Raw genomic sequence first — 202,146 nt, forward strand, 5'->3', positions numbered from 1 at the left:
TATATAATATTTAATATATAAATGTCCTATATATATAGGACATTTTTTTAAAGAGAGAGCTTATATCTTTTTCAATTTTTAAGAAATCGGTTCTTCGACTCAATTATAAGTTAATTTGGTTGTTAATGCTCAGATGTCCTAAACTGCTTCTGCCCTAAAGTGCCTCCTTCTCCCCTATAGATTCATGTCTGACTGACAATTAGGATTAGAAAGGATTACGTGCGGGTTAGGCCTACGATCCGATCGGAATTCCGCTGTTCGTGGGGAGATTGGGAGCGTATCGGGATAATGGGACCTCGACGTAGAACATTCCGACACGGCGCCACATCTCTTTCTTCTTCCTCCTCTTCCTTACGCCTCTCTCGCTTGTTCCTTTTCCTTAGTATCCGTTCGTGCGGATAAAGAAATTATGGGATTATCCAATTTCTTCTATGCTATTTGTTTAATCGCTCGATTTCCCGATTGCCATGCATATGCGCATTCTCGTCGAAAAGATTTGTTCATTGCGTTCGTGCTTCTATATATTTTCCAAGTAGCCAGTTAATCGATCTAATTGTTAGTAAACAATTCGATACAAATGTTACTTTTAAATATAGAAATGTATAAGATATATGATTTTATCGTCTTAATCGAGACAAAGAGAGAGTTCCTTTTGCGGTTAAAATTGACATAAATTGCCACTTACGTGGCTCAGTTTAATCATCACAATGGACGCGCGAGAATCGAGGGTACAAGTCGCATTTATTTCAACCACTGCCTGTCCGTGAATAACAGTAATCATTGACGGAATCTGCAGGGGGGGATAACATCGCCCTACAGTTTCGTGTGTCGCTAATCCGAAACGCATACAGACACAGATAAAATGTAAGGAAGGCCGAGGGTGATGAACTTAATACGAGATCGGATGAACAGCCCTTCTCATGATACCAACGAATCTTTATTCACGTTTCTTTTATAATGCAAAGAGCCTTTAGGCGATAAGAATCGATTAAAGTATCATGAAAGGGTCTCTCATCATTATTTAATTAATCACTATGTAAAATTTTTATCAAAAGATCAGAATAAACAATAATCTATTTTAAAAACGTAATTTTCGTTGAATTTGGGAAATATCATTAAAACGCCTAAAATTTTGAAAAGTTATTAAAGTATTCTCAGCATAGAGTTATTCTTGCATTTTACTTAAATCGTTATCTTAATTTGATCTCGCAACTATATTTAAACGTGATTACACACTATTTTATGCTTTCCGGAAATTAGATTACACAGGTTTTAAAATAAGAGGTTCGAATTTACGTAACTCCGAACCGATTGTTAAAGTTATCTTTTTACCTCGGGTACGCGCACGCGAATAAAATGCAGGAGCGCTTCCCTATCCTTTCCACCACATATATCGAGATTTCGTTCGATTCAACTTCTTTCTTTTAATATCCCACGCCATACTTTTAGTTCGCAAACGGCTGCGTTTTTCGCTACCCCTTTCTCACTTATTACGGTTACTAACCCGACTATGTATAACGCTGTGCATTACGGTTAACACCGGTCCGCGCGGCACTTTACGAACAAATTACGACCACCCGGTAGTTTCTACTTTGCTCTAATCCTCTCCAACTTCCAATGCAGATTTTCCAGCGATGTCTCTCAGAAGGCAGAAAGATTCTCTTAATCCTTGCTAAATTCGGCTGTGCCTTCGTTATTTAAAAATAATAAAATTGCTACATGTTTTGATTATAATAATATTATTTTATGTTTTTTTGAAGAGAAAAGGGATTATTTCAAATACTGGTGGATAATTTTATTCGTTTTTTTTTTTAACGATGCCGAAACATCGTTATCATTTTGAGAGCATTTTAACTTGAGACGTTTTCCCCCTACGTCCAAGTGCGATCTATTTTAGTATTATGCAATTGTATAACGCGCACGTCATATAATAAATGTGTTATGGACGCTACTTCGTTACTGCGAGAGAATATAGCTCGACGCAATCGCAATGGGGGTGCAATACGGTATCTCGCGACGCGGTAAGTGCGCAAACTCGAGGGTTGCGATCCCAGCATGATGCTCGATGATAGATAGAAGACCCCGAGGCAACGGCACCCTAATACAATGGCAGCTCGTATAAGCGTTTCCTCGGTACCCTATGGGAATAGTAAATGGAGCGCCGTGGGCAACGAAACGGCCCCGGCCATCCCACGTTCGATCTTTGCGCGCTGGGCAGCGTTTTTTATTTCTCGGCCAACAAGATCATCGTAATATTAAACTTTATTCCGTCCCTGCGCGTTTCTCCTGTATACAAATGCCCGATACTTTGTCAGCATCTTACGTACAATTCGCCAGTTCGAAATCCAATGATCGTTCATCCGTATAATCACGATCCATTTTGCATCTCGACAGTCCCCATCGACAATCTAAATTCGATGTGCTTACCTTTGAAACATCAGTCAATTTACTCAATTCTTAGTCTAAAATTAAATTTGATGGAATGTTCAATTTTTTGGCTTACGTAAGCTTTACTGCAAATTTATCCATGATAAATAAATGGTATTATAATTTTTGTACACTGAAAAAAAATTTTTAGTAAATTCGTGAGATACATTTAGCATGCAATAGGTATTTGATTATTAGATATTACCAATTTTAATAATAATTACAAAACATTTTGTAATAATTATAAACATTAAAATCAAATTTTGCGTTTAGTTGAGCCAACTAAATTATGTAGTACTTATTATCAAACAGTTTTGTGAAAATTACTCTGGTTTAGTGGTAATTAATGAACAGTTTGATAATTAGTACTAAATTGTCTTAAAAAGCCTTATCTGGTTTGCGTACAGTTACTCAATTATTTGGTAAGCAGTTTGGTTACATTTATCATTACTTGGTAATAATTATCAAACTTTGCCAATATTAACCAAATCATATCAGGTTTTGCTAGAATTATTTGTTAATATGTTAACAACGAAATTTGGTTAATAATGCATTGACCAAATTATTTCGTCGCAATCACCTATACGTTTAGTTGAAACTATATTTCGCCAAGGTTCTTGTTGGTTCTTGTTCTTGGTAACATTAACCAAGCCTGGATTATTGCAACTAAGGATTATTAGACATTTTTTTCAGTGTATAATACGTTATTTAAAAAATATATATTTTAGAAACCCTTTTTATTATTTAATGGTCGAGAACATTTTTACTCCACGAGAGGTAAAATAGAAAATGTGGAAATAATTGCTGGCGCGTCAAAAAAGTTTCATGATAGCTTGACAATTTATCAGGAGAGAATAAAACATCTAACTTCTGACAACAACATCTTGTAGTAATATTGTCTGCATGTAATATTGTCATCTGCATGCGCAATGTATTAGCTGTTCTCATAACGGATAACTTTTAAAACTTATCTCATTTTGCGAGAATTTATATACACGCAACGTATTCCCAATTAAAACGAAAACTTCGCTCTCGCGAAAGCAGGAAGGCGGAGTAGTGGAAAAGAATATCCATTTCACAATCTCGACTAATTTCTCAACGAGAACTAAATCTCATCTCGGTTAAGATATGGTTTCCGGCGGTATTCCATATAATACGCCTGTGGGTCTTCCTGAGTGTCAAGCTGCGTCCGCAGCCGCGGCCGCGCGGTTATGTCGAGCGCGTTAAAACGTAACGGAGAACGGTATCAAACGTTAAAATGTCTCGGACAGGCGGTAATAACGTGCGCCCTGACACCGTGGACCGGGCGTACCGCCGACACGCGGGCGCGCAACGTAAACGAACGACACAGTGCAGTGGGACAAAGGGGGACAGTGGCAGCGCGCGCTTAATGAAAGCCTGCCGTTATAGCCGGAAACTATACGCGGGATTACCGCGAGCCGCGTATCTACACGGAAAACAGAGACTTGCGAGATTATCGGACGTATTAATATTGTGGAAGCAATTTCTACGTCGCTGCGCCTCGGACAAAGACGCCGCCGTTAGCGATGTTGTCGTTTGCACAGAGGGTAAGGGGATCAACCAACACGACCGGAAGACGGGGATACTGTAGCCGCGTTGACGGATAAATGGATGTAATGTGGCGCGTAACGCCGCGCCGTGCGCGCTTCGCTATGCGTCACTATCTTCGGAAAAGGCACTATTAGAAGCACTATTAGAAATCATCCGTAGGGTCTATCGCACTTGAAAAAAGTGTACACCTATTGCCGAAAACAGCAATAAATTCCACATTTTTGCAATTACTATTTTATTTCCTATATTGCCCAAATATTGCCTTTATTACCGTTATTACCAATATTGACTACAATAAATATTGCCTAAAATTTGTACACGGAAAACCCAATTTGCAATGAAAGATGATGCATAGATTACTGGGTAAATGTTAATGGTTATGCACCGTAAGAAAGCGTGGTGATCACTGTCGTCTTTTATGCGCATGCATTATACTTTTCGATACCTCAAGCGCATCTTTTATGGTTATGTTGTACGTTATGTGTACTACATCGAGGTATCAAGAACTCTAGCACTGTGCACCACAAAATCTGATGCAGACGTAACAAAAACCTATTCGTATGTTCCGAAATGACGCAACTCAGTAAGCACTGTACAGTTGAACGCATATGTATACAAATAAATAGTGCTGATCGACATATATAGTGCTCGAATGATATATGCCATTACAGCTACCTCAATTTCTAGCATCAAGTTTGATAGTGAGTTCGGTTTTCCGTGTACTATTGCCGAGTGCGGTAGACCCCTTGAAATCATCATTGATTTCTACTTTCTGTCTTTTATTGTTACATCACTTTGCATCTTAAACTGCATCGATTTTGATGCTCATATTTCTCTAATTTATTTAGTTTTAATAATAAATTTAATGAAACACTTCTCCCGCCGTCAAAGGCTGGCTAGCATCGGTTCACGCTTGACTGGTGATTACTAAAGCGCGGAGGTTGGTGAGGTTTCGCCGTGAGCCTTTCTACTCGGATAGCCTAAAACGCATTTAGTCGGGTCACTTCTCCTGACAATCGCGAATCGCGAAACGGGTGGGATGTTTTGTTTAAATTAACCTACGATGTAAACGCGCGTAAACAATTTCACCATTTCGATATAGCTTAAAGCAAACCCGCCTGGAGAAGCTCACTTCAATTCTCGCGAAATTTCGCGCCTTAGTGATTATTGACCTGAGCTGAATGCTGCAAACTTTCACAGCAGGCTTTTAGCGACGGTAGCAGCGAGGATTTTCGTAATTCCCAATCGTAGGAAAAATCGCGTCGACGTTATCCCAAATGCAATTCGTTATTCGACGGCAGCAGCGTGGGGAATTCCGTAGAAATTCCGCAGTCACTTCGCTCTACTTCCCGGAGAAATCGGTGTCTCCGTATATCCGCGTTGTTCTTCGAGGGATTTTTCTTTTTCTTTCCCCGGCACGAAACGAATCACCCCGAAGCACACCGCATCGCGGCTCGGCGCGGCGCGGCACGGCGCATCGTAACGCTTACGGAAGTCGTGGTACACTCGAATCCACCTTTTGTACGCATCGAGATATCTCGCCAGCGCTTCGCAGTAGGTAAAAATATTCCGCATAAATCCCGCGGCAACATTGTGCACCGTGTATACGCGAACCGACCTGCATAAATGTGACTTTCGATACTAGCCTCGTTTACATTGGTCGTCGCTGTATTCGCGATATTATCGGTATTCTATTCGTATTTACCCTATATGTATATCCAACATCGATCTGACTAGATCGGCCAAAGCCAGCTTCACGTCTCGCATTAGGGTTCATGAGCTTTTGTAGTATAGTCCGGAATATATTTCATAAATAGCGGTACAAGCAGACAAAAAGGCACGTTTTCGAAAAGTATTGTTTCGTCTTCCTGGAAAGAAAAAAAAACGCTCTCAAGAATCTATTCTTTATTTCGGTCATACTCATTTCATGTAAAAGCGAGAAAATTTTTCTATACGTTTGTAACCGTAAATCTGTAATGCAAAATGCAATAGAAATAGTATAACATTCGCTCATCATTATACGATCGTACAGCTAATTCTGAATGGTAGAAAATAAAGCGCAGCGAAGAGACAAAAGCTGGTTTCACAAAAAGAATCGTCAATCGGATTTTTTTAAATTTAATTTATTAAATATTTTGTAAAATTAGATAAAATGACACAAAATTAATCATATATATTTGTACAGTCTGACAAATTTTCATTTGAGCAAAGTTTAGCAAAATAACAAACGTCACGGATATGTAATTATATAATATATTTTCAAGCGTAACATATGTCCTTTTCGTAAACGTGATAAAAAACATATGTCAACGGAATAAAAGTAAAACAAGCGGAAATTTGCCAGCGAGTCTATAAATGCGTCAACTAATTGTATAAACCATGAAGCAAATTTCTTCACAAAAAGAATTGACAAATTGAATTGATAAACTGAGATATTCTAAACTATACTTTTTTTATTTGTGCTACTTTCTCAAACATTCGTAATGATATGACAGTTTGCGTTTCGTGTAAATGAAATACAATGTAGACGGATATAATAGAAGCATTTCGCGTTTTATCTTTGCGTGATAAAACAAAAAAAAAGACGATGGTCTTTCCATTTGCGACCTAACTCCTAAGGGAGCACCGTGGGGATCCGTGCAAATCGGCAATCTATTCCTAATGTCTCCACTAATCCCTGATCTCGCGAACGGTGTAGCCTATCCGCGTTTAATGGTCGTATTTACCAATCGGCCCTCTTAGAAGATCTCGCCGAGTTGTCGGGGCTGATACGAGTGAGTCTTTTCCGATGGTCCGCGCTATCGTTCAGACGCCCTTCGTTGTATTGATCCTGGAATTCCAGAAGTCGTCGATCCTCCCCAATCGAGAACAGCGGCTGTCGTTTCCGCGGCGCGTTGTTTAGGGTGTCGTTTAGGTCATCTGCGACAGAATTATATAGAGAATTCAATTATTTCTCTCTCCACATTAGTGTCGTCTGTGATGGAAGATTTCGTTATTGGGCTGTTCCGTCATCTGAATCAGCGCTCCGTGTACGTTAAGTGCTGCTAATGTCGCGCACGTAGTATTCTGCCCTGATGGATGAGAATATTCCTCCACTCACGGGATGCCGCGCCGTTGCGTGAAAATCACGCAGCCGTGTCCAGGCTGTTATATGTATATATGTATATGTTATATGTATATACGTATATGTTACTTATATGTATATATGTATGTTATATATATATATATATATATATATATATATATATGTGTATACAGACATCGCGTATTTCCACATTCTCTATATATATATAATAGATAGATCACAAAGATCAAACTGTGTCTGTAGCAAGAAGGCTATTTGTTTCTATATCCAGAGTATAAAAAGCTTTCGCGCGCGCGTATGTGTGTTCTACGTGGTCAAAAATAAAACTGAATTTAAGAAAGAGAAAAACAAAAAGAGAAAGAAAAAAAAGAAATAGAATAATAAAATATTGTTCTACATTATATGTTTATAAAAGTTATCTAGATATTTTAAAAATTAAATTTATCTTAATATATGTATAAGAAATTAAGAAGATGTGAAACATTTATATTTGCAGTTTTGTTGAAAATCAATTTTGCATTTTGCATGGTCGTTAATTTACAAATTATACAATAAAACAGTAATATACGCGCAAGTAACAGTTCGTATATTAAATTTATCGAAAGAGAGGCGGCAAGGGAGAATATTCGTGCTGGTTTTGCACTGAATCTGATCTTTGTTACATTATATTGCGGTGTTATATCTATGATCGTTGCGCCGGGAGCATTCCGTGCCGGGCTCAGGAAAGTTGCCGCCATCTCCGCTAATTGTAAGGCACTCTAATAATAGTAATAAATATATGGCAGTTCACGGCAGGGCGCGGTGGTTTTATGAAAATATGGTGGACTCGAGACAATACCATACCGTGGAAACAATTATCGGACTCCGCGGCGGCGTCTGCTGTTTGCATCGCGACAACGAATTTCCGTTGGGAAGGAATTACCGTTGCGTGCGGGCGACGTCTTTTGCGAACCGTGGTTGCTTCGGCCCTTAACTCTCCGATGCACATTTCAATTTTCCATCTACTTAAAAGTTATACATAATACAATTTATCGCGATAACAAAATATTTACATTGCTTGCGCAACGGAATATATAGTAAGCATAGAGTAGAAAATATAAATTCTAGCATGAAAGACCTCCTCAAGTTAAAATTCTGTTGAAATAAATTTGATTTAAGATTAAATAAAGAATGAGACTTTGCTTTCTAGTGGTTTCTGCTAATATCAGCAAGTCTGTAGAAGGTTCTATTTGCCGATGTAATAATTTCGCATACTCGCCCCACATTTCGCTTCACCTGAACAAATCCTCCATTGTGTTTGGAATGACAATTAATGATAAATTAGTTAATTACCATGAAGTTGGGAATTTTTTAGCATATGTGGTCCAGCTCTGCTATTTTGCGTATATCTTGAAACAATAACAATAACATTGAATCCAAAATCAACATATGTATTAATATTAATTATTGCAAACTCGTGACTTTGATATTTGATGCCTAAGTTAAAAATCTGAGGAAATAAAAAAAATATATAATTTAAGAAGGCCAAAAATTTTTTATACAATTCGTGGTTTGACATAAAAAAGATTAAGAGAAAAGTGCCCACTGTGCTCGTTGAAGTTAAGAGTCAGAACAATATAATTTTATGACGCGCTGCTTTACGGTATAGGAATCTTATAACTGTCGATTAAAAGTCGCGAATAATACCGAATAATCGCTGACGACGATTTGCGGTGAGGATTCTTTTTTTGCGGTTTACGTTATTAACTCTCGTTAACTGATGCTTTACGAGCCTAGGCAAGGTCGTCGTGAATTATGCGACAACGTAGACATATCATTTTCCTCGGAGCATCTTCTGGTGTCCGTCTTGGTGTAATCCACCTTGAAAGGATTGCACCGGCGACGGTCATCTCCGCAAAATTGCAGCCCTCATCGGGGCCGAGATTAAACCTCGCAGTCTCCGCCAGTGCAAACGCATGTATGGAGGGTTTTATCGTTACACGCGCGTGTACGTGCATACATGTGCATACGTGTGTGAGCGGGTGGTCGTACGGGTGCTCACGTACGGAGAAGCGAGCAGACATCTGGTTCGCGCATCTCGTCTAAGAACGTAGAGGGGTAATGTGGGAAAAGGGTTACGTCGGAGAAGCATAGCTCGCGCAACCCTTTTAGCTATTTACCCTTCGCCACGCGCCATCAGCGTTTCCTCTCTCGCACTTTCGAGACATAGTCGCAGCGCAGCGTGTCGTCCTCGCCAATGGTGCATTATCGTACAGGTGCTTCGTGTCTCGAGAGGTACCCGCAAGTCTGAAAACACAGGACTTTGGTGTTTATTAATTTCTTTAAAGATGTTGTGCGATAATGTGTCAAAAATACAAATAATGTTATATATATTTATAATGATATATACCCTTATCACCGAGTAAATTTATCATTCTGATCGAGATACTGTAATCTGGCTACATTAAATGTAAAAACCGCTACATTTATCAATGGATACCACGACTGTCACGACAGTGTCCCGACGACACGTCAAATTATACAACTGTCGCAACATTCCGCGATCTTGCTAAGTGCTCAAGCACGCGTACACGACTCTCGAAAGAAAAATCCGCATGGTAAGATATGTGCATATACCCGGGACACATAAATATTTAGATTCGCGCGCGATTTCCATAGACGGACCATGCCATGGCGATATATTCAACTGGCTCGAGCAGCGGTAACAGCGTCGGCGTAATTTTTCTTCCTTCGCGCAAAACGAAACGATCGTTGTTGCGCGACGCGATGAGGAGGGAGAACAAGTAAGACGGAGGAGAATCCGATGAAAACACCACTCCGAGATAACGTTCTTTACGGCGCAATCTCGAGGCCGGCGGGAAAGAGGAGCGCCTTGGTCATTACGGTGGAACAAAGGACTGAAGGAAACTATCGTGAACGTTAACTGGCGGGAAACATCGTTGTCGCCGTTCTCTGATTCGCGGGATATATAGCGATGTATAAGCGAGAGCCAGCTGGCAGATATGCTCGTCGGCAGACGAACGCCATGGCGTTCTTTCTTGATAATTGAGCTGTTATATGTTACAATGGCCTTACACCCCCTATACTGTTTGTTAGTGAAATAGATCCTTTGTACGTATAACTCTTGAAATGGCAATTTGCCTCAATTTGTCGCAACGTCTTGAATTCTCCTTTCTTGATAAATTGGAAGATAAATCGTGGCCGGATTGTTTTTTTTGCGTTTGCAAATGATATGGATGCTCATCTTAATTATAAGTTGCTTTGCTTTAATCAGAATCTCATCTATTTTTAATTAACGACGCGAAGACGGCATTTCGAAATTACAGCCGTCAACTAATAAAAATTGTGATATTTTGCGTGTGTAATCTTTGACATTAACTTTTTTACAAAATGATTATACAATCACGTTGATGGAAGTTGCACATGTTGTTTAACTGTAGCGTAAAGAAAATCATTCCGTTGAACGCAGTTTCAATAAATTAACGGACACGATAATTGATAATTCGCGCGCTGCGAGTTTTTGTCTCTCTCGAGACCGACAGACTCGCGCAATTGAGTTATTTTTATGGATTGTCGGACAGTAACCACGGTGACGAGAATTCGACAGGATATTATGTGTGGGGAGAATCGCTTGATAAAACACAGTTCCCTGCCAAGCTTCTCTCGCAAACTCGCGTTCACCGAGTAGGAAAGGACCGATTCGGCCAAACTTTCGTGGCACCGCGATAATGACTGTAATATTTCTCCATCTGGAGGAAAGGGCGCACTTCCTGCCCGCGCGCCCCCTCCTCTTACCCATACCTTCCTCGCCACTATTCTCGCTTCGACGTCGTCGGGAATGCCCGGCGCCAGCGATTCTTCTTAAACCGACCGCGACGATTGCACCTCACCCCCTTTTTTCATCTTTTTGCTCTTCCGCACCTCATTCGTTCTATAGCGACACCGCGAAGTTGGGGCAAACTATTCAACGAGCATTAACAGTAAAATGGGATTATCCTCACGTTACATGAATACACTTACGTCACGTTAAAGTGAAACTCAGTTAAAGAACTTATATATATCCCTCTTCATGAGAGACATACGAGAGATAATTAACCGAGGGGACAGCTTGAGATCAAATTTATATTCAGATTAGATCAATTTAAAATTAAAGAAAATACGAGGTTTTGTTATCGTGAGAAACCTAGGGGAAGATTTAATTCGGGTCATTTAGAGCTAGAAGCAAATGAGTATATAGGAATCCTCTTGAGAAACTATGTCAGTGTTGTGCTCGAGCGAGGTTATTAAGTGGCAATTTTTCATGTCGCATGAATAAGAAATTTATTCAATGCGTGCATTTCAAAGGGGCGATAAATAACACAGGAACGTATCCGCGATATTCGATGATTAATTGCGTCTAGGGACCGGTGAGAACAGCGCACCGCGTTCAATTACTTTTTTGTGCTGCATTTAGCCTCTATCCGTATCTATGCAAGCTCAACATTTTAAACAAAGGCTGATAAGCACAAATCGATATGTCAAACACATTACCGGTATGCATAATATATGTATATTAGATATCCGTGTTTCTAATGCAAAAAAAGATTAAGGATTATAATGAATAAAAAATTCGCGTGTTTAAATACCCAATTTTATGTTACAAATATAAAACGTTACGTATGTAATATCATTTTTGACAAATATCATTTGAAAATTAATGTGACTATACATATGTCACATAAATATCACAGAGAAGTTTTCTCTTTCATCTACTTATCGTATCATTCATATAAAAAAGTTTTTAACAAGTGTATGTTGTATTATTATTTTCCTAACTTTTTTTTTGTAATGTGTTAATAAAATACACGGCGATAAATATTTTTGAATAAATTACTACATTTTATTTGTGTATATATATATATATATACATAAATATATATATACACTAAGATATATATAAGATAATATACTTTATATATTTGATTCTTTTTTATTTTATTTTCCATTTTATATATTGTTGGTCAATTACTTTATATTTCGTTAAAGTAAGTTCCGATCGCGTATTGGCTGACGTGAAACCCTTTGTCACGGTATTTTCTTGAATTCTGAGAAAGTTTTGTCTAGGACAATAATAAATGCGCCTTTTTTTATCTCTCCCTCTCGTTTCTCTTTCTTTCTTCGTTACAAATAGATTCGAATTTGCGAGCCAGTTTACTAGAAGCATTCCAGCCATTACGGTATCTATCTCTCCCCATTTGCCTGCGAACTTTTCTCCCTTCGGGTGCATCTTTCAGGTAGAGCCGGGCGTTTACTCGTGTATGCAGACCGTCGATTTGCCGACTCGCAAACACCGATCGCTTACGTTTAGACCGACGTATTTGAGTTCATTACCCTTGCGTTAACATTTATGTTATCATTTGTCATGAAAAATGAAAGACGCGGATCGATGTCATCGTGAACTACGGTCGTTTTCACGGAGTATTAGCGAGATAGCGATATACACAGTACTTACCCGAACGATGCGTCAGTATTTCGCCGCTATATTTCCATAATGTGTAACATTGCATTCTATCTTGCATTCCCTATTTTACTCTTTCTTCTTTTTTAGTATTTTTTGAAATTATAATGAAGTCGTAATGACGTGCGAATTATGTAGCATTAATTTTCTAACAGCCCTTAACGGATAGCGTTTGTTGCTGATTTTGCAATAAAGGAAGTTCATAATCGCGAAACTAGCGATGCTTCAAATCAACGATTACTGATTGTATGCAATTGAAATGACGTAGTTTATAGCCGGCACAAAGGTTTGCGGTTTCCGGTGACACTGTTAGTCACGTTATCCGTTATATTACAATTGCTTGGGGCCCGTTAAAACTGGACAATGCGAAATGCTATAGGCTGTGATTGATTTTAAGTGACGAACGTTGTCGTTATACGACGTTGTCAAACGTGTACAACGTTTCGCGTCGCTCGTACTGTTTGTCGTGTGCGCACTAACCGGAAATTTAATCAGCGGTAAATGGCTAATGTGTATACTCACTGTCTCTAAACTCTTACGGTACGTTCTTACTCTCCTCCTCATGACTTCTGTCTCCACTCTATTTCTCTCCGTTGCTATTTTAAGCTTCGATCAGATTGAATTACATCGAAATCAATTGCAATGCAGTTCAAGTGTAATTTTATATAGATCTTGTTTAAATATTGTATTACTATAAACAGTATAAGAAATTATATCTGTATTAAAAAGAGATATATTTTTCTGGAAATATTTTATAACTTTTGCACCTTTTTCTTGTAAACTAAGTATTTTTGAAATATTAACCTGTGTCTTCTCATCTCGCCCTGTATATTATATTATATAAACTGATCCTTAATAGAGTTTCGTTAAAAATTACTTTAAATTACTTTAATCAAAACTTTTAATCAAAACTTTAAGCGCAATCTTTATGTTTTTTTTTAACTTTTCCACAGCTTTTTTTTTGCAGAAAGATGTGTCAGAACTTCGAATTGCTTTTAGGAGTATATATATATTTTTTTTTCCTTTCGAACGCCTCTCCATTCTCCCGTTATTGACAGAACAGTTATTCACGACGCGACGAGATAAGCTTCAGTGAAATTGAATTAAATCAAAGCTCGACCGCGGCGGGCATTAATCAGCGTCAATTACGGTGCGTAAACGGAGCGCGTGCCCCGCACTCGCACCGTCTTGTTTCTTCATTTACTCGCCGCCGTTGGTCCCGCTCTCTTCATGGCTCGACGCCATCGTCCACCCCCGTCGCGTATGCTCACGGCAGCGTGTTATTACGATAGCAAGCCAACACGAACCCACGGCGGAGTCGCGCAGCGCGACACGCGGCTCGTTTAATATCGATAACAACCCTCGTGCGGGTAGCCCCCGTTTCTCTCTTCTTCTCTCTTTTTCTCTCTTTCTCGCTTTTTCACCACCCCTTTTTCGTTTCCTCTTTCCTCGCGTGTCACCGCGTTATTCCACTTCTTCTTTGCTTGCTGATTATTATCGACGCGCGGTGCTTGACTAAGAACTCTTCGCGCTTTCACGCTGGACTTGCAACTTTTACTCGCTATTTTCGATTAATCGAAAACGTCTCGTCTCCGACATTTCATTGATATTCTATTCAAATATTAGACCCGTTGTACGATGACAAAAACGGAAGTTTACAATTTGAATGCGTCTAAACAATAAATTATGCAGTACAATGTCTGCTTTGAATCGATAAATAATTTTCAATTCGTTGTCTTCCAAGTTGACAAATCCAATCCAGGAAAATAAAGCAATTGTGAGCTAAGATTGCAACTCTTTAAGCGCGTCGTATTTAAGTCCTGTTCTGCCAAGACTTTCGTGCTGTTCGTCGCGCATACGATATTCTGGAAGATGGCAGAGACGATGGCGGCAGCAGTATTTCATACTTAATCTCTTAACTCTTAAACGTCTCCGCGATAAATTTCGAGTGATTAGCATAATGCGTTAGCGTATACGTGTGCAATTAAGTGAGTGTGCCATACTCGGCTTTTCGCGCGTTTTATCTCTCTCCTGAGGGGCGCCGAGATACGTGGATGTACGATGCACGTGTGCATCCTCTTTGCACCAAAGGCATATCGTCGTTGGTCCCCTTGATCCCCCTTGATCGATGAGCTTCGTCCGTTCGTCCCCTTTGTGGTACTTTTCGTTCATTCGGCGACATTGCCGTTTGATAGCTTGCCTCGGAGTCTGCAGGAGCGAGATCGTAGCATAAATGCAATTCAAAGTTTTCGACGACGGTAAACAGTTTCCTCGTTGTGTGTTGTGTTGATACGTCGGCGACTCAATCGCCCTTTGTAACAACATAAAGCGAAATAGCCTTTCTGTGCATCTTTATATAAAAAAAAATATCTTATGTGTATTTTACTTTAGATGCATATCTCTATAGCAATATTTTGCATTATGAAATATATAAGTCTCGATCTCGTTTAATATGTCTATATATAAAAACTGATATAAATTGATTTATGAAAATAAGTCTAATTTATTTTTTATTAGATAAAATAGTAATTCGTTTTATTTTTATATTATTTTAACCGTATTTTATATATATTATTTTAAAAGAAATTTACTTTTCTCCCTTTTAATCTCTCATCTTTTCTAAAAGAAATTTCTTGTTCAGAGCAGTTTACATGTTGCAGGTAACTAAATATCACTTGAATATATAACAATAAAGATGGTTTTTGATTATTTACTTTATTAATAAATAGTAAGTAAATTTTTTTCATTAACTCATTTTCTCACCACTGCGGTAGAGTTAATGGCACATTTTTTTTAAGTGTAGTTATATTGTAATCAAAGGATTGCAATCGTATTTGTTTCGATGATTCGGGTTGTTTATCATTAAATTTTTTGTTGTCATTATTTTCGTGTACTTCAATATCTTCCTCTGTTTCACGCAGTACTAATTCGCATAATATCGAAACATCAGTATCTATCTGGATTTCTTCGTCATTTACGATTCTCAGTTTTTCTTCTTGTTTATCTGTTTTCTTTTCATCATACCACGCATTGGTCAGTATTTTAAAGCCTGTATTTTGAAAGCAAACGGTATAGTCGTTTTTTTGTGTTTTTCAATAAGATCTATCTTCCCCGAAAAATCTGATGAATGCCAGTGTTCACTCAACGATCTGATTAGTAAAATAGAAGGTGATTGTTGTTCAGACTTGCGAACAACAATCAAATCTCATTTATTGCAAAAGTACGAGGAAGATATATCCTTATCATTGGAAAAGAGAAAAACTCTTGCTTTCGAAATACAGGCTTTAAAATACTGACCAATGCGTGGTATGATGAAAAGAAAACAGATAAACAGGAAGAAAGACTGAGAGTCGAAGTAAATGAAGAAATCCAGAAAGACATTGATGCTTCAATATTTTGCGAATTAGTACTGCGTGAAACAGAAGAAGACATTGAAGTAGACGAGGACAACGAAAGATTTAATGACGAACAATCCGGACCATCGAAACGAATAGGGGAGACCGGGGCTCGTTGGCACAGTTTTCACAATTTCGGCATTTGAGTTTTTAAACAACTAATTATTATGATTAAACAGTACTAATATGATTATTTTCAAAAATTATTATCTTTCTTTAGGTGCGGTATCTCCCGTATCTCCAAAACTAGCCCCATGCTCAACTTTAAATTTTGTTGAGATTAATGTCCCATTATATAGCATCGTTTAGCATACAATTCGATTCGAATTTTGAAGGCCACCAAAATAGGCTAAAAACGTGCGATTTTGGGGTCACTCTTTACTTGCCACTTCTTGAATCAGATTTTTCTTTTTTTTTATTGTAATACTTGTTTGATTTAAATAAAACTTTGGGAAAGGTACCTATATATGTCATAAAGGAGATATTTTATGATAACTTTTCCATTGTTTCTTTCACTATAAATATAAGCGGAACACATTGCCAACTTGATCCTTGTGCCAAACGAGCCCTGGTCTCCCCTACGTTTGCAGTGACAGCCTTTGATTACAATATAATAACACTTTAAAGGCAAAGCGCCATTAACTCTACCGCAAGGTAGTGAGAAAATAAGTTAATGTCAATGTTTAATTATTCATTGTTCATAATAATCTAACATACTTAATACTATATTAAAACATATATGTATATTATTATAATTATTTCTCTAAATAAATTAAAAGTTTTGTTAACCAAATAATCAAATACATAATTTAGAAGCATACCTACCTATTGAAGTATTTATAAATATCACATTGTAAGCCAATCTCTAATTTAACTTATTACATAAGAAATTCTCTTTTTAATCTATTTGTTTTATGATATTCTTTTAAAACCTTTCAAAGTTTATTTTTCTAATTAATTTTTTTTAGAGAAACTTCCCAGATTTTCTTAACAGTACTCGGTTAAAAATTATGGAAATTATTCCTTTGTTATTTGAATTTTTTGCAACATTTATTAGTAAGTCGTGCATCCAAGGATTAAAACACTCGTATTACTGAATCGCTGTTTTGATCACTATTTTGATACTTGAAACGTACATACGATTCGCATGATTTTTTCTAGAGGTCTTATAGCATTGCTCTCACATTATCGATCTCGGATTCGAAGTAGGCGTAGTCGACGGAAAAGTTACGCGTTGCGGAAACAGTCTCTGGAAAGTCTTTTCTCAACTGAACCCTCAGAACGAACGGTTGGCCCTCTTAAAGAACCACCCCCAGAGATTGGCTCTAAAATTTCCGATGGTCATCCACAAAGGCGTGATTTTCAAACATATGTCTCCCGTGGGGTATATCTTTATCGTCGCCACTGTTTCCGCGAAATTCACGGGGGTGCACTTGCATATATGTTACACGGTCTCTCTGATGGTTATAAGGAGAAACTACACACAGTTCATGTGGTACACTGTTTCCCACTAGAAGCAAAGGCTCTCTCCGTTTGCATTAACGTTAATTTAAAGTCGTTCTGAACGACATTGCACGCCGACACAGAAATTGCTTTTACTCAGGATCTATCGCGCAGAGATCATCCATCGAGAGTGAACTATGTAAATTTCATTTCAGGAACTCTCTCTCTCTCTCTCTCTTTCTATCTCTATCTCTATCTCTATCTCTCACCTTCCCCTGTTGTTTGTCTCGTATTTTCCTGATCTCCCTCTCTCGCTCTCTCTCTTGCTCTCTCTTTCAACAACCGTCCACTCAACGACTTCGTCGCTCCGCAAATTGCCAACATTGTGCGAACTTCCGCTAATCCTAATCAACGTCGTCGGAGTCGACGTTGTAGCGTCAACGTGGCCTCTCGAGTTTCTCCGAGTTTATCGATGCACCTGAGCAAGACTATGGCTTGTCCACGCTACTCTTGCCTCGAGAGAGCTCTCCTTTTGCACATTTCATTTCACCAGGAATTGCTAAATTCGGCCCGTGGCGGTCATGATTCGGATTATAAACGCTTACGTTAGCGAATATGCATAATGCGAATAAGCTCGAGGCAATAATTACTATGTACCTATCGCGTTATAATAACGCGAATAGGTAGGTGAATCGCGTAATTTAAAACGTTTGTAAAACGTCGTTTGTAAAATAAAATTTGCGACAAAAAGAAAGCAGTTTCAAATCACAATAATTTACGGATAGCTCATCATAAAACGTTTATTTTTTCTCGGCCAGGACTTTTTTACTCATTTATAAAAGCAAATAAAAAATAAATGTATATTTAAAAAAACCAATTTTAAACCTTACAATAAAATATGTTGCGTAATTTAATTATCGCATAAAACGGAAATAATGTTGATTTCGACGTTTATGATGCGAATATCCGCGGATTAAAAACGGATGAGTCGAGTATCTCTCGTTAGTGCATGACAAAGTCAACCAAAGTGTATCGGCGCATCTGCGCGCGCGTAACGCGACAAAGAGGAGAGAACGAGCGTAGGAGCGAGGAGAACAGCAAAGAGAAACGTTGCATACAGGGTCGAGCGAGAGGGAGAGAGAGAGAAAGAGATGGGCGAAAGAGCGATGCGGTGATTTGTGTATCCGCGTTAGGCGTGAGGTCGATGCGGCCATAATAATTTATCGTTGTAAAATATTGTCTCACCGACGACGCCAATGACGCGGAAAGCCCGCGGTAAATCGGACGAGATCACGCGAACGCGCGCGGCCAGGTATCGCGTGTCGATCGCGCTCGATTCGATTTGAATCTATTTGCCGCCGATTCGTTCGGCGCGTGACTTCGAGTACGTGCGCTGTGCGACATGGAAACTTATTGAAACACGTTCGACGTGTCCGAGTAAAATACCGCTTATCGTGTGGGGACTCCCGCGCGAGCGTCCCGCTGCGCCGCGCCCGCGCCGCACGGCTTGCCGATTGAATCACCTGAAATTACGGGAATCGCGGTCGGCGATCGTTGTGTAATCTTAACCCATAGTAATTTAAAATGAACTTTAACTTATCGGTTTTAATCTGGGCTTCATTGAAAAATATGTTGCATAATAAAAGATTTACAGAAATTGCTTTTGAAAGAGTTGGCTGTGAATTTGTCGGAATTCTATTTGCAGAAGTCGAGAGAAGAGACGTAACACCCAGAATGCCTTATATATTTGCATTTGTATGCACAACATGTATTACATATTCATTATTTTAATTTAATTTAATTAACAATATTCATTCGTTAAAGCCTCTTTCTTTGCAGCGCAAAATGTAGGTGAAACATTTATTAAATATCTTCCTTGCTCGGAGCAATTCAGAGTCAATGAAAACGGTAGTAACGTCAGTGACGATAGTGACTTCTGTAACTCCTTCATTGTCACGGGAGTTACGACAAACCATACTGCCGGCGAGAACAATCGGGGAATTACCGTTGTCGCCCGTCTTGTGTCGACTGCCCTCTCACCCTTTCCCTCTTCCTCCCTTTCTCTCCTTCATTTTCGTTACTCTCTTCTTGTCTAATAGTTTCTCTATCGGTACCGCACAAGAAGGGACCAAATCATGCCGAGAAATTATTTTTATCTAAAAGTATCTATTTGACGACTACCGATGAATTTTTTTTAAGAAGCCATTCAAAATGATAGACGATAAATGCGTCATTCAAGGATTAATTTTGTCTTACAATTCGAAAATTTATACCAATCAGATTCTTCTTTCATCTCTGGAAATACCAAAAGGTACAAATGTACACCTACTTTGCGATGCTCATGTTCGATAATTGGCGCGATAAGGACGGCATGGACAGAATCGAGCGGCGCGTGGCGATAGACGAAAATCGCGCGGTGCTCATTCTCATTTTCGCCCACTTACGATAAGACCGGCGCTTTCGATAACGACGGAAAAAAGATTTCGCCATTAGTATGCACCGAGTTCTCTCGTGGTGGGGGAGAAAAAAAAGAAAGGAAACGGAGGAACAAACGTCGGCACGGACGTGCACTTAGCGACGCGCCAAGCGTGTCGTAAAGCGATCGTCGTAATGTCGTCTGAAATAGAGTTACGGACATTTACGCGCTTCCGCGCTCACGTTTCACCGATATGGAAACGACTTGCCAAGGAGTTACAACGACCTAGGCGGACACAGTAATGGCGACGCAGGACAGTCCGAATAATGGATTTCTCTTAGGGGTCGCACGGCATACCGATCCTGCGCCGACATATTCCGGTATCCGTGAATAAATCGATATCGACCAGCGCCGATTGGCACTGTCGTTAACGTTAACGTAGCCTCGATCCGTTTCTCCATCCCGCCCTGACACCGCATCGGTAATCCTGCTCAGCTGAATATTCCGTCGCCCCAGACTGTCGAATTTGCTCTGCATCAGCGTGATCAGCCAGCTTATAGATCTTGCAATCGCGTAACCGTGTACCCAGCGCGTGATCGTCGGATGTGAAGCGATACATCCCTATCAAGCAGATCAAACCGCTACGCTGTAGTGTTATCGGATTGGGGTAATTTTAACCCAGAAATACGAGATCTTCGATACAATGGGGGGAGATTTCAGAAAAAATGAGATTAATCAGGATAAAACAAATATAACACACGGAAATACTTCTCAGTAATAATCTTATTATTCGTAAAATTAATATAGTTAATAACTATTTCAGAAATGTCACGAAATTATAAACTTGAGACAATGAACTACCGATAACCATTACCTATTGGAAAATATCACGTTGTAACAATATTTAAGGAAGGCACAACGAGCTTTTTCTTAATTGGAGAATTTTTCAGTTTTATTGTTTAATATTTTTTGAACTTCTCTTTTTGCTCAGATATTACGAGATTGTACGATTAATTCTTCTCTCGGTGCACTCTTACTTCATAACCGTTACAATTACGCTCGCGATTGGCCCGGATCCGGCAGGAGATAAATAAAAGTAAATGAAAACGTGCGGCAATAACGCGGCACGCGAATATACCTCGAGGTTAAAGTCCGATGACAGGAGCCTCGAGGGAATTTCGATGGAGGCGGTCCGCGCCGCGACAAGGACCGTACCGATAAATTGAATTTCTTCGTGCTCGTGATTGCCATCGGCGAATCGGCTCTGGCCTCAGATCGACGCAAACCCGCTACATCCTGCACCTACTTTGCACCGTTGCACGACGCGTTCGTTGACGGGCAACGTATTTGCACGTACGGATATTCAGTTAACGCCCGGACCAGCTTCGAACATCGGGATTGCCGTGTTAATCGGAACTCGGTCACTATCGTTAGAGAGAGGGAGAGGAGGAGGGAAAGAGAGACTTTGCTAGATTCGGAATTCACTAAAACATCGAATAGTCATTGGCGATTCGTCGATGTGATATGTTCGTGCATATAAGTATACACATTCATACATCGACTGCACATTTCAAAGTAGAATTTTCGACGAGTTTTCTGGAGCACGTCCGTTCCATTATCGTTACTAACAACCTATTTTACTCTCTCATTATTCGAAATATATGAGCAAAATTATGTGTACATTTACTACGTTAAAGTGACATATGAGACAGTTTACCGCTATTTAAAAAGAAATCTGCGCGTTAATTTTCCTCTTTAATGTCTTTTAAAAGGTTTTTTTTAAGACGCGTTATTGACAATACCAGTTATCGAACGTCAGTTATTTCTTGCGTTATTGCTTGCTAGGCAAATCTCATTAAATCTTTATACATCCATGCATAATCGTTGGATCGACGCTAATCAATCACTGCCAACTTGGACTAGCAATACTGCTGTCTCTGTGGAAAAAACGGCGAAGGATAATTAAACGCCACGCGAAAGATCCCTCTAAAGTTTCGGAGGGCAAAGTTCTATAGAGATCACGCTGCTGGGAAGAGTACAGGCGAAGGTTAATGAGTAGCCGTCAAAGAAGACAAAGACGAAGGTGGATCTGTTGATAGCGGCTAGACCAGGCGACAAGGACGGTAATTTAATCGAGCATTCTGCGCGCTGGACACGGATACAATGTTATTGTTATACCGCAAGTGATGGAACATGAGCGTCAAGCATGAAACTTAGACCAGATCTTAGACGAAAGTGCAACAAGACAGAATATAGCGGTAATAAAGCCTGAAGGTAAGCAGAACTTGGAATTGCAAAACAAGTGCAATGTTGTAGAGGATACTACATTGGTCGATAATATGCGTTCGGTTATTGAAAAAAAAACTGATTAAAAAATTTAACAGGAGCAACTGATCAATGTGTGCTTACACGAACGAAAGCATTAAGATCTTATTCTTTATGCATTTAAATTATGATTCTTACCTAGAACAAAATAAAACTTCATACTCCGTCTTGACGTTTGTTCTTTTAATCCGATCAATGTTATCACGAATACTCAGTTTGCAAAATGACATCGCATTTTTTTATCGTCGGGCCAAATGCGCGATCTCCGATATTACACACGAGTTGGGAGCACTCAATAGAGATTTTACCTTCGAAATGTCAGAATTAACTCAATCAGGATACTAAAACCAAACTCAAATTACGACTTGTTGTGCCGGTAAAAGCATCACAATTGGTATCGCGTCGATAAGCAGAAGTAAACACAACCACATCGCTTTCGGAAATTACTTCTGCGCGTCGTTCGTAAGGATATACTACCATTATCAAACAAACTCTCACGATACTCTCAATGAGTTAAAGTTATTGTCTGGAAAATTTCAAGACAAAATTATTATCTCTTAATGATAACACCGTTGTGTGCAAGTCAGGAAATGCAACTTCGAAAATTGCATGCTTGCTGTACGGAATGTATACGGATTGGAGCTCTTTCTCTCTAGCCCTGTTCGCGAACCTTATTTGCCCGTTTCCATTATCTTTTCCTTTTTACTGCGAAATACCATAACTTGCCGGGTATGTCACGCCGGTCGCCGTACCGAAACGGCCACGATCCGCGAAACGAGATTTCGCCGGACGAGCGTCGTGGAACGACGTGGTCGTACGTATCAGTCCTGTCTCCGCAAGCTTTTCCGCTGCTCTCTCGTTACTCTCGTTATTTCGTGCAAACGTAACACGTCCCTTACTCGTTTAGCGACAAATCACGCCCCGCGTAATCTTAAACCTCTCAATCTATAATAACAAAATATATAATTCGATCTATGAGAAACGTTAAAAGTGAATATGAATCTTAATTTTAAATTTGGTTTATTTTATAACGCAGGAAATATCGTTTCAAGACGCATTCTTATATTTGGAGTAACATGCGAGCTACAAAATAATGAAGAGAAAATATGTAGTAGGTAATGTAAAAAAGGGGAAGCACTAGAGAATGAATGCATTTTTCACTCACAATAAGACAAAATTACGCGCTTTCGCGTAACTTTCACATTTAGGTATGCAACGGCACACTCGTCGCTTTGCTCCTATCTGAAACATACAGTACGCCGTATTTTCCGTCGCATAATAATCTACATTAGAATCTACATTAGAATTCTTTAAGTTTTATCTACGTTCTGATGCATAACACGGCGTCACGCGAGAGGTTAAAACCACAGGCTTTTACGATTTGTTATTTCATACAAAGAGTTTGCATACGAAGCAGTTGTGCGCGTTGCAACATTGGCAGTGTGTAAAATAATATAAATTTAAGGCCAGTCACACGATGAAACGTTTACAAACACATGCACCGGACAGCCCAATAAAATAAAATATTCAAACGAACATCAACGCGTAAAATATTAACACATTCTCTCTCCGAGTTTCCCCCTTTCGGTTCTGGTTCAAAAACGTTTTAAGAGACGACTATTTTGACGCACCAAAACATTTCACGCTCAGCCCGTAGAAATGCAGTTGACGGATTAATTAGAAAATGTTTCGGCGTAGTCATGCGCTGCTACATATTTCGGCGTTAATGAAGTTCCCCTCTAACAAAGTTTCTAACGAGATAGAGAAATCGTTCTACCATTTTGAATAACCCGTATTGTTCGCGTAAATCTTCGAAGTAGTTTAGACTTGAGCCCTCTTTGATCCAAAGTTACATAACCGGTGGATGGTTCGTGGCATTGCTGACGTGGAATTTTAAAAATCGCTAAGCAAAACGCAAAATCTTGTATACTAATAATAATATGAATTGAAAAGTAACGTGTTTACGACTGTCGTGACATTTGTGCAAAATAACGCAATTACTTCATCATTTATTTATAATGGGAGCTTTCCAGCAAGCGACACAAGTTGACACAAGTGTCGTTTTGTCTTTGTTACTCATTGCTAAAAAAGAAAGATAGAACGAAGTTTGTGTCGACTTGTGTCGCTTGCTGGAAAACTCCCAATACTTATAGACATCACACAGGCGCGCGCTATTTAACTTTAATATTTCACTGTTATTATTACACTGTGGGCGGTATTCATAGTCGGATCTTCTAACTCTGTTCAGCCAATCAAATGACCGTATTAGCATCTTAAGATATTACTTAGGACGGTCTTAACCACTACTTACCACTACAATCTTTACATAGATACGTATATGTGAAAGATACATATTTTAAAGGATTAAAGAATAAAGAGTTCAAAATCAAAGCATTATTATTAATTTATAAGCCAGTCATTACTTTATTAATATTTACTTTGTTAATAAATAGTAAATAACATTTTTTTTTAAGTACATTATTAGAAAATACTCTCGAGGCTTGTTCTAGAAACAGTTGTAATCGATATGTCAATTTTGATATATTGTAGCAGAAATGCATTTTGATCAATTATCGTATACTGATCAATCACTTATCTACTATCTTGTATGAAACATTTATTTGGAAAGTGATGTAAGCTCAGTTACGAAAATTTTGCTAAAATCGATACAGCGCACTAGTTGATATTCATTGAGTGTTTCATTAAAATTCATTACTGAATCGGGTTCCGAAACTGAACCTGCACTCAAGATAAGTTCACATGAATCGATACTGAATATATCTATGCCATTCATGTCACGAAATACGCAAAAATGAAAATTCAGAAAGAATTATTCAAAAATTATTGTACAATAATATAAATGGATATACATATATGTGATATAAATGTATCCGATTGTCACTTTATTTCAATCCACACAATATCCACTGGATTAACTGATTGAATGTCTCTCAGCAGTCGTTTATTAATATTTTAATTATTTTGGAAAATAAATAAGTCAATATTCATTAAATAGTATTATAAAAATAGTTATATAGTTACTACCTATATAGTTACTAGGTGAAATAATGTTATAAGAATTTCTACTAATGTTAAATTCGAGAATGTAGGTATTTTAGACTTATCACAAAAATGTGTAATAAAAATAAAGTTGTTGTTGCTTCTCAAATTCTTAACATAAGCAATTTCAATAACAATCTTTAATTAAATTTATCAGCGTTTGAGAATTAAGTAGGTACAAAATTGATAAAATAATCTTTTGTTCTAAAATAAAATATTTAGATACGTATGTAATAAACATGAATCAGATGTAATAGTATATATACTCGTAATTTTTTACATTCTCTTTTATCATGAAAATTCGAGCAGAAACGAATGTTTTTATATCGAATGCACGTTATCGTAATTCGAAGTGTTTGAGCCCTATGTAACGGGAAACGTTGTTGAGGAAGGACTTTCCGTTGCACTGTAGCAACGATCGGTTTCCCATCGAGTCCGGTTTACGTTTACAAGGGCTGGGAACGACGGAAGGTCGTTAAAACGTCAAGCAAATTGTTCTCCGCGCTCTCTTGCCACTGCTGTGGTACGTTTAGTAATACCTGTTGTGTTTTTGGGAATGTTAGGAACAAGGTGTTAGAAACATGATGAGCAACGTAGAAGTAACACGTAGTACTTTTTTTTTATCCTCAACCGCGTGTTAACTAAAATTTACAAATTTCCATAGCTATTGGTTATCTATAATTAAATAAGGTTATTTTTAATAAATCAAACGAGGAAAGCATATAAATGGAAATTTATATTTTGATCAGCTTACATTTGCGTTTTAACGACTCTTACAGTATATTCATAACAATATGAAATGCCATATTTTTGCAAATTAACTATTGATTGTAAATCAGTTTTGCATCCAAATAAATTGTATATATTACAGTTTCGATTTGTAAATTGGGATACATTTCTGATAAATCCAAACAAAGCTGTTAGTCTCTTTTAACAATTAGTTACTAAATTAAATATATTCGGCCAATTTGTCACAACCTATTGATTATCGAGAATAATAATAGGTTACCAAACACTGTCAAATTAACATTAATATGAAAACAGCAGTAATTTCTACGTTACGAAAGTGTCTTTACGGTGCAATGTCATTGACCGTTTTTTCTTCGGTCGAGTACTTTTCACCTGCTTGTTAAGCAAGAAGAGTAGAATTAAAAGGTTGTTAGATAATTCATTATATTTTTCGAGATGACATCGTCGATACATCTTGAAGGAAATCCAGCGATGCTTCAGTCGGAACGTAAAATAAGTTAATATTTTTTTTATTTTCTGACAATAGTTCCATTCTTTAACATTTTTTCAACCTTTATTATTATTTCGAAATCCTTTATATTTTTCAAATAATATATTTAAAAATATTATTTTATTTAATTTTAGGTAATTATAAATTAATATCGAAATATTAGTAGTCACACAATGTCAGAATTAACATTTTGAAAACGTTGCTTTGGTTTTTTTTCTATTTTTTCTATTATTAAGATATACTTACAATACGTTAAAGATTTACTTTTTGTATGTTTTTTGTTTCTAAAAATACTTTAATAATGAAAATTATTACATATATAATTAATATTAAAAATACAGTTAGAGTTAAATAAAAACTTGCATTTTTATGGTAATTATTAAATCAGACCTGTTCGATTAGATTGAACGAAGGAGCTTCTAATTTTTGTGTAATATAGATTTCAGCAGGCCTATATATTAAATATTTTTTTCGCATAGATATCAAAACGTTAAATTTTTTTAAAAATCTGACGTCCATGATGGATGCTTCGATCGTTGCATATTGTGTGCCGTCATCATGAAAGACGATAAACATAAAACTGCGTTTCAGCCAAATTTACGCGAGTTAACTACGTTGCTTGTAATTACTGTCTAATGGTTGTGCAGCAAGAGACAATGCGATTAATCGCGAAACGCCCGGGACGTGGAAGACGAGAGGCACGCGATCCAGCAGCGGCGCCAGCTTCTGCGTCGCTGTCATAAGCTCTAAACACTTTGTTCGAAAATGCCCTAAAAGCTTACCGCGCCTCTCTCGCGTTCGACAAATTGGAGCACCAGCCGGACAGTCGCGTCGTCGTTAAAGACTGCCGTAGCTCTTCGGGCGTGGCGCGCTTTGCCGCTCGTTAAATTGGAAAACTCGTTAAAAATTACCATTAGAGGTACAAAGGGCGCGAGCATGGAGAGAAAAAAGATTCCGCGAATAACGTGTGGAAAAAAAGGAAAAAAAAGGACGTGAACTTATAGCCATCGCCGTTTAACGCTTCATGATGAATGACATTTTCACGATACTTAACATTATTAAAATTTCGTGACATTACAGTTTTATTACAGTTAATATAATATTCAGAATATTATACGAATCAAATTTGTCGAATTACATTTGTCGGATTAATGCATTCACTTGAATATTTAATACTTCTATCTTGCAATCTTACAATCTTTAATGAAAACGCAAATTGGGAATATGACAAATCGGAAACTAATCAGTCGTGGAGCAGACGGCACAACGATCTTTCGATCGCCATTCGATTGCGGATAGACTGCTCGGCATAATTACCCATCGAAGCGCTGTCATTCGGTTAAATACGAACAGATGGGGAAAGGGAAAGATAAATAGGCCGATAGTCGTGGGGAGAGACGAACGGAGCGTAAGGGGGAGGGAGGTTGATCGGGTGACGAGGAATGCGATTGGAACTGACCACCGGATACACGCGGTGGGTCAAGTTAATTAATCTTATCGCTAATTAATTTCACCTGGCGCGCGATAAGCCGCTTTCGAACGAATAACGCGGAAATCAGCCCGCGATGTGACTCGCGGGATGAGCACGCTCGCGCGCGTACTAACGCACCGCGCGTTTTGTTAGTCCCCCGAAATAGATGCATATAATATATGCCTCTCGCAATGAGAGACTCGGAATAACACTTTAAGCATTATACGGCTGCCACGCGATAATACTCGCCACCACATTAATGTCCGTACGAACGATAATTCCCATTTAATAATTACCGGTGGCATGATAGCGCGCGCGAAGCCCGGGGCCATAATTACTACGCATCGACGGAGTACATCCCTGCCAATAATGTCCATGAGCACTATGGGGGATTGCTTAAATACGGCAATGGATAATATTTTCATTAGCTTCCCCATTACCGAATTAATTAACGGATATATGTCACTGAGAAAGAGCATCAGGCTAGAGGGAAAAGAGAATTGACAGTAAGAAAGGAATTTTAGTTTCATTCTCTTTAAATTATGTAGCTGCATGCACTTAAGAAAATATATTTAAGATTTCATATATCTATTTAACATTCATGTAATAAAATTTTCATGCAATTAATATTCTACGGTAAACGTCATCGTGATGTTGCTAATTGACTGTTTATAATTATCAGAGAGACTCAGAGAAATGAAGAAACAGATAAAATTTTTACCTGCTAAGAAATATACTATTGAATATTGAATAAACGGTAAATGTCGGTTCTCTCGATGTTTTTGCTGAAAATATATTTATCGGATTGATTTGGAACATCTCGTATAATATTTTTAAAAATTAACCAGCGAGTATCATATTTTTGTTTTATACGCTAATTGCCTAAAAAAGAATTTATAATTTCAAAATGAATATGTGACTGCAGTTATACCTATGTATAATACATGTAATATATATATATATATATAAATTTGCATAATAAGCTAATCATACAAACTACATAATAGGAATATGTGCATATTCTGATTGTCTTTATAAATACGGGACATAACATGTTGTTACGAAGCTATTGTTATGTCGATAATGATGCGACGATTGTTATTTCGGCGATACACGTTTTCTCGCTTTTGGTAACTGGTCTTCATGGTAACTAGTCCGTTTCCACCCATCTCCCCCTTTTTGCATCACGCGTAAATATACACGTGCTGAGTACTCTCGCTGGGGCATCTCTTAACCGCTGATAAATAGAGCAAGTTTCGTGCAACGTGTTGCTTCGCCTTCCTCGTCTCGTTACTCCCAGTTCGCCTAAGTGCGCAAACTTTGGCCTGGATGTGCCGCCACGGGAATGCGGATAGGCAATGGCGCGCAACCAAGGTGTTCTGGGAACAACTTAAGGGGAGCTGGTGCACTCGCGACGTGGGAGGACGGCGAGTGCGGACGGAGAAGGAAGTGCGTATGCGCCAGCGATGCTAACGAGGGCAATCGACGGTACAAGACTGCGCGGCGGGGTTAAGTTTCACGTCGAGGGTCGATGAAACGGGGAAGGAAATTGGCCACCCTTTTGACAAGACTTGTTCCGAATCTTTAACCCTGACACTTTAACATTTTAATCGTATAATTAAACTCAATTTTCTTTTCTATCTTTTAGTTGAAATAATTATTTGCTAATATATCTAGCAAATAGAGCATTACTATAAATTCGGTCTCCGCTAAAGATAATTTCCACGTATGTATACAAAAACTGTATAAAAATAAAACTGTCAAAGTCTCAAGATTTCTGTTTAATAGAATAGACCAATAGACTTCAAATATAGCTAAAAGATTAGTGAAGGATTCTAGAATTGTCCCACAGCATTTCGGATCGCAAGAGGTGTGGACTTCCATGTGGTGTTCGGTCAGCGTGCCATCAGCGTAACGAACAACTATTTGGACTGTTATTTGCGATAAGTTTTTCTCGGCGCCGGGTGCACGTGTCGCCTCTCCGTTCCATCTGCTCGTTACTAAATCAAAAAAGCATGTTCGAAACTTTACGCTTTCGCGGACACACTGCAGCGGGTGCGTTATTCATGACGAAAACCTCCACGGATCGTCTTCCCTTGGTTCTCAGCCACGGGCTACAATTTCTTGTATACATGACGTAACGAATATTCGGCTCCTCTATTCCTCACCGTGTCCTTTTCCCCAGCTAGCTAATTATACTCGTTTATACAATGATTACAAATACGATTTTAATAGATGTTTGATTTGGTGACAACGTGATGTAACGAATCTGTTTTCCTCCGATTAATAATTGTTTGTCATGTTTTTAAAGCTCTTACGAAATATAACCTTAGAATTAATTATTTGTAACTTTGTATTAAAATAATAGTTTCGTTCTAAAATATACATGTCAGTTTACACCACTGTGTTACCAAAATATTTAAAAACAAATGGAATAAGCTAAATAATAATAATTATTTATATATTTAAAAAATTACTGTATATGTTTCTATCGAAATTGCCGAAATTTTCCTTAATCCCCGCCAGGCAAAGGGATATTTATGCATACTCTCGTGTCGTAGTTTAGAGCCCGAGGGACTCTATCTCGAAACACGTAGACAGTATCCATCTTACTATACGTTTATCTATCCTCCGGACTAAGCCACGTTCGCGGACCGCGCTTAAGGCTACCGTTACATTCGCCGGCCGGCGCGGCGCTTCGCAGCCAACTATCCAACCCGATACCGACCTCTCTGTGCACGTACGTAGAAGCGTACGTTAGGCACGGAAAAAGATGTACGGCGAGTAGATGGAGAAGGAACATATATATAAAGACAGAGAAAGAGAGAGAGAGCGAGAGAGTGAGAGTTACACCAGAGTACTTAGGTGCAACGTGCGAGTCCGTTGAACTCCGGTCGAGACCGCGCGACCCTTTCTCGACTGTGTTGTCCTCTTCTTCATCCTGCGTCAGCTCGTGCGGTATTGCTTCGTCGTGCCTTCTCTCGTTTTCTTTCTCGTTTCGCCCGTCCGCCTATTTACTCCCGTTTCTTCGTGGTTTTTGCCTACGGTGGAAGGGTAATCATGGTGCTTTACGCGTTACTGGACCCGCCGTCTTCTTTTCTTCCTCCAAAGACCAACCTCCACCTCCATCACCCCGATTGTCGCTTTCTCATCTCGTTCTCTTCTCCCCCTTTTCATCGTTCTTTCTTCGTGCGTTTCATTCGTGCCAAACGCAGCCCTCGTCCGGATGGGGATCCCTTCTTCTCCGACTCGTAATGACAAAATCGTGCACTTCTGTGTCAACCGCCATCCGCCATTACCGGTTTTCTCAGGATAGCCGCGGGAAGCATTGGAAGATTTTTGTTTCTATTGTCTCCATGATATAGGTATTCATACAGTCTTTTTTACGCTGTTTATATGCTATTTGTAGAGAGATAAGAAAGAGATAGAGTGTGTGGGTGTGTATATTGAAAAAAACATTACACAATTAAATATATTGCGAGTGCTACTGGCTCTCAAAATATTTACACCGCATCACGTTCCGTCGGTATCAATTTAAAATAATAACTGAAGTTTTACAAGTTTCGAAGATTTGCCTTGGTAAAAACGATATACATCATAGACGATGTATATAGGTAACCACAGACGCGCAATACTACGACCGCGGGGTCGTTTTCAGTTATAAAAAATACAGAATGGTTTCCCGATTCCTTTTTAGAATACGCGTGTCTGATCGTAGGCTATCCGATTGTAGAATCGACCTTCGTACATTTTTTCCTCTATAGTTTTGTGCTCGAGTTTTTTTCAGCAAAGGTTGTTTTCGTGAAATGCTCAATACGTATACATGTTGCGCAGTGCATGGGGTATGTCGGGTGGATAGTAAGGGTCGGAAGGAGAACCGTAACTATATACATGTACGCGGTTATGAGCTCTTGTTGCGCGTCGCGTTCGCGAATGAACCTCTCATCATCCTCCCTTTTGGTCGACATTCTCTTTCGAGCAAAGAGAATCAGCTACCGCGAGTCGAAACAGCATTTCATTAGTCGGGCCGGTCTCGAAAGATTCCTCGTTTGCGTAATAACGCGGAGGCGGTTGCTGGATGCGGGAGAAGTGAGAAGTGTACTTTTGCGCGGCTACGCGAGGGCAGTAAAGGGAGAAACGGGGCAAAAGAGCGGAGCGAGGCGAACGGCGGAATAAACAAATTAAATCGCTCCGCTTCCGCTTTTCCTTCGGTTCTCTCTCTGCCCCGTAATTGCACCGCGAGGAGGAGGAACGCCGGACGTTTCCTGCGTGTAACGTTTACGCGCGTCGCAACCAACAATAAGAGTTTTACTGGGCCATGCGTCGTGTGTTACGTGCCGTGCAAGGAATTTTTATTCGCTGTTTAGTTTTAATCAAAACCCCGCGCGCGGTACAGTCCGGCTGCCAGCGTTCTCCTTCTACCTCAATGACGGCCTTTTTTTCGTTCTCCGACATGCGCGGGACGAGACTCAAACAGAGCGGGTGAAATGAGAACGAGGATACTAGACACAGAGGCCACCGTTCCTGTCGAGAAATAATTGAAAAAAACATGAAGTGGATCAAAATTCGGTCCACCGAAAGAGCAGCGCGACCCAAGTGTGCTACGGGCTCTCGAAAAAAATTGATAGCCCTCCGGGTTTTCGCATTGGGCACGGACCCGGAGAGAGGAACAATGTCGCGCGGTAAAAGCGATGCGAAATTGTTTTCGAAAGTAACTACCGGGAATTATAAGAGGATTACTTTCCCGTAAACGGCGGACTAAAAAGTAATAAGCACTTTCATTAAATCATCTCCGCCCGCTATCGCGCATACGGATAAAGACTTCACCTTGGACGGTTTATAACGAAAGAGTAACGCTTACTCGGTGTGTGGGGATTCGTTGTTTTTTCTGTTATTCGTTTGTAGGTCGAGTTACACACATGGCCGCGACATTCTACCGGTATCGCGCGATATTCGCTTTTCAGGAAAAAGCTTTTCAGTGTGCCGTATATTTAATCCCCTCGATTAAATAAACTACGGGAAGTAAAATAAAGTCGTTCCGTTCCGCAATAATTGCTACTAAAGTAAATATTTGGCTAATTCCATCTATGCAGTTATATTTTTAATCCCTCGTATTCTTCCAATGATCCGCAGCATCCGCAGTATAGCTGTGCCGTTGCGCTATGAATAAATACCTGTTTCACGACTCGCTTATTTGTGAATGAAAAAAAGGGGGTAGAGACCAATGAATTCTCGGTTAGTTGCACACAATGGAATATCGAAATCGCAGGACGTTAATCGTCTCGATGACGCACAGAACAGATCGCGTTTGCTTTTTGCTCTCGCTCGCTCGACTCATGCCGCATCAATAATTCCGCTCGTCTATAAATCTTCGCGAATTGGTATAGGCGGAAGAAACGCACGAGATTTAGCCATATCGTCGATCGTAGGTCACATTGTCCAATTTAACGTTCGTTACGCTCGCTCCACTTCGCGTTTACGAATTAAAAAAAAAAAAAAGGAAAGAGTCTCCTCCCTGTCGGAGTATATTTGATAGCGGCTCGTGAAACTCCTGTGTGCCAGTAGATACCCGGAGCAGAGCCAGAGCGTTGCGCTGCTAAAAGTTATACCTCGTCATAGGTTGCACTAAAATTCCCGACGAGTTCAACCTTGCGCAGAGGTGAACGATTTACCTCACCGAGCCGGTAAAACCTTCTGAAAATCCGACGCGCGTGGGGCGCGCGAGTTTACGCTTTTCGCGTATCAACTCGCGGGATACTTTTATTACGCTTCACGGCACGTAGAGCGCGCAGTTTTAAAACGATTAATTCTCTCAGAGCGATAACGAAAGCTTTCCTGCAATCCCTTAAATCCGGGGTGATCCGAATCTTATCGTGCTGAGATCTATTGCGGAATGATGATGAACTACGTGGGAAATTTGTATTGAAGTCAAACAGAATAATCGTACAACGCGTCAGAGGATTTTTCAATAAATAATAATCGCATCATGAGGTTGTTGAAATAATAATTGTGTAGAATTATAATTACCAATTAGGCTTTTGGGAAATATTATGATATCGCGATATAAATATTGTGTTACCATCAAGTATCCCGGATTAAAATTAATACCTTACACGAGAATACAATAACAAATGCGAGATAATGAAAAATATATACAACGATATTTCTACTTTATCCTGCACAAAATTAGACCGCACTTTACGAGCAATATCATAACACGCAATTGGTAATTACCATCATATCATGTGTGCAGCTTTTAGGTGAAATAAAAAATGTGTAGCATTACAGGATTAAGAACATTTAGCTACGGGTCATAACGAGTAGTTGTTGTCGGGAACGTTGGGATTCGCGACGGAAAAAATGCCGCTCGAGTAGATTATATATGCGCTCGTTGATTATCGCGAGACGTGCATCGTTGCGGACGCTGTTGCGAAGCTACCAAAAGCCAGCGCTAGTCGCTATACCCGGAGACTTTTGTAGCTTTTTTTTCCCTCTTCTTATTCGACTTTTTTCCTTTTATACCCGACTTTGCCGCGGTGTACCTTCCCTCCCCTACGGATTCATCTGTACGGTTATGTGTGCGGGTTCTGGTCGCAAACCGACCTGGCTGGATGCCAGGAGCAAAAATCCTTCCGCACGTATTTACCTGATATCGCTGTTATACGCGGAGACAGGATGACCGAATCGGCTGAGCGTGCTCAGTGACTGCGGATACACAATCCTTCCCAATCAAATTGGATTTGTTCAGTGGATAATTCAGTACGCGAGGAAATGTCAGAGACAGATTATTCCAACTTTCCCCCGTGCTAACTCCTATTATACTTCTCCGATTATCCATGTAATAGATCATTGATATCTCTTATTTCTAATACAAACCTGCTATTAATTCTACATACATAGATCTATGTAGATTCTATCAAATTTTTTTATTATGTAATATATATTGCGCGGATATTAACTTTTTAGTTATGAATGTCTGAGATAGTTTATATACAGAATTATTATTAATATATTAAAAGAATATGTCGAATTTTTCTTTTCATCAAATCGCTTTCTTCGACGAAAAGTGACACAATGTTTTTTAAGGAGACTAGAGAGACTTTGTGTATTTTGTAATTATTCCCTACGTCTCGGCACAGATCGAATGTGAACGGAGGTGCCACTAGACCATGGCTACTGTAGAAATCGTGGCTGGCAGGAGAAGCCGAACGAACGAAGAAGTGGACAAAAAGAGAAGAAAAAAATTGGCGCACGCACGGAGGGGCGGAAATTGGTCCGCAATCTTTGCACGGCTTACGGACAATTGCTGTCGGAATTGCTTCCCTCTATATATGCTTTGTCCCTTCCTTCTGTTCTTCTTTTCTGCACTTTCTCCGGCTCGTTTCTCCGTTCTTCCTCTCCATCATTCTTTCTCCCTTTGCTCTCTTTTTCATTATCTTGTTGGATCACCTGCTTCGCGTCGTTCCACAGTTACAGCTCTTGTTGCATTTTCGAGTCGGCTTCTTCCGTATGTCGTGTAGGAATACGGAACAATAAGGAGAACGAATATCGAATGAATGTCGAGCTCGTAACATGCTTTGAGCTGACACGTGTTTCGAAGATGTGCAAAATAATTTTTAAGTGCAACGTCAAGGTGAACGATTTCCACGTAGCGTATATTTACGTATATACTGATACAATTTAAATAAATTGTATTAGAAATATTAATATATGTATAATATATGTATACATATATTTGAATTGTAGAAATATTAAATAATATATATAATATAATGTTAGAGATAACAATCTGATATCTTTTCCGCGCCATATTTTCTCATTCAATGCGATGTATCTTATACAGTCGCAGTGTTTTTTCTATTTTAACAATATTTTTATAAGCACGTAGGTATAGTGAATCTTCTATTTCTAATTATTCTGATTTTAATATCTCTTATTCTTATAATTCCAATATTATGCCAGCTCCTATATTATGTCACATCCTACTAATTAATTAATTAATTAATTTAATTGTCTAATGTCTAATATAAAATTGCATATAATAATAGTAATAATATATATAATATATAAGAATTTCAGTGTATATACTATATATAGTTTCTGTCAGGGCTCCTTGAGTAACAGTTACACGATACCGTGGAATTACCGAGCTCGAAACAACATTTTCTCGTCTACAATCACGCGTGGCATCGCAGGTGCCGTTGATAACCGCGCACGTACGAATAATTGCGTTTTTCGCCGTGTATTTCGGCGAGGCAATTGAGAGAGGCGGCAAGGGAGCGAGAAACAGTCCCGCACTCGAATATGCGTGCGCTCAAATTGCATCGACTATAGGATAGCGTTCCGCGCTTTAAACTTGTTCCGCGTACATTTTTCATCGCTTTTTTTTTTTCAATCGCGCCCCGTGTCTATCGCGCAAAATAGTATTAGGATCGCGTACAATAAGTCTCGGCGTTATTGCGAGGCATCGACAGCGATATTACTCCAACGTAATCCCGTTACACAAATACGCGAGTGCGAATTTCGTGTGTGTTTTTGAATACGTGGATTGAAATGCCGTTATAATTCTGTTGGGAGTAATTTTCGGTATTATCGATGTTACAGGTAAATATATCTTACAGCGTTTATAACGACAAGTATCAATACCGTAATATTTTCAATCCCTGGTTTGGTAAATGTATCGCGATATAAATAAACTCTTCATTTTACTGTAAGCGTATAATCCTAAATTACGTTTATTGGGTTTAATGAATTGTTATCCGAAGCGGCATTAATTCTTAACCGAAAATGTTTATCTATATATTGAAACATATTTGATTTTGGAACTCATATTACAAAAAAATCTATTTAGGAATTTCTGAAAACGTTATTTCTTAATTTAATTTGTCATTTTAGATGTTTTCTCCACATGTTTATTTCATATTTCTTTTCCGTATATAATAAATATCGTCTTATAACTAACGTTATCACTTTCCCAAACTGTGTAAAACCCACGTTATATTTTATGATAAAAGACACACCAAAAAAGTATTATTTCAGTTAAAGATTAATCGCTTTGTACACAAACGCGTTACGTTTATTTATGGTCACCGTGTTCTTTCAACCATTGTTTGCGCGTTGGCGTTTAAATCCGCATGTCACGAATGCGAATCGCGGCGCAACCTAAAAATGCAAAACTGAAGCTGGCGATCTGTATCCTCCGGCGCTGACGCGCGTTTGCGTTTTGCATTACGCGTTAATCTGCATCTTTGACGGCCGAATCGAAAATACAACATATATGGTGGCTGGCAGCTGTTAGCTGAAACGCGGCTCCACGGTATAGAAGTTCGCTTTTTAATCAGACTCGCGTGTGTGTTACATCGTCGCGTCGCTGCTAAGCGAAGGTAGTTAAACGTTCGCCCGGACTCTTACTTCGCATATTGTGAGCGCGACTAACGCGCGGACCCAACCGCTGATTCATTAACGTGGTACGCCCCGAGTTTTCGAAATTGTGTTGCGCGTGACGCATAATTGCACGTGGTTTCTTGCCCGTCCTTTATTTAATCATCATTTCCCAACATCGTTGAAGAGAAAGGAACGAAATTTATTCAAAAAAGAGTCTGACTACAATAAAGAATATAATAACATAGATTTTTGAAAAGAATATAAGTATAATAGGATATATGTATAATGTCTCGTTTTTTTTAATTGCTTATGAATGCATAGCATGTACGAGTATTTCTAATTTTCACTTTTACCTTATTCTATATGGAACTCTCTTTTCTATTCAAGATAGGATTCTTTTTCAGCCTGCTTAAAATTAAAGTCCGATATAATTAGATAAAAGATCGACGTGGTGAACAATCGTAATGTATTAATAGAAAATCAAATGAGTTAGGTTAACTTATATATAAAATCGTTCCGATAATCATTTAAATAAAACACAGATTAAAATTACACGAGAAAAACGAGAAAAACTGTTTTTAAATTAACAATATTCTATTACGTTAACAGGATCTGGAACAATGATATAATAGAGTTGAACTTTGAATTAATTTTTATTATCTTGTATTGATTTATCTAAGTATAAATTCTATAAAATTCTTCGGACTTGCAATATTTGTCTAGTTTGCAATGTTTAATGTCTTTTCAACTTTAATCTACTTCACTGTCTTTTATTTCAGATATCAAAAATCTTTAGATATCATTCTCTATTATTCAATCGACTTTTATATTTTAATCTGAAGCTCACAATCAGTTTAATTTATTCCGCGATGTGACAAAATTGGCAGATGTATCCGGGAATTTTTACAATATTGCTACGAGACTGACACAGATTTAACGATGAGAGGAATGGAAACGCATCAATGCACTGTAAATATAACATCGAAAGCGATATCGTTTTCGCGTTGCAGTGACACTTTCTGGATTGCAAATTCCATCTCCAGAGAGATGTCCAGGCGAGTCGTCTAGCTACATCTCCCACACATCCGTGCGTTCACCTTTACTCTTTCACCTTCTGCCTTAGTTGGATCTTTCGCCACTCTTCTTACGACCGGTGCGTCTTTGTCATGCACGTTATTACAATCGCACATCCGGTCTCCCTCCCTTCCTTCTCTCTTACTCTCCTTCTCTTTTGGCATACACGCGTACAAATACACGGTTAAACGCGTGTACGTGCATATATCAGGACGGGTGACGGGTTACCCGGTGCTTGCCCGTAATACGTATGAATCACAGGGTTGCGCTCGGAGGTCTGGGATTACGCATCTCTGCGTACTCTCCGCGTTCCTTACGCCCCGTCCCAAGAGTGTCGGTGCTGTATAATACACGAGCGTGCCGTGCACAAGGCTAATAGACGCGCATACTGCTCCTCGCGTGAGAACGCACGAAGGTTATTTCGCCACCGTTCTCCCGTAGTCGTCGGCTCCTCGTCGCGGATGGGAATTATAGCAGTGCGACATCCCGGAAAATTCAAGGACATGACTATCTCGTTTCTCGCGTAGCTACATAGCATGACGCGTAACTTCACGACCGATCTCAACTCATCGGCGATCGTGACAAGCAGTCCTATCTAATCGTATGGATATAAATGGACTTGAACATTTTTATCTCATTTTACGGATTTGCAAGTGTTTAAAAAAATAATTAGAGTTATATTTTTTATAATATTTTAATAATCTAATTACGCAAGTTATTTAACTTTTTCCATGGATGTGAAGAGAAAAGGCGGGAGAAAACCAAACAAATTTGTATCAAGAGTCGTGGATGAATTATCAACAATCAATAACGATAAAAATTGACGTTAAAAATATCAGAAGTTTGCAATTATGTATAATAACAAGATATAAAAATCGTTTACGTTTAGTACGTAATGTATTGAACAAGAGCAAATGAGAACTGTGCTTGTTACTTGATGAAAACAACATCTATTTAATAACCTTTAACCTGAATTGGGTAGAATTAAATACTGCTCTTATATCACTTTAAATATACACATTTCAATTTTAACTGTAACTTATATCTTTAATTTCAGTTTTTATATATTTTTTATTAGATAGAATGGTCGTCGGTGTGAAATCGATAGTGATAGCAATCTATAGTTGTTCGCAGTGCGAACGTACCACATGTATGTATAATTTTTTTTACATATAGATTCGCACAGATTCTAATCGGTTTAACTACTTCGTTGTGCAAAAAATATGCACACACACACATAGGTATATGCAAAATTTTACGTGAGTATTCAAAGAACTTGCTAAAATTATCTTAAATTTTGAACTCTCTAGGAGTAGGAATACCTATAATTCTTAAATTTTTTTTTAAATGTTTAGGTCTGAAATTCTTAGATTTTTGCTTATATTTTTCCTAATTTAAAATTGATAAAAAATATCAAATGCATGAATTTTGCAAAATAATGGTATACAGTCCAAAAATACCCATTCTCTGGGTGAACGAATGTAAATAATTCTCTCCGATAATAATCCGGTTACTCGCGCTACGAAAAAACAATATTTTATGGAGGATATTTGCTTCGTCGGTATTTCGAATATACAACTAGAAAGATTATCTCATTCATTGATCATTTGTATTCTTAGCTCTCCATAAAATGTTATAAATGTAAAAATGTAAAAATTGAAAAGTATACACATGTACGACATTTATACGAGGTGAAACCGGAACATCCTGTACAACTCGATGCATTTTGCAGATGTGATTTCATGATGTTTCGGTACGAAAATATTTCTAAACACTTGAAAATTGCACTTACATTTGCCCGCAAAAGCTATACCAATAAAAACATTTCGCTATTCGCGCTGCGACAATGATAACGATCCATTACTTTTTTCAAGCTAAATTAAAATTTCGTATAATATAACTATAGAAATAGCAATCTGCTACAACATTCCACCGTGTTATAGTTTGCTTGATTTTATCGTTTTCGGATCGTTATTTTCAGCAATATTACAGTTGAACTATGTTTCTCTGTTATCTTAATTTGCACAAACTTTCGCATATTTCGCATATTTCACGAATTCCCGATTTCTAAAATTGATTTATTAAACATATATTTATTTCTCTAGTAAGAAACTGTTATTACAATTTCTACAGAGTGCGTTTTGGATAACACAGTGCGATCGATAACGTCACGTTAATTAATACATTTAGATAAGAAAAAGTTTGTATACTCAATACTCAGTCTGTATTAATTACAGATTATTACGTTTAAAAAATATCGGTTATTTTAATTACTATACGGTACCAATATATCGAAGAGATGGCAGTTAATCCGTTTCGAAAGTGGGTTACGATTCTTGCATATAAATAAAACAAAATAAGTTAAAAGCATGTAATTCTGCGAAATTTACATATTAACTCACAAGCAGTAGCGATTTAATACAACACAATATGAATTTACATAGGTCGCATAATTCGCGAATTTCAATAAAGCATCAATTTAATAGCAAAACCTCGTTTCACTTGTCGTCATACGTAATCACCGTTGTGATTTTCGATTAATTAGTGACGCCGCTACCGTAAAATGGAAGCTAACGTTGATGTGTGATGTACATGAGCGTGCCCACTCAAAGCTTAATATAAATGCAATGTATAATTAATATACGCGTAATTCGCAATAGCAATCGAGATGCTTCCCAATCGTCGCGCGCGTAATAGAATATATTGTGGTCTATTTAATAATAAAATAATCTTATCACAAAAAACAAATGTAAAACGTATCGTTGCTTTGGAATTGTATCAGATAAATTTTTGATTTTCGGAATTTTCGCAAATTTAGATATTACGCCACATGCAATAATGATATCTCGTGATTAGAGATGCAAATATTGACTTGACTGTATTTGATTCGAGCGATGGAATAGCAACGTGTGATCTCATGTGAAAATATACCGTTCGGGAAACTCGGAAAGTTAAGCGATTTTGGCATTTTGTCACTTAATCTCATCGTCATTTCTAACGTTCCTCAGACAGGCGAAAAGAAAGGCTGTCATTGGACAGAACTGCACTTACGAGTGAACGATCTGTCGTCACTCGACTTTACGACAATCGCGTTCGCAGTAGGGGTTTTTACATTGTTTTTATGAGCGAACTCGAGCCTTCTTCCTGGCGACGAGGGACTCGCGAGACTTTGCTCCGCGCGCTTAGGACCACCCTCCTTGTCGCGTTGCGTCGCGTCGTCGGACGAGGGCCACCCTAGGATTCTCTAGGAACAAAGCAGGAGAAAACCGTCGCGGTGTCCCGGATATGCGCGCTGTTTCGTCTCGCCGTCGTTGTCGGGAACACAAAAGGGATTACAGTTTCCGAATCAGTGGATGTCTCGCTTAGTCGGCGTTGCTTCCGCGAATGGGGCCGGATGTGCGGGGGCTGCGGAAGGGCCGGAGGCCGAAACGAAACGGGGTTGCGATGAACTCGAGTAAGTCTCTTTCGCTCTCTCGATCTCTCTTTCTCTTTCTCTTTCTCTCTCTCTGTCTCTCTCCGGGTCAACATTCGCCCGGGGATCGCACGCCCTAGGCCGTATGTTTGCTCTTTGTCGAGTGCGCCAAACTCTCCTGCGTCGCGAGCGAGATCGGGAACAAACGAAAATCCAACTCGGTAATATCTGACAGCGCGGGTCGATGAACCGCGCGATTCTCTTGCGGTTTCTCGCGGATTTCGTGCCGTGGAAGTCAATTGCGTTCGCGGTAACACCCGCGAAAAATCGCGACCTATTGAAAGCTCCCGCGATTCAGGAATCGACAGGGTAAATGCGGAAACGCGGCGGGAACAAGAGTCGAAGGTAAAGAGAGGAAATCCAAGAAGCGATTTGTCGGTTCTCAACGAAGTCGCACTTGGAACTACGAAATCACGTCGTCTCTGCGCTTGCCACTCTCTTTTTTTTCTTGTTTCTTCTAATTTAACTCTCTCGAGTCTCTGCCGCCGGCAGATGCTCGACTCAATTGAAGAAATCCCTAAAGGGGGACTAGACTAGAAGACGGTAGGAGCCGACAGGGTAGATTGAGAGTGGATGGGAACGTGAGTCGGGAACGATAATTATATCTGCGACAACATTGCAAGTATTTGTTTTACGTTGCTTCCACGTTATTCACGATTGTTACAGAGTACAAGCGTTACATTTTTCAGCATAATTTCGAGATTATAAATATTTCTTTATTGGTATGGAAAAAAAAATACAAAAAGGTCAAGATTTATTAATATCGCTAATTTGTTCTGTTCTGTTCGAGGGAAAACGATAAACTCGAGTAAAGTCGAAGTAAAGTCTGTCGGATGATAAGACAAGGAGATAAGAAGTTCGGAGTCTCTTAGGCAGCTTTTCAATAAAGCTCGCGGCCCACTTCTTAGACGATCTCTATCGGCCACCCACAATCTGTCGACTTTTTTTTATCCGTTATTCACCGACTGGTTCGCTACTTCGTCGTTTCCGGTCTCGATATTTCTTGCGCTTGCTTTTCTTCGTGCAAGAAATAGGCGTATCCGTAAATAGCGATTAAAGTTCGAAGACTGTCGTAAGCTAAAATACGACTTTCATATTTTCCATAGAATTACTACCATTTGACTTAAAAGTTGACTTTATAGCCTCTCGAATTGAGAAAATCGATATTATTTGATTTTCTATATCCAGACTAATTAATCTCTTAAAAAATATAGATATAATAAATTCATGTTCCTCGATCCTCTCTATCATCTGCGAGTAGTTTCATTTTTAATCCTTTTCGTTTTTTATACTCACTTCCGTAAGATGGATCATGAGATCAAAAGCGCTTTGAAGATTCGCTATAAATCGCTACGACATTGCTTAGCTAGCGAGAAAGGGTAAAGAGAGGTCCCCGCGACATTGGTAGCTAAAATTCTGGAAGATCTATGGATTGGAAAGAATTATGGCCAGTTTGCGGGCTCGAGAGGATCGAAATTTCATTGGCTGATTTCGCAAAAGAAATTTTCACAGTACCATTAATCATCAACCATTTTGCCTCCTGATAGAAACATTCGCTTTGACTCGTCGTCAAATCGGATTCTCTCGCTTTAGTTCCGGTTCCCCGAGCTATCAAGGAGAGTCACGGCACCGTATCGAAATACTTTTTTATCGAGAAGGAAATATAGCAATATTTTTTTTTACCGCTCAAATTTATTTCACTCGAATTAAATCATTGATCGATCAACTAACAAGAGGTCTATTCTTGAGGTGTTATATTTATTTTATTTACATAATTATATGGATAATGGTAAATATTTTTAAGAAATTGTGCTGCGACAGCGCTAGATAACACGTTATGTAATTCCTGATAACAGTCGTTTTCTGGAGGTATCAGATGCGTATAAAGCTCCTCGATTTTGTTGGGTAAAACTGCAAGATTTGCATTTTCTTGGAAAGTTGGTAATTCTAGGAAAACTAAGAGAGATTTATTGAAAAATCCACACAAACTAATCGGCAAATTTTAGCAATTTATGTGCTAGCATGGTCTAATTTCTCTCAATTTTGTAAAAAAAAAAAATGTTTGAAAAGATGTGAAATAGTATTTAAAAAAAGAAAACGAGAAAGTCAAAGTCGAAGGAATCGTTGTACATCGGAAATGAGCGTGACATTATACAAGTTTACGAGGTTTGTTTATCGTGGTAGTTATAGATTGAATGGTACGGGGCGAATGTAGCGTACACCACGAAGAAAGCTCATTATGGCTTTTAAATTAGTCGCTGAGCTGGGTGAGGGTTCTCCCACTAGAGTTTCCGTTCGCGCGACGTCTCACTGCGCTCGTAAAAGAAATAGCGATTCTCGATTCTTGTGTGTATGTGTGACTATGTGTGTGTCCTCTTTCCATTGTCTCATTTTCTGTCTGTCTTCGTCGTAAAGAAGATACACTGCGACGAAGAGCGATATAACAATCTGAATTTTCGTAAAAAATTGTCCACATTGTACATCTTTCGGTTTCCGAATATAGGTACATATGTATTTCTTGCGTTTAAAATGATTGCATCTTTTTACGTAAAGATTAATATGTTTTTATAATATTAATACAATAATTCTGCTTTAGCTTTAGTAAGATTTGAGCTTAGGGGATAACTTCTAAATAGCCCGGAAGAGAGCCGCGCTCCTTTTCGTTGAAACTCCAAATATCCTCGGCCTAGATCCTAGACAGATCAAAGTGGAACGTATTTACGATCGGAGAGGAAGAACATGAGCTCTTATATACGCTAGCTGGTCTCTTGATCCCAAGACGAAACAAGTAATTCCAGCCAGCTATCTATTTATCGATCTAGTTCTCCCTTGCCTCTGCCCTCTCTTTCCGCTTTTTTCTTCCAACTATCCCCTGGTGAAACATCGCTGCTCGTGTCCATGCTCTCTTTACCGCCGGGATGTTTTGTCGTATGCGCGCGCCTTGTTTTGCGTGGCCTCGGTCGCAAACAGGAATGAAGATTTATCCCGTTGGTGTCCCGCGGTTGACTTCCGTTTGTCAAACTGCCCGTTCCGTCTCGCGATTTCCCCGTCGAGCGTAACGGCCGGCGATAATCGATGCCATACTCGCGCGCCCCGAAGTTTCTCTCGAATTCGTGATGGGAAAGGGAGGACTCACGGCATTACGGGGGTGCATGGTATCCCGCATAGTCGCACATGGACACATCTTGCTTACCCACGTGCGAACGTGTGCTCTTATTCTAAGCTCGCGGCGCACCGCAAACGATCCGAAATTAGTCAAGTCGTTAAATCGCGCGGCACTCGGAAACTCGTATAATTTTCCACCCGAACGGGGTTAAGCAATATGGGGGGACTAATTGCGAACGGTCTTGTTGGGATATGTCAAGTCGAACGCGAACGATTTAAATCTACGGCGATTTGCCCCGATAAGACGCGAATAAATGGCGTTTTTTGATCAACAAAATTACATTTTACTTCAAAATGTGTATGCATGAGCAATTGCATAAGTAAAAGTAGAGCATGAACAACAGACATTCGTGTATTCCTTCAATGTTTAGAAATAATTTGGGTGCAGCAAAATTAAAAGATGTGGCGATAAACTTGTATTTTCTCGAGCGCCGAGTTCTCTCGTCTTACTTCGGTCTTATCGCGCGTGAATGAGAGAAAGGAAGGCGCAGGCGATTACTAAGCTAAGAGAATAAGGAGATAAGAGGAGGCGGGCTTCTTTTCTGCGTGCTACTCTCTCTTTCTCTCTCTCTCTCTCTCTCGCGCGCGCGCGCGCGCGAGACGCGATTTTCTCGCTTTGTAGTTTACTACGGCTCCGATACTGTCTCATTCGAACGTACGGCCGACGATACCGGTGTTGTTGCCAGATATCGGATTTGGCTTTGTCGGTAGCCATCCGCCCAGCCTTTCCCGGGCAGGATGAATCGAGTGGGATCGTGTTTCGGAAGTCTCTCTAAATCAAGTATCCGCGTCGTTCGAAACAATTCCTTGAGAAGGGTTGCGGTCCGTGAACCGTAATCGTCTTGCTGAATTTCGTTGCTGAAGTAACACACGTAGTTACTGTTATTGGAGAATTGTTCGAGGTGCCACTTCGAAGCTCGGCGAAGAGGCAAAGACGGGAAGTTTAACACGTTTCTTCGTTTCGCCCAGGTCTTTCCAGGATTACTAACCTAATGGTTCGAAATTGATTGTTAATGATTACCAAAACTTGTTACCACGTAGAGCAGTGTAAATGGCCCATGAAATCAGTGATCTACTATTTATAATTACTACATTTTTATCACGGAGTTAACTGTATCGATTTATCACGGTGTTACGTTAAAGTTGTACAATACCTGGAAAAGGAACTTGAATAAAATTTAATTTATCATATTTACTAATTTATTTCTGATTTTATGTTAATCAATTATTTGCATTTGTATAATAAAGAGATAAAAATAAAAATTGGAAGCTAATAACACAGAACGTTATACAATTATTGCATAATACTTCAATAGCATATAAAACATTTAATATTAAAGGAAAATTATATATCAATATGCAATATAATGTTGCAAAATTAATAATTATGTAATTAATATGTAATACCTTAATAACATATAAAAGAACTTTAATATTATAGAGATTAATGATCTACAATTTTTACACATAAATTATTTAATTCTTTTTGCATAGATTATAGCTATCAACTATTGACAAGTTAATTACTGATAACAGAATTCAATCATTATCAGTTGATTGTTATAATATACGTAATATCTGCACGTAAGAAAGTAGAAAATAAAATCAGCTAAATAAAGTAAAAATCAATATCTGAAATGCAAAAATTAATTAATTGCAATTATTCATCTGAGTGCACAAATTCTATACGATATCTATTGGTTACTTCGATTATTTATAACTCAAAAATGTTATTCTGATTTACATAACAAATTTTTTTAGTCTATTAATCTTTAGAACACATTAAAAATTATACTTATAATTATAATTATAGATAGTTTCAGGATATCATGTATCTTGATTCGTTATTTGAAATTAAAATTGATACAAGAGTAATATTACTCGATATATGCAGAGTGTCTAGTAATTATCGGACCAACTCTCGTGGGCAAGTAGAGCTGGTTAAATTAGAATAGAAAAATTCTTTACGATTTTGTAAGTTTCTCAATAAATAATAAGAAATTAGAAGGCATTAGGAGGAGTGCTGTAAATAACGGCTGGTGCCTTAAATTTATAATTATTAATATGTAGTATAATAGGGTGCAAAGTGTTTTCGTGACTGGAAAGACTGCACTATGGGGTGCCTAAATGTGTCGTTTCTGAAGTTTTAAATCCGCCACCGTCTGGTGGAGCGAAAGAGCGGCGAGCACGTTGACCGTCAACGCGCCAATCGAGGACGTGCCTGGAACGAGTCGACGGCTTCGTCGTCATCACCATCATCGTCCTTTCTCGTCGAAGTTGCGCTAGGTTAGGCTAGATGTTTTGTCTAGACGAAGGAAGAGGCAAATCGAGAGAGAGAGAGAGAGAGAGAGAGAGAGGGAGGGGTGGGGAAGAAAGTGGAGGAACCGAGAGTGAGTAAGACCGAGCAACTCACCGAGCGTGATATTGGGACCCATTGTTCTAAAGTCGCGACGCCCATAGAGACGAGAGGAACCATTGTGCGAGGGGCCGACCGCCCTTGTTGTGCCACATTCGCCGGCATCACGGCTCCGCTCGATTAAAAGGGTGTTAATTGATCCCTCGATCGACGCTTGGATGGCGAACGCTGCCCGAACGAATTCCTCATATTGCCGGACGCTTACAAGCGACTTGTCCTGTACTTGCCTGCATTCTGCGAGAGTGACATTCTCGCGATCGAAATAAACTGTCGATTGACAATTTTATGAGATTTAATAATGTTAGAAAACATATTGTATTATGTAATAGTTTTAATACACTAAGGTTTTTGTTGTAAACAAAATTACGGTGAACTTTCAATCTTTTTCTTCCCTGCTCAGACATTCGCTGTTTAATAAACGTGTATAATTCTAATTTATAACATTATTTTATTTTTATGCAAAGACTAGTATTCTACAAATAGATTCTTTCTCTATTGCATAGAGAAAAATATGCTGCTCAGGTTCATGATTTTATCCGATGAAATTTGGCTGAAATATCCATGCAACGTCGCTTACGACATAAAGACGCGCTTCCATATATGCTGAAAACGTGGGAAGATCTTCGAGATACTTTCTTTCGAAAGAATATTTCGGAGATCGCTTGGCGTAGCAGCGTCCGGTTAGAACGTAGCCTTCTAGAGAAACGGCCACTGACCCGATCGCGCGTGTTGCAGAAGGAATCGATTCCACGACCGTGGAGGTATTCTGGACGTATATCGATCGATCTTGCTTATAGGTCTTGAGATCGCGCGGAGCGTGGAAACGGCTTTTATGGTGCCGACAACCCCGCGTAATACCGGCGTAATACCGCCGTTGTTTCGAGGGTCTACAGTTCCAACGAAAGTGCACGTCGCGACAGTTGTCAGTTATAGAATGCAAATAAAAGCGAATTTACACTAATCACATTAAGCGATTATTCATAATTATCATCGAATGCGGTTTTGGTTAGATCGGAAATAATTAATTGTCCACAAACTAATTTATACTATGATATAATTATAAATTATTTCACACAAGTTACATACTTGAATTTTTGTTTGTACTTACAAAATCTTTATGCTTGTATACTTTTAATTTCTTTTAGAAATTCTCTATGATTCTGAATATAATTATTCAAATAATAATTCAAGAAAAAGAAAGCAACATTTTAATCGTTTGTCATAAAAAACAATCATCAAGAATTACCCAATATTGTACAAATCGAGAAATCGTATACATCTAATTTTTACAATCCACTTTCTGCGACGTGCTCGACATATTCCTTTTTCTCTTTCAATACAGTTCGTCCAAGATATGGCCGGCGGAAGCGTAACACGTAAATTCGCCTTAAGTATATTCCCACTCGGGCGGGCCCCGGAGTTAATAAGCAGCCGAAGTACCGACCAAATTTGTGGCTCCTAACCGTAACGCCACGTCGCCCGCACCAGGGTCGCCCACTAATATGGCTCGCATACGCGTTCACCTACACGCCACCCACCAAGCTTCTACCATGCCAAATCCCCATGCGATACGTTTATATCTGTTGTAGCGGCGGCGGTGGCGGCAACGGCGACGACGACGACGACGACGACGGCGGCGGCGGCGGCGGCGTGCCAGCCGGTTCGCCAAGGCCGGTATATCCTCTTACGACCCTTCAAACTTCCTCAAGTAGGTACGTCTAAGTTTGCGCGGACGGTATCCCATTGGGCCGAGATATCATCCGTTATTAGGGCGTTAATCCGAAATATGCCGGCGCGCCGACACGATTGCAAATTACCTCTAAGGCTGCGCTCAACGCGACGAGGATCGCGATCATCTCGAATGTAGGTCGGAACCGTTCGATCCCGTCGCGCAATTAGGTACGCTAAAATTTAATGGGTTATCGATCGTTGGACTTTTACTTCTTCGGACCGAATGCCAGGGATAATCGGTAATTCGCGGTGTCGTTAGCGATCAAGGAGGACTGGTTCGCGCAATAACGAGTATTATACAGCTGGTATGGATATTATGCAAATATGCAGTTACAAACGCATTTTAACGTAGAGAAACATTCCTGGGATAAATCTCGCCTGCTTTCCCGTAACACCGACTACAATGATAATATTAAGGGCACAAATCTAATAGAATGAGTCCACGCGGCATACTATATCAACGTACCCATGGCGCTGAACACGCCGAGAGAGCGTGATACATGGCCGTGCGAATCGAGTCTCGGATTATCTCAGGCAGTTTCTATCGCTAATGCACACGGGTGGCCGAAGAACCTGGATCCTGGAGACCGAGCCGGCGCGATAGAGCGTAATTAGAACGATCGTGACGCGATGCGAAATGCGTGACAAAGAGCCAAGGAAGCTTTAATCATTCGCGTATATATACGATGGGAGACACGACACCATACGCGATCGCATCCGCTGATACGAGCGAGTCACATCCAGCTCGGCGTTTCCCATCTTCTTTTGTTCGCGTAACATTTCTTATCGCCAGTAATAATTTTTAAATCGAATCCAATCTCGCGATTATCAAATATCTACACAGTTCTGGAAATTAAGCGTTAAATATTTCACAGAGATATCCTTCGGGGCCTCTCGGAGTCCCTGGATTTTTCAACGTACGTTTTCTATCCGACTTTTCATCTCTGATCTAGCCGCGGGATGGCACACCGGGCACACGGCACGCCACTTGGACGAACGATTCACATGCGAGCGTATATCGTCTTCTTCCACGACGAAGTCCACGAAACGGTGGCTCGACGAGCCGTGACGGAGGCTTCCGGTCGCACGGCCTACGCACGCATCGCATCGCGCCAACATAGACGTTCAAGGGAAGATAAAGAGTAGACCGCGAGGAGGTCGCTCGGCGAGTAGGGGAATAAGCGCGGGACACACAATGAGAGGGAAACCGGAGCGGAGAGTCGGTCGCGGTCGAGCGTGACCTGTGGAATTATTCGTATCGAGTCTCCTCGGTCTGATTATAAATAAGAAAAAGAGATACAAGATACAAAGTACATATATATACCACATCGATTACCCTCTCAATTGCTGCTTGCCTGATTTTAACTTCGGCCCTATCAAGATATTTCCCATGCTTCTTCTCTCATAATGAACCAAAATTTCAGTGTAATAATAATAATTAAAAGAATGAAAAGAGAAAGAGAGAGGGGGAGAGACGGAAGGGGAGACCTCGAAAAGAGGACATAGTCAAAGTTTCTTAAACTTCCTAATAGCGGAAAATGGTGGCGACCGACAGTATTAGCTTACCAAAGCCAAGTATTAGGTAAACGTGCAAGGGCCGCAGGTGATAGTAACTCGCTCCATCTCATTCTCGTATACCGGCCTCGATTAACGTACCTGACTCATGATTAACATGCACCGTCACGGTTTCCGCGCTTTGCGTAAGAAAGCGTTTTACTCTTCACGATTATAGGGCGATTATTTCTTAACGCATTGTCTAGCCTGATGATTGTTCATATCAAGTCAACATTATTTGAAAAGTACATTTGATTAAATTGAATGGCTTCTTGAAACAGACATTTCTAAGTATTCATTTCTTTAGATCGTTATATTGATTAGCAATGTTTGAAATGAAATTTCGTCGCATATGCATATAATTGACGACGGTAACGCGATGACGCGGTAATCTGTCGATTTCCTGGTAAGGTTCACCGGGGTATCGTTAACCAAGTTTGCCTTCTCGTTCAGCAGCCCTATCTATTGGATAATTTATGATTTCCGACGTCTGGGTGTCGACGATAGTACGATGCATAATTGATACGACTTTGACTACGACATTGGGACATATCTCGAGAAACAATTCGCTTAAGATATCGAATACCTATTTGAAAATTTAAGGGACGATTAGCGATGCTATGTGACAGAATATTATCGCATTACACATAAATCAATTATCGAAAATTTATAAGTTTTATTTCATATATCATAAGTCAAATATATCTGATGTATAAAATTAACACTGTTATTTGCAAATTTTTTGACTTTTATGTGTGGAAAAGTATTTCTCTTGAAAATTATCGCAAACTATGCAATCAAAAAATATATTCTAAAGTTTTTACTTCTCTAATTCTCACGAAGAATTATTGTCCAGGTTTTCATCGCGTGATTTATTTAATTTATATTTACGATTTTCCTAAATGTATAAAGCTTTTACTCATCGCGGCTTCAATTTGTGAACCGGAAGATAAAACTTGACGATAGGGCGACGTAAGCTTAACGGTTTTCATGTGCATCACCGTGTCCATTGCACACGACGTCCGACATCGGTGTTACCGGAGTGGCGGTTGGCAGGTGCCCTAACGACCGTTTATCGTTTGATCTAACCGTGACCATGATGTAAGAATATCAGATACATGCAGGTATAACAACTCGGCAGAGAGCATTGCTTTAAAATTCAGGCGGTGCCGGAAGTTACATCATACATCGATTTAAAATTCTACATTAATGTTGCGTTGGATTACTCCCAATCCTCGGATTTTCATTTCATTTATGTTTCAATACTGTTTAAATCACTTTTCGTCATTATGCGCGTAGTATTCTCATAATAATGTTATATTGTTGTATAAATCTAAAATATAAAACGAAAATTTCCCTGTAACGCATACGAGAAGCTGTAAACAAAAATAGCAACTGTTTAATAATAAACTGAAGTACGGTGCACACGTTATTCGGTTATTATTTCAACAATATATCGCTATGTGATAGAAATACGGACTTTTATAATTATTGTTTTCAGGGCGTATATTATGAATCATAACTGTATGTCATAAAACAAAGGGAAATCTTCAGAGATCGTATTAGGTATCCAACAGTGCGTGTATAAAATAACGTGTCTATCCGAGGGTTAAAACGAACATCGCACATTTCTACCGTGACGTACAAAGCGATGCACCCCGTGCACATTTCGCGCCTCGCTGAGTCATAATGAATACCGGGCAACTGATCCATCACATCAACGCTATTCATATACTATTACGTCTTCCCTTATCTCACGTCCTTGACACACCTCCAACTGTCGCGTGACCGCAAAAAGAACGGGTTTTGCAAGGAAATACAACAATTCGCGTACACATAATACAACAAATCGTTATTGAAATTGTGAGAATAATAGAATGTTTATTCGAGTGTCGGGCGATGGAAATAATATCCATTGTTATATTTGAATCAATAAACAGGGTGTCTGGTAATTATTGGACCATCTCTCGTGGGAAAATATTATATAATAGAGAGGTTAAACTATAAATAGAAGAGTCCTTTACGGTTTTATAAGTTTCTCAATAAATAATAAAAAACAATTAATTAATACAAATTCGCGAATCAGCATGCGTTTACGCGATTCGGCGAGAAGAGATGACAACTCAGCGATTACCGTTGCTAAACGCGCGGAAGTCCAGCGTCACGTATCTTTCGTGCATAGCTAAGTGGTGTGAAAGTAAATATTACTTGAATTTAAAAGTTCGGCTAAAAATTTCTACTTAGCTCTATAACTATATGTATACTATTACAGTAAAAATATCAAAAAATGCATTATAAATTTGTAAGGTATTTAGAGAAGATTCTTAATAATTGTGTGTAAAATGTCGTTGGATCGTTTATCAATGATTCCGCCACTGCATTTAGGATGCCAAAGGAAAGTATTGTTCGATTGTTTGGTCGAAACGAAATTTTGAGATGACGTGCCTCCGATCGAACGGACGATTGCCGAGTAGGGGAGTTCGACGCTCGAATTTACAGGAACGACGCGACGCGTCGCGTCGCGACGCCGGCCTCGTATCACGGGCGCTCGTAAAAGTCGACTATTTCGGCCGTTTGATATCGTATTGAGAAGTCGTTGTCTGTACTTTCCCCATCGATACCGCCGATGGCAAGTGGATCGCAAATGTCTCGCGCGAGGAGAGACAATCACACAAAATTGTATTACGACGCATCGCGGATTTCTCGAGAAAGTATTTTATTGCAATATAAAGGCATATTATGCATCAACATTTTATATATAAGGATTTTATATTCGTAAATAATTCTCCGAGATATGCGCAAACCGTCGGTTAACACGTTTGCGAGCTATCGATTCGCCTAATGACTCAAACAGTTAAAGCGATCGGTCGCGACGTCGTTAGTTCTCTTCGGGAAATGAAACGGATGATAGGCAGGATGGTAATCTACAATAAGGGCGTGGAACTGAAGAAAATAATTACGAAAGTTGAAGAACATTTATGAACTTAAGTGCACGGCAAGTAGTTGAATGTCGTTAGCATAGCTAACAAGTACTCGGGGTAATCGATGCTGCGAGCTCTTAAGCGCGAAGTAGTGACTTCGCGGTTTCTCAAAGATGCATGAGCCGAGTTTCATGACATACTCGCGCGTACAGTGCGTGAAAAGATTTTCGATAAGCGACGCCGGTACGTCAGGCTTCAATGTCTCGCACGCAATGCACGTTGCTCGTGTACAGTGCGAATGTATGCGGGTTAAAGGGACGAAGGAAATGCCATGCTCTGTCGATGCCGATGCAAAAAAGAAGAATATATATAATTTACTTCTAACATCGTTGATGATTGATATAAAAATAATTTTTTTAAATACTTAACGATGGGTCGGTAATAAGTTACTAAATAAATCATCTGTAACTTGACCTTTTTCATTTCATTCTGCTTAATAATAATTTTACCTTAATTGCTCAATTTGAGTTGTTAAAGTTACAACTTGATACATGACTTATCTCTTCTTGACAAAGTACTACTTATTTCTTATAATTCATATATTTAGGAATTATGTTCAAGTTATCGTTAAGGCAGATATGTGATCGATCGATCTTAATGTTACGATCCGGATTACCACGGACGTATATTCGCGTCGTCACTTTAGGACATGTCGTAAAAGACACACGACGATCAAAGATGTGGTAATGGCATAAAGTATAGCAGCAGGAGGTAAGACGCGCGTGTAGCATATAGAGACACGGAAGCTGAGAAGCTTCGTTCTACGGATCAACTTTAATATCTCCGACGATATCTTCGTCCTTATCCGTCTCTCTTAGCCCGGTTGGCTCAATCTTCTTCTCTCGCATGGTGATCAGGTACGCTAGCATCGTCGAAACTTTTCCAATCGGGGCGAAAGTTTGTTCCGGTAATTAAAGCCGCATGAATACTCGATGGGGTTACCTATGTCGGTTACTTCCACCACTCCTGCTTACTTTTGAGATCCACCAGAGCGAAGAATAGTTAAAGACGAATCGTCAATTTCGTTCGTGTCCCGCTCATGACCATCTTTGTCGTCGAGAAAAGGATGGGAAGAGAGAGATCTCCGTTTCCGGCTCCGCTACGCTCGACAGGCTGGAGATCCGGCTTTTGTCACCGTCGAGGCGTCGACTATTTTATGAATCAGTAATGAGGAGTATAATTCGATGTAAATCCGCGCCACGTGTCGCTCGCTATAACAACGCCATTTACAATTTGTTTGCTAATAGCTAAATAATGTAGTTTATTTGTCATTAATATCACAATGCTAATTGAATAAAACTGAATTTATCTGTAATTGATAGAGGTTAAATTGAAAATTGATTCAGTATTTTATTAACGGAAGAGACCCCGACCCCGGGAAAAACTAATCGAAATTTTGTAAACTGAATCCATATGCGGTAATTGGATCGTGTTGTATTTCTAGTGAATAATATTCACTAGGGATACATGATAATATACTATGAAATTAATAATATTAATAGTCAGATTTGTGTATGTGTGAAAGGACGAATAAATTGCAAAGGCTCAAACGAGTCGTGTGTCCGTATCGGCAGCATCGCGATCTTATCGTACTCCAAATTCGTTCTTGCTCGTTGCTCCTTCACGATTACTTTCTCACGAATGGGATTCGTTGCGCTTCTTTCTCCCCTTTGCATCCGCGAGTTACCGCTATCGCGGCCCCGGCAAAAGCCACGTAGCTTCTCTCTCTCTCTCTCTCTCCGCTTCCGCGGCGACCGCGGCAGTTAGATTAGGCGAAACTGCTTAAACTGCTCCCTAGACATCCCTTCATTAGATTCCGCGCGGCCGTTACTGTACCACGTGCTACGAGAACCGAAACTCGCCGTTTTGCTCGCTCCTGGTCGTCGTGTGCCGCTCGGTTGCATTCCGAATCTTCGATCGGTCGTCCTCTCTCGCGTCACGCTCTTCGCTTCCCCGACTTCGCCGCGGCCCGGTCGTCCCGAAGGATACGTCCGAGGATGTACGAGCAATTTGGACGCGTGCGCTCTATTTGGCCCGAACCATCGGGAACGAATCGTTAACTCTCAGATTCACGTTATTTCTTTCTTTACGCTGTTACATCGCGAAAGTCACAAAATGTCTGCGACTGCAGAATCGCGAATGTGCTTCCTGCCGATGAATTATACAAACAAGATACATACATTAACAAATTTATTTTGTAAATAATCATTATAAATAATATCATAGAACGACATAGTGCAAAAGAGATCGAAGTAAGCTATATAAATCAGAATTTTGTATTCGCGAGAATACGATCATGCGCCATCTTAATTGTAGATAAATATAACATATCGAAAGTCAAATCGAACTTTTATATTTTTCGGGAATTTAAGAACGCACGGATAAATCTGTGAAATTTATTTTCGCATGTAGCACGAATGTCAACGAACATGTAGTGAAAATGTACGCATTGACACATTTCTATATTCACTGTGGATTGTGTATTGAGAAATTAATGGGCGCAATGTGACTTTATTTGCATATCTCTTGGTAACATTTATCATCGCGAATGACAAATATTACTATGTGTGTGTGCGTAATTAATAACTGATATAAAATTATAACATTTCAAAAACATCCTGACCTACAAACGAGACAAGATTACAGAGTGATGACACAGCTCTGGCACAATGATTTTAATCCCTCACATTTAAGTGAGCAAGAGGAGGATGAGTACCGCGCTGTCATGAATTTTCAAAAATTTTATTATAAGATAGTAAGAGATATTTAATTGTATGCACACATTAGATTCGATTTAAAACGTAAATGCATTTCGTTTTTTCTCGCTTTTGTATTTTCAAAGGCATACACGCGTTCAGCTGCTTTGTCCTTTTAGACCATAATGCACCAACTGTTATGTTATTAGCGCGTAATTTCTATCAGCAGGAATTATGAAAACGCTCTCCTCGCGCATTATCTTCATTTTCATTCACAACATTATCTCCATATTTTCGAAACTTTCGAGTCGATCCAATTCGCTATAGTCAACTACGGGGCGTTAAACACTCCATTACTGCGCTTTTTATATACAATGGATTATGTTTGCTTTTATCGGTAAACTACAATTTTTCTGCCGAATAATTCTACATTATGAAGTCGGGCCGGCATATATCGAGGCAATTTTCCCCAAATGAGGTAATTTTCTGTTCCGCGGTGACCGAAATATTAATATGACATATAAAGCAAATGTCGAGGTGCATTTGCAGTTCCATCGACTATTCTAGCAATTAATATAATTTGATACATAATGCATACGTTCTCGCTTACTTTACGCTACTGTCAAACTTTTCGTCAACGTTTTCAATCTGCATGTTCATTTACGTTTCTCTTAATTAACATACAATTATCCTTTTGTTTACGTTCACGAAACTCTAAAGTTATTTAGTTTTCAACACTAATAATGACTGCTCATATAGGTACATACATAGGTGTGTATTAAAATAAAGAAAATATTTTTTACTATTCTTTGTTTAAATAAAATCGTAACCGTAATAAACCGTAACGAACATACTTACGGTTTTACAAAATTGATATTACTTCAAGAGATTACAGCATAATAAAGTGATATAACAAATTAAATCTCTCATTCGCCTTTTACATCGCGCAATTTTAATCGCCTGTGTGAATAATCATCCGTGCTAATGACATATAACTCCATGAAATATGTAATATCGGAGATACTATACGTATATTAGCGATCGGGGATACGTTACGCATAATATTTATAATATCGTTGAAGATTTATAATATCTGCGTGTAAAAAAGAAAACGGGCAATTTGTTGTTAATGTGTTAAGTAGCTAGAACTGCTCGGTTATGGTCTGTAGATTACATCGACGTTAAAAATCCTTTCCCACCGAAAGTTTCGAATGCTTTTCGAGCACTTACCGCGATCGAGACTCTCTTCGACATCAACCGTGCCGATCCGCGGCGATCGACTCGCAGAGCGAAACGAGCGCGTCCATGTTCCGCCGTAACTACGAATCGATTCTCGTTTTTCCTGGCTTCTCGACCGGAACGAAATCGGCTCGCCATCGTGCCGTAAACGCCCCATTGCATCCAGCTGAGAAGGAACCGCAAAGAGTACGACATCTCGCCGTCCTAACATCCGTCCGGAAAAATCGGCGACAGTGGCGTAACTATAGGTCTGCATGGCCGCAAGGCACCGAGCTTCTTAAAAGCACAGTTTTTTTCTTCCTCTGTATCCTCTTCTCATAATTTGCTAAAATCTATATTACGACTAAAATTACAGACCTAATTAATGCCGATCTGACGTATCGATATAGTCGAGTAATTTTACGATAAGAATTTTTTTTCAATCTAACTGGCTATCTTTATTAATTACAATCGTCACGACGTTTCGACCATTGATTTTGGTCATTATAATCGTCACGACACTTTTTTTTTACGTCCTCAAAGATCTTGAATTCTAGGCGTTGCGACTCTTTTCTCCTTCGCTCTCATCTGAGTACGCCGTTGATCGTCGGATCTGCCGAGCTCTGGCGATGCGGAAAAAGTTCACGGCTCGTTTTGTCTGTGGTAGTTAGCTGTCCTCCGTGGCCGATGAGCAATCTTGCGGCCACGCATGGTTACGACAATATTTCTAGCTGCGGGACAATTGGCGTTCTTGTGGTACATGTAATAAGCATAACGAAACTTGTGTGGCGGACAATCATTGAACGAACATGTGCTTGATGTATGAACATGATTACGTGTGTGGTTTCGAAAATGTAAAGTTAGCTGTATATATGTATTTTTCGCGTATAATTTTTGCATAGAATATTTCGTGCGTAATCTTGTCACTGAATGTCGCGAGCTTGAGATGTTTTTTTATTGTCAATCTTGTCGCCTTATATATCACATGGTTGAAATATCCTTTTTAAAAATAGATGCTCGAAGGACACTTTGGGTTAAGTGATCCCATAAAAAGGTTTATGTCCCAATATTTCATCGAAGATGCTGTGAAAACAGCCTGACAGGTAAAATGCGCAACGGCATTTTGATATCTGTTCGAGAAATTGTTAACTTTCAAGTAGGCAGAATAGAAAGGTAATATAACAATAAAAATAATTGGTGGAGTCAGCAATGCGTTGAATATTGATTGGGCGCGAATATATTGAGACGGCGTACGGCGCATCGAAGACGAAAATAGTTAAGTAACATATTTTTGTTACATTACCGTTGCATTTTTAACGAACTTAATGCCCGTACAATTTTGTACTGCGTAAAATCTTATTCAGGTTGAGGAATATTACGCGACACTTGGTCCGCGGTTGGTTTGCTTTATTTCGAGCCGCGCAGTGCAATGTGCACTCAGGGTGGTTTAGTAGATGCAAATTTCTTGCGACGGTAGTTTTCGGTCAGCGACACAACGTTACCTAGCCTCTATACCTAAATCCGGCGTGCCGAGAACCTATCTAACTAGCTCATCAATTTCAGATACCCTCGGTCCAATGTGGCGTGCGCTAATTGCATTTGCTTCTGTGCCGATACCCGTGCCAGTCTCCATCAGATTATTGTAATTATTGTTATTACGAATATCCCTCACGCGTAATTTACGGCGAAATAGTTTGAATTACGGAGGCCCACATCAATTATGTGTTACCGCGTCGCGGCGGCAACGCTCATTGGAAATTGAAAATTTTTAGCGCAATGCAACGTCGACGTTATTTCGACATTAAATTATGTACGTCGATGTGCCGTCCGCGCGGCGGTATAGTTTATGCCCGTGCGGTCGAAACATTTCGATTAAATGATGCGGCACTTAATCGCCACGGCTATTTTTCATTCTTTAATGCTCATCTTTAAATATAAACATATAGCTTAGCGTAATGCATAGCTTTCATATGTGTTTGATATATAAATATTCCAGACCTATATTTGCCTCTTAATTTAACCATCGACTTCTTTTTTCTTTAGCCAAAATTTAACGGAATATTTGTTATTTGTAAAATTTCCTCAATTTTTAATGTTAAAACTTCAGTAATTCAATTCAATTTAAATTAAATTTTTTCATTAAATTCAAATTAAGTGAAATCATGTTATTTCTGAAAGCAAGTATTTCCATAATTAAATATTCCATAAAATAATCACCGAGGAAAAATGGAATTCAAACCATTTTAAAAAACTGAGGTTAAAAGAAATGACGTTTCGTAAATGTATGGTATGCATGCGCAGAACTTTTTCGCATTGTCGTTGTGTATTTATAAAACTAATTTTCTTTTCGTTTATACGCGAAGCCCGAAACTCTCTTAAAGCGAGAGCACGTGTCGCGGGTGAAAATGCACAACAGAGAGCTCGTTTTCGCGTCGCAATCATTTTGCAATTTGTTTGAGGCGCACGGAGTCGGAATGTTTCCTTAATTGTCAGGTACACGGTATCCCCCGACGTAATGTCTCACGTGGCAAGCCACCTGCGCGAATTTGCAGGGCCGTAAACCATCTAGCTACTATCGTCTTTGAGATGCTTTGAACCAATCTCACGGTAAGAGTATTGAATTTGCATGTTATTTGGTAGCGCGCAGTTCTGCAGTCCTTGTGAGTCACACAACCGAGAGACTTCCGTCCTTCCTGCCTGTTGAAACGGCTTTTCGGACCGGATATCCAGGGCCCGCAGGATACCAGGGGGTATACTCGCTACAATCCGACTTCTCGCTGTTCACCGACGCTGTCGCGGATGCGTTCGTCCCGCGCTCCACTCCATTCGTAAATCTCGCGCGTTCGACTCGCCTCTGTCCTACTCGCTTCGTTTGTGCCATTAACGAAACAACGAGAAGCATCGCGGTTCCGCTATATTTCCCTCGACGGCGATAGTCGTTGTGATTTAGTGTTTCTACATCTTGTGTAGAGTAACGAGAGAGAGAGAGAGAGAGAGAGAGAGGGGAAGAGACGGAGAGGGAAGCAAATGCCGCTAGACGTGTCGTTCGCTCGTTTACTTTATTTCGACGACGGACGCGTACACTCTCGCCGCGTTCAAACTCGTGAAAAGGGTAAATCTAAATCGCGGCTACCGGGATACATTCCCCGACCGGGGTAAATTGTGCTGCGCGCGAATTCCGAGCGGTTTCTAAGTGCAGCGGCAATGTTACATACAATCTAAGCCGACGATGCATTGCGTGCTCCAGTACTTTGCACCGCGCCATCGAAAGAGGTATGGCGATGCCGTTATTCGCCGAACAATAACGCAATGTAACCTTCCTCCCTCCCTACCGCCCTCTCTCTCTCTCTCTCTCTCTCTCTCTCTCTCTCTAATTGTTCACATTTTCGTAGGTCCACGAACGCTTTTTTCCGATTTAAATATAGAAAAAACTTTACTATTTTCAGACAATTTCAAATGTTAAAACACGTTTTCTGTAATTTCATAGCAATATTACACTATAATAAATCATCTTTTTTTAGTAAAACTGAATAAAAATACACCTCGATACACATAATCGATCTCGTTTTATGCACCTCGCATTTTCTCCTTTGCTTCAATATTTTTTATTTGACGTCAAAATATATTCAGAATAACTTTTTTTTTTTATTAAGCACTGTGTTTGTTCTTTTACACATTTATTACTTTTCATGATGCAGAATAATCTTTAAAGGTAGAATTTTTTTTTTCGTATATAAACTGTACTTTGTTAAGGGACAAGCTGCTAAAGGCAAGTGAAATCTTAAAACGGTACTTTTTCACGTCTGTTTGAATTCAATCTTTGACTACTTCTAAACTATTCAAGGGATGTGTCAATAATCGCCGTATTGATAACACGCGTGTTCTATCAAATCAAAAGTTAAAAATACATCCTAATCCACCCCGTATATATGTATATATATATGTATACATATCTCCATCTATTCTGATTTATAAAACTCTAAGACACGACATTCCGGTTGATAATCCTCTTTGTTCGGATTTCTTCTCTCGCTCGTTGACGTTATTCTATATGACCGAGCTTAACACATATTACGAAAGACTTATTCCGACTTTTGAAGTCCCCTAAATCGGCTTTAGGAGAGAACTCGCTCCGTCTCTCGGGTGTTCAATTATCGTCCAACGAATTCCAAGTTGCAGCTCGGTAGTGAAATTTTTAATAAATGTCACCTGTGAAACGGTATGAATAAGGAAACCCGTGAAATCTTCGTCCGTAAACCGGTATAAAACCGTCCAAGGTTTACCAAGCGCACCCATACGTGGAACGCGCGCGCGTCGACAAACCGGTTTCCCCGTACGATCGCCTATGGCTCTACGGATGTGTGACAGGAGTCAACGTCTCCGGGATGTCCCCTGCGCCGTAATCTTCACCGTCGCACAAGAGCAGCGCGGCTTCTCGCTACAGTGAATCTTCGGAAGGAGTGGCTATATGCAATAAAGAAAGCGCGCGGCACGCCCAATTCGCCTTTTATACACGAGGGCTTCCTTAATGCCCTCCCGGAGTTCTTCATCGCGAGAAATACGCGTCGCGTATAAGCGGCCGGATTACCAGCGAGACCCGGAGAGCTTCGCGTTTTGAATAGGCAAATAGGTTTACTAAATTCCGCGGGATTAAGCGGACACGAGTAAATGAAGCGAGAAGCTAAGTAAGGAAGCTACGTACACACGATTGTGTATGCTGCTAGATACGCGACCGCTGAATCCGCTTCATTAATTTACGCTACATAACAATTAAACTTGCATAACTTTGTGGTATGTAAATTGCGCGTGTATGTAACACAATTTTCGTCCAATTAATTGCCAGTAAACAGACAGATTTCTCTCGTGCGTTAACGGCCAATGTTGTTATCAATGATAAGAAATTTACAACGCTCGATACCAATCGAATAATATTGAGTTCTCTTCAAGAGTATATTGACTTAGATGGGACGTTATTTTATTCTCGAATAAAATGTTTCGGCCGGTGCAAAAGGGATTCCGTTTCCTTCGATCGAACAGAGAGTGACGGGACTTCCTATAAGGGATGTCAATTTACACCTATCTTCATAAATTTTTATCATCTCGGGCGCGCGATTCCGCGTGGTCGTCGTGACGTAAAAGCAACGGCGTCTAAAAACGTAAAAAGAGATAGCTGATCTACGTAGCGCGCAATCGTCGAAAACTTTATCATGATTCTCGACAAAGGTAGCAATGCGAAGGCAGGGAGATCAAAGAAATGATATCTAGCTCGCTCACGCTTTTTTTACATATACTTGGCAGTGGCGTAGTAGGATGCACTATCATCTGCAATGCGCCTTATTCGTACATATACGCGAAATGCTCGTTCCATTAACGTCACGACGGTGTACAAAGAGAGTCTCGAACACGTGACAATACGCGATGCTCACTTTTCCGCGCGATACAAAATATTTTGACACGGTGTCGGGTATAAAGTGTTATTCGACGCGTTCCATTTCCGCCAAAACTTTTACGCCGAGAATACACGCGTCTCCATTAAAGTTATAAATGATTGAGTAAAACACATTAGCTTATTGCGTGCTATCCTTCCTAGATTAAAATAATCGAATAATGCAACGAAACGTTTCCGATTTCTTCCGTCGGAGTGAACTGGGAATCGGGAATTTATTTGGAGCACGTGAAAAGTGAGGTCGTCGATGAATAAGATATGATATTAGGGAGAATTACTGTATTTTTATTATTACGCCACGATTTTTTTATATTTATGCACATTGTAAAATTGTGCCATTCCTATAGATTTACGTTTCAACTTAGTTCCCCTCGATTACGTCTTTTTATTATGTCCACGTCGCTTCTCTATCAACCTCTCTCACGATATATCATCCTTTGTCAAGCTGTCATCCATGTATTGCTTTCTATGAGGACCCACCGTCTCGCCAATACTCCAATTCAATATCGTTACGTTCTCGCCAACTTGACAATTTCTCTGTCCTACATTTTTCAATTATTCGGTACACTCGCGAAATAGAGATATACACTTAATTCGCTGAAATCACAATTCCGCGCTCGGTACAATGGAGGCCCGCGAGACAAGAAGATTTACCGGCAACATTCAACATGTGAGTTATGTCATTAATTAAATCTACATTTGAAAATGCAATAGGAGATCGCATATCTCGCTCTCTTTGCATGCCCTAAAAATGGGCTATTCATCGCTCGCGAGTCAGAAATTGCCCAGTTTATCGGACGTTTTTCCCCCCCGGCGCAATTCTTTCTATTTTCGAGTTCCTTCGTAACGTGTCTCACGAAGGTTTTCGAGGAGCGCTCATGGTTTTTACATATACATACATCTCTAAGATGCCGTACATATAGAACGAATTCACTTACCGACGCACCATATTCTCCTCCTATTTCCTTACTCTCGATCGAGATGTGCCGAACAGGATTTGATATTTTTCCGAAAAGGATTTTTTTGTCATTCATAATACATACATGTTACGTACATGGGATTGAACAGCCAGGCATAAATATGTATTCGCTTAAGTCACTTTAGCAAAAAAATCCGAGCATATACTAAAACTCCATCAAAGATGAAAGAACGTTACTATCTCTTCGTTGAAACGCGGAAGGAAGAGAAAGAAAAAGGAAAAGAAAGAAAAAAAAAGAAAGCTAACCGTAAGTCGCGCAAGTTCTTTGGCACTTGGACATTTTGGAATAGGTCGCGCTTTAATCCTTCAGGAGAATTAAATCTGGAATTTTAAGAATTCACGCGAATTCCGGCTCAGTAATCCCGGCAACTGCAGGTCGCTTCTCTATCCACCGCTGTCCTCTTCGTTCCCCTCCGGTGTGTTCCCCCTCTCCATCCCTGCAGGCCCACGATGATGCGGCAGTCCAGGCGCATCCTGGACAGGAAATTAAAAAGGACCACCCGCGGATGTTGGTTGCAATCTCACGAAATTCCGAGGCGAAAGCGATGATGCGAGACGAGACTCACACTTTGCGGTGCTGCAGCGTGCTGCAGCTGCATCGAGAGAAGCTTCATCTCTCTCTCTCGTATATCGATATATCGATTCGAATATGTTGGATGAGAGTGGTTATTGCCGAGGGAAGTTTTGCTTTTCTTTACGTCGCGCGAGCACACACGTCTCATTTTTCTTTTTCTCGCGATGTGTTCAAGATGTGATTGGCTGTTTAACAGTACATCCTGTGATTCTATACCTTTTCGTTTTATTATCCGTACCCGTTATCCGTGTTTCCACATTTGTACGAATAAATAGCATTTTCGCTTTTTTGTCGTAGCGTTGTCTAAACTGAGAGAAATTATACCGGTTTTACTTCCTGTCTCGAGCCTTCCTGAGTCTCTGTAACTCATATATAAGTACAAAGCCATCAATTTATGGATCTGCAGGTGCATCTGTCTTTTATCTATTACATATCTCTATATCTCTTTTTTTTTCTTTTGACCGCGCTTCCTCGCGGGCATTATAAAGAGATATACGCGCGCAAACGTATATAACGTTATTATAGAATTTTCTGTTTTATAAGAATGGGGGAAGAAATTAAGAAATGCTGAGAGGAAGGAGCTCGATGATGCGGAAGATCCGTCGTTAACGAACCAGAGGGTACTAATTAAGGAACGTTGAACCTTCAATCGAAAGCTTCCGTGATTTTCAATATAAAAAGAATAACGTATATGAACAATATGTACGTTTATTGTTAAGGATTTATTATAAATCATTCGTAATGCAAAATCTTGTCATAATGTATTAATACATTCTTACACACTGCTTTAACGCTGCGCGTTAATCGTCTTCGTTGTTTTACCACTCGGTTCGCGCGCGAATATCGAGTGCAGGCGCGTTAATGCGCGGTTTTGCGAATCGTTGGGCACATACTTACGATTCTTTTTCGCCGCGGACCCAGCAGAGCACACAACAGACGTTCTCTTCTTCCCCTTTTACGGCCACCGATCGCTGCATCTGCCGTGCAGATATCGCCGAGATGGGGCGGGACCCGGCTGTTATTTCCAAGTCTTTTTGCGTAGGCGCTTTGCACGGTACCTATACCATTATCCCTATGTCTTTGTCCGACCGGTTTTCGCAACAGCCTTCCGTCCTTGTTCCCCGAGCATCTCTTGCAAAAAGATGCTCGCACACATGTCCCCTTATGATCATCTCCGGATTTCGCTTGCCGAATCGGCAGACAAATTCAGCCAGTATACGCATAAAACGCGCGAATATACCGTTTGGTTTATCGAGTTTATACTTCGAATTTTTTAAAAATATAGTAGTATCTTATATATTTTTGAAAAGAGAAATCGAAGAAATGAGAAAGCGATAAGAGCTGGTCCCTCAGAGGTTACCCGATGATTAGCTCGGTCGATCAAGCTATCTGTAGTTTATTCTCTATATAAAAATTTACTAACACCGGAAAGAAAAATGTTTCATCATCTATAATCGCGAAAGAATATCTACAGGCCCGCGGGGCGAGGAAGCCGTTTGTTCAAGCCCGCGAATTTTCCGAGGCACGAACGGTCGCGAGAAAAGTTGCGCGTCAGAAGAAATAAATTCACTTTTCCAATAATATCGACGTCCTCGAGCACGAATCGCGTAATTCAACGCTCGCCGCTGCATCGACGTTAGTTCATTAACTTGTTACGTAGTTGCATGGCGGACGTTCGATATCCGCGTTATCGATTTTCAGTCGACTTCGATGGCCGAACGACGCGACGTGGAGTATCTTCGCGGATACAAGCTAATACTCTTCCGTCCAATACCTTCTCTCTCCCTCACTCACTCCTTTTTCCTCTTTCTCCCTCTTTCTCGGGCTGAAAGACGCATATATGCTCTTTTCCAACGATCTCATCGATCGTGCGACCTACTCATCGCGCGCGCACACGTGTCGCAGGTGCCGTTTTACAGGTGCCCGTGTCCGTATCTAGGCGTCCAACTAGGCGACTCGTGAATTTATCACGACGTTTTCTTCCGTGGTTTTCTCTATATGCTGACGGTAATACGACACCGTGCGCATCGCGAGTAAAACCGTGGGATGTCATCAAATAACTCAATTATTATCGAGCAAACTTATTATACTGACTTTTGTGAGCCATAATTTTTTTACTCTTTTGTCCTAGTTTTCTAATAAAAGTTATGTTTCTCATTCCACGTAATATCTTTTTTTCATAAAAAATTTAATTGGTTAAATTTTTGTCTGAAAAACAAGTGATTTATATAGATCCTATTATTTATAATAATTCTCATAATTATTTACGCTTTGATGAAATCTCGTAGTTTTTTTCGGAAATGACTTTCTCTGATAATATATGCAGACTATATACTCTAAAGATATCACAATTTCTTTTAACTTTGGGTATTCTTATTCAAGTCGATCAATCTCTTTATAACCTACAGAAGATTTATTACGCGCCGCTCTTATCGCGATTTTTCACGTCCCATCACTAAACATCCAGATAACTAAATGCCGACCAAGTTTTCGCGAAGGCAAAGATCCATTTCAAATTAACTCTCGCTCGGTCTCGGCGTAAACCTTGGTTAATCAGAGAAATTATTCCTTCTACGATGCTCGAGTTGCAAAACTACTCTAAATGAGAGGAGAATGCGAATTGCCCCGCGACACTCCGTGTATACGTCGAGAGATCCCAAGTCTCGTGCTACAAATTTTCGAGGGTGCACGGGGAAGCGGAGCTCACTTGAAATTGTATTCCCGCGAACGTGACGGACCGGAAGAACGACGGCGCGGCGCGCGTGCGACACGAGGAAGCCGAGCGAAGATCAGTTCGGTCCCCCGGGAGTGCCGTCTCTTCGTGACCGACGCGTAGAGACACGGTAAACGGCACGAAAGCGAGGCGTGCCCGTGTTCGTCGCCAACCTTGCCTCGCGTGCCAAGTCGAGTACAACGAGGAGGGCGGAAGTGGCGACGACGATCGTCGTCGTCGTCGTCGTCGTCGTCGTCGTCGAGAATTTTCCTGGTCCCATCGCGACGGCGACGATATTTCAGGGAAGAGCGGACGAACCGGTCGATTTTATGCTCGTCGACGACGGTACCTGGGTCTCTTAACGCGTCGGGGCGCTTCCCATGTCGCGTCGACGATCATTAATATACCCACCAACCGCCTGAGGGTCGTTCTCAGCGGTGTGGCGCGGTAGCGACGTGAAATACTGCGACGCGTTCCGTCCCGACGCTTCGCTGCCGTTTCACGTGCCGTCGCGCCGTCCGGCACGAGTCGTTTTCACGTTAACGCGCCGCTATTTCGTGGCTATCAGCTGGTTCCGTTGCTCGCGCGATTCGCCGCGATAATTACGTCCGAAACCGGCTTCCCGTTGGCGCGAGGAAAGATCGATCGACACGGCGTGGTGCGACGCTATGAATAAAACCGTACGGTAATTCAAAGATGATCGAAAAGTGAGATTCCAAAGTTGGTTATATAGATTCTATTAACTTTTAAATATATCGTGTAGTTCATGAGAGATAGAATTTCACTACGATTATATTATGGCAATAACGTTTCTTAATCAAATTTTACTTATTCGCGAGTGACATAGTTTTATATGTGCAGGTATTAACAATTTATATGTAAAAATATTAGATATTCGTTTAAAAATGTGACATATTTTGCTAAGAGTTTAATAGAAATCTATCAAATTTAAATGATTTGCTTTTTACATAATATATTAGTTTTCATTAATCTTTTATCACTAATAAATATGCTCTCTAAATCTGAATCAGTGAAAAGTCACTATGGAGTGGCTATTTTAGACTGACAGCATCAGTGATTATTTACTAATATCAGTATGCCACTTCAGTGACTTTTTTACTGATTCAGATTTAGAGAGAGAGAGAGAGAGAGAGAGAGAGAGAGAGAGAGAGAGAGAGAGAAAGAGAGAGAGAGAGAGAGAGAGAGAGAGAGAGTGTATATATAATATATATATATATATATATATATATATACACATATATACACACACACATACACACACACATGCATACAATTAATCATCCCGTAGAAGTCCTCGCTGAATAAATTTAATAATTAAACGTTGTCCCAGTTTATAACTTATTAAAAATGTTTATAATTCAATACAGATATTTTTCCAAAATTTGAATTTTAATTTAATTCCAGAAATCTGTAACGATCGAATTAATTTTCACTTTCCACATAAAGTTATCATATCTTTATAATATTGTCATAATATTGTGTTTCTCGTATAATCTGTGTACAATCATTTTATATACGTCACCTAACAAAGTTTGTTATTCATTACTAAATCTGGAATTCCTATTCTGATCACTCATAACTCGAATCATTGATGCGTATAAGCACACGGGTTTCAGAACACCCAGTATGGCCGACGACGTCGTCGTCGGCATCGCGAAACTCGATCGGAGAGCGTATAGGGGAGCACGTAGACGGCGTATCCGCGCGTTGCCGGAGGCGGTAGAATCGTCTGGCATTGTGCTTGCAAATCAAGCAGGCCGAATTTACATGAGATTTATGGCATTCCGTTTGCTCGTGCCCTCGGTCCCTCCTGTCCCTAGCGCGTGCCCCTCTCTGTCTCCGCCGATATCCCCGACGTAATGCACCCGACTCGATCGTTACGTCCGTACGTGTCCCGGTCTAGGATCTACGCCGATCCTACGCGTTTGCTTACGATCGGAATTCCGTGACACCCCGCAACAGCCGAAAAAACTGTATTAATCCCAGTCCCTTTGATGGGAAAATATCCTGCAATTGTTTCAGAGTTGCAAAGTTTAAGTTGTTTAAGCGTATGTCGATAGGGACATTTTGCATCTCCGCCACATCAGTCAGAATTAATATACTCTTCCGGCTATTATTATCTTCCTATTATAATGCCTGCCTACGTATTACTACCTTCCCGTTATAATGCCTATCTGTCTATCATAACGCTCAAGCGCATGTTGAAACTTTAAACATAATCGAGAAGTGCAACCTATTTATATAATAGACTTGCTCATAATAGATTTCTCAATAAAAATCGATCGTGTTGTTAAATTAACACCTTCTCTGACTAATTTTACAACAAGAGCATCCATAAATAAATATGTAGCACGCTATATGTAGCACGCGTTTGTTTTCACTTCATGGTCGCTCATTAAAATTGGTAAGCAATTCTTTCTTTCTTATTATTCTTATCGCTTCTTTCTTGGACCTCGAATTTCAGAGTAACATCAGCTAACGCGAAGAATGTGATTACGTCGTGGAAAATAAGCCGACGTGCGGAGCTTCCGCAGTTCCGCAAAAGCTCTCGCCGCTAGATGCATGCTTTCCTTTCTCCGTTATTTTCGTTGCTATGTACATTTTTAAAAGCTTAAAAAAATATCACGGCGAAGTGACCGAGCAGCCGGTATTCAAGTGATGTTCTTTTCGAGCCGAGATTGCACGGCAATTTGCCGAAATTGAAAGCAACGGCATTACACGCTCGATTACGGCACCTCGCTCGCTGTTAAAGTAAATGACAACGGAAGATAGTGCTATTTGTTCTCACTTCGCGTTGTGTAAAGAGTTCTTCAAGCAGACGCCGTGATGGACCCTCGTTGAAACGTTCCCGTGAGATATTATCATAATTAGCTCGTTTTCAACCGTGAGTATATGCTCATTAGACGTATGCTCTTGCCAATTATCTCAACGGTCTTTGTAATCATCGAGGGTATACGCAACGATGATCAAGTGTCGCGCTACTGTTCTCTGATCGAAATCTTTCCATGAGATCAGCATCGTGGCTCATTGTCTATTATGTACTCGTACTAACTGACCGTAATAATCAGTTGCTACGAATCCCGTAATCATTGAAAATGTACGATTACCTCGTATCGCGACTTTTCAACTCTTTCGGGCAATTTAACGTGGTGTCCAACTTGGCGCGACACCTCGATGTCCTGTTCGCGCTGGATGTCCGATCGGCGAACAAGTTTCTCGTTCAACCGAGCCACCTTCGACCGACCAATTAACGTCGAAGCCGCTGCTAGGTATTTAAGTCCTCGAACCGGACTTCGCGTGACCGGAAGGACAAGTGACCGAGGTCGAATGGCATCGTGCGCCTGCCGACTCCCAGTTTTACGATCGCCGCGGTCGACAAACTCTGCCTCTATGATTATTCTCCTCTCTTCTCGCATCGTTATCATTCATTTATCTAAGAAATTAGCCAGAGATGTATATAGGACACATTAAAAATTTTTTAATTGTAAGTTGTAAATGAGAAAAGAAAATTTATTGTTTTTTTTTTAATTCTCGTTTTTCAAAATTTTAAATTTTGTATTTAGTTAGTCGCAAATCTGATTTTTTTTCGCCGTCAAGCGATAATAAAATGATATACTCTCGATGCTCAAAGATCGTTAAAAATTCAAAGCGGACCTAAGCATACAACCGGAAAGTGTCCCCTGATTTATGAAGAAGACAGAATCTCATTATCTAGTGTTATCACTGGCAACACCGCGAAAGAAGGAGAAGACGACGCGACGGCTCGTTTGGTTCGCGTCTTCTTCTCTCGTGTCTTCATATTATATCTGCACGTTGCGGACGTTGCTACGGGGAGAGAACGTCGTCTTGACGAACGTACGTCGGTGTACGTGACTCTAACGTTGTCGGCTTTATCTCAGGATAAGCCAACGTTCGCACCGTGAGACCGCGTATAAAAAATCATTGCACCGATGTGACGAGCCGGTGCTTCAGTCTTCATCTCTCGAGTTTCTGAGGTCGAGAAAATATAGTATAGGCAGCGCGTTAAAAAAAAAAAAAACATTGCTGCCAACACGAAGAAGTATGGCAGTCTGATTATTGATGGCTACTTAATCTTATAGCTAAATAGAATTGTAAAAATTAAATTATCGAAAATTACAGAATGAAAAAGGTAGAATAATACACGCGTAATTTTTTGTAAAATTTTTATAAAAAATAAGGCATATATATACGCCAGAGTTTCTATTAAAATATGTAACAAGGTTTGATAAAAATAATTCTAAAATTAAACAATATAGAGTGAGATTGAGAGAAAGTTGAATAATAACATTTTGCATTCAATTCTAATTCATGTGTAATGTGACATGAACAATTGCGACCTATTTTTTGCCATAATTTAAAATTTTTCTTTTACGCTAAAATTTATTGCGAATGTTCTAAATTACGCAGAACATAAAAGTGTAATGCCTCACGTTAAAAAACGACCACTTGATGTCCTATTCATGAATCCGAATATGTTGAAATAATTGTGGTATAAAATAATCGTATAATTGTACATATTGTATTGAAAAGTAATAACGTAGAAACGTTTGCTTTTGTCGAAAAGCGTTTGTTTCTGGCTTTTTGTTAAAATATGAATTTGTTCTCGGATATTTGCTAAAATAAATGTTAATATCACACTATATACAAAAAACTAGAAGTCTTTTATAGCAATTAATACGTAACATGGAAAACGTTAATAACGTATTGAAAATATCATCTATATGCTCTACTTAATTCAGATTTGTCAAATATATACTATCGAAATATCTAAAAATAGAAATGTAGTTACTTGCAAAATATAACAGTTACAAATCCGCGTAACATGTAATATTTCTGATTACATATAAATGAATAAAAATACAACGGCATATATAAATACTTCTTTTATTATTAAATAAGATACAGATTTGTATAATTAATGTGTATTGCATTTAAACATAAAATTTAGAGCATGTGTTATTTATGGAAAGAGAGAATTATAACAATCTCTGTGTTGATTCATCAAATATTTGAATTGTAATGCAATTTAATATTTCATAATTCTGCGAAACTATTTACATTCACATTTTCATTATTCAAAGCTTTAACACTTCGAAACACGAGGGATTAAGTAAACGACACAAAAGCCAAAATTATAAGTGCACTTACCGCTGCATATCTCATTCAAGTTCAATGACATTTTATATAAGATCGTCTCGCAAACGTGGCGGATCGATATTAACGGCGACAAAATAATACAAATCTCCCATTAACCAATAACATGGCATTGCCGGTGTAGTTTACACCGTATACAAAGCCATTATAAACATTATTTGGATTGTTTGAGAGTCAACAGGTTATAATGGCATTGTTCGTGCAGGGTATCTTTGCCGCGCGCATATTGGCCTTTATGCCAACTGGGACTGAATTATCAACGCGTAGCCATGCAGAAATTTATACAGTATACGTATAGAAAGCATTATATCACCGAGAGGGAAAGATCGTATGATGAGAACGTTTGCATTATATGTGACAAAAATAATTGCGCTTGAAGAAATCAAATGTGAAATTTATTATGTAACCATAAATTAATCGAAAGGTGTAATTTTTAATTCTTTTTAATCGAAGTCTTGTAAGGAAAGGTCAGTTTTAAATGTCGCGAAGTCGTTTGTGCAAACGGAGCGTAACAGGATATTTAGTGTATTTCCGCAGTTATAAATAACGCGTATTATCAAATGACAGAAAACAATAATAAGCTATTCGAATAATCAACCGTTTAACGAAATAGCGGTATAACACATTTTCTCTGTTTTAAGGAGAGAGAAATAAATTTTTTAGAATTTATCTATAGGGCAAAATTCAATTATCTCATTGCAGTATTCTCTACTCGGTCCTATAAGGAAGTTAAGTCGCGTCGAAATAATTGTGCACGAAAACTGGTATATTCCAAAATTGTATTTTTACCGGCTCGCGCTGCTATTCCACGCGGTGGCTCAATTATCGTAATTTCGCCTTAAAGCGTGGTGTGCACGGGAGCATCTCGTGAATTTGCGCAAATCTATAAAAACGATATGGTGCGCTCGCGGCTAGTTCGGGTGCAGCGGGGTGCAGAAATTGGACGGTGAGGAAGAGGGGGCGGAGAAAGAGTGAAAGAGAAAGAGAAAGAAGAAAGTTTGAATAAGAGAAAATAGAGTTGGGTCCCAGCCAGGCCCGTGGGTATATAGCCGACGATTACGACGTAGATTACGGCCGAGAGGATTCTTAGGTAACTTCCGCCCTAACGTTACCCTACTCGAGCAGAGCAATACTCTCAATCCCGGATTTTCTCGATTACCCAAAGCCGAATTTCATCTCACGGCGTTGTCCGCGCTTGCACGTCATGCGATAGGATCTTCGCAAAGCGATTTCACTCGTGTACATCTTATCCCGTGAAACGAGCGACCGTAATTTCTCAGCGAATATGCAACGCTCGAGAAATCGAGGAGTCGTGGGATCATCCGTCGCTGTGAAAATCTTAGATCTGTCGCGAGGTTTCCCCAGATCTTTTTGCACTTGTCAATTTTTTTGTAAAAACATTTCTCTGTCATCTCACTTCGAGCTTCCTATAAAAAAAAGTACATATTCTGATCTTGACGTATAGATTAAAATAAATTTTTTGTTAATTTTATGAAAACTATTGTTTATTAAAAAAATGTAAGATGATTGTCTAACCGATGACACATTCAATCCTTCAAGCTCTTTTTCCAAGTCAATCGACCTTGCATCAGAAAGTCGATGCCAAGCCCGTTCGGAATTTTTGATCTACTTTACTCGTGTCTCGAGATAGAGTGCATCGCGAGCAATCGTCTTCACATTGGCGAGATTGGCTGCATTTTAAAGTCTCCGCAAGAAGCGACTCGCCCACCGCGTTGGGCCAGCCAGCCAGCCAGCCAGCCAGACAGCATTCGTCTCCGTTTTTCGTATTTTTCCTTCCGTTTCTTTGTCCATGCGGCTTAACGACACCGTTTGCAGGATAAACCCCGGCAAGCTAGTTCGTTTAAGACTAAAAAGCCCCTTCTTCGCGTACTAATTACCGTGAACCGTCCGGCTTGGTCTCTCCCATCCCTTCCCTCGCATCGCTCCCTCCTCTCCGGACAGTAAAATAAGAACACGGACTCCGCCCTTTGTAACGCTCGTTTGGACGAAATTCCGGGCTTTTCCGCGTGCACCGTGAGCATACCTATTTCGTATGACCGCATTACAATGGGCTCAGGAATGAACAACGCGGAAAATAGCGGGAAATTCTGATTGGCCGATGAAAAAAGTAAAATTCAGTGATCACGTTGATTCCGCGAGCTGATTACATTTTCACGAATATTTCAATGGCTAGCATCGAAACGTATCTGGAAACGGATATTCCCGACCTCTCGCGAACAGGATAGTCGGCATTACCGACTCGTCTCTGTGATTTCGAAATAATTTTCGGTCTCGCCCTACGCGAACAATATGTAACAAAGAGAATTGTCCGCCATCCTCGAAGCCTCGAAGTCATTTTGTAATCGGTCTTGTCCTCCGTAAAAGTTTCGGCTAGCGTGTTTGCCGATTCGTAAGAAATGAGCTTACTAAAAGGTATATCCACGACTGTCCCGCAATCCTTATGCGAACTGCGAACGGCGAAAGGAAATCTCGCGAAATGCACCGGCACACGGTGCTCGATTCGCTGGTGCCGTATTCGCCTCGCGATTGCGCTCGGTATCGCTAAAGCGATTACGCTTACGCTTAATAAAACAACAGTCGGATGCATTTAACGAGAGACGCTCTGCTACTGGCGCGGTAATTTCCACGTAGCCTCTCCACCCTTCGTCTCAATCCCGCTATTCCTGCTACTACCCGCAGTACACTTGAAGGCGGATTTACACGGTTCATTTTTGATGATCATCCCAACTGAATCGTTTGAAGTAAATAAAAAATACGAACGACGAAATGTCACGGTGGATTAATAAGGAAACCATCTTACTGTCATAAGTCAACATCGCAAAATTTTAACTCGAATTGCGTTTGAGAAAAAATGTATTTTGAAATGGATTTAAAATATCGAATAAAATTCAATAGTCGAACAAACAAGAACCCTTTCGTTTCATACGTCAACTTGACGCGATTCACTCGAGACACTCGTCGAAACGGTGAGCGTAAATTCGCCTTAACCAGTATATTCGCCGCGTGTATTCTCTTTCATCCCTTCGCCGGTCCCTACTTCCGCAAATGGCACGTGCGTGCTCGAAAGCACTCCGTCGACCTCGTTTGGTAATGTCGCCGATACGCGGCTCTTACGAGCCTGGCGCGGCGTTTCTCACGAATGTCGGTCGGATATCAAATTAGTTTGCTTCGGTATCGGTTGTGATACATACACGCGCGTTGCCCGCCGATTTTTCCCGATTATTCGAAGCGAATAAAACCGCTCGCCGGCTTTCGAACTTTGCGTCGATATTACAATCGTCGAGGCCGCCAACAAACGAGGCTCTCATGGTGAAATAAATAAAACGGACTTTTATGATGAATTTTGTTTTACGCGGATCGTATAATTACGATCATATGCGAAACGCACGAATCGCAGGTAACATAACAAAAGTCTCTAATTATTGTAATTTAATTAATGAAAAAGCATTCGCGGACATTCGATAACATATTTGTCGAAACAAAGGGCATATAATTTTTGCAATGGCTCTCCCGCTGAAAGCCGAGCGAAACGCGCAACGCGGACGGTAAAGAAAAATATTACGAGCCATCTATATAAACTATAAATACGCAGCAAAGATATAACGTTGTTATCCCTTCAGGGGGTACATCTTCAAAGCAGCATCTCCCTTCCGCGTGTAAATATTAATATATCCAGCTACACGGACAGGCGGTGTAATTGCATAAATGTTACATTGCGTCTAAATATTATCGGCGTGACACTTGTCTTTACACTGGAAACGTACGTCGTCAAGTGTAACTGACCCCGTGCACTCCTTGTGCACTTACGACGCCACGAGCGCGATCGATCGTCTTTGACAACCCTCTCCTCTTTCATCGTGGCTCGTGGATTTACATTGAGACAAAGAATTAGAATAAAGAGAATAGAAGAGAACAGGAAGATTAAATAAATACGCTCATGTTTCCCGAGAAAGGACTACGAGGTAAATAAAAAAAGAAACCGCGAATTTCTTTCTTGTCAATTTGCTAGAAGTGAATTAATGTGTTCACGCGTCCAGCACATCGAAGGGTAAAACAATCTTTTCCACTGTCGTATGCAATATTTGGTTTCACGGGTGTATCGCACGTATGTCGTCCGCTCCATTCCGCTGTAGTGCATTGTGTCTCGTCGCCGAGCTGTTTTCTCGTACGGAGAGAATGAAATTTCGTTCCCCAATAGCGGACGGGTTGCGAACGAAGCAATATGGTAACCTCGAGAGATGCGTTAAAAGCCATCCACACGGTGAGATTATTTTCTTCGCTGTCAGGTAGCGGTTAATAAAATGATTGTGCACGTGCTCTGGAAAACATACGAGTATTATACCAGTGTTGTGAAACATCTCCGACTCGCGATAAGAGGTATCGTGGGTGTGATATATAGGATAGGGTGTCTAGACGTCATTGCGCGCTTTCTCTTCGAGCGTGGATTTCTCGAAAGATGATTTTTAGCCCTGAAGATTTTATTTTACAGCTCGATATCTTTTCGCGCGTCGCTTTAATTTACGTCGGCTTAAAAATTCGCGAGCAAGCGGGTATCATTCCTCGGCTGGCGATCGATACGATTACGTTTCATAATCCGCGGCGTATTTCCCGATGCTCACGTGAATATGAAACAAACGCAGCATCACTCTCGTATTCTCGTAGGTAGGTGAAAGTAAAGCCGATCTAAAAGAAGGACTTCATTGCGCATTTAACGTACAGGTATAACCATATGCTTCTCATATCTCGCATTTACATACACACACACACACACATTACGTACCACTATTACACGAATAAAACTTAGAGGCAGACAGTTTAAAGCTAGGAGAGTAGCTATTCTTGAATATCGCGGTGTTTGCATAAGAATTTCGAGTTCTTCATATCTTTCAATAATACGAGTAGAAAAGTAAAACCGCGCAGTAAACGTAAAAGCAAGGGAGCAAACGGGCGTGCTCTCGCGGCAACGAGATCGACGGTAGGAAAAGCCCAGCTTTACGCTGTCAGGAGGGGTTAAGAGCAAGAATAAACGTCGTTGAAGCCTGAACACAGTTGCATAGCGCTGCGTAAACGCAGCCATTGAACAAACTCGGCGTCCTGAGGTGGTGATCTATGCGGAAGCGATAACTAAAAAAATTCGCATTTTTCCGTCGCCGTATCGTCGAGTCCGTTAACCTCTCTGACACTTATACCGTTATATTAGCGCGGTTTTTTTCCGTATTTTTTTCCGATTTCTTTATTTTTTTTACAAACGATGAAGAACTAGTGGACTTGATCGAATTAAGTTGGGAAAGCGTAATATGAAATCGATTCTGCTCCAGAACTGAATTCGATTTCGTTTTGATTAATGGATATTCTTAGTTTTGAATATTAATAGTTCGATAATAATATTTCATCTTAAAATCGTGTATATATCGTTATCTGCATGCTTAAAACTGAGCGCAGACTAAGATTGTATGCCATCATGATTTAATTATAACACATATCTCTTGAAAATAATATTTAATAATATATATTCATGACGAATATAATTATTCATTGATTGACCGACTGTAAAGATATATTCAAGAAATGACTTATTTACTTACTATACTTAATTACTAAAATTCAATTTGGTCTCTAATATCCATTATTAAGAGTATTTCCTTACAAGACACCCTGTATATTTGCCAAGAGGTGTCTTCCACTTTTACGCTGTCTTTCTCTTCCGGCTATCCTCGGGGTTTCTGGCAATGCTGCGGAATAGCATTGCATTGCCAACCATCGGCGGCGTTGCAGTAAACCGACCAAAAGATCAGCCTCCCGACGAAGCCGCCTGGGCCAATTGGGTCACGGATAATTTCATAAACAAACAATAGCTACGCTAGCGGAAAATACGAAAAGCCAGAGACAGTCGTGCGGAGGCGAGAGAGAACGCTCTGAGTACCAAAGGCAGCGTACTTGGTTCAAAAAGAGAAAAGAAGAAATTCATTCTACGTGGCCTTAACACTCGCTGAAAAAGATGTTTACGGTCACAATCGCGGACGACAAAGTTCAAGTCGGACAGTCAAAATGAAGTTAAAATATTCTGCATAAGAATATGTAACTTCAGATACGGCCACTTGTTTACTTTTTTCGCGTCCACTTAAATATAATTTTCAAAAATAGCAGGATGAAAATAACGAATATACGCTAAGTCAAATGCATATATTCTAGGACAGATTTTGCAATATTTGATTTAAAATTGGAAACGCTGACGTATCAGATGATATCAGAGTTTACGATCTCAAATTACTCGGGTGAAAAATATTTGACGCATCGCATCTCAACTTCGGTAATCTAATCGGTTGTCCCAACTTCTTTCAGCTGGGAGGGGGATCGAGGGGAGCAAGCACGGGACCAATTATCATTCGCGGTTGAGTCCGCGGTTGATTGACGATTTATGATTTTCAATTTATACAGGCGCGGTCGCGCGGCTTAATGGGTCATTTGCCACGTTCGCATCGACCGGCGAAACGTAATTAAGACCATCCTGAAATCCCAGCTAATAATACCGTGGGGTGGGATACGGGGTGGGCGGTCATTGCGAAATATTTGCTCGACCGGCTGTTTGCCCGTAACCCATATCGTCATCGACAGTCACGTTTTATCGTGGCGCGGGCATTATTTCGTTCGTATTGAACGCACGCACGCATGCATACACGCGATTGTTCGGCTCGTATGGCCGCAAAGTGCACCGCTTGCGCGTCGAAGTTACTCCGAAAATAATGACGGTTATGAAATCGGGATTATACAGGAGCGGGTCGATCGCGTTGTTACACACGAGTCGCAATACGAGAACGCTCGCGAAAAATTAAGGTCGCTCTTCAAATTTTAGTTCGCCGCCGAATTCACGCTTGGGGGAAAAAATGTCGCCGTGTTCGGCTGTGTTCCGCAACCTAGCTAATTCCGCGTCTCTTTCATTTTTTTTTCCGGTCACTATAGTTCGACATGTTCAGAATGGTCGCGCGCTAGTTTTGTTCGAACGCTTTTCAACCTGTGCAGAGAAATCCGCTTAAAACCATGTTAATCCTAGTCGAACCAAGCCCTCAATTGCGACGTGCGAATTACAGATGTATACCGGTTAAAATCAAACTGTTTTAGAAATACTGCATCTATGGTACTATTCCTCTATTTTAAATTTCTGAAACGGAATTTCGGGCGATACTTTGTACGGAGATACCTAACGATCGCGACGCCGTAGAATCTTGAAATATTTCCCTTCGATTACAAAATTACAAGCGTCCCCTGTCGGGGGAGTGCACTTGGTGGTGACCGTCGCGTCGGTACGTCATCCAACGACGCTGGTCCGAACGTTATCTTGGACGGTAGGTCCAACGTCGCGGCCGTTCGGTCGGTCGCGGCCAGCCCAACCCAGCCGGCCGTGTGACGTTCCGATTGCCGCAACGCGATTCCGACACGACGCAACTCACTGTTGTTACTCTTCCCCCTATCGCCTGCGGCGCGTTCGCAATTTACGTAATGCATCGTTCTCCATAAATCCACCGGTGGAAAGAGGATCGACGGTGCGGTGCGATGGACAACGCCGTCGCATCGGAGATTGAGAGCCGACCCGCGGAGATACGAATGTTTTTTTCCTTTCTTTCCTTTTTTTGGTTTCTCTCATCTCGCGTTTCTCTCTCTCTCTCTCTCTCTCTCTCTCTCTCACTCTCTCTCTCTCTCTCTCTCTTTTTTTTTTTTTAGAGGGGGCAAACTGCTGATTTTTTCGCAAGCGGCGATTTCCGGCGAGTGCGCTCGGGCAAATAACGTTCCGTGCATTTGTTTCGCGTGTGTGCATTTTGCACGGGACGTGTGGAGCACGTCGTCGGGAATTCATCAGCAGTTTAACGGGCCGAGCTAACAGCTTTCATCTCAATTGACGCACCGGTATATTAATCCTCTCGTTAATCTTTTCATTTATTCTAAAGTGCGTTCTAAAGCGCTCCATTTAAGGTATTATCTCGACATAAAAAATTATCGTAAAAAATTCTCACACGCCGCTGACAGACATTAACTTTTACGATATGTCTGATCGATAGTTCACCGTTACGTGATAACGGTGAAATCTGACATTTACTAAATTGTGCCGGCTGTTATCGACATGAGGGCGAATTGGCGCGCCCCGTGGTCGCGACCATCTCGCGCTTTAACTTCGCTGGGATTAAAGGAGGAAAAAGTCAACGAACGGCTTTTGTCCGCGTTCTTCGGAAACGTCGCCTGCGTCCTGTAAGACGTCGCCTTTACAGTCGGTTATAGACTTGGTCTCTATTTGACCAAGTTGATGTGTAACTTGGGCAACGGGACAATCGCCCATCGAAAATGCAGCGCTCTGAGTGATACCCCGGTAGTGTTTAAATATAAAACGTATACTTCCACCGCGGTGACGTGGAGCAGCGTGAATCGCTCCATGCTTCAGCATGCGGCTATGTTCCCGTCCGCCGTTCGTTTCGGCCGAAAGCTAGCAATTCCGCTGGTCGGCGGGTTGTGCAATACTCGTGGATCTTCGGCGTGAGTAGTTTGACTTCGCCGCGACGACCGCATTCCCAGCGGTGCATACGTAAAAGATTTACGAGGAATCGCGTGTTCGACAAAGTCGCGAATTATTGAACGCGTTCACTGGCGAGAGATTCGAGAGATTCACGAGAGGGAAACGAAAAACGAGAGAGCTTCCCCTTTCCATCGTCGCGCGAAGAGAAAATGAAAAATCTCCTCTCGACGAGTCCTAATTTTCGTTAAGATTTTCCGACGATGTCGTCGCGGAAGATACCTTACTTCGTCGAATAGTATTTCACGTTTTACGTTTGTTCGTTAGCAGTAACCGCGGCGTAGATACACGGGAGAGATGCGCCTTATTAAGAGATGCGCGCGCGGTATTCATTATTCATATCTCGCGTCACATTTAATATTAAATTTCACAAGTTTTTGCTTTTATTACCGCCTTTAAACCTGAAATTGTTTCTAACTCGGATTGTATTCTATATATCGTAATCGACAGTGTATTTGCATCGAGGCGACGTCGCGTGTAGCTTCTGATTATGGGTGAGTGGTTACATCGGTTCTGATTAAGAGCCGCTTACCGCTGCTCGCCGTCTGGAATACCGTACCATTCTAGTATTCTGCGAATCAAGCTATTTGTACTGATTCGGTACGCTTTCCTGTTGCGCGCTTATACCGCTTGTGCCTCGCTACGTAATTTGGTAGAGAACGTGAGGCGGGTACGTGGCACGTTGCCACGAAAGCGAAGCACTATACCCTTCCTCGACTTCTCGGATCTCTCTCCGTGTGGTGCTCTCTTGTCGTTATTCTGGCCCTTGAATGTTATGCAATTTCACATGCGCAAAGCTGCGCCGCATTAACTTATGGACAAATACAAATCGATATCTGCGCCGAGCGTGAAGAGGGCAAAAGTGTTGTCACTCTGTCTGAAGCAAGAATATGTATGATGTATGAAGACCGAGAGCCACTTTCGTTCTGGATCCACTTTTCGTCTTCTGTTCGCAGTGCATGCTTAAAACATGATAACGTGTAAACAGTCATAGATATATTGAATTTTCTACACCAGAGAGAGAGATGGATAATGTTTGAGATGGGGCGAGGATGTTTGAAAACGAAGAGAGAAAGAAAGAAAGAGAGATAAAGGAGGAAAGAGGTTCAGATATTTACAATCTTTTCAATAAAAAAATGTTTATCTTTCTGACAAATCAGTTTGAAAGATTTTTATGTTTCAAAATTTTATGTTTCGGCTATATTATCTCTATCTCGGAAGCTAAACTCATATAAATCAAAAAAGGGCTATAAGAGTTTTAACCATACCTATTTATTACACGATACACGGCTATAATCAACGAGGAAAGTTTATCGATAGCGCTTTGCCTGCTGTCAGTTTAACGGCGAGCGTTACGGAGCGTTGAAAAAAAGAAATGATAGCAAAACCCGCGTGACTTGATCAATGATGCGTCTTGTCGTCGGTGTTCAGGCCGTTGGATGGATGGATTCCTGTTCTCACTTCCGCCCCAGAGATTGTATTTTAACGGAGTTGTGTGTGCCAAGGGATAATAGTTTCTTTTTGTATTCCGTCAAGCGTGGTTCGACTCTCTCCCCCCCCATTTTCGTCCGCCTTGATACGATCGGACCGCGTTGCTCTGACAAATTGATCGTGCAATACGAGAGGGTGCATAACGATCCATGAACGGAGACTGCAAAATGCGCGAGTGCAAATTTTTTATCGATTTGCAGCCATCATAGAAACGTCGCGTAAAGACTACTTTAGCGTGTATTTTTATTTCGCGTTGCTATTCTGAATGAGAGCACGTCGATCATTTATGCGGATTCCGTTGATCAAAATATAATTCACGAAGTCACACTATAATTATACGTAACGTGCCGAGAATCGACAAATTTATTTATCTGCGACTAATGTAATAAAATCAGTGGTTAATACGTGTGACCTGCTGTTATACGTGTATTAAATCTGTTCAAAGCTCATTCTGTCATCTAGAGGCTATAATAGACCGGCTCTTTGTTGCAGCGGAATTTTCCAATTTAAACTCGGTCGCGAAAACTTTTCGAGTCTCCCTGTGCTAAATTACGGGTGCTCGATAATCCTTTTCGCTCTTCAACGCAGGACTGAGGAAGAAAATAGACCAATTCTTTTTAATCTTCAAACGTACGAGCCGTGATAAAAGATTTCGGAAGAGGCGGAATGTACATTGCGAACATTTCGTGTGCATCATTTTGCAAACGTTATAGAGCACGTCGCTCGTGAAATTTGCGTTTTTAATGGAGCTGCGCACGAACGTGGAAGATTCTGAATGAATGAATGAATACCCTTCGTTCCGCGTATTTTATCGGTCGTTTTTCTTCTTTTTATATATATATATTTTTTTCCAAACGCGACCGTACGTGTTATGGCGAGTTTCCGCTGATTGTAATTCCCTACTGACTTACATCGTGCATAATATACGGATGAAGCGCTGAACAAAGAGTTCTCTCTTTCGACCGGGGTTTTTGCATCGCTCAACTTGACCTGAATTTACAATACGCGTGCGTAATTCGTTATACGATTTACTCGGATATTCTGAATTCTACACGCAGATTTCTAGCGTGGTTCACACAAGTCACTTCCGCTTCAACTTTTTCCCCGATTGGTTTTTCCACTGTACCCGGCCGATATTCCGATGTATTGTCCAGAGATTGAATCTTTTGCTGGCAGCTAACACACACACATACACACACACACACACACACACACACGCGACATATGTTGTAATGGCCTCGGTGCAGTGAACGTTACGGTTAACAACGTTACTTGTCGTTCAGAAGTGATGCCATTAACAACTCTCCCCGTCGATGTGTTTTTTTTCTCATTTTTTTGCGCTCGATTGTCGCGAATACGACAATGTACTCACGTCAATCCGGACGTCGACTGTCGCTAATTAATCACGCTGCGATTATTTCGATCGAACGATTCGTGATGGGCTTTCGAATTTCGCTACACCTCGTTCGTCCGATAATGAGATTATCAACGGGATAACACAACGGATTTATGCGGCATAAAAGATTCAGCGATGATAAAATATGGTGTCGTCGATTCGGCAACGATCTCGTAACTTTGACAGAAATCCGATGACACGGTGTATTTCAGTGAATAAAGATATCAAAGTCACTCTACACGCTATTGATATACGATCAGGGTTTTTCGCATCAGTCATTCGTGTAGAATTAACGCACGGACCTGTCGAAGGCTATCAAAACACACTCTTTTAGGGTTAGGGGGCGTATTTCTTATATAACGTGCAAGGTCGGTTGATATCGGAGATACCGGAGCACATAATGTCGATTGCTCGTATGACCAATAATTTATGCGTGTGACGCTATGTAATAATTAACATAATAAGTTTCGGTTCTATTTACAACACAAACTCACGCCGTGTTAATTGCACCTGCACGATATTTCACGCCATAAATTTGCAGCCTGAACGATTTCGGAACGATGCATTTCACGCTTAATACTACTACAACGCATGAAAATCAAATGCGCGGGATCGTGATAGTGTAATTTCAGTGTTAATGGCAGTTAAACGATACCCGGAAACGTAGTGGCGGAAATAACGTGTAATGGAAAAAACATTTAATAAAAATATTAAACTGTTTAATGACACTTTTAATAATAATATAATTTCTGACAAAAAATACATATATGTTGTTCTCACTTTCTCGGTTCCTTATTTTCTCAATGCCGTAGCTGTGAGAAATCTGTCAATTGCGTGTGTGTCTATAAAATCGAAATCTGTATATTCACCGGAATTATATTCTATAATAACCTCTCCTCTTGAGACATGAATCAATCTTCTGGAAGTTACCGGGGCAATAGTTTCTAGCGATATATCAATTCTCCTCGACAAGGTATCAATCCGTCGTAAGCCCATAAAGTCGATAAAGTATCGTTTGAATAGGACATTGAGTAAGAACGCGTTTATTCCTCCGTTATTCTGACACTTTGAAACTTTACATTAATATATCAGCAAAGTCGCCGAGAGGAAAAAGACCGAGAATACTACTGTACACCTCTTAATACAATATAAAGCGAAGAAAAAAAAGAACGTTGCACACTGCCTAACAAAACGGATATTAAATACTAAACAGGCATTTCCTCTTCAATGTTCCTAGTTTACATAATTGTATTTCAAATCACATGATAAAATGATTTACTTATTCGTCGCTGTCGCCACTTGTGCTCGGGGGAAACCGAGGGGAAAACCACTAAATTCCTCTACTAACGTTGCACCGACAAAGCAGCATTAACCGCTAAGGGAGAACAGGAGGATTACGTAATGACGCGGCATCGCGCCGGATATTTACTAGCATATGAAAATTTCGCGTAAATTCTGACCTACATGCGTAAAACTCTCCGGTGTTTGCGCTTGTGCAACCATCCGCGATCTTAACGCGCTGCTCTGTGACCTACGGCGTTACCCTACTCACCTACCGTCTTTTTCTCGGCGTTACCTTATTTTCCCTTTTAGCATGTTTCGCCCCGGCTTTTCCGCCAACGATGGCGTAGAAACGCGGTTAAGTGCGCTAGATGACCCCCACCGGTCATGAAAGTGCCGGTATGATTCTCTCAGCGAAAAACGACGCGATACCGAATACCCAAGTAACCCGATTCGAATCCATTGCGGAATGATAAGCGAGCATGAGCGAGTAAACGTGATGCTAAAGCGAGTAAGCGACTCTAATGTATATGCTTTCGTTAGAAATAATTATTAGCCGAACGACTTGTCGCGAATTTCCCATAGAACTTGCATCATGTAAATAAAATGATAAAAAAAAAACTAATTTAATCCTAACCAGGATGTCGTATCACGTTACTCCTAACTGCGCTCTAAAAGTTGCGTTGAAACTGTAACTCTATTTATTTAAGCATGTCCGCGTGGTACGAACGACGAAAGTTTCGGTCGATAATTACCGTGCTATCTGGCAGCGTTTTCGTTTTCCGATTCTTTCTGGTGGCGAATTATCCGGAATCGTTCGGATAAAGGGCCAGATACGAGTACGACACCCGTGTTGCCCGGTAATTACCGTACGACCGTATCTTCCACACCTTCCAATTTCATCTGAATCCCGGCCGACAATCGTATTAGCGAGGCGAGCCGCACTGCGCGAGACCGATGGAAATCGCGCGCCCATCGATTCCGTCCGCGATGCACGGTTTAATACGAACGATAGCCTAGCGGCGTACAACTTTATTACGGTCGTAATAAAGTTACCGGGGTGAGCTGACAGCGGGCACGACGACGGAGAGAGCGCGAGAGAGAGGGTTGTTTCGTCGCTGGCCGGCATTAATCCGCGTGCGGGATCGCATGCACAGGGTGATACACGGAGCTATACCAATCGCATCGTTCTAATCGCGAACTATCTTCATTTTTCGACTACACTCTGCAAAATTTACTTCAGTTAATAAGGGAGGACGATATTCTTTCAAATGGCGGTAAGAGATTTAATCAATCCGTGTATACGCGGCTATCGGCACGCGCTTTTAAAAAGCGTTCGCGAATTTCTACTAAATACACGTTCGACAAGTCGCCGATTACGCTCTTTTTTTTCTATCGTTTATTTTGGCCCCAACATGTCGAAACGCGTCATCGCCTGTCGATATATTCGCCGGGCACGGTCAACGCGCGCGTAATTGCGAAGTACGAGGAGAGCGATCCTGTTATTCTGAATGGATTGACGGCGCGCTGATCATTCCTCAATACTACAAATACCGTTACGTTTTACGCGTTTGTTTATTCGTGACCTAGATATACAAATAGATTCATCTGCGAGGACACCTACGAGTTTATGGCAATATTTTCCTCCACTCGATCGAGCAACATCGCGGGAACAAGTTCGCTTCTTCGGTTTCCCTGATTGTTTGGAAAACAAGCAGTCTATTTTGCATTCTTAAAACAATGTTATAATTCAATTATAGCGGTATATTTGTATAAGGTTTCATAAATAATTAAGTGTATTTAGTAAATTATATATAAAATCGCGCTTTGCGAAACAATATATTTTTACTTTCGTAATTAGTCAACTATTGTGGCTACACTTCATCAGAGGTTGCACCCTGCAAATTGGACCATGTTCTTAATCGCGTTCCGATAACCAGTACACGACCGGAATAGTAGATGATCTTGCAAGTGTTTCGCGACAACTAGAGAGATTCTCGATCTCAATTGCTACTATTCTTACTAATGTAATCTGCGACTGTAAACGTTATCATAAGGTAAATCTTAAATAGATTTAACTTTAATAGAGAAATAAATTTTAATCGGGACTTACGAAAATACACGTGGAAGTGTTGGAAGTTAATTGAAAATTACATATACAATTTATCGTCGGAAAAGAGTCCATTTTCAAATAGATCTTTTTTTTTTTGTCTACCAATAATCTTATAAATTATTCGGTAACATAATGCGAAAATAAAACTAGCGAGACGGATTAGATTTTGGCGCTTCCGAATATTGGGCAGACCTTCGTAGCGAAAATTCAAATTGAGGCATGCATACTGATTTATTTAACACTCAAAACTAAAGGGTTTTGGCAAATTTTCAAAGAGAGTCGTCGCTTCGAACTTAGTTACAGAGAATATTTAAAGTTGGAAATACAAAAGCTGCGAGAAAATATGATGTTCAGTCAAATTGTGTTACGGAGGAAATACCGTTCTCAAATTCATCAAGTAATTCATTCCTGAAATATCATCCAAACTTTATACAGAATATCGCGCCGATTAATATTTAAAGCGTCAAACGGGTGACAATAATACAGAAATACCGTACAATATTTCACGCTCTCGAAGTTGATCTTATCTTTGTGAAAGTTTGCTAAATTCTGTTTGCTAAAATCCTAATTACGGCTAATGAATCCCCGCCACGCGCGATACGACGTCAATCAGCCCCTTAGAGCCTGACGATATCCTGCGAACCCTATGGAATCATATCAGAAACATGAAGGATGTGAAACTAGGGCAATAATAATACGATCTGGATATTGGCACTCCTTGGGCGATCCGTTCGTACGCGAACGTCCGTGTTATCGAGCAGCAAGCGCACCAGTTCCGCGCGACTCGATTGGAGCGATATGCGTCGGGCGAGGCGTGAAAAGGGTAAGAGAAGGACAAGAGGAGGTAGAGGTGGGGGGTGGAGAGGGAGAACTAAGGGGGCGAGATAAAGTGGTCCGTAGAGAATGCCGAATCCACGGGAAATATCGAAGAAATCCTCGGTGCCGGAAGGACCTTTGGCAAAAGAAATTGAAATAGTTTCGTAACGGCTTCTTAGGGTGAAATCAAGTGGTTGGATAGGATCGTTACGAGATAAAGAGGAAAGGATCGATTCCTTTGTGCGAACCTCTTGTGCGAAAGGACTACTCATCTCTCGCGCCCGTCGTAATATCGTAATTGGTCGCGTGAAACGTTTTCGTCCTCTTCCCCGGTTCTCTTTTCTATTTCTTTCGGTGGCTATCGATCGCGACGCAAAGCCCGCGCGGTTGGAGAACTGCATTTCATTAATTTTTTCCTCTTCCCACCCCCGTCGTACCTGCGTTTCTGCGCATTTCATTCATTCTAAACAGGACACGCGAGACTGTCGTGGAAAAAAAACGAGGCAGGACGATAGAGGCAAGAAACAATATAGGTTTGCGGAGAGATAGATCGATTTTCCCGGTCTCTCTCTCTTTCTCTCTCTACGTACATACATATGCTGCTATGTCAACTGGTGCGCTCCTCGCAACGAGCATCGAGCTATTTATTTGCAAACCCATCAGACGCAAGGAAAAGTTTTCTAAACGAGACGATCAACCTGATCGCTCTTTATCGTTATATGTTTTTCAACCGGTTGTAAAACTTAAATCAATATTTTTTATTAAACCAAAATTAATAGGAAAGAAACATGATAAATATTTGACATTAATATTTCAACTAATTGGACAGGAATTAACATCCTAGGATATTGCCACAGGTTTATATCAATTTCTGATATAAATAGTAGTTAAACGATTGAGAAAATGTTATTGAATTTTTTGATATATTGAATTCATTCATTTCAACTCGGCGAGAAACCGCGAAGTTTTATACATACAAATAGACGACAATGAAATACGATGAGCCTACAACGCGAATTTATTTAGCAGAAGGAGCGCATAACGGCTAAGCAAAGATTCGACAGAAGAGTGGTAGTGGTGTATGTATAAGCGAGCGGAAAAGAATACTGGAACAGAGAAGACTATAGCTTTGAGGCGAATTCTCTTTCTCCCTTTTTCGTCGAGAAAAGCAAGACTAACATCGGCCTCCATGTTTTTTGCTGCTTTTAATCTACAAATGCGTCGGGATTTAAGTCAGAACGTGGCTTCGGCTAAAAGATGCTCAGTGGAATATGACTGCCATATATGAGCAAACACAAGTGCACTCAGCATTCTGGAATTTTTATTTTAATTAATTTAGCAGAATAATTAGTTCTAGTGCGTTGGATCTGAGTTTATTTGAGAAAAGAGTCGTTAATAACGATGTATATTTAATATAAGGCCATATCTAAATATCGGATGACGTTCGGTTTCTGTGGTACGATTACTTTAATTACACTAGACCACATTTTTCCATTTTTTACGCATAGGCAGATTGTTATTTTTTTAAATATTGTACCAAAAAAATAATATTTCATATACAGAAGTTTGGGGAAAAAAAATAATCCTGTTTTTTTTTATATAAAACAGGTATAAAAAGTTTTTTTTTAATATATATATTTTCTCTTTTGTTTATTGATTCTGTGCACGCGAATAATTCCTCCGATATATTGTTCGTAAAATTTATTATCTTAACCATCGAAGAGCCGTGTCTTCGCTTGATTAGCATCGCGAGCTATAAATCTCTACATAAATCTGTCACATACGGCGAACACGTGCCCGGTCTTCGCTGACATTTCGGTCGCTAACGCAGGAATAGAATTTATTCGGGAGTTCTTATCCTTCGGTCAAGCCCCGTGACTCTCCTCCAAATTGTATTTTTACGTTACGAACTTTTATCGCTAACCCCGGGAGTTCCGCGTTTCGTCGTCCGACGTGTATCCCAGACGTAACTAATGGCAGATCGTCGTATCGGGAGAGCCGTGCCAATCCTGAACGGGATACCGATAAAAATCCTATACGTTTATATCGACGTATCTCCGTGGAGTAGCTGGACGCAGGATATCGGATTTAGTACGGTCAACTTGTTTCTCTCACCCTTTTTCCCCTCCTTTTTCCTATCGGTTGAAACTTATTCCCTCCGAGCGGCATTTAATTGGAGCCACGACCGAAATTCGTACGATCGTCATGCGAGAGAATGAATTCCGTCTCTCTATTATGGGATTAAACTATAAAGGTGGCAAGCACAACGCGCCATTATATCGGAGCTAATATAACGTGGAATCTTTAAGCCTGATAAAACGTGCAATTAACCGGCTATTATAACCCGATCCGATATACCACGCGCGCGCATGTTGAATATGAATTTTAATTAGCGTAGTTTCCTCAATGTAGGACGAGGATTAGATATCGTGAAAGAAAATTAATATTTTTTTAGTTGGAGACATTGTAAATTTCTAATATTTTGCGACTCGGCTGTTCTACACTGTTATTCATCGCCGTGAAACGCGAGATTATTTGGGAAAATTCTACGTTGAATTTTGCGGTGATGTTTCGCGGGTGAATCTCCAGACATCCTCGGACCTGGCCAATCGTGGCACCTGGAATGCTCTTGGCACGCCTTCTGTCTAAAGTGTTAAGAGATTAACCATGCACGTGGTAATACGATAAGCGCCAAATTTTAATCCAACGGGAGCGACCATCCGCACGAATTACCGGTTAAAAGGAAAAAACGTACGCGCAGACTGCGACAATCGCTTGAATTTCGCAGCGAGAAAATTAGTTTTTCTTAATTGAACGAGGGGTATCCACGTTCGATCCCGCGTAATTGGAATCGTAAACCGTCGTCCTCCGATGAGAGAGAGAGAGAGGGGGGGAGAGGGAGGCTAACGGTTACCTTCTCGATGACTCTCGCGCGCTGGTCACGATTATCGCGAATGGATTTAATCGGAGATTAGAATCTCGGAATACCGGTGGCAATCTTCGCGGTTGTATCAAACATGCACGAAGAGTTGGATACACGAGAAATCGGAGAAACGACGTGCAATTTCTTTACCGTCGGTCTTGCTTCGACGAACAATGAACCATTGTGTTACACATAAAGCGCGTGCGGAGAAGAAAGAGCGAGAATTTAGAGGGCTATTTTTTTCGAGAAAATTATATCTAAAATTTTGCAAAAGTTCTTCTCTCTCCCACAGAAAAAGTTTTCTAACAAGAATGAATTCAATCATCTGCCTTTGTACATCCCTTACCCGTTCTTCTATTTTATAAGCAACCAGCATAATAATTCTTTCAGCACTATGTTGTACAAAGATTTTCTTAAGCTTTCTCACACCACGGGACGACGTTGTGCTTTAATTCAAGGCGGGTGGTGCCCGCCTTCTCCTCCTAGACGCCCCATAAGCCGCGGGTCGGAAAATTCCCAAACGATAACTCGTTTTCCGTAAACCCGCGCGCGTATCCGCCGGATGCGAGGTTGGTGAGGAAAAGTGCGCTAGCCTCGTCTCGCGCGGAAATTTACGCGCGCGTACGTGCGTGTACGCACCGCTGGCATCTGCACATCTGCACTCGCGGATAGACGAGGGGGGGGAAAAGGGAGAAGAGGGAGGAAGAGGAAAGGGAATAAACTACGCGCACCGTGACTACATGACACGCGAACCTCGCTTTTCATCTCTCTGTTGCGAAAAGACGACGCCGCCGCCGCCGCCGCCGAGTCTCACGTGCGCGCCAGCGGTTTTTCACGGAAATCTAGTTAGATTCGCCGGGGCGGTAGATCCGTTCCGTGAGTGATTTAAGTAGTGACCGAGTAGTCAATGCTCTCTCTCTTCCTCTCTCTCGCACGGAGAGATGCACGGGGGTGCATCATGAGGGGGCTCTTTCCCCCTTACGCCACGCCGCAATCCGGTACGAAAATATCCGGCTGGCCGTCGGCCAACTAGCCGGTTTTCCGCCCGTCGTTCGCTCTCGCGGCCCTCCTCGCACGTACCGTCAGGTATTTATGGATCGCCATTCGCGGATTTATTGGTATCGGGCGTATTTTACGCGATACCTTGGCTCGTATAGTTCGCGCCCTAATAATATGCCGGCTGCGGCGCGGCATACGCGCGCCCTGCTGCCACCGATGGTATCGTTCGTCTCGGGCCGCGAATATTTACGACGTTACGCCTTGAAAAATCGCGCCCGGCTTGCGCGCGAATATACTCTCGTCTTCTTTCTCTCCCGCTCTCCCCCTGCCGAATTCGCCTCTGCTTTCTTTCTCTTTCTTTCTCTCCTTTTCGTCTTCCCATCGTTTGTACTTTTATCGTCGCGATACTATGACTGATACTGTTTCTTGTAAGGCGATCGAATATTTCTTTCGATTGTCCGATACACGCAACAGATCGTTCTCCGTGGCACGCATGATTTTTTGATGCAGCACAAAGTTTGGCCCCAGGAAAGCTGAAGTAGCTTCTTTCCAGATGAACGAATGTAAATTATTAACTGCGGAACTACCATAAAGGATAGGAAATAAAAGATCGCAAGTAGAGTACCTCTCGCCGGTGTGATGAAAAGGGAGAGAAAATCACTAAGATCTCTATCCATATAGGGATTGCCTTGCGACTCGCAAATATTTGATGGAAAGGCTCTCCCATCCAAACTGGTGGAAGGTGATTGCGGTTAGCCAGTTACATCGGAAATTCAATCGCTGTGCGCCAGCGAGCAAACGCCGCGAGACTCGCAAATCCCTCGCGGCTTCGCCCCCAAGGAAACTCGCTCGGAAAGCTGGGCGGGATATGGAAAGGGAAGAACAAAGTAGGAAGAAACAAACGAACTCCTGGCACAAACTATTCACATCGTCCTCGACGTCGTAGTCGTCGCCGTCTTCGTCTTCGTCGTCGTCGTCGTCGTCGTTGCCATCATCATTCACGTCGTACAAAGCTCCCTTTCCATTAATTTCAAAATTCATAGCGCTGTCTCATATCTGAGATTTACGTTACCCGAGAAATTTATCGATCGCGATTAATGTTCGTGAAACGCGGACTTGACAAGGAACGAAAGTGGCACTTCTCTTTCTCGTCGTCGTCAAAAAGTAAACAAAAAGTATAAAAGAAAAGGGGGGAAAAAATGAAAGGAGTAACGACGTGCGTTCCCGGAATTCTACGTTTTCTTCATTTTTTCGCGTTTCTCCCGTCCCGGCTTTCAGCGACTGCGAAAGGGCCGAGTCACGAGCGGCGGTTCGCGGGCGTGAGAGGGGGTCGCGGGTGCGCGAAGCGTATCACGCGATTCCGCAATCATACCGGCTAGGGTAACATGCACTCGCGTCCTTATCGCGGCCCGCAAAGTGAAATTATTCGACGCGAGCCTCTGTTTCTGATACGCGGGTCCGACGAGGCGCACTTTTCGCGCGACGCGTTTGGCACACGTTAAGGGGCCGCGAGGGGGTTTCGGGTGACGCGCCTCGTGAATAAAATGTACCTGAGAACGCTTATCGTCGCGTTCACAGCGGAATAAAAAAAAAACAACGCCGACATTTGCACGCATAGGGGACACCGCGAGCCAAATGCGAGAGATGATTCGTGACGCATCGACGCGATTGTCATCGCGAGAAAAATGGGTTAACAATGAATGAGGCTATCTTTGAACATGAAAGCGCGAGCTGGCAATCGAGGTTAATTAATCCTTGGATTAACGGCTCGCTAATCTCTCTCTAGATTTTACAAGACTACTTTGCGCTATATGCCGAGATATAATTTGGTTAATCATGATTAGCGCCAATACATGTAATTAAGTTCAAGAGGATTACACGAATCGTTAAACGCGAAAAGATATTTGTGCCGCCTTCGTGAAATCACCGTGAAATTCAAATTAATCCGAATATAAATGTATATCGATGAAAAGTTTTACAAAAGCAAATTTTCATTTGTAAAATCGCATTTTTCAATGATTATTCACAAGCGTAATTCACTTATGGATAATCAATAGCTATGAAAATTTGCAAATTGCGGCGCGTGCAATCTAGCACAACCAAACGAATATAAGGGCTCTCCTGTACTATTCGTCGTTTGATTAATAACGATTGTCGAGATTTATTGCTCCACCGTGCAAAATGTATTTATCGTCCTGAATTGTTTATATAGCAGCATAATGCTAATATAATAATAATAATAATGTTGAGTATGATTCATCTTTGACAGAGAGATTGAATCTAATAACAAACGGCCGACTTTCGCAAGAGGAGAGGGGGCGGAATCTCGCGCTGCAGCCGAAATTGATTTTTATGTTCGTGAGCCGGGCTGGATCGAGGAGTGCTCGGCCGGCCGATCGTGTCGGTATTTCTTAACGAGGGTATACTTTTTCAGTCATTAGCCGATCGCAATCGCGCTAACCATTGTGATTACGCGACGACGTTGGTGCACGGTACGTCGTTGGAGGCTCACGTGCCTAAATGGCCCCGGCCGCAAGGTTTCGTTGTAACGATCACGCGGGTGAGGGGGAGGGGAGGGGAGGGGATTTGTAGGGGCTAAAGACCGTCGTTACACCCCTGCTGGTGAGAACACAGCCGGCGTGTCGGGGGCGTGGAGCAGACGAGGAAAGAAAGCGCTCCCCGCGTGAGTTCACCGCGAGAGTTCTCGCTCGGTGTGTCGAACGGCGAGCTGTCCGATCGCGCGAGAGGGACCGACACGGGAGTACCTGCCAATTACGACGATGTAATTAATAAAGATTACCGGTTATCGAGGAACGATCGATGGAAACGCGAGCCTCGGCCGCGGTTCAGCCGAGGTTTCGCGCTAGATTACGCGCTATCACGTCGCTTGTTTCGCTCGGACGGCCGATAAGCCTCGCGAAATACATACTGGAGTGTATACACGATACGGGAAATTTTAAAATCATTCGCGGCCGGAAATTCGATGAAAGTCGACGATTAAAGCGTGTTTTTCTTGGCCGCACGCCCGCGAGAGGTCAACGCGACGTTGAAAAGAAAAGCGCGAGAACGAGGGAGTAGAGAACGACGGATGGAGCAGTGATTTGTTGACTGTAACAATATGCGTGTGATTTCTTCGCTGTTCGTCCTCGAGCATTCAGATATATATCCTCACAGGACGAACGGTATCATCTGGCGAATAGGCAAATTCGATCGGTCTATAAATCATCGGGATATTGCTATCGACATCGGTCGCCACATCGTCGTACTCAAATGTCATCCAACTAAACACAAGCATCGAATGTCAAGAATTAGGCTAACATATCAGCACATACGTATTTAACAGAAATTCGTACGCGATTGCACGAAATGAAGCAGATAATTGTTTCCGCCATATCGTGGCTTTGTAAACTTTTAAATTTATAAATTTTATAAAAATTAGAATTATTTAATCGATTTCTTGTCCTCACATATATATCTTTTTTTTTTGTGATATCGCTGAATATCGTTTAGTAAAAAGAAAAATATGTGAAATATTTTAGCAGCTTACGTCCCGACAATAGAAAACAAGAGTGCTTTCTTGCTCCGACATATATATTCAGGTTTAAGAAAAGTACGGGAAAATAACGAAATGAAAATAGATGGAACGGAGAAGTCGCGCTTATCGCGATATTTCGCGAGCGTGTAAAGAACACATCGAAAATATTAACAATCCTTTTGAAAATCGTTTACGACGTAGACGATTTAGAATATTGCTCGCGTACGGAGTAATCGAGGTTAATGAAAATACAAAGCGATTGCGAAACACGCGAACCACTCATTCGAATATTCTCGTTACGTTTTATAAAATGCATGCAAAGCACAAAAACAACATGCCACTTAGGCTGTAATAAATACTTGGCCGCTGCTAAAGCGCATCGTTATTAATAGGCGAAAAGTTCGGATTATCCTATCGAAGAAAAGACGGTGAAAATTCTGTATAATTAGCGAGAAATGGTAAACATACAAATTGATTCTCTGTAGCTGGTAGATTCGCATCGTTTAGATCGCATTACATTACATACATGCGCCGAACTGAACAATTGTACAGTCGGGTAAATGCGTACGTGTTCGCGGTTCGAATTTTGTTTTGTCAGTACAAGATCGCGCCATTAAAGCGTGAAGAGCGGCGAACGCCAGGCGCTCTGTAATATTAATCGAACGGTAACGCGCGGTGTGGAAGCGCAGTCGCTTAAGTGCGGCGCATCCGAATCCACCGGTTTCCAAACAGGTGGAGAAGAGACGCATCGTTAAAATTCAATTCCACCGGTGAGCATTAGGCCGAACGAGTTAAACGCGCGCGCACACACACGTTCGAGTTCGAGGCCTCGAAGAAAACGTTGTTCCCGCGCGTGACTGGTAGTAAGGTCAGCGACTTTTGCCGTATGAGAAGCTAGAGGCGCCGCGTATTCAACATTTTCTACCCCCTTCTTTGGCACATACGTATACCGGCAATACCTTCCGACGTTTTATGTGCATCTATCTACCTACATGCGTGCTCGGCCATGTGCATGCGCTCACGCGTTTTATTCATTCGCATCCGGAACGTACAGAACGTCCCGAAACTATCGCTACTATTAGAAAACACATCAGGGGATTTAATGATGGATAGTACTCAATAATGGATTAGACACTTTTAGCAAATTAAACTAGGATGTTTATTGAATACTCTCAGTAAATTAAACCAGATGTAAATCAAATTATATTATATAAATTTTATTTATCAGATTCAAGCGCTTTTATTAAGATGAAAAGCGCGAATGAAACAAAATTGTCAGGCCAGCTAGCGTTGAATATTTAATTATGAAATATCTTCCGTCAGATTTTCTTTAAAGGTCTCAAAACGCGTTAAAAAATTCTGTAAACGTAATGTAAACCCAGCAATTCTGGAGCGTCCAAATTTCCAGCAAACGCGCAGGTATCTGGCGCATTATTATATCGCTCACGCATTCCTTTGAGCAAAGCAGATGCATTAGCAATATGCGCTTCACAATTAATGGCTTTTCGACGGCAAGATTGAAACCAACGCGGAATTTCAAGGATTAACGCTCGGTTAAGCTTATGCATCGAGCAACGACTCGATACGAACAGCGTAACCGTTGGCGATGGAGTAAACGCTCGGTGACGAATACCAATGAACCATATACGTCTCTATTTACACTCGCGTGCTATGTACTGTGCGTCCCGTGCACATTGGGCGTGGAGGCTCGTTGCGTATCGGCGTGGCATATCAACGTACATTCGTACGTATATGTATATATGTATATATACATATATGTGTAATATATATTATATATATACATACATGTATGTATGTATGTATGTACAGACACCACGTATATATATATATCGGCTCGACGTGACACGCGCGCTCGGGGACAACGAGACGAGAGTCTGAGACATTCCTCCCCCCGCGAGCTGAATTGCTGAGGAACTTAAATATTTATTGGAATTTAAAAGTTCCGCTCCTCGGAGTATTTAGGAGTTTGCCGGAGCAATAACGGGGCCGGGTCCCGGAATGAACGCAAAGACGTATACTCGCTGTTGTTGTACCGCGCATCGCGCTTCGGGAAACAGCGTCCCGTTCCCAGCTTTCTTCTCCACTCTTTTTCCCTGTTCTCCGCGCGAGAGAATGATAGCGGTGAATACCTGTGGGGCACCGCGGCGAAATGGGCGTACGATAGGAGCCTCGCCTCATTTTCTCCATCTCGTCGATGCGCTTGTCTGTACCGATAAATTTCAGAGTTTTCGTTTATCCTCTTCTTAATTTTCGAATGTTCGAATAAAGGATGGAATCGAATGCTAATAATGACAGAAAATAATAATAGCAGAATACATATATGACGTTGTTTCCGAATATTTTAGAACAAGTACAGCCGGAAAATCATTTATTTATATGATATCTAAAAGTTAGAAAGAATGAGTAATTCGAATGCACTTTATATGAAATGCATCAGTATGTAGAAAGTATTTACCATACATATTTGAATAATTTAGAAAACGATTTTTCTCAAAGGGGATTAAATGCCATCTTTTTTTGCAATTTTGAAGACTTGGACTATCTTTGCAATTAATTTTCAAATTGAAACTCTTTTAAAGTCCATTGAAATTCAACTGAAGAATAAGGTTTTGTTATCTACTCGCAGCTTCAAAGCCTTAATTCCTGAAAATTGTCAGCTTTTCATAAATCCTTATGACTTTTATAAAGTCGCGGCACTATCCCAGGTAAAGGTAGCAAAGGGCTAAGACGCATTACGCAGCCGGTAAATATATATCTACCTCCGGCTTTTCCTTCGACATTCTGTATTATTATCTAGATAACGAGGTCGCCCGACGAAGTCGTTGGAACTCTTCAAGCGAGATAAGTGCGTTTCGACTGGATGAATTCCGGCAACAATCCGCAAAGCGACGCTAATCGTCGACGACTAAGAAAGGCGCCTGATACCGGATGCACCGGTATACGGTCGCCCGGCGCGCTTCCGCTCCTCTGGGCGGGAAAGTGTGAGCGATAGCGTTACGGATGAACGGAAGCAGCCGCCTTCTTGGCGCAAGCTCGTCACCCCGAACCTCCGGCTAATAATATCCTCGTCATCGAGGAAAACCTGCCTCGGATGCGCGAAGCTACCGTCGATTGGATCGATAATTTGACTCACTTACGCGACTCGGCCGACGATCGGTCAGAATATATTCACGTAAATTTCGTCCAACGTGCCTCGATAGAAATCGTGTAGAAATGGCGATTTAATTATCTCGTACCGCGGAGTTATTGCTTTTAACACTTTCCGTCGGTTGACAAAACGATCGATCGCAAATGTTTTACGTGTTACATTTACTTCCGATTATTTTCGATCATTTTTTCTTAGAAGCGACTGCATACACAAAAGCGCACATAAAACACATATACCTACGTGATTCGCAAGCGATAATTCTAAGAAACCGTCTGACAACTGCTCCGTTTAGGTATTCTTCGAGAATAGCGTATTGGACATTCTATAAGACTCGTTGGACACTTTAATTGTTCCACGACCGACAGGAAACGCGAGATTATTTTTGGAGACAGAGCATTTCATCGAGTAGTAAACCAAACGGAAGAACTCGATTTTACGTCGGTCGATCACAGAAGCCGTCTCGTCCTACCAATAGTTGCATAAAGGCATCCCGAAAGGAAGAGGGCATGGCTGAGAGTATGAGAGACTGCATATAGAGCAGTCGCCGGGCAAAGGGATGGAAAGGAGAAAAAAAAGGTCGGCTTTGTAATGCAGAACGACTCGCGATCCCAGGGGCGGGCGTGGTTTCGGTGCGCCGACTTCCGGAGAACGGGAGAAACGAATTGTCACGCGGATTGTCGCTTTGCCAAGATGAAACGCGAAGGTCGTAACCTTAACGAGACGGAAACTGTGTCGTGACGGGAAGGGAGGGGCAGGGGGGGTCGGTAAATTTAATTAACCCGAAGCTCCCCGCTGGGGGCTGCCGTTACCATCGCCTGCGTATGAATTGTAAAACCGCGCCACGCAAATAACTCGGGAGGATATTAAAAAGAGTGCGCCGGAAGCAGCAAATGAAATGCGACCGGGTTGTTGTTGTATGACGCGAGGCGAGGCGAGGCGAGGCGAAAAAACGCGAGATCGGAAGAGGAGGAGAAGCACCGCGAGTATCCTTTGATACCTACGCGCGATCCGATGATGACTCGTCGATTTCGCTCGCGCCAATTAACGCAACTACGGCGTTAAAATTTGCATCGCGAACCCCCTCGCTGTGATCGACGAAAATAGAGACATCGCGAGCCGCGTATCAGATCGTCGTGGAGCGTACCGGCAGCCGCATTCGCGACTTTTACGTTAATTACCCGGCGGTTTTGCATCGTGACAGGTCGCTCTGTCCGGACGTAATAAAGCGTCCTTGTATTCATGTATACAGGCTGCGTCAAAAGCCCTATGAGCTTTTTTCAACCAGCAATGTTAAAAATGCAAACATTGCAAACTGAAAACAGTTTCGCGTGAATATTTCAGTATCGAGATATTGATAAATTCTGAGTTTAAAGGTTTAAAGTTTTTGATGAATTTTTAGAGATAGTTAAATCTTGCTTTAATAAACTTATAACAGACATTAATTTGACAGATTAAATTCGTTTAAATATTTAAATATAATTATATGTTGAGAAAAATTAGAAAAATTGTAATTTTAAATCTGGAATTTCCGCAAAAACGTGCGACTTTTGACGCATCCTGTATACATGTCGGAGCAAAACGCAACGCGCGATTTCGTCGGAGCCCCGATTCCTTTGCATTTCGCACAACCGTAATCAACGACAATAACCATCGATCTTCCGAAGCTGCTGCGCTTCCTCCGGCTCGCGGAAAGACGGCGGGGAAAAACGTTCTGTAATCTTGATCGGACTGTTGGGTCGTAGAAAGCGGCGATAAATACTATCAACCACGGCAGCTGACATGTTGAGCTACGATGGGCTGTGAATCTCGGCTTTTACCACGTGGCGAACATATAGTCCCATCCATTGTCGAAGTTAATGGACGACTAAGGATATCCGCGGTAATTTCGCGGTAATGCAAGTTCAACCGCATCGCGAGGCAAAATGCAGGAAAGAAACGACGCTAAATAAATGTCAATATTTGCGGCAGAAATATTAGTATAAGATATAATAGCCAATTAATCATCTCTCTGTCTCTCTCTTTCTCCGGGCGTATGTATTTATGTATTTTATATCGTCATCATGCGCATCACGTTTCACTTATGTGGAGTACACGAAACGCCAATTGTCTTCCATAAAATGAACAGTTAAATAGTCGTAATCGAAAATGGCCGGTAATTTCATCGTTCGTTAATTCCATATGCGGGAAGCGATTTTCTGAATATTGAAATGGAATGATGAATGTTACAATGTAAAGTTTTGACAACGCCGCAGCCGCGCCGGTGGAAGAAGAGTATTAAATTAATGTCGAATACGAAAGCAGAAGGGTACGTGTGGTTTTTCAGCGAGGAGGGGAGGAGGAGGATAAAAACTCGGCAGCGGAATAATATGCGCGGATGGCAGTCGGGAATGCAAATGGCCGATGCAGTCCATTCGTGAAACGACGGTGACATTATAGTGACGTCGTGTTGACGTCAAGGCGACATTCAAATCGCGGATTCAGACGTCAAATAGCTTTTTTGTCCGCGAAAAAATAGCGTATGCAAATCGCGCCGCGGAAACGGTCGCCGGATTTTCTTTCATAAAATTCGCGCTACGAAATTTCCGGACGGAAATCTCTGTTACGCGTGTTTCAGGCTCGGGTTACTTTGCTTACTTTTCCGCGTTCGCTGGTGCGCGAAATATCATCAGAACCGACCGACCGGTCGGGCAGAGGATATTCCTATCAGAATTTGTAATTAAACTTTTCAAAGCTTCGCCGGTGATTCCGATATGTGCGCGCGAATCTCGAACCGAGATGTAGCAATATGAAATATGGATTAATTGCTTTATTATAAATTCTCTCCGATGTCATGAAGATCGCGATAACGTTGCTCGCAGGTGCGGAATCTACGCGACAGTCGAACGAAGATTACTATTACGTTTCTTTATCCAACTTTCTCGAATATCACTCGGTCGCCGTGTTCTCATTACGTCGCTCGACAGTTACGATGACAGTTTGCAATTACATTGTTGAATAAATTAATTATCGTCCTGCAGACACGTTAAATCTTTTTCTCTAGTCTGACCTTTTCGCCACTTTCAATTTATTTACTAAGCTTTTATGCTTTTTCGCTTATCATGTGGTTCGCCATCTGTCCGCCGTTGGCTATTTATTTGCACGTTTAACAACTCTGATAAAAATAAAGAAGCTTTAACTCTCTTCTGTCGTCGTTAAACGGTTTTATTCTACGGTTCAGTCTTTTCGCGTTTTCCCCTTTCGTTTTCTCTCTGTTACTAAACTGACTAAATATCTCTACCTCTCTTTTGATTGCGGCAATAAATACCAATTGCGCGATGTTTTTTTCTGTGTATTACTTTATTGCGGGATATTTAACGAGCTCTCGTTTGAGTACGCTAGTTACTAATGAAAAATGATCGGCGCGTTGTTGTCAGGAAATAACTCGCGGGAGCCTCCGAGTGGCCGTCTAATAATTATGAAGATAGCCTCACGCGATTATTAATATTCATTAAAAGTACAACAGCGAAACTCTCGCTTCCCGTCTCGGGGTAACGGGAAGGAGAGCTCCGTTTAAGAAGCAATACCTTTAAAAATAATGTCGCCACGTCAAGTTCGGCCGGCATGACAAAGAGTAACTGCCGCGCGATCGTAATGAGCAAATATAAGTCAGCCGCACCACCACCGGTCATTATGCATCACGTTCATGTTCGTTTACTCCTTTTTTTTCTCTGATATTACTTACGCGCACGCTCTCCTGCGGTGATACTTTTCTCAACGTGGGAGAAGCCATCGGATATGGTTAACGAGTTCGCGCGACGCAAAGTCCGCGACTGAAAACTTTTGCATTGTAATATGAAGACGAGTCTGTTTTCCTTGTCCGTCCTGAGGTAGTCTCCTTCCATATCTCTCAAAGACTTTCGAGCGCATCTTCCTCCACGCTCGTCACCAGTGACGGATTTCTCGATATTTCTCTTTGGGAGTTCCATTACTACTTCCTTTTCTTTTAATTTAAAGAGACTCGCATTAATTATTAAAAAAAAACCAAGTAGGAGCAGGTATTTATTTGTAACGACGCGATAATGGTATTTTTATCAAAATATTTTATTCGGCTCAGGCGAAATAAAACTTTCATGTTTTTTTATATTTTAGCTTTTGTGATATTTTTTAGTATTGTTATAGACGCATAAGCGTACGCCGCGGCTAATGTTACCTCGAATCGTCTTTCAAAAATGAAATTTTCGACAATGCTCTCTCTCTGTCTACCGACATTTCACGATTGGACATCGCGTTTACTAAATCCGCTACTGTTGGGCCAACATCTCCTCTTCATCTCCGTCTGTTCCTTTAACGCGCGGTGACGTAAGACACTCGCGATAATTAGGCACGACTCCCACCTCTCCGGTAAATACCGTCGAAAGTTCCGACGTTCGTCGGTTCAAATCCCAAGTAGATTCAGCACGATACCTCTCTTAATCTCGCCGAGACTCCCGTTAATTTCGAGTATAAGATGCATCGTGAGTTGTACGGCCGGGCGTCGTCGTTAAGCGTTCTTCAGGACGCAACGGCGTCAACTTGTACACCTTTCTTGGATGATAGAAACGCGGACAGGCGCATTCTCTCTCTCTCATTCTCACTCTATCCCTCTTGGAGAGTTTCTATTATCCATCCCATTCGTCATGAAGGCTTTGTCGCCTGATGCGGGCGTGTCACTTGCGTGCGCGAGTCGTAAATCTCGCGCGAGGTGGTGCAAGCTATATAGAATCTTCAAAGTTGTTTGCTGTCAATTCCAACTCTGTCCTAGATAAGCGCAACAACACCTTCGGGTTTTGTCGCAGCAAAATACAAGAATTACAGTGAATTGATGATGGTGCGAGATCGAGAAACGCTCCGCAACCTCCTCCCGAAAAGACAACGGAGAAAACACGTGATACATACTAGTTTTTAATAACTTACTACCAATATTTTGCACATGTGAAGTTACTTTTATGTGTACATAAAATGTACGATTTGTCAGCATGCGATAAGAATGTAATCAATCATGCGTACCTATTATGCTTTATTTTGTTGATTAAATATACCATATATGGTCTATATTTGCATGAGAAAGGCGACTGCAATGGATAACTGTAAACAATCCAAGTTAATTAATACAAGGGATATGAAATTGTCCAACTACAAAAATTATTGCGTTCTAAATAAACGATCGCGCTTCTTAAGAAAACCGTTATGCAAATCTTTTACTCTTTGACTCAGAAAATATAGTTTTTTTTACTTTAAATATTAATAGACTCATTAATAAAGATGTTATCGACTATATTGAATACCTAATTGTATCAAATGTTTTCTGCTACTCTAAATTTACTTGCTAGATTTTGACCGATGACATTCTAAAAAATACGTCATGTTGATAACCAGCGACCTTGAACGACGCGTCGTCCTGTGCAGCATAATGCAAAGGCCACGATCCTGGCAATGTTCGTTCACGCGATGCAGTGTGCCCTTTAAAAGGCCAAGTATTTGCTAGATAGAGCAGAAGGGGTTCATCGATAAGACTTTAACTATTAGCAAGCACGCGAAATACTCGGAAATGTCGGGACGATTCGTCGCGAGAAGGATTCTAGTACGGACGTCTCCCGAGACACGTTAGTCGCGGAATCGATTTTCCGCGCCGGGCATACTTCGCGAGCTTTGTATTTTAACTTCGCCATTGTGACCGACCGTACAGCACGGTCGTAATCGAATACGTATCGCAGGAACGTAATGTCCAACGAGACCCACTTTGGCGAACGCGCGGAAGTAGTTTCGCGTTAACTGCAGAGCCTTCTGTACGAAGTTCTACACAGCCGATAATAACAATCTATTAATCGGCGGCGTGTAGTCAACGATCGATGGGGCTGTAATCCGCGGATGTCGGCGCGCAGTAACATATATGACCAATAAAATCCAGCTACGCTGTTGTACAAAAGGTATCAATAATATGGCAGCTAAATGGCCATCTTGAAAGCATCTCACGTAATTTTGATTTTCCATTTGTTAAATATTTCAGTGGGCAAATGCACGAAATGAGAGCAATTTTCATAGAGCACTTTTATTGAACAATAAAAATGGCTTTTGTCACGAAGAGGTTTTAACGGAAGCTTTATTTAAATTTCAGTCAGTTTGACACATTTGGTAGGGGGGAAACTATTATTTATAAGTAATAATTTAAAAATAATGGTATTAGCGGAGATATTCATATTTGATACATTGGAGATTTTCTGTGCAAGAAGTTTTACGTAAAGAGGGCCAAATGAAATTTTTATTCTAAAACTGCCAATAAGAAATTAATTGTCTAGACTCATATATTATTAGAAAGATTTTTTTATGTATTTTGCATACGCTTGAATGTTATACGGTTCTTACAATACTAAATTTCTACACTTTATTAATAGTATCTCAAAAAATAATATTTTAGTTATAATATACATTATCCAAAAATTGTTATTTAGTAAATTAAAAGCGTCTATGATATCGAGATTTAAACGGAATGCTAGCATGCATTTCAAAATTAAAAGTAAAACGGGAGTAATGGAAATTGTTGAGAGAGGAAGCGTATTACTATTAATTCCGCCACTAATTTCAAAAATTGGGACAAGTGGTCATGACATTACAGTGAACTGCACAATTTTACAATGGAAGTCAGAATTTTGCAATAGATTTACAAACAGAATGGATTATGTGCGTGATTTCGGCAAATTTTCACGAACAATATGGACAACCATCAGTGTAGCATCAATGTACATAAATATATTCGCTGTGATAAACATTTCGTTTATAAAAAGATAAAAGAACAATCGTATGTGACAATGGAAAATTATTTTATAAGTAAAAAAGTACTGTGTCATCCATTTGCAATTTAATAAAAGCGAATGATAAGCGTTTTTTTTTTTATGGAAATATTAATCGGTCCAAGTTTTTTTCTCATCTTACATTCGATTATATTTCGAGAGCTTCTTATAAATCGAATCGTGAGGGTTCTAGGAAGGCGGAAAGCAATGAAGCGATGAGAGAACGATGAAGTGGTCCAATAAGCAACTACAGATTCTATGAATCTCTCGATTCCATTGTTTTCGAGAGCATGAGAGACTGAGGCGCTCGTATGACCATTCAAGGCTTCTGCGATTGTTTCTCCTTTCAGTAACAATTGGATTGTGCGTTATAATCCACGCATAATAAGTCATATACAGGGTGTTTCAAAGATTAATTCTCCTAAATTCAATAGATGTCAAAATCAGAAAGACAGATAGAGGCAGGACCGACAATTATAACACGTCAGAGACTTAATCGTATTATGTAAGTGTTATATTAAAAATTGGAAAAATTATCATGATAAATCAAATTTTCCAGGCTGTAAATTAATAATACAGTTGCTTGCTCTGACCACAATTTTCACCCAGCTTTCATAGATCCGCTTAATCGCAATCCGTGCGATAATTAAATAAGTCCGTAATCCTGTCGTGATGTCTCGACATTGAAACAGCCGGCGCAGCCGGCAGATGTGCGAAACACTGTATACGCTCACGGGATAGAATGTTCTTCACGTAATAACGAACTAACTGCATTATTCCTGTAACGTGATTTAATATCTTGGCACAACTGTACGTTGCGAGGAACGCAAAGACAATCCTATTACAATGCGCCTGGCAAGTTCCAGTTTCATGTATCAAGGTGAAACAATGGGATCGAGGATTTCGTGGGATCTTTATGTATCTGGCGCCGAGGCAAAATTCCCGTTGCATCCCGCAACTTCTCGCTCGAGAAGAAGGAGAATGGCCCGTAGGCCCGCGGGCGTGATGTTTCGCGGCAACTCCGCCTTCCTCGGACGCGCACCGGGCATTAAAATCGCGCGGGCAACGTATACGGCCCCGGTTAAATTTATCCGCGAAATACTGAACATTCCCCGCCGCACGATAGAAAACGCAGGGTCGTACCGTACCGTACCGCCGTCGCGCCGTACTGTACGGCCGTTCGTGGTGCCGTTTATAGGGCTCGTCGCGCCGCGTTATTATCGCGCCCGGAGAGTTACGAGCATCGTCCGGTCGTGTGCCATTGTCGGGGTTCGCCGAGCCAGACCTCGATTTCGACCAGGACGAAACTGAAACTTCCCCGAAGTCTGGATCAAAAATAATTCACCGACGAAGCTTCGAAACTAGATTTAGCAAAAAAAAAAGAGATTCTTACAATTAGATACGAATACTTTCGTTGTGTTTATAGAATGATTCAGTTATTGATGATGATTGTACATGAAAAATTGATCAATAATGTAGAAATGTTTTTGAGGCTTTGATTTAGAAGATTAAATTAAAAACCCGAAAATTAAAAATATTTTTTATCATTTTTTTAAGCTCATCATATAGCTAACTTTTAATCTCTGAAGATTAATAGTATATAAATCAGCGACGAAAAAATTGAGATATTTTAACAATGGCTGTCTAAATTTGCATTAAATAATTTTTGTACATAATAGAAAATAAATATTTCATTAAACAGTTTTCTAAAGTTTTATTCCTAAAATATTAACATTATTATTTTTTAATGTTATTATTTGTAATATTCTTAATAACATTATACGTATAATGAAATATTACACGTTTTATTTATATTTAGATTTACTAAATAAATTCGGTAACCTATGTTGGCTATTATTACAAAATATTGTTAAAACTGAAAAAATACGTCAGTATTTTTACAAAATTTAAATTTTATCTTATCGAAAACAAAACTTTATTTAAAAATATTTCGTTATATTTTTAAGTTTTCCATATATAAATAATAAAATACATTATTTCCAATTACACAAACAATAACGAGCTATCTGCAATATTCTTTGGGTTCAATTTCTTTTTTAATTATTACTAGACATCACAAACGCGCGCTACGCGCGCGCTATTTAGCTACACAATAGGTACACACAACTGTCAAAATATGCCATGACTGCAGCCGCTCATAAAGTAAGCGCAGCGAGAAAATCAATCGGCATCGCGGAAAAGAGTCAACAATAAACTTCGAGATTTTCAAGAAGACTTCGAGAGATGCGAGTATCGATTTAACGTGCCTCTTTTTAGATATTAGAAGATATAAAGAAAAGGAAAGGATCTCATTTTCAATTTCATATAATTCGTGTAACTCAGTTGTTTTTGAAATTGTATTACTGCATATTATTTTTTGGCTCTCTATGTCTATCTCTTTTTCTTTCTCTCAGAACTCTATCTTGTAAACCTTCTGACGTTCCTCGGTATATAAGAGCAATGCGTACGGGATCCCCGACTTTCAAGGATTCTCAAAAATGCCGAGGGCGAAGAGTCTTTTTTATTATATTAAATTGAATACCAAGATTCCTCGCGTTCCTCATATCGATCCCAGCGCGCCGCGTCCGTCGCGCGGACGCGTCTTCGAGTCGGACGTCGTTTGGCTGGTGGTCGCGAAGTCCCTCGGCAAATTGTTCGAGGAAGTTTATTCGGGATCCCCGGGATCCGCGGGAAGTGCGGCGCGCCACGCTATCCTCCGGAGGACCAAACTTGACGCGCTTATCGCCCGCTGGTTTTCCGGGGACGGACGCCCGCGCCGGCGATTCCGGCAATAGCGGCAGTTTTTCCTTTCCGGTCAGCAAGTAGATGAGCTTCCGTGACGGGTCCGCCTCGCGGCGCGTCTCGGATCCGTTAAATAGACAGGGGAGATCGGATATGTATATACACACATCGGCGTAGATATATACGCGTGGCCGCAAATATTTGCGGAGCGCTTTCGCGAAGTTGCCGTACAGCGAGGGCAGTTTCTGCCCTTCCCCGAAGGAGGAATCCGTTTGCCCTCACCGAGTAATCACCGGTATATACCTCACATCACTGGCGGATCGATCGATCGGAACGGAGAATCAATGCGAAGTGACTCGGTCAAGCGCGCGGTGTCCAGGGAATTTCCCGTAGGAAATGTGGAAAAGGCATCGTTAGCCGCTTTATTGATATTGATCGCCACTTAAACCCTTGATGTCGTTATCGGAGAGCAGCGTGATGTAGTTTCTAATTTTCTACATAATATAACTATTACAGAAATTTGAATTTTTGAAAGATATTTTTAAAATGAAATATTTTTTTTCTTTTTATTCTCGTATTTTTCCGATATCTACCGAAATGTCTTTCACGATTTGAGTATTCACGCTATTAGCATCCTTCCTCGGAGATGAATAATGAACGAAGTACTCTTTTTTCTCTGGATGCTGCATCTCTGCAGATCCGCCCCGTTCCTGCAATATAGAGAAATCAAGAAACAAAGGGGGGAGAAAAAAAGATACACAACGAAGCGGGAAGGAACTGTACGACACTCGGGAGAATCGTTTCTCCTGGCGGATACGGAGTATACGCATTAAAGGCATTTTGATATTATGCAAATGCGATTAAGCGCACGGGAAGGTAACATGGCGCGTTGTCGTTCCCCATGGTCTCCTCTCGGGATACTTTCAGAAAAACGTCGGTGCCGCTGCCGCTGCCGCGGCGCACCGTTATCGGCCGGTATTTCCACGGTAAACGCCAAAGGATCGTATATACGCCGTTCGCGAAACGCAGCGCAGCAACGAGTATAAAATCATTTCGGCGTATGGCCGACCGTGCAATAGCCCGTACATAAAAAATCGCTGCTTTCATCTACAAATCGCTTCCACGATAATCCGTCCACAGCGGCGTATATAAGCAGACGAGACCGCGCCCGATACACTAATTTTGACCTCTTTCCCGCTTGTGCTTTTCCTGATCGTGCTTTCTATTTGCAAATTGTGCCAAATAGAGTAAATCAAACGAGGTAACGCTAGCTCGAGGAATTTAATTTTAAAGAAAAACGTTTGGAATTCCATCAGAATAATGGCATTATGTACTATTGAAACAAAATTTTGCAATACGTATTTTTACGTATTTTTGCTGTCGTATTTTCTTTTTTTTATTTCGGGAAAATAGAATCTTTCCGTTTGTTATTTTATGTATATATCCTGCTGTCTCTTCGAAATGTCACGTTGTAAAGATAACTGCACCTGGCAGCCCTTTCAGACAACTATATTGGCCAACAATTACCGGCATGTAAACGAGTTCTCAACAGTCAACAAGTGCTAGCCTCAACTCTATTGGCGAACAAAGTTGTGAGTTTGGAGCGAAATTCTTTGTTGTCCAACTAGGAACCGATGTAAATAGCGTACAGACAGACCCCCGAACGTTTAGATGCGCTGGGATATTAACTGTATCGTAATATATGATGCAAGTCTGCAGCCTGCAAGTGAAGTTCCGTGCACTGTCCGCTATAATATGCGCCATTAAATGCAATTTATTTCCAAAGACACTTTTTGTTCGTAAAAAGCCTTTTACATCCTACTGATTTTACATTCTTCACACTCTCGTTTATTAAGTTTTCTATATATATGAAATATTTTTTCCTACAAAGTTTCTCGCCCGTCGTTTTATTTCCTTTTACGAAATTCGCAATCGTTATATGAAAATGCCACGCACATAGCATCAATTACACAGTTAAGGAAGGCATATGGAAATATCGAGCATAACATTTCGTTTCCCAAAACCGGGCTAATGGAGCCACGATGATAATATTTGGAATAACGCGTCAGAATGCAGTTTAGCAGTTACGGTATAAGCGCGGAAACCTTTTGCCACGGGACTGGCGCACGAATTTACCTCGGGGCAAAATATTATGCATATATATGCGCCGGAAGTGGATCCTGTAATGCGTATCGATCAAATGGTACGTTATGGGACGCGTAGGATATTAGAATACTTCGCATAACGCTGGGGTTTATACGGAACGCGCCCTGTACGCGTCCACATACGAAACAGCCGACATTCCATCGATGCCGAAATGTACCTATTACGACGACCACGAGCCCGCGGCTCGTGGCCGCAGCCACGGCCTGGCGAATCGCGAGGTCGAACGTGACCTAACCAGAAGCTAACCTCCGGGGTCAAAACGGGCCAAAACGTCGAGCTGAAATAAACCTTTGGCGTTATCGGATTTAGGAAAATGCGACCACAGTCGTGCGCAATACAAAAATCAGCTGGCAGCGGGGTTTAGAGCGAACTACGTCCAACATGTGTACGGTCTACTTTAAGCGTGGCACCGTATTTAGGGTACACCTGAAAATTTATGGACCTCGCCCCCGCGTTTCCGCTCTGAAACTCTCATACGTACTGGTACTGCAAGAAGGAAGGAAATTTACATAGTATGTCGAGGTAGACGATTACGTACTTGTAAATTTTTTGTTGATAAAGCGGGATATCTTTCGGTGATGTGCAATTAATCTCGCGCAGGCGAGAACGGATGAAGTGCGCAAGGGGAATATAACATAACCGTCCGTAAAATGCTCTCCATAGTTCATTAATCGTGTATGAAATTCGACCTATTGTTTCCCAAATTGCATTTAATAAGCGTGGCCTCGGTTCGCCCCGAATCTCGTCAAACTGAAATAAAATTCGTCGAGCGCGCTGGCGTCTAATAGGAAAACTTCGACGCGATCGCGCGCCGACGCGCATGAACCGGCGACGATTTACACGGAAATAAAGTTACACGCTTCGTTTACAAGCCAAGCGCGGCTGTGTGCCGGCGTGTCTTAAAATACGACCCAACGCATGCTGAACCATTAGATCGTAACTTCGCACGTGCGACGGTATACGCGGTACGCGAGAGAGAACGAGAGTAGAAAATCTGGCGTTACACGGTTGTGAGCCAAACCCGTTTTTCGCTACCATTCGTTGTATCGCGCACGTGCGTGTCTCACGTGCGCTCGTCGCTGCGCGCCGCGCCGCACCGTGTCTTTGGTAACAAAAACAGAACAAACTGTATACGAATTGTCAACGAATTAATAATTGATGACAAGCGCGAGCATAAGTCAAGCTGCGTCGCGTATTGAACGCTCCGCGAAAAAAATTAGTGGAGCCACACACCGCGGCTCGGCGTCGCATATTATTGTTAAATATACGTATCAGCCGGCGTTCTCGCAATCATATTGCAAAAACGTGCGCGGGAGTTCTTCTATTTTCATCGTACGCACCGGCGGAACTTATACGACGGCAGGTAAACGTACTGCAAAAGATATTCAAGGGGGGTCCCGTGTATGTTCCGCGCGATAGCACGCGTGTTTAACTTAGGCGAACCCTCCCTCTCCGCGTCGTTGCGAACGAAGGTAAGTCGGGAGAGCCGCCACGCCACGGCAGCGTGGCTGGCATAAAGTCGGAGCAATAAAAATAGTTGTAAAAGTCGGGCGTATCTCGGCTCAATTTATGCTAATAGAGTTGGCCCTGGTCTGGTTGAAGATGCATTACGTTTATCGCGCCGCGCACGCTCCGCGTTGGAAAACGGAGCCGCGAAGTCGCCTGGATGAGAAGACGCGCGATGCGGCCGCGAGCTTGGTGACCGCCGCGCTCCGCTTTCCGTCTCTCTCGCGCGGCTAAATCGATCCGCGCCCCGTTCCACGCGAAACTCGTACTTTTACCTTGTTCTCGTATCATTTCGACTTAATCTTCGAGCAGGTGCAATTGCGCGCCGCTTTCCTCAAACCCGTCGCAAGGCTGTCACTCTCCTGAAAATCGGGAGAGAATATTCTTTTCTTTCGCAAAAACATCTACGCGCCTCCTCATCTACGTATGCTAAGCCTCATAAAAATGATGAATTTTCAGCGTTGAATATTTTGTAATGTAAAGCGTTAATTTACGTTTCGAGGAAACTACATCTGCCAGCCGATTTAATTTGCGACGAGAGTTTAATTTCGTTAATTATTCCGAATATCATATATCTCCTTGTACTTTTTATACCAGTTATTCTGTGTAATTGTCACGTTTCGAGCTCACATTAATCTCTACTTATTTTCATTAAGGATGATCACGTCAGTTTCATTTTATATCAATATTCTCCACAATTATTCTAATTGCTGCTTAGTTAGCTCATTATTATTTTGTCATTATTGCGTATTTGTCTGTTTATGTCTCTCATTTAATATATGTATTATATAACATTTATGTAGTTTAAACATAATATTTTAGAGCAGTGATTCCCAACATTTCTTCTCTAGCGAGTTTTCAATATATTGTTTAGATTTTAGTTTATGTTTACATTTTCTTCAGCTCACTTTCAATATATTGTTTTTATCAGAAAACGCTTAAAAATTTTTATACTTTAAAGGGAAAACGTTAATATATTTTTCATTAGAATGAAAATACGTACAAATTAAACACACGTGTTTTACGTATTAAAATATATGTAGTAGCTTTAGAATTCCATTTGCGAACCACTGTTGAGTATACTTTTGCCCCGTAGCATATTAAATGATCTATGTCTATATCACTCTATTTTCGTGTTGTAACAAACTGAAACAAACTCGCTTACTAGCTTTATACTACGTTGAACACTATTTAATTATTTCGGTGAAACATATTGGCATATTTGTGTAACGAAACGTATTGTATACCGAAAATTACTCTCAAAGCAGGGTCAGTTTCGAAATGTTATTACAGAAGAACTATTGTTGACGCGGCTATCGGGTTTTTTTAACGATTTTTCTGACTGCATGGCAATAGTACGCCACGCGAATACTGATGAAGCCAGTACAACAATGGAACTTGAAGGGAAAATTCGCCTCGCAGTCCGGAGAGCCGTTTGTCTCCAAAAGTCGGAAAATACCAGCCAAACATGCTGGTAGCCTTCGCGATCGTTGCGCTAAGTATATTTCAGTCAGTCGAAAGTTACTGCTAAGAAGTCGCGAATCCGGCTTCGCAACAAGCTATTATTTATTGATTCACTCCGAGCAGGCAGCGTACGCTTTTTCTTGTTTATTTCATCCGAGTCAACAAGACTCCACGAGTCCGTCAGGCTTCCCTCCAGGAAAATAACGACGAATATTTATATCGCATTCAGTGGGACGTTCACGTCCCAAAGTTTACAATATTCCGCCGTATAGCTCCGCGGTGCGGACTTCGATTTCCTTTTCCTTTCGCGTAGACCAGAATTGAATATCGCCGGATTAAAATACGGCTCGATAAGTCGAATTAAGGAGCGCTCCGGTGAGATAGCCCGGGCAAACGTTTTCGTCGCGATCTGTTTCCGCGCTGTGAACGATTTTCGCAAGGAGGAAGATCCGCCGCGTCTGTGGTGCGGTTCAGTGACCGTCGTCGTTCAATCTCCAGGCAAATTGAATTTTTTCGGAGATCAAAGAACGCGGTATATAACCGGTGCGACGGGGCAGAGGGAAATATCCGTCCCATAGGCTTATAGAATGAACGAAGCTCTTTTATGCGGAACGCGACTCCGTCTCTCGTGAATGCACCGGAAGGACATACGGGACCGAGAAACGTTCCAGCCCGTTGACGGTCTTATCCAGATTATCTTGTCGCGGAACACACGCACGCGGTCTCGGTGTGCGCGGCACTTGACATTCCCAATGAAAATAGCGATTGAAGCCAAGCCGACGCCGGCGGGCGAGGATCGGGAACATTTGTTACGAGAACGATGAAACAAATCGATATCCCAATTGTCGCAGCAATCATGCTGCGAGTCCGCCGTCGCGCCGTCGTGTCGATTTGTATCGCCGAGCCGATTTCATAAAACGGGCTCTATGTTTATTAAACACGGTATCCCCGGGGGACAACCCAAAATTTTTCGTGATTTCGTTCCGCGCGACCACCGAAACGCGGTGCAATATATACACATTTTTACATTGGTTTTAATGGTTATCGCGACGTTTTGGAGTTTCATCGAAAAACAAATGATACGGCACCGCATGCACAATTTTTGAGAAATTTTATCCAGATACATTGAGCATTAGTATTCAAGTGTTAATTATTTTTTTTTTACTTGTATTTCCAGCTTTTTACTTTTATCTACATGTACTTTGGTAGGATTTCCATTGGACAGAAAAGACGGTAATAATTATGATCAAAATCCTTCCCAAGTAGAAGCAAATAAGTTGTTATCCGAGCGAATTCAATCGTTTTTTTACTTTTACCTCGCGAGTATACGCAACCCGGTTTCTAGTATGCTACTTCTCATTACACGTTTCAACGAAGGCATATATAGGTACCCGTTCCCTATTCTCCCTTCAACCGAATAACGTTTGGTACCCGGTATCCCATTGAGTGGCGCACGGTGCAGCTTCCGATACTGATACTATTGCCATCATTGTGAGCGCACCTGCCTGGGTCCCGCCGAAGATGCGAGAAAAGAGCAAAGCCGGATATAGTCGGTAAATTTGCAGGAAAACGATGACGACGCGAAAAATTGACGTATTTCAACAACAAAAAAAACCGAAAAATTGGGCCACTCGGCGATTACGCTAAACTCGTGAAAAATTAACGCTTTAGAAAACCATTGGCAATTTTTGTCACGATTTTTCCACGCTTTTTTTTAAAGCTATTACTACGTTTAGGCGACACTTGACACGCGCAATATTTTCGATCGTAATATTTTCCGAAAATTATTGCCAAAAACACTCCATTACATTCGACATATTTGGAACATCAAAATAAAACACAGTATATGCATTAATAAAATGTACAAATTAAATTGAAAGTCTAAATTATTACTGTTGGGAATTGATAGTCAGATAAACAAGTCAGATATTTTTAGGTCTCTACAATAATAATTTTTATCTCAGAATATACAATTCAATACAATAAAAAACACTTGAATACAGATTCGATTACAGAATATAAAAAAGGCAGAAAAATATGGATCGCTCTAATGTTAACGGACAATGTCCGAAATCAGATTTTATCACATCACGTCCGAGCCAGGGTCCTTTCTTAACGAGATAGTACCAAGTTAAGTTTGACATCACGTCGTACTTGGCATATCGTCCACGGATAAATTCGCGCGACTAACAGAACGCGCCAGAAACTTGTTCGCGATAAAAACTTATCGGGCCGCCACGCCACGGTGCACAAGTAAGTTGTTGCCGAATTCGGCGCGTTCTCGTAGAATTTCCTATGCCGCGAGTCGGCGGCGGCGGCGGCGGTAGGTACCCTCGAAATCCCAAACCGAAGCCCCGGGAGAAGCTCGTTCAAGTATCGTGCAATTTGTAAAAGTGCATCGGTGCGCGAGTCCATCGTCCAAATGAAAAGCGAGTGCTACGTGGCGCCCTTACGCCGCCTTCCTACCATCTTCGCCTTTTACGCCGGCTGCTTCCTCGTGTACGGACCGAGTTAATTAAGGAATACCTTTCACGTCGAAGCTAATATACCCCGTATAGATCGAAGACGGCGCGCGGCCCGTCTAAACGTGGCCCGGAAGATGGGAACGTCAGTACAATTTGTTAAGTAACAATAGACGCGCTTAATACCATTCGTCTTCTTATTTGATTGCGAACAGAAACTTCCATTTTGCTAAATATTCATTACAAAGGTACTTGACGCGAGATATTTTAAGATAGCTTCTTAACGTAGCTTCCAGCAATCATTAGAGATCGCTTTATAACTTTCGGTGATTATTGCTCCGACTTATGAATGCATATTTTATTTATACACTTATTGTCAAATATTATTCTCCAAGTCTCAGTAAGATTTATATATAGAATATATATTCTATATCATTATATATCATATAAATGCGTAAAATGATTATCGTTTAGCAAATATAGCTCGAATTACGAAGAGAAAATATAGTTCCTTGACATTTTATTGCTGCTTTTATGAATATTATAATATTAACATTTTTACAGTCGAAGTAATGACTCGATTTGTTAGAAATTCATTACTAATAAAACTAATGTTATGAATTTAACATATATACGTATATTGTATATACGTACAAATGCATTTGTATAATTTATAAGGTGATAGTGAAAATATAATTAATTAATCGCATGAAGACAATCTTTTTATAATGGAAAATTAGATAAATACATAAATTAAAAATAGGTTGATAAAAAAACGTGCCAAAGTACATTACAAAAAACAATATTAAATTATATAAAAATTAAAAAAAAAAGAATCTTTGAAAACTGATCGAAAGAAACGTCGAAGATCCGTAAGAAAGCGAAAGCGGAGGACAATCGGTGAATCGTGCATAACAGCCCAGGCCAGCTTCGTCATCGCTCGGAATAGTCATCTTTTCGCGACTTGCAGCTTGCGAAGGCAATTTCCAATTCCTCATTGTCGTGCACGATGGTGCCGGGAGGACGATAGGTTGGATCTTTGAACCTGTCCCATCGCCCGTTAATGATCGGGTGCTGCGATGCTATTGTTCCTCGAGTGACGCTTCTCGATGCGGAGGACGCGATAACAAGTGCCGACTGATGCGACTGGCGCGGGAGGATATAAAACGGACAAAAGGGGGGGGGAGGCGAATGAAAAAAAAAAGAAAAAAAGGGAGAAAATTGCAACGAGGCGACTTTGTAATCGCGCACTTCCTCCTACGATGCCATTAACCTAACCGGGCCGTTCTCACGGGCTGTTAATACCCGCGACTCGCTATACACGGAGCTGCGCTATTTAACGTCGCGCGGAAGGAAGCTATTGCGGAGTCGCGACGTACAAACGTTGACCTTTGCTCTTTAAAATGCTTTCATTCGAGAGAGGTTAAGATATTTTTCTCAACCTCTGGGATTATATTAGATCGGTAAGCGAGCTCGTAATTTTTGCGTGTATTATTTCATTTATATACCGCGCTTTACTTTAATATTCTATTTAGAGATTTAGACATTAAGATTAAGAAATTAAGTTGATATTTAAGGTGGTGACAAAATCTTATTTTAATTTCCATTGACGGATCTAACTAAATATCATCAGATCGCAAATTAGAAAACATATATCTATACCGGTCTGTCGAACTTCCTGTCCTTCCATCGAGAACTACCGTCGAGATAATCACGTGCGTGCGGAAACCCGTCCGCATAAACGCTCCCGCAATGACTCGCGGTATTTATCATCGTCGCTGAACAAGTATACGAGCAGTGATTTCGCGAAACGACGGTCTCAGGCGCTTCATCTTTCCTCCGTTCGCCTATCGAACGGGTTTCGCACGACCAGCAAAACTGAGTTTTCTCATCCGATGGAAATTCCTGAGATATCGCGAACAGATAAATCAGTACAAATATCTATCAGATCCTGTTAAACTTTGACGAACGTATTCGCTGATATCGAAATCTCCAAATATCCTAAATGTCTTCATTCCTCGAAAGTCTCTGCCTTGCAGAAAACTGTACGGGAGTCGCGATAAGGTATGTGCAGAGATAAGGTATTTCGTACGAAAAATTCTTACAGCGTGAGAAGAAAATTTTCTGTTTGCGTACAATGGTTATACATCGCGAATATCCCGGATGAGGGAGAGCGAAGAATCTCGTAGCTCTCGTATTTCTCAAACGATACAAGCGGAAGGCAGGCAGGTAAGTGGAGTGCTGATACTCGATCGTCTCACGATTCTAGTACCCTCCTCGACCGACGACGACGTCTCGCGCAACCAAACTATTCCATGCACGTTTCATGAATCATAGATATCGACAAGGGTATCGACATTATCCCGCTAAATCATTTTAGGATGGTGTTTCGCGCGGAGATTGTACGGTATCCCCCTAATGAAGCGTGGTAACGTCTTCGCGCGCGCATCCGTCTTCGCGCTTTCACCCTTTCTCCATCGATCACGTATCGTATAAGGCCAAAGTGATCTTAGTGCCACCTAATCGCGCACCGCAAACGACACCGAGCCCGAATTACCGGCGTTACCCTGCGTTGCGCGCCCATAGATAACCGGGCGTCGCTTAACGAGGCCAGTCGACCAGATCTAGTTTCTAACCCGGACGCGGCTCGTGTTCCATTGACCACGACGTTATTGGCTTTCTAGAGACACCGGCGATTCCATAATTTTCATTAAGCCCCCAGTAAGCCTATATTCGCAAACAAGACAAGGACAAATTTAACTAACCCTATATAACTGGCCCTTCTCGTCGCCATTTTGCGCGTGATTAACTTTCTTTAGCCGAGTTAAGAGAAGCGACGAATGTATATCTCTATTTATGCAATCTGTGCACGTGACATTCCTTTGTCTTGCTGTTCCGCGGAATTGGAATGCACGCACGCTCGTCCCACGCAGAGAGAGAGAGAGAGAGAGAGAGAGAGAGAGAGAGAGAGAGAGAGAGAGAAAACGCGAAGACATACGTTTACTTCACTTAACTCACGTCAGAGCGCAGCGAAGTTACTGCTCTGGACGCGGAAATCTATATGCAGTCCGCGAGCCACAATGGTCTGTAAACGCGATGGTATCATCGCACGTCACGGCAACGGCAGAGACAGCGTCTCCCCTTTCTTCCCCATTCTTCCTCTTTCTCCTTCCTTCCTTCCTTCCTTCCTTCCTTTCTCGTTATATTTACATTGCGATATCCGGTAGTTCGATCGGGCTACCTCGGATGTCAGAACTGTCGAAAGAAAAACAAACCGTATATCTGAGTCGTTCGAGTTTAATGCACAACAGTGGCATCGTCTGCCCGAGCACGCGACTATCGGCAAAAGGAGAGGAAACCGTCCATGATAAGAATTTCTCACGTATATACAGCACGTACAGCACGCGCGACGATGTTCTGTTCGGGCTGTCCAATACACCTGCCTCTATTGCCAGGCAAACTAGGCTAAACGGCAAATTTTGCAGTGTCGAGAAATCAATCTATCGTCAATTCAATTTTTCTGCTCCAGTGTTAATTTTGCAACATATTTTGCACTGTTTGAAATGCATAGTGATTAGTTTAAAACGCAATTCTAGATATTTATATATTTAATGACAGGAAAGCGAAATCTAAATGACGAAATATCTTTATCTTCTTTTTTCCTCTATCTTGATTCTTGCATCATCTGTGTGTAAAATCTGAGGAAACAAAACTACAAAAGTTTGCCGCTTGTCTTTTTAAATACCGTCGGTATATTAGCCAGATCATTTTTCCATTCGAATCTAGAATTTGTAAGCAGGAATGTTAATAGTTCAACTAGAATGAAACTAGAATACGATGAAGTAATTCAATATTATGCACGATCATTAATCGTGTTGTTCGTATATACACTGTATAAAACGGAAATGGATATTTCGAACGAACGAATGGCTGAAGCGTAATTGACTACCATTGTTTAGATATCTCCTGCAGCGCTTCGCTTTAAATGTCACAAAGCGGTAATATATGTCGCTTTTAACGATCGCTGATGAATACACATAGGGGCCTAACACGCAACCGCACACTTTTTTCTCGGTTATAAAATCATTAGCGTTCATATATTACGGATTCTTTGACTTTTATTAATCTACCATTTGAAAGTCAATATTGAAACGAACGATATTCTCCTCAGTGACTCTCTTTCGAACCGTATAAAAATGCTTGAACTATTCTGTAAATCACCCTATAGCGCTATGTGCGCTATGTGCGCCGTAGAAAAGAAATAAACATGCAGGAGTAGCAGGGAAGAGTAGCAAGGAGTCGACAGTAAGCAAACATAAATTATCCGACATTATTGTGCTTGTCTGTCTATCTTGTCGCGTCTCGGTAGCTTTTTCCAAACACGCGTACGCGTACCTAAAAATATCTTGCGTCCAGCTCAGTCAGCTCAGTGTAGGATCCCTCCGCAGCTGCAGCAGCATAGCCGAATAGGTCGAATTCGGTGTCGAATATCAAGTAGACCGACGTAACTTTCAATTAACGCGACCGCACACGATGAATGCGCGTGCGTATGGAAAAGCGACGAAGACACGACAGAGTGACAGACGTAAAGGGAGCGAAAAGAAATATCGTACCGAGACCCGAGAGCGAGCGGTCTCGGCGAGTAAAACGGCACGATCGCACGTCGCGCGTATTCGCCGCGAAATCGAACTGCCATCGTTGAATCGGGCGCGGCGCGAAAACTCCGGGCCCTGTGTAATTGGATTTCGCGCAAAATTTGATCATCCGAGAATTATTTTGGAATAGATCGTTTATTTTTAGCGCAACACAGAACAAGCTATCTCATGCCGGGCCGATTTATAAAGCAAACGAACGGGGCGCTATTTTAACACTTTTCGTTTGAAACAACCCATTGAAACAGATTTCCATTTACCGCGGAAAGTTCCATTCCGCTCATTGACTTATTTTCTTTGCGTTAGAATTATCGCGGTGTATATCGGACTATATCAGCCACGAGACATCCTGTACAATCTCACGATGGTTTCTATAAAGCCATTAACAAGCCGCGTGCCTATCAGAAACACTCCGCCGTCGGAGAATTAACCGCGTGCCTTAGTGTGGAATCAACAGGACCGGCTTGTTCGATCCAACATACTCTCGTATTTGCCACTATTGTTCGTGCATATATACATCGTGGGTTTGGTCAGAGGCGCGAAAGGTTAATACCGATGCCACTCACAACAGGCTACTCTTATCGGGCCATCCGATCTCGGGGATGTTTTGTCTCGTGTTTGTAGAGTCAAAGCATTAAAGGACTACAAACCACAAATCCTACACTCAGAGAAAAAATTTGTACCAGCAACTAGAATTTTTTTTGTTAAACCGTCTAGAAATTTGTGGATAAATAGCGCCTCAACTATGTATAATATAGTTGTAATAACAACAATAAATAAATTATTTAAACTACAAGAAAGTAGTGGCATTAACGAAAAATATATTGTGTATGCAAAAAGTATGTTGTAGTAACATGAATAATTATTCATTGTAGTGATATCAACATAATTTTTAGAGTTGTCTAATAAAGAATAATTTCTTATTTGTTAAACTAAAAGATTTATAATTAATATACCTAGCAACTAGCGCCTGAAAATATCTGTTTTGGTCCCGTAGGGGGTCTCCTTATATACAGGTCGGTGCGAAATTTTGAACTCGAGAGAATGTACGGGCGATGCGACGCCTAGCGGCGTCGATGCAATCTATTTATAATCCAAAATTGATTAATATATATGTGGGTGAACACACCCTGACTGGCGAACCTTAGAAGGATCGCTGGAAAAACCCTGCTAAGCGACCCTAGTTATAGGAATCGATGTTGAATTTTAAACACGCAAAAGTATACTGGCGATGCACCGCGTAGCGGGCGCGAGCCGAACTCTCTCGCCGCGCGTGTCCGCGCTGCCGCCCGCACCAGCTTCTGGAAGTATGCTACACAACAAAAAAATATTTGTCTAAACAATAAGTCAAGGAGTTGTCTAAACTTGAAAAATGTTATTGTCATATCTTGTTTTATGGAGTCTATATAACTATAATAATTATAGTTGAGGCGATATTTAACTTTCAACTAATAGTTGACAAATATTGTTTCTGTGACTATATTTTTATGGTATTCAGTACTATTTAGTTCCTATTACTTTGGAAAACTAGTTACAAGTAGTTAAACTGCAGAGTTGCCAAAAAAATAGTTGCCACAACTATTTAGATTTCTCTCAGTGTAAAGAAATAACGTAAGCTCACAAGCGTCTCCACAAATAGTTTGCACTTTTCCGTTTTAAGATTTTCCACGAATCCCTAAGCCTACAAATTATATTTTTGCAGTCGAGAACTGCATAATACACAACAGCTTGTCAGACCCAGCCGGGTGTTTTTACATGTAACTCTGTTAAATCTATATTTTTTTATGTGAATTATTTTTTTAGGCATAATACCAGATATTCAAAGTATTTATAAAACCAATATTTAAGTTCGCTAAATTCCAAAATACAAATGCTTAAACGAAAAGAAATTTTCAAGAATGTTAGCAATTTGAAATTTTTACTGAGTTTTACTCAGTAAATTCATATACACATATATACATATGTAATTTTAGAATTAATATTTAATATGAAAATTTATTCTTACATACACAAAAAGTCATTCTTGAAACGATCACTCTTGATATATGTATATATTCTATATATAATCTATAGGTATATATTACATGTATGTATATATTATATATATGTAACTTAATTCTTTAAAATGTATCATTATTACGATGATATGTAAGTGGAAAAGAATTAACTCATTCTATTTTGCCTATTTCTTTATTATTTTCAAATAACGCTATTTTCGCTGTTTAAATGATTTGCTAAATTCGTAAAATTATTTTTAAATTCGCTATTTTCAAAAATTTATTATTCTCAAATAATCATTAACCTCTATTTAACTATTAATTTATGGCTAGTCGAGTTATTCTACTGGATAAATAAACCTGTCTATTTATATGACGAAGAAAGCTCGATTAGAGGATAGTTTAGAGGTTTCGTCATATATATATAAACTTCTATAAATAACTTGTTCGTAATACGATTTATCTAATTGTGAGTTCTATCCACGATGCGGCAAGAAGGTTGGAAATAATGCTCGCGGTTTGCGCTGCGCACAATACTCGAAGGAAATCACCGCCTGAGACTTTAATTCCTCGATTATCCTACATTGCCCCGTTAGAGGATATTGCTGGCGTTATGCAGCTTCTACAGGATAGCTTCTAACCTGCTTGTACAGCTTCTTCTTGGCGCAAGTTGGAAGCGACCCTGTATATCTGAGATATGCTTGTATCTGTGTCCTTCGTACTTAAAAAAGACGCCAAGAAATTCGCCTTTTCCGCTTTTTTCGCCTTTGTGGCGAAAAAGATGTATATACTCATTAAAACAAAATGACAGATATTTTTTATCTTTAACCTTTTAATTGCGAATACTGTGCATATATGTATACATGTATATGTATATAACTTGGACAGAGATTGAGATATTTGCAGCAGGCAAAGCGGATTGTGTATATTCCTCGTGTATTTCTTATATGTATTACCTATATATATTGCAAACGATTTCATGGATCGTATAGTCGCAAAAGACTAAAATATCACATAATACCGGAAGAGCTGAAAGAGCCAGCAGATGTTATACTGGATTATTTGAAGATTCTCTCGCTATTCGTTCTACCTCTTGTAGAAAATCTTCGTATTTCCTGTCGACGAATCATCGTATGATGTTAGCCGCGGGGTGTACCGTCGAAAAAATGCGCTCGATTTTCGCGGAATTGTAAGACGAACGATCTTATCGAGCGAGTGAACCGGTATTTCCTTTTATTTCTCGCTCATCGTAACTATTGCCCATCCGTTTATCACGCGATCGTGTATCTCGCGGCTAAACAAACGCAACGTACTAACGTATTATTTTTGTTAAACTTATATTAATTACCCAACTTATTTCTAGATTAACTCGAATAACGTTAGCCCGGCATTAGTGCGGCCGGTACAACTTGTTCTGAAGCAGGATTGGCCCTATCCGGTCGGTGCTACGTATTGCGCGTATATAGCCAGGCGATTACCCGCGGCAGTGTCGCGTTTCCGGCGGTACCACACTCGCGTCGTTCTTTTTTTCTCATTCCCTGTTCCGGGTAATGGAAACGTTTGGGAGCAACGATTCGGTTCTATCTTTGCCGATTTGGATTGAATTGCCTTTCTGGTTATCGTTGGTATTACTATCGCGGCCGTTATCCGCGTTCTTCTCCTTTATCTCGCCGCTTTCCACCGTTCGCTCCATCTATACGTCGTTGCTCGTTGGAAACGCCTCGTTACTAGATTCCCGGAAAGTATTCCGACATATACGTAAGCCTCGGTCTGGAGAGGCCGTACAACGTGCACGCAGAAGACCTACAAGATGGCGAAACATGCGTTGCGATGCGACATATACGAGGCATGATGGGTCGGATGATATAAAATGCAAGTATTTAAAAAAAAATTAATATTTAATGCTTAGATTATATTAGAATAGTTATTACAGGATTACGATACGAATTACTTGAAAATAACTATTGAAAAAGTATTTTTACCGCCCATTATGCATCAAGCAAAAATTTGAGCTAATTTCCTTCACCTCTACTCCAGTTTACAATAATTCGATAAACCCGCGTTCAGTTTTTTCTCTTGTTTACAAAAAACTCACTAAGGGCAAAAATGGATTTAAAAATTTAAATATTCTTTACTCCGAGCTGAAAAACGCTCACAGCTAAAATGAAAAATACGTATTTCGGTGTGCGCATGCACATTTTCTTGTCGTTTCATTACAAGGGCTGCGGGAGTCGCCCGGACATTTTTAGAGGTACTCCGCGCAATTCTGTCGACACGCGAACGTCCGTGCGCGCATTGTCAGCGTCTTGTTAATCCTCCCGCATCGTCAATCTTGTTCCGCCGATGCAGCTTCCCGTGCTCTCCTCTCAGTAACATGATACGAGCGTTCCCGCGCGCTGAAAGCGTACGACGAGTCCGCTTGGGAAAAATCGTAGTACGCAGAGAGAAGAAGTGACCCACGGTAAAAGAGAGAGAGAGAGAGAGAGAGAGAGAGAGAGAGAGCAACGGCAAAGGGACCCGGTGGCTGTGTGCATCTACCGGTTGCGGTGACATCGTACTTGACCGAGATACCGATACCCACAGCCCCGCTATACTCTTGAACCTCGTATGGGCGTTCCGGCCTCGAAACACGCCGATACGCTCGCGGAGCGCCGAGTGTCGCAGGAATACGCGGACAAAGCGATATTCGCGAAAACTATAAAGTCCGCTCTCACGCTAGTTCGCAAATTGTAAAACACGAGTTAGGCAGGCCTGGATTTTTCTCTCATCAAAATCTCCGGGGACGGAGGTTTTTAAATTAATTATTTGTAAACATGCTTATCTCGCGTAACGTTAAACATATGTTAATGCGGCGTTGGAATACTGTTGTAAATTAAGAGGACTGGCATATATTTCCGGCTGAAACGTGAAACCACCTACAATGTTTCTTTTCCTCTGGCAGCGCAGCGCCATTATCTCTCTATGTGAAATTATTTGAATATATCAATTATTTGCAAATATAATGATGTATATTGTATATATATAAGTAATTTTGTGATATTATTATAATACAAGAATTACATTCAATATTGTGCGTTATCCGATCTCCATTTCGAATGGCTTCACAAGCTATAAAATTTCATTTTTGTATCATAATACACATAATATTTGTATAGCTTCGATGCGCTATTGACACTCCAGCTATTGACACCTAATATTCATGAAAGCTTCCATTAACGAAAAGCCGATTCTATGTTAAATGAAAAGATCCATTGAAAGTAACGCTGAAATCCTGGCCTATACGAAAACCCATCTATTATCACACGGCTCTTCATGATTTGACGAGCGTGCGTGATGATACTCCCTCGAAATCGAAAATACATGTATTCTCGCGGTCCGATGGGTATTCTCGGACTCGTCCGCGAAACGGACAGCCTCGTCCAAGAGTGATGATGTTCCACAACGAGGCGTCCACGAATAATCGGAGGCTGCTTTTCATTTCGAGGCGATGCACGCTGCGCACGGCGCGCTTAATTGGCGCGACGGCGTCTCGTTCGTTCGCGGCTGGAAACCGGCAGTGTACGCTAATAAGCGAAGCGCCGACAGGGAAGCTCGCTTAGCACATCAATTTAATTTTTAATTTCCCCGGGCTCTTACCGTCGCCTTTTCCTCTTCCTTCCATCCTCGACGGTGGCCCTCCCCCGACCATGTTTCCATCTGTCGCGAACGATATACGGTCACCCATTCCGCATCCGTAATGACATAACGACGGCCGCATCTAGCTGTCAATAACGTGGTATATATATCCGATAACTTAATTATTCCGCTATACGTTAGGCGCGACCTGGAAACAGCTCGGTGCTCTAAATCGATCGACATCTCCCCTCGAATAGGACGAATAAGTAAATTAGGTCTCTCTATGCAGAATCGCGAAGTACGGATCCGCGCGCGCATTACTCACCAACAATGCCAGGCGTTTGCACGCAAATAAGGTAGTCTAACATACGTACAACGTGTAAATTTTCCTTTGCGTGACTGTAATGTCTGCGGGCATAATCTATCCGTATAACACCTTCGAATTTTGAACTCGATTATAAGTCTTGTCACTTTTATTGATAGCAATTATAATCTGTAAAAAAGTAGTGAATTTTGTTAAGCTAGATTTTTATTTAATCTTGACTCGTAACAATGCGAATAATATTCTTCTTTAAATCTTTATAAAATTTTATTATAACAAGAAATTGATTTTTTTGTAATAGAAAATATTTGTGTGCTATATATGTAATAGATGAACTATACACTGCCAATCCAAGTGTGTTGTTTTTATACGCTTAAAAAATGACAGATTTGATTGAAGTTCTTCTTACACATTTTTTACCGTTTTAAATTATGTCACTTAACACTCTTAATTGTATTAAATTAAAAGTTAATATGCTTAATCGTGTCAAATGACGTGATTTAAAATGGCAAGAACAGTTTTTCAGCTAAAATAACTAAGATTTGCAGTATACTTTAGGTTATACATATATATATGTGTATAATTTTTTTCAAGTTACTCAGTGTTAGTTATACACATACAAATCCACTCATTCACTCATACACTGCACATATGCACACACGTACCAAAAAATGCATCGTAGTTAAGAATCTTGGTACCATCTCACGACCAATTTCTGTCAATATTAGTTAAAACTGATTGAAGTTTAATTGAGTCTCCTTCTACCTTCTCTCTCTCTCCCTCTCTTTCTTCTCCTTTTTCTTTTTAAGTAACGATATAAAAAGAAACCAGAAATAATTTAAACTTTAATTAACTCTTAAGCGTTACAGAAGCGGGTCAATTAAATAATTAATTACTATGAAATTAGAATCACTAATGCAACTGAGTCAGTTCTAAATCAAACTTGCGTTTGCGCGATACCGGAAGCGGATATCAACTTTCGGGCAATAACGTCAAATTTCGGGATAAAATCGTCACCTGCTTCGCATCTCGCGCATCTGTCGCTTCAAAATCGCTCCTCGCTTAAGTGTACGCGACATTCGCGAGTATTCGAGTTTCGAAAGAGCAACGGGAAAGTTTTATGCACCGGTATTCGGTATCCATACGATGTACTCGGCCCTTCTCATTCGATCTTAAGAGCGCCCAAGAGTCGGAGACAGCTTAACGCTCGGGTTACAAGCTTCACATGGCTCAATAGGAGCAAAAGGTTCGAGGCGGACAAAGCGCCCGTTCATCAGACCCTCCGGCAATGGCCACGTTGTCCGATGGTAAATAATCTGGTGGTAATAAATCCGGCAACAAAACGCGCGCGCGCGGGGAAAATACTTTCGTTCATCCTCTTTCGCGACGCGCGTTTTCTGTTTCAACCGGTTCTCAAAGAAAACCGCAAATATTTATCCTCCGTATACGGAGATTGAATATTTCGTCTAAAAATGTGCCTGTGTTTGAGTTGGGTTGAGTTTTTGCAGAAGGGACGAGAGGACCGTCATTAACATGAAACACACGTTTTACGATATGGTATTCGCAACGTCTTAAATACACAAAAATCAGAACGTGTGATCCTCAATTATTTTCGAAAGAAGATAATTTTCTACCTTCGATAAGGAATTTATTTGAGAAAACGTTTTTCATAAAAATCGCTTTTGCGTTTATTATGTTTAATAAAACTGTATCGCGCTTCGCTCGAGCTAACGATCTGTCGAGGTGTCGACCGTCGCGTTCCGTTCTCCTTTTAACCGTGGCCGAGTACGAAAAGTGAGGAAACAACGGCTGGGCAAAAATCGTCCCGCCGAGTTTATCTTTGCGATAAAAGTTTACCTTTCGTTAGACGGAAGTGCTTCGGTTTCAGAAGGCACTTACGTGCCGCGTATCCCGCGCGCGTTTCTTGCGCTTCTCTCGTCCGTGATTCGCGGGAAAAGTACGGTCGACAATACGCTTTTCCGCGGGGAAAAGCGAGCAAAACCCACGGAGCCAACCCAGGGGGATAGCTCTTGTCTCGGACAAAGTCAAATATCGAAGCGACGCCGGTCCGAGTTTCCCGCCAGCTTTCCCGTTACTTACTCTGGTCTCTAATTACAACGTAACTCCCCGCCGACGACGACGACAACGACGACGACTTGGACGCCGACGAGAACGATGCGGGCCGGCGATTTATCGCGCTCGGCATATTGCCGGGATATTTTCTCGCCGAATCTGGCTTTCCTCGGAAAGACGGCGGCGGGTAACTTCTCTCCGCCGTGAAATACGGCTTTGAGCGAAAGCTCCTCAGCGAAGAGTGTCCAGGGATCGCGCGCAGTTCGCTCTTCTCTCTCTCTCTCTCTCTCACCTCTCGCTCTCTCGCTCTTTCTCTCTTTTCCGCTCTGCCTCTGCGAAAGAAGTCTACGCGGAATCTCCCGCTCTAGAAGGCGAAATGCGAGTTCGCCGGGGCCCTCGGGAAAAATGAATGAAAAATATTGTCTTGGACACAATGGCCCCGAATCCGTGACGGGATATCCCCGGCGTCGTAGCTGACGCTCTTCACGACGCGGAGGGTAAGATCGGGCTACCGAGATGAGGAAGTGGCGGTAGGGGCCCCTGACCGAGGGAGGGTAGGTGGTTGCGGGAGTAAGTTATAGGCTAGGATTACGAGATTGCCGCGAGGGGATTACGACGATGGGCTCCTGGGACGTCCAATCTCAAGGATAAACACTTTCTGACGTTCTTACGCTCAGCCGGGCTCCCATCTCCCCCCCTTCTTTTAGCGCCGTACTTCGACCGTTTCTGTTCCCCCTTTGCGGCCTCGGCCGTGGCGCTCCCACGTCCTTTGTCCTCTGTCTCGCACCCACCATCAACGGGTCGCCATCACCCCCCGCTTTCCACCTTCTGCTTATAAAGAGCTCTCGCGGGTAGCCGACTACTTGCGAAAACTCATTTCTCCTGCGCCGCGCCCCCCGTTCCTGGCCTCGCCCCCGTCGTCACCGACGTCGAGGATTCTCTCGGTGTTTTTGACGTGAACAGGCGCATCTATCGAGGCTCGGAAAGGGGCGTAAATGAAGACCTCTTTCGCGCTTTCGACCCCGAGTGGCGGGACGTGCTTTTCGGTGAAGCGTTTGTCAAACATTCGCGTTTAAAAGGTGGAGGACAGGGAGAGAAAAGCAGACGGAAGGGATTGACCATTGAATTTAAATCGCTTATTTTGTGAAAACAATATAGATCTAAAGATTAAAATACCTCAGGTAACGAAAACTGCGTTCCTTTCATTATATACATATAAGTGCTCTTCGGTAATGGAATAATATCCAAATTTAGTGTGTATTTCATTCTGTTCTATATGCTCGTTTCAAGTACACGCATTTACCGCGCGAGCAGATTGTTTGGTAGCTGATCCTTGTTAAACAAACGAGAATCGATTTATTAATAATTTGGTTTCCGGCATCTCGGCGAAACATTCCGGGGGCTAATTAATCCATTCTACAGAAATGTAATATTCCGTTGTATACCTACGCGCTCGCGCAGAGAAGTAGATTATCGCATAAATCGATGCATGCTAACCGGTTAATATTACCGCATTTAACGATCACACCGTTTCACTTAATATTTCATCAAGTTTCGATCAATTGCAGCGTTGTATATTTAAGCAGCGATGATTTCTCGCTACGTCACGTACGTTGCGCAATATGAAAAATGTGTTTCATCGGGACGATCAACTTTTAACGCCGAATCGACGCTGAATTGAAATCAATTTTTCGTCGGATGAAAATGTTCGCGCATATTTAGGGCGGGCATTGCGGTGGGACTATCGCTAATTTGGCGCGGTAATTTCACGAGCCATCGTTCAAGACTTTCGGCGAGTAGAATGGTGGAAATGCGCTTTGACGGGCTTAGGGGAGAGAGAGGCCCAAACCAACCACCGCGACCAAAAACTTTCTTCCACCACGAAGAACCATTTCCCACTACTTTTACTCGGGCTCTCTTAGCACCTCCGGCAACACGTCTTCACCCTTGGCCACCTCCAACTCTCTTGCTCGCTCGCTCGCTCTCTCTTTCTCTCACTCACTCTCGCTCATTCTCTTCTCGACGGAACTACAGAAGTTTAGGAGGGATGCGTCGGACCTACGAGTTGGCTCGTTCTCGACTTAACCGAGCTGCCGATATACCCGGGCATAATAATTCCCGCGCATAACGCGCGGGGCTTTTCCTACGGTCTTAGAGCGGTGAATTCATTAGGAAGTTTCCACGCGGGCGTGCATCCGGCGAGGCCGCGCGCGAGAATTTAAATTCAACGTTTAAAACTGATATTTCTTATAAAACCCCGCGCGCAGCGCGAGGATATATATGAGGTGAAGGAGAAACGGTTGAGGCGCCGCGGAGTGCCGATGACGAAACGGAGAGAGAGAGAGAGAGAGAGAGAGAGAGAGAGAGAGAGAGAGAGGAAAAAGAGAGTCGCAATTTATTATTCCGCAGCAAAACTCCATCACAGCAAGAACGCACGTATAGAACGTATATAAATATGTCTGCAACGTATAATAAACGATTTTCATAGAAGAAATGGTTCACGCGCGAAATTGATATGGAATAAACAACAGTATAGATTACACAGACCGCAGTAGCATATATTTCCATATTAATCAATAAACTTTTGTAAAATGTTATTGAGTCCACACAATGATGCATCCGCATAATCGATTTTATTTCAGTCAAATGAATACTTAAAAAAAAAACGTAATTGTGTTATTTTTTTATTACTTTTACATGCTAATTATTTTTATATGCTGATTTTATATGCAGCAAATGTATAAAATGTTCATATACCCCGAAAGCTAAGAATAACAGGAAACCTATAAATATTCATCAAGTTACATCAGCTAAATTGAAGATGGTACGTGTATAACAATAATATAATATAATAATAATGTAATAAAATTTTATATAAATACGGAGATCTTATATAACGTATAGAAAATCACACATGTATTAAATACAGAAATGTATATTTAATAAATATCAAATATTTTGTAGGTTGATTTATCGTAAAATATTGTGTCGTGCGTAAGCTCCATTTCGATAAAACGATAAATTAAACGTGTGACCGAGTTTTAACCTCGGTGGCCGGTAAATATAAATAAATAATATATTTATTATCTCTAATTTTTCATTATTTAATATAATAAAGTGAAAACAAGAGCTAAAAAACGTTACGGCAAAATTTTATTAAACTTCCGTAAGGTCATTATAATTTCAGAAACCGTAGTTCAAAGTTCGTGGAAATGGCAAGGCCGTAAGAACGTTTACACTGGAAAATCAGAGCGGTTATGAATTTTCAGTCGATACAGCGGCTTATTGACTTTATTATAAATATGACGACGGAGGGTGGGCGAACGCGGCGCGAGAGAAGATGCGGCGCAGAGAAACGAGAAGGAAGAGAGAAGGGAAAGAGAGGAGGAAAAAAAAAGAGTAACGAAGGAAGTGAAAGCGGAGGCGGAGAATGTCGCGGAAAAACGAGGATGGACGAAGGAGAGCGCCGCGGCTAGAAAAGTTGGCGAGATTGTCCGCGCTTAGAGCCGAGCTAGAGCTATATCGCCGCTTGGAAGGCGAAGGAAGGCGCTGTACGCTCGTGTAAGTCGCTCTGCTTGCAGCTGCGTAAACGCCGAGACTACGTAACGATGTAAACGCAATGCCTATAAATAAGGCGCTCGCGGCTAATAACCGGCAGCAGGCACAGCGGGCACCACGAGCCGCAAGGCAATCCGTTTAACTTCGCCACCGTTGGCGATCGCCGCCGTTGCTTTATAAACCATTTCGCACCCCCTTGGTCTTGGTGGTGATGGTGTTGCTTTCCCCGGGGAAAAGTCAGCGAGCGACAAATTATTAGTTACGAGAATTAAATCCACCAATACGCGCCAGAAAGAGAAAGCCATTCCCTTCCTCTCTCTTTTTCTCTTTCCCTCTTGCAGTTTGCTTCCCCATTCTTCTTATCTTCATTTATTTAGCGCCATCCAATAGTCTGTTGTTTAAACTCCGAATTAAAATCCCGAAAAGATAAAGTCCATCTGAATTTGAATGAAAAGTAAAATCTTCCTTTTTTTTATCGCCTCTCATTAACTTAGTTCACAAACAGCTGTTCAGTCACTCATAATTCGAAAGTTATTAATGATTCGATATTTTAATTAAGAAAAAAATTTAAACTAATCCAGGAAAACCTGTTATTATAATTAATACGAGGTAATATGTATGAACTAAACAATCTCTCGATACTTTCGTAAATATTTCGTAAAGCTTGATTTCTGCTCTCTTAAATAAACGAAAAAGTACGGTGTTGCAGATAGACAATATGAATGAAGAATACTGGGGGAAAAGCTGTATTTACGGTTGTCGCTTATCGGGTTATATTTATCGTATGACACTATTTCAATAGGAAAACGACTGCAGGATACAATAAAGCTGAGTAAACACGGGTAAACAAATGTAGTACACATGTTTTATCTCACACAGGTGACGAACGATCACAGCGAGAGGCAGATAACCGGAGATCTTTGCAGCTATATATCGTATCACGTAACGCTAAAGTCACAAATGATTAGGTACAAGCTCGGAAAGTTCATCGTCCGCATAGATTGAACGCTCGTAAATCAGCATTGCAGATAATTCTAGCTTTGACCGCAAGATTTCCGCGCGTTTCCTTTTGTGCGAGTCTCTTTTCGCCGTGCAACGATGGATTCTCGGAAATGTATCTTACTCGCGATGCTAAACCCCATATCAAACGTTTTTGAGTGCATACACTCGAGACGTACGCGGGCGCTATCAAAGAGCGCGCACGACACACATTAATACCGCGATTAATTGGAGCAGTTGTATCTCGGTGACGGCGTACGGAGCTTTCGAGCTCTCCATCCATACAAATTAAATAAGGAGCCGCCTTTATACGCGCGACTCTCTGTAAATGGGCTCACTTAAGCTCTGATCATCCTTTTGTTATTGCCGCCGTTGTAGTTTTCCGTCGTTAACGAACCCCGGTGTCGAATAACGACGGAGACATCTAACGCTAAACCCTGATCCGTTGTGAAGACGGCTTTAAGTTTTGGCATGCTGTACGCTGTACCCTGACTCTGTACGCGCGTGTGTATATACGTATTACGGGAGGAATATGCGGGAAGAGGAGAAAGAGAGATAGAGGAAGGTTGGAGGTGTACGTGTGCCAACGATGATGAGAAGGATCGAGGTGAAGGTGAGACAGAGAGAGAGAGAGACAGAGAGAGAGAGAGACAGAGAGAGAGAGAGGGAAAGAGAGAGAAAGAGAAAAAGAGGAGTGGGGAACGGAGCGGTAGAAAGAAAAGGAGAGAGAGAACTGAACGTTAGGTAGGTAGGTTGCGAGTGAAAAGACAGGAGGAAAGACGGGGCGAGAGACGTACCACGGAAGGGAAAGGAAGGCAAATGCGTTGGTAGGAGCGGTAACCGGCTCGACTGGAACCCAACGGCGTCGAGCGAGTGATTTTCTTCTTCTTCTTCTTCGGAGTACAAGGCCGGTCTCTTACGCTATGAACATTTCGGGTCCTCTATTCAAGCCACCCCACCCCCATGAAAAAGATTACCCTAGTCGGCTCGCAGTCACGTTTTAGGGTTCTCTCCCGCAGGTATTAGTAGTAAGGTAACAGATAACCGAGGTTTTACAACCGAGATTTTTTTCACTTTTGCATTCTTCTTCCATTTCTCCGTCTTCAAATGTCTGCATGTTAGTTTATAAATATGCGTAAAAGTAGTTTACAGAGCTAAAAAATACATGTTTCATCTCTTTCTAAACCGTGATAAAACGGAAGAGAACGATCGTCGGTGCTCGTTCGCCGCTCGAATAGCGCACTATTCATAAACCAGAATGTGAAAGTAGGACTAATGCTTGACATGAGGGCACACGTGCGCGATACGTGTAAGCATACGCGTGCTGTCGCGGACATATATAACGTACCGCAACCGGGTATGTAATAACATTGCGCCGTTATTACGCTAAAAAGTGGTAGATTAATATAAAGATGGTTTCATGACTCTCTGGACTTCCGGACAGTGGTGTGATTGCAAATGTAATGAAACATGGGAATGCCCGGTGGTATCAGGGAATCGGACGTAAAAAGGGCGCGTGTGTCTCTATGTCCGCGTGTGCAAAAAGGCCACCTCCCCCGAGTCAAATAAATGTGGGCTTTGTAAAGGTGGTTCGTATTCGTCGCTGAGCAAATGAACGTGTCAGGCGCACGAATGGCGCGGCGGGGCGCGCGCGTTCGGTGCACAGGCACACTTTGTACGATGAATTTCGTAACAGTCGGAAAGGGGAAAACGCGGTATTGAATGAAAATGTTCCTTGCAAAAGACTTGCCGCGAATTGTAATTGGTATTCGAAGGTATTCGGCCATGTGCCGTTTCTGCAACCGCGAGCGGCACACATATCAAGATATGTATCGGCAGCGAGAGAAAGAATGAAAGAGCAAGAGAAATACACGAAAAAAGAGAACAAAATATTTATTACGCTCTATGAAAGATAAATAGAAAAACAAAGTAGGTATTACAGCAACGTAGTATAGTTTAAAGTATGGATAACAATTAGTAAATGCACCGTTAATTATAAAAATGCAAATTAAAAGTAAAAAATTAACTTTGAGATTATACAGAGCAAACAGAAATAAAGTAAAAATATTAAATAAAAATTGGAATAATAACATCCTGAAAAATTAAAGAGAGAAGATATATACAAGTTATATAAATATATTTAAATACGTAACTTATATATATGTAATAAATATATATAAGAATATGGCGCTTGTATAAAAAATGGAGAATAAAAAAGAGAGAAAGAGAAAAGATGAGACGTGAAAATCTCGCGTATTCTACGCCAATGAAAGAAGTGGGACCGGTGTGACTGGTTCGCAGATGCGAGACCCTCGCGGCCGCCATTCTCGACAACATGTGGTCGAAGCCAGTAGCCGATCGCTCCGAAGTTAAATTCCTCGTTATTATATCGTCCCGAGGAGACGAGAGCCCCGGAAAAAGCTGGGCTTCCTGGATGGGTCCTGCGTGGCTTTTAAATAGAGAACAGTCCAAATACGTCGCGCATTGTAAAAAAAAAAAATCCACCGTTCTGCCTTTAATCATTCGTCATTATTCCTTATTCTTACACACGTTTATGCAACGTACTTATATCTTAAATTAGACTTCGTTCAAGTAGACGCCGATGCATAAATGCCGGCAATATTCAACTTAATGACATTCAAACAAATCGACAGATCAAACAATACGTCGCGTTTCCGTTCTCTTTGTCATTTGCAATAGATATTCGTATATTTTAAGCAGATTCCGCTAATAGGTACGCCGACGTACCGTGGAGGGGATTTCCCCTCTCTCGCGGCCATTGATATTTAAATGTTCGTTCACCCGAACAGCTAAACAATATTCATTTCCGCCGTCCGAAATTCAAACATTGGAAAAATATCTTCTATGTATTGCGCTATTTGTCAGAATGACATGATGTCAACCAGTATCGTTGCTCACTCATCAATTTTTCGATATTTTCCAGAAAAAAGATATTTGGAAAGCGTGTCACGGAAAATCCGATTCCACATTCGCATACCCAAGTATCCGGGGAATCGGGTTGAATACATAAGATCATCTCAAATATATAAGATCCTCGTCATATTCTCCAATCAAAAATTTAAGAAAAAATGGAGGTTGAGTGGAAACAAATAAAGAATATATTTGTTCTATTGTTATTATGCGCGTATTGCTTTTTTATTATCGTTAGCCAAGATAAAACTAGAATATTTCGACAAAACAACACGGCATCTGCGACTGTAAATAAACCTCAGTTTTTAGAAAAACATTATCGTATTTTTACCGGTTTTTGCCAAACAGCCGAGTTGGCTGAATTGAATCGAGACAAATCGATTAAACGCAATTCAACGAACACAACCTATTTTTTTCTCTCTTTTATTATCCTAGCGCAAAATCACGTCAAATTCGCAATCAGCAGGTTATTCCACGAACATAAGCATTGCCAGCGAAGGTAATTCGTTAACAGTAACAAATGGCACAAATATAAATCCAGTTTCGGTCAAAAAGATTCGTGACCGATCTTCCATGTCGACATTTTCAACGGCCAATTATCCTTGTCTTTCGCATATAAAGAAAAAAGGTAAGAAGGGGGAAAAAAGGTAAAAGTGCGTTCGAGATGTCCGGTCACGTAGAGGATCTACCGGCTGAATACATATGTTGGAAAATAAATGCGGATCTCGGAAATAAATACGTATAGTCGTGATGGCACGCACGTTTCGTGCTTTCGAATATCTTGAAGGCAGCGGGGAACGTGTTTTCTCGAGACCGACAAAACCGAGAAGGTCGGGTTCGGGCGTGTTCGAGAGGTAAACCGACGACAACGACTAACTACGCGGGCTGGTCTATTCTCACGTTTCGCAATCGCGCCGGGAACGCTCGGTCGAGGCATTTTGGGATTCCCTGGTGTGAACCAGATGTGACTACGCATTTGCGGAAAATTGAAGAGCGTTCGTTTACGATCGTCTAACAGTAGGGAAACGTTTCCATCGGGCAAAAAGCTAGCTAGCTATGCGACAAACTTTACGACGTACTCCTGATTCAGTCTGCGGATCGCGACGCATGAAAATTCTAGGAAAACACGAGGGGGAACGTAAGTCGCGAGGAGAAAAGTAGGAAAATGAAAACGCCAGCGTAGCATCCAACGTCGACTTTTCGCAACCTCCGCGCTGTACATCCGCGGACTCGGTGAAAAGTTGTGATTTTGACAGGCCGTCACGCGAATCGTCGCACCGCGTCGCACACACGTTACCTACAGCCGTATGCAAGCGCGCACGTATGTGCGTACACGAAAGGGGGGAAGCGTGTGCCGGAAATCTGTGCAACAGGTGGCATCGACGGGCACACTGCAATACAGTTTCGTGCAGTTTCGAAGGAACATTCGGCGAACGATGGCAAGAGGACAATTTCGATCCGCGTCGAATGGAAAATGAGATTAAATGAGCTGCGCGGGATTCGCGTGGGGATGTAATCGTTACACGCGCTGATCGATAATCTCCCGCATCTCGACGATGGAATTTTGATATTGCGAAAGATAAGGCGCGCGCGTTTCGCTGCACCGCGATACGCGCGGCATTCTGCAGTTGCATCGCCGCGCAAGAATCGCGATCGGACGACGGAAACCTTGAGGCAGAACGCGCGGCGAAACCGAGCGTGAAGCTGCTCAATGCGGAATTATTGAGGGGGAATTGTCGGGGGGGGGGGGGGGGGGGGGGGAGCAGGACGGCGGGGAACACTTTTACGTAAGGCATTCTCTCGCGATTACGCGCACGACGACGCGAGGACGCATCTCTCGAGATGTCGTAAAATTCGCGCGAGGTCGCGTTAGACGACCGATAGCTACCGTATATCTCCTCCCTTTACTCCTTTATTCCCCCTCGCAAGTCGAGCCGCTCCGTCGCGGCCGGGATAACTCCGTTTATCTAGACCAGTGGCTTTCAATCTAGACATTCTAAACCATTCACGGAGGCGCCACGTCATATTTAATAACGGCCGCCTTTCACTTCCGCTCCGTGGTTGGAAAGTTTATCTATTTGAGAAGATTAAAATTACACGATAACGAATTATGAACGGGAGCGAAATGCTATATAATTCTTACGTCGATGAGCGACATTATCTGCTCCGCGAACGAGACCGGCGGCAGTGGCAGCGGCGCGGCGGCGCGCGTTCTCTCCACACTTCCGTCTGCTTCGGGTGTCCCCCGCCTCTCCCCCGTCTTGGTTCTACGACCTAAAATCGCCGGTTTCTTTCGCGGGGAGAAGAATGGAGAAGGGACGGCATCTGCCGTCGTACGCGTACGAGTATGTCCCACGCTCTCGCCCATTGTTCGCGAGGATACACACGTTCGAGAGAGAGGAGTATTTTCCCTCCGAAGAAATCCTCTTCTGTGAAATATACTGTTGGCCGGGAGAATCGACGAGAGAGGCTTGACGGCTTTGGCTTTGGAAATCGCTGCGAATGGCGGCACGGCGAGAGGGCATGACAAAAGCGCCGAAAAGAGGACCAAGATCGGACACCCACTAGCGTCGATTATGAGAACGAGCGATTTGACCAAGGAATGCTGAGAACAGTGGGAAATTTTTTCTCGTCGAATTGTAGTAACGCCGCTCGTAAATAAAGTCGTGGTCTGTCTGTCGGATGATAGGTTCGCTTCACTAGAAAATACATCGCTGCCGAAGAGATTCGAATCTCATTTATGCGGAGGTCCTTTTAAATTTTTACGAGAATTTTTATGTCGAGAAAAGTGTTCTCTTATATAGATCGACTCTGAGAAAATATTTAATACAGCGATCAAGCGGAAAATATTAATTACAGCATTTTCGCAAATTAAGTTACTATAGAGTATACGAGACGGTGGAGAACCTCTCAGTTAATTTTAAGCAAATTTAACTTTAACCGTGGAACTTATTTAAGGAAATTTCCGTTTAATCTACGAATCCCACACGTATTATTACCTGCTCAGAAACTGTGGATACGAAGTTCTCTTCTCGCGCTAAGTCTGTGCGCGACGTAATACTCGAGGCGGCCACAAATAATCTGGAGTACAGCCCTCTGTACTCCAGGGACATCGTTCTCGCCGAAAAAGCACTGTCAATTCGCCCGTCAGCCCGTAAAAGGACAGGGCCGTCACGCGATTTATCAAAGTAAAGCGATGAGATTAAAGTTCGGACCAGCGTGGACGGGCGCGAGGGATGAGCGACGATAATGTAAAAGTGCAGGAGGAAACGATGTCGTCGTCGTCGCCGTGTCGAAAGTTAGTCGCCGTCGTCGCCGCGGCTGTACGGTCGCGGCCAGCGACCCGCTCCCCGTCCCTCCTCGGCGTAGGGGGAGTACCTACCTACCTACCCGGGGCACTCGTTTTACGAGGAGACGGGCGAGCACGCGAGCGAGGCACGAACGAAGTAAGTAGAACACGGACATAAAGTCGTTATCGAGTCGGGTGCCGGGGGGTGGAGAGAGGAGGGAGGGAAGGAGTTTGGCTTATCGCTCACGGGCAGACTCTTTGACTTCTATCCTTGGCGGAGCGACTTGCGCCGATTAGCGTGTCACGTTTCGACGACTCTAGATCCAATTATAGGGAGAGACGCGGAGGAATAGAGGAGCCGGGTTTCTAATTTCTCCCCGCCCTTCCCCCCTGCCGCCTCCTCGATCCTATATAATGCTGCATCGTGCGCCGGCTACGGGATACAATGCCTCTCGTTACAAAGGATTAACGTAAATTATTTCCCTCCCCCGATTCCGAGCGGGGATTACGCCGGGCTATCGATGTATCGGCGCCGAGGTTTACGCCGACCGACCGGGATGCCGCAGGAATTGTGCGATTCCGTTCTTCTCAGAGGTAACCATGAAAATCGCGACTAATTGAACGCGGTATCGTCCACATAAGACTGGAATGAACGATCGCAACAGAGAAAAATCGCGACAATTTATTTATAATAATTTACATTTTTCAGCGCGTCTGTCATCAAAATCTGTCTGATTACCATAGTATAAGAGGACAATGCCACTGGGCGCAAAATTGATGACACCGCGTCGTGCAACTTTAAGTGCGATTGAATCGTCGCCTGTCCCGTCCAGTCGTCAGCGATCGAACGATCGTCTGCTCCGCGCCGTGGAACAACTCGTAGTATCGCACCGTAATCCAAATCGACGGTGATTTTCACGGCCTTGAACGAGAGAAGCCGGATCGTGCGCCGCTATGACGCGGGGCACGGTTAAATTTAGCCGCCAACGTCTCTTAGGAAACGTTGAACCCAAGACCTTTCCATCCCCACTCGCGCGGGCGAGCCTGCCGCGTCGTCCCCCTTCGCGTCCTCTCCCCCATCGCCGCCGGGCGTCTTTCTCTCTCTCTCTCTCCTCCTTCCGCCGTCATTCGCCGTCTCGTTCTCGCGTCCCATCGAGTTCCTGCATCCCCCCGCGGTCCATTCTCGACTCTCGTCCCCCCTTCCCACCCTTCACTGGCGAGCGAGGGTGGGCCATAGCGTTCTCTCGTCTAGTGTTTCTCTTTGCGTCGCTCCTCTCTCCCCTCTCTCTCGTAGCCGCCCGTCTCTTCGACGGAACCACGGATCCAGAGGCGTACAGACCCCCGCCGCTCTCGCGGAGAGATAAGCAGTTTGACGCACTCCTCGTGAACAAAGTGACGATAACGCGCAGCCGACGTCGTCTTCTTTTTTTCCGGTACCGAGGGATGCGCGCGCCCCCGCGCGCGCTTGAGGGAGCTTCAATATTAAAGTTTTATAGTTTTGCGACACGTAAGAGAGCACAACTCTCGAGTGTCTCTCTTCCTCCGTATCTGCATATCTGCCCCTCTTCGTTCCACTCTCATTCCACCTCGTCTCGTCTTCCTTCTTGCTCGCTCCTCTCTCTCTCTCTCTCTCCTTCCCCTTGCTTGCTCTCGTTTCCCTCGCGTCACGCTCTCAACCTCCCGGCCGCTTCTCCTCTTACTTGAGGGTGATGCATTTTTTGTTGGCGATGTCTGCATGGCGGAGGGCCGCGCGGTCGCTGGAAATGCCGGAATGAAAGAACTCCTTGTTAGTTTCCGAACTTTCGTTCCACGGCGGCTATGAGCGCGTGTCCGGAATGCGCGGCGTACGTCTTTTCGCGGAATATTATGGCCGTTCGTTTACGCTGACGCCTATAAGTCGTAGCCCCAACGGAAGCGACGGAGACCATCGCTGAATCGGCTGACACGCGGCAGCCGGATTAGTGAAAGTCTCCATTTGCGAACTACAACGTTAACTCACTTGCGTCCATGAGCATATATTCACGCTGGCTGGCGAGAACATATACGCTTCCATGTAGCGTGCGCGATCACGCGTGCGCCGGCACGCGAGATGCAGACGTGACGATGCAAGACGTTTGAATTTTCCAAATCATTGTTACGCAATATTTTACGTAACGTAACAAAATAATTCGCTAAAATATGACGATTGCGGAACGGCTGGAAAATTGCTTCGAGTTCGCGAAAGTGAAATCCCAAGAAATAAGTCGGATCACGAAGAAAAGTTATGAAGTGAATCCGGAGTGGCAGACTATCGAAGCGGAATCGAAATATTTCATTCTAGTTAGCAGCGAGATTGATAAAACAGACGACAATAAGATAAAATGTTCCACGTTACGAAATAACTCGAAGAAAATATGACGAAACGGCCAGAAAATTATCTCAAGTTCGCGAAAATGAAATTTATCTGAGAAATAAGCCGGATCATTGGAATAAAATCCATAAGTCTAAAGTGCCAAACTGTCGATATCGAAATATTTCATTCCGCTTATACCGAGAGAATAGAACCTAATAGTTCTTCTTAAATGCACATAGATCTAATAGTAAGATTGAGACTTATACTCGACTTATTAAAATTTTCTATTATTTACAACAGTTTCAATCGTTATCGTGTTTTTGCAGCCGCGTCTAGTTTTTCCTAATATCAGCCAAAGCAATTAATTACGCACAGACATATCTAGGTGCGCGCATTGATCTTGCCGCGAGCAAGTTTTAGGAACAATAAATTAAATAATTGAAGGAAAGCCGCGCGGACGTTAATGAATAACCCAGAGATGTCGAACGTCAGGAGAGAAATCGCATTTCCTAGACGAATTTCGGAATGTGATTTACGACGCCGTGATATAAGAGAACGTGCGAGTATACTCCCCTTTTAGACTTCGAGAATATAACTCGGTTTTAATGAAGATGTATGGCTGGGGAGTCAAGAATTATCCGAAGGATGCGATGATGCGATATAATACGTCGCGCATTAACCCACGCCGCATTTTTCATATAAAACTCGACTCGGTATCGCAGTTTCGCGGTACTCGCGGAAGTTTCCTGATGAACACTGTCGATCGAGTATTAATTATAAACCAGAGGCGAAATTCGTTTCCACCGCATTTTTCATGTTTCTCATATTTTTGCGCTAATTCTCTTCCATACGTGATTTTCAATTATTTTGTTTACTGCTTTATACAGGAAATCAGAGGTTGTTTTCACTAAAAAAAAATTTGGCAATATTCACGATTTAACGAAATTAAATATTTTACCATAATGCGGGGTAAGCCTCTTTATAAAATTAGTTGTGAAACCTCTGAATATTTTCGTGGTAACAAAAAATTACCGTTATAATAAAATCAGTGGTTACCAAGTTTCTTTTCTTTTCTGAAATTATAAAAGGATACCTCAGTAATCAGTACCTTCATCTTTCTTGTTTCTGTCAACTATTATTAAATCGGATCTTCTTCGATTGTGGTTTGGGACTAGTATTTTATTGCAAATGTCTAGTAGAGAGATTTATTCCAATGGGAAACCTCAAATGTAGCTTCTAGCAATCTTTCCTGATATACAAAACGTATTATTTTCATATATTTCTCCGAACCTGCCACTCACTAAAATTAATTTTGACAAAGGTAATCGGTATATTGTTTCTTAAAAAACGAAATAATCCCGATTGTAGAGGAAGACGTCAAGAGATGGTTGTCGCAAAAAAAAAAAACCGGATCGGAATCATTATTCGAGGCCAATATCGTTAACGATCACGTGTCACAACGTAAAAGTTTAAAGGGAAATGGTAGTACGCGCGATCCTCGCAGGTAAAACGGCTCGGCTTCGTAGTAAATACGGGTACGCGCGCAAGCATAAGACGTAAAAGAGGGCCCTTACCCGGCCTTCCTCGCCTGAGGCCAAGACAATGCCAGCCAGCGTCAGAGGCTTAGCCGGTTTCTTGACGGTCTGCCAGGAACGGCGCTAGACCTCTTCAGGTCCACGGTCGTCTGTATGTAAAACGAGCCTCGGCACATTCCGAAGCGTCTGCTGCGAGCAGCGAGCAGCGAGATCGCTTGCCAAAACAATGACTTTGATGTAAGAGCCGTGTAGTCGAGACTCTAGCGAGAGGCAATCGATCGATCTTTGCAGCGATACGAAGGAGGATCGATTCCGATTTCCGCCAATTTCCTTTTTACCGCGGCTGCCAACTCTAGATGATTTAACCAACGAATTCGCGCCACGATATTCGTAAGCAGTCTCGCCCAAGGATATTATAACAGCATCGTTCTTTACTGTCATGATTTTTATCCGCTGTCGCGAATCGTGATTCGATAAACGATAAATGGCACCTCCAGCCGATCAGTAATCTCATGTCAACGCCACTCATAAAGCGGTATAAATACATAACTCGTGCGCGGATATAATGGGGGATCGCAGGAGTCGCGAAGAAGCCGGCCCTGATCGCGGGGCCCCTAACATCGACAGCAGGCCCCGGTTGCAGCACGTCGCGCGACGTTGCCGTACATTCTTGAACAGCGGGTCAGTGAGGAGATCGTAGAACGGCGAGGGGAGCGGGAGAGTGGGGGGGGGGACGAGAAACGCGCGCGGGACCCATGCTTCAGCGCGGGTCGCCTCGCCAGGTATAGGGTTCACGGCAGCGCGCGTGGAGAACGGAGCCAGCGTTCGTGCCCGGAGGGCCCGGGGCCCGCTCGACGCGCGATGTTGCCGTCTCTCCTGATGACGCCACGACGGGGCCCCGCTAGGTAGGCTTCTCTCGTACGATCCGCGCGCGCGCCGCGCGATGCACAGCCATCGGCGACCATCTGCTGGCCCTCGGGGCCTTTGAATCGCTGATGGTTGGCGTGACTCGGCAGCCGTGGCCGCAGCCGGGGACGAGATCGACAAGTTTCGTGCCGTGGCGAGATGCTGTACACGCGGTTAGAGGCCATCTTGGGATCAGCTCGGCTCTCTCGCTTTCTATCTCTCTTTGTCTTTAGTCTTTATCTCTCTCTCTCTTTCTCTCTCGTTTTCGATCGCATCGTATAGAGGAAAACGCACAGCCACTTCGATCGATGGCATGTCTGTCATCAGGCGATGAACTTTGCCTTTTAACCCGTCCCTACTTACGCTCATTTAAAACTCAGGCTTCGACGGAGCGATTAGACGCGCGACGTCATTAACCCCGTCGAGCGCTGCTCATAACCTGGGAACCGTTTAAATTTTGATGGTATGGAGACACTTCCCATACTCATCTCGAAACATCTCGGGGTAATTACCGTTGCGGGGCTCGATGTCGTTATTACTCCGGACGACGTTACTTATAGTTTCACATATTTTTCCTGCCTTTTTTTTCTCGTTTATGATAGGCTGCAGCCGGGGAAATGGCATCTTCATGTCGCGATTATATTTATAACTATAGATCGTATGGTTTGATCGTCGTGTGTGCTCGGAGGACACGAATACAGAGGCCTTAATCAGCCGTTAAGTATACCGCGTTAAAAACACTGGGGAAGAAAAATAGGGTCATAGGAAGTACACCTGAGGCGCATAGCGAGCGCCGCCGCCGCCGCGCGCGCGACCACCCCAAGATAAAAATGGAAATTGCACGACGGACGGCGCGATGATTTTCCGGCAGATAGTTGCTGATAAAAATAAGACAGTATAAACAACATGAAGAAAAACAGCGCATTAGACCACCCTCTATATGGCCTCTTATCTCATCGCTCCGAGTTATGAAATTTTCTAGTGCTTCATCGCGACGTTGTAACTCTCGCCAAGCGCATTGTCACTGTTTGTCGAGATAATACAATTTCGTGGCAGAGTGACTGGAATAACGGAAGAGAGCGGAGAGAGCAGAGAGAATGAGAGGATGGGGAGGGAGGAGAAGAGGAGGGAAGGAGAGAGAAAGAGCTTCAAATATCATCCACAACAAAGATGATCCGTCCGAGCGTGGCCGTGCGGGACCGTCCTTTCGATTTAAAGCTGACAAGTTTTCGATGACTCGACGTCCCCGATCTCTCCGGGTGTCTCTTTCTCTACATATGTGCTACGAAATCGGCGTACGGCGATGCGTAAAAGATACGGGTTCAGGTGGGTACCGTTACGTCGTTCAGGCAAGACGTAACTCGACGGCAAGTATGCCATGCGTGCTAAGAAGGTCATCGCGTTCATCGTGTCGCTCTTATCGCGAGGATCAGAACTTTAGATAAATGCGAGAGATCCACCACCGTTTTAAAATATATTAGGTAGGCTCCAGCGGCGTGTGAGATACGGTGTTACAAAGTAATATTCTTTCACTAGTTTCGCGAAGCTAATAATTTCCCCGTCCGTATATCTTCTTGTTAACTGCAAACTTTTCTGTCGGACGAAAAAAAAAAACTTTCCGCAGTTACTCGACGCGCAATAGGGAATCAAAAGTTAAAGCGGTTATTAAAGGCTGTTGTTTAGCGGCTATAAACAAGCGAAGTGTGAGCGATGTGTTAGAACGCGAGTGGAAAAAAAAGGAGAATCGTCGAACCTTAATTTATGCAGGATTAACATTCTCTCACGAGACTCCTACAAGACGCATCGTTGTTAATATGTAAACAGCCTTTGGCAAGTCTTGCCACGCATGCTTGTAACTTATGTACAAGTTTGTACATGAAACATTGGGATAAGGTAAGGTTTAATTAGCAATCTAGATGTAATACGGAAGCCCGCAATGGAGAGAATTTTGTCCAAAGTTAGCGTGTTTAAGCACATGCATGTACATGCTTGTATTTTTCGTTTATCCTAATTAGATATAATACAAGTCGTATCTTGAATTCTTAAAGATGAGGATTTATTAATTCTATTATTATTACGGAAAATTTACTTAAAGAAAGATACGAATAGAACACGGAAGCAATACATCTTGGATAAATAAGACGGCTCGTGTAAAATCTTATTTTCGTGCTATAACTTTCTTAATATTCAATGCAAAGTAAATTTCATGTAAGTTGTTGTGAATTATCTTTCGTGATTATTCCTGCCACAGCTTAATATTTTAAATAATAACTTGTGCATTACCGGATGTATTAATATGCATATACGAAAGTATACGTGTAAGAACATAACATTTAATTTTACAAGAATTGTACAAGGATATGTACAAAAATAATGTTTAACTGATTTTTTCGTTTTTAAATCTTTTATCTCAGCCGATTTATTGACATTATTATATCTTGCGTTGACATAATAATGAGAATTTGACGTTAATGAGATGAAAATGTAAAATAGTATTAAAATTTAATTGCACAGCCGAAAAAAAACAATTGTTTCACGTTATTTAATATCGCGAGCGATATAATCGCGATATTTAGTATTCTATGGCATTGTATATGAATTTCTTCCTAAGTTTGCTTTTCCATTTGGTTATTTATTTATCGCACGACTGCGGTCTTTTAGCCCGTGTTATTCCAGATGATAATCGAATATATACGTCCTAATTTTTAATTCATATTTTTGGGGATATTTGGAGCGAGACAGTCAAGCCACTTTAAATTTCTATCACTTGCGCGCCGGTATAATGGCCAAGTTATTCGAAATAGAAACCCGAAATATTCTAACAAATACGTTTTGGAATTGTCGGCAATATCTTTAGAATATCCATTAGAATAACGATTACTCGCACCAGCGAGTGAATATTCGCGAGATTCGGGCCGCCAATTCGTCGAGAGAGGTCATTGTTAATCGCGGCGAACGCGAGTGAGCGATTGCGAAAGGAAGAGCAGCCCAGCATCCGCGAATTCAAAGCCGGGCGCGCAGGGTTTGTTCCGTCCAATACGCGAATCGGAACGCAATTGTTGCCGCCACAACTATGCCAACGATGCTTTCTCTCTCTTTCTATCAGAGGGCGGCCCTCCGGCTTCCTCCATCGCACAGGAACCGGAGTAACGCGGGCAGATGCTTCATTAATACGCCGATCGTGAATTGTTACCATTTAATTAAATCGCATTTTCCGCGCGCTTTCCATGACTCCGCGGATCAGGAGGAGAGACTGCTTCGGCGGTCCGTAATTAAAACTGCGGCTCTTGTCCCTCGCCTCGTTTGTTCGCTCTCTGCCTCCCTCGCCCTTCACTCTTCCCCCCTCCCCTCCTCTCTCTCTCTCTCTCTCTCTCTATCTATCTCTTCCAAACGACGATAATGAAGTCGCTGACGTCAACGTCGATCGATCCTCTGGACGGAAACGTCTATCCTAGCTGCGAAAAGTTACGAGATCACGCTTAGGCTGACGCGTCCTAAATAAGCGTGATGCTTGCTTCCTCCAACGATACAGGCTCCGTCCTCGTATCTCGTGCAATACGCTTACAAAACGTTCATGGATTTTCCGATATCGATAAAACTTCGTACATTTGTGAAGTGTTAACGAGAATTACATTGGAAATATTCTGCGAGAAAATAAAAGAGAGAAAGAGAGAAAGAGAGAGGGAGAGGAAGAGAGGGAGAGAAAGAGAAAAAAAGTTTTGCAAATATCGCGGAAAATATGACCTATAAGATAATTTCGGACAAATCGTATACATTTTAAACTCTACAAAAATAAAATCAGGATATTTCTGTAATTTGTGATTGAGCATAAACGGATTTTAATAATACTTATACTCATAGGGGTAGACGCCCTTTTCCGGATTTGCTTGCTCTCTCTATGGAGAAAATTTTCGAGCGCAGCTCAAAAGGCGCGCATGCTGCAGCAGCTCGCGTATGTAAAGCCAAGAACCTCGTTCAAGGCCAGCGGAATGCATCCTTTTAGCCCGAAACTTTTCACTCATGGGAATTTTGAACGTTCGACCGTATACGGTGCTAGCCGTTTTGCATGTAATATATGTTAACCTACATGGAGAAACTCTCCATCATCAAAATATCCATACAGCGCGATAAATACGCGGCGAAGCTCGCAATATCCAGAAATTTATTATAAATAACAAAATAAACTTGCTTCGAGCGGAGCTTCGGCTTTCGCCACGGCGAATCTTCGGTATAATAACTTTCAATATTCTTTCCGGTAATTCTCGACCGGCTTTTATAATATCGGTTTATGCAATACCGTCGCGGTGAATTTTCCTCAGCTCCTCCGCATCTGTATATACAACCGCGCTTTCCTCCCATCGTACTATCAACTAGTTCATAATAATAGATTAAATTTCTCAGATTGTAATACAACGATCGCCGCGCGTCCTTATTCCTCTCCCTTCCTGCGGAACCTGCGCGATGTCTTCGAAAATAGCGCGAATGTGACACATTGACAATTTTATTTCCTGGATTTTATTTCCAGGAAGATGATGTATCAGAACTATCGATCGTGGTGAGGCAACTGGCGAAAAACGGTAAACGTCGCTCTCGCGCGTGCAGCCAAACGGATACGAGGGAAGAGGGGGCCTGATGCTCCCATCCCGGAGAGTCAACGTAGAACGGAGAGACAAGACGGTAAGAGACAGTCTTCGGGGCTTTCGAGGAAGGAGCACACAGAAGAAGGGGAAGCGGAATCGCGCGATGCGTTCGCCGGGTCAAAAGGACTCGACGGGGTAACGAACCGTCGACGACAATAACGATTCGAATACTGGATCCGGGATGTATTTGTGTGTCGCTTGCATTGGCACTCAGGCGAGCGGAGCGCGCGCGCCACGCGGTTATCGCTTTATCGTCACCGCGCGATGGTGACCTCGAAGAAATAAAGACTCGATTGTGCGACCCTAGGTCTCGACGGATCCCCCCCTCCCACAAATCCCTCCTTCCCGACGCGGAATCGCGGGTCCGCGAGATATAACGTCCCAAACGGAATCTTTATACAATCGTAAATATTCAGGGGATCATCCAGCGAAGCGTAAAGTTACAAACGTACGTATGAAATTCTCTTTAAACCTTTTTACTGCAAATATATTCGCGAGCTCTGCCAAATCTAACAGAATGCGTTCTATCGTAATCATATCTGCCGCAGCATCTTAAATAACGCTGTGAGATTAATTTTCTAAAAGTGTAAACTATCGTAGTGTGCGTTCTACGTTACAATAATTTCTTTCGTCAATTAATTAATTGCATAGATATATTTTTTATTTTTTAACGGACTATCTTATATAGAATTTAAGCCCAATAAGTACACACACGTGTCATAATTCTAAAAGTCGTTACGATAGATTGAACGTACAAGCGCTTTAGAGGCAATAACGGAGAACTCTCGGTGTCGACGTATTTCACGCGCGACAACGAAATATACTAATCCCTTGCGGTTGCAAATGGGCTTAAAACCGCGTCCGGATATTACGCAGCGCGCCTCGCGATGCGCGTCGCGTGCAACCGGTCTCGCGACCGAGCGGTAGAGAACGTGGGGCTGTGTTAGGCGAGCGAATGCGCGAAGGCCGGGGGTGCTTACACGCGGCCGTGCGTCTGCCGATATTTAATCGCCGACGAAAATCGGCGCGATGGGCTTGAAGCATCGGAAAGCAAATGACACGTAATGGCGCGGTCGCCACTTTTGACAGGGCTCCAAAAATTGAAGCGCGTCAGCCGCTCCCGAGCGAAAATCAAAATCGTTCATTGGACGGGTATTAACGTAACTTCAAGTGGCGATAACGCCGCGTCGCTTCAACTTTTTCCCCGAACATTTTCCAATATATCGCCGATTATTGACCGACGCAACGATGGGTCAATGTAGCGCGCGTATACAGACAGCCGCTCGAATCGGCGTACTCGGCTGGACTCTCGCCAGATTGTAGCTGGCCATTGACATTCGAATCGCGCATAACTTACAAACCGCGGGGCAAATTATGCGCATACAATTACCGCAAAATGAAAGTCTTAATAAGGAGCATTTAATCTGCGCGCATATGCGAAACTTTCTTCAGTCATTTACAATTTCTTTACGATTGTTTCTTTACACGGAACACAGCCGGCCGGTTATCGCGCGTAAGTACCGGCAGAGCTAGACACGCAACTCTTACGTATTCCGTCTTATCCCCGTGTATATATATGTCGATCGGTCACTGCAAGAGATACGAGAGCGCGTGTTACGCTCGCAAATCTGGCCCCCGTACGAGCGCGAGGGCGATAACAATGGTGGGAAACTGCGACGGACGCCGCGCCGCGCCGCACCGCATCGCGCGACCGCGGGGGGAGACCGTTCTTTCCTTTCCTCTTTGCTCGTTCTTTCGCCGCTCCCGACCCGCTTTAGCATGACAATCCGAACAAATTGGACGGCTCAATTTGAGCGAATTGCAACAGCGAGTTTCGGCCGAGCTTCGGCTATACCGGCGCGGCGCGCGATCCTCTCCTCCACCGCGCTACTACCATCAACCCTCGGGATTCGATCTCGCTTCACTACCTCGAATCAGACCGAACTCACTCGTGTCGTTCGGAAGATCGAAAATCGGCGTGGGGCTGCATCGTTCGTACCGAACAAACGAACGAATAAACGCACGCTTGTCCCGCACGCACTCCGTCACGCGTCGATGCGCGCATAATCGGCCGCGATTGACTTTCTATGTACATAGCTAATTACCGGGCGTTGATCGCGAGGATTTGGAATGATACGCGCTCAGTTAAGCCCGCTTCAGATTCAGATCACTACGGACAATACATTTTCCATTTGGGGCATTAGAACCGGGCGACTGCGTACAAAATGTAAATTAACATTTGAATATTATGGTCAGATATTATATTATATTATAAATTCATATAAATACCTTTACCTTAAAAATTACTATTGATGTCTTAATGACATAATATTTTAGATATCTTATTTGTTGCGCAGGCCGAATCGTTTTTTGTCAATTAATAACATGATTACGTCCAAGATATTGCTTAATTATTGATAATTAGAAACTATTTGTTAGTATAATGAAGCACATTACTTTTAATTATACGAGATAGTAAAGAATTAAAAATTTTAATTATTGGATTTTTATAATGAATGTGCTAGAGCATGTTATACGGAAATCCGCTAATGGATGCCGGATTGAGGACTTACACATTATGAAAATCCACTTCGTCAACCTGATTCTAAAAAAAAATCCGCTCGGCGATATCGAATTCGAATATCGAGTGATGACGGTATCGAATTCGATTTGTTAGTTAATTAATGGAGTATACAATACACATCCCATGAATGACTAGGATGCATATTTTATCATTACTAATCGAATTCGTTATTTGCCGAATTTGTCGACCAGTTAATTATCTATCTACCCAGGATTGATTGATTACCGTTCCCCAACCTGTGCGCACTCGCCACGCATTCGCGGGTCGCGCTACTGTTCTATTTCATAAAGCTTTGTTAAAAGTGACGCTTTCTCTCGGAGCACGACTGTCGAGAGCATAAACGAAGCTGTAAATAAAAATACGAAAGTCTCTCAAGCGGCATCCGCGGTACCGCAACGTAGTTGACATAATTGCTGGCAACGTTTCGGAGATAAATTTCGTTGCCAAGAATATCCCACGTTGTCATACTGAATTTACTCCATTAATAAACGAGACGTCAAGTTTCTCGACGCCCCGCCACCAGTTTTGGAAAAATCCAATATTATATATATGTTTGTATTAAGAGCGAGACGGGCGAAATTAAAAGAATTGTAACGCGATTTGCGGCGCGGAACTCGCCGGAGTATAACGGAAGGCGAAAATAAAGTTGCGCAAGTATACCAGCTTTGACACTGTTTTCAGTTCGAGTCATAACGTGCTTCGATACAATCTTTTAAAGTAAAGGAAGAAGTGACAGTAGGAATACAAAAGTTCCTCTCGCATTGTACGCAAACTGAGTTTCCAATTTTTCGGCAACTTTTCTTTGATGTTTATCGACCCCGCGACAGGGAGCAAATATTTGTTGGCGATAATGTTACCAGCGCGCATACACACGTACGCACACACACACGCACACATACATACACGTTCGCCAGCGTCAGGTGGTACTTTGCACATATTTGTGGACAGCGCATGCCAATGCATGTCGGTGTGAACATGATTGCGATGCTTTGCGCGACGTACCCTCATGATGGAAACCTGCGCGCTGGCTCTCCAAACCCTTTCCCCATCATTTTCGATCCAACAATGTTTCACGAAACAAAGAGAAAGCTGGCCGCGCGCGCGAGGCGATGTCTGAGGATTCGGGCAGGCCGGTCAGGTAGGTAGGCGAAGGGCAGGTGAGCATCTCCCGGAGGTTGCACGGGGGCGTTAACGCGCGTGTTTTCAACGAAATACCAATTTCTGCGGCGTGGAGAATAGCGTCTCTCAGCCGCTATCTTGGCCCCTCTCGCCTAGAGGAGACCAAATTACACGTCCTTTGTTCGCCGAAGATAAATAACAACTCGTTTGTAAGAGGCCGAAAGATTAAAGTTTGCCACAGACTGGCGGTGATCAACTGAGGGAAGTGACGACGACGACACGCGGGCGCTCTCAAACTACGACCCTAATAAACGCGGCGTTACGTAATAAACGCGTCCTCCGCATTCCACGGGTGGATTCCTCGAGGACGTGGCGCAACGTGAAATGGGATTGTCGTGTCGGTGGCTGCGCGAGGTAGTGCGGGCCGGGATGTTTTGAACGTTTTCGACAGCACATCGCGCGCGAAAGCGTATCGTTTTAAAATAACGTTGTTTTCTGCGGCGCGATGAAGCGGCGATTTTTATCGCCGCCATCTCCCCGTCATTATTCGGCCATTAAGATTGTTTCGACACGTTCCGAAATTTATCGAAGTTCAATTTACATGATCGCGACTACTGGCAACTGGGCCAGCGTGATCGACATTCTATGATGAGCCGCGCAGCCAATGCAAAATACAGTTTTAATCTCCGCAACGGTTTATCATTTACCAACGGCGAGACCCCAGTGCATCAAACGCTAATTTATGCTATCGTGCACGTCCGAATTCCGCGGCTACAATCGACAACGAAATAAGCTGCAATACAAACATAACACACATACACGCGTTGCGCGTACGTGTGCGCATTGGTGTGTGTGTACGAAGAACCCATTTGGTTGGACCCCAAACCCCACGTCGGTGTTGGCGCTATCTTTCCTCCGAATTGCGAATCTATGCAAATCATACCAGTGGAGTCTTCCATAAAGAGACGCTTTTATTTAAAAGGGGGAGGGAAAAAAGCGGGAGATTAATGCATAGAATCGGCAAACGAGCCGGCTATATATTTATAAAACTCTTTCGGTGCTTCGCGATACACCTATCGCGCCGGAATTGCAATAGGACACGCAAAAATGCTAACAATGCCGGCGGTTATATCGAAATATCCCCGTTTCACCGCATTTTTGATACGTATACATATTTTTAAGTCGACGCTTGGTATTTTGGGTGAATATCAAAATAAGCTGCGCATGAAAAAGAAAGACTCTTTTCTCTTTTTCCGGAAGCGAGAAAGAAAATGGCCCGGATGACATGGCGGATTGAGCGACGTGGAAGGATTGGCACGAGGTAATGTTTCTTTATTAAGAATCGTGTTGCAATCTCTCCTCGCATCGATCGGACAAGCGGATTTCTGAAAGCCGCGAATTTGCAAACGACAGAACGAGCTTATCGGAACGTCGGGCTGTGTTATTACGGACGCGATCCATTAAAAACCCCGTCGCGCCCTCCAATCCGGGGTGCGGGCCGCTGCCGTATGCGCTCGCAGCAGGTTCGCGCCACTTCTCCGCGATGGTACAGACGGCCGGCCGAAAATGCTTGGTGGTCCCTCGAGTGGAGCCCGCGGGAGAAAGAACCACCTGCCGTAGGGATCGGTGGGGGCAAACTGCCGTCGTGCACCTCTACCCGCCGTTCCCGCCGCCCCCTACCCCTCTTTTCGCTCCTGCGCCCTCGACCTCGCACGAGATGGGGGCCCAACGTTCACCGACACCCTTCTGTCCCTTCCGCCCCTCCGCATGGATCTCCCCACCATTTAACCGCCGCCGCCGTCGGCAGGGTTGGCTCGTGCTACGTTCATGCCCAGGGCACGAAACGGATCTTGCTCCGAATGGGTTTTGCGTGTAAGAGAAGAGTTTACTTAAGATTTGTATCAAGTTCTGTGAGATTACAAGTTGAATATTTACACGAATTGTAAAATTGTACAACTGTGTACTAGAAAAATGGAAAAAAATATGCTTATGATCGGATAAAGTAAAACAAAATTATTTTAATTACGTATTTCTGGATTTTAACAATTTTTTCTCAGAGGATATTTCATGCGTAATATTGAATTGTAACACACCGATCAGTAGGAATGTTAATGCTATTACAATCTAATTATAATAGCATTAATGGATAATAATATTGATTACAAGGATACAAAAGGATAATAGAAAATGAGGAAGACAAAGGGAGATATCAGTAAATATCGACAAAGCGGAAAAGAAATTTCTGAAAAGTTCATAAGTATAGACAGAACATAAGTCTATTATACCCTTATGTCGCTCAACTCTATACACGCATTAAGCAAAATTGGTCAGAGCGTCTATTACGTAATTAAAATAATTAAACTCATTCAGTCCCAACGCAACCATATGGGTGCCGATTAGCAGACTTAAATTAGAGAATTATGTAAATTTCAACAAAATTGCCTTCTGCCCAAAATTAGCATGTCCAAATGTAGACGTCGTTATTGCTAGTGTGCTACGTATTTCATTCATCGTGGCAATTTTGCGCGGTGCTTATACCAAACGATACTTTTAATTGACAGCGTCTTTATTAAAATTTACCGTATTAAACATTACCTCGGACGAAGCAGTTCGGTCTTTTTTTTTCTATTTAATAAAGATTCATTCGGATTGTTTGCATATTGATGCATGCATTCATTGTGGATTGCGCAGAATTAAATTATAATAGCATTAACGTTCCTATCGAGGTAGGATAAATTTATATTGCATAAAGTGCGCAGCGTTTTATAAAAGGAAATTATTAAATTCAATCAATTAATTGTTACACTTTGATGTTCGGTCATAAGCACAGCCTTTTCCCATTTCTGTAATATGCAGGACTGTGTAATTTTACAATCCCTCGGTACCATTGGACCTCTTGAGAAACATGTTTCGTCTCGTGAAACGTAACCAGTCGTAGGAAACTTACAAAAATTTACCGCCTTCATTAAATTTCAGCGTCGTTTCAAGAGGGCAAAACGTAACGCGGCTTCTCTCTCCCTCCCTTTCTCTTTCTCTTTCTCTCTCTCTAGATAGCCAGAATGCACTATTACCAGCGAGTTGAAGTAGTTCCTAGTGTCATCCAAGTACTTCACTCGCCGGTGCATATCTCAAGAGGGACCAATATATGCGCGGCAGAGACCGCATTTCCCCGAGACCCTTATTTAAAGCCACTTTATGTCATAACGAGATTAAAACGCTACGGAATACTAAATAACAATGGGGCCTTAGAAATAAGTCACGATAGAAACGTCGCTCTTGCTCGTCCGCTTCTAATTTCCGCTTTCATCGCCGCACGTCGGAACGCCATCGGGGGGAGAGAATCACGATTTCGTCGAAATTCCCCCGTCAAATTGAGGGGGCCGCGCGGTAAGCGAGAGGCTCTCTCTCGAGCTGGACGAGCCTCGAGTTAGCGCCTCTTGCACCTGCAGGTGTGCATCCGGCTCTGGCCGGTTACCACCACCGCCTTCGCCGACGCCGTTGCACTCCGGCCGCCACGGACGGTTGTAGCACGACGCGGCACACTATGCGTGGCGGCACGAGTGTTCTGTGGAGAGGGGGCGAAGATGCCGAGGTGGGGGTAGCAAAAGGCGCGATGAGATCACAGGCTCAGTTGCCGTGCGACTGTCGAGAAACGCACTGGCGGTGTCGACGGACGCGCGACAGTTTCCCAGTTTCAGCCTCGCGCCAAGCTGCTTTTACTTACGGGGTTATCCCCCCTCGTTTCCCATCCGAAGGGGGCTCGCGAAAGGAAACTCGGTCGGTTCGCCTCGTCGCCGGACGGTTTTCCGCAGTGGAACGAGAGGAAAAAAAAAACAGAGGGAAAAATAATTTCGCTCGACGGAGAACCATCTTCGGTTAAGGAACGAAGAGGAGGAAGAGGAGCAGAAGGAGGAGGAGGCGAGGAGAGGAGGAGGGGGTTCCGGAGAATCCCGATTTAAATCTCCGACCGCAGAAAGCCATTAATACCGTCAGGTGCACGCGGGTCCACGTATATACGTACGGCGCGGCGTATCGCATAACACACACACACACCATTCACATCGCCCCCCGCGTGCGGGAATGGAGTTTCACCCCCGTGCGCGCAGTTGAGCGATGATCGCGCGCGAATCGGCCGCGAGGAGCGCGTCGCCGTGTCTTCTTTCGCCTGATGCATCGTCGGGCCGCGTCTGCAGCGTCAACGCTCGCGTAAGGCTGCCGCCGGTCGTGTCACCGGCGTGTACCCGCTCGCGAACGACGGACAACAGTCGCGGACGGTAGCGACCGACGAGGGAAAAGAAAAAGAGCGGGTGAACTCGACGTGAGTGAGAGAAATGATGCGGCGTGCGCGCCCGTGCCCGCCCCCGCCGTCACCGTCGCCGTCGCCGTCGCGACATTTTCGCGGTGAACGTCATTCGGATGTGCGCGCGTGTGGTGTCGCAGGCCTGTGAGGAGGAAATGAAGGTGGAGGAGGCTGCGTGATAAAAAAAAAAGAGAGAAAATACGTGATCAATTATTGACAGGTGCGTTTGTTGCTCCGATTTTGATCAACGTGTGGTTCTTTTCCGGAGTACAGGCGTTTCTCGTGCGAACGGTCAAGAGTGCCGGCGAGAAGAAAAACACAAGGTGAAAATTATTATCTCCGCGCGCGCGTGTGAAGTTACTCCGTGAACTCCGCCTCTCTCTCCGGGGTATAGCCATGGATAGAAAGCCGAGGATCATCAGCCGCCGCACGCGGATCGCGATAATGAACCTATTGCTGCTCTGCACCGGTGAGTATCCGCCGCGAAAACGAGGCTCTCCTAACGAACGCGCGCGGACGGCTATGATTAAAAACTAATTCCGTCGAAACGCGCACACGGGGGAGGGGGGGAAGTTAATTAATGAACGATTCAGGCGTTCGCGGGTTCGGCCGAGTCGGTCGGTCGGTCGGTCGGCGCCGCGCCGCTTCCCATATAAATATCGGATAAATTGATGATTCTGCGGCGCGCGGCGCAACACGTTTTGCGGGAGGACGACGAGAGGTGGTTGTCGAGGAATGAAACCGGATTCGTATGGATTGCGTGGGCTTGCGGATTGTACAACATGCACGCCGCATGTGCATCGAGACAACGTCGCGTCGTCGGGGCCCGGGGGCCACCCGATGCTTTGTTGCATCGAGATGCGCTGCACCTTCGACATTTCCTCTCGGGTTGCTTAAAGCGAAACGCTATCATTCTTAGACAGATCGCATGACTCTTCAGCTTTGTCCGATATGTAGACGGGAACGTATCCGAGGACCGCGTTAAAGTGCTCGAGAACATATCGATAGGGTGAAGAAGGGGCGATTAGGGCGCAAACTTATAAGCTATGCCGACGACATCAGTCTTTCTAACGGAAATTACGGAAGATATCGGGAATTCCCTTGTCGCTATTGAAAGCTATGCACCAACGAAACTAGCACCAACTTCGGTCTCGCAATCGATGGAGACAAGAGCGAAGTGGTGTAGAACCGCGCGAAAGGGAATAGGCTAGATATATAAAAATCATGAGCGAAGGGTTGTAGCCGAAGTAGCACGGAGTATATCTTCAAATCGTTAACCGAGGGGGGAGAGGACTGCGTGAAAGAAATCTGACGATGCGCTATAACCACGGTCGTGAAATCGATTAGGAAACGTATACGGCGCGACAGAAATGTCGTCGAGAACAAAAGGACACGCTTTTTACAAAGTTTTCACTACTTCTTGCCTTTCTACGCGCGGCTGGGATATAGACATTTAGATTGTAAGATCGACGTAAAATCAACGTAAAATCGACATTCTGGAAACACGGAGTGCCGCAGGCGACTCTCGGAGATAATCTAGATCGCCCGCCGCACGAGCACAGCCTCATTCCAGCCGAATTGACGATCAAAGAAAGATTCCCGTCGACCGCTCGACGAATTCTCAAATATCTCGGCCGTGTTATAAAAGTGGATGGAAAAATTTGTAATCCAAGGACGAGTCGCGGGTATGCGGTCACGCTGCCGATCTCCAACAGCAAGTAGTTTCATGGAAGACTGCTTCGGAAACGCGCTACCAAGCAGCATCAGCAATGGCCGCGGCGAGTCTTTATCAGGAATGACGCGACTTGAGAATAATAATAATTTATCTTCAACAACGTAAAGATTTAGTCGAAGATTTTATCGACGTAGTACACCTAACACAGTAAAAAATAAAACGCAATTTTAACATTTTTTACATGTCCTATCAGAAAGTCCACTTAAAATTTTAAGTTAAAATGACTCATTCTCATGTGTTACTTGTTGAATTAGAAATGTTAATTAATTGACACTATACTTTACCTTTATATTTGTTCTTTTGACTTTATTTTTCAAGTTATATTAACACATGATATTAATTATTTTACAGATTTTACTTAAGTTATGTGTAATAGAAACATTTAATTTTAGTAAATTTAATTATTTTGTATGTCAAAGTTTACGATTATTTGAAAATTTACGTTTAACTTTTGTTTATGTGTTAAAATCACTTTAAGACGTGTTGATTTTTTAAAGTAACTGTATTTAAAAAATTTAAAATAATATTTAATTTCTAAATGACATATGTAAAGTGTCAAGTTATCACGTTTACATAAATGTAACACATGAAAATATTAAGAAAAAAATAACATAGCTGTTGTATGTTACTTTACATTGAAATAATAATCAAATCTTGGTGACACAAGAAAATTTTAACATATGGACCGCTATGTACACACGTTTTTTTACTGTGTATTGTTATTAAAGTGACAAGCAGAAAATTGTATGATGTCGAGTTATCTACTTTCGCTATTTTTATTTCCTTTCGAGCTCATCTTATTTTCGTAAATGTGAAGTTGCACACTTTTGACAGGATTAAATGTCCTCGCTGATAAATCTTTGAAACGTTACCTTTAACCTGTGTCTTCATCGATATTATGTAGCGGTGCAAAATCGCATGTTAATATTGCATCAATGTTCTTAAACTCTCGGACATCGGTCGCGCTCGGACATGTATTTTCCCTCCTTTGGGACCTAGCTAAGCTGCTTTCTCAGCCAGTTTCACTTTATTCAGACTCAAGTATATATGAAAGCCGCATGTAGGCCACTTCGCGAGATTAAATCTAGATGCCAATTAATTGTTTCCGCAATGATCAAAAAATGTAAAAAAAAAAACTCGAAAGAAACGTTAAGTACAGAGAATCCTGCTTAAGGTTTAATCCTACGGGCGATTAAACGTCACGAGCGGGGCGGAGAACGGAAAGTTTATACTCGCGAATACAACGCTCGTGGGTGCCAGAAATGCAGATGCACCTTTGCCGTGCACCGATGTAAGATGATGTTACACAGATCGGCCCTTTGTGGCATGTCAAACGCGGCAAACCTAAACAGCCGCCGGTTTCCGCTTTAATCGCTCTCGCCACTCGGCTCTCGCCTCTCGGCGTTTCGGTTCTCTCTCGCCACTCGGCTCATCGTGCGCGCGGTGAGAGAACTCGCAACGTTGTAAACGTGAAGAAAAGAGGGGAGAGAAAGAAAGAGAGAGAGGGAAAGAGATAATTTGCATACGCCCAAGGTTACGCGTCGTGCCCCACTCGCGGATAAACTTTTTCTCGGGTCAAATCACAACGTAACAGAGCCGCGGGCTAGGACTCCGATTTGCGTTCGCCTCAAAGTGTTTGGTCGGATATGCAAACAATCGAACTACAGTATCCCTTTTGCCACGACCGCGCAACCGGGGATACAGTTCGCGTGGGTGCACACAGAGCTTTAATTAGAAAGGCGGAGAGTAGCATAATTAGGTGCGGGGGCGTTGCGTCGAAGCGCGGCGCAGTTACGGCCGATTACGTTGTTGCACCCGTTGTAGCCGACAACAAAGATCGAGGGTGGTGGGCACTCTTGGATCGACTCCGAGGGCTCATCGGCCCTCGGAGGGTCGCGCCGCCGCTGCACTAACGACGCGCCGCGTTTTCTAATAGTCGTTCCCCGCGCGAACGGCCGCTTCCCACGAAGATCCCGCGATTCGAGCCAAACATTATCGCACCGCGGAATTATCGGAAAGTAATTAACCGCTAATCGGCGGGGGATGGTAGCCGGGATTGGAAATCGCGATGCTCCTTCTTAACACCGGTGATACGTTTAAGTGAAAGGGGGAGGGAGAACGTTGCGTTTCGAGTACGTTTACCTGCGTTTCGTCTGAAATACGATAGATTTAATCGCGTCGGTCACGCAGGCTGGTTTGCACAAGTGTCTACAAAATAACATCTAAGGTACTTTAAAAGTAGCGCCATGGAAAGGGAAAGAGAGACAGAGAAGAGTTTATCAGATAAATGTCTTGCCGGGTATTACGCTAGTTAATTAAGGAGGAAAAAAGGCCCTGGGAAAGAGGTATTTGAAGAGAGTCAGTTACTGGCAGATCGGCGGACATTTACGGGCGACAAGCGTTTATTTAAAGCAACCGTGGCACCGAGTAATCGATCGACGTCTTTGCGGCAGACCTAATAAATTTCCTGCTCTTATTGCCGCTGCTTTACCCCCGCCGAGCTTCTAAGCTGTCTGTCCACTCGATAAATTTCGACGACGCTTTTCTGCGGCGCGCATTTCTTTACACGCGCGCGCGCGCGCTTACAACGCAGGTGCGAGAGCGCCGTTACCTCTCCGTTGTTGCATTACGAAAAGAAGATTACGAGCGTCTCGGTGTTAATGGCACACAGGAGGGTGCCGACGTACCTCTTCTCTCCTCCGCGCGGGCGCGAAACGTAAGCGATTAATGGCTTTTGTAAACGACCCCTTATTTCTTGTCATCGCAGAAGTAACCCTGAGTTATGTTCGCCCGCGAACGGCAAGGCGGCTGGATCAAAAATTATTTCCGTACGCAGCGATTATGCGTATAATATCGTCCCTTTATTGCGCTTTATCTATCTTTATTTCCGACCCCCTGGAGAGTGGAGAGGTGCCCGCAGCTAGATTTCACTTTAATGGAATTTTAATTCGAAGATAATCTCTCGAGGAAGATTTTTAACGGTGAATATAAAAATGAAAATTACGACGAATCACGTCCTTTTTCACCTTGATGTAGCAGTTAAAATTAATGGTTCTTCCGTTCTTCTTTTAATTCGCACGTGGGTTCGTAATACGAAGAAGACGAACGGTTTCGCTCAATCAGGATTAGGAACGATAACCGATGGCGATCGTTACATGATTAAGCCAATGCTGCGGTGAAGACGCCGGTGGCTATCGTTATACGCAGCTTTCCGTATTATTCATCGTGGATTTTCGGTATTCCGTCCGCTTTCGTACCGCTGCAGTTTCACGTAATCTACCTGATCCCGCGCCACCGACAGTCAAATATTTTCTACTTGTGTAGCGGGTCTACACCGATACAACGGCCGGCCCCCGCAGCGTTGCCCGTACCTCGAAAACGGAGAAACGGCGGTGGAATTAATTCTTTATATTACCGGACGGAAGAAAGGCAGGAAACGGAATGGACGTCGGGCGAGAGGCGTATTTGTCGGAGGTAAACGCGCACGCACGTACGGAGCATTATTTCGTCCGCGCCCGGGGGCCGAGACTGTTGCGCGATGCGAAAAAAAAAAAGAGAGAGAGAAATATCCTCTAACCGACCCGTTTTCAAATCGTTTCGCACATCACGCGCGTACATCCGATAGCTACTGGCCAGGCCGACACGGGAGAAAACGGCCGTAACTTCGGAGGTGAGGCAGTTTTCCCAACTTTCACCGTACGTTTCGCACGAGAAGATATCGCAAAGGTCGGGTACCGCGGTATTGAGTAGGCTATTCAACATCTGCGTTACTTCCCGCAGCAGCGAGGAAAAAAAGCGTGTCTTTGTCATACGATGCGTACCGGAGCGCGCTGCTGGAAAGCTCGCATTTTCCGCGCGGAGCACGGGGTACTTTAACAAATTGGATATATTAAATCCAAACTCTTTGTCGCGCACGCAATCACAAATTTTTCAAAATTAAATTAAACGTCAGAACCGGACACTCGACCAGCTCAAATGTGCGGTAAAATTTTAACATTTAATTTAAAAAAAAAAAGCTGTCTTTCTCCGATTATTTATCTACAAAATCCTCCTCTTTCTCTCTCGTCTTTTTTTCCAGATATAAAGTGTTCATAAAAAATCGTTAATCCATATCCCCGAAATAGCTTGTAGCATCTATGATTAATAGAAAGCAGGCGACTCGCTTTATGACACTCTATACGTCTTGCTTTATATTACCATCTGGTGGATGGTCTGTCGATCCCGAAAGCCGATGAGCGTGCTGGTATATCGCGTTTAAAGCTTCAAAAGCATGAGGGAGTGAGAGCAAGAGGGCTTATGTTTGGTCGCTGTGTTGCTTTCGTCGAAAGGGGTACGCGCGTTTTTCGCATGCGTTATGACTCTGCGACTCTCATCGTCATATTGCCCGGACGTATGAGAGCCAATATCGCGCGGCCGCACGCGGTGCAGGAATGCCTACGGCGATGATATTCGACGCGCGGTAAAATAAGGTTCGGCTGCTGGCCGTGCGCGCGCGCACGCACGCGCGCAGCGACGTATTGTTATTGCCGCGCCGTGGACATTAAGCGTTTCGCTTTGTTATGTCGTGTTCACAGGCGCTGCTGGGCGTGGGCACGTACAGGGTGTCGCGAAAGCAAACGCGCACACGTCAAAAGGGCGCAGAGATTGATTGCAGGTCACGGGATATCACTGCTTTTTCCCGAGCAAGACCGGGATTTAAAGGACACTCTTTCGGCAAACTGTTAAATATAAAGCTTTCACATAATGGATTTTACTCTGATAAACAAATGATGAGTGCTTTAAATACACGAGTTCTTCGAGCGAGTGTTGTTTTGACAGAAAAGTAATTTGGTGCTAGTCAACGAGATATTTAATCATTAATTGGTCTGGTGAAATAAGTGCATGCATTTTTATGGTCGCCATACTAGTTTGATGATGAATGTAAAAAATTAAAAACTCTATCATGAAATGTCGATTCCGAAAGTCGTTAAGCACACTGCTATCGCGTTTAAAGTCGAAAGCGATGGTGACAACAACTAGGAATTCGTGGAACGTATAAATAAATTGTGCACAATATATTTCAAGATTCTATTAGATTTTCCGCCATAAAATATAGATCCGCCCTATATACCTCGTAGCGTATAATGCACGTAATACAATGTAGTTTTAATTTCATACTGCGCTATCATATCACTTCCATATCATATATATATAGCATCACATATAATACCCCCGTTTCAATATTTCAGCGACATGAATTCTTCACGTTCTTATAATTATTTTACATTCATTTTACAATCATGAAATAAACAATATAATTTATCCCAGCGTTTATTCACATATGGAGCATCCTATCGTGCAAACACACAATAAACTTTGCGTGGCGAAAGGATACGAATTTGTAACAATGTGTTATCTGATGCTATGCAGCCACGCATAGCACCTGCAGTTTTTAGATTGACTATAATTTCATTTAATGCACTGTACGGTCGAAACTCTCGACATTTATTGCTTCGGGAAGGAATATAGAGTGCAAAGGAAAGAAACGGGCGCGAGAAGATATTCGTTAATACCGCGGAGGCACCTTTGGAGAACCCCGTGCATTAACGCACCGCGCCGGAGGCGGTCGAATCGGCATCGGGTCACGTAAACTTTTCTACTCGTCGTTGCGGTCGTCCGTGCAAACAAGCGGCAGTGTATAAACCCCCGGTCTTATAAACCGAGTTTTCTAAATAACTAAAATCCATTAGCGGCACGCGCCTCTCGGCGATATGGGATGAATATGTGCGAGTCACCTGTCTGTGGGAGGCACTGCCGCGAAATTGTACAGAGGCTGCGGTATTACGCGGAGCGAAAAGTTTACTTTTCCGACGAACGACAGTCGCACGAAGGAAATTCCCTATATATATTTTCCGCGCGAGGAAACACCTAAAGGCACGGTCACGTGACATAACACGGAAAAGGCTGCGAAACTGCAACGAGAATTTCGATATCTTTCTCTTTGTTCCTGTTTCGATTCTGTATCGCTTCCGCGTACACTGGCTTTTTAAACAAAAGCTCAAGATAAAGGAAAGCGTTGCTCGAGCGATCTAATGCCGTTCGATTAAAAATAAATTTAATCTCCCATACGGTCCGTTGACTTTAATGCAGAAACAACTAATGCAGATTTTGTCTCATGCTTCTCATTAACATAGTTTTTTCGTAAAATTTCGCTGTGCGGTGACAACACGTAGGTCGATCGATGAATAAAAAAGTATTTATAAGGCCGGTATTCATAGTCAGCTCTTGTATTTAAGATCGTCTTAAGTTTATCTTTAAGGTTATCGTTATAGATGCTGTACTCGTTTTGTTGGCTACGGAATACCTAAAGATGAACTTAAGACGATCTTATACAAGATTTGACTATGAATACCGGCCTATGTTCGTACGTTGAGATCTTTTCAGAATGCTAAGTGACATGGATTTCCGAGGTGAGTGTTTGAGAAGCCCTGGTACATACAAACAAAACGATTTCTGCCAGTGGCGTCGATAATATCGATGAGTAACATATACCTCGCGAGGTATTTACTACGCGCAACGCTGACGTTTGTTCGTTCGTGCTCGTTTCGCGGCTCTTTGGCCTCGCATTAGAGGCCGATCGGCACGTTTCGCGATTAATACTGCAGGATGTTGCGACACGCATCCTGCATCGTGTATCACGCACTGCATTTTCGAGGCGACGATCGACGCGGCAGTTGGTTTATTCATTTAATTTATTATTGTGTTCAGTTGAAAAGAATATAATATTGATGCCGCGATAATTGTATCAAAATAATTTAATATTTGTATCCTACGCAGAAAAACATGTTTCTCATAAACATGTTGTGTGAGTAAAATATATTATATAGATCGCATTATGAAGGGCACATATTTGTACAAGTCATTTTTTTCCTGCTCCGAAATACACACGGAAAGTTCGCGAGAGAGAAGCGCGACTTAAAATCCAATTATTTTATGCCCCAGTCTTCCTGCACTTCTAAGAAAAGAAAATTAAAAACTTTTATGCTAAACTTTATTTCTACCGACTTATAATATTCCGCGAGAAGAAGCGAAAAATTCCATTAAAAAATTTAAGTTTCTATATAATATAAATATATACGAACATACCGTACACGATACGTCCGGCGGCAGCACAGCTCGCGCAAGATTAAGCCTAATCGTTAACGATCCCCGTATCGGCTGCGGTCCAAAGTACCGTGGCGAACTGATTTATGGAGGGCCGCATAAACCGCCGAAACGTAAGGATTCAGGAACGAGCGACGAGAGTATAGTAGTATTAATCTGGAGCGGATCGCGCCGTGGGCACACAGACGCGCAACCGTACCGGCGCGGCGGCGAGGCAACGACATTAATCCGTCGTCGCGTGCCGCATGCGAGAGGCGACGTCTTGGATAAAAAAGTATATATCGCGTGCATTCATTAGCGGGCATATTAATGCGAAAAAATTGCCGTGCCCGCCCGGGCAATCGCTTATCGCCCCCTGCGTACGTAAACGAGCTTAAACCGGCGTAATCGCTGATCGAGATCGCACGACCCGCGCGCTCGACTTTCCTCGCTTCGCGATTACGCTCGTTGTTGCCGGCGCTCGACTCGCCCCGCGATTTATCGCGAATGTATCAGCTCCGACAAAACCGTCGCGCGTTAATGAGGTTTACAGAATTTACAGGGTGTTGCGTAAGAGACATTCCGCAGAATGCCCCCCCCCCCCGCGATTCTGAGATTAACAACGAGGTCTTCGATTTTTCCTTTAACCGAGGTAATACGGTCGCGGATTATATAAGGAATTGAAGATAAGAATCATCCAGATCGACGCGATTAATTACCAAATGCTCATATATAAAAGGTTGTATTTTCAACATTTATCATCACCTTCGCAAATAACTCGAAGATCGATACCAAATAATATCCGTATGACAAACTATCCGTGTCATAGAAATCGCTTGAAAACTATAATCGCCGCTGTTAATTTGCATTACTGCATATTACTGCTGGGAATTATTATCTAATAACCAGGCATTACCGAATTAGTGTACATATTTTTGGTTTGCGGTTTACACGCCCCTCGCCTTTCCGCCCAAATATCCAATAATGATTTAATGCAATTAACGCAATGAGCAAACCGTGCAACGCGATTGCCGTTTTGTGTGACAGATTCGCTGGGCGATAATTTTCTAGACGGTAGCGTGTGAGGTATATCGCGTTAGGCAAAAGGTCGCCCCCCCTCTCTTCTCCCCACTTCTCCAAACCGTATAATTCGTCATTCCCGATCGCGGCGATAACGCTAATTTGTTTACCCTGACTCTTATTATACCTTCCGTCGCTTATTCAAACACATCCCGGGCGTACGTATCCGACGCAGTCCGGATATTCCGCGTATTCGTTAAGTATTCGAAAGTCCCTGAATCGCGTCGTCATCGATCGATTCATTGTGTTTGCGCTCCTCGTGGTATCGTACTGTCGCGCCGGTCCGCCTGCAGGCGAGAATAATATTCCTAGCGGAAAATTCATCGTGATCCCTGGCCCCCGCAACGACCGACGGTGGTTTCCATCGGTGCGAGAAATGACTGTGAGAATTTCGAGTAACTTCGCCGCGACGAACGCGCGCTCGAGATTTTCAAGCGCGAATACGGGTTAAGGGAATCCCTGTGTAAATATAGTGAGATGCACGAAGTAATTATTCTACGGTATTTCTCTCTCTCTCTCTCTTTCTCTCTCTCTTTCTCCTTTTATCGGTATCCGTATTATGCGGTTAAAAACTGTTTATATTTACGATATTTCATGCATTTTTAACTTTTTCCCGCAAAACGCATGTCTCTCATCGTGCAGTAACGTCTGACACGAAAATCGCGCGCGTATACAGTTGATTTGTATACATTTTTTTTCTCCCACGAAGTTGACGGCGAAAACAAATTTAAAAAGGGGAGAAAACATTCCTCGACGACTCCGAGCACTTTTTACGCGCGCTCGTGCTCGCGTAATGTAAGCTCAGGTGTAAAGTCGCGCAAAGTGACGAAACATCTTTTCTCACTTTAGAGAAGACACGTATATAGATTACGTCGATTGCACGGCGACCGGGAGAAGACACGTTGACAGTCGCGTCGACATCTTGCGAGGAGCGCCGGCTCTCCTTTGTCTCTTCGTCGCGAGTAACGGTATAGCATCCAAGAGCGAGTTTACGCGTCGAGGGGCGTACACTCTCATCTTCTTGCTCCTCCTCGGGCTCTCGTCTTGCCGTCGTCGTCGTCGTCGTCGTCCCCCGTTCCCGATCTTTTGTCCGCCCGACCGTAAATCTGTCCGGAAAACAGTACCGCCGAGCGTACATCATGCCGCGCGGCGCGCGCGGTTTCCTTATTAGCGCAATGCACCGCGCGGCATTGCCGAAGTCTCCGTGTACCTCCGTACGCTCCGTTCGAGCGCGTCTTTTCTTTCCTCTCGCGTTGCGAAACTTAATTGGTGCACCGCCGGGAGAGCAAGCCGGCGCAACGCGCCGCACCGCGCCGCGCCGGCTTCCACCTTCCACGAGCGTTTCGCGGTTTTCGCGCGAGGCTCCCACCCAACGTCGAAAGACGTTTTCGTCTCTCTCCGTCTGTTTTTCGCGTGATTTACTGCGACCAAACTGCGGCGTTTCGGGTCGCGCGCTGGAGTCTGACGCTCCCGTTTTCGCGCGAGCTCCCGGGCGGCATTGAGAAGATAAATTTAGAAAGGGTTCGAGAGAGTATATTAAAACTCCGATGGTTAATTCACCGGGGCGTCGCGTCGGACGGAATGAAAACGGCGAAAGGGAATTTCATTCCGATCGTCATATTTCACAGATCTATTAAGCGTCTCGGGATATGTGTATTTGTTTTGCTCGCGTCGACGTTTTTCTAATTATCGAATTTGGAAATACAATGAATTATTCAATACCAAAAATATATCAAAAATATGCAATTCGAATAAAATTAGCCGTTACGATATAGCTAGGTGAAAACGTACGTCGAGTTATCAACGCTGCACTAATCGCGTCGAACAACAGCGTCAGTATTATCGAATTTTTTTTTTTTTTAACATCTTTCTCGTGATTTTCTATAGCCAATTCTGGTGCGGCAACTTCCAACGCAGGAAACGTTTCAACATTCGCCACGGTTTTAACCGTGGCGACAGTAAATCACAGTAGAATTGCGTTCGGAACACGACACCACGTGGCATTCCTTCGACAACGTGTTGAATTTCACTTCCTACCAGGCAGGACAGGCAGATTTTGAACGTGGAACAGTTTCCGTTGACAAGTAGAATGCGTTCCGAACGCGCGCGAACCGAACGAAATTTCAAGCGTAAAGTCATCCGTGGAATTCCTAGCTAATCTTTACAAAGGATTTAACGCGACTATAATGAAAATGAACCCTAAAATGTAGCTCTATATTTAAGTGGCTCCAGCGATCCGCAATTCGAATTATCGATATCACGAGAAACCAATAATAAGATAAGTGCGAGGCAATATAACTTGTAATGTAATTTCATTCTTACAAGGAGCACAAAAGCGCGCAGACCCGACCGAGAAAAATACAAAGCGCGCAACGCGCGCAAGCTCTCTCTCTCTCTCTCTCTCTCCCCTTGTATTGTACTTTAAGCTAAATACGAAAGATATTAAACTCTTCTTCTTCCTTTTTCCGCACTAGCTGGGCGTATAACGCTCGTAAGATCGCTGTAAGTCACGTAAACGTCCGTTATCCGAAGTTCTATCTGCGCGTTCTTGTAGATCGCTTCCTTTATCGCCTGCCACGAGATAATGATTTCTACAACTTTTTCGCAGTCCGCCGGAGTAACACGTCGCAGAAATTGCCTTCACGTCGAAATTGCAGCTCTGCCCAGAGGCTGCCACGATAGCCGATCGATGCACACGACCGCTTTTACTTAACGCCAATTGGCTAATCCTGGTATCTTCTTTAAATATTGCACAAGTGTTGCGCGGCGACAAATATCGAGCCGGTTGTCTTAAAATGGCGCAACGCGCGTCTTGGAAATTCATATACACCGCTGACGTATTCGAAACCACCGAGAGAGATGTTCATGTTACACGCAGACTATTACGTCGACGAGCCCATCTGAACTTTCGGCTGTGCGGCCTGATTTCAAACTAATATGCCGCATGTTACTTCCGAGATTAATTAAATTTGAAATTTAGCATCGAAAGTCGAAATACGCTCCGCTCCATTTTTCGGCCAAATTTTACAGGAGCGCTTGAAAATGAAATTAATTCCGAATATATGAATGCAGATGCGAGCGCTGCGATTTAGAACAGTCAATATAATCCGAACATTCCTGTATCGCATTTTTTCGTTAATTCCGTAACTATCCGTAAATTAAAATTTTTATCTGTACCGTAATTCTTTCCTGTCTCATTATTATTCTCTCCCGGGACGGGGGGAGCAATTTCCTTACGGTGAACTGGACGGGATTCCCGAAAAAATCTATTACGTACACGACACATTGTATGTCGCCACATCTTGCATTATGCAGTATTAACAGTTTCGCAATTGGCACACTGGAGAGTAAAGGTGTGCGCCGTGTGTGCACACGATCGAACACCTACGAGAGATCGGCGCGATTGTTGTGTGTTACCTGCCTGCATGACTAAGCTGTATTTACGCAAGTCCGTATTGCGCGTAACCTCGTTATGCCACACTATATAGGGTGTCTCAGACCCATAGAAAAAGAAAGAGAGAGAGAGAGAGAAAGAGAAAGAGTATTTGCCTTTTTAACTGTAGATGACATTTCGTGATAATGACTTCAGCAACAAGCGGTCAATTAAAAAGATATATCGCGAGGACGGAAACGGTATAACTGTCATCTTCCTCCTTTCTTTTCGATTCCGCGTTTACTGGTTCAGGAACCGTACGGTAATCACGGACCACGCAATGTGTACTATACACGTAAAGTTTTTGACAAGGAGAGAAACGCACGGCGTTCGTCACGGGGTGGGAAAACTGGGAAACGGCGGAGCCGTCGCTCGTCTGAATGTCGCGCGAATTATCCGTTATGCATTACGCGCTGTCTTAATTACTCCCAGTCCTCAGGTGATATACGCGGCCGGCTTTGTTCATTTGTGCCGGCGCACGCAGCCATAAATATCGATTACCGGGATATAGCTTTGCGTCTATCGGGCCATTAATTTGTCGAAAGTTTGTTGTCCCGCCGCCGCCACCGAGCGTCACGCGCCGCGCAAATTGTTTGCAATACTCCTCGAATTCTGTGTCGCGCAGAATCTGCGCCGCGGTCGCGCGATATGACGCATCATAACAAGTACCGCCGCCGTAACAACTGAACTAATAGAATGACTCGTTATAACGCCGTTATAACGTCGTTACAGTCGAATTGATAAAATTTTAAACCCTGTCCTTTAATACCATCTGGCGGCGCAGGACGTCACATTCTGAAAGAAAACGTCACGACTGTGTTGTTTGGTATCTATTGTCCTCTATTATATTGATGTTTGGGGGACAGAGCAATATCAGAATATTTCCGTCAGCGATATTATTTATTCGACATCGATATTCGACGTACGGGAAAATATCGAGATAATTCTCCTATGTTTGCATAACCGTCGCTACGTAAAAGCGCATCTCCTACGCGCTCGCGATGCACGTACGTGCAGTACGTTGATAATATTGCTGTACATAGAAATATACAGCAGGTGATACTCGCGCATAGGAATAGGATGCGCTATACATTGGCGTTATAGCTCGTCATACTTTCGACGAGAACAACGCGTCGTTATGCGAATCGACGTGCGCAACATGCGTTCCTCGCGGTTAAACATTCATTATGGGAGAAAGTTTTAGTGTGGACGGAGACGGAAGGGGGACAAAACCTTAATTTAGATCCGCTGTCGCGCAATTGACAAAAAGGCGGAAAGCCACAGAGTAAAACTACAAAGGGATGATAACGAGAGAGGCGATTCCGGGGAGACTGAATAAAGATGGGACGGCGACTGACTCGGGGGAAAGGAAGGGGGGTGAGAGAAGCGTACGACAATAAGATATATTATAGGGGTTGGCGCCGCCCGCGCCGCCGGTTTCATCCACCCCGTTTCTCGCGGCACGCATAATCGCGGCATAAGCAGAAACCTCAGAATTTACGGTGTATTTTAAATCTATCCAGTTTCAGTCACAGGCATCAATAGCGATTTAAAGAAGATTTAAAGCGACCGGAAGCTGACGGTTTTCATATAAGAATAAGAAATTTGCAAAATTTTCGCTCGCAATCATTCCAAATGCACCGGTAGATTTCCGATTGCGAGTTTCAATCGCGCAGATATTTAATATTAATGACGTTAGACGTTCCGATTTGAGAATAAACGATTGAAGAGGCCGATAAACGCGACCACGAGAAGTGACGAATGGTAAAAGTGTCGACAGCCTTTGCAAGTTCTTGCTCTACTTCTTATTGTTAGATCGATCCTTGTATACGGTAAAAAAAAAAGATTAATGCGCCATTTTTAAACGGCCGTATCTTGTCGCGAAGAAATCGGTGCACGCAACGCGTAGCGCACGCAAAGAATCGAGCAGGTACTTTCGACGAAACTTACTTAGAAATGGATTTAAGCAAAAGTAAGAGTCTCTTTGAGGAAAATGTAGAACAGAGCGGAATAACCTGCCGAGGAAAGTTGATTTTGTCAGGCAACATAACTCACTCCGTTCGCGGAGCACACAACGTTAACGGTTTAAAGTCGCTCTGAAAGCGTCTTACGACGACAAATCACAGCGACACTTGCGACATATCGACGCGACGTTCGCGAGAAAGAGAGAGAACGAGAGAGGAGAGAAACGAGATATATTGAAATCATATATAAAGGCATAATTTTGCCGGAAAGCTTGGCAAAGCATCGATATGGAAAGAAACAAAAAGCCAGTTTTGCCATCTGGACCGCCGCGCGAAAAAGGTCTCATTTTTTCGCAAACATCAGCCATTAGACATTTATATCAGTCCAGAGAGGTTTTTGCCGCGATATTTTAGATTTCACATTGATTTTTCAAAGAACAACGTTAAATCCAAAAGATGATTAAATTTTGCAGAACTTCCTCTCTTGATCTTTCATATCCCATCTAACTTCTTTCATTTTTCTTCCTCAGCCTTCACAACTTTTAAAAACCTAAGGAAAAACTGCCGATACCGTTAAACGGGTTCAACGTTGCCTCAGTGATCAATACTGCTCTAATAATAATCCATTATTGGCTAATAATCGAAACTGTGACGTTCTACTCCGAAAGTAGACGGACATTATTTCAAGCTGCAATATTAATACAGTGCCAATGATGCTTAATGGTACTCTATTTCTATGCAAAGCGAAAAAGAATCAAACACAAATTTGCACTTTTCAGTGTTATAATCTGATACTTTGTGATCTCTATTGCCGCGTAAATAATACTTAGACTATATCTTATTTTTACCTTATTTTGTATCCCAAGACATACGAGACTCGAAAAGATGCTTTTATATCTCGAATCACTTTGGCGATGTTTGTTCGCTATAAATTTTTCAAGCTTCGAGCGCGGTTAAAAATCGCCAGAACTTATTCACGCCTAAAAATGTAATATCGTAATGGCGCGTTCTCGAGGAAGCCACGAGTAAAGATTCGTACCGAAGTGAACATCAGCAAGGGAAAAGGGGGAAGAAAAGTTTCATGGAAACGATGCGAGCGAAAATCGAGACAAATTAATAGGACAATGCACATCACGAAGAATGGATATACGAGCGAATTTGTCGGACGGACGGACGTACGGACGAACGGATAGGTGAACAGGTGAAAAAATGAACGAATGAACGGAGGATGAAATGGCTCGTAGGCGAATAAATCGAAAAGGGGAAAAGATAAACGTCGCTGACGCGAAATACGAGTTGGAAAGAGAGGCGGCAGGATGCTCCAACATTTCCAAACACAAAATGGCGCGCGGCGGAAGAGGACGATCCTCAATAGCGTTGACGAGTCGAGTCGACCGCGGCGGTTTTACCGTTACGCGACCCAATGACGAGAGATACGCTCGCCGCGAGAAACGTGGCCGCTTCCGACCATTCGATGGTGCCTCGTGGCCGATAGTATACGGTATAATGCGAACGCGTGTTCCGCGAGTGTTGCCGCTACGATGAAGTAGGTTCCGCACCGCACGCATCGCGGAGAGAAGTCGTATAAAAGGTCAAGAGATTTATTTCACTGAGAGAGCGGCGATTTCGTCGAAGAAATATCTGATATAAATATGTCTCCGGAGATATTCGCGGAAGAGAATTTAAATCCCCGTTACTCGCTCTCCTACGCTCGACAGTAAAATGATAAAATAAGATTGCGTTCGTTATCCTGCCTCCTTATTTCGCGATTGCTTGTAGAAATTTTCATTTCTCGAAACTTATCTGTCCTTCGGTTACTTCGTAATAATTCCTGAATACGTATATTGCAAAGGTTCCCATTTCGTTCTCAATTATTAACATTGATATATTGAATATACTGCATTCTTATATTCACGGCGAAGTAGAAAATTCCAGCTAAGCTCGTGGGTGAATGGGGTAGAGTAAGTCCGACAGGCAGATGTACAGATGAACCTCAACTGAGACTCATAGAGTTTCTCCATTTGAATATACGAAACCGTGACAAGACGTACGCCGCAACGTACGTCATAAGCTTCATTGTTGAGTACCACGAGTCTCCTCTGTGGGAGCAGTCGAATAGACAACATTTCCTGCTCCCATTGAAACTTCGCCGTACGTTCTTTTTTTACGTCGTACAATCGTCGATTACGATTGAGAGTGGGTGTTTAGTTAATCTTGATCAACGGTGACCAAACAGAGAGAGAGAGAGGGAGAGAGAGAAAGAGAGAGAGAGAGTCCACCGTAAATATCGCGACGTTTGGCGATCGCGACAGTGCGGCACTATTAGTTTTCAACGTCACCGCGCGCTGTGATATTCGATTTTCGCAATGATTTGTGTCGACATTCGATGTTACGTTACGATAGCGAAACACCATGATGCTGTGTCATGTGTGAAAATCGATTTTTATAATGATAAAACCGTCTGTGTAACGTACAAAAATTACTGATACACATATCAAGAATATTTTAAATATTCTCGCTCGATTAATTTTTTCGTCGACTGATTCAAAAACTTTTTTTGAAATATGGATTTATCTTAAATTGATTAATTGCACCATTAAATATTTATTATATAAAATAATTATAAATTAAATTATCAATGACGTTCTCTTGAAACAATATCCTTTTCATTTTACGTTGTTATTCTCACTCTCGATTATGATTAAATTTTTTAATTAAAACTGAATTCTATGTATGCCTCCTTTTTCAATTTATATGAAATATTACCGAAAATTCATATTCGGTAATTTTTGCCATTTATATTCACTGAACAAACGTAACGATGCGATGGAGAAGTGGATGGGAATGACGTGTTGTTTCCGCCGTGTTCGCTATGAACGCACAAACAGCATTGGAATGCTGATATTTTTTTTTTTAATTTCTTCTCTCTGTAAAGATATAACAACAATCAAACTTCAACTTATAAATACTTACGCACACGAAACAAACGTTATTTGAAAATGGGAGACGTTTAACAACTATTTGTCCTGTTAAATACACATTTACAATTGTAAAATATAAAAAAATTTTTTCCCATTGGCCATTCCTTTTGTGTTATGACATTTTTTATATTCTATTACAAAATTGCGGATGTAACACACATTGACTGTACGTGTGTAACAGCTTTGTACGTAATAGATTTTTTATGAATTTCCGCGCGAAATTTTAGTGAGGAAAAAGAGAAAGAGAGAGAGAGAGAGAGAAACACAGGAACGAGATCGTTCAATGCTCGTTGTTGGAGCACACGTTACAATGGTGCCGTCTCTATAGACACACGTGGGCATTGAAGTTGAACGTATGCCATTGTAATGGACGAGTAAATACGAGTTATTTCGAAGTTATAAAATTTTCTCAAAACCTTTCCGCGTAATATCCTCTCTCCCCGAAATTAATCTTTATGATCGTCATCCTTCGCGCTTTAATTGGATAGTTTACGGCGAAAACACGAGCGAGGGTAAACCAATTTCTCTGTAGAATACCAACGTTCCGGATATTCTCTAACGGTACTGCCGCTGCCACCACCGTCGCCGTCGTCGTCGTCGTCGTCGCCGTAAAGACAGGAATTCACGCAGCTCGGCAGTGCCGACTAACCGTAGCTGGCGACGAACCGTTTTCGCCTGTTCATTATTTCGTAAATGCGACACGGCGCGAATATCCAACGCCTTTCGCGTCGCTAAATGCCGGCGTATTATTCCCTCACTTGCTTTAATGCTCGAGAGTACGTACGATTCGTCGACAATCGGCATTGTCAACGCCGGCGAAACGGCACGCAGCTCCGGCGTTAATTGCGCGAAACGGCGAACTCACACAGGCAAGAAGGGGGGAGTCGGTGAACCCAAAAACTAGGTTGACTTCCGACAGGTAATTTGTATCGCCATTATCGCGGTCCCACGCAGCCGGCGCGTTCGACGGGCTGGCTGCTCGCGCGTCCCCCGCGAATTTATTCCGTCTTAATGGAAAATGTGTGTACGAGCGCGAAGCTGTAAAGCTCGGCGATGGAGAGGCCGATCGATTCTTACACATCGAGCGTCTCTCTTGCGGTCGATTTCCTCATCGGGTCACCGGGTTATCGGGTTACCATGACGCCAATCGATCGCCCGTTAATGCTGTCACCGCGCCTATGGCTATAATGCACAAAAAAGTTATAAAAAGCATTAAAAAGAAAAATACATTCAGCTTTATTTTCCTAATAATGGGAATTTTTTGCGCTAAAATATTAGTTCAGTCGGTTTGTCGTCGTTTTAACGAGTTTTATTCTTTCTTTTTGTTTCAGACCTTGTCAGAGCGCGCGTCGACGAGACGCAGATGGACACGCACGAGGGCTCGACGGTGCAGCTGCAGTGCCGATTCCCGCCCCCACGGGAGAACGTCACATGCTTCTGGCTGACCCACACGAACAACAATCTCGACAACGCGGCGATCGAGAACCGCTCGCTGTCGCCGAACTACAAGGTGTTCATGAACCTGCAGGAGGGCCGTTACGATCTGCAGATCAGGAACGTGTCCTACGAGCGTGACAACGGCAAGTACGAGTGCAGAGTGAAAGTCAGCAGCACCGGTACCGATCTCCACAGGAAGTATATCACTCTGACGGTGCTGAGGGCACCGGGTCCGCCGACGATATCGCCGGCCTCCACCGCGGCCACGGAGGGCCAGAGGCTGGAATTGCAGTGCAACACCTACGGCGGCAGTCCCGAGCCCGAGGTGAAGTGGTACCGTGGCAACAACACCACGCTCCTGCACACTGGCAGGACCCTGGAAATCATGCCCACGCGGGAGGACGACCGGGCGATCTTCCGGTGCGTCGTGAGAAACCGAGCGATGCGCGAAGGCGAAACTCTGGACGCTTCAGTGACGCTCGACGTCAACTACTTCCCACGCGTGAGCGTCGGTCCGGAGAACCCGCTCAAGGTCGAGGTGAACGGCACCGCGACCCTCAAGTGTCATGTGGACTCGAAGCCGCGGGTCGGCATGGTACGCTGGTGGCGCGACGGCAGCTTCATCGCCACCAACTTCGAGCACGTCATACCTAAGGTGACGCTGCAGGACGTCGGCAAGTACACCTGCCACGCGGACAACGGGTTGCAGCCTACCAGCGGTATGGATAAGCGCGGCGGCGAGGCCTACCTGATCCTGGACGTGCTCTATCCGCCCACGGTGTCGATCGAGGGCGACGCCGTTCGAGTGGCCGACGTGGAGGACAGCGTGACCGTTCACTGTAACGTGTCCGCCAACCCGTTGCCGACCGTGATCGAGTGGCTGCGAGACGGCCGACCGGAGTTCAGACAGGGTGGTTCGATTCTGCGACTCACCCGTGTCACCGCGGAGCACGCCGGCAACTACACGTGTCGCGCGGTGAACACGATTCACCCTACCGGCGGCGAGCGCAGGAATCATTCGGCCTTCGCCAGCGTGACGATCCGGGTGCGGCACAAGCCCGGCCCGGCCAGAGTGACCCCGGACTCGCCGGTCGCCGTCGAGGGTTCGCGGGTGATCCTCACGTGCATGGCCAGTCCGGCCGGTTACCCCGAGCCGCAGTACAAGTGGTGGAAGGAGGGCGAGAGTGGCATGATCCCGATGCCCGCACCGTCCGGCCCGAAGTACGAGATCGACTCGGTACACCTCGGTAGCGAGGGCACCTACAAGTGCCACGCTATCAACGAGATCGGTATCGGCGAGGCCGCGTCGGTGAACCTCACTGTTCACCAGCCGCCCAAGATTCTCACCAAGCTGCAGCCCCACGTCACGAGGAAGTAAGTAAAAAGGATCATGCGTATAAAAATTTTTTTTGGTCTCGCTATTCGAAGCAGAAAAATATTCAATTATTATTTTGAAAAATATTATTTTTCGCGAAACTGCGGTATGAATAATTATTGTTCGATTTTTAAATATTCCTTGACTCTTTCAAGCTTTCGAAAAGCTTGAAAAGATTATTTTCTGAAATAATATTTTTAGAGATATGTATTCGCTGCTTTGGATGTTTCATTCTACATGCAACGGGAAATAGCAATTTCTCGTTGCAATTTCCCTGACAATTCGCTTTTTACAAGGCTGTCACGTTTTTTCTTCATCTCCCTTTGCCCTTTAATTCTCAACTCGTAGGGGAAACGTCGTTGATGTAATTGTAGAAAGTCTGCGGACTTTACGTCTGCTTTCTTCTACAAATTTTCTTCCGTGAGCTATGCACCGCTCGACGAATGAAATAGCTTCTAGCGAGCAGAACAAGATATATCTTCCGTCCTAATAATGTAACGTCTTCTTATCGCAGAGTCGGCGAGTCGTCGTTCCAAGTATCCTGCGTAGCGCAGGGTAAACCGCGGCCTAGCGTGCGCTGGCTGAAGGACGATCAAGAATTAACGGCCGACGAGAGGCTCTACAAAGTAATTACGACGGCGTCGGAGGGCCACGGTAGCGTAATAACCGTAAATTCCACCCTGAGTTTTCTGGGTCACGCTCGTCCGCAGACCGACGAAATCGTGGCGGGCGATCGCGGCAAGTACACCTGCGTCTTCGTGAATGAGGTGAAGAAAGTCGAGTCCACGATGATGCTCAAGGTGGAGCACGAGCCCATAGTTCTCCATCAGCACGGTAAAGTGGCTTACAATCTCCGGGAGACCGCCGAGGTGGCCTGCAAGGTACAAGCGTGGCCAAAGCCCGAGTTTCAGTGGAGCTTCGGTACCAACGTCGCGACCCTTCAGGGCTCCTCCAGCGACGGTCATTACGAGATCACCACCACGAGCGACAACTACGACGCGTACACGTCCGTTCTTAGAATGACCAACATCCGCGAGTCCGATTACGGCGATTATACCTGCCGCGCCGCCAACGCTCAAGGTAGCGTCATGTCCACCATCAGGTTGCAGCCTAAGGGAGCGCCGGAGAGACCGACCAATATTACTGCCATGGAGATCGGGCCCACGTACGTCGCCCTTTTGTGGCAGCTGGGCTTTGACGGTGGCCTGCCCATCACGAAATACTTCGTTTCGTACAGAAGAGTGGCCGGTGGTGACGAGATAGTCGCGCCGGACTGCGCCCCTCCTCGAGGACCAGCCGGTCAATGGCTCGAGCTCGATTGTCGACGATCGAACCCGTGTAACGTGACCAATCTGGAGCAACATCAGACCTATACCTTCAAGGTTAAGGTCTACAATACCAAGAACCATTCCGATTATTCCGACGAGGTGTCCGCCACCACGGCAGTGGCCAAGATACCCACGCCGCTTAGAGTTAGCTTCGATCCGGAAAGTAGCACGCTCGCTATTAATGTGGGTGCTACATGCTTGGCACTGGTGGCGTCTATCGAGAAGTTCGACGGAGGTTCGGATAGTTCATGGCGAATCGTCGACGAGTGGCCCCTCGAAGTTCTCGGAAGTGCACCTACTCAAAGAGAGGGAGTATTGGACGATCCCGAAGCAGCCGACTCGGAACCCCGACTGAGAGTTAGGTTGTGCCTCAAAGCAGACCGGCAGAAATGCGGTGAATACGCGGAAGCCGAAAGTAAGTAATTTGTTTTACAAATATACGGGATAATCAGAGGGAAAAGAGTTAATGTTTATAAATTCATTTTAAAATTATTTATCTCGCAAAACCTATAGCTTCTTAATTACTAAAAAATTGCATTATTAGTAAGCTTTAGAATATAATAATTAATTAATTTACAGTTCAATATTAATTAATTAAAATAATTATTTTATAATATTTGTAGAGTTAAAACTTTATCACATTAATTCGTAAACTAAACGACATCTCAATAAAAATTTTGTTTTTTTTAGTTCTGATGCTACTTTAAATCATGTCGAAAAATTTCCAATCAATACATCTCCATTATATAGAAATTTCCGTCAGTTACAACAATTATTTCTTCTCGCAGTTTATAAATACAAGCCCTTTTAATAATTAATTTTGAAAGCAGGTGCATATATTTTTCAGCTTAACGGACGTTTGTTCCAGTTAACGGTTATATTTTCCCTAGTTATTAACAATGCAAAGTTTTTGTAATAATTAAGTAGCCCAATTTTTAAAAGAACGATAACAACTTAATAAATCTTTTTTTCGGCGGTTATTTATTTAATATAATTATAAAATAAAAATATAGTCGAAACGAAGTTATTTTAGAAATTGTACCTTTGTCGAGACTTTTCACCAAGCGTTCTTTTTCCTCGCAGTTGGACCATCGTACATCGCACAAGCCGGCTCTCTCGGAACGCCGACTTTAATCGCCCTGATAGTAAGCGGAGCAGTTTTTCTACTTTTCGCGGCCTTGCTGCTGTTGTTTTGCCGATGCCGGCGGAAACACGCGACGAAGGCGAAAGATTACGAAATGGACTCGAACGCGTAAGTATTCGAATCTAATGTTCGCTGTAAATTAAGAATACGAAACGATGCGTCGCTTCACGTGGCACGAATGTGAAGAAGGGCACGGCTCATTGAATTCTTTCTTTTATTCCGTAGCGTCCGGCCGAGCCTTGTGGCAGGTAACGGCCAGCAAACCCAACCACCCCCACCGTATTATGCCGAGAACAAAGCGCTGGAGCACAGCCTGGATCACGCCTTGGCTTTGGAAGATTCAAAGACGCCCGCTTATTCGCAATCTGGATACGGTTACCATCAACCTAATCATAATATCAACGGTAAATGTCACAGAAAATAGTTTCCCCGCAAAAAATATGTCCCTTTCGACCGCATCGTTATGTTTGTAAAAACGTGTTAAGGTATGCAAATATATTACACGTGTTCCCTTTTTTTTCCCCAGGCGTGAATATGGGTTACATGGACAACAGTTACTCGAATTCCAACAACGGCGGTTCCGTCAATTCGCAGGATTCCATATGGCAGATGAAATCCGCCGCGGCGAACGGTGTTAACCAGCCGTACGACCTCGCCGGCTACGGTACCACGGAGTCTGATTACCCTACTCACCCTCATTATCTCCCGCAGAGAGAGGATTACAGGGAAAGCCATAATCTGAGCCGGCAGCAGTTCTGCACGGAGCCCTTCGCCACCGTCGTCAAGTCTCAGAAACACGTCGGTCGGTATTAGCCTTACGATCGTTTCACGTGACTCCCTCCGTCCAGTTCGCCTAGCTTCTAATGACAGTCCCTATATTGCCGGTGTGCGTGCCGGGTTGCAGCGTTATAGATTATATCGTACGTTACATCGATCTTCCGCGGCTACACCACATTGTTTCGCGATGCCTCCTCCACCTCCAGAGAGGCCTTGTTTCGTCCTCCCCCCTCCCCAGATCGTCCGTTGCCCTCTTCTTCCGCAATCTCGTAATTCCGCCCTCGTATTAATCGTCTGCCGTATCTCCCAACAGATTCGCCTTACGACGTGTCGGGTTTGCCGTACCAGGAGAATTACGACGAGGACACGAAGCCGCCGCAGCAGGCCAGCCTCTCGTACGACGAGAGCCTCGAGTCCGGCTATTCCACGCCGAATAGGCGTAGGATCATCCGGGAGATAATCGTTTGAGACCTGCCTACCGGCTCACGAGCCGGAAACACGCGCACCACCTGGCTATAGCAGCAGGCCCCCGTTTGCCATACGGTCACGCAGCAGCATCGTCCGCATCACCTCTATCACCGCCATCGCCATCGTCACCATATGGAGATCGTCCTTGAGAATCCTTCCGTGCCGCCGATCGTGACGGCCGCGACGACGACTACGCAAATGGGTCTTCCGACGCATCCGCCGCATCACTTTCCGCATCGCGCGGCGTACGACGTAGGTTTAGGACGTAGCCCGTCGTTGTTGCCCGCGGAGGACTATTACGCAAGGAATCGTCACGCGTTAACGCCGTACGGCGAGCTGGACGGCGCGCCGGCCCCGGTGACGGTCCGGCGAATCGACAAGTCCGGATTGCTGGAGATCGCGGAGACGGATCCCGTCACGTGTCCGCGTCCTTGCGTGCTCACCGGCGCGGAGGACGTGGCCGCGCGTGGCGTATCGTTACGGATCGATCGCTCCGGGCTTCTTGAGGCTGTTCCCGAGGCCGTTGATCAGCCGGAGGAACACAACGGCGGCGCGACGACGAAGATGCTCGACGAGGCCGCGGGGATATCGCGAGGGGAGACGTTAAAGGTGGACGCCGAAGTGAAATCTCGCGTGTTCGAGGGTGGTTGCCTGCTGGAACGGCCATCATCCTTGGAGGGGCAAGCCTGCCCGGACGAGGTCGACACCAGGGCCCATTCTGCGGATTTCAAGGTGCTAAGTGGAAGCCCCCGAGCTCGACTCGACGTTTCCAAAGCCACTGAGAGGCTACCGCACTTTCCGTTCTCGCCCGGCCTTTCCCTGCGCCGTCTTCGGAACGATCCTTCGAGAAGATCTCCGTTGACGAGCCGTTGCGTCGACGCGGATTTGATCCGCGGGCCGCGAAGTCAAAGATCTCCAGAATTCACCGCGAAGTGTACTGCCGCTAATTCCGCCGACCCGTCACAGAGTCCAATTACACGCGAACGATCGCAAGTAGGATGCACAAAAAGCAACGTTGATCCTGCGTCAACCGACTCGGATATTCCAGCGGTCGACGCGAACAAAACGCTTCGCGAATCGCTGTTGACGAGAGACGGCGCGGAACAGGAGGACGATCCGCCGGGAGAGGAGAGGGCCGAGGCGGAAGGATGCGAACATACGACCGTCGAGAGTCTCGAAGAGGACGAGGTATCGTTCAAAGGGTCCAACAAACTTCTCGACAACGACAATGTCCAGACGCTCAGAGTGATCATTCTATCGGAACAATTGTGAAAGTGACCGTACTCGAGTGCAATGATACAGGCAGTGATATCAGTATACGCGCGAGTGCTGGTGAATGCGCCAAGAGTACCGGAGGATACGGTCTCTACGAAGGAATTGCCAATTATCGTCAAGGACGATGCATCCTGCGCGATGCGTCGTCCTTCCTCGTCCAATTAATTTACCAACTTTTACTGATATCTGACTCTAGGCAATTAAGACTTTCTAAGAAATTTATTGTTTTTAATTGTATGTATTTTTTGTTGAACTTTAATCGCTATCTCGAATATCTTGCGAGAAGCCGAATTTTATCATCCAAAACAGCATTCGAGCTCGTTTATTTTTAATAACGCTCGAGATTGATTATTTTATCGCTAACGCTTTGAATCCGGCAATTTTATCAATATTTTACATGTTGTTGATTCAGACGATTAACTGCCATCCCGGATTCAATGCATTAATCGTTATTCGTTTAATTAATTAATCTCGACGCTGTCCACGAGGACATTCCTCCATGCGACATTATTACGCAACATTATTTCGTTAAATTTTATCAATTATCACAAACGTTCATTATTTCATTGCATTTATATTCGCTATCTTCGCGACCGTGGATATTTCTTTCTGCCGAACGTGTTTACAGAAGACGCGTGCACTCCTCGTGAGACTGTGTCCACGAGCGTTCTCCGAATACGGCGTTAAAGTGCCAGGACACATCAATTTCCGGCCGCTCACGCGAGAAAGGATGTCTTAGGTATAAACGGGAAGATATTTCAAGAACGAGGGCAAGTCGGACGGAAAATCTCGCGAGTCAATGACGCGCAAAAGCTGCCCGACTACGTCTATCGGTGTGAAGACTCGATGCGGCGTTCGATGCATTTTATACTTTTATATACACGAGGGTGTGACGCGCCGTCTCTTTGAACGACAAGCGATTGCGGTTTATCCCTATCCGCGCCGATCGGAGTTATTATATAAATATATTGACCAGGCGGCGAATAACACCGCCGGTTGTGTAAGTACCTAGGCGTAGCGTTTATAAGTAAGAGATGTATTCTTTCGCGGAGGAGAGTTTTTTTTTATCGAGATTCAGCCGCGTCGTGCGGGCCATCGGGCTGAAATTGGCGAGACGATCATTCTCGACGTTATCTACCTCGTGATGGAACAACCCGGCCAACTCGAACCCAAATTGAACAGAAACTCAAGATGATATCAATTTTGACGTCATATTGATAAAATTTACGTCATTTTTTGGTCAAATTGACATCATATGGACTTTTTTTGCTCTGTTTGGGAACAGTTCGAGTTGAGCGTCTGGGAAATGTCTCTCGGACATCCCTCAGATCTGTCTTTTGGACTGTCGCGTTGTCCGGCGAGGGCGACGGCGCATTGAGCGTTCTCTCATCAACTGTAAATAATCGAGCGAGTTCTCTAAGGTACTTAATGCAAGCGTAAAAGACCCCCGCGAGCGCTCTACAATTGTATTCGCGCCGCTTCGCGAGTCACGAGTTGGACGCGACGAAGGAGCGAACGATATCTCGACGACAACGAATTTCGCTGTTTCAGCCCGCGATACTTCGGACTAACGATAGACACTAAATGTATACACACACATTTTTTTTTTATTACGTTCGTACGGATTCTACGCGTCACTCCGTTTTATAGTTGTACGCGGCGTGTAGAGATTACGTGCGCGGCGCCTTTTGTTGAATGTTTATCTCCTCCCCTTTCCCTTCACCTTCTTCCTTTCATTTATACACGTATGTCCCTCTTTTTTTATTTTTGTATCGTCGATCGAACGCGCCGGCAAAGTTTCGTTTCCCTTCGCTCGCGCAGCAGACGTGAAAATATAACAGAATGGAGTGCAACGCATTTTACTGACGACCGTATTAAGATGATCGATCGCGACGTTGTATTACGTTCTACTTTCTGTCGTAGATTTTCGCGAACGCTCTGTAGCATAATAGATTATGATACGTTCGTCTCGGTCGCGCGTTTCCACCAAAACGAAACGCCATCAAATCACAGGCTGCTCCTCTTCGCCGAATTTCGCCGACCGCGTTTCCGATACTTCCCCCATTCTGTCGTATCTTCTGTGGTCCAGCGAGGGACGGTAAACGCGGCGACTTGGTCTGCGCGCGTTTGTTCGCATATCGTTTTGTGATCTCATTTGCTCGTAAATGCAATCTCGGAGACATTCGCGGTCGGACGATCGCGGTCTCGACCGTTGCGATTGCGCGTCCGCTATTGCGGATCGTACAACCCTCTGTGTCGGCCCTACGCTGGCCATTTTAGTCTCGTGTACCACGACGTAGGCGCAATTAGGAGAGAAAGGACACATAAGTACTTTAAGTGTATTCCACCGAAAACGATGTCGTGCTGCACGTACAACGCGATCGTAACGAGTCTTGTTGGACGTAATCTTCTTCGCTGATTACTTCGCTAATGAAATACGACGGTATTTATCAAGCGTGAGGGTCGGTCAAGCCATTACTGCCCGCTCGGCGGTGGTATTTTTATTTTTCCTCTTACTATTTCGTTCCCGATTTTTCCCTCTGAATGTATCTTCTACTAGAGAATTCGCTTTACTGACGCTAATACGCTATCCAATATTGAAATATTCCGTTTTACATGTGAAAAAATATTTTATCTTCTCTTTTTCCCCTTTCCCTCCCTCGTTCAGTTTTTTTTTGCAACTGCATTTTACTAATTATATACGTTCTATCTTTTCCTAATATCTTTTTCCACCCCGATTTATCTGATTCAGTCGCATTAGCGTTTTTATTATTTGATTTATATATTTCCTTTCACTTCCTCGCGCTATATCACATTTTTTTTCGCGATTCACCGATGACCGATGTATGAAAAAACACGCTGGAAATCTCCTACTTCCATGTCTTTCATAGAACGAAAGTTAAGCGTGAACGTTAGACGTTACGCGCATGCCGCGCGTCTCGAGACGCCGGTATATTCAAGATAAACGGAATCTATTCGTTTCTCGGCACGATTACTCGAGGGACACGGACGCATCCACGGCTATACCCCCTCGGTTCGGATGCCACGATAAATTCTAGCCGCGATATACGAGGAGAGAGAGAGAAAGAGAGAGAGAACGAGAGTGAGGCAAGCTGCGGAATGGCAGACGCGCGGCGGGATGGGACAGGCGAGCGGGAAAAGGAACGGAGAAAAAGTAGTCGACATATTTTTGCACAACGAAAAATCGTATATAGATGGGTACATGTTAAAAACACGCGTATGTAGGGTTAATAAATTTTCTGGAACGCCAACAAGACCGTGTTCGATCGATTTTTCGCTACCTTACGCGCGAGAACAAGGAAAACAAGAATTACCCTGAGATTTTGTACATAATACATAGCGGAGAGAGAGAGAGAGAGCGAGAGAGCGATGGAGAGGAAGTGCGTGCATGTGAAAATGTGTATGCGGGTATGTGTGTTACGGTAAAAGAAGAAAACGAAAAAGAAAAAAAAAGAAAATGTTACGTTGTAAGAAGATGATTGTAAGACGAGCGGAGCTAAGTTGTAGAGTTTTTTCCCCCCTCGAATAACGTCGCTCGCCGAAGTAGCTGTAAATACGAGGACGTACGTTTCTCTAAACTAATTAAATAGCGCCAACCCTCCCGATGTGAAACGAGAGAAAGACGATCGATTTATCTCGTTCAAAGTCGTCCACATGCTCGGCCTGGATAGACGCGTTATAGACGCGCGTATCCGGGAAACGCGAACGAAGGAGCGGAAAAAAAGGAATGCCTACAAATGCCGGATGCCGGTTAGGACGACAGCAGATCCTCACGAGGAGGTCCTGTCGGCTGTCGTCGGTGGGATCGGTTTCGCGAGGATCGCCGAGCCTTCGTGATGAGTCCGGTACCGCACCGCGTGCCCACGTGCCTGCGCGCGGTTGCTCGCAATATGTTAATTAATAGCGCGCGTACATCGCGTATACGCGTCGCGCGCATGTGCGCGTGTGCACGCGTTGCATCCACGAGAGATCCGTATATTAATTAAATACCCATCATAGTTATGATATTATAATGAATTATTATTTGTACAAATTTTATGTTGCAATATAAAATAAACGATGAAGCGACGATCTCCCGCGTTTTCGATTCTCTTCCCATTTCTCATATTTCTTCTCTTCTCGCGAGTCAGGAGCTGCGATCGTTTCGCTGCTGTTTGCAGCGAGAGAAAAAGGTTCCTTGAAAAATTAGTTTCAATCTATATCAGCGCTGCCATTTAGTCACTTAAGTCACTTTTTGTCACCTATTTTTTTGGCAAGTTACTAAAAAGTCTCTGTCGTCTAAAATGGATCGCTATAGTCATTGTAATAAATCGCACGGGGTTTTAAATAAAATGCACGCAATTTTAAAGGAAACAAACGCGGTTTTAGAGAAATAGCACGCGATTTCAAGAAATTGTACGCGATTTTTAAAAACGCACATGACTTTGTAAAAATTGCCTGGCAGTGCTGCTATATTTTTTAGATTATTTGCATTATGTTACATTCATAATTAGCGTTTGCAGTATCTCGAACGTTTGTGTCTCGACATATTTCGAGCGAAAGTTCGGCGCCGCGGCGCCGGACGGTCGGGATTTATGGAAAATCTCGTGCCGCAGATTCCCGCGTGCGATTTATATCACAGGGGATGCGAACTATCGAGAGGTGGCCGTTACCTTCGTCGACCTCGGCATCGAGACATCGACCTCCGTGGGCGCGATGGCGCGAGCTTGCGCCGTCCGTGGCTTTCTCCCCCTTCGTGCTCGATAAAACAACTGTGTAAGGCTTTTCACCCTCTATACGATATCCCCCGTTTCCCTCGGAAACCGAGGCGATATTTTACAGTCGCGACGCGAGGCGGCCGGTGAAAAATGCGCGGGGCGGTACGACGCCGCGGTGAACAATCGATAAAGGGCGAGATGCGAGTTTCCAGTGGCACGCGGGAACCGCACGGTGCAACGCGTAACATGCTGATGGTGCTGTCGAAACGCGAGAGGATCAGGTAAGAGGATACGCGCGGTACCGGCGCGGCGGGCGCAACACGCAACGCTCCTCTCCGTCGCGCCGAATTACACGGCATGCTTCTAGCGTTACGAAATAACTGCTCTGACGCGCGAGGCGCTTCACCGAGCATGCTCGTAATCTTCGAAATCCTGACGGTGATTCTAATTCGTTATGATCGTAATAATAATGTTACGAGGCTAATGCTAGCATAGCAACATCATCGAGCTTTCCCGCGTTCTCCCAGTCGACTCGCGTACACCGGGTATTATAAATAATGTCGATGAACAAGATTCAGTCGTTAAATATCCCTTTAACGGAATACTCGTATTTTACCTATCTCAATATCTTGTCTATGTTATTTTCGCGTTTTTACTTTGACGATCGTAATTTTTATATTAATTTATGGTAAATACTTTGAAATGGTTAATTGTGAAGATAAATGCGCGAGAATAAAGATAAAGTATTTAAAAAGTTTGCAGAAATCTTTTAATTTGTATAATAATTGACTAATTGTCTAATCGAAATGTACTAACGGCGCTGCACACAACAACTTTTGACCAGAACTGTCGTCAGTTTACTATACCGAAGAATGCTTGTGTATTATTTCTTGTCCTTGAGATATCCCCCGAAATTGATTTCCCGAGGCAAAATAAGAGGCCCGAAATAGCGCCAATAGTACCGCGTTCCAGTCGTGCGACCGACGTTACCACGTGGCGCATCGAATCGTTACACCAAAGTCTTAATCTCCTATAGTTTTCGGCGCTCCAAAAACATTACGTGTGTCTTCTGTGAGGAGAGAAAAGAAAATTTTATTCACTAATATTCCGTACGGTCACCGGTGATATTAATACGCGACACGACAAAGAGTAAAAGGCGTAACTTCAAGAAGAAATTAACATTAGTTAACCAGACCAGATGAGGCAAGATGAAAAAGCACTAACTTGTTGAGTAAATTAAAATGAATGCTGTACCGAAGAAAATACATTGTGCTAATTATAATCTGAGCGTTAAACCGTACATCCACAGTTTTGCGACAATTCTTCCATGAATATATAGATGTGCGAAAAATTTTGTGAAGATCTGTGAAGTCTTGTCTCTTCACTGGAGAAGATATATCGTTGGCAAATGTCCGGATTTCAGACGTATCCTATCGACCGGATTTTATCCATGCATCACATTCGTACGTATCGATGTTAATATATTGATTGATTGACGTAGTTTTGTTTCGCTCGACGCAGAGACCCGTATCCAACTCATAGTTATAATATTAATTGTTAAATACATTTGATTTCATTAAGAAATGTGTTACTTAATTGTCGACAGATTTTGTGATCGTTTATCTCTGAATATTTCGAATGCCACGCGGATATTTCGTGTTATTTCGTCTCGTCGAAAAGGAAATTTGTCGCGACGATAATCGCGACGCAAAAATCCACGCGAAAGTTTTCGCTTTCATTTTTTCCCTCCTATGGGGAAATTGCGCGATCAATCCCCTGAAAGTTCAAGATAATAATAGTTGCCAATGACACCGACGTGTATAACATGCCCTAGTAATAACAGATCGATGTCCTGTTATGCGGGCATGTTCAGTTAGCGACGTTAGCGTTCAGACGATAGCACACGCCGTATCGCTTGGTTACCGCATGTGACATAAGGTTATTAATATTGGCACTGTCAATATCCGATTACGCAACGATATACGAGAAATATCCAGTTATCCAGAGGTAATTCAGAATTAATTTGACCGAGACAACGTCAATTCACATTTTCTTCTTTATTCTCGTTTCATGTATAAGCACTGTTTTAAATATGCAAGACTCGTGTTCTCGTCGCTCATTTAACATTTAATGCTAATCTGATCTTGATATCTACGTCATTATGGTATCAAAGGTCACATTTAAGATTAATGCGATATAAAATAATAAATTGCTATTTATTACTTATGCATTTTTTTGCAAATCACAAGCGATTTATGTAGGTCACTTTACGTTTCTGTCTCCGATTCTAAGATCTCGCGCAATTCAGATAAATTGCAGGATGTAGAATGAATAAGTTAATCTAAATTAATTCTTTGTTTCCCTTTAATTAATAAATCATTCAGTCGAGCCTAATATAAGATAATTTCGGGGAACGATTCTATTTGCAATATAGTTAAAAAATTTAGTTAACTATTGTTAAGTTAACTTGATCAAGTTGATATATGAGTGATCTTGATGCCTTATTGGATTCCAATCATCAAGCAGATAACTTGGCGAGGTGGTGACAATTTTTCGCGTTTGCTTTCGCAGCAGCCGACGCGCGGCGAGAACGTCGTCTGAACGACGACGGCGTGATCGCGGGTGCCGCAACTCCCGATTATCGACCACGGATGCAGGCCCGCCATGGTCAAGGCGCAGTCGCGGCCCAGGCGCGGTCGCCGCGATCAAAGCTGTCGGACTTCTTCCATGTCTGGGTCAACAACATCCGACTGTTCTACTCCTGGGGCAACTTAGATAGCCTGACACCGCAACTGCCCAGCACGATGGGTAATCTGCAGAGCGACGGCAAGAAGAAGCAAAAGAAGAAGGAGGCCCCCCCGGTACCGACGTCCACGTCCACGTCCGCGGACGTCGAGCCCGAGGCAACCGAGGACCAGAGGAAGGACAAGCGAGACCAACCGCCCAGAGTTCCGGAGAGGCGTGACGAGCCTCGCGAGCCGGTCAAGATCAGCTTCGAGAAGGTGCACACACCGGGACATGGCAAGAGACAGGCACCGCCGCCGCCGCCGATGGTGGTGTTACCCAAGGTATTTGGTACCGCCTTTTTCTCTCAAGACCGATTAACAAATTATCGATCGGATGAGGGACTTTTCAAAGAGGAGGTTCTGCGAAACGTTCCGTATAGTTTGTTGATGTTTAATACACCGAAATATATATTAAAATAAAATGAAGATATAATTTTTCTGTAATTATTTGTGAGAAATGTAAAGCGGTAGATGGAATGTCGTCAACCGAACAGGAAATAGGGAAAATAATTTTATGCTCTACCTGCCTCCGACTTGAGTAACAGTCGTAGTGCAAAATATTATTTTGTAATTAGGACACGCAGGAAAGTGTAGAGCCTGAATGTCGCAAGGATACCGCAATAACAGTGAAACCATGCGTGACCACGACGGAGTCTTTCCGCTCGAGTACCACGACAACGACGACGACACCGGCCCAGACCCCGACGACACCGCAGACGACCCAGCTGCCGCCACTGCTGGTGACCGATTCGTGGCGTTTGGCGAACAAGGGTCTGGTCGTTACGGAAATGCCGACGCCGCCCAGCCAGGAATCCTCGAGCGACAGTGTCTTCACCGATCCCGGAGAGCTCACCTTGAGTCCGGTCACGGCAACCACGCGGGCGGAAGCGGTGAAACGTAAGCCGATCCCGGGGACGCCCGACAGCAAGGAGGAGAAGGCTCCGTTTACTATCTCGAAGCACAAGAAGATCCATCTCTCGGTGATGAGTCCCCGAATATGTGAGGATAATTTTGTTGATTTCGTAATTGAGAATCTTCTTACGCAGTTTTACGCGGCAATTAACACGCTATTAAAAATTAAGTAAGTCGACGATGTAAATAGGCTATACGTGTAATAGTCGGTGTAACGTAGACAAGGTTGTGTTAAAACATAGATTTACGATATCATCTGTAAATCGTATCTTGTATAAGTGATATTGTGCAAAATGAGCGTGATATGTATATTGGACCTAAGTCAACATAACTAGTTTCCAGTTTCATCGACGTCTCATATAAAAACATTTCATTTTTAGGCATAACGTCAAGCGAGAAGAATGCGATATCGGAACCGAGCCCGAGCACTCTGCAGCGACGACACAGTGTTTATGAATCTCCGACGATCGAAGGCAGAGTTCTGAGAAGAGTAGCCAGCTTGACCCTCGATCGAAATAGCGCCAAGAAGAAAAGAAGTTCTAGGAACATCACCTGCCAGAAGACGGATCATCGCAAGCAATCCGAAGGTAAGATAAACATGCTCTCGATCAAGATTAGGAATTGTTTAAAAGAGACTCAATTGTATCGCAATTTTACGATTTAACGAATCTTCTCTCGAAAGAAATGGCAACGGGGACTTTTTGATAGCGGAGGACTCGTAAGATGTAGGCTATCTACGACTTCGGCTCTCGTGAATCCGGGACATAAAAATGACGAAGCACTTTCAAGATAGAACGCTTCATAACTACGTATAGGTCAGCGTACGACCTAGTATCCATCACGCACTGACGATTGCGAGTCTAACGCGAATCTTATCTCGTGACGGAAGAGAAGGCGCGCGATAACGTTAAGGGTAAACACGGCGATATACCTTTTCGCACGCAGTGACGTAATGCGCGTGAGATCGTTCGCGCAAAAATTGCCGAGTGTCGTAAGTCCGGATAACGTGGATAACGATAATCGTGACAATCGTGATCGGCAATTAAGCGGAACGCGCAACGATAAGGATAATCAAGTTCTTTCATCGTCGGCGGCGTCGATTATACGTGTTTTTAAACGGCCACCAAATAACCCGTATCATTCGTGGCCGAGGTTATAGCGGAGGTGATACGCGCGAATCAAACACGTTTGTTTGCCGATAAGTCTTATCGATGGGGCGGTTCGCAGGGTTCGGTTCGGATTCTCGTGTTCTCCCGTGCCTGTCTGCGAGCGAGATGCGGCGGCAGTTTCTTGCGGAGCGGCGCGGCAAGATATCCGTGACCGAAGTAAAGTCGCGAGATGAAGGAGTGTCTAATATTTTTATTCGAATGGACGTGAACTCGAAGAGTGATTGCAGGAAAGAGACGAGAGTGCATTCGCGCACGTGTATGACGCGTGTACGTTCATTACGTGTGCCAGCTTCGCGGTTGAATACGAAAAGATATCGAACTGAAACAACGTAATCATTTTAATCGTAATCAATGACAAGTATAGATGACGATTTCTCAAATAGTCTTCTTTGCTGATTATCTTTTCGCAACGTAATCGCGTTGTCGTTACGAGACGTTTGAGCGTTTGCAGAAATGTCCAAAGTTCACACGCTACACCTTGTTTATTGACATGATTTTTCTATAATGTTCTCTTAGAAATTGCATTAGTGATAAAGTGATTAGAAGATAAGGTATTTATAAAAGAGTCGTTCATCCCGAATATAAAACGAGATAAGAGCTAAAGTTGATAAAGAGTCGCTCGTTGCCTTTACAACATGCATCATTAATTAGGACGGATAGCAAGTTCATAAAGATACAAGTGTCGTTAATAACTCGGCCTATATATAAAGTTACAGTTAAGAGAAAACAGTTGCTTGTGCAGAATTTTATTTAATACTTGTGAAGATTTTATCAAGTGACAGTCAAGAGAGCAAAAATAATTCACTCGAAAAGAAATATTCGTCGAGCTTCAGCGTGGTCGCAATAATAAAGGACTAATTTTATATCTCGCATATTAATGGAATTTTCAGAACAAAAACTGCCAATCTCTCTGACATCCGCGCTATCAGATAAAACCGCGAAGAACAACTTTACGTCCCTGGTAAGATCCTGATCTCTATTTTGACAGCAATCAGTGTACACGATTACTTACTTTTGGAATGTCTTGTTTTAATCAGATAGATCGGACAGGCACCTGCGCAGATGAGCTTTATTCAACTCGAACTGAATCGAGCCAAATCTGCCGTGAGCACTCCATGCTTAAGGATACTTATTCGTATGAAGAAGTGAAGAAGCTGGAAGATGAGATCAAACGGCTGCGCGAGATATCTGCAGACCGGCAGATAAGCATCAGAGACCAGCCCACTCAGTCTACTCAGTCCACTCAGACATCACCGAGAAGCTTATCACCGGTTGATGGAAACGTCAGTGAAACGAGCAACTTGGATTTCGATCAAGTCAAGATGACTCTCGTGCTTTCCTCCACGTTGGCCGACAAGGTCGATCGGTCGTGCTTATCACATAGCAGTCAAACAAACGCGCCTAGCGAAGATTTGGCGCCGTATCCGACACCGCTACCACCTCCATTACCGCCGGAGGCATTCGCGAAAAGCAGATCTACAGCTTCCTCGGTATCGTCTTTTATCCCACCACCACCGCCGCCGCCGTCTCCGTACACGCTTGTCACCGAATCGGTGCGCGACGGCGAAAGGACAGTTCCGTCGTCGTCGTCGACAAAATTGACGGACGTTTCTAGGATACCGACACCACCGCTGCCACCTCCCCCAATGCCAATGCAAAGTACATTATTATCTCCGCCGCCCGCTCCGTCTCCACCACCATCTACGCCGACCACTACGAATACGATACCCATTCCTCCACCTCCACCTGTGCAAGCGATCATAAGTGCGATACCTCCGCCATCTCCCCTGCAAAACATGATACCTCCTCCCCCACCTCCTCCCCCACCTCCGCCCCCCGTTTCGTTTAAAGTGAGCATTGAGAGTGGCGTACCTCCTCCTCCTCCTCCTCCACCGCCACCACTACCTATGCATCTTCAAAGTGCGACGTGTGAGATGTCTTCGTCTATGAAAATTACCATACCTCCTCCGCCACCACCACCGTCCACGCCGATGTTGAACGCGTGCGGGATACCACCACCGCCGCCTCCTCTGCCTACGTCGCTCGTGGCTGATGCTACTAGCTCGATACCTCCTCCGCCGCCCCCGCTACCTGGGATGGCGCAGGGTCCTATGACTGGTCCACCACCGCCGCCACCGCCGCCAGGTATGCAGGGTGGCATACCTCCGCCACCTCCGCCTCCCATCGGAGGTTCAGGTGCAGGTCCTCCGCCACCGCCTATGGCCCCACCGCCACCCCCGGGGACAATGGGACCATGTCCTCTACCCGCTCCACCGGTCGGGGGATGGAACCCGCCCAGTAGAGCCAGTAGGTATCACGATTTCAAAAGTACAGAGTACTCTCGATAATTCTTTTCGTAAATCGAGAGTACGCTGTACGCTCTTTCCGGCTTTGGGATTCTGATATTTGCACCGCGTAACACAAGTGCCTCGCTTTTGTAGTTATGAGAAAGCAAGCTTTAAATCCTGACGTGCCTATGAAGCCACTTTACTGGACGAGAATTTTGGTGCCTGTTACTGCGGCCAGTCAAACTTCAGTAGATACTTCAGACTTGTCACCCCAGGTAAGCGGAAAACACAGACTCTATAATAAAATTTGCTATTGACACAAAATGTGGACGTGAAGAGTGACTTTCTCTGTCTTATTTAGGTGCCTCTGTGGTTGGAACTCGCGGAGGAGGAAAATTTAAACATGAAAGAGTTCGCTGATTTATTTTCGCGGCAGGTGAGAGAGAGGAATCCGACCAAGAAAAATGAAGGGACGCTCAAAAGTTCTAAGATCCAACCGGCGAAGATATTAGACTCGAAGCGTTCAAAGATGGTGGGGATTCTCGAGAAGAGCCTGCACATTGATTTTAGCGAGATCGAGAACGCGGCCTATAATTTAGACACGAGCGTTATCAGTTTAGAAGCGTTGCAACAGATCTACGATATTGTGAGTAAATCGTAAAAAACTATATAATTGAAAATACTTAAATTTGTATAAAATCCAGTTTTTTAATTTCTAAATATAACAATTTCCGCAAATTTTTAATCACTCTGATATCTTTTGATTTGTAGAAACCGACGCAAAAGGAAATAGAAGAAATTGCAGCTCACGAAGCAACTTTTCCGGACATTCCTCTCGATCAACCGGAATTATTTCTCAAACGATTATCCGGAATAAAACACTTCTCCGACAGAATAGCCTGTTTAATGCTGCAATCGGAATTTCAAGACGCGATATCGTCGGTCTCATATAAGTTGAACAACGTGCGAACTACCTGCGACTTTCTGCTCAATTCTGAACCTTTGAAGAAAGTAATGGCCATCATACTCACCTTGGGCAATTACATGAACGGCGGAAATATGTTGCGCGGCCAGGCCGACGGTTTCGGCCTGGAGATTCTCGGCAAATTGAAAGACGTGAAGTCCAACGTACCTGGTGTCACCTTGTTGCACTACGTCGTTAATGTCAAATTGTCCCAAGAAAAAGATCATAACTTCGAAGAGCCGTTGCCTTTACCTGTGCCTGAACCGGCTGACGTAGAAGCCGCATCCACGATCAAGTTCGACGACATCTCCAAAGAACTGGACAGACTGGATAAAGAATTACAGGGTGAGTGATATTTTATATATATATATAATATTATCAGTATTAAGCGCCAATCAAAAATTGTTATATTTATTTCTTTATTTTTAAATATTTCCTTGCTTAAAAGATTTGGTAGATATGAAAGAATCGAGATAATATTACATCCGTAAATATTAGCCTCCTTATTTGAAATATTCAATAAATTTTATCTTAATTATAGTGTTAAAAAATGTACACACAAGTTATTTTTTGCGCTTTTAATAAAAAAAAAATTTTTTTAACAATAGAATGCAATTTTGTTAATATTTCTGTACTAATCCAGATTATTAGATTAAGAAAGCGAGTGCAAATAATGTGGCGAATGCTGTTGCATTCATCGACGTAATTGTTTTCTCGTGTTTCACATTTATTTCCTTTATTTGGATCCAGTTTTACATATAATTTATGCAAATAAATAAGATAAGTGAAATTAATTTGTTTTAGCATGTGCACAAATGTGTAATACAATCGTGGAAACGGATCCATCTACGTCTAAAATATTCAAAAAGAAAGTAGACTCATTTCTGAAGAGGGCGAATACCGAGTTGGCGAGCGAAAAGGAAGATCTACTGGAGGCTAAAAACAAATTCAAAGCTGTGATGAAATTCTATCAGTTTATTCCCAAAGGATCCACTCTAGAGACTGCAGAACCTTATGATTTTTTCAATCTATGGCTCGGTTTCTGTCGGGACTTTAAGGTAAAGATACGATAGAGACGATAAGAATATAATTCACGATGAAATTACTGCGCGAGCAAATTACGATGGATCGCATTTTTGCAGGATATCTGGAAGAGAGAGCAGCAACGAATACGAAAGGAACGAATGGAGGAAGCTCGCAAAAAGTTCGAGAGCAAATCTAATGTCGTGAGAGTAAAATTAAATCCGCATGGATTGAAAGCGAAACTACAAAAACTTACGCATAAGAAACATACTCAAAGATAGTCTCATCGAAATGTCCATAAATTGTTTAAAAATTTAGGTCAGTTTAACGTACAGTTTATACGTACAATCATATTCACTAAATTTTGAATTCCATAAATAATTCCCTTTAATACTCTGGCATCCAACGGGAATTTAATTGTATGTATTAATTTATCTAATTCATACTCATATATTACTTTCGACTTGAATCGAAAATGATGATATCGTGAACTACGAATTTTGTATAACTTCAAACTGGAAATTAGGCTGTTTCGCGCAAACTGGTACATTCGTTATTATACAGAAGCTCCGAAAAATCCATTGATCTGCTTACGAAACTTTAATACTAACTTTGTATTTCAAAGTCATGCAACACGAGAAATCGCTTTTCAGATACAAATCTCGAATTGCTAAAAAATAATGGGAGTTTTCAAATATACAATTCCATTTAATTATTATACAGGAATATTGAGAACACTCGAAATTAACGCAACGAAATGCGAAACGGTTTTGATCCAAATATGATATACGGATTGCCGATCGCGAAACGTCCTTAAGCAACCAATTGATAAGATTCTATGCTATACGATTATAGTTGTTACAGACTGAAACGTTAACAGTGCACTAAAACGATAATGTATACTTAAGTATAAGTAAACACGTTCGCAAAATTTATTAATTATTAATACCATATTAAAAAAAAATATTGTTAGTTCAGCGACATTTTTACGAGTGTTACTTATGAACATATTTCAATCTCTATATTGCTCTGAGCGATTCTGCAAAGCGCATTCGGAGAATGCGGAAAATAATGTTCAGTAAAAGAAGGCCATAAACAAGGTCTGTTCTTTTTAGCTGCACTTTCTTACATTGTTTGCATTTGACACAAAATAAATGACGCAAAGTTCTAAAGAAAACTGTAGGAAGCTGCAAAAAAGGAAGCTAAAGAGGATATACCTATATTATAAACGTCCATGATGATTCTAGAAGAGAGAAACTTTTTAAGACTCTTTATAATATATATATTTATTTCGCCAATTTTTGTTACTCTGCGAATAATTTAAAAAAATATATCAATCGTGATAATTATTGTTAATTCTCATTAGCTATTTATTTATTTATTTATTTATTTGTTTGATTGTGTTAATTTATACTAGATTGTCATGGATCAATAAATAAGTGTACATAGAATGTTAATTATATGAATTATTATTGATGTTATTTAATAAAAATTCTTTATAAAAAGTAGAAAAAATGTATTCATTAATGTATATTATTGTACTATCTGTCTTAAAAACACAACAGTCGCTTAATTCCGTGATTTTAATTCTCAGCTGTCTGCGTTATGTTCTAACTCAATATGTAGAAAATTCGTTAAAAATTCGTTCCACTTTAAAGACAAACTTATATCGTTCAGAAATATTGTTGTTATTTAATCATTTATTGACTAAGACATTTTTCACATACTTAAAGTTTGTTTACATAGCACCAGAACTTTTTATCAAACATTACAGTTTAGTATTTGGCAATATTTCGAAATGGTAAGATCAGTTACGTTGATCTATTCGAAGTATTGATAATTCGTTGCTTTGATATAGGAAATTACAGTTATAATTATTATTGCAAATGCATCATCGTTTGTATTCTTATCGGCACGCAAGTTCAATATAAAAGGTAAGTAATAAAAAATATAATACTTAAATATATATATATTTTTTGGAAAATATGAAAAATATACATGATTTACTAGATACACCTATATATAATTTTTTCACGTTATCGTTTACATGTTTTACATTGTAAGCGCTAACGCGTTTTAGGAAAAGTTATTCAAAATTAATCATATATTTTTTACTTCTGTTTCGAATATAAAAATTAAAATTAAATTAAGATAATCCTGTGCTGAATATTTGTATCTTGTTTATTTTCTGACAAAAAGGACACGTGCAGATATCTGCGACAATAAGTGGCATTGACATGGCACTGTTATTAAAGCTGTTATTAAATAGCGGTCTGATATTCTTCGCGACCGCTGTTATGAAAGTTGATGTTGGCGAACATTGGCAAAACGATGAAATCAGTTACCATTTATCAGAATTTATAGAACCGTCGCATTATGATGTCAATATAATATTCCATAACGAAAGCAATAGCTTCCATGGCAAATCCAACATTAACTTCTATCTTCTACGTAACACGTCGAGCATATATTTGCAATCAAAGAATTTGTATGTAGATAGTTCGACTATATTGATTAATCAAATAACGAGGGAAGTTTATGCACCATCGGAAACTTTTTATTATCTTACATCGCAAATTTGTATGTTTTATTTTGATGATGAAATACAAACTGGACCTTACATTCTCAATCTGAACTTTACTGGTGATATATATAATCACGACAATTCTAATGGCATATTCAAAATTACATACACAACAGACGATAAACAAAATCATAAGTGAGTAAATGTTAAAATATTAAAAGCCACGGTTTTATAAGAAAAACATTATAATATAATTATGTTATATTCGATATAATGTAATTATATTATCTTTCTTACATAAATCGCAGCTTAATAGCCTAATATTTTTATGCCAATAATGACTGAAAATTCAACATTTAAAATGTTAACTAAATGTTATTAAAATGTGATAGGTTGTTCGCAGCAGGCGACTTTCAGCAAACTACCGGATTACGATGGATAATAATTCCATGTTGGGATGAGCTAATATTTAAAACCACGTTTAACATCTCCGTTTACCATCCTAAAAATAGCATTGCTATATCAAATATGCCGATAAAAAGCGAGGAGTATATTGGTGCTAATATGTTGTGGACGCATTTTCAAACTACTCTCTCAATGTCCACTTATCACGTGGCAATTACGGTGTCCGATTTGATCCAATTTTCTCTTAACATTAAACACATTCAAATGTGGTGCAGAACTGCTGATGTTGGGACATTTTACTGAAGCACAACACCGTATCACAGTCTTTCATTCTATTATTGCACGACATGCGAGAAATAAATTGGTGCTCGATTATATCATGCTAAATTTTCGAGACATAGTTCCTAGGTAACAATATTCTTTTCATAAACGCACATTGCTTAAAATCATAAAAATTTGTTATGTGTATGAATTGTTATTATTTCGTTTTTACAGAGAGATCGACACATTTGTAGCGTTAACAGACATTATTAATCATCTGTATTCTGCAGATCAATTTAGCAAGGTAAATTGTATGAATGTATATATTAACATACATTTTTGATTGTGCTGAAAACATAATATTACTAAGGCTACGGTCAAGGTGACGCTACAAATGCTTTGAAGCGTCCTTCTTTTCTTTCTTTCAAAGAAGAAAGAAAGAGAAGAAAAACGGTTCAAAGAATTTGTAGCGTCACTTTGACCGTAGCCTAAATTCCAAATACATGTAAATATAAACCAATTCCTTTTCCACGGTATCTTTTCATCCTTCTTCAATCTTCCTTCTTGTATTTCTGCTCTCTTTCTCAATTTCTCATGATATTTTTATTTCTATTTTCTTCTTTGATGTTTCCTCTGCATTCTCTCTTTTCTTCTTCCTTTCTCTCTTCTCTTCTCCTTTTTTTAAGGTTCCTATATTAATTCTCTATTCACATTTTCATGTTTTCCTGATCCTTTTTCGATGGCTATTTTATTTTCTCTTTTTCGATCCTTTATAAAAAAATATTTTCCAAATTTCTTCTTTACTCATTTCTTCTTTTCACTATTTTGTCTCATGTTTTTTCTACGTATTGTAGAAAAATTCGTCTTTCGCCTTCCAAAATTTTCCCTCTTCTTTTCGTCTCCTGGATGAATATTATAATATCAATAAATATTGTCTCTCATACACAACAAGAATAATGTAGTAATAATATATGGTGATGTAATCTATTTCAGGTACAAGACTACGTACAAAATAATTTCTCTAATAAAATGTTTTCCTATATTATCCAAAAGATAAATATACGATCGTCAGAACCACTAAACACGTTGGCTATTTCAAGAGCTTTTTAAAAACGGAGTAAATTAATGTTTAAGAATATTATGTACTTATCTATATGTAATATCCTGTATTCTATTATTATATAAATATATTTTTATGTTTTATTTTATTCTTTTTTCAGTTATGCCTTTTTATATTAGTAATTTTTCCTCACTATCGGTCTTTAATAATATCTTCACGATAGCACAATATATAGCTATTAAAACTTATTAATCGGACGCGTAATTTTTCGGAAAAATTATCTTGGATATAATAACTGTAATATATTTCATTCAAATGTGTCATTATTTTATTTAGCTTATTAACTAGAACATCCACGGCCTTATAGTCATGTTTGTTTTGTTACATACGACCTTACAGTATGTTCTCAACCCCCGTATTTAATACCGGCTATTGATATCGTCGTCAGTATTCGGTGAACTCTCGACGTGTAAAGTTGTGGACTGCAAGAATATATTTCTACTCCTGACAGTGGTAATTGTTCAACGGTAAATTAATTGCTACTAAAAAAATTATATCTCAATCACAATTCTAATATACAAAGTAAATGATACAAAACATCTGTAGCTCGGTTTGAAAATGAATGTAAAATAAAACATATTTATAATAATTAAAAGTGCTAATACAGTGCTGTATCTTTATTTCGTAGTTCTAGAAAAATAAATTTATAAATGTATTTTTCAATAAAATACACTTTTTTTAAATAATATAAAAATAAGTCTGAATTTAAAAAATAAAAATAAAAATATAAATCATAATAAGAATGAGCAATACAATTTGACAAAAGCTCGCATTAAGTTCTCGCATTTTGTAATTTGGCTAAAAGTAAGGATTATAATTAAGGATTATAATTAAAGTGTTCTATTATAATTACACTGTAATTCACAGACGTCTATGTATATAATTCGTATTGGATTTTTTATTTTTATTTAGATTTTATTCAAGTTTATTCATTTACCTATCGTAACCGACACAAATTCCAAATATGTGTCATATCATTGTGGAGTAATCTTAAACTCAAAAGAAATTATAAAATGTCACATAAA

At 42.3% G+C, this 202,146-nt stretch overlaps 2 protein-coding genes across 6 annotated transcripts; both read left to right on the plus strand.

Annotated features, from left to right (window-relative positions):
* The first annotated feature begins 49,090 nt into the window (after positions 1-49,090).
* Positions 49,091-181,691, plus strand: LOC112451656 (hemicentin-1). Of its 2 annotated transcripts, XM_025011436.1 has the most exons (8): positions 49,091-49,154; positions 148,715-148,866; positions 176,479-177,958; positions 178,474-179,702; positions 180,371-180,539; positions 180,657-180,835; positions 180,958-181,233; positions 181,522-181,691. In XM_025011436.1, exons 3-8 carry the CDS (start codon positions 176,511-176,513, stop codon positions 181,674-181,676), a joined length of 3,456 nt encoding a protein of 1,151 aa, XP_024867204.1. In that variant the 5' UTR covers positions 49,091-49,154; positions 148,715-148,866; positions 176,479-176,510; the 3' UTR covers positions 181,677-181,691. The 2 variants fall into 2 exon arrangements, with proteins under 2 accessions (XP_024867204.1, XP_024867195.1); XM_025011427.1 differs by lacking the exons at positions 49,091-49,154; positions 148,715-148,866 and adding an exon at positions 156,165-157,301.
* Positions 181,692-187,798: 6,107 nt separating this feature from the next.
* Positions 187,799-198,251, plus strand: LOC112451761 (formin-2-like). 4 transcript variants are annotated; one of them, XM_025011612.1, is made up of 11 exons: positions 187,799-187,950; positions 190,241-190,737; positions 191,031-191,454; positions 191,748-191,954; positions 193,427-193,497; positions 193,574-194,843; positions 194,978-195,099; positions 195,186-195,470; positions 195,596-196,133; positions 196,593-196,846; positions 196,931-198,251. In XM_025011612.1, exons 2-11 carry the CDS (start codon positions 190,321-190,323, stop codon positions 197,090-197,092), a joined length of 3,750 nt encoding a protein of 1,249 aa, XP_024867380.1. In that variant the 5' UTR covers positions 187,799-187,950; positions 190,241-190,320; the 3' UTR covers positions 197,093-198,251. The 4 variants fall into 4 exon arrangements, with proteins under 4 accessions (XP_024867380.1, XP_024867365.1, XP_024867371.1 ...); XM_025011597.1 differs by lacking the exon at positions 187,799-187,950 and adding an exon at positions 188,582-189,132; XM_025011603.1 differs by lacking the exon at positions 187,799-187,950 and adding an exon at positions 188,582-189,132 and having other exon boundaries at positions 190,244-190,737.
* The last annotated feature ends 3,895 nt before the right edge of the window (positions 198,252-202,146 follow it).

This window comes from Temnothorax curvispinosus, unplaced genomic scaffold (genome assembly GCF_003070985.1).
Source record: "Temnothorax curvispinosus isolate PA1 unplaced genomic scaffold, ASM307098v1 QBEX01000258.1, whole genome shotgun sequence".
NCBI lineage: Eukaryota > Metazoa > Arthropoda > Insecta > Hymenoptera > Formicidae > Temnothorax > Temnothorax curvispinosus.

Excerpts from the sequence above, each read along its gene's own strand:
- LOC112451656 (XM_025011427.1), top strand. The coding sequence starts at position 157,229 with ATGGATAGAAAGCCGAGGATCATCAGCCGCCGCACGCGGATCGCGATA. Across the intron at positions 157,302-176,478 it reads CCTATTGCTGCTCTGCACCG|ACCTTGTCAGAGCGCGCGTC; the intron begins GTGAGTATCCGC and ends TTTTTGTTTCAG. Across the intron at positions 179,703-180,370 it reads TGAATACGCGGAAGCCGAAA|TTGGACCATCGTACATCGCA; the intron begins GTAAGTAATTTG and ends TTTTCCTCGCAG.
- LOC112451761 (XM_025011597.1), top strand. The coding sequence starts at position 189,078 with ATGTCCGGATTTCAGACGTATCCTATCGACCGGATTTTATCCATGCAT. Across the intron at positions 191,955-193,426 it reads TCATCGCAAGCAATCCGAAG|AACAAAAACTGCCAATCTCT; the intron begins GTAAGATAAACA and ends TGGAATTTTCAG. Across the intron at positions 196,134-196,592 it reads ACTGGATAAAGAATTACAGG|CATGTGCACAAATGTGTAAT; the intron begins GTGAGTGATATT and ends AATTTGTTTTAG.